This window comes from Lissotriton helveticus, chromosome 7 (genome assembly GCF_964261635.1).
Source record: "Lissotriton helveticus chromosome 7, aLisHel1.1, whole genome shotgun sequence".
NCBI lineage: Eukaryota > Metazoa > Chordata > Amphibia > Caudata > Salamandridae > Lissotriton > Lissotriton helveticus.
Window position 1 is genome coordinate 1127941795 of NC_136068.1, and position 288358 is coordinate 1128230152.

The window sequence follows — 288358 nt, forward strand, 5'->3', positions numbered from 1 at the left end:
AGTCGTTGTTTTTAGTAGTCGATATTGTGTAGTCGATATTTTTGATGTTTGTTGTGTAAGTATAGTAAATCGATAATTTTGTTGTCGATAATTAGTCATCGATATTTTGTCCAGTCGATATTCGGTCTGTCGAGGTTATGTCAGTGATCCCGTCCCACACATGAAATCCCCTATAGAACTATTGTAGTGTAGTTCCTATATTCCCAATAGGCTCTGCGCATTGGAATAATATATCCTGCAGCTTAGACGTAGGACTTAAGTCGATTAGGTCTCTGCCGAATATATTAGACTTAATTGTGAGTGCCAGCAAGCTCAGAGTAGTTTATAACAGTGAGCAATCCAAACTACCCTTGAGGGCTTGGGTAAATATAAATGAAAAGGTAAGGGATGCCTTTAAGGGAATTTATTTTAAATCAGTATTTGGATGAATTTGAAACAATTATTAGGACAAATTAATGGTCCTAAGGTTGAACAATCAACAATACATTTTTGGGTCACATAAATTTCAAAGGATACAAATCAAACAAAAACAGATACAAAGAAACAAAACAAAACTAGGCGGGTGTATATGAAAATGTTGAATTTATCACCAAGTAAAAAGGCAAAAAATCTTTATATACAAATATATACAGGCCCACAGGGATATGAGTGATAAATCAATATATAACACTGTAGGTTCTGCTAACACCTTTCCTAATTATCAAATTTGCAAATTAATAGGAGAAGGCGACCATCATATACACCCGCCGAGTCTTGTTTTGTTTCTTTGTATCTGTTTTTGTTTGATTTGTATCCTTTGAAATTTATGTGACCCAAAAATGTATTGTTGATTGTTCAACCTTAGGACCATTAATTTGTCCTAATAATTGTTTCAAATTCATCCAAATACTGATTTAAAATAAATTCCCTTGAAGGCATCCTTTACCTTTTCATCAGCTAGCTCAGAGGTCACTAGAAACTTTCTCGAAAGTACAAGAAGGGATTAGTCTCTGACAACCATATAACATGACAACTTTGTTTCCCCAGAATGAAACGTATCTCAAGAGTCGCGGAAACAATAGACGGCTATTTCACTCAGTCAGATGTGCATGCTTCGTTTCACCAGAGGTTTTTAGAAATAGAGAGACTGGCGTTTTCAATTAAAGTATTGATTGAACAGTCTTATTTCTTAAGCATAATAAATGCACTGCTACAATTGTAATGCTAGTTAGGAAGTACAATGCATATAATACGAATAGTATTATAAAATAGTACTGTAAAAGCATGATATGGTTTCTAAGCAATAAATATAGAACACATAAAATGCATAAAATACATACAGTGATAAAATAGTGGCTAAAAGTACTCAACTGGTGCTTCTAAAATACGCCTACCCCGGTGTACCTAACCTAAGTCTAGTACGAGGGAGGAGTAAGTGTGGTGTAGCTTAAGTCTAGTGATTTTCTGCCAAGAATCTGTTCCAAGAATTCTCTAAGGGTCTAATCAGCTCCGTACCTTGGTTTCAGAATGATAGAGATCTTGTATCACTCTCTCAGGACTCGATCTCCCAGCAACCCGCAAGGGTAGCCTGGAAACACCAGAGCTGGATTTCTCGGCAAGAGAAAAGAGAGCGTCTTCTCAGTGCATCAGTCGGAGGGTCGGCTTCCTTCGGCTCTTGCAGCAGCAGGGCGTCGGGCAAGTAGTTAGTCGATCTGCTCCTAAACCACTGGGTGTTTGACTGGGCAAATGTAGGCATATTTATACTTTGAAGGTGCCGAGTTTGACGTAAGATTGGACATAATATCGTCACTAGTGCCTCAATTCCTTGAAAACTCCAGGAGTTCTTGTATAAATTAGTATTCAAGCAGGGGGAAGTCCCTGACTGCTGAAGGCTAGTTTTTCCAAGAAATCGTTGTGGATTCTCGGAGTTTAGTGGAAGTAGCCGTGCCGTATTTGGGCTGCACAGGCTAAGACTAAATAAGGCAATGATTCCTATGCCTATATAAGGATTGGGTGAATTATACCTATATATGGGCATACATCGGGAAATTTACACCAGGGTCCTAGATTCCCACATAACACCCACTCCACAATTATTACGTTCAATAATACCTAAGCACTGAACATATCTAAAGCAAAGTGTTCACAATCCCACCCCAAAATACAAAAATGCATTTGAATAGGTTTGTACACATGAAACGAGTATATACTGTATGCAAAAGTTATAGGCGTCATCTGAAATCAAGCATAAATGATGAGCATATATTCTCTTACTAAAAACGAAAGTACATTCATACATGATACCTAACATCCGTCCCATAGCATAAGTTCTTAAATTTGTTTGTTTTCCAGGTTGAAGCCAAGTATTGTCATTTTAGGAAGCTCAAACACGAAATCTTGTTCTCTAAGAATAGTTCTACTTATATGCAGATTACTCTGTGCCAAAAGTTCTATTTTGGAAAAAGTTCAAATTAGTAGTTTGTTTTGAAAAATAAAGGTCGAATTTCAGAGTTCAGAGAACGCTGTGTGAAATAATCAAAAGTTATTCTCAGGAGTGTCAGGAGAAAACATCAGATCATCTAGGCTGGCAAAGAAACCGTCTACCGTAGTAGGTGAAAGTGGAACCACTTCAGTTAGCAGATCACAAGCGCAGAAGTGTGGATCATCGCCATCAGCGTTTGATGCATTAGCAATGTCTGTAGTAGATGGAACCTGTATGCCAGCAGTTTCTTGTATCTCACCCTCAGTTAGACTTGCCGGTGAGACCTCAATGAATGCCGTCATCAGAATAGGCAGCCGTTGGGGGCAACACGATGCATGAGCCGTTACTGGACCTAGCAAAGCATCAATATACGATGGCAGTACTGATGGAAGTGTAAGACAAATGTCCAACATGCATTCCTGTCCGCAAAGCAGGCATTGAAGAACAGGTAAGATGCAATCTTGCCAGATTGGTCTGTACAATAGAAACCACGTTATGTTCAGATCTCTGAAACGAGCCAAGCCAAGAATATGCGAAATTCTCTCACGATACCTCATGGCAAGGAGGCATTGTTCCATGGTAGTCTGGGTGTCGTGGGTGGCCGGGCTTGCCATATCGGAGCAGAAGGAATAAAAATAGAATTCCTGCTACTAGTCCCAAGATGAGAGGCAGACCGCCGAACACAGAGTGCACGAAATTTGGAAAAATGCCAAGAACTGCTTCAAATGGTGTTAACAGTCCCAAAAAAATCGTCTTAAATACATGTGCGATGCCGCTGGTATCAGATATGTTTAAGATTTGACTTAACATTTCTGCGAAATGTACTGGGCAGTTTGTTGATAATAATGCATGTATCTCTGCAGAAGACCTTGCTACTTGCGGATCATACATTTCTCTAGACGAGGTCAGTGGCACATTTTTTTGTAAAAGAATGGCTTTCATTCTGCTTAAGTATCAATTCGTATAGAAGAGATATTCAGTGAAAGCCATAAAGCCGTTTCCCGTCCTGTCTCACTTTTTGGATACAATACTTGCATACAACAAGTGACCATGGATGACGCAGTTACGAGATAACTTTTCCCTGGCAACATGCCACAACAGCTGTGATCGTTGAGCATAACGTAGCTGCCATTGGATAGCTGCCTGAAAATCGGTAATATCGCTGTGGAGGGGGATCCGTGCAGGTGACAAGAGAGGTTATTTGTAGAACCGTCGCTGGCTCCGTGCAAATTAATACCCTGGCACAAAAGTGTACCACTCAGTGAGTTTTTACAATTCTTACCACTAAGGAATACTTCATGTCCCCCATTCCAACATCTGTGTGTGTATGGTAAAACCCAGGTCGACTTAATGTATACATTACCTAACCTTTCATACAGGCCCACTGGTATATGCTCCAGACAATACTGAAACAGGAAAGACGTCACTAGTATCATAATCGTGCCATGAATTATCCATTCAAAGACAGGATTCTCAGAAACTGTTAATTGTAATCTTTCGGGTTTTTCAATGCTCAGCACCGTATAGTCTGCTCCTCTTTGTGCCAAAGAGATTTGTTTATCTGTAAGGTTAAATACAGCAAACAATGAGGTGGTATTGATTAGATGCCACGGCACATAGCCTGAACGCAGATTTTGCAATGTCCAGCCGAGCAGCATGATAGAACGTAATTGAGACTGGCCATGTTGTAACATTAACAAGTCTTGTTCTATGATGTCAATGGCAGATGACACAATGCTGCCCAAAGAATAAATTCTGGAGGACAGAGTCGTTAACCCATTGTCCACTACAGAGAGGCTTTTTTCTAAATGTGTACGATCAATTTCTCATATTCTTTCTGCAGTTTCCATTTGCGTCACTTTCCATATTTCGTTGCATGCCGCATATATTCCGGCGTATATGAAACGTTTTTGCTGTGGTTTGCGAGGCCCCATTAAGAAATCTCGCAAATCATTGCTTTCTTTAAGTAAAGATAAGTGTTGTTTAATTTCTGGAAGTGTAGATTTCTGAAGCCACTCAAGGCACAGCTTCCCTACACTGTAAGTGGGTACTATCCCTGGATGTTGTCTCTGGGAATATCTTGGATCTGGCCTATTCACTATGAACCCTTGTGTCTTGTTCAGGAATCTATCTTGACAGTTATTAGTGTCTGTTTGCCAGATTAACCATTTTCTCCGATCAGGATTAGTTCTGTTCTGTTTAATGATATAGGGCCATATGTATCAACATACCCTTTTGCGATTCCTAAATAGCGATTTTTAAGGAATCGCTATTTAGAAATCTCAAAATGGTATGTATGAAGAAATTTGCTATTTTTTAGCGATTCCTTAAAATTCCTTAATTGCGATTAGCAAATTGCTAATCGCAATTAAGGAATAATTTCCCATTCATTTCTATGGGCCAGGAGGGGAAATTATTCGCAATTTGCGATTCGCAATTTGCTAATCGCAAATTGAGAAAAATTTCAAGGGCATGTATGAGCGTCACATGGCAACATTGGATTTTCAAAAAAATGTTTTTTTAAAAGAATTCGCAACTTACCACCAACTAGAAGTTGGTGGTAAATTGCGATTCCTTAAGGGCATTTTGGAATGTATTTTTTCCTTGACACATTGCATTTAAGGAATTGCAAAATTTGTAATTCCTTAAATGTAATCGCAAAATAAGGAATGGCAAATTTTGCGATTCCTTATTTTGCACCCAAATTGTTTGATACATGCCATTTTGCGAAAATGGGTTCGCAAACGCCGAAATTCTGTGAATTTCGGCGTTTGCTAACCCATTTGGCCTTGATACATATGGCCCATAGGGTACGTCTACTTCCTCATCTGAAGTACTATTAATGTCACTTGTGGGTTTAGGTATAGACGGTTTGTTTAACTCTTTAATCTTAGCCAGGCCAAGACAAGACGTCTGTTGAACAGTGTCATTTAAAAACATAATTTGTTCTGGTATAATGCAGGCTCTGAACAGAGCTTCTAAACCTTGCACCTGCCAGTCTTTCGTGCCCCAGACAGTTTTTGTCTCAATGTTGTCTTTCCAAAAGTCAAAACCTAATGTAGATAGCTGAGCATAAAAGTTTGCAGAATAAATGTGTTTAGTGTTGGTCAGCATTGTTTTCATACCTGTCTTATTTATATTTGTAAAATAAAACGTTTCTGGATTGGTAACATTAAACCCTGAGAAGTACGAAAACTTTTCTTGAAATGTTTTATAGCTGCCTTTTGGCGGTGTTGGACAATGTTCCCATTGATTGTAATGAAACACATTTCTAGGGCTTGCAGATTTATGCAAATAATGGTGACCATAATGATTAAAACAATACATTTGTTCATAATCTGATGACCCTTCTAAGTAGTCATGTTCTGTAAATTTAGCTGACATTTCTAAATCTTTCATCATGTTGTTAACAGTCTTAAAGTTCCAATCATCCGAAAATTTACTGGGTGCGACAAAGTCACTCAAAGAAACCTTAAACGGATGTGAAATCTTCAATAATTCTACCGTAAATGTCATAATCAGTACTGTCCCATGCTATACCCCCAGGTATAGGAACGGCTGTGATGTTCACTGCTGACAGGCCTCTTCTTTCACGATGAGATGATTTGTAAGGTTTCAGGACCAAGTTGATATTCTTACTTGCTGTGTCCATAGTACTATATTTTCCATCAATCATCCTTCCCAAGCTTAACACTAGTACGAGCCAAAGCAGGAGGAAAAATATACCTAATCCAATCCAAAATTCAACCCATGGTGAAACCAGATATGTTTTTTCTAGTAGATGAAGGAGTTCTGTTACTTTTTTCTTGAAGTTTGTCTTTGCTGGCTCATCCTCAGGTTCACTGGGATCCTCAGAAAAGTTATTGAAGTTTATAAAGTAGCCAGAAGCAGTTCTGTCAATTGTTGGGATTGCATCAGGATTACTTTAAATCACTGGAGCTGTTTCTTGTTTCGCCATGTTTGTATAGTCAGATGTCAGATCATTGTAGACAGGCGTGCCTTGACGAACTGTTATTTGGGTTTCCAGAGGTACAAGTTCCATGGCTTTGTTGCATAGTCCTTCTTTTCGTACTGCAGGTTTATCAAAAGTGATAAGTCTTTCAGTTTGAACCTCTTGGAGTATAGCAAGATTCGGTGGTCTGCTACTTCTCGGGAGTCCACTAGGCCTACTACTTATTATCGGCCACATGATTGTGGTTTGACCAGGTCGATGGATACAACTCTGTTCTCCCTTTTACCAGCAAGGGGCGGTAGTACTACTGATCTTGTTCCTTGGATTGCCAAGACAGATACTGCTTTTCTGTAAGAAGGCCCAAATTACCTCTTCATCACAATTTTTTCTTTGACCAGATCTCCAATCTTTGGAATCCAGACAGGCCTTGCTGGGACAGGTGGTTTGTCTTCAGTGGGCGTTTGCTTCTGTATTGTATTACTCAGACTTCTTCTTGTTTCATTTAAGTCCTGTAAAACAGTCAAACGATCTTTGATCTCAAAGGGTTTTTGTTCCACCACTGAAGTCTGACAATCGAGGTCTTCAATTATCATTCTAGTACCAAACATTAGTTCATACGGAGTGACTTCACCCAGAGAATTTCTTGGCAGATTGTTAAGACTACGTTGGGCACTTATTAGATGTTTGACCTACCCATCACCCGAACCTAATACCTTAGCTGTTATTGATTGCTTTATGTCACGTTTTTTTCTTTCCACTACCGCATTACCCTCAGGATGGAAGGGACTAGAATACCGCAATGCAATGCCCAAACTAGCCATGCCCTCCTTGTAAGCTCTAGAGCTAAACGCAGGACCCTGGTCAGAAGGTAGCGTGCCAATTGCGTATGTGCCGATAAAGACTCGCAAATCCTTTATAACAGTTCTGGCGTCAGCCGAGCGCTAGGGCCACATCCAAATAAATCTTGTCCTAGTAGTTGTGGGACCGCATCCGTCCATTATGACGTTCGCGTGTAGATAGTCTAATGCTGTCTAGCAATGGTATCTGAACAGGGCTGGCTACACTGTAGTCAGGTATCTGGTGACTTTCGCTGCTGCGATTTCTGTTGCAGTTAGGGAAATGAATTGCGAAAATGTACACATAAATGCTCATTCCCGGCCACCAGTGCATCTTTTCTAATTCTTTTAGAGATTTTAAGATCCCTTGATGTCTCAGACCCTCTCCCATATGTGCTTCGTGAACCAAAGCACCTCTCTCGATCCTGTTTGGAATTACTCTGTCCCCCACTGCAGGGATTCGAGCAAAAGGAACGGAGTTTGCATCAATTATGTATGTATTACCGAGTGGATAGTTTAGAGGCAACGCTGCATAGCTGCCTTCCATTGAGGTTTTTACTGCTAGTAACGTTTCGCCGTCTATTACTCTTTTCTAGCGAGTGATTGTAGCTACGGAAGCCGTTTGCACAGCTGCCTTCTCGGCTTTATCAGCCAATGAATTCCCTGCAACGTGAACGCCATCACGCTGATGACTCAGTGTATGAATCACGTGAGTCTTTTGTAGTTCTTTCTGCAAAAGAACTACTTGTTCCCAAAGCGTTTTATGCTTAATTGTGCCACCTTTTGAATTTTTGAAACCGTTTTGAACCCAGTTCTGCAAGTATTTATTGTAATATTTAACGCCGAAATATGAATTGCACACTATTAGTGTGGGGAATTCGCGATCTGTATTTTCAAGCGCCATCTTGAAAGCTTGTAGTTCAGCTTGCTGAGCTGTACAGTCTCCGAGTGATTGAGTTTTAGTGACCATAGGTCTGAATTTACCTTTGCGCCAACGACCTTTAATGATCGCGCATGCAGCACTATAGGCTTGTTTACCCCCAACTGCGGGCTACGCTGATCCGTCTGTATAGATTATACATCCGTAATGTTCTAGAGGCAGAATTTTGGTCAGCAGAGGACATTTGTATTCGTATTGTAGGAATTCTTGTGTCTTCAAGTAGGGGTCAAAAACGTATTCAACGTCCGTTGCAGCAAGAGAGTTAACTCATTGTATCCATCTCGGATGTAAAGCTTTGGGATTTGGAATGCTCGCTTTCGTCACTGCCTCTAAGGCAGGTACAGGTGTAACGATCATTTTTATGTTTACCCTGCGCGAGAGCTCTCTCTTTTGCTACTGCAGTTTGAACCGCTGTCAGAATTTTTTCAGTTGAAGTGAATTTCATTTCAGCTTGTGTGTACAAGTGTGATTTGTATGCAATTGGTACCTTTTCACCTTCATTAAAGGTATGTGAATCCGCATTTCCCTGGGATGACACGGATCATGAGATTGCGCACATTGTTGCGTGTATCTAATTGTATTTTTGCTAACATGTCTGTTTGTACTGAACGCAAAATGTCTGTATGTTTCTGAGTCCAATTTGTTGGTTTGAAATCAGGTTTGATTAGTTCGTAGAGAGGTTTAACCCTTTCTGCGTAATTCAGAACATAAGTTCTTCCAAAATTCAGGAAACCTAGAATTGACTGTCAGTTTTTCAGCGTATTTTGAGGTTGGAGCAGCGCACATTTCTCAAGAAAGTTTGCTGCCAGGCTTTTGCCTTCACTTGACAACTCGTATTCTAAGAATAGGACGTTGAGGTGGGAAATTTGTGATTTCTTAAAATTGAATTTGTACCTTTCAGAAGCGAACCCAAGTATTATGGTGTTCACTCTTTTCAAGTGCACGTCCAAATCAATATCTGTAAAATAGATGTCATCGACATATGATAATCCCTCATCATCGTACATTCGTAGTATTTCTGTTACTCTTGCAGAAAATAACCCTGGGCTATTCTTGAAACCCTGGGGGAGATGGCAAAATTGTCGCTGTGTCCCCAAGATTGAGAAAGTGGTCAAGTGCCTACTTTCTGGTGCAATGTTTTGACAGAAAAGCCCATTTGACATGTCTAATGTGGTTTTATATTTTTTGCGCACGATGTCATTCATCAGTGCTGCACTATGTGAATTTTGTACTGCAAAAGTTGTGCAACAAGAGTTTAGGTGTCTGTAATCCAAAACTAGACAATACGAATTGTCTGGCTTGGAGACAGGAAACAAAGGATTGTTCATAGATGAGGTGCATGTTTCAATCACCCCTTGATATTCAAGTTGATCTAAGATCTCCCTGACTTGTTTTTTAGCTTCTTGCTTGACTGGATACTGCCTCTAAGCAGTAGGTTGATGTATTAACTGGATTTTGTGGTGAGGAGAATCCTCATCCCATCCTACGTGATTTTTATATAATGCTGGAGCCTGAGCTACTGCCCATTTCCTGGCATATGTATATTGTTTATGAATTGGAATGTGATTTGAGAAGGCTGGCATAATTATCTCTTCGCCGAGTGGGCAGGCCCTAACAACTGCAGGTGGCCAATCTCTTTCAGCTAGAAGTATGTCATAACCCTTGGAAAGCTTGTCCCAAAAGAGAGCTTTTACTTTTCTGGTTATGTCCCCTTCCATCCGGAGTTTTACTTCATGTTACTTGTGGGGTACACTTACCCTGGTGTCGGCAGTTTCAACTTGAATGCATTCATTCAAGTCCACTGTCTATAGATGATCCTTCAGGATCTTGTGAACTATGGTTACTTCTGCTGCGCTGTCTAACATTGTCTGAGCCCATTCCCTGTTCTTGAGTTGTGTCCTCAGAATCCTCTGCATGTCTGATCTTTACACTTGCTACCTTCTTCTTGGTGAATTGAGTTTTCTTATTTTTTGGAACGTGCTGTTCGTCTTTTGACTTCACGCGTTCTTCTTTTTGTTCTGACCGTCCTCTTCTTTATGATTTCTGCTGTGAAGTCTGAAAGGTACGAGAGGAACGTGTATCATTATCTTGATATCTATCAGGTTTTCTTAAATTATCCCTATTTCTGAGGTTGTACCTCTTTTCAGAGGGCTCCCTTTGGGGAGTCCTACCTCCTTGTTGAGGAGATCTTCCTCTGGACTGGGAATGCTTCTCTCTAGGAAGCGTTTGTTTAGTGTTCTCCCACTTCTTTTTAGGAGTAGTGAGATTATTTGTTATAAAAGTTTTTCAGGATTCTCTGTTAGTTGTGGTTTTAGTGGTTTCCCACCCAAACTATCTCTACCTAGTTCTTTATAAAAATTTTCAATAATTCTGGCAAGCTCATATGGTTGCTCAGTAATGTCTGTTTCTTTTCATTTCTGGCGGATTGCCACTGATGCTGCTTCACCTCTAATGTTGGCTAATAGTATAGCCGAGACCTGTTTCAAATCTTTCAGTAATTTCATACCTAGATTTAAAGCCAGTCTGAAAAGTATTCATTTTGAATCTGTCTTAGAACATCCGGTATTACAGCCATGGACGGAACCCCATGTGCTTTAGTGTAGATTGAAGCAAAGAATGTGCCCCAAGTGTCACAATCCTCTACGTGTGGTGCAATCCCCATAGGTAAGCAGATTGTCAGAATCCTGTGTTTCTCATGAGGTGTACTATCAGGAAATACTGCCTCTATTTGAGTAATTTTTTGTGCTAATAAGAATGGAATTTGTTATCGTTTTGCTCGTAGTTTACCAATGACTGACTGTATAGTTTGTGGTGTGATTTTATTTGTGTTCCCCTGGTGAGGGGTGTGCTGTGGAATTCTTACAGCTTGTTGGACTGTTAATGTCCGCATGACATATTGAACCAATTGTCTATGTATTTTAATTAACTGTTTTAGCTGAGCTAACAATTCTGCATCTGACATCCTTTCAATGTCTGGATGTGGTGTATAGCTGGCTAGTACCGGCCATGTTGCTCCTGGTCTACCTAGTGGACTGAGCCTGGTAATGTGATTTTGATGTTTTAGGCCGCCTTTAAACCAGAACTGATGCTCTTGGTAAGTTAACGGAATTTCAACGTCCTCGAAAAGAACGTATTCCTCTGGAGGTTCCTCTGCTTTGTAGTAGTGGAACTCACGTGTTCCCGCATTAGCTGTTGGAAACTGAATCCATGAATAGAATACCTCTGTCTGCCGATACTCATGTGCCTCTACGACAAAGATTACCCTGCCACCTTTTGATGATACTCCATTATTTATGTAAGTTATACTTTTCCTTACATTTACCGGGAGCAGTATAGCATCTGTGTCATTTTCTAAAATAGCAGCGTCATCTAAAGCCGCTTGAGCTGCAGCTGCAGCTCTCTCTATTTCGGCATCACTATCCGACATTTTAGTCGGCTGAGAGTTTGCAGATCAAGTTTCAAGGAAACAAAGATTAGGTGCACAATATTTTGGAACACTGTATCCTTCAACGTTGAACAAACCAAAAACGAGTAAATAGGATTCTTTGTCGTACTCAGTTTTGGCGGATATTATCCTTTCATCCATTCCAGACGTCTTTTGGAGTTTTTACGGGAGGAAAGGGGTCTGTGTGAAAAGCACAACTGAGTTACTCTAGTATCAAGCATTAAATTATCGCCTTACCAAACGTTGGGCGCCATGTAGTGTAGGTTCTTTATTCCCAATAGGCTCTGCACATTGGAATAATATATCCTGCAGCTTAGACGTAGGACTTAAGTCGACTAGGTCTCTGCCGAATATATTAGACTTAACTGTGAGTGCCAGCTAGCTCACGGGTCACTAGAAACTTTCTCGAAAGTACAAGAAGGGATTAGTCTCTGACAACCATATAACATGACAACTTTGTTTCCCCAGAATGAAACGTATCTCTAGAGTCGCGGAAAAAATAGAAGGCTATTTCACTCAGTCAGATGTGCATGTAAATGTAGTAGTATTTGTATAGCGCACGAATCGAGCCCCGAAGGGGTATCTCAGGCGCTTGTACGCATACCGCTGTGGAACCCTTCCTGACTTTTCCCTGTGAAGGGCCCACTACTGGGCACCCCCAAGGTGAAGCCAGGCATCCTAGCGTTGTTGGGGCCGTTGTGGAGATTAAGCAAGCTATTGCCTAGAGTTGCAGAGTGGGACCCATGATTAGAATAGGCACCGAGGCGAGAATTATCAGGTCCGCGGAAATTGAGCCCAAGAACCGTCGAGGTGGGAATTGAACCCTGGTCCCGGGCTAGACCTCTGCATCAGGGTCTGCCGCTCTAACCATTGAGCCACACTTCTGCATGCTTTTTTTCACCAGAGGTGCTTAGAAATAGAGAGACGGGCGTTTTCAATAAAAGTATTTATTGAACAGTCTTATTTCTTAAGCATAAGAAATGCACTGCTACAAATGAAATGCTAGTTAAGAAGTACAATGCATATAATACGAATAGTATTATAAAATAGTACTGTAAAAGCATGATATGGTTTCTAAGCCATAAACATAGAATACATAAAATGCATAAAATACATACAGTGATAAAATAGTGGCTAAAAGTACTCAACTGGTGCTTCTAGAATACACCTACCCCGGTGTACCTAACCTAAGTCTAGTACGAGGGAGGAGTAAGTGTGGTGTAAAAATTTTTTAATTTAATTTAGCTTAAGTCTAGTAATTTTCTGCCAAGAATCTGTTCCAAGAATTCTCTAAGGGTCTAAACAGCTCCGTACCTTGGTTTCAGAATGATAGAGGTCTTGTATCTCTCTATCAGGACTCGATCTCCCAGCAACCCGCAAGGAGCTGGATTTCTCGGCTAGAGAAAAGACAGCATCTTCTCAGTGCGTCAGTTGGAAGGTCGGCTTCCTTCGGCACTTGCAGCAGCAGGGCGTCGGGCAAGTAGTTAGTCGATCTGCTCCTAAACCCCCGTGTGTTTGACTGGGCAAAAGTAGGCATATTTATACTTTGAAGGTGCTGAGTTTGACGTAAGATTGGACATAATATCGTCACTAGTGCCTCAATTCCTTGAAAACTCCAGGAGTTCTTGGATAAATTAGTATTCAAGCAGGGTTAAGTCCCTGACTGCTGAAGGCCGGTTTTTCCAAGAAATCGAGTTTAGTGGAAGTAGCCGTGCCGTATTTGGGCTGCACAGGCTGAGACTAAATAAGGCAATGATTCCTATGCCTATATAAGGATTGGGTGAATTATACCTATATATGGGCATGAATCGGGAAATTTACACTAGGGATAAAACTATGTATCTCCCGTGTTGAGGAGACAAGACCATAGGGAAAGATGCTCTCTACCCCCACCCCAGGGAACTTACCCGGGAGGAAAAGAGAAAATGGGGAGTGGGTAAAATTAAACATATCTGACAAATAAATGACCAACCGGGCCACAGTATTCCATTCCAGTCCTGGAGTAGCCCATTGATGTGAACCAGTGCGACTCTGAGGAAGTCACTCCTCATGGGGACCAGTTGAATGGCCAGGTGCCATCAAGATCATGTGGTAAGCCGCCGTCACTCCACCCAGCTGCCGGCCCACTCTATTTATGCAAGGAGGGAGATAGAGTTTCCCCTGAGAGGGTCGGGAGCTCTTGCTACAAAGCCTAGAATGGAGGCGGAGGAGGCCAGGGGACGAGGGCCTCCCCGGCCAGCTTGGTATAAGTACATAGTTTTCAAGCAAGCAATGGAATCAATAAAAGTAGAGGGGCTAGGTGTGGGTCACACCATTTGCAGGTCTTAGAGTGCTCAAAAGATCAGGCTCCTGTGTTCAAGATGCAGTGGGGGAGAGGGGGTTGGAGTGTGGCTGGGAGTGTCCCGCGGACCGTGCACCATCCAAGGACTTAAAATGTTGTATAATATCCTGTTCAGCCTGCTGTGACAGATCACTTGTCCTCCGAGCCTGATTGCGAGGATGTGGTACAGTGGACCATTCCGGTTGAAGAGGAGCCCTATATTGAGTGGCCCCAGAATTTGGCCAGGGAGGGTGAGAGTCCGTCTTGAGCTGGAGTAGCTGTTGAGCTTCCCTCAGTGATCTTAGTGCTCTGCGATTACCCTCCCAGAAGAAGATTAAGGCAAAAGGATGACCCCACTGGTATTTAATTTTTAGGTCCCTCAATTTGTCCGTGACCGGCTTGAATTCTCTGCATCTTCGCAGAGTAACAGGAGTGAGATCCTGGAAAATTTGAATGTCGTGCCCTCTATAGGTCAAGTCAGCTTTTCCCTAGAGGCCCGAAGTATTGCCTCTTTCTCAGTGAAGAAATGCACCCAGGTTAGGATATCAGGGACCAGGCTTGTATTTCCATGGGGGACAGCTACTCGGTGTGCTCTGTCCAGTGCCGGAAGGGAGGCATTGTCGTCACTGCTGATTGCCTGAAGGAGATCTGCTGTGTAGGTCATTATGTCCCAACCCTCTGTGCCCTGAGGAACCCCTCTGATGTGGAGGATGTTCCTCCGACTCCTGTTTTTCAGGTCTTCCTGTTTGATTTGATGTTCTATGTGCTGCTCTTTGAATGCTGTCATGCAGCGCCAGAGTTCCTCCTGGTCCTCCGTTCGCGTATTGAGTGTTCGCTCATGGTCGTCAGCTCTGGCCCTAATTTGTGACACATCGCACCTGATATACTGCAGGCAATTCGTAAACTCAGTTTTGAGTGAGCCAATTTCCACCTTAATCTCTTGAGGAAAGTTGGTCATAAAGGCATGAGTGAGGGGACTCACCTTGGGAATTTCGGGGGAAGTCGCCATCGCCGGGACCTGTTGGGTCACTGCAGCAGATGGTGATTTAGACCACAGTGATGTTACTGTTGTTTATTTCGAGGAATCCGGGTGGTGTCTTTTCCTGCCTTAGTGCGGGGCATGGTTCTCCAGAAATTCTCCTTTTTCACTGTATCTCTCTCCGGGGGCCCTATCCCAGGTTGCTAGTCCAGGAGAGGCAGCAGATTCACCCCTGGGATCCCCAGTCCAAAAGCGCCAACAACGATGTCACAGGGACCTGCTAGGGCCAAGGGCCATCAGGAAATCAGGTAGTCAGGTGACTTCAGTCCCGGGCCCCAGGGGCAGGCTGATGGGGGGCGTGCCCTTGCTTCCTGAAAAGGCAGCCAAACCCCACCAAGATTCCAGGAGGAGGGGAGGTGACCTCCACAGATAAACCCTGACCTCTCTCTTCTCGACAGCGCCCGCTTGATGGCAGGGAATGCAGGGAAGGGGATAAGACTCAGCCCAGGCTGATCTCTGCAGAGCTAAATTAGTCAATGGGCAATCCAATACACCCTGAACCTTCCAGCCAGGGACCCACCGAAGGCGCAACACCGAGGGCACAGGGTAGGGGTCGGTCTCCCGGAGCCCCCTTTGTTCAAAGAATTGCACCCCTGTTGCGTGGGGGCCCCTCCCAGGATGAGCACCCCAAAGTCAGGACAGATTAAAGTCAAAGGGTCCAGCCCCGGCCACACAGGCCGCTGAAGGTCAAAGATCAGGGGGCAGATGGATGGGGCCGGGCTTGCTGGCCAAAATCACAGCTGATCGCCTCTACTCTCCTCAGGCCAATCAGTTGCACCCCCACTACTCGGACCCCCGCTCCCGCCTCACCTCACTCTGTGGATGATGCTAAATCACTCCAGTCTCCAGACTCAGCTCGATGGGCATCAGGGCATATGATGAGGGCCGGCATTTCCCTCTCCGATACTTGCACTGGCAGGGACTCCCTGAGGCAGGAGCCCACAGAGTGGGGCACCTCCGCTCCAGGGCACAGTGGGGTCACCTCCCACCCCCGCAGCGGGATGCCCAATCCGACACTGGCAGCACGGGCGGGGCAGCCACTCCTTTCCTCACCTGGTTTAGTCACGAGGAGCAAGCCTGCAAGATGGCCGCCCAATGATGGCGTGGCTGGCCTCAGATGGCGAGGGAGCCTCCTGGTAGCAGACCGGTCCCATGAGGTTACATCCCTGCTGCAGGCATAAAGCAGATCAGGTCCCAAAGAGGTGCAAGAGGGAGCGACCCACCGGGCACCTAACAGGCAAGGCCCGGACCGACATCACCAGCAGTCCAGCAATTTGCTTGGCTCCAGCCAGGCCCGGCGAGCAAGGCTCTCCTAGTGGGGGCGCTGGAGGCCTGTCCCAGGCATTGAAATTCCGGCACTACTTCCTGGACACCAAAAATCGCTGGCCAGGGCCCCCCATAGCAAGGTCCCAGGTCTTCACCGGGCCAGCTGCTTCCACTAGGCCCGGGCCCAAGATGACGGACACTGCCGCTCTCTCTGGTCGTCTACTAAGTGTCGACCCCCAGCTCGGGCTAGGAGAGCAAAGTGGGTTGCAAATGCGGGGTAGTTGTGTTGATAGAGTTTAGGAAGGGGCCCGTTTGCACCCCCTAGGCCCCACTGTTGCAAATTTCCCCGAGCCGGCCGCTGGAGGAAGGAGACAATGTGAGGTGCGTCCTACAACACCAGAGTCTTGGTAACACACCTAGTTCAGACATATTGATCATGTCTCTTACTGTTGTGTTGAAACACATAATTAAGTAGGCTTCTTTTTGTATAAGGGCTGCCTCTAAGTCTCCACTTCTCGGATTGGGCTGGACTACCATTATAACTGTCCACTTGAAATCTTTTTCCATATGTCCCATTGTCAAGAAATGATTGACCCGTGGTGCAGAAACTACCTATGTTTAAATCTGACATTTGTGCTGGACAATCCGTTTTCTTATCTCTTGGTTTGTTTTACCCATATATATTTTCTGGCATGGGCAAATCCTGCCATATTCTAAATTGTTTGTTCAAAAATTGAAAAAGCAATGTGTCTTCATTTGGTATTCTCTATTTGAAATTCTGTCCTTTTAAAAAGTTGACCTTTTTGTGCCTAAACCAAACATTCCTTTCTGCCAGTGTCAAAAGTCCTATGACTGTGAATAGATCTCCTGTAGTCTGCTGTGCATTCCTTCCTGACATGTGGACAAAATGGCCTATGAGGGGGGCAAGGTGTTCCTCTTCTAAGCAAGATGCCCTGAGGGTTGTACTCAACCCTTACTGATCTTCAAAGGGTAGCCTCAGGGCTATTTCCACCCCTCCCTGACTTCTAAGTGCTTTTTGCCCTGATACTGACAAATGAGATCAGACCTAGGCCTGGCTTCCCTTTGTTACCCTGGATAGTTTGGAGCCAAACCCAGGACAGGAGGTTAGATAAAGAGACAATCCCACATCCACAGGCAAACACTGGGTACATGAATAGCACCGTCAGACCCTCTCATCAGAACACTCCTGGGCCAGTGGGATTGAAAAAAAGGACTGCCTGCTGTCTGAGGAAGGAAGACTGAACCTTCTTGCCTTGAACCCTGGCTCCCCAGAAGAGACCCCAAGGGTCATTTGGCTGACTTTCTGTTTGAGGTACTGGTGAGAATCAGTAAGATTGTGTGTCAGTGACTAGGAGTAAGTTGGAATGAGTGACAATAAGAGTGAGTGCACGAGCGAGAAAGAGTGAGTGAGAGAGTGAGTCAGAGTGAGTGTAAATGAAGGGGAGAGAATGAGTGGGAGTGTGTGAGAATAAGTGAGGGTGAGTGAAAATGACTGGGTTTATGTACAATTGTATGAGAAAGTACTATTGTGTCAGAGTAAAAATGAGTGACAGTGAGGGAGAATTAATGAGTCCAAGTGTTAGTGAATGAGAATGAGTGTGAGTGAGCAAATGTAAGTGATTGTGAGTGAAACTGTGGCATTATGCTTGCTAGTCTGCCATTGACCCTGATATTTCTTGGCTTAAAGATGTACCTATGGAAAATAACCGATGCCTGCATACTTGAGGCAATGACAAGCATCTCTAAAAAATCTGGTACTGGCATGCTAAAGGTAATTTTACACATAATGGGCACCATTGGGAAAATGCTGGCACTTGTGCACTCAAGCAAATTGTTTGCACAGGGACACCATGGCGACATGCAGGTGCTTGCTCATTGGAGATGCATCTTGGCATACGGTAGGAAAACATGACATATAAGTGAGGGGGCAACCATGACAAAATACTGGCCCTGACACACTGGAGATGTTTTGAGATAAGGATAACCCAAAGTATATGACATGAATTTTTTTGTCAGTCAAACTTCACTTTATTTCACCAATTATTAAAAAAAGCATAAAAAGTATTCTACAAAGAGTAAGTTCATGATATACATTTAAAACAATACTAAAAAAGAAGTTACAATAAAACCTATAAAAGAGTTAAAACATAATACACATAGGTTGAATTCTCAGTGAGATCATTATTAATGACGCTTACCTTTCTTTATTGCATATTGAAAAAATAGAGCCAAGCAATAACAAATTAGCTGGTCAGACAGCTGTTTTAAAAGATAAAAGGCTAGTCAACATTGCCTCAATCCATGTGTATGCAAGATTGGGCAAATAAATCACTTCCTCTCTGCACTATAACATTTACAAAAAAATAACAAGTGAAGATCACATTACATAGATGTGGAGTCACCTGGACAATGGGTCAATGCATGTATGAAGTACATATTAGCAGGGTGGCCAAGCATCAACGTTATAGAATTCATACGAAAACTTGTTAGCAAAAATCTATGGTGATAATTCGTCACAAAAGTTAGATAATTAAAGCCTAAAGAGTTTAATATGGGGTCTAAATGATATTGTATCACCCTTGGTTTCATTCAGTTGGCTTCCCATCTCATATTTCTCTGCTTTTCTGTTAAAACGTTTTTCAATTCAGACCTAGAAATGGTAGTAAAGGTCACTGGATTATCAAATAACTTCGGATAGCCAATGTTATACAGGCTGGTCCCGATTCACAGAACTAACTTTAAACAAAATCCTAAGCTTACTACCATTATGGCATTCACAGAAGGCCCTTACTAATTTTTTGGTATTCACAGAAGGCACTTACTCATTTCGGTATTCACAGAAGTTAGGAGTCCTAAATTTAGGACTCTTAAATGCCTTCTGTGAATACCGAAAGTATTAAAGTTAGGATTTTTCTTCGTTTAGGAGTAGAGGACTCCTAAATGCCTTCTGTGAATACCGAAAGTCTTAAAGTTAGGATGTTTCTCATTTTAGGAGTCCTAAAGTTAGGAGTCCTAACTTTACTCCTCCTAAACTGGGAAAAATCCTAACTTTAAGACTTTCAGTATTCCCAGAAGGCATTTAGGAGTCCTAAAGTTAGGACTCCTAACTTCTGTGAATACCGAAATGAGTAAGTGCCTTCTGTGAATACCAAAATGAGTAATTGCTTTCTGTGAATACCAAAATGGCAATAAGTTCAGGATTTTGTCTTAAGTTAGTTCTGTGAATCAGGCCCGATATTCTTAACACATTGCAGCCATTTTATTCTGCGTGACCCATCCAGCTTTAGACAGTTTAATAAGATATCCAGTGTTAACTTTAGAGTTTCTCTCCTCCATATTCAGTGCCACAGAAGAGGGGGAGTAACATAAATTTGGTCAGAAATAAAAGGGATATCTAATTCAGTGTGGTAGATATAGGAGGAGCAGGACTAGGGAACGCCTATCAAACATCTGTAAAATTAATTTTCTATTAATTGGAGACTATGGACAGATGCTACTTCCGACACTGCTGCTCCATAAGTTGCCACTGACATTGTTTTTGCTTCGTATATCTTTTTTGTGGTTTCTATTGGTTTAGACCCCAATTTCTTAACAAAGCTAAAGATTGCCCCTATGCTTCTCTCCATCATAAGGGCTCTATTTGCCACCATATTATGCCAGTTATTTTTAGAATCAAACAATACCCCCAAATATGGAAATTATTCTACTCCTTCCAATTTTCTCCGTTCTATATTCGAGCTACTTTGATTTCTCAGTTTAACTCCTGCCACAAGCACAAATGATTTAGTTTCATTGACTTTCAGATCTAAGTTATTCATAAATCTTACATAGGTGTCTATTAATATCTGCAATGCGTTACTGTTGTATAGTGTATTCTAATCTCCCTATCTGTCATCTATCTTCTCATGCTTTACAGCTTGCCTGTATTTAGAATGTTATAGATGTCATAGAATACTTACTAGAGATCAGCCTTCACTTGGTGATGGAAGGCTGAGCATCCAGGAGGACAGCTCCTGGTGGGGCTTACTTACCTACTTAATTAACCACTTAACTACCATCTTGATTCACCTGTATCACCTGTAACTTCAACTACAATAAATATCAACTTGGAACTACACCCTGACTCCATGAAGATTATTACATTATTACATTGGCGACGAGGATGGGATTTTCATAAGCTTCCTCATCCATCTGATCCCGAGTGGTTTTCAGTGTACTCTGTTTATCATGCGAGGTACTGTCTAGTGGCTTGTTCTTTGTAGTGGTTGAGAGCCTGTCCTTCATTCTGGTGACAGGCACACCATACTCAAGGTTTTTAAACAAATTTTCAACTTTAGTGGTTCTCTTCAATTTATACAGGTTGTATGTGTAAACACTAATTATCTACGCATTTCAATTTAAAATATATAAATGTCATTTATTCAAATTTTTACAAGTTGTAATAGTGGACACTATTTGTCTACGCCTATTGGTTTGAAATTTAATTCATACATAAATGTCGGGTTAAAGTGATAAAAATTATCATTATTTTATAGATGCATGCTTTATTAATGGACAATATTTATGTCTACAGCTAGCTTTGTTGGGTTAAAATGAAAATGTTTTTCATTATTTAATTGATACATACTTTATTAATGGACAATATTTATGTCTACAGCTGCCAGTTTAAAATAAGAAAATGTTGACGTCATGATTTGAATTCAGCGCTGTTTTATGATAGTTTAGCTCGAGCTCTCTCCCTATATTAATATTATATCTTCTTTTTACGTAAAATAGTTTTAATACTCTTGATTAATTCCTGTGCGTAGACGTACATCACATGGAATTTTAGTTTTATGATATTCGTGATACTTAAATTTATATGCTTTTATAATATTGCTCTAATTTATTATTCTTGCTGATTACATTTCCTTGTTCAGATTAGGTGTCATTCATTTCACCTATACTTGAATTCCTTATTATATTTATTCATTCTGGTTATATCTCTAACAACCTGGTTCATAGTTTCACAATTACGCCAGTCTGGCCAATTGGTGTGGTTAACGATCCTGTGAACCATGTATTCGATGTTCTTCTCCTTATTAATATTTTTCTGCAATAAGAAAAGGGGATGTGTGTTCCTTATACTTTGCATTTCATCTCATTACCTTTTTCTACATTGTTCCTCTTCTAGACATATCTATTCTAGATTCTTATTAGTTCTGTTTTTCTACATTATTACTCCTTCCTATTTAATACATACCGTTATTCACATCTCTCTTCTCTAGTGTAAGAAAAGGTGATATGTTGTATAGTGTATTCTAATCTCCCTATCTGTCTTCTATCTTCTCATGCTTTACAGCTTGCCTGTATTTAGAATGTTATAGATGTCATAGAATACTTACTAGAGATCAGCCTTCACTTGGTGATGGAAGGCTGAGCATCCAGGAGGACAGCTCCTGGTGGGGCTTACTTACCTACTTAATTAACCACTTAACTACCATCTTGATTCACCTGTATCACCTGTAACTTCAACTACAATAAATATCAACTTGGAACTACACCCTGACTCCATGAAGATTATTACATTATTACAGTTACCAGTCCTAGTCAACAGAACTGCCTCATCTGCGAGAAGTATAGGTACAGGGGCAGTATTAATTTTTAGAATATCACTAGTGGACCCCACCAATGCGGCTTCTACACTCTTTGTGTGGAGGGAAAATAGAAAGGGTGTAAGCACGCACCCCTGCCTGACTCCACATGCAAGGGGAAAGGGTCGAGAACAATCTCCCTCTCTCCCCATGCACACGCAGGTCACAGCTAAGGAGTACGACTCCCAGATACATTTAATTATTAGCTTAACTATTCCCTTATCAGCCATTATGGACCAAAGCTTTGTATGGGCCACTTGATCAAAGGCGTCTGACAGGTCCATGAATGCCATATACAAATGTCACTCTTGAGCTGCTGTTTATTTGGCAATCATCAAATTTAGATAAAGACACTGATCCACTGATTTTCTAAAGCCATACTGAGATTGAATTAGAACCTTATTCTCTTATGCCCATGCTTCTAACCTATTTAGCAAGAGTGGCCCATTAATTTTGCTGTGCTTTCTAACAGCGAAATTGGGCGGTAATATTTCTCTAGCACTTTATACCCCTTTTTATAACTTGGTGCGATCACAGACTTTTTCCAAGAAGTAAGGCCATGTGTTTTGGACACAGCGTTCTAAACATTAGTAAGTAACGGGGCCCAACTTTCCTGATTTGTGAGGAAGAAGTCAATTGGAACCTCGTCAGGTCCAACCGCCCGCAATCTACTGCATTGGTTTAACGCTACTTTTTGTCTCATCCAGAGTGAAAGATAGTATAGGTCCCTCTGGGTGAGTCTGCCAAGGTGATACCTCTACTAAGCCCTCCCCTTCTGTACCAAAAACATCCACAAATTAACTTACCCAGTCATCCTCCATCACATGCTGCTATAGAGTGGGGGCTGACTCTTCTCTAATGAACGGTGCATTGATTATAAGCCAGAAATCGCCACTATTTTTTAGGATTGCTGTGCTAGTTAATTTGTCCCATGCTTCTTCTGTTAGGGTCCTTAATTTATTCTCTCTTTCAGTTTTATAAATATGGCATAAGGATTTCACCAATGAAATATCTCTTGGGTTTGTGCGTACAGTGGTCATTAAACCAACACACTGGACCCTTAACCATTCTACTGGGAAAGCGCAGGAGGTTCACTTTGATTTTGGCTAAAATTTGCTCAAAGGCTACCAGGATTGTCTGGCTGTGAAAGTGGATCTAGGCGGGTTAGGATTTCCTGGTACATAGTAGAGACAATATTGTGGGTAAAATTTGATACAGCCACTGTTAGAACTGGGATTTCTGGTTGGCTAAGGTTTGCACCAAAGTCAGGCAGAAACCACCACTCTAGTCAGGGCAAAGGAGTTGCACGCCAAAGATAACCCCTGCTCACCCCCTTGGTAGCTTGGCACGAGCAGACAGGCTTATCCCGGAGGCAATGTGTAAAGCATATGCGCAGGCACACAGCAACAACATCCCAGGCACACCACAAAAGGAACTCCACACAAGGTTATATAAAAATAACTTTGGCATTTTTAAAACACATCAGATAGTAATCACACCATATACATTGTGCCAACTGCCACGGGCAATATTCACAAGGGATTATTTACACAGGAGAGGGCCACGTGGGCCACTGTCAGAATCAACACTTAGCAGAAATTGGTACAAGTAAAAAATAGATCATAAACCTGCAACCAGTAACTACTGATAATCACTGTACTCCACCTCAACCTGTAACATAAATTACATTATGTACTCTTCTCACTAGTCTAAACACATTAGACCCTGCCTTCTAAGTATACCTCACATTTAGGGGCGTAAATGACAGTGAAGTACAATCTCACTAACACAAACCTCCATAGGTAAAACCATCTCTCGAGGTATCAAACACAGTGTGCGTAAAACACACTGAAGGCATTAAACATCAATCACATTAGGGCCTTGTGCCCTATCCATATACCAGCCCCCTGGCCAACTGGCCTTCTCAAGAAGGGGCTCAAATGGCCTGTGTCCAGAATGTCAGGGTGCGCTGCCAATGCAGCGCCAGTCAGGGGGCGCTATATGTGCAAACCTAAATGTTGCAGCTGCCCACTACTTGCTGGGCAGCTGAGGACAATAAACTAGAGCCTAAACGCTGCAGCTGGTACTAAGTGCTGCGCAGCTGTGAAAGGCCAAGGTAGGGCGAACGGAGTGTGACTCACTCCCGGGTTCACAACGAACACATGTCCCATGAAAGGAAAAGTCCTAAACGGTGCAGCTGCCCACTACTTGCTGGGCAGCTGGGAAATAAACTGTGGCATGGGCCCCAGGAATTGGGACATTCAGGAGCCCTCTCAGGCATGAGAACTGCCCTTGAAACAAATTGCGCCAGATGTGGGAGCCAAGGGGCTCTAACAATAATCAGGTGCCATGGAGCACACTGGCTCTTCAAATAACAAGCTTGGGCCCCTCTGGGCCGAAGTAAACAAGTATGGCCAGACGTTGGAGCCACACGGGACTCTGTGAAATGACTAGTAAAATGTTGGGGCGGCCCACTGCCATCCGGGGCCACCCTAAATGCACCCCTGCCACTGTGCAAACTGTTGGAGCGGCCCGCTGCCATCCGGGGCCGCTCTGAATGCCACATACTGGGCCTGAAACAGGTACCACCACTTGGCTGCCCAGAGCCCCCCCAGCCCTTTCTCACTCACCGGGCTTCCTGCGGGGGAACTCCTCCTCATGGCGGTGACAGGGCTTCTCCCGGTGCGGCAGCAGCAGGCGGGGCTCTCTCGCCAGGGGGAGCCTCGTCGGGTCCCGCTGCACCGCGCTTCTTCTGAGGACAACTCCTTGATGTTGCAGGGCTTCCTCTGCTCATGGGAGCCCTGCAGAGCCGCCATCCTCCTTCTCTCCCTACCCGGGAGATTCCACCGTGGCACGGCTTCTCTCTCGGCAGCACGGATGGGTGCGGGGCTTCCTCCAGTAACCCGGAAGTCCCACCCGCCATCAGACACCACGCTGCCTGACTTCCGGGTCGCGTCAGTGGCCCGGAGGCCTTCTCATGCACTCGGGCTGCGGTGGTGAATTTGCGGCAGAAACGAGGGGTAGGCACCCTCGAGTTGAAATATAAAACGGGGTGGGCACCCGTAATTAGAAATATAAATGCAGGCATAATGCAGGGTAGGCTCCTGCCAAAAAATATCGCAATAAGTGGTGTGGGCACCCGCGCTGGGAACAACAACAACTCCAAAGGCCCCAGATATGGCCCCTTAAGAAAACAGGACCCCAGCAACAAGGTCCCCCTAGGTGAAGAGGGCAGGAGGGTCCCAAAGAAGTCCTCCAGGGCATCCAGGGGCTGGGCAGGGCCCAGGAAGGCAAGCCTTCCCCTGGGCCCCAGCAGCAGCACGCCCCTGGTAGTTTCAAGTTAGAAAACAAGAACCTTTTCATGGGGTCACAGCCCCTCTTTTATACACAAAATCCCTTTGTTTCCAAAGGTGCAATCAAGGGGCAAACCAGATGCAACTGGTTCTTGAGCGCTTTGTTTTGCTCAGCCTCTCTGCCTATTCACAGGGTGGGTCAGGGACATCAGACACACCAGAGGGGGTGGAGCCAGCATTGGGGAGGGAAGGCCCAGCCCAATTTAGGTCCCAGGTGCACTCCTCCCTCCCATCAACATGCAGATTTCTCCATTCACCAATGGGGCAGACCCATCCTGACTCCTGGAGCCAGGCACACCAGCCAGCTCCAGCCAATTACAAGCCAGAAAGTCAATTCATATTCACCGCACAGACATGCCAAATTCTAGAAGTGGCACTTCCACACTAGACACAATAAATCCGCGCACATCATCGCACATCATTTAATCACACGAGTTCGCACATAACAAACTCGACCCTGCAGTCCCCACACATCAGGAACTACCATGGTCACACACATGCATTCCTATGTATTCCTATGGGAGGGCAGGCCACTCTCACCACACATACACAGAGAGCGCACTCACTTTACACTGGACCACAGTGAAAAAGTGCGCAGAGGCCTAAAATCACCAACACCAGGTTACAGAAACAGGCTAGACAAATGCAAAAAAAAGTTTCGGGTGAACCTGCCAAAAGGGCCAAGTCCAACAGCCACGTTGCCCCACTTTAAGATAATGCCCATTTTTCTTGCAATTGATGGTTTGGGGACTTGTTCACTCAAGATGGAAGTCTTCATACCCCAAGGTATTTGGCAGCTGATTGCCACATAATAAGTAAAGGAGTACATTATTGTCTTAGTCAGAAAAACCTGAGATCTTATAAATTCAGAAGCCAAAATAAAATCAATCGTTGTCCTATAGGATAGAGCAAACAAAGTGTGGGCCAATAGACCTGTGTTAGTGTCTACTGGATTTATTATCTCCAGATTATGGATCAATAGTAGTCTATTTAAGGCTATACCTTAATCGTTATGAATAAAATGACAAATCGGGTCCCCTTGATCATCCGTCATGCCACAAACAAGAAGATGTATCTTGTTACACATGTGAATATTAAAGTCTCCCATCCATAAAATATGTAAAGGAATATGATGACATTCCTGTAGCTGTTCTATGTCTTTCTCAATTAATTCTATCACCTTAGCCATGTCACATGCACATTTTTTAATTATATAGGTTGATTAAGAGCCAATCCCTTACATGTGGGCCTTCACATAGGAGAATATGGTAACATGACGAAGGATTTATAAACTTTTTAACCTTGACCACCCCTTTGCATGCTATTAGACTGACAAGCTCCCCTCTTACACGGCCTGCTCTAGAAGGTACTGCAGGCACCTCATTGGATCTAAACCCATCTACACTAATCGCTTTCAGCTCCCATGTTTCTTGTAATCACACAAAAACATAATTTGCGATAAGCAGTAACCATTCCTGATCCTGCATTTTTTGGCTATATCACGCTATGTTCCATGAAATACATTTCAGATTGTGCAGTTCAGGGCCAGAAATAGGTGTTATATTACTGGGGGGGGGACATTTTCCGGAACCTGCACTCCTGTCTGGCTAGGAAGTCAATCAAACACCTCAAGGTCTGTTAATGGCTCATATCTATTTGTCGTTAGGACTGCTGACCAATTGTCAATGTGTAGATTTTGATTTTGTATGGGAGGCGCCCTAGCTTGTAGACTATTAGTATACGGTTTGGTTCGGTTCAAAAACTTTATTCGATTCATACAAAGAATCATAAAAGTATACATTTTAAATTACGAAACATGATAACAATTTTAAAATGAACCATCTGTAATTTACACATTTAGAAAATTAAAAGCTTAAACTAATACATTCCAGAAATCATTTGAATAAATAAGGACATACAGACAATAGGATCCATACTAATCACCCTAGGCCGGCCAGTATTATTACACACAATAATTATAATCAAGTGGCCATCATACAGCAACAGATAAATGCAGGTTCCCACAACAATGTATCAGTCTAAGGGCAAAATTTAGCCATACCGTTTCCTAATCTGGAGTGACACTCGTATAAAATTTAACATGGCGGAACATACTCCAGGAGTTGATAGCGATAACAAGTAGTCAAAACCTTCTTTATAATTACATGGTTGCCGCCTCTTCAGGATAGGTTTGATAAATCTAATCCTTGGTTCCTGATATAAAGAACAAAAGAGGACAACGTGTAGGGTATTCTGACTAACTCTGTTATTGCATGGGCAAGGGGGCAGCCTCTCACACCAACCCCCTTGTTTTGGAAAGGCGAAAAGAAAGTGAAGAATATTTAGCCTAAACCTTGTAAGATAAAACCGCCATTGCACATGGGTTGTGAAAGTTAAATAAAAACTATTAGTATACCCTAATGGTTTAAAGGAAAACAAAATCGTGCAAAAATCTGTGTTTCAGAGCAAGGGGCATTTGGAAGTACATGTAAGAGATGCTCCACCAGCCTGTGGTTGTTAAAATGTATCACAACACAGTCTCTCCCAATAGGTTGTATGCTATGACACACCCATTTTATCTGTCTAGCCATTATAATATAGTTAAACAGCATAAGATCCCCCTACTAAATTTACAAACCCAGTGCAAGGCCTTGTCCATCATCTGCAATGTTGGCTCATACTGGTACTGTTTGCGTTTTGGCATGTTAACCAGAATGATGACATATGGGCATGCTCCCAGGGGTAGGTCCAGATATTCTGCCTTCGGTGTGGGCTTCATTTTTTCTGTAGCCATAGGATCGTCCATTCTTGTGTACACATTACTGACTCCATTAGTTCTACTTCTCTCCACACAGCTGGATGCAGGCCTCTTCCGTTCCCGACCCCGGCTCCCCCACCTGGTATGGGGGACACGTGTGCACTATGATGATTAAGGGCTCCATTATGTTGGGAGATCAGGGTAGGATTCTCTGATTGGGGTTGGATTCTATCTCACTCTCTAGATGACAACATCTGAGTGGAAACTATGCCCACTGTGTCCCAAGTGCAGCATTTATGAGATCGGAAGGGCCAGATCCCCCATCCGGTAACCTTTGAGGACTGATTCGGAATACCTTTGATCATCTTTCAGACGGATCTGGAGAGCTTCTTCTATCTTTGCTAGCCTGTTTGTAATTGGCCGTAACGCAGAGCGCAAAATGTGGTCCAGTTCGTGGGTCAGAATATCCTTGAGGGGGGATGGGATCCTGCTATATTTGTAATGTACCTTTGCACTGAGTTCACCCCCATCACTGTGTTTTTGCGCGGCTTAGGGGCCTTTGAATTGGCATTAATACTGGTGTTTGTAGCCATCTCAGTCTTCCCCCTCTTTTGATTACCAGGGAACTCAATTACTGGGCTAGACTCAATTCCGGTAGTGTTGATATCATTAGGAGACTACCTCGGGCCATCAGAATTGGGGGTTATAATACCAGGCATGCACCTGGAGATCGACAATCCCTTCCCCAGGTCCTCATGAATAACAATAGGAAGTCTTATCTCTTCCAGCGAGAGGCGGCATTCTGTAATCTCGATCTCCTTCAAGAGGACGTGGGGCTAGACACGTTCCTGTTTTAATATATGCTGATGGCTGCATCTTAATGGCAAGAACTGCAATAGGTTTAGAGAGACTATTAGACAGCTTTGCTCAATTTATGTACGATTTGGATTTGTCTATCAATGGTAATAAGTAATATTATATGATATGTGGTCAACTTCCAACCCTCTAAAAATCGAACTATATTAACAACTCCAAACTGTTGCGTGTATCTCTTTTCTCATACCTCGAGATTCTTTTTGATGATAAAGGCACTTGGTTACACTTAATGAAATTAGGAAAGCAGAACAGGTACAGGCTATAGCAGTAATTTTTTAAGTTCCCTGCTAAGCTGGCTTCCAGTCTCATTGATGGGATGACTAACATCTATAGGGCCAAGTCCCTTGCGGTAGCTACATTTGGGGCAGCTATCTGGGGTATACGCAGAAGTCCAATAAACAGATAACCGAAAACAAATATGTGTGGAAACTGTTATCTATGTCAATCAGACATAGGGCTGACTTAGTTAGAGGATTAAGTGATATTGAGCGCCAAGACACCTGCGAGTAATCAAGAGCTTTATAAAACGTATTAACATAACATGTCCACTGAGGTCGTTACATTCACTCTCTCAACCCAGACCACACAACTTTTGGACAGAAATTGCAACTCATATATCCCAGTGGATATATGCTACCAGATTACTTATGCAGGGTTACCTGCATAAGGTAGGGCCTCAGTTTCAATTGGATGATGCCCAGGCATAACACATATGTGGACAACACTCTCTGGCACATATTCAGAATTAAAAACAATAGGCATAGCGAGGGTCAGGTATGGGGTGGGGTAGGAAAGTCACTGTGTCTATCAGAACATGCACATGTATTTCCTGACTTCTCTTTGTGGTGACGTGTCTCCATGGTAACCCTACCTTCTTTCAAAGCCACACACAGTACAAAAAATCTGTGTTGACAGAAGGGGTCACAGTTGGTGCTGGTGTCGATGCTTGGAATGACAGCTGCAGAGCACTGGAATGAGCAGTGAGTTGTTAGCCTTCCCCCTCCCGTCTACATCCCCAACCTTTCTGTGATCTGATGCTGGGGCCTCCAAATTGAACACAGAGGTCTAAAACAAGTACATTATAACCCTCTACACTTTGTAACTACGCTCAATACCGTGATGTGCCTCGACAATCTGTACAATGGAGACACTCTCTGGAATTAATCCTGGTGGCATACAAGCTGCACACAGCTCTAAATAAGGTATAAGCCCAATCAACCATTTCACTGGCATTAAAATCCAACAATGTCACAGTCCACATATGCACAGTGGGTTGTTCTAAAAAAAAAGTGCAGGTTGCAGATTGTATTGATTTTAGAAATGTGAGATATTTCGTGCATATTTTGGGAATGGACTACAGGTGTTATTAGAGGGGTAACCGGTGCACACGTGTAAACTATGCTCAGCAGGCAAGTGGCAAAGTTTTTTTGCTGAACTTTGTGCTCCAAGCGGAGAGCTGAGTGATGAAGCTCCACAAATTCACTGGTGGAGAGGAGTACCCCACCCACTTCTACTTTTAAACTGAAACAATATGTTATGTTATGTTATGTTATGTTAAACGTTTATTTATATAGCGCACGGCTACTCAACAAGAGTGTCCCGGCGCTTTATGTGGGCGACTCAGCAATTAAAAGACATAACAGTGTAAAAACAGAGAACAGAAAAGAAAAAAAGAAAACCCTAAAGGTTAAAAAGCCAGGTCTTAAGGCTTTTCCTGAATAGGAACAGGCTGGAAATACTGCAAAGGGCGAGAGGCAAGGAATTCCACAACTGGGGGGCCCTGAGGCTAAAGGAGCGACCCCCAATGCGAGCCTTCCTCACTCGGGGAACCACGGCCATAAACAAAGTTTCCGACCGCAGTGAGCGAGCCGGGCGATAAAAGGCCAGTCTACGCTGCAGATACTTCGCTCCCAAGCCAGAGAGTGCCTTATGCACCAGCGTCAAGGTTTTAAACTTAATCCGCTTTCGGATGGGGAGCCAGTGAAGTGACTGCAGCACCCCGGATGTTCTCGCCCGCCTATGAAGGCCAAAAATGGCGCGAGCCGCAGAGTTCTACACCACTTGCAGCCGCTGAACCAGATAATCCGGAAGCCCTATATATAGAGCATTAGCATAGTCCAATCTAGATCCTATTAGAGCTTGGACAGTGATCTTTCTATGCTCCTCTGTAAGCAGAGGTAGGAACTTCCGGAGCGTCTTTAAGATACCGAAGCAGGTGCCTGTCAGACCAAGAATGTGAGATCTGAGCGTGAGGTTGTTATCGAACTTGACTCCCAAATTTTTGGCAGCCATAGATGGCTGAGCGGGCGGACACATATCCGCCGGCCACCACTCACGCCATTCTGGTTCCGAGGCACAGCCAAAGAGCAGGACCTCCGATTTACTGGAGTTGGCCTTAAGACTGTTCCGCTGGAACCAGTCAAAGACCCTCTCCAGACACCCCCGAATGCTCTCCCCATCAAATATCTGGTCTTTCCTGCAGGTGAAAAGAAGCTGCGTGTCATCCGCATAGGACACGATCTGGGCCCCAAAAGCCTCCACGAGTGCCGCCAGAGGAGTCATAAAGATGTTAAAGAGAGTCGGGCTCAACACAGAGCCCTGTGGAACTCCGACTCCCAATGGCGGCATCTCAGCGGAGCTCGGTGAGGCCCAGACCGTTTGTCGATGGTCCTCAAGAAACGATGTAAACCACTTGAGCACCGTCCCCCTCAGACCGATGTCATAGAGTCTGGCAAGAAGTGCCTCGTGGGGGACGGTGTCGAAGGCCGCCGACAAGTCCAGCATGACAAGCATGGCCTTCCCTCCTGCGTCCAGCGTCTCCCGGATAGCCTCTGACACCTCAAGAAGTGCCGTCTCCGTACTCAAGTTAGGCCGGAAGCCGGATTGCGAGGGGTGCAGTAGATCATTAGATTCAAGGAAGCCAGAAAGCACGCCATGCACGTGCTTCTCCGTGAGCTTCGCCAGGGCCGGAAGAAGAGAAATTGGCCTATAATTGGCCAAAACCTCAGTATCCAATCCTGGCTTCTTGAGGAAGGGGATCACCATCGCCCTTTTCCAGGGCAGAGGGAGCCTCCCCTCTCTCAAGGATGAATTCAGGAGAGGATTCACCAAAGGGTTCATCAGCGACGCCATCCTGGCCAAAAATTTGGCGGGACAGGGATCTAGTGGCGAGCCTGATTTGAGACTGGCCAAAAGTGAAAGAGAAGCATCGGAGGAAACAGGCGGAAACTCCGCAAGAACGATGTCTGGCGAAGCCGATGGAGCTCGTCCCACCCCGATGCTGAAAGACCCTTCTGCAGACTCTACTGAGAAAGAGGCCTGAATTGATCTAATTTTATCCGTAAAAAACCTGGCGAGGTCACAGACCCAAGACTCAGATGGCGCTCCTTGCTGTAGATTGGATCTATGGGCCGTAAACTCCCTCACCACCGTGAAGATCTCCTTACAAGAATTAGAGGCCACCTCAATCCTCCTGGCAAGATACTCTTTTTTTGCGCACAGAATATTACGATGGTACGCTTTAACCGCCATCCTGTAGGCAAGTCTGGCCTCCCCGTCGTACTGAGAGCGCCACACCCTCTCAGCCACCTTACACTGGCTACGCTCAGTACGCAGCGCCCCGTGAACCACGGCGCAGACTGCCGCACGGCCGTAGGTCGAGGCGCCCTTACAGGGGCCAGGTCATCCAACCTCTCTATCAGCCACGTCTGCAGAGCCTCTGTGTCCAACTCCAGGTCACCCACAATAGGACAAGGATGGTCAGCAAACGCCTGGGCTAACAGTTCTGGCGTCACTCTATGTAACGCCCTAGAGGCTACTCCAGGCTGAGCAGGAGCGCTGCTAGATAAAAACTCATTCCCCCATATGGAGAACCTGGCCAGTCTATGGTCGGACCAGAGCACCGGAAGAAGTTCTATGTCCACTAAGGGGATTGATGAAAACACCTGGTCAAGGGTGTGCCCCTTATCATGTGTAGGGCCTATCAACGAAGGAACGATGCCTAGAGGGGTCGTGATGTCAAGCAGTTTATTTGAATTCATGTCCCCCGCTATGTCCAGGTGAAAATTAAAATCACCTGCCAGCAGACAGTGCTGTGCAGACAAATCTAGTCCGGATATGACCACCTGGAGGTCCTCAAAGAAGGAGCCCACCGATCCAGGAGGTCTATAAACCAGCAGGCCTTTCAGGGCTTGATATGAGGACAGCCTAATAATAAAGGCGAGGGACTCAGAACCTGTGATAGTATCCATGGGGAGAATGGAGCATGAGACACTCCTCCTAACCACCACCGCCACCCCGCCACCCCTTCCCTTGGCTCTATCCTGGCGGAAGATGTTGTAATCCGGTGGGATGGCCGCTAAAATGTCTGGGTTGGACGTCTCTCCCAGCCAGGTTTCAGTCAGCAGGAGACATAAAGGTTTTTCCCTGACCAAAAGATCGAACATGTCAAGGGCATGCCTACCTACTGAACGCGTGTTGAGCAGTAAGCACAGGTGCTTCACACGGTCCTCGGCTATCCGATGAACGGGGGAGGGGACATAAGTAGGTGACCAGCCACAGCCAGGACAGAAACGCTTACCCCTGTACCGACCTGGAAAAACGGATCGACACGCACAGGAAGTAGATTGCAAGGAGCGTAGAGTCGTGGAAGAATAGCAAATCATTCTCCCAGCCAGGTCAGAGTCCTACGCCGCTCCGCCGCCTCCGGGACGCTGACGGGCGCAGACGGGCAGGACTCTGGCAAGACTCAGGCAAACGCGAAGGCTACCCCGCTGCGCGATCCCGCTGTGCTAGGAGGACAGGTTTAAGTAGGGCCTCCAGATAGGAGAGAGACCGCCCACGAGGACGCTCAAAATGGCGGCACCAAAGTGTCACTGCCCTGCCCAAGATGGCGCTCAAAATATTAGCGCTGCAGAACCCCTATAACCCCAGACCCGGGCCCGCTAAAGCAGCGGTGCAGACACGATTATATGCAGGTAAGGGGGCACTCCCTAATAAAATCAGGGGATAAGGATAAAAGCAAAAAACCAAAATACAAACCGGGTAATTATTTAAAAGAAACGCGCTGACCGCGCAGCGCAGAGAGCTATGCTGAGGCGCCCTTACGGGCCAAACGATTCCAAACCTGACTTCTCTTTGTGGTGACGTGTCTCCATGGTAACCCTACCTTCTTTCAAAGCCACACACAGTACAAAAAATCTGTGTTGACAGAAGGGGTCACAGTTGGTGCTGGTGTCGATGCTTAGAATGACAGCTGCAGAGCACTGGAATGAGCTGTGAGTTGTTAGCCTTCCCCCTCCCGTCTACATCCCCAACCTTTCTGTGATCTGATGCTGGGGCCTCCAAATTGAACACAGAGGTCTAAAACAAGTACATTATAACCCTCTGCACTTTGTAACTACGCTCAATACCGTGATGTGCCTCGACAATCTGTACAATGGAGACACTCTCTGGAATTAATCCTGGTGGCATACAAGCTGCACACAGCTCTAAATAAGGTATAAGCCCAATCAACCATTTCACTGGCATTAAAATCCAACAATGTCACAGTCCACATATGCACAGTGGGTTGTTCTAAAAAAAAGTGCAGGTTGCAGATTGCATTGATTTTAGAAATGTGAGATATTTCGTGCATATTTTGTGAATGGACTACAGGTGTTATTAGAGGGGTAACCGGTGCACACGTGTAAACTATGCTCAGCAGGCAAGTGGCAACGTTTTTTTGCTGAACTTTGTGCTCCAAGTGGAGAGCTGAGTGATGAAGCTCCACAAATTCACTGGTGGAGAGGAGTACGCCACCCACTTCTACTTTTAAACTGAAACAATATGCAAATTCAACTTCAGATTTAAAGATACTTCCAAAGTACTAAACTACCTTGTTTTTACATATAAGTCAACCCCAAGGTCTACCCTAGGTGCCCCCGGGGTAGGATGCCATGTAAAAATAAGCAGGGACATTTTAAAATATGTTTGATATGCCTTGGTGAGGGAAAAACGACCAATTTCGTTTTTCCCCACTGTAGTATTTTAGTTCCATAGGGTAAAATGGAAATACTGTAATAAAGTATAACTATTGACAGGAGGCAGCTATAAAAATATTTCAAGAAATTAAAAGGTTGATAATGATGTAACCCACAATTTGCTATTGTTCAATTTATCATAAATAGTACAGGAAAGAAGTTATAGAACTTTCTTTTCTGTGAGTCAAAATTCAGCCTTCTAGCAGCCTCTCCTGATTGGCCATCCCTTGACAGGTTTAGCCAAACTGCTCTGATGAAGTGATAAAACAATATGCAAATTCAACTTCAGATTTAAAGATACTTCCAAAGTACTAAACTACCTTATTTTTACATATAAGTCACCCCCAAGGTCTACCCTAGGTGCCCCCAGGGTAGGATGCCATGTAAAAATAAGCAGGGACATTTTAAAATATGTTTGATATGCCCTGGTGAGGGAAAAACGACCAATTTCGTTTTCCCCCACTGTAGTATTTTAGTTCCATAGGGTAAAATGGAAATACTGTAATAAAGTATAACTATTGACAGGAGGCAGCTATAAAAATATTTCAAGAAATTAAAAGGTTGATAATGATGTAACCCACAATTTGCTATTGTTCAATTTATCATAAATAGTACAGGAAAGAAGTTATAGAACTTTCTTTTCTGTGAGTGAAAATTCGGCCTTCTAGCAGCCTCTCCTGATTGGCCATCCCTTGACAGGTTTAGCCAAACTGCTCTGATGAAGTGATAATTGGCCTGTATAGAGACAAAGAATGTCTGTTGGGAGGAGATCTGCAGAGACCAGGCTAGGAAGGGAAAGAGAGGAAAGAGAGGAGGACAGTAAAGATGCAAGACCGTCTACCATCAAGCCAGATAGGAGTTCCAGGAATGGAATATGCAGAAGATTTGAAAGGGAGTGTTGAGGGAAATGAGCCACACCAGTAGGTTAGCTTAGCCAGATCGCAACCCCAAGGAGAAAGTTTCTTCATCTTAAATTAAAAAGTACAGTGCTTTGTGGGACAAAAATATGCCATACTTTGAATGAATGAATGAATGAATGAATGAACAAATGAATGAATGAATTCATGATTTATAGCGTGCTCAATTGTCCAAGGGTGTCTAGGCGCTACAGCGGAGGAGAAAATACCAATGAGAGAATCAGTGCATAAAAAGCTAAGTTTTTATCGCCTTTCTGAAAGAGAGAAGAGTTGTGCTTGTTGGGAATGTACATATGTTTACACGAGCTGTCACGAGCGTTCAGGTATGTCTGGTTGCTCGTGACAAGCTCGTGCTGTGGCGACATGATGTTATGGTTTAAATGGGTATGTTGTTTACAGTTATGCCGTGATCTGCGATCGGGCATTCCTGACTTGAAACTCAAGGCGAGAGCATATCAATAAACTCCGTCTTCATCTATAACCTCCTGTGTGGCGTCTGTGACTTCCCTACACTGGCGACGAGGATGGGATCTTCATTACCTGCGTCAACTAAGGAACTAAGGACCAAGGATTTAAAAAAAAAAAAATGTTAAGTTCGTTTGGACTGATGAAATTACACATGCTTTTCAGTCTTTGAAAATGTATGTTGTGAATGCTCCATGCCTCAAACCTTTTGTTGTGGGCATAAAATGTATCATTATGGTAGATGCAAGCTCATCTGGTTTAGGTGGAGTACTACTCCAGAAGAATAATGAAAAAGAATGGGTTGTTGCATATGCGTCAAGAGCTTTGAGAGATGCTGAAAAGAATTATTCTGTCATAGAAAGAGAGTTACTGGCATGTGTTTGGGGAGCTGAGCATTTCAGACCATTTTTGTGGGGTACAAGATTTTTAATAAAAACTGATCATAAGCCTTTGGTATATCTCATGGCTCCAGGTGGAGGCAGAACTATGTCGGCACGTCTTGCAAGGTTAGCTTCAAGATTACAATCTTTTCAGTGCACTATTGAATATGTTCAAGGCAAGGCGAATGTACATGCCGATTGCATGTCCAGACTGATATCTGATTCTAATCCTTCTGAAGTAGTTAATGAAGAGGAGTGTGAAGTAGCTTTCACTTTTCGTGACATCAACTTAGTATGCGGTGAGCGACTTTCTTTGCAAGAGGATGTTTGGATGGAAGAGATGAAGAAGGATTTAGAATTATGTAGTGTCAAGGAGTATCTTGTACATGGTTGGCCAGAACAGAGGAAAGCATCTGGGAACATGATGAGTTTTTTTAAAGTTCAAGAAGAACTTGCTGTGGAAAATGACTTAATTCTTCGGGGTGACAAGATTGTTCCACCTTTTTCTATGAGGAATCATCTTCTTGAGATTGCTCATGAGGGACATTTGGGGATATCGTTCACCAGAAGACGTTTAAAGGAGTCCTTCTGGTGGCCAAGTATTGATTCCTGTGTGGACCATTTTGTACGTTCTTGTCCTCATTGCTCTAACAGTGACAAAACAGCTGTTGCTTTACGTCCAGAACCATGTCCCATTAATTTACCATCAGGTCCATGGCGGAAACTCGGGATAGACATAATTGGGCCTTTCAATTGTTTACCAAAACAGGAAGCCTTTGGCATTGTACTTATAGATTATTTTTCAAAATGGCCGGAAGTAAAGATGGTCAAAGAAGTCACTTCAGGTCAAGTAATAGCATTCTTAGATGAGATTTTTTGCAGAGAGGGTATTCCTCAGGAAGTTGTGACTGATAATGGTCCACAGTTCGTGAGCAAGGAAATGGAACAGTTTTTTGTTAAGTGTGGTATTGTTCATAGGAGGATTGCAGTTTTCCATCCGGAAGCAAATGGCCAGGTTGAACGTTTCAACCGTGTGATCAAGGAAGCCATACAACTTTCTATCAAAGGCAATTTGAATTGGAGGAATGCTTTGCAATCAATGTTATTAGCTTATAGAACTTCACCTAATTCTGTGACCTTGGTTACTCCTTTTGAGCTGTTGAGGGGACGAAAGCCCAGTACAAGGTTGGTTCCTTGGTGGCTAAAGAAAAATTTACCTGGTTCTGAAAATTATTTGAAGGTAGATTTTGAAACTGTTCAAAATAGAGTTCAGTCGTATAAGGATAAAATGAAACATGACATGATCAAAAGAATTGGTTCAAAGTCCAGCCGTTCTATTAAGGTGGGTGATTCTGTCCGCATTAAAAAGAAAGAAGGTGTGAGTAAAGGTTTTCCTGTTTGGTCGAGTCCTAGGAAAGTTATTGAAGTTTTTAGAAATGCAGTCAGGGTTGATGGTGGCTCTGTGTGGAATTTGAGCAGAGTTTCTTTGTTTAATGAGTTTAATCAATCGGTGGATGAATTGGACGACAATGTTTTTTTTGATGTTGGGAGACAGAATGAAATGGAAGAACGTTCTGGTACTGAATGTGATTCTGACAATACTAGAGCTACACGCTCTCATCGTTTACCTGTTCGATTTAATGAGTTGTGATGAATTGAAAATTAATTTTTCTTAAAAAAAAAAAAAAAAAAAAAAAAATTCTCTCTCTCTCTATGTTATTTTTTTGTTTTTTTGTTTTTTTATTTAAGGGGGGAAGGTGTGTTGGGAATGTACATATGTTTACACGAGCTGTCACAAGCGTTCAGGTATGTCTGGTTGCTCGTGACAAGCTCGTGCTGTGGCGACATGATGTTATGGTTTAAATGGGTATGTTGTTTACAGTTATGCCGTGATCTGCGATCGGGCATTCCTGACTTGAAACTCAAGGCGAGAGCATATCAATAAACTCCGTCTTCATCTATAACCTCCTGTGTGGCGTCTGTGACTTCCCTACACTGCTGTTCTTTATAGATAACGGCAATCTATTCCACAGTTTGACAGTATGGAAGAAAAAACTACTTCCTCCCCAACGCACCCTTCTGATTTTAGAAACCTGAAGAAGTTTGCTCGTGGCAGAATGAAGTGTTCTGTTCGGGAGATACCATATGAGGTGTTGTTTCAAATATTCAGGTCCTATCTCCTGAAGTGCTTTGAAGGTCAGACATAATGCCTTGAATTTCGCTCTTTTTCTCACCTGCAACCAGTGAAGATGTTTAAGGCCCTGGGACACCGACTGGAACTTAGGAATGTTCAGCAGCATCCTAGCAGCGGAATTTTGAGCCCATTGGAGCTTGGCAAGATGTTGATTTTGAAGCCTCAAATACAGGGCGTTGCCATAGTCCAATCTAGCTAAGGCCAAAGATGTTACCAGTGTCTTGACAGTAGATGGCAGGATATAAGGTTTCACCTTCTGAATTCGTTTTAAGGTTAAATGTACCTGAGAAGCAACCTTATTAACTTGAGATCGAAATGTAAGACCGTCATCAAAAATTACTCCAACATTTTTGGCATTTTTTACTGGAATAGGAGGAGTACCCATCGACTGAGGCCACCATTTCCCGGACCATATGGAGGGATCTGAGCTCAAAAGAAGCACCTCAGTTTTACTTCCGTTCAGCCTTAAGCAGTTTGTATTCATCCAGTAGTGCAGATGCCATACATTGATTGAAACGAGCTGCTGTCTCATCTGGATTGCCAGAGATAGAGACCACGATCTGAGTGTCGTCAGCAAAGATACTAACGAAAAGCCAAACTGCCTGATGACATCCGCTTAAGGGGTAACATATAAATTAAACAACGTAGGGTTCAAAGAAGAGCCCTGCGGGACCCCACACGGAAGGAAGAATTGCTTTGAGCATTGATCATCCATCTGAACAAACTGGCATCTATTTTTAAGGTAAGAACTAAGCAAGCTTAATGCCAGACCTGAGACTCCCAGCCCACGTAGCCTCAAGATGAGAATGTCGTGGCTCACGGTGTCGAAGGCCGCCGAGAGATCTAAAAGAATCAAGGCAGCCTTCGCACCTGAATCCAATGATGATCGAAGCTCCTCAGCTGCCATGACCAAAGCTGTCTCCGTACCGTGCCCCTCCCGGAAGCCATATTGCTTGGGATCCAGCAAGTTCTGAAGGGCAACGAAAGACGTAAGCTGGTGGTTCATGATCTTCTCTAGCACTTTTGCTGGGAACGGGATCCTGGCCATAGGTCGATAATTGCTATGAACACCAGGATCCAGACCAGGTTTTTTCAACAGTGGAAGGATAGAGATCCTCTTCCATGTCTCAGGGAAGATGCCAGAATCAAAAATCTCTTTAAAAAGGAAATAAAGTAGTTCGCTAATCTCCTCAGCAGCATAGTGAAATACTTTTGGGGGGCAAGGATCAAAAGGTGCTCCTATTTCACCTGTCTAACTGTTTGCAAGATCTGTTCTATGTTTGGAGGAACAAAGACAGCCAAATCCATAATCGGACTGTTTTGGAGAAGGAGAGGGTTCACTCACTTGACTCTTACTATTATTTTCACAGAATGTCTCATCAATAGAGAGCACCTTATCCCTAAAGAAATCTGCCAATTGATTGCACAATGCAGCATTACTGTTCGATAAGGGTGAGGTTGGAAGTGTCACTAGCTCCTTTAGCACTGAGAAGAGTGTTTTGCTTGATGTGCCTGCCTGCTCAATTTTATTAGAAAAATAACTACATTTCTTCTCCAAGATCATTTTTTTATAGACAGTCAATGACTGAGTATAGGTCGCTTTTTCCACGTCTCCTTAGAATTTTCTCCAATGCCTCTCAGCCCGTCTACATTTTTGTTTCTGAAGACGTAACATATCATCGAACCAAGGTTCTGATATCTTCAGCTGTCTACTGGTAAATATTTTTTCAGGGGCCAGGATATCTACTGCTGATTTTATCCAATTATTAAAGGTGTTGGTAGCTGTATTAACTTTAGACATCAATATTGGTCTGGGGGCAGTTAGGGTTGATTGCAGTCGCAAGGGGCTGATTTCCTTCTAATTTCTCCCTATGAAAGACCTAGAGACCAAATGAGGACGAGCAAGATGATAGGATGACGTAAGTGAAAACTGAATAGCTTTGTGATCTGACCAGGAAATTTGCAAAATCTCCTGCATTTTCAGATGAGGGTTATATGTAAACATACCATCTAAAGTATGTCCAGCCTCATGAGTAGGATGTTTAATCATTTGTGTCATCGAGGCAGTGGCCATCAGCTCTAAAAATAAATTTCTATATGTTATCATCAGCGTTTTCAAGATGATAATTAAAGTCACCCAAGATGGAAAACTCCCGATGGTCAACACTAGCCTCAATAATATGGCTGATTATCTCTAAGAATTTGCTCTTAGTTCCTGGTGGCTTGTAGAGTAGTACGCCATTAAATATGTCGTTTTCACTAATAGTAATTCCAAATGAAAGAATTTCGCACTCAGGACCACTTCCTAAGGTTGAACTTTTTATTGTTAGATTATCCTTAGCAATAATTGCTACGCCCCCTCCCCGTTTTTCCTGTCTATCATTCCTAATTAATAGATATCCTTTAGGAATAGCCAGTGAGTTCTCTATATCAGATGTATCGTCTGCCCAAGTCGCTGTATCAAATGCCATATCTATATCATGAGCCTCCAACAATTCCGCAAAAGCAGTATTATGTTTAATCAAAGAGCGAGTATTCAAAAGTAGACCTCGCAAACATTTTTGTGCCACTGTATGTGAGTTAAAATTCTGTTGTGCCCCAGGACAGCATCTGGTTCTAGTAAAGAGAAACTTTAAATTGCACCACTGGAAAACCACAGGCTCTTTAATAAAATCCAATGGAGGAAGCTATCCTACTTTTGAGTGGCACCCTGTACCTCATTGATCAGGAGTGCCCCCCTGCTCGTGGCCCCAGAACACTGGATATATATTTGAAAGCTGCACAGCAGCTCAATTCTGCTGCCTCAAACTACAAGAAGATGAAGGACTGCCCGGCTGGAACCATGGCCTGCACCAATGGGACTGCACTATGAATGACTGCATCTGCTGCACACTAAGGAATACAGTCCTAATGACTTTGCCTTGATTCAAAAAGAGAATTAGTAGACACCCTGAAAGCAACAGGTTAAAAGAGCTCCACCTGCATCTTCTCCAGTAAGAAGACCCCAGCTGAGCACCTTTAGCTGGACTTTAAAGGATTTAGCTAGGTGCACTGTGTGAACTGTAGTCCCAACCTCTGAGCAGCAACTCAGTGACTCTGAAACCTTGGATTTGTGTTGTGGACACTTTGTACCCTCAAGAAGAACTTCAGGAAGAAGTTTCAGAAGTTTGTATCAACATTTGGAAAATGTTCCATAAAGTGACCAACCCAATGTCAAGAGTCAAGAGGACTATGTCGAACCGCAACCTGGCCTGGATTTCAGGTTCATCCAGCTCTAAGCTCCAGAGCTCAAGACTTCAAAGAGTTGGCTGGAGGCCCCCACTGAGCCACACCTACGAAGCCGTGGAGAATTTGGCCTGCTGGAGAGTCCCGCTCGACGTTGAGAATAAATCCTCCAGAAATATTTCTAAGTGCAAAGGTAACATTTTGACTGAGGCCTCCTGCTTATTGTATCCGACCAGGGCTCCATCGCAGTTGGCCTCAAACTTTGACTTTGTCCTGGTCAAGCATGACCAGATGTCCTAATTTGGAGCTATTGGTTTTTTAAGCACTAGAATGTATTTATTCTTTAAAAATTCATATTTCTAGTTTCCTACATTGGATTCTTGTCGTTTTGGTGTCATTTTGAAGATAAAAGTATTTCCTATTATTATAAATTGATGTTAGAATTGTATTGTGTTTTGTGCCTTACATATTTAATGTATTGTTGTGTTTGATGCTTTGCACACCTGTCTGCTAAGTTAACCTTCCTGCTTGTTGCTAGCTATCAAGGGTTGAAACCTTGTCTGGGCCTTATATTATGTTGGTGGCCTTATTGCTAGTAGGGGATTCTTACTCCTACTTACCCCTACTAATAATACATCTTCCAACACCCTATTTTTTTTAAAAATGTTCTTGGTAAGAGACCACCCGCCCAATGCAACGGAGCCACCTAGAAGAATCTGGTTCATTAAAATTCATGATAAGTATTACAACCCACCAGTTTCAAAGATCATGTCAGCACCCTAATATTGCTAGTTTCTAAAATAGTCATTTGGTTGTGTCATGTTATAAGAACTTCAGCAGTATCATTTATTGCAATGTCTTCATTCAAACGTTGAAATTATTCAGAGTTAAGTCTATATGACACCACTGCCTGGGGCTATGTAGAGTCAAAGGTCCTTCGATATCACTTCCTGTGATGTCATTAAGGTCAAAGGACATGAGATGTCACTTCCGCTACCCCAGGTATTTTTATAAATCGACGTTCATACACAAACCCAGCCACCCAAGCCTATTCTCTGGGAACTCATGCTCTCACCTCTAAATGTATTGCTGCAGAAAAAAAAGGCAAGATACAGGCAAATTTTAAGTCCCATCTGTTGATGTAAATGACCGCATATCTTTCATCGGAGCCAACATATGTAATTTGCTTTCGAAATGAAATTGTGGCCAGTGTGCAGAATAATTTAGTGCCTCAGCTTACAAACATACTAGAGATGTTTGACAGATTCATGCTACCATTTCCTACTTCACATACTTACCGGTCCATGCATGATAAACCAGGCTTGAAAAGGATGGATCAAATTATATAATTTATTAAAAGCAAGGATCGAGGAGGCTCTTCTTTCGACAGTTTTGATGAGAAGAAGCAGTGAGCCGGGCACCGAATGATACTTTGCTGATTTGTTTTCTTTGGCCTCAGCCAGCGCAGTGATGCATTGTGGCTTTACACTGCTGTCTCTTGGTTTCCAAATTCTCCACACAACCACCATCTAACATTTCGACACCCACACGCATATTAAGCAAAATCAAAAAACTCCCACGTGTGGTTAATTCATCCAAGGCCACACAGATCTAGTGGAACCATGGAATGAAATTAACCGAGACTGTTCTATTCAGAGTGTGCCTTTCTGCTCCGTGTATGTTTGTTTGTTTCTGAGGCCATATGTCATCAAAAGACACATTGTAATTAAGCATGAGATAAATGTCATTTGCGCCGGAATAATTCTCATAGTTTCTAACATCCAACATTATGTTTATTTTACAAATGCCCTAGGCTATGACATAGAGTCAAGATGCGTAATTGAGATTTCATTTGGTTAAAAATCCTATCGTTGGAGTCATGGAACAATGTTGTTGATTGCATCACATGCAATATTGTGTTTTTTTATTAGTGTAAAAGTAGTACAACATGCTGGACCAGCATTTGGTGTAATTAATTTTGCTCATTTTGTATTCATTGTCCAGAGGAAAGTATGCACACCTTTCTAAGACAGACGTACAAGATTGGAGAGGGAACTGACCGTATTGCGGGAACGGCAGTTATTTTTTGAGGAAGACAGGTTTGTTTTCTGCCCGACCCTTCTTGCGAACTATTCTACCCGTGAGCCAACACCACAACACAGACAGTGACACCCACGTACGTTCAATGCGCTTTGCCATGGGGAGCTGCAAAGTAATATTTTCCCTTTCAGAGAGACCAGCTGCATGATGCTTGATCTTTCCGACATTCTAATTTCTTTTCTGCCGAAGTCGTGTACTGGCTAGAAGCACATGATGTCAAATGAAGTAGGACTGCAACATCAATCCTGGCTGCCACACCTATCTGCATAGCTGGTAGGCAGAATGTGTTTATGGAGGAATGAATACTTTCAAATGGGATACCACACTTGATGTCATCAATGGAAAATTACTATCCAAAGTTTGATTACAAAATCCAGTGACACAAGTGGAAACTCCCACAGCTAAACTGCTATGCCGGGAATACCTACATTAAGGGGGAGGGGTGTGAGATGAAATTCTATAGGTCTTTTGTATATCCTCCCCAGAAAATATAGACAACGAAAAATATACAACAGGACTGGAGGTCAAGCAAATAAAATTCAGACAAAACATTGTTTATTGATGAAGGAGCTTGTCCACCATAACCCAATTGGTAAACCTATTCATAAGATAAAAGACCCTCAAACACACAGATTGCATGTTAAGTCTTCGGGTCTGCTCCTCATTCAGTCAACAGAAAATGTTGGCTGGCTGAGCTCCAATGATGGGACCACTTTGGTGGAGATATTTTAAGGGGAACATTGATTGTGTGTGGAGGATCCTATGGCGGGTAGGGTGTGCTAAAATTACTGGTTAGTAAATGAAATACATTTTATTACAGAAGGAATAAAATGATCAATATATTTTAGCCACTTGCCTAGTAACATATGTTGTGTTTGTAGCTTTCCATGGGAACTAGGATGTCTACTATCACTACCCTTATCATGCCACTAGACCAACCTTTACAGGTGTATGAATATAGCAAAACACATTATTTATGTAGATTGTAGATGTGATTCTATTAAACTCTTCTTTTAAACCAATGGCAATGTGGGCAAAGGCCCTAAGAAGACCATGGCTCACTAACCTTCTATTGTCAAACTCTCTTCAGGCAGTGATATATGTTCATAACATCAAGAATTTATTGACAAGATGTTAAGAGAAAACAGAAGATTTTAAAGTTTTTTGACTTTTTCAGACTCTAGGACTATGCAAGATATGTAGATGCATGCTCTCTAGCCTTTTATAGAGTGCATAAAAACATATTTTTTAGAACTTTATAACAAGTGCATATTACTACCTATTGAACCCAATGTTATCAACTTTACAAAAAAGAACAAGTGAGTTAAAGCCTGCAATCATACTTATAACAGAGTTATTTGAAGTGAAAGCCTGAGTAACTGAGATCCTCTCAGTGATTCATTCAACCACTGATTCAAAGTTAACAGCTCTTTAAAAACAGAAACGTCATTCCCAATATGAAATTTGTAATATCATTCTAGTGTATTTTTAAATGGTATTTCAACAAAGAGGAGGTAATCATGTGTTTGATGTAAGGTGGTCAACAGTCATGTAACCTTGTATTAATCTGGTGAAACAGGCACCCTCCCGATAGAAAAATTCCCATGTCCAACAAATGTTTTATATTACAGAGTTTTGCTATAGACATCAGACACCCTCTGTTAGAAATTGTCCCTGGCTGGCTTAATTTTAGACTAAACGTTTAATACATTAACCCGTTGGCCACGGCCGCGATTTCGCGGCAGTGCAGCACTTCCTCAAAAACAGGCGGGGCCGCGTCGGCCGTTAGATGTGCGCAGCACTACGAAGGTAGTGCTCCCGACGTCCAACGGCTGACAGCAGCACTTAAGGGGTTAATTGCAAGAAAGTCTGTCCAGACAAACAAGTTAAGAAGATGGCTCAACTTCTTAATAATATGCATAATACGCAGGATTGTACAGCTGGCACGATAAAAAATAGGGGAGAGGCGGGGAACATGGCGGCCAGCTAGCTTGACCGCTGGGATGCGGTATTGATTTGTGCTTTCTTCTTCCCCCTTTCCCTCACTGTGTTCTCTGCTGCTGCTGCCGATGTGCAGTTCGTCCAGACTGGGGACCGCGGATGCCGGAGATCGCCGGAGACCGCTGTAACCTCGAGTCTGTGCACGCCGCCACCAAGGTCTGCTGCCTTCCCCGGGTGAGAGCGGGTGAGCGCGGAGACCGCGCAGACTCCCAAGACTCCCGCGGCTTGGCTGGTTGGAGGTTTCCGGCCACCTGTGCCTCACTTCAGCGTCTTCGTTGCTTCTGTTTCTCCCTGGAGCCGCCAAGGGGTTTGCGGTGTGCGTTCCTTGTTTAGCCTGTGGAGGAGTGTCCCTGAGGACTACGGCCCCCTTGGGAACCCGATGTGCGTGAGCTGCCATAAGGTTGGTTGGGAGGGGAGGAAAAGGGAGACAGAAGGAGACATGAGGAAAGCAGGGGGTGAAGGACTGTATGAAAAATAGCGGGAAAAAAAGAAATAGCAGAAACTGATTTATTTTTTTTAAGAAGAAGAAGCTGCTGAAAAGTTTGTTTCCTGGAGCAGGCTGGATTTAAATCTGTGCGCCCCATATTTAAGTTGCATACTCAGGGAGAGAAAGTATCTTAGACCCCTGCATTTAATTTGTATTAGTTACATCAGTCTTTGTTCCTGTTTACTTTGATGCTTGAAAATCAGGCTGTTACGTTCCATAGAGCCGCAGGGGCTCTGGTGGAGCTTCGCCGTGCCTGGCGCAGCATACGTGGGCGGGATATTCTCTACAGCTTGGGATTGCTCAGGGTCGCTGCCTATTTTACAACTAGTGTGGGCGAGTTCGGGTCAAAGCAGGGTCCCTATTTACAGCTGGGTACAGACCCACTCAGACTTAAGAAGACTAAGATTGTGTCCTTCTTCTGGTTCCTCTATTTAGTGTCGGAAACAATCTTTAAAATCAAAATATGTACCACACCTTTACTCCTTGGAGGTAGCTAGTCTACAACCTGTTCAACAGCTGAGTGTACCACAGGCCATGTGGTATGTAGGAGAGGTACAGTTATATACAGCAAAATCTGACATCTCAGCCTGTTTGGGTCCTACTACCACCTCCAGTGTCACTTCTAGTGTCATCACCTCTCCCTCTATTCCATATACCGAGTCGTCCCTGCGGAGAAGGTATAAATTAAGAACATGTAATTTCCTGGGGGGACCAGGCAACACAGCAACATCGAGTTATGGAGCGAGATCAAGGTGAAGCCAGACAAAAAGCCAAACAGAGTCAGGTAGTGAACAAAGCTAACAGATCAGTTAATAAACCAGTGAAGCTTATACCTGAAAAGTGCCAAAAGAAAACAAAGAATTTAGCCCCCATAAAAGTTGTCTCTTCACTCCGGTCCTATTTTATGGCTAATTCTCAGGGCAATCCTGACCCCATTAGGTGGGGTGGTACTAGTGTCACAGCAGAGGAAAGTAGAGAGGTGGTGGACTCTTCCATCATACTCTCTAATCGTTTTGCACCTCTGAGTACTATGCCTGTATTGAGTGGGGAGGAAAGGCATGAAGAACCTAAGGAGGCAGGGCCTGCTTCGTTGGAAGAGGGGCTCCAAAGTGTAGAAACGGTTCAGGGGCTACTAAAACGTCTGACTCTGGAAATGAAGAAAACCTCCTGGCACTCACAGGATGGATGACCTTGAACAAAAAGCAGGGAGCCGCGGGCAGGAGGCTAAGGACAACGCCCATGAGATACTGAGATCAAAAGATAGAGAGCGGGACATGGCAGAGAGATTGGAGAGGCTGGAAAATATGTCCAGGAGAAACAACATTAGAATTTTAGACCTAAAAGAAGAGCTGGAAGGAGATAATCTAAAAGCCTATGCCATTAATATTCTGACCAATGCCTTCCCACAGATTGCATCTGCCTCAGTCTGGGAGGCAGAAATACAGCGAATCCACAGAGACCCCTTCAGGGTAAACCCGGCTCAGAAAAAACCCAGAAAGATCTTTGTCTATATACGGTCTTACATTCTTAAGGAGCAGTTACTGAGGGGCGGCTCTTAAACTTAAGTCTATTCAGGTGCAAGGCGCCTCCTTTAGAATCCATTCGGATATCTCCCAGGTCACAGAGAATAGGTGATGGGAGCTGGGAAAACGGATGGATGCCTTAAAGTATTTAGGGGCCCAGGTGCAGTTGCGGTTTCCAGCCTTCTTAAAAGTAGTCCTTGCAAATAAAATGTATAATTTCAGGTTCCCTGAGGAGGTAGCCAGCTTTTTGGCACAACATAATGTAGCTGTTTAAGGTGGGGGTTTAGTGAAACAGCATACAATTTTATTCTTTAATATTATGTTAGATAAACAGATGCTATTGGCTCTAGGCTCTAATAGGCAATACTTATGGCCGGTAGGTAGTATGAGAGGGTTCCCGTGGGTTGGGGGGATATTTGGGGGATGTTGGGGTGTTCTGGGAGTTTTCACGTTGTTTGGTGGGGAGCATTGGGAGAAAAAAGTATATATATATTAAAATCATGTGACATTACAACCTCTAGTAGCTACTGTAGAAGGCGGAATCAGATCTATGTCGGGAGATAGGACTGCCCAGGTTGGGAATCAACATCTTGAATGTCTTAGCTGGAATGTTAATGGCTTGAGAGTTATAAGAAGACAGGATTCTTCAGTATTTAAGGAATAGCTTGGCCAAACTCCTTTTGCTTCAGGAGACTCACTTCATGCAAGTAGAGTGCAAGGCACTATTCGGTAAATATAAATGAGTGGACACAATTGTATATTCTGATCAGCAATGTTGTTCTAAAGGAACTGCGATAATACTAAAATAAAACTCTGGAGTGGAGGTAACTTAGTCCCAGGTAGATTGCAGAGGCCATTGTGTCATTGTTGAGATTAAGTTCAGGGGGGTTAAACAGACCCTCGTTAGCTTTTATGGGCCTAATGAGGATGATATCTCCCCTCTGAATACTCTCTGTTTGGCCCTTGCCGACTTTGAAATTCCTTTGATCCAGGCCGGAGATTTTAATGTACTCTTAGATAATAGGTTAGATAGGTCCTCCACTCGCACTCAGATAGCAGCCCCCGTGTAAAAGCGCATCTCCTGAACATCCTAAAAAATTTCAACTTATGTGATGTATGGAGAAAACAAACATGGTGAGGTTAAGGAGTATACCTTTTATAGTAAAAAGAACTCTCATTATTCCAGATTAGATTATGCATATATGGATCAAGCGGACATACATAGGGTCCTTTTAATCAAATACATGCCCATTCATTTATCGGATCATGGTGCTATGGTTCTTAAATTAGATTTTCCTCCGGATTTTTCTTTAAGAAGATGGACATTGAATAGGAGGTTTCTCCTACTATCTTCTACACCAAGCTTTTTGAAGTTTGAAACTGAAATATTGTTCCAGAATAATCTTGGGTCTGCCCCATTGTATATTGTCTGGGATGCCTTTAAGGCGTTGTTGAGAGGGATTCTAAAAGGGGCAGTTTCAGCATGGGCTAGGTCAGAGAGGGAAGAATTGTCCAATTTAGAACTGCAGATAGCGAGGGCAGAAACTGAGTTAAGGGCGAGATCCCCTGCAGACCAGGGGAAAAAGCAGTGGGTAAAGAAAGTGGAGGAGTGTCAACTAAAATGTAAACTTAAAACTTAAGAAATTCCGCACCAAAAATGGGAGTTAAGCAAAATGAGGGAGTTTGATCAAGGGGAGAAGTGTGGTAAGCTTCTTGCCATGAAGTCAAGGTTCGATAGAGCCAATATGTATATCAGTAAGATAAAGAAGGCCACACAATTGACAGAGGAAAAAGACCAAATAGAACAGGTTTTCACAGGTTTCGTTCAAGATCTATATCATGAAGATCTCCATGGGGTGGACAAGCTCACAGATAGCTGACTCAAGGAGAAATTATTGCTGCAGTTAACAGAGGCAAGTCAAGAATTTCTCACTCAAGACATATCAGGGAGTGAGATATTGGAAGTGTTAAACCTGGCTAAAAAGGGGAAAGCTGCTGGCCCGGATACAATTCCGTTTGAGGTTTATCACATGTTGCAAGATGAAATTATCTCGGTCTGGATTAAGATGTTTAATCAAATATTAATGGGTTCTTGTCCACCACCTGACTCATGGTCAGACGCAGTTATCACCTTGATCTTGAAGTCCGATAAGGACCCTTTGGAGTGTCAATCATACCGCCCAATCTCATTACTAAACGTGGATTATAAGGTATTTGCAGGGATTTTGAATAAACAGCTCTGTAAAATTATACCCCAAATAATCCATGAAGACCAAAAGGGTTTTCTTTCGGGTAGGAAAATGTCAGATTTGGTTTATACTCTGATTGGTTCAGTGGACATGGCAGCATCAATGGGTCGCCCTCTGTCAATTATCACAGTTGATGCGGCCAAAGCTTTGGACCGTGTCAACTGCAATTTCCTAGACAGGACCTTGAATGTTGTGGGCTTTAACATGGGTTTTAGAGAGGTAATTAAAATGTTTTATAGCTCACCACGTGCTCGCATCTTAGTTAATGGTAGCCTGTCCCTGCCGGTTAATATAGAACGTGGAACAAGGCAGGGATGCCCATTGTCTCTCATTTTATTTGATATCTATCTGGAGCTTTTGGCTCAGAGTTTAAGGTTAAATGAAAAGATCGCCCTTTTTAAAGTGGGTGGGTTTGTTAGAAAATTGACTATTTATGCAGATGATCTAGTTCTCTTCTCAGCTTGTGTAGACACTACCCTGAGTGAGCTGGTACATGAAACTGATACTTTCGGGAAGTTCTCAGGTTATGAGATAAATAAGGATAAAACGAAGGTTATGGCCTGGAACACTGCTAATGAGGGGGAAGCATATGAGACATAACTTAGATATCCTGGAATTACAATACCTCAAGACCCTAGGAACATTCCAAAAGTGAATCTAGATAGAGTTTCAAGGGAAGTTGAGATTCTCTTAAAAAGATGGCAGAATACACCTCTATCGCAATACGGCCGAGTTAATCTGATTAAGATGTGTGTTCTGCCAAAGTATACTTATCTTTTTACTACATACCATTGGAATTTCCAAAGGCTGAGATCCTTAAAGTCCAGGGTAGGATTTCCTCCTTTATTTGGGCAGGAAAAGGGATTAGACTGTCCTGGAAAAAACTTAGGCACAAACTCACACAGGGAGGTATGGGTTTACCTGACTTTCAGCTTTATTGTTGGGCTTATCAATTAAAAAACTCTCGGATGTTATTGCACACCCCAGATGATTCTCTGATTGGTATTATGTTCAAAACCATTGTGTTATTGTTGAGATTAAGTTCAGGGGGTTAAACAGACCCTGGTTAGCTTTTATGGGCCTAATGAGGATGATAGCTCCCCTCGGAATACTCTCTGTTTGGCCCTTGATGACTTTGAAGTTCCTTTGATCCGGGCCAGAGATTTTAATGTACTCTTAGATAATAGGTTAGATAGGTCCTCCACTCGCAATCAGATAGAAGCCCCCCGTGTAAAAGCGCATCTCCTGAACATCCTAAAAAATTTCAACTTATGTGATGTATGGAGAAAACAAACATGGTGATGTTAAGGAGTATACCTTTTATAGTAAATAGAACTCTCATTATTCCAGATTAGATTATGTATTTATGAATCAAGCGGACATACATAGGGTCCTTTTAATCAAATACATGCCCATTCATTTATCGGATCATGGTGCTATGGTTTTTAAATTAGATTTTCCTCCGGATTTTTCTTTAAGAAGATGGACATTGAATAGGAGGTTTCTCCTACTATCTTCTACACCAAGCTTTTTGAAGTTTAAAACTGAAATATTGTTCCAGAATAATCTTGGGTCTGCCCCATTGTATATTGTCTGGGATGCCTTTAAGGCGTGGTTGAGAGGGATTCTAAAAGGGGCAGTTTCAGCGTGGGCTAGGTCAGAGAGGGAAGAATTGTCCAATTTAGAACTGCAGATAGCGAGGGCAGAAACTGAGTTAAGGGCGAGATCCCCTGCAGACCAGGGGAAAAAGCAGTGGGTAAAGAAAGTGGAGGAGTGTCAACTAAAATTTCAACTTAAAACTTAAGAAATTCGGCACCAAAAATGGGAGTTAAGCAAAATGAGGGAGTTTGATCAAGGGGAGAACTGTGGTAAGCTTCTTGCCATGAAGTCAAGGTTCGATAGAGCCAATATGTATATCAGTATGATAAAGAAGGCCACACAATTGACAGAGGAAAAAGACCAAATAGAACAGGTTTTCACAGGGTTCGTTCAAGATCTATATCATGAAGATCTTTATGGGGTAGACAAGCTCACAGATAGCTGACTCAAGGAGAAATTATTTCTGCAGTTAAGAGAGGCAAGTCAAGAATTTCTCACTCAAGACATATCAGAGAGTGAGATATTGGAAGTGTTAAACCTGGCTAAAAAGGGGAAAGCTGCTGGCCCGGATACAATTCCGTTTGAGGTTTATCACATGTTGCAAAATGAAGTTATCCCGGTCTGGATTAAGATGTTTAATCAATTATTAATGGGTTCTTGTCCACCACCTGACTCATGGTCAGACGCAGTTATCACCTTGATCTTGAAGTCCGATAAGGACCCTTTGGAGTGTCAATCATTCCGCCCAATCTCATTACTAAACGTGGATTATAAGGTATTTGCAGGGATTTTGAATAAACAGCTCTGTAAAATTATACCCCAAATAATCCATGAAGACCAAAAGGGTTTTCTTTCGGGTAGGAAAATGTCAGATTTGGTTTATACTCTGATTGGTACAGTGGATATGACAGCATCAATGGGTCGCCCTCTGTCAATTATCACAGTTGATGCGGCCAAAGCTTTTGACCGTGTCAACTGCAATTTCCTAGACAGGACCTTGAATGTTGTGGGCTTTAACTTGGGTTTTAGAGAGGTAATTAAAATGTTTTATAGCTCACCACGTGCTCGCATCTTAGTTAATGGTAGCCTGTCCCTGCCGGTTAATATAGAACGTGGAACAAGGCAGGGATGCCCATTGTCTCCCATTTTATTTGATATCTATCTGGAGCTTTTGGCTCAGAGTTTAAGGTTAAATGAAAATATCGCCCTTTTTAAAGTGGGTGGGTTTGTTAGAAAATTGTCTATTTATGCAGATGATCTAGTTCTCTTCTCAGCTTGTGTAGACACTACCCTGAGTGAGCTTGTACATGAAACTGATACTTTCGGGAAGTTCTCAGGTTATGAGATGAATAGGGATAAAACGAAGGTTATGGCCTTGAACATTGCTAATGAGGGGGAAGCTAATGAGACATAAATTAGATATCTTGGAATTACAATAACTCAAGACCCTAGGAACTTTCCAAAGGTGAATCTAGATAGAGTTTCAAGGGAAGTTGAGATTCTCTTAAAAAGATTTCAGAATATACCTCTATCGCAATACGGCCGAGTTAATCTGATTAAGATGTGTGTTCTGCCAAAGTATACTTATCTTTTTAATAACATACCGTTGGAATTTCCAAAGGCTGAGATCCTTAAAATCCAGGGTAGGATTTCCTCCTTTATTTGGGCAGGAAAAGGGATTAGACTGTCCTGGAAAAAACTTAGGCACAAACTCACACAGGGAGGTATGGGTTTACCTGACTTTCAGCTTTATTGTTGGGCTTATCAATTAAAACACTCTCGGATGTTATTGCACACCCCAGATGATTCTCTGAGTGGTATTATGTTCAAAACCATGTTGGAAGAGTAGGAGAATCTGGCTTTATGTATAAATTTGGCTCTCCCAAATTTTACAAAAAGGTTAGTCTGAAAACACTGGGGATGGCGGACAAGTTTTAGTCGGATTGTCGAGCCTGTCTGGGGCTTTCTTTCTACAGCAAATGGGCTCCGGTGTGGGATTCTCCTGGAACGCTGGAGTGCCGTTTAGATGCCCTAACTTTCCCACTAAAAGCTGCAGGAGTCTAAGTATGGGGGGGTCTGTAAATGTCTCCCTTGGGAGTTCTGGAATCAAACCACAGCTGGAACACTGTCCAGATTTAAGTACTACCAGCTCTCGTCATGGTGTAAATCTCAAAGTTGGTCGTCTAGTCTGGATGATGATATGGAGAATGATTTGCAAAATCAATCCCCGAGGAAGAAAGAAGTTGCCCCATGGTATACTTATCTTCCAGCTGCTGCAGAAAGAAGAATGGATAAGCCGTACCGGGCCTGGGAGAATTACTTGCCAGGCGAAGAATGTAAGGCGTTTTGGCAAGTATCTATTGACATGCTTCATTCAGTGATTAAATCTGCTGCACTCAGAAGAAATCATTTCTTCACACGCCATAGGATATACTGGACTCCACTCAAGGTCTCTAAACTGAAGGGTGGAGGTGCCGCAAACTGCTGGAGGTGTGGTTTTCAGAGTGCGGATGAAGTCCATATATTCATGTCCTGTCCCAGAATGCACGAATTTCGGTTGGTTGTCGGTAAGACCATCTCCAGGGTCCTGGGGGTAGATATGGAGGAAAGCCCAACTCTTATTTTGTTTGGTGTGGTTGCTATGCCGGGTGGGATACGACCTCAGTCTGGGTTCCAATGCAAATTGGGGTTTTATTTGATGTTGTTGGCAAGTAGGGAGATCTGTCTGTTGTGGTGACAGGAAACGCCTCCTAGTTGGAATGCTTGGTGGAATTCTGTTAAATATTATCGAGCCATAGACCAGAGGGTTAATGTTTCTAGGGGCAGAACTGATGTCGGACTGTTCTGGAATTGGTTGGATGATCCCCGCCTCCCTGAGTAGAGTGTAGATTATAGATTATATATTACCACTAGTTACATCTGGATCTAGGACATCTTCCAATGATTAACAACTCTGGGTCAGCTCAAGTTGAGTATAAACGGGCATTCCCCATTTAGAATATATCAGCTGAGACTAAGTATCTACCAAAGGTTATTTGTGCCAGTGGCGGGACAGTTCGAGAGGCGGCAGTAGCTACGGAGGTCAAGGAAAAGAAAAGGATTGTACAGCTGATGACATTCAGGTATCTGGTATCATTCTGGTGGATTCTGCTGTCCCTTTATAGTTTTGAGAAGAAAAGAAAAATTAATGGCTTAGCTGCTGTGGAAATGAAAATTGATCTGTCCGTTAGGTTATGCAGTTTTCAGTCATTAAGTTCTAGTCCTAAATTGTTCCTTCAACACTTAAATTGCACAATCAATTTAATTACTTACTCAAGATTTGGTTATATTTACTGACTCAGCGAAAGTGTTCAAATGACAGTGTTAATGTAAATTATAAGTGCTCATTTTTCAAGCACAAAAACACTGCTTTAATCTCCTATTGCTCCACCCACTTGTGCTAGATAGTTCAGACTACATGCTGATTCCAACATGAACCCAAATCCAGACTAAACACAGATGCCTTATGAGCCTTCAAGCACTTCTCCATAGAACTTTTCTTGCACACCTTCTCATACCTCTGCTTCTATAAGTCAGGCAACTTCGACATTATTCATTTGGAGAACATCTCAACTTGAAAAGCAAACACTGTTCAGGGGCATTTATAAGATCATTCTTAAAGAGTAGGACTCCTTAAAACGTTTTATTTTCATCCTTTAAAAGCCTGCAGCGGTTTTCTGCTGTCCATGCCAAATTGTGTATTTCAAGCACAGATAGATACCCTTCTTGGAAACCCTCAGACCCCTTGTTGAATTCCTCACAGCATGTGCACCAAACAAGTCAAATCTCAACTCAAAGGTCTCTGGTATTACCAAAACTGCAATACCTCCAGACATAGAACTAAACAGCTCAAATTATACTAAAATCCCCACAGTATCTCACCCTCAATATAGCTTGTCCATGTTACATATGCAGTGTAAGCCAAGCAAAATCATACCACTATAGGAAATTTGCTTCTGAATCAACAAATCAAAAACAAGCAATATCCAACCTCAACTCCTTGATCCTATGTTCTACTGAGAGCAAGCAATGTCAACATAGTGTTGACTCTAAAACAAATGAGAACATCTGCAACATCATTGACCTCTAACTGAGACCCCCCCCATTTTTAAACCACACCTTCTTGTGCATACCTCTCTATGGACAGCTCTTAAAACATGCACATTTAACTGTGATATTCTTCCTTCCTGCCTTGATCACTAAATGCTTTCGAACACATCCTCCCTCACCATCTTTAATAATACAAACCTCCCTCTGGTCAGGAATCTTCCTTTCACCCTAAAGATATGGACAAAATCTATTCTTAAACAAAATCTAGATCAACCTGAATGTTCTTGCCTATTACCATTATGTCATCCACCTTCCTTTCCTAAAAATATTATAGAAAAAACTGCAGTGAGTTGGTTTTGAAAAACATAGACAAATGCAACCTATTTCAACACTTTCAAAGTAGCTTTCAACCATTTTGATATCACTGAAACAGTCACCCAAAATAGTATCCTATGTTAAATGAATGTGCTTTGCAAATCCAGCACAAGGGAGACAGAGTCCTCTTTGCCCTGCTTGTTGCACCAGCTGCATTTGATCCCATCTATCTTCAAGTCCTACACCATAATACCCTTTCAACATGCAATGATATTTTCATTACTATCTGCAACTGTTTCACCTTCATTATTTAAAGCAGATATCAATACATAGAAATGAGCTCTTCAAAATCTCTGTCTACCAGTAATATATTGAGTTCACTGAGAATCAAAACGTGCCCGATATTATTGAATATCAACATGGAACTCTTTGAAACGCTCTTGGAAACCAATTAATTTTGTTCCACCAATAGTGAAATGATACATAAATCTGTCTCAAAGTTGCTTCTGTCTCCCACATTCACTGTTGAAAAACCTGACTTCATTCCAGCAAATCCTGATGCACTCACTAGAACTTAATCTCAATACCACAAAAAACTGAGCTCCTATACATTCATAGAAGTTTCTTTCAGTCTTAAGTGACCAGCTGGGTCTGCGAAAAGCAACTCAATGAATTATCCCTCTATTCTGTCCAACAGCACCAAATCTGGAGCCTTCCCCAATGTATCCCACCTCTCTTCGAAAGAAATGTCAACACACTCCCACAGAGCCTGACAATGGATTTCCCCTTTCACAAAATCAAATCTTCCTAAAACACTCACGATTCTTCCCATTGATTAATCACTTGTTTAATCTCAGGTGGAAATGACCTCCTTGCCTTAACACTACCTCTTCTAAAAATAGACTTCAACAAACCTGGTAGATTTATCACTTGAGAACAAAGATTCTACCATATGATCCTCATGCTCAGGGTTTTCATTTCTAGCATGAAGCAAATAAAAATTACTCTGCATCATCCATGATGCTATACATACCAAAAACAGAAGATTACCTGTTAGAAACGAAATTCCTGGTTGGCTGAGGTATGCACCCACCCTAGTCAGGATAAGCTAGATACACATACTCACCCTCTGGTAGCTTGGCACAGAGAAGTCAGGTTATTTACAAAGGAAATGTGTGAAGTAGTTTTTGCAACACATAAACACAGTAACACAATGAATACACCACAAAAAGACTCCACACATGGTTAAAAATATAGATTATATTTTTATGAGTAAAACAAGACCATATGACAAAAATCTAATAAGTAGAACCGGAGTTATGAATTTTCAAACAATGAATGAAAATCAGTGCTTTGAAGTCATTAGCAGTAAAAGGTTTCCTTAGGTCACCAGGGAAATTCAAATTAGGCCAGTCACAATGGAGCGTGGGTCAGATACAGTTTCAAACATGTCCCGCTGATGTTTTTCCTTCATAAGCAGAGCGAAGGTCCCTGTTCGTGGGTTAGATGGTCATCAGGAGCAAGTATAGAGTTGCCAGCGGTGATCCTGCAGGTGTGAAGAGTTGTCCTGCCGATGTAGATGCCAGACATGCCTCGTGGTCATGGGCAGTGACACTTTCTGTGCGAGGACATGATGCTGATTGGCTCATCCTGATCCTCCAAGCGAGCGGTGCAATTCCAGTGCGAACGGGCCCATTCATGGTAGTGAAGGGACTAAAAGCCAGATTTCAAGGGCCCAGGTGCTGTAGGTGATTAAAGCAATGGCAGAACTCACTTCTGAGACCCAGAGGTTGGAGGGGGCACCTCAGGCAAGGGTAGGACACCTAAAAGTCAGAGTCCAACAGAAGCAGCCTCAGCAGAATTGTAGGAAGTGTTTTGTGTCTCTGAGACTTCAGAAAACAGGAGGCAAGCCAGCAGGTCCTTGGAGTTCACTTGGAGGGGAGGCAGAGTGCCGCTGTCCTTCTAGCAGAGTCAGGGAGCAGCAGGGCAAGAAGAAGAAATGCAGTCCTTCCACAAAAACAGTCCAGTTGAGTCCTTTAAGCAGCACAGCAGTCCTTCTGTCCTGCGGCAGCCGTTTTATTAGAGAGGATGAGCGCTGCCCCCCCCGGCCACCACCAGCAAATAAAATGATAAGTAAACGGGTTTTAAACTTGTTTTATATTCATTTTATTTTAATTCCCTGGACCCACCACCAGGACTCTGACGAGTCTTGGGGGCAGGTCAAGGGGATAACGCTGCTGATGGGGGAGTGGGGAGCACTCCCTTCACTGCACATTAGGTTTTGGCCGGCTGTCTCAAGTTGGCCCACCCTTCATGCACAGTGAGCAGGCACAAGCTCCCAGTCTGCTTGGGAGCTCAAATGCCGGTGCCCTGGCCAATCCTAATGCTGTTTTCATGCAGCATCAGGATTAGCTTGTGCTCAGAAGCAGGAAGAGCGTAATATGGCAGGAGACTGCAGTTGCAGCGGCGTTTTGGTAAGATTTTTATATATATTTATTTTTTATTTTTTTGTTCCCCAAACCCTCCACCCCACCTCCCGCCTCCCTCCTCTGGCCTGGCCCACAGCGACTTTGGCAGGGGACATGCCGCTACTGCTTCTGACAGAGGTTCAGTTCAAGATTTGAGGGGGTCAGAGACCCAGTACATATACCCAAAAGTGCCTTTGATATACGGGGTGACTTCAAAAGAACTCTCTAAAATGCACAATGATCCCTTTCAGCTCAGTCCTGTCTGCCAGGCTAACCCAGGGAAGTAAATTGGTGCTTTCGGGGAGGACCAGACACATCCTATTCAGATGGAAGACCCATCAGAATGTAGATGAGTGCTCAGAATGCAGATGAACCTCACCCCCTGTACTTGTGGCTGTCTGGAGGGAAAGCACAAAGTGTACTTTTCACCCAACCAAGACGTGTAGTGGAGACAGGCTGTCAGCACAACGAGCAGTAAGTATAGAGAAATGTCCATTTTCTAAAAGTGTGTAGCATAAAGGGGAGCGACCCCATTAAGGTAATAAGGGGCAGGATCAATCAAACTATTGCTATACACAGGGGACCCTTTACATCATAGTTTATCAATATGTTCTAGGGCTGCATGTTTTTCTCGCGCCTATCAGTACCAACATATATTGGAAATATTATTTAACTCATCGTTCATATCTATACTCTCACTGGTAAAACAATTGGTTGATATGACACATAAATGCCCACAGGACAATGATATTACAATACCCACATCCACATGAGCACATGAAATACTCCTCCTAAATCCAACTATACACTCAAGAACACAAAACAATAGTTTTCTTTGTGGACTTCTCCATCCCCTGAGTGTGTGAGTGGGTCTGTGAGCGCCTGTGTGAATGCCTCTGTGGGTTCATCACTGGCTGTGTCAGAGCCTGTGTGTGTCTGTGAGTGGCATTGTGAGTGCTGCTTTAGATCTTTGGGTGGGTATGTTAGTGAGTTTATGGTCTGTGAGTGGGTGTGTGAGTGGTGCTATTGTTTTTGCGGATTTTCATACTTTGTGTCTTTAAAGGACAGAACCATGCTCTTTGCTCTTACAAAGAAATACCATTAAAAAAATGGGTATATGGTCAAAATATCAATTCCAAAATATAGACTAACACAAATATCGATTCCAAAATATAAAATGGACAAAATATCGAATGGACAGAATATAGACATCAAAAATATCGTTTTTAAGGTAAGTGATGTCATATCGATTTTAAAAATATAGAAAGTCAAAATACCGAAGTACATAATATAGGTTATGAAAAATATCGAATTTTTTATAATATCAATTTTTTTAAAGTGTTTTGTATGTTAGTATATGTGTGAAAAGTGTATATTTTTTGTAATTTATTTGAAGTAATTAATTTGATGTTATTTAATTTTTGCGTAAATTAATTCTGTAGCGGGTTTTGGGTTTATAGGGGAATAGGGTGGGAAACAATTTAATTATAATTAATTAAATATGTTAATTAATTTATTGGTATTTATTTTGAATACATTGTTAATTAATTTGTAATTGCTAATTAATTAATTCTTAATTGATAATTAATTTTTATTAATTGATAATTATGTGAATAATATTAATTTATTTTCTGCAGCGGGTTGTGGGTTTATAGGGGAGTAGGGTGGGAAGTAATTTAATTATAATTATTTAAATATGTAAATGTATCTATTGGTATTTATTTTGAATACATTGTTAATTAATTTTTAATTGGTAATTAATTAAATCTTAATTGATCATTCATTTTTATTAATTGATTAATTGATAATTATGTGAATAATATTAATTTATTTTCTGCAGCGGGTTGTGGGTTTATAGGGGAATAGGGTGGGAAGTAATTTAATTATAATTAATTAAATATGTTAATTTTGTTATTGTTATTTGTTTTTAATACATTGTTAATTAATTTTTAATTGGTAATTAATTCATTCTTAATTGGTAATTAATTTTTATTAATTGATTAATTGACAATTATGTGAATTCTATTAACCGCATGCGCGCTAGCAATTTTCCCGCTGCACGCTGCGTTTTTTAAAAAGCCGCGTTACATGACGATCTCAGCTCGTCATGAGCGTACGAGCGTCGTAACTCATGACGAGCTGAGCTCGTCATGAGCACGGAAGGGGTTAATTTATTTTCAGTAGAGTGGGAATAGTAAAATTTACCCCTATGCTATCCAACGCTTTCCCTACTGTTGCACTCCCTGGAGTGGGAATAGTAATTTTTAGCCCTATGCTATCCAACACTTTCCCTACTGTTGCACTCTCTGGAGTGGGAATAGTAATTTTTACCCCTATGCTATCAAACGTTTTCCTTACTGTTGCACTCTCTGGAGTGGGAATAGTAATTTTTACCCCTACGCTATCCAACCCCTTCCCTACTGTTGCACTCTCTGGAGTGGGACTAGTAATTTTTACCCCTATGCTATCCAATGCTTTCCCTACTGTTGCACTCTCTGGAGTGGGAATAGTAATGTTTACCCCTACGCTATCCAACGCTTTCCCTACTGTTGCACTCTCTGGAGTGGGAATAGTAATTTTTACCCCTACGCTATCCAACGCTTTCCCTACTGTTGCACTTCCAGGAGTGGGAATAGTAATTTTTACACTCCCGCTATCCTATGGTAATAATATTGTGTATTTTTTATTAATATTATGTTAATATATATATTTATGTTTTAACATATATGATTGTATGTTTGTTTTTTATAAGTCAATTTAATTATTTAATAATTTTAAGGTAATTGAAGTATTTTTAAGTATATTTTAGCTATTTATTTTTAATATTTTTTTAATTTTACATTATTTTTAAGAAATTCGATATTTTTTTACAAAGTATATATTTTTAAACGATATTTTAGTTTCGATATTTTGGTACTTACCTGTTTGTAGATAGGAATTCAATATTTTGTCTGTCGATATTTTGGCATCTATATTTTGGGTAGTCTATATTTTGTCCCTCGATATTTAGTCAGTGATCCTAAAAAATGTATTTGTCACAGTCAAGGAAGTTCAGATTTTTCTCCAATGTATTTATGATGCATTCACTATTGTCAAAGATTTCAGATTTATTTTTCATCATGGATTTGTAGAGGTTACGTTTTTGGTTTCTCTTCGCTCAGCCGAAGAAAATAGATTTGTTTCCATTTTTCTCAAGTAGAACTTTACCTGAGGCACGTCCTAGTTTTGTATTTGTAAATGTTTTACGTCCATGTTTAATTTAGCTAAAATAAATATAAGGGTCTGAATGGTATTGCGTTTTTTTAAGAAAAGTCCACAGTTTTCTGAAAAATATGTACTCATCTGCCTTTCTTTGTATTGACAAATTAGTTACTATGATGTCATTGTGCAAATTTGTACTGAATATTGTGCACTACTGCATACAGTCTGTTAGTAGTTCTGTGAGTGTCTGTGTCCATCTGTGAGTGGGTGTGTGAGTGTCTGTGTGGGTATGTGAGTGGGGGTATTAGTGTATGTGTGGGTCCGGGAACAGGTATGTGTGTGTGTGAATGAGTGAGGGGTCTGTGAGTGGGTGTGCGACTTTCTGTGTGCGTCTGAGAGTGGGTGTGCATCTATGTGGGTTTTTGAGTGGGTGTTTGAGTGTTTGTGTGGGTCTGAGAGTGGGTGTGTGAGTGGGTCTGTGAGTGGGTGTATGAGTGAGTGAGCCTGTGAGTGGTTTTATGCATCTATGAGTGAGTCTGTGAATGGGTGCATGAGTGTCTGAGTGGGTCTGTGAGTGGGTTCATGAGTGCCTGAGTGTGTCTGTGTAGAAGAGCATGAATCATTGAGTAGGTCTGTGAGTAGGTACATGAGTCTCTGAGTGGGTCTGAAGTGGATGTACGGGTGTCTCACTGGGTCTGTGTGTGGGCACATCAGTGTCCCAGTGGTTTCTGTGAGTGGGTGTGTGACTGTCTGAGTGGGTCTCCTTCTCAAGTTGGGAGAAAACCGCTTTTGGAGTAAAAAAAAAAGCACATCCTTTTATAAGACTTTAGACAAAGACTTTCATACACCTCTTACACAAGTACATGGTTTTCACGACATTGACTAATGAGGGACAAGGAAGAGGAAACATTTGACTACAGAATACTTTTGGGGATTCATTTATAGCAGTATTAAATTGGACTTAGTCATTCTCGCAGTTTATTCAAACTTACTTGTGGATACATTGTATACAGACAGCTGGTGACAATTAGAATGCCCTTGGTTAAGCAAGGTGCTGAGAGAAGTATCTGGGAATGTACTTTAATTGTTAGAATAAACTTGCACTTCTTTATTTAGAACAAGAAACAGAAGTATTAGTCATCACATGGTAAACTACAACAGTAATTCAAGATGGAGGATAATGTAACCCCTTCGATGCGTTCGTCGGCCAACGGCCATCGCGAGCACTACCTCCGAAGTGCTGCGCATGTCCGTTGGCCGACGCAGCCCTGCCCATTCCGCTAAATTGTTGCACCGCGGCGGAATTACCACCGCGGTTAAGCGGGTAAACACATGTTAGCATAAGGCCATTCTCGAATGCAATTAAAGTGAGAAAAAGAAAACAGCTCTCAAATAATCTATCTTCCCGCCAATTTTGATCAGCAGTTTTTGTGGTAGTGCATCTTAAAAAAGTCTATGGAAAATGCATACGTATTTTGTTTTTTGGGACCCCACCCCCTTCTTCTTTGCCCCTGCTTGATGGAACACCCCAAAACTTTCCATGAACAAATTAAACATAAAAGGACACTTTCTGGGAATGTTTCATGAAGATTCTTCAAGCTGCACCAAAGGTACTAGCAAAACATAAAAGGCATTTCCCATGCAAATGCTTACCTAACTATAGCTAAGTTCGCCACAAGGGGGTAGTTATAGTTAGGACCATGTTTCCATAGGGAAAGCAGTTTTTAGTTTTATAACTTGGGCACCGTTGGATAAGTCAACACAAAGCTTTGAAAAAAAATAATGTTCTTCCACTTCAGCTCCTAACTGGAAAGTTTCAAAGTTATTCGTTAAGCAGGGGCCGTGGAAAAAGGGGGTGTCCCAAACATGTTTTCCCCCATTCATTTTTCCAAAGGAAAATTAGACACAGCCAAAACTAATTAACAGAAATACAGTAGATTTGGCAGAAAGCAAGACCTTGGTTCAGAAGACAAGGTTTTTTGTCAATTCGGTGTAAATCTATTTGGTAGTTTTGGAGAAATATATGCAAAAAAAAACTTGTATTTCACATCACGGAGGATCCGTGGAGCTGACAGATCTCAATGTGAGATCTGATTGGCTGCCACCACATCATGAAAGATGTGGTAGCAGCCATCTGAGGACTCAGGGACTGAGTCTCCTATCCTGTAAATACCTTGGGAAAAAAGATCTAAGGTATACCCTGCCCCCTTAGGCCTGGTGAAGTCCTGGGGGACTCCCCGTACCAAAAATGCCATTATTTTTATCAGCGTCACACATCCATGTAAGATCTGCAGATCCACGGCACCACTAAAAAAAATAGCAGTCTCCCACCTTTTGTTAAAAAAAACCCTAGGGAAAGCCAGGGCCTGGGGGGCAGCACATTACCATTTAAAGGGAAGGGGTGTGTGACTCCCCTCCCTAAGACTTTGTGAGACCCCATGCACTCTATCCACTGGGTCCACACATAATAAAATGGGAAGGGGGCATGCATTAAATATAATGTTTTAGCCCTGGTGATGGGGGCCCCAGGGCTTCTAAGAGGCAAGAGGTGAGGTGTGGTACAGCAAGCAGAGCAGCTGACTCCAGAGCACAGGTATCACGTTTCAATCCCCAGCGCCAGCAGCAGCTCAGCTCAGCATCTTGAGGCTATGGGCAATAGCTCACTTAATCTCCCCAACGGACCACATTCCTTGAAACCTTAAGGAGTGATATGTTCAAGCTTTATAAATATAGATCAATAATATTATTATTAGTATATTGGTTGCTTTTATGGTTGTACTTTGAACCCTGAACAAAGTGGAAAAATTCTCAAAAACATGTTTTTGGAACAGGTTTCATTGAAACATTTTGTTACAATCACTAATATTAAGTAGGGCAATGTGAGAGTTAATTAAATATACATTTGATTATGGTTATTAGTTATATTTTGACAAAGCCAATAGGTCTGCTATATATGTGATAATCTGCTGACCCCTTGAGAAAGCCAATATGCCCTGCCACTATTATTATTTTTTGTTGTTTAGCCTTTACAAAATCCAGCAGGTCTGCCTTACTTAAAATGACACCTTTTGTATTGTTCTCTAATCAAAAGAGGGAGGTGAAAAGCTGATCCATTCAGTTTCCTGAGTAAATATGCTATTCAAATGGGGAAGGATCACTCGTCCTGCACAACCTTAGGTATGCAGGAAGAACGTGGGGTGTCCCAAATAAAAGACCCTCATGCACGTGATGGGTATGGTGGTATCTAAGCGGTATATCTTGATTTTCCGCTTTCTAATCACGTGTGTGCATAATCATCAGGTCGATCAGGTTATGCAGCCTCCACCAGGAGGTTCTTACCCAAGGTTGATACAGTAGTGAGCTAGTGAGGAGGGGTATTAAAAAGTCCCGGAAAGCCAGATAGAAATGTTATCAAGTCTGGATTCGGGTCTGGTAAACTCTGGAGTAGTGCATCTCGTGAACTTGTTATGAGTAATAGGTGCACTCAGAGTATTAGAGTCATAAATAGTGGGTGGGTTTAGAATTTTCTGCCTCATTGGCCTTAATTAGGACTTACGGGCATTCATCAGGACCGTTAGGTGAATGAAATGAAAAGGATATAAATGAAGTGCTCTTAAAAATAGTGATAAGAAATAGGGATTGTCAACCTGTTTCTCTGTATTGGAGGTCTCAGTGTACCTGTGGGAAAGTAAACATATTGCTTATCAACAAACAAGGGATGGGGTACAAAGGGACACACACTGAGCAGAAATCTGCTTGACATGTCTATTCAATGATAGACTCCATAACAACTAAAAAATGGCAATACTTCATGGACCGGCAGGTACATATGGCAATGTCAACTCTCTCTTCAGCACTCCAAACTCATGCAGAGGGCTATAGCATGCTTGGGGTTGGTGTTGCATGCATGTATTATCAGCATATCTCCAAGTGTGGAATAATTCAGAAAATTAAGCAAAAATCAGTGATCGTGCATCATGTCGTGTTTTTGTCAGATTGTACTTAATATCCAACGCAGTGCACTTCCACCGTCACTCGTTCTAAAGTGAGGATGTCTTTAGACGATTCTATTTTGGTGTCTTATCACGTATGTTATTAATCAGGTCTGACACTAATAGATCGTGGTCTAATCTTAACACAATAGGAAAGTCGTGGTTACCTCGCGCGTATTCCTAACGCGCTCCAGTCGGGTGGCGGAGCTCCAGGCAGACTATAAGAAGAGAGAGCTAGAATTAAGGCTAAGCCTCGCAAAATACTTGCGGTTTTAGCGTTCCCATTTCTTCAATATCGGCACCTTCTGCGTCCGACGCTGGAGACCTCTGTGTGCGCTCTGCTCTCGCCGACCTGGAAACAGTCAGTTGTGTTTCCGGGTGAGTGTTAAGGGGCGGTGGTTGCATTGGGAAGAGAGCCTATTGGTCATTACGTATGTTTCTATGGGAACCTAGAGTGTTTAATCGAATTTGCAGTGAATCCCTTCCTCATGTGTGTAGACTTGGTGTATTATTCTAACACGATAAGGTTAATGGGACCAATGTTCAATAACGAGACAAACGCTCGTCTTGTGAAGCTCAGTCCGTTATACGGGCTGTAATATATTGAGTTGATTTTGAAGGAGCGTTTTGTATACAGCGTACTGTGGATTACAACTGGTACAGTGTGAAGCAACCCTCATATCATCATAATGGGACAGTATTCGGTAAGGCATGAGTTATAATGGCCAGATGCTGTATAATCATTTTCTTGCCAGGCTGAGCCAGGGGATATTATCATTCAAACCTTCACTGTCAGTTTAAGCCTATGCACCCACCTTTGCTCTTTTTCAAAGAGGATCTTTTCAGCATTTCTGTCTCCATTGGGTAATGTCTCAAGGATGACCCAGTGTAGGTCTTCTGTAGTGTGGCCCTTCTCTAAGTAGTGGTTCGCCATTTTTGTAGTACTCTTTCTGCATTTTACGTTGCTGCGATGTTCACATACTCTTTGTTTTATTTTCCTGCATGTCATTCCGATATATCTAAGGTGACAAGGGCAAGTGATCATGTAGACCACGTGGCTGGTGTTTCAGTTTGTGTGAGTTCTTAGGTTCCATTTGAAATCTGGCCGCAGCTGTAGTTCTTTTGTAGGTTTTGTTAAGCTGCAAACTGAGCATGAGCCACATGGGTAGTGTCCTGTCACCTGAGGATTCCCCCATAAATTAGTAATCTCTCTGGGTATGTTCGGGGCAGGTCTAGTATGGACTAGGATATCTTTTAAGTTCCGACTCCTCTTATTGGCAAACCTTGGTTCGGCCAAGAGAGGTTACCTGATGTCAGTATTCGCCAGTTCTTGTTAATGATTTTTTTAACACAGTTTGTCATTGGACTGTACGTGGTTACACAGGTCAGGACTTCTTCAGGGGTTCCTTTGGGGACAGTTTTCGAGGAGTGCCTCTCTATTCTGGTTTCTGGCACGCTTTTTGCATTTGTTAATTATCTTCCTTGGGTAGTCCCGGCTTCCAATTTTTTGCAGAGATCATTCGCCTGTGATTTATACTCAGTGGTATTGCTGCAATTCCGCCGCAGTCTGAGGAACTGGCTATATGGTAAATTTTCCCTCAGGGGGCGGGGATGGTAGCTATTATAAGAGAGAAGGCTGTTCTTTGCAGTTGACTTGAAAAATGTCCGAGTTTGGAGAGTGCCAGCATCGGCATAGATGGTTACGTCTAAAAAGTCAATGCTCTTCTGGTCTGCACAGTAAGTGAATCTTAGGCATTCATCTCTCTGGTACAGCGAGGTATGAAATTCAAGTAGACTGCTTTGATTTCCTTGCCAGATAACGAAAATATCATCGATATACCGTTTCCAGAACAGTATATGATGATGGTAGGGGTTGCTGTTCTCGTTCAAAATATATTGATCCTCAAAGGTGCTGACATAGAGTCCTGCCACGCTGGGGGCAAATGTACTGCCCATCGAGGTCCCGTGGCATTGTAGGTACAAGGTGTCTTTGTATTGGAAGAAATTTTCCATGAGTGCCATTCGGAAACACTCCAGTACGAAGTGTCTAGGAGTTTTGTAGGTCCATACAGAATTAAAGAGTATGTTCTCGAGGGTGTCCATGGTTTTCCCTTGTGGAAGGCTGGTGTATAAACTTTCCACATCGAATCCAACCAAGAGCATTGTGATCGGACAGTACTCGATGTTTTGTAATTGGTTTAGGAGGTCTCTAGTGTCCTTTAGGTACGTTGGGGTCTTTTGAACCAAAGGTCTGAGATATTGGTCAGCAGCTGGGGGTCGCTTAACTAGTTAGCATGGAGGAGTCTCGTTCGTTATCGGAATTAACCAGACAAATCGCTCCACCAACTAAGAACGGCCATGCACCCCCACTCACAGAATCGAGAAAGAGCTATCAATCTGTCAATCCTTTCCGTGTCCGGGCCGGGTGAGGTTTCCCGTGTTTAATACCCCTCCTCACTGGCTCACTACTGTATCAACCTTGGGTAAGAACCTCCTGGTGGAGGCTGCATAACCTGATCGACCTGATGATTATACACACACGTGATTAGAAAGCGGAAAATCAAGATATACCGCTTAGATACCACCATACCCATCACGTGCATGAGGGTCTTTTATTTGGGACACCCCACGTTCTTCCTGCATACCTAAGGTTGTGCAGGACGAGTGATCCTTCCCCATTTGATTAGCACCTTTTGTATTGTTACATGATATAGCCAGCCATTCCCTGAGTTGTGTGCCCAACCACATGCCATGCATGGAGAGGGACATCTTACCTTATATTAAAAAAGCATAGAAATTCACTGAAAAATAAAGGTTAAAGTGGCAGGTATAGTTAGGTATTTAAAGAAACCTTATAAATTGACTAAAAAAACAAGGTTTAAAGACACGTTATAGTTAGATGAAAAGGTCAATTTAAACTTACTGTTGTTAAGCAAACAAAACTACTGAAATTCACCAGTAATAGTTATCTCAACATTGTGTACGGCTGGCCATGAGTTATAGCTATTTTGGGCTTGAGTTACAGCATCTTGGTCCCCTTCCCCATGACAAGAGATTGAAAAATGCTCTTGCCAAGCGAGAACAAACATAGGTTTCCCTGCCTGTACTGCCGCAGGCAGAGAAAACACTCTGTCCCAGTGGTGTGCTCCCTGGGACATAGCATCTGAGCCGGCCCCAGGGGATGGGGTACCCAGGGCCATTAATGGCTCGGGGAAGGGGGCTTTGTGGGAAAATTTTAGTCTTTAACCTAATTATATATCTGAACACCAGCCTTCTCAGACTTCGTTCTCTGTCACCATCCCTTTTAGTCTACTTCATCCTGTCTATGACAAAGAACATAAGTTTGCTAGGGTCATTGTCATGTTGATCCTCAAGGCGGCGTGACACTGGGTAATAATGTTTTTTGCCCTGTATTGTCCTTATGTGTTCCAATATTTGCCTCCTAGCCTGGTGGTTGACCAATGTATCTTAGACTACAGGGAAATACCAACATATAAGCCACAAAATTAGATTTGCATGTTTAAAACTCTTTAATGCATACAGTGTTACAGTACTCACCCAGATGAACGCTGTCAAGTCTCCAGACCGATCGGAGAGAAGGGAAACAAGCTGGAATACATATGCAACGGTCTATCAGGCGCTGCAAGCAAAGTGGCCGGAAGAAACCATGACGTGGCTGCAAGGGAGGTAAGGACTACATTACCAGAGACTCTTGCAGCACGTTGCTTGCTCGTCAGGAAATGACGCATTTCTTGACCCGGATGGCTATGTAAGCCATCGTAGCTGTCGGAAAGGCCGCAGCTTATTCCGTGACATGTGCTGTTCCAAGAAAGAGGGAGTTTTTGAGTTCCTGTGGGTTCGGTGTGGTAAGGGTGTCACTGACACCACCTACTGATTCTTTTATGTGGTTAAGACTGATGTGGTGAGTGGCGCATAGTGCTGCAACTTTATTTTGGGGATAAATACCACGAATCCCCTTGGTATTTTGGGCCCATTTACAGCTGGAATGCTATTGTGAATGTTCTTGTCTGCCAGAGAAATGCTAATTATCGACAAATACTAGGGGGTATAGTACCTGCATACTCAAGGCCGCACCATTTAATTTACTTCCTCTACTTTTACAAACTGAATTACTGGACAAGTTAAGTGTATCAAGACGGTATATACCGCAAGGAATGTTACCCAGAACGATCGACAATTGTGCCATAAAAAATGTGTACTAAGTGTTGTGTGTTTTTCGCTCATGTTTCTAACAGGGGGACAGTGAGAGGTTGAAGCGAGTCATATCCTTCCTCCCCCTGTGAAGTTAGACCTTTCACAAACATGGGTGGGTATACACCAGCCTATTGGTATCTGTATCTCCTTATGCCAACTACAGAACCTTAGTGATAACCTTCTTGTTTCTGTTTACAGCACCTATTAAATGGAATATGGGTATATACCTATCTGTTTTTTAATCTGCTGGAATTGCTTTAGCCATTAAGATGCTCTTGATGAATGCCAATCGTCCTTCTTAATACTACTGCAGGATACCTGTTATTCTTCTTTACAGGTAGTAAAGGAGAGAGGGCATATGAATGTATTTTACAGGTGTTTATGTTGTTTATTAATTCAGTACCTAAACAAGTCTTTCTCTCCACAGATCTCCTTGCCCGCACTTCCCTTCCTTCCCTTACCCCAATTGACCACCTTAACCTTCCGGGCTATAACAGCAAATCGTAATTGAGGGTGTCAATAGGTGGACCAATCTGAGCAACAAACTGATCCTGAGAGGCCGCTGAGGGGCCTGTGACATACAGGCTTGTTGGAATATTGTACATTGTACCTGGCCACGTTGCTACTAAATTTACAGGCCTTACAATTTCAAAAGATTTTGGAATTTGTAGGGGTATTATTTACTATCCCTACCCCAAGGTAAGCAAGAGAATGGAAAGTGTTGGAATTTGGAGATGTTACCTTTACTTTAACAATTTCAATCTTAGCAAACAGTTGGGAAAGGAGTGACTTTGGAGGGGTTATATTTACTATTCTCATTCCAATGTGGGCAAAAGTAAGGGGAATGTTGGAATTTGGTGGAGTTCCATTTACTATTCACACTATAATTTAAGCAACCGTGGAGAGCATTTTGGACTTTAGAGGAGTTATATTTACTATTCGCAATCCAATTTGAGCAACAGTAGGAATATTGATAATTCATGACATTAGTAAAAAATGAGTCAGAGACTGGATTTTGACCACTACAAAAAAGAAATGCTAAACCAGGAAATCTTTAAGACACTACTCAGAAACCTTATCTGCATTGAACCTGCATGGAAAAAGAGCCTACCTCACCATACTTGTACTGATGAGGTTCTGCATGCCTGTCCAGGATGGTAAAGAGTGGAGTGGCTGAAACTTATAAGTTAATATGAATGCCCACCATTTACAAGTGATGTACACACCTCCTTTTAGATTACTCATGTACTGCAGAGAGTTTGTTGATACAATGAGCATATTTGGTGTATCTATATTTGTACATTGTGAATCTAGGGAAATTAGTGTACTGCCTGGATAAAATATGGACAATATGTCCCATCCTTGTTTAGTCCGATCCATATAATGAGTAAAATAGGTACCATAGCTTACAGGATAGCAAATTCTGATAATGTATTATGTTAGTTACATGCATTGAAATTTCCACCTGTAGTACACAGTATGCCATAAATTGTGTTTTTGTTGTGGATAAAAATTGAGTGCATGCTTTAACCCAGCAAACCTTATGTACCTCGTCTTTTGTTTCCCATTCGAACTTCATGACAAAATTCGTAGCATAGCAACATAATATTTTGTGTACTTTGTGCACTCCTTCACAAGCACACTGCCATATTCAACAGAACATTTGAGGCTGAAAATAACATGCAATACAGCTCTGCTAATTATATAATCAGCTATCACATAGCTCACAGTGGCACTAACCACTAAGAAGCTATACAAATTAGCTTTCAAAGGAACACATTAGACAGAACACCTTGCATATATCCAACACAGCTAAGACATGCCACATACTTGGCTATCATCATGCTGACAACAGCACTTCCCACATTCATATGTCACAGAAGAGAACAATTGCCAAAACTCTAAAGATTCATCCAGCTTGGCTCAGTATACCATATTGTTGGCTCACACAATCACCACGAAAAAGTACTGCATGCTTCAATTCACATGCCAGAAATGGACATGCCTATCAATACATAAGTAATTGGCAACAAACTCTGAACTTAACTTGTGCTCAGGATGCAACAGGGAACAAGACCAGGAATGGGAGCAATAGAAAAGCTTGGGGGAGGTGGGCTAAAAAATAAAAAATAAAGGGCCAGATGTATGACATGTGCATTTTTCGACACGCAAATTGCATCGCTTTGCGACTCGCAAAATGCAATATACAACAGTGTCTCAGACACTGTTTGTGATTCCCAATGGGGTCGCACATTGTATGCCTCATCAATATTCATGAGGCAAGCGCAATTTGCGACACCATTGGGAATGATTAGCACTTTCAGGGATGGTGGCCTGCTGAGGTCAGCAGATCGCCATGTCTGTGACTGCTTTTTCAATAAAGCAGTTTTTATTTTTTTTAAAGCAGCCCATTTCCCTTAAAGGAAAATGGGATGCATTTAAAAAAGAAAAAATAAACTTCTCAGTTTCATTTTTTAAGGGCAGGCAGTGGTCCCTGGGACCACTGCCTGCTCTTAAAAAATATTTTCGCACCCATTCACAGAGGGGAAGGGTTCTCCTGGGGACCCAAGCCGGTTTGGGAATGGTTTGCCATCTACTTGTAGTAGGTGGTAAACTGCGAGTGTCACAGACTTCGTTGCATTCCTCATGGTCTGCACTATCCTCTTTAGTGATCTTAACTTTCACATAAAAGACTGCACCGTCCCAAACTCTATGACCCTTCTAGTAAACCTCAGAAATAGACACAACATATTCATGATCTCCTGTGAGGAAAAAGAAAAAAACACTCATCCATCTTCTCCAACCACATTCTAATAATCTTGACATAGATTGATCCCGACCAAGTCTTGCCTTGAGAGACAAAGGCAAAAGAAAGTTCTTGAAAGCATTGAGTGTTAGGAAAATGACTGTTGATTGTTCATGTGGAGATTCACACAGAGGAAGCAAGGGCAGATAACCTTTGTTCAAACTAGGTCATGTAGTACCACCAACACCATCAGCTTCCACCTTTGCAAGAGCCCCAAAGCCTGCAGCAAACTCCACTACCCCTACCACAGTTACTGTCTGCCCTAGCTCTGCCCTAGCCAATGGTCATCACAAATGCCTAGCTCCATCTTAATAGGGAAACAACCTTTACAACGCAACTTATACAACGCACTACCATTACAATGAAACTTTTACAACGCAACATCCATTACAACGCATGCATTTACAACGCAACCATTACAACGCATGACACTACAATGCACCCCACTACAACGCATGTCATTACAACTCCGTCTTTACAACGCATGCCATTACAACACATAACATTACCATCCAACACTTACCCTACTGTTGCACCCCCTGGAGTTAGAATAGTAATTTGTACCCCTACACTATCCAACACTTACCCTACTGTTGCACCCCCTGGAGTTAGAATAGTAAATTTTACCCCTACATTATACAATACTTACCAAACATGCAATGTAATATAATGCGTTGTAATGGTATGCGTTGTAAAGGGAGTATGCGTTGTAATGGAATGCGTTGTAAATGTAGTTTTTAAAATTTCGTTGTAATGGCATGCGTTGTAATGGAATGCGTTGTAATGGATGTTGCGTTGTAAAAAATGCATTGTAAAGGTATGCATTGTAAACGTGTGCATTGTAACGTCATACATCCATCTTAATATGTTGCTTTTCAGTCATTGGATTGATAAGAAAGCTCTCCTTCCCAGTATGTTACTTATTTATACTTACACCCCATGAGGCACACATTGCGGATTGTTCACTTTGCCACAAACGTGCATTTCGGTAAGTCAGGTGGAAAGTATGGTGCTGGGGGCAAAAAGCCCCACCTAAAAAATCAACACACAATCATGTGGGAAGACCAAATCAAAAAGATATGTTCTTATGAGATAGGAGAAAAAGCTGAACTGATGGTGGACTTAAAGTGATGGTGAGGAGGAGAAAGACATTGGCAAGCTCAGTATTCTTGTGGCTTGTAGTGTTCAGTCATCATCCACAGCAACCTCATAATGGCACAGGGACAATAGGGAAAGTCACCCTAAAGCTTCCAAACAGCTTACCTGTCACCCATAGGTCAATTGTGGATATATACTTACAGCAATAACAGTCACAACAATCCACTACTAAGTTTATGTTCAGCAAGGAGTTGTGGTGCCACCAATGATAATGTCCATTTTAATAATGGAAAGCTGGCCAAAATATTAGCAGTTCGCCTCCTAGCTTTTTCCTTTGTTTAAAGGAGATGGATTTCTGACGTTTGTAGAAATACCCTGTCCAAAATTGAAGGCTTCAATATGGACATATTTTTCCACTGTTGCCAACCACTTCCAGCATCAAGTCCTGAAATTTGAAATTGGTTGACGAAGCAATGAAGTAGAGTGCTGTTCAATTAATCCACCTCACAAAAGACATGTGATCCTTTGTTTAGCGCTTTGCATCCACCTAATGTGCAAGATTTCCTCAAAAAAAAACAGTAGTTGATAACATACTGGTCACCTGATGCTGGTTTTGCCCTCATTCCAGTCATCCTTTCAGGGGCTTTTTCAGCAATCAATGTTTCATTTGTCAAGAACTATATCATTTGGATTGTTATTTTGGTCTTGTTTTACAAAGATAAATATTGGCAAGTTTTCTAAACTGCTGTGGGGTACTTTTGTGGTGTTTTCACTGTTACCATGTGTGTGTACACAAATACTTTACAAATTGCCTCTGGGGATACGCCGGTCTGCTATGTGCCAAGCTACCAAGGAGTGAGCATGGGTTATCTTTACTGTGTAATTTACTTACTCTGATTAGGATTAGGGTCCCTACTTGGTTTAGGGTGCATACCTCTGCCAACTAAAGACCCTATTTCTAGCAATATGTAACCATAATATTTAATAACACCCTTAAATAAGAAATACTAAAGTATTTTTTCTTAACAACAAAGAAACCCATCAACACCCCCAACAGGCCCACCCTCTCTCTAAACCCCGAATAAATCCTAATAAAACGACTCCTTCTTCAACTGTCACACTTTCACCACATACAACCAGGCACATTCTTCCCAAATATTCCCCAAACCATCCTAATAAAGAGCTACCCTTTACTCCATCATACCACCCTCACCACCTCAACAGGCCCACCCCTCCCTAAACTCTTCAAAAACTTTAATAATTAAAGTAAAATTGCCCCTTCCCAAACTGGTCCTGCCTCACCACCTACATCAATCCCACACCCTCTCTAATAAAAGTATCCACCAAATCTGTCCAATCCTTTGTAAAGTTTTTCCAATCTCTTGACAAGTTTCTCTTGATTGTCCCTCTCTGAGTTCTTATGCATCATGTGGAGGAGAACCTCCGTGAAATGGGTAGGGGATGGGTTGCTCTGGAGTTGGATGTGCTGGACATAAGACTTAAATGCAGCAGCTGTGGAGGTGGAGCTGCCTTATCTCCACCAGCTGGGCACTGGAGGCAAAGGCAAAACGTTGCCTCCTCCTCAAAGACAATTAGCAAGCAGAAGGCTGCCATAATGGTGTTCATCTTTTGAAGGAACAGCCAAGCTGCTATCTCCCACTGCTGCTGGTCTGAGGCCTTATCCTGGGAAGACTCCTGGGCTGGGACTCCAGTGGGGACAGCTGTATGGTCTGAAGAAAGAAGAAAAGAACATGAATTGTAGTTCCAACTGCAACTATGTTTGTATTGTTAGACAGTGCCACAAGATCTTCCTGTTTTTTTATGTGATCATGTGTCCCTGGGTCTTTGTAACACTTAATTCACATACTACTATTTAGAGTGGATTTTCTGCCATTGATTGATTCACACAATAATTAAAAAAATGTTTTTTACTAAAATGAGTGAAAAGTTAAACTAAATAAATTTGTTGCACTAGACACTTAAAGTGTGTCTAAAAAGAAATGCTACACTGTCATATTACATTGCAATGGGAAAAATGTTGAGCTATATTTTTGCTGTGCAATTTGTGTGACTACAGTGGTTATGCAACATGAAGTGAGCTAGCCTTATGGGCCTGCATGATTTTTGGATAACTATTGGTGCATACATTATATGACAACAATAGTAATTCCAATGATCCTTCTTTTGACCTGTTCCTGAGACTTGCTCTTTCCCTAAGTCCAACTCCCATGCCACACTGCACCCTCCTCCCTTAATCATTGCAGTACAAGAAATACATTATGCATGGGTTGCATCACAGGTGAGTATTAAGAAAGTTCTAAAATGTACAGGCTTGTGTTAGGTTTAGATTTGGCTGTGGACAGGTTGGATAGCGTGCCTCACACATCGCTTGATTAATAGAAAGTAGAAGAAGGACCAGTGAAAAAGATAGCCTTATAGAAAAATAAATTTATGAAAACGTTGTAGGAGAAATGTGGGACCTGCTGGGATAGGAATGAGATGGCACACAATGGAAGGTGGTAGCATGCATGGGGGGCTTATGGGCACTAGGCATCATGCCTCTTATTCTACCCATCAATTAAAATTGTTATGTTATGTTATAATATGTTATTTTATGTTATGTTATGTTACGTGGCTAGGAGCGCACACTTACCTGGCAAGGAGTCCTAGTGTGAAATAGAGAAAGAAAGATAACCTGGAGGCCAGAGGGCTTACTAAAATAGGTAAGTTATGAGCATTTTCATGATGGGAGGGAGAGGACTGGTTATCTGAGGGACTAAGGAAGTTTATTCCAGTTGGTCACCGTCAGAAAAGAGAGGGATCAGCCTACTGTTCTCATAGGTCAGATTTGGGGGACAGGGTCTAGCATCCTGGAGGAGGAATTGAAAATGACGAGAGTGTCTATGAAGAGTATATCTAGTTATTGAGGCCTATGCTGTTAAAGGTTTTGTAGGTATGGCAGATCAGTTTGAAGAGTACTCTTTTAGAAATAGTTTGGCAATGAAGTGTTCTGAGCAGAGCGCTCTCTGAGTGTGGACTGGCAATCTGAGTACCAGTCAGGCTGCAGTATTTTAGATAGTATGTTGTCTTTTGGAGAGGTAGACAGGAATGCAGACTTATGGTGCATTGCCATCGCCACAATAGCTCCGGACTAAGACTTTCACCACAACTTTTAGCAGGTCAATGGGCAGTTATAGGAGGATTTTGTGATGCATCTTAAGGATGCTGAAATAGTAAGTGGATAGTGCACTGACTTGATTGATCATGGACAGACTGCAGTCCAGGACAAGGCGGAGGTTTATAGCATGAGTGTGAGGGCATGGGGTGTCACCCAGTTCCCGGGCCCTCTCAGATCGAAAGAACATGATCTACTTGAGAGGATTTGAACAGATACTGTTAATGTTGAGGCATTTATGCAGGATGGCATAAGATACCATGTCAAACACAGCATAGAGTCAAGGGAGGATCAGGCCACCAATGCTCCTTGATACACCTGGCAGTAGATGTCATCCATGGAAGCAAGTATGGCCCACTTCTCAAAGCCCTTAACAAGGTAGTTCATGTGTGAAATATGCTGAGGGTGGGAATGGTTTTTCGGGTCAGATGAAAGCTTCTTCAATAAAGAGACTACTACAGCATGTTTCCAGGTCAGCTACACTCTTGAGGTTTTAAGGGAGGTGTCAATGATGTGGTGAGAGCCATTCATATGATTTGAGGGGGGAAAGAAAAGATGTGATGAGGGTAAGGAATAGGAGGAAAGTCAGATTTGATCAAGTGCATAAGTTTGTTAGAAGAGTCAAGGTCAATAGATTTGACAAAGAGCATTATTCTGATAGTGGAGTGAAGGTCAATATCTGGAAAAGAGGGAAGAGAGGTGCCCTTGATGGTACTGGAATGAAGATTCATGAATGGCAGAAAATTAGAACAGGGTTGGGGGTCAAATCTGATTTGATATTTCTAATCTTGTTCTGCAAAAAATGTGAAAGATTATTACACAGGTCTATGAAGGATATGATGGTTTTAATGCAGGTTCAAGCTTGGAAGAATTTCTGGATGATATTGAAGAGTTCTTAAAATAAGTTGGAACCATAATTCATCCTTTTGCCTGGTGCTGCGTATATGCTTCTGGTAATTACTGAAGGCAGCCTTATGGGCTCCCCTTTCAGAGTTAAAAAGGGTGTGTTTTCAAGCAGGAAGGGGTGGGAGCACACTGCTGACCTCCCAGCACAGTCCGGCCCTTAGCAAGATGGTAAATGCAGTTTGTAGTGCATGCTTACTTGGTATTTTGCTGGAGTGTTCCACCAAAGTTGGTGCAGGTTAGTGCTGTACATCTCTAGACACATGTGTTTCTGGATTATATCCTTCATCAGTAGAGAAAAACAAAAAAACTATTTCCATCTGGGGTGGCTGAGCAGGCTGCCACAATTCTTACAGGTCTCAGTACCTCTCACAGGTGTACAGGTGCATCTCCAGAAGCTCGTCAGTTCAAAGGCTCAAGGGAGCCTTTTCAAACAGGAAGGGGTGGGAGGACACTGCTGACCTCCCAGCACAGTTTGCCCCTTAGCATTATGGTAAATGCAGTTTGTAGTGCATGCTTACTTGGTATTTTGCTGGAGTGTTCCACCAAAGTTGGTGCAGGTTAGTGCTGTACATCTCTAGACACATGTGTTTCTGGATTATATCCTTCATCAGTAGAGATAAACAAAAAACGATTTTCATCTGGGTTGGCTGGACAGGCTGCGTTTGAGGCCTTCCAGTGTATAAATTCCCTGATATAATCATTATATGACCGGACTCTGGAATACTTATCCCCGCTCCATTGGAGTTTCAGGGGGCTAGAAAATCTTACAAGGCAATGATCCAGTGGTTTAAGGAATCAAGAGCACCAAAAATGTCTGCAGTGGAGGTCAGTAAGGAGCGAGTGAACAGAACTTCTAGCTTGGATCTAGAGATTTGTTTTGAAGGTTTAAAGGCCTAGATTTGGTAGTAGATGCTAGAGGGGCAGAGGGGACAGGAGGTATATCAAGAGGAATATGGAATGACACAAGGAAATGATTGGACCAAGTAAGTGGAGAGGAAGGGTTTGATACAAATGTAAACATTAGAAGCGATAGCATGTAGAGTATGACCTTCTGCATGGGTAGGTTGAGAGACTATTTGAAGGAGCCCTACAGTGCAGCGATCACTGAGCAGTGTTTTGGTGTCTAAATGATTAAAAAAATCTGTGTGTAGGTTGACGTCACTAATATAAGTAGCTTTTGAAATTTCAGTGCAAGCAAAGCCAAAAGGTACAATACATTTGAATTAAAATCCTTCTTGGGTCTGGGTAGTCTATGTATGAAAGCGGCCCTAATGGCACTCATGTTTCCAAGTTCAATCTTGAAACTTATGTTCTCTAACAAATCAAGGGTCTATGATGTTAGGAGAAACATGGTGTGGGTGTCACAATGAATAATCACATCTCCCACTACTGCTTTTATAGGCCTGTCCTGTTAAATATCTGGGGAGGTGAAAACAAAATGCTTTTGTCTGTGCAGGCAGGATATTGACCTTTCACAGGGCTCAGCAGAGGGCAAGAGAGCTTGACGTACCTTATGCTTTGCGTACTTTAAGATGGAAGCATCAAGGCTCCTGGCACTGTGTGCAGCCCGTGTGCTGATTGGTAGTGATAGGCCTGCCTTAGCTGTGCCTCTGGCCCGACAGCGATGCACCTACTGAGAATGTCTACTGTACAGCAGCACTGTGAGCTTTCATGGAATACCCGCCTCTATGTAGAGTGAGCCGAGCCCTGGCGGTGGGACGATGCATCGCTGACTTCTGCTCCAGTCCCTCCGGCTTAGCCGGAGTCAAGAAGCTATGACAGAATGGGGCAAAGTAAATAAGACTGACAACTAAAATATTCTAAAAGAATGTACAAAAGTAAAACGCAACAGCAAAGAGGGCTCCGGGGAACAAATGAAAGGCAATTTAAATCGAAGATAAATAAAATAAAATAGGAAAGGGGGCATAAGGGCCATGCAACTTATAGCTGGAGGACTATGGCTACATACAAGATAACAAAAGGGGAGCACAGTTAAAGCTGAGTGCGGTGCAAAGCAGTATATCTGACAGACAATCTGCCAGTCAATAAAAAGGGAAGAGTGGTAGTGACATAAACATGGGGAGGAAGGTGGACATTTGGGGACTGGGCTTAAAATCAAGGAAAGAAAAAATACCTTACCAAAAACAGCAGAAAGAAAATTTGCTTACCACTCATCATAGCTGCTCCCCATTCTCATCCTTGGTCCACCTCCTCTGCCATGTTCGGCCTGAGTAGGTTGAGGTTGTGGACAAAAACAAAATGCACTTTTTTAGTAATAATACTACCTACCAACGAAGGTATTTGTAAAAGTTAAAAAAAACAACACCTACAAAAATCTGAAATTATTGCTAGAGGAAGTAGAAAGAAAAGGGACTTGACAATAAAAATGCAAAAGAGGGTTAAGGAAGAGTTTGAAGCCACAGTCATAAAAAGAAGGCCAAGAAGGAAAAAATATAGAAGACAGAATGAAGTAGGCTGCAAAAACAGAAGGGATCTAAAAAAGAAACACAAAGACGCTTGCTGGTTTAACGGATACTAAAGTAGGTAAGGGAAAGTTAGGGTACCTAAGATAACAAGAGAATACAGAATGTCAGGAGATTCATTATTAAATCCAATATGATTAGATAAAACGATGTCTTGCTAGTACCAGAGGAATGTCTCGCAAGGTTCTGTGGGCTACAGCCTTGGCTTTCCTGGCCCTCATCTTGGGTGTTGCTGAATGGAGGAAAAAAAATGTTTAAAATGTACAGGCAAACAAATCTACGACTTAAATAACCAATACTATTCCTCCATTTAACCTCTGTCCTAAAATAGTCACATGTCCCTAAAATGATTAACTAAAAGTGAGATTGTTCTTCTACTAGCTACATACATTTTCACTATTGTCACAATCTTTTATTGCACCTCACAGAGATTGAGACTGTGCAGCGGCAGAAGAGAATCAACAGAGGAGCCCCATCAATCAGATGATCTGACTTTCCTCCTCAATTCCTGCTCATCAATCTAAGTGTAAGCAGTAAGACTCATTTGACGTCCACTCCCAGGATTCCAGTCCGAAATCTGAGTCCTGACCGACACTATCTCTGACATGCCCCAATAGATTCACTGGACCACATGCAGTACCAATTTGAAATCACAAATATAGCACCGCTATTTAATTATCGTAAAGACAGTGGACGAGGCAAGAAAAGTTGCATCAATGTGTTATGGTTCTAAAATTAACCTTGTTCAATAGTCAACAAAGCTAATTTCAGACTTTAAAGCCATAATGCATTGAGGCTATTCAGATGAATAAAATATTCACTATGCAATGGAGTGCTATGCCCACCGTCTTTGCTGCAAAGCAGTGGTGAAATCAATATGCGATCAAACGTACTGCTAGATAGTGCCTCCAGCAAAGTAACTAAAATAAAAGTAACATAAAAAAATGTTCAACATCACTTACTCATCGGCTCTGCTACCTCAATCCTGAGCAGGCTTAGTTGGTCCTGCTTATGGTCGATGATATTGGACCAGAGGTGCATAACCTGGCAGTGAGTCTGTCATCTGCACCTCACTTGATTCCAGCACTCCATCCTCTCCGCAAAGGAGTACCCCTTGCTCTGCTGACATCTTGAGGAGATGGCACCGCACTAAAAAACAAGTGTTACCACCTCCACCTCTTAACAAATATGGCACAAGTTAATCCCTTGGGGCCTAGCCCTTCTGGAGCGGGCCTCCTATGGTGCTGGAACCCTCCTGCACTCTGCCATAGCCATGGCGGGAATTATCGAACCGGCCAGGGAACAGATGAGTTAGATGGAAACGCGCTACTGATGAGAGAACTTCCTCAATAATGGGATGAAAAGAGGAAACTTCTGGATGATTAAATGGAGTGAATTATCAATATATAAATTTGGAGCCCTGATGATGTCCAAGTGTGGACAAAATGTGGTAGGCTGATTTATTTATGTTATAATTGGTTAGGATTCAATATTCTGGAAGTATTTGAAATAAATTACAGAATTTTCTACAAATCCAACTTTGCCTATCAACTTGATTTTTACTGAATCATTACACCAATAATAGATTGATTGAAATTGTGTGGAACGAGACGATCCTTTCTAGGTAAGTTTGATTAATTGAGGATTGTGGCCCGGTGGCGGTGGGACCACTGAGAGTAGAGCGTTGAACAAATACTATTTTTTGGAACTAACCTAAATGTATCACCAGTGCGCACATCTCAGCCCTCACCGCCTCCTGAGTTGGATGAATTCACTAAATATTGAGTTTTCTCTCACGTAGTGCCCCTACCAATCTGCATTCCTCTTCCTTTTCGCTGCCCCTGAAGCACCTCTTGTGCACCATGCTTGTAATATTGGGGAGCATTTATACACAAGCCCCTATTGCCACAGGAAATGTACTTTTATTGACGTTCCTGTGACAATAAACCCTCTGCCTTATTTACAAAGTGGCATTTAGTCACTTAGCATGGCTTAACGCTGCCTTGTAAATAAGGTCCCATTTCATGCTACACTTAGCATGAAAAGGGCCTGCAATGGGTGCTGTGGTGGGTGTCCCACTGCAACACCTATTACCTATTGATTTTGATGCTGACTCCTATTTACAAGAGTGGCATAAATAGAAGGCCGCACCAGTGACGGCTGCCACATACAAAACATGGTCCGGCTAGGAGAGGGGGTGCAGTGGAGAGTGCTGGAGGAGGCGCAGGGGGAGGCGAGGGACAGTCTAAAATAATAATAAAAAAGTTAAACTTACCTTCTGCCGACCACCACCCGCATCGCGCCTAGTTGCTGGGTCTTCCTTGTCCCAGTAGACACTGTGACTATGTCACAGACTCCCTGTCCAATCAGCATGGGAATTGGCCTTAGCGGGCTGGAAAGACGCCCCATTTAGGTCAGGGAGTCTGTGGGTTTTCTCTAACCAGGCTGTTCTATGCAGGCGGGTTAGAGAAACCTAAGTGCACATGTGTGTTTTGGCCGGCCTGATACGGCCTGCCTAACACATATGAGCACTTAGGGAGTGCACGTAGCACTTCTCCCCCCTACCGTGACTCGGCCCCAACCCTCCCTGTACATGCTGGCTAAGCCAGTGGCTTAAAGATAATAAAATAAAGAAATATAGTTTTATTTTTTGCTGCTAGCTCTGAGCCTGTGGGATGACGCTCCTCCGCATTGCGGAGGAGCCGCCGCTGGGCAGCATCAAAATTAAGACCAGGCAAAACCTGGTCTTAACATGGCGAGCCAGGGAGAAATGTTTTATTTCTCTTCGTTTTTGCTGTTTCTATATGTGCTGCATTGTGCAGCACACATAGAAACAGCACATTGAGATGAATGATTGTTTATGTGCAGGACGGAGAAACTTCTAAAGTGACGGAGCGTGCGTTACCAATTTTGGAGCTAACCCTCGCTACACCACTTTCTTATACATATGCCCTAAGTATTTTAACAAAAAGTGCCACCATGATTGTTGGGAAATCTGAAGCCCCCTTCCCGCAATCTTTCTGAGCAAGCTACGCCCCTGCTAATTAGGTGTGAATTTGGAGAAGTAGTACACTTGCTGTATCCCCTCACTTTATTTTCTCCTCTCTACATTTACTGCATTGTAATGTCGAGGATTATGGTCCCCATTCTATGTCCCCCTCCACAGCTTCCAAATAGAAGGCATACTGTAAATTCAAAACTCTAGCCCAGGCTTCCTCTTAAAGAGTTTTATGCATCTTTGCAGAAGTGTCAGTTTGACTGGTGCCTCTCATATGAATTTTAGCAGCACCCACATGAAAGAGATCAGGCAGACCTCCGTGTGCAGTACAGTATATCCTAAACTTTGACGCACGCATATTTTCATCGATTTGCCTTCTGTAGTAATTTGCTGCATTTCCTTTGGTGCACTGTTTTTTGCAATAACCATATGTGTGCAACAAATATATAATGTCTGTAACAACGTATTCACCTTACAATTTTTACAGCACTTCAGAAATATACTATGAAACGAGCCAATGAAATATACCAAGGCACTATATTTAGTCATTATATTGAAAAGGAAATAATTTTATGTTATGTTTTCTTTCCTGTCTGAAAAAGTCAATCTTTTATACCAGTCCATTAGGAAACTGTAGGCAGATTTCTATAGCATTGTAAAGCAAACCCCAGCCTTGAATATTGCTTAAATATACAATAAAATCTGTAAGTCACACACAAAAGACATTTCTGCGTATGAAACAGCTTAATGTTAATCAGCACTGCACACGATGTTATTTTAAAGAAATTATATAAAAATAAAGAGCGTCAGTGGGGCAGACTGCTAATGCGAAGTGATGGGCTTCAGGCCGCCGTGTGGTGCACCGTGCAGCCCACTCCTGTCACAGCTCTTCGGCTGTTTATTGTGTTTGTCTGGTCACCAAGGAAACCAGCTCAGCCTATTTCACTCATTTTATAACGTTCCTGTAAATGCTAGGTAGGGGCTGGATTTATTATGAACTGTCAACACCTAAAATGGAACGCACCGCTTAACGTAGTTTATTTGGCGAGGCGCCTCGCCCTGTTTTCGCTCCCATCTTGCCAAAAAAACAGAAAAAAGAAAAGCTGAAAAAGAAGCAGAGGAAGGCTCACTCATTGAAAGGTTGCAAGAGACGATTTCACTGCAGGTAGAAGTGATGCTGGGTGGTAGGGGCTTGTGTGGAAGGAAGGTGTGAGCTAAGGACCTGCGGTCGTCTCTTTTTTTTTTCTTCTGTGGGATCTGTGACTTGCGTTGATCGGTTGTTGGATGGCTGAGAAGGAGCGGTCATTGCGGCCGGTGGAATCGCGCGCTGTTTGCCCTGTCATTTATCATGGCCAAAGATGAACCCGTCTGAGGGATGCGTGTTGTTGACCCAGGAAAGTGACTCACGAGGAGCGGGCCTGATGAGCGTGCTCCCCGGTTAGTCAACGCTCAGTCTGCAGTATGACACAGCACATGCGGCTGGAGCCGAAGAAGCAATTATTGGCGGAGACTCTATTTTCCCTCTACCAATCAAGCTGACATTTCCGTTCAACACAGAATATTAATTTGAGGCTGGTTAAAGGAACCCAATTACACGTTTAAGAGTCGTTCCGGAGAAATTCAATGCTTAACTGCTTGGGGTAGACTCTGTCCTAGAGCTGTGTGTTCCAGATTGCAATTAGCACTGTCAGAAACTTAATTATCAGTGGAAACAGAGAAACGTGATGGCAGATAAGGGCCACGGGCCAGTGTGCCTTCCCATTTTCCTGCTGCGTCTCAAACAGCAGATGCTGCTGGAACCTATTGTTTTCAGGCCAAGACGAGAGTACTTTTTTTACATATAGAAGGTTAAACTTCTTGTCTAGTTTAGCACACATTGGGCTTGGCATTAATATGGAAGAGACAAACTATAGAATATGATGTCATTTAAGGGCTTTTATGACCATCAAGTCCTCCCATTTCATACCCAAACTACCAACACTTTTTACTGCTAATATTGGATCCTTCTAGGTGTCCTCGGTCAGTGAGGTCGTGTCCGTTCAGGAATGCACAGGACAGCACGGGGAACAGAAGCTCTGAACCATAGACTGTGATGGCAGAAACGGTCCTCTGGGAGTATTTATTCGGCTTGTTTTCATTTTGATACAAAAGTACCTCGTTTTCAGCATTCTCCTGCATGTTTTCTTTCTCATCTTACAAACATAGTGGTTCTTAAGGAGTCGTGCTTCATTTAACTACTCTTTTACTCTTAAGTTAGTTTCCCACAAACTTTGCAAATTGCATACACTCTTCCGCTACATCTTTTTTTGTGTTAAATTTTTTATTTATTTAAGTAATTAAATATACATATGAGACAAAAAGGAATGCAGTAACTGTAAAGGAACACGTGAAAAATCACCTTACATCTTTTGACTGTATTATTTATTAATTCATTTGTTTATTACATTAACAGAAGGAATTCTAAGTCAGCAATCTGTGTGCAATCACATTGTGTAGGTCAGGGAGCACCACACTAGGCGAAAAAAAACCAACTTACATGGGAGTATAAGCCTGTTGTGTTGACCACCGGGTACTGTTGAAGCCTGGATACTTGACACTATTAGGCAGATCCAGATAAACACAGGTATATTGACTCACTAGACAATTTTCTATTGTGATTTTGATGAACATACAAAGTTTTTATAGTGTAGATAGTTTCCGTTTTCAAGGTCCTGAAGAATCGCGGGTTAATTGACACAAACGCAAGAAACATGTTGACCGTTATTTTTCACTAACTGACACACAAGTAGGAAACATCATACTCCAATGAGTGCCAGTTTCACTGTTTTTAACTAGGGCAGGAGACCCACAGAATAAAAATTAATCTTTCCCAGGTACTCCCAGCCCCATTTTAAACTCACTTACACATCTACACCCTTCTGGCCCCACACCCGCACTTCACCATATGGCTGTTGGATAAAATATCTCCGACAAAGTGCCCCTCTTTGAGGTGAGCCCGTTGGGTATTGCACTGCCGACCCAACGAGGAGCAGCCCATATGATGAAGCATGACACCTAAAAGGGTGTGTGAGGGCATTAAAATCCAACTAATGGATGCCCAAATGTAGATCTCTTTGAGACTCTGTTGTATCCAACCTTAATGTGACCCCTTCAACCCCTTCATTTTGAGGAACTGCACAACAATCCTTTCTTGACTTGTGTACAATCACATGTCTGAAGACAAAGTGGCAGCTACGGAGTGGGGAAGACAAATAAGAAAAGTGAGAATGAAAGTCAGGAGACTTGGACCACCGAGGAGTTATGTATGACACAGAGCGTTACCTGCACAGAGATGGTTCATCGTGTCCTCTCTCCTGTATTTATGATGAGCACATGACAATTGATAGAAATAGGTTTGAGATCCCCAGTCTCTGCTATTTGATACCATCCAAATGCAGCTATACATTTGCAAGTTTGAAGCACAATTGTAATCCATAAAACAGCCTCAAGCACGGCCAGCCATTAGCCCACATGGATGTCACGCATTTACACAAGTTTAGTACTAATTAGAGAGAACTCTAGCTGAATGGAAACATATTTTTTTCAGAAATTGTATGATTTTAAGCTTGAATTTTTAAATTTTTGATTTTTGCTTTTGTATAACTCTCGAACAAATAGATTGAAATTTCAGATTAAAAAGCCTTACTTTCCTATTGATTAATGTTTGTGTTTTATCCTAGTAATTCTTCTATTCTTAGACACTTGACTCCTCAAAAAATGAAAGTAAGTCATGGATTGGAGGTAGACAACTGGGCTGGCGCAGTTAGGCCCCATCCCCTTGCTCTGAGAACAAAAATAACTAATCGTACACTTTGAAGTCCTGTTTATAATTCCTAAGCAGTGTTAGATACTTATCATTGGAGGGAACCTAAGAGTTAGACGGGAAAAGTTCTACAGTGTAATAAGTTTTACTGGGAAGCAATTTGAGCATTCCCTCATCACTATTTCATCTATAATAATAGTCCAAGGCCAGACTGGGAACCAAGACCACCATCGATGAGAAAGTTAACATGAAATCCTAATTGCACCGAGGGAGTCTGACCCACCCCAGGAACGTGTGAATAGTTGAGGATTCTCTCACTAAGAAATTTCAAAATACCCAATAATTATGCAGGGAATTTTCAGAACAATTTTACAAATATTTTGTCCAAGAGCCATCAATTTCTTAGAAACTCTGAAAAGCTAATACATGGTCGTATATTTCAGTACCTGTCAATTTCATATAACTTGCAATAATCAAACAGTGTTCCTGGTACCAAAAATAAACAGCACAATAGGCAAACATTTTTGCCACAGGAGAAATAGTGCCTATCTTTTATTAAGTGCCCAACTGCTTACACCATTTAGTAGACCAGGAATTAAAATTTTCCGAAATGATGCAATTATTTGCTAGCATCCTGCAGTCCTTTATCAGGGCATATCTAATAAATCAGGGCATGGATTAAATATTTCAAGGAATAGAACATTTTATTAGGGTGCTGCTAAAGTAGTTTAGAGGGCTACTAAGTGTTATGGGGCCAGATGTACAATGGCCTAAATAGCGCCTAGCAAATTGCGAGTCTTTTGCGACTCACAATTTGCGAGGCACTATTTAGGATGTACAACAGTGTGTAACACACTGTTAGTGATTCCCAATGGGGTCACAAATATAGAGGCTCATGAATATTAATGAGCCTCTCACAATTTACTACCCCTTTGGAAATGGCAGGCCCTCCCAGGTATGGTGTCATTGCTGGGCTCAGCAGACCCCTATGTCTTGGACTGCTTTTAAATAAAACTTTTTTTTCTTATTTACTTAAAGGAAAATGGGATGCATTTACAAAAAAAAAACTTTTTTGTTTCATTTTTTTAGGGCAGGCAGTGGTCCCTGGGACCACTGTCTGCCCTTAAAAAATATTTTCCCCTGCATTTGCAAAGGGGAAGGTGTCCCATGGTGACCCCTTCCCTTTTGCGACTCCATTACCACCCTCTTGAAGAGGGTGATCATTTGCAAGTGTTTTATCCGCTGTCAAAAACCATTGTACATCTGGCCCCGTGATGCTTAATATGCTTGGCTGCTTCAATGCTGTCCAGAAATGACAGACAATTAGATTACACCAGCATCTTACTGTTATTGAGGCAGAGGATGTTCCTCTGTGCTATAGGTCTCTTCCCTGCACTAGACTAATAGACATGAAGCAATTGCTATTACTCAGGGCGCAGGTTGCATATCACTGTTAGGCTTTTGATCTTACAGAATCAAACACCAGGTAGTAGTTATTTGTTAGGTTGCAGATATGGCAAAGATTTCCTTTCAGTTTATGTAAGCACACTGCAATGCCAATTTACACATTGCTTTTGTAAGGACAGATTAACATGCACGTTTATACCCTGACCCAGTGAGCAACACATAATTTCCAAAATAGTTTTACACTTCCCCTTGCATTAATGAACCATCCTAAAAATAATTCAACTATATCACAGTATGTAAAGAAATGTTGAAAATTTTCAGATTTTCAAAACCTATTACAGTCTATTAAATATGTTATTTGATGATTATTTATTGTGTGCTTTCCATACATGCTTTCCACACCTTTAAAGCGCTTACTTTGCCATGTCAGATCCATCATTTCCCTCATTATGTGAAACACGAGTGTTCACATTCATATTCACCCTATGTCAATTTCTGTATGCCCGAGGGCGTGGGTTTGATGCTGAGGAAGAAGCCTGCAGATTATCATAGCTAAGCAGTGCCGCAGGTCCTCTTTGTAAAACTGGAGCAACGTTACATTTTTAGGAGACGACTGAATCATGAAGATTGGATTGGTGATTGAAACTGAACACAGAGAGAAAGTTTGAGTCTTGTTGCATGGAACGTGAGTGCCTAAAGCCGTAATGTGCTGATCACAACCTTTTTATGTTCATTGGCACCCACCATTTTAGGTAAGCATACAGCAGCTCTTCATTTTAACTGCAAATGTATCTTTTGAAAATATCTACATTACTAATGGACATTACCTAAAGGCTCATGCTATTCCTCATAACTCATTCATTTTGAGAATTCTTTCAGCTAACATTTATAAGAGATTATTTTTACTTCATGTGTCTAGTGCCAATATTAGTATCATATCTATAACTTCATTATTTTACTGAATTTGCCATGAGTATTTCACTGCGAGGCATCCATTGTTTCACCTTCTCATGATATTATTGGAACTTTAGACCACCGATTAGGGCAACTGAATGACTCAGTTGTCTAACTCCGAATCCAAAAAGGTGATTCTCTTTTCTCCTTTACAATTATAAATCTTTCATACTAGGCAATTAGAACTAAATATTACAATTGTGATTTATGGAAAAGACAAGGAAGCTCAAATTGGCAGACATCTCTAGTACATTTTCAACCACAGTTTGTACTGACTCTATTATATTTGTCTCTGATATAATGTATGAAATGCCTGTGCCTAAGCAAGAGCCCTTGCAAGCAGTAATTCCTTAGGCCAATTTGACATCTAAGCTAGAATAGGATGAGTTCTGGTAATAAAAAAAGGCAAAATAGTCTACTTCTCCAGTAAAACAATCTACTCCTGCATCCATGGATTTATTGTTGAAAGGAAAAAGGACCATTAAACCTTAAGTGAAGAAAACCAATTAGAGGCTACAAACTTTAGATGACAAGTGGTTGTTAATAGACAGAGTTTGGGGGGAGGGCAAACAGATTTTGACACTGAGGCAGTGGAAGTAAATCTGAAATCTGTGCAGAATTAAATATCTTTACTTTAGAAACAAACTGAAGAACTTGAAACACCAGAACAGGAGAAATAGCTTAAGGATTTATGGTCTGTCAAAGGGAATAAAAGGAGATGACCCCATATCATCCTTTCAATAATTGATTCAACCAATCAATCAATCAATCAGGGGTTTATAAAGCATGCTACTCACCCATGAGGATCTCAAGGCGCGGGGGCTGAAGATATTGAATAAACCTGCAAGTACTTTATTCAATATTCATAAAGCACACAACTGGGTCATAAACCAAGACTTAAAAAAGCAAATCCTAAAACTGGAAGTGTAATTCTCCTGTTTGTATAATAGACAGAAATGTTAAAAGTTCTCACAGCTGCTAAGAATAAAAGACAGATTTCATTGTCTGGGAACACATTACTCTTTTCACAAGACATACTAAAAATCAACTGCTGATCATAGGAAGAAATGTATAGGTATGCAACCTGCTTTAAGGGCTGTAAACGCAAGGGTTTGTGTTACATCCTGTTTTTCCTTTCTTTCTGTCCTACTTTAGTGTTTGTTATAACTAGCTCAGCATACATCTATGATGTCACATAGAGTGCTGGTTGTGTATGTTTCAAATGAGAGTCAGTTACACCTGAGGCTGAGCAGCTGTCCAGCTGCTCCTGGTGGGGTTACAATTGGACCTACATATTTTTGTATTATCAACCTGACCTGAAACTAATCTTAAATAAATCAGATCTATTTTCATACTCTGGATTTAAGGACTTTTAATTGCTACAGTTTGTCTACTGCATCCATGCTTTTTCAAGGTGACTTTTAAGAGCCAGGTGACTTGAAGAACCAAATTACAAAAAATCTTTGAGGGTACAGAGAAACAGATATGGACACATCTAGATCTGTATAAAATATAGGTATGTGTCCTAGTCTTTTTTTATGTTTTTTTGCTTTGCTATATGTATGGCTAATCTTTTTTTACAGTCAATTGTTGTGTTTTAATGTAATGATGCACATCAAACATAAAACAACAAAATAATGTTGCATCCATCCAACACCCTTCTTCCCAGCCCTCTGTATACAGACCTACTACAACTTTGTGTTCAGGGCATGGTCAGCTAAACAGTCCAGAATATCCCCACCATCTCGCCTATATTTGGTGATATTTCTGTGGACACCTTCTGGCTGTATAAATGGGCTCTTCTTGGATAGCACACAAGTCCACTGAACATGTTCACTCAGTCTGAGTTGTGGGATCCAAGAAAGCAAACTTACGTGCATGTCTTGTTTGCCCACAATTGCAGTCATCCCAACCCCTGCACGGTCCCCTTGGGTAACTACCACATCCTCCAGGAGGCCTAAGAGAGTAACCTTAGGTAGCAGTTCAACTGGTCTTTCCAGTATTCGCATTAGAGTAAGGGAGATCTGCTGCCAGAATTTAGCTATACTCAGGCGTTGCCACACCGTGTGAAAGAAGTCTGCAGCGGGTGCATGTGGAGTCAGCATGCAATGCAGCTCTCCCGAGCTGCTATGGTGTAAATTAAGTCAAGTGTAGATATTGTATCATCTAAAGGCAAGCAGAAATAGCAATTTCTCAGGTAGCCATACAGTCCCCCACCAGTACATGTTGCAAAGACACCCTCCCACGCCAGTCCTTGTTGTCAAAGATAAAGTGACAGTGATTCCCAAGTGTGTTGGTGGAGTTGTAAATCAATGACTGGTACATCTTAGGTATGTTGCCTTGCCCCAAGAGCCCATGAGAAGTCTGGCCTCCATCGGGCTAAATTCTGGAAGATCAGTCAATTGTGCGGAATGATTCACTAGTGTGTGGCGAAGTTGAGGTATTTGTGAATTTGTGTCTGTAGTTCTTGAAAGAACAAAATGTGAGATCCTCTCCAGACATCGCCTAAGGTGGTGATGCCTATTTTAGCCCCTTTCCCAAAGCCTTCTAGCTGGGCAGTTTGATGCAGCCATTGGCTGCTCTATAGGGAAGTCTGCTTCATCAGCCTTTTGCCTAGTCTATTAGTGGCTCGCCAAATTAGCATTACAATCCTTATAATCGCTAGGGCACGTGACGGAATAGGCCAACCATAGAACATGTCCATCAGACTATCTAGTCCTAAAAGGGCCTAGGTACTCAGGATCACTCCAGCCGCAAAGGAGCAAACTAATGCTGACACGTCTGTAAACCACACATTGGAGATAGAGAGCCGCAACTACTGCAGCACATACGGAATGCACAGTAGGACCATCATTGACAAGCGCCACCTTGCCCATGACATTCAGCTGAAGTTTAGACCAGCTATGAACTTCTTTTTCAGTCTTACTTAGGAGGGGATTGTGGTTAAGATTTTGGGTAAAACCCAGTATTATTGATATATACAACCCCACATATTTGAAACTGAGATCCTGACTGCAGATATCTGACTGGCACATAACAGTTGCATGATCTCTTCGAGGGGACCAGAAGAGATATACTCCAATTGACTCGGATTCCAGAGGCCTCTTCGTATAGCTTGAGGAGATCTAGGATTCTAGGTCCTGACTGCTGAGGATTGGAGAGAATTAGAAGTACGTCATCCATGTATAGCATGATCTTGTCCTCCAGTGAGTTCCACCAGTTCCAACCCTTCACATGAACATTGCATCGTACCAACTTGGCCAGTGGCTCAATGGCTAGGGTGAAAAGGAATTAGACAGCAGGCAACCTGCCTTGTGCCCCTTCGGATTGGGAATGAGGTGCTACCTGTGGGTTCATGATACATAACTCTGTTACCTGGGCCCAAAACCCATTTGTTGGAGGACTTGATCCAAGTATCTTAAATCAACTATGTCAAAGGCCTTCTCGAAGTCCCCCAGCAAAAGTGCTGAGGGGCCCGAATCAGCCCGAATTCTGGCTATAGCTCTGTGCACACACCGTATACAGTGTAGGGTACGCCGATTGTAGTCTACTTGCTAGGAGTTTTGCAAATATTTTTATGTCAGTGTTAATGATATGGGGAGATAGGCCAAGCACTCATCCGCAGTTTGGCAATTCTCTGGAAGTACCACTTTTGAGGGCCAAATTTGGATCGGGTATAAAGTCGCGCGTTATCATCTGCGTTTGTGTACAATTTAAGCAGATGAAAAGCAAGTATGTCCCAATAGTTGCTATAATATTCAAGAAGGAAGCCGTCCTGGCCTGGCATTTTGCTTGTGTGGAGATCTTGGCTTGCCTCTGGAATCTCGTCTATCATAGGGGGCATCTAGGTCTTCTGTTTGGAGAGTCAAAAGATGATGAAGAGATGCCTGAGTGAGAAGCGATAGCTCCTGTTCTTGGATCGGCCTCAATTGATGACCATATAATTGTTTGTAGTAATTGGTGAACACCTCTGCAATCTCTGAAGATTTGTGTCCCACATGGTCCATAAGGTAGGAGATCAGGGTAGAGCCCCTCCCTCAAGTGCCCAGCCAGTAAAGAAGCTTTCTGCTTTTGTCCCCACATTCATAGATGCGCCTAATAGTCGCCCGCCAGTACTGGTGGGATTCCTCCAGTTCAATGTATTGCAGCAAGGCTCGAGCCAATTTGTGCTGCTGTCAGAGTGTTTCCAAGCTGTAAGATAGGCTTTTTGTATTTAGTGCCCGGATCTACGCCTCATGCTCAGTCACTTGGCACTGTTTAGCTTTGTCAGCCCACCTTGGGTACGCCTTAACCACACTCCCAATCGGAAAGCTTGCCGGCCACCCATAAAGTAGCAGCCGCTGCCATTGACCCATCGTTTGTGTCAAAATAAGACTGAAGCTCTGTGGCTGAATGGACTGCGAGTTGGTCCTTCATCGGAACCCAGATGTTGCGATGCCACATCAGTTGTAAGTGAGACCAGAGAGTAGTCGGAAATTCCTCTGGGGAAGTTATGCACTGTTGTTGTGTGGTGCATGTCTGTTGCTGGGAAGAGAAAAGGATCTAGGTGTGAGCTGGTTTGAGCTGAGGCCGAGGTGTGGGTGTAAATCAGTGTATGAAGTTGTAAAGTTTTCCAGGTGACACAGAGCCACAAGGTCTCCATCCAGGTCTGAAGAACCTTAGAATTCTCCAGGCAGTGTTTATTTATGGTTAATCTTGTTAACTTTTTCTTCCAGTTTCTTCATTTTTTTTTATTTCATCTTCTATGTTTTGTTATTTTTTATATTTGCCTGTCTTTTCATTTAATGCACTTAACGTTCAACCTGAATATCACAACTTTGATCTTTTATATGTAAATACTATTAATTATCATAATTTTATTTGGTTATGCTCTTTGGAATAATTTTGTGGAACCTCAAGGGAATTTGGTACTACCATCAAAAGTAAGAGTAACATTACATATTTATCAAAACACAAACCTCAGATTGCTCTTTTGCAACCTATGCATTTATTTTTAGATGAAGCCATGAAGTTCAAGAGTGGTTGGGTGGGTCAATTCTTTGTTTACTGCTTTAATTTTTTGTGATAAACAGTTGACAACTCAGAAATTATACAGTAAAATTATGCTGCAATGAGATGTATTTTAGTCAAGAATCATCAATAAAATAACCATTGCAATTTTAAATGTTTATGGCCCTACTTAACCCAATAATCAATTTTGGAATACCTTTAGAGGCATGGTACCACCTTCGTTCTTAGATGAATACTCAATCCTTTAAGGTGATTTCAATGAATTAATAGATCAGTTAATACGCAGGAACTCTAAGATCAAATACATCCCAAATTAAAAGCAAGCACAATTTAAATAAGCTATGTCCCTAAGATTCCTTGAAAATTCATGGTGATTCAATAAACCAACAATAGGGAATATACATTTGATTACCCAGTTTACTATTCCCAGTCAAGGGTTGACTACATTTTCTTCATTAGAAAATTGGCACTATCATCAATTGATGCTGAAATTGGGGCTGTTTGTGGGGGTTGGCGGGAAATGTCACACAAAGGAAGCAAATGCACTTTGAAAAATGAGGCTGTCGCCACTGAAGTGGGGTCAAAGGAGTACCCTACTATTTTGTTGTTTATGTTTCACACGTGCAGTGTGGGCTGGGCACGTAAAAAAGTGAGCACGCCACTCAAGGAAATGATTTTGGGCCGAAATAAATAAGTTAATCGTGGTTTACAGTAACGGTGTGCAACCCTTCTCTCATGGGGAAATGTCACTCTGCCAGTGGAGTTTTGCTCACTCTGAGCTACGCAAGTAACACAGAGTTCTGGCAAAATTGGGCCAGCGCTGCATGGCACTGTTTTGTTCCTGAGCACAGCTCACCAGCATTAAGTTGGCGAACGCGAGTATTTGCGTCCGCTAGCATGATTTTTGGGCACTAGAACTCCTTCCGGTGAGATTTTCTCAACATAGAAGGTCGCAACCGAAAGTTGCCATTCGAATAGAAAATCTACTCGAGCGGCAAAAAAAGCAATGCCCTCTGGTGTGCCACAAAATTTGGTCTGGGAAAGTATAAGTACATTTATTAAAACTAAAAAAGAGCCTACTAAGAATGAATCTGAATATAATAATGAAAGTACCCTCACTTGTCCAAATTCAAATATTTTAACACAGTTGTTCAATACAATCAACAATTATATTCGCTAGAGAATACTCCTCAGCAATAGTCTATAATAGATTATTTTATGGCTAATAATAAGGAGTTCCTATTGGATATTGGCTTATCTTCTTTAGAAGAAATTATTTGAATGTGTTTTTAGAGCATTTAGCCCATTAAAGGTAAAGAAGGCTCCCATTGAATTTTATGTCAGTTTTTCCTAAATTCTTAAGCCTGACATTTTCAGCTTGTATAGCCATTTCTAAGATGGTGCATTATAACGGGGCTCACTTCAAGATGCTCTTATTTTTCATATACCCAAAGGTAAAAACCTTACTTTTTAAAAAAGTATTATACACCATTTTCTCTAGTGTATATAGATTGTAAGATTTTTGCCAAAATTCTTCCATTCCAACTATAAAATCTTCCACCTAAATTTCTTGGAAGAGACCGAACAGGATTTGTAAAACATAGATAATTGTCAGATAACACTGGAGTTCTTTTAAATGTTATTGGTAAATTCATTGTTACATCCATTTTATTTACAATACTCTACACTGGTTTGGACCAAAAATGGTTAATCTTGAAAACCTACTTTATTCCTCACAAAAAACATCAGTATTTGTCAACAACACTGCCTCTAGTTCTTTCTCCTTCCACAGAGCAGTGAGAAAAGTTTATCCTCTCCCACCCATATAATTTCTTTTGGCAATAGAACATTTTATTTCCAGATTAAGACAGAAGTAAAAAATGTGGGGATTTAAGGGCAATTATTTAAACCTTAAAATGTCAGCATATATTCTGATGGTGTACCTCGGCATGTGTCTATTTCTGAATACTCAATTCCAGCTTTTATTGAGGAGATATGATATTTATTCATGTTTTCAGGTTATACATTAAATACTGATAAAGTGAAATTCACCAATAAATAAGTATTGATTAAGGCATATTTGCAGGCTCTAAATTCTCTTGGAATCCTAAAAGAATAACATATTTAGAGCTGTGGTTTACAAAGTCTATTGAAAATACTGTTAAAATAATTTTCATGAAACTGAGAAGAAAATCACAGTTTTATCTACTAAATGACAACTTTTTTTGTAGTGTCGGTGTAGGTTAGATTATCAAAAGGATGCTAGTCTCATTACTTTCATATATGTTTTCCATGTTAACCTTACATCCTCCTTTTTCAAAATGTAGATCAATTATCTTCCTACTACTTGTAAAATAAGAAACAAAAACCTGTAATCTTGATGTCCAGATTTATAATGAATGAAGCGAGGGTCTATTTCCCAGATTGTAATTTTTATCGGAAGGCTTTTATGGTAAAAACAATCTTCTTATTGGTTATTGATTATTATTGGCTAAGCCAAAATAATCCTCTATATATTTTTTGGGTTGGTTTGAAAAAGCATTTATTACCCGATTCTCTTTTGAAAAATATTTATCTTTTTCCCAAAAACCAAGTTCTATACATTCACATATTCTTAGGAATGCTTGTAGATGTTTGCAACCAATACTTTTAACAAATATCGTGGGAAAGACAGATTTTCATAAATCTGGTATTTAGCAATGTAAGCACATTTGAATTAATAATAGAACTATATCATGGGATTTGTTGTTATACAAAGTACATGTGATCTGGCAAGTTCTGCATGTAATACTTTAAAGGGTAGTAATAGCTTTGTATATGAATTTAGAGGTTACAGCTATTCAAATCAATTGTAATGATACGTTATTATGTACATTTACGTCACAACTGAAACTATCCAAAACATACAGAATTCCCTGGAAAAATATGGATAATGGTAATATGTTTGTGGTATGTATACGCCATTTCAATAGTGACAGAGTATACATTCTGCCAACACTAAGGTCCGTCATTCCGATTTAAATGCAGGAGAACCTACAGTTTGGCTACAACCAAGAATAGTTAATCTCCACCATAGCCAAACTTCTATAATGGCCCTTGGACTAAGGGCCATTGGAGAAATGGATATTTTAGCTGGCCAAAGTAGATGGGCAGATATGTCGTAATTTTTTGCTGGTGGTAACAGTAAAAACATTATAATATTCCCCCCGCCATGAGAGAAGAATTTCTGGTGAGGGGAATATTACTTTTTTTCTGCTCAAAAAGAAAATCCAGTTTTCAGATTTTCTTTTTGTAAGGAAAAAATAAGTACTCTGTGCTACAGGGCTGCATTGCAGCCATGTAGCACCAAGTAAAATGCATTGACAGTAACCACTTTCCCAGTGGTTCCTGCCAATGCTTTTATAAATGACTGCCTGCTTTGTGGTCATTTACAAATTAGGCAGGCGGCCCTTCCATCATGGGAATAGAGTAATTTACTTTGTCCCCATGTTGGAATGGTGGGCCTTCCATCTGCATATAAATTACCCCCTAAATATAGAATTGAATTATCATGGTAGAATCATTGTAAACAATCTTGGTCTATTAATCATTGGGATAAATATATATTTTTTTAATTCATTAGTCCTCTCAAACTGATAGTTTTTACATAGAATTTCTATTTCTTGTTGGTATGCAAACATGATTCTGATGATTTCAAACATGTTATATGCCTCTCCAATTATTCTAAAGTTTTGGAGGAGGACATGAAATCAAATCAAATAAATTCTATATGACGCACCATTATTCTCTTTAATAGTAAAAATGTATTCCTATGTAATCTTGAAAAAGATTGGTACTCCTGTTCGAATAATGCTCAAATATTTGATCTTTCAGCAATTGCATTTCAGTGACTTACTAATAATTGAAAGAATGCTAATGATGTATCCTTTAGAGCTTGGTGTTATGTTTCAACCATTGGCGTGACACATAATAATCTTTACCAATCTCCCTTGGCATTAAGAGAGATTTATTGTGGCCTCTAGTTACTAGTTACTGTTTTTCTGAATAATTATCACTCTTTCTCCATTTTTGTCAGCGCGGTTATATACCAAGGAAGAAGTGCCGCATTACAGTGTAATTCAAAATCTGGGCACTACAAACCTAGACAATCAAATGCACCAGAATGATGTACCAGACTTTATATGTTAGACCATTGCAGGAGCTCCCCCACCAGTGACACTGACTGCATTTGTGATTAAAGATTTATGCAAATCCCATTCTCCACAGAACAAAATGTGATGATTTAGCGGAGGTGTAGCTTTTTATGTTCAACCAACCTGTTTTCCAAGATCATCTTTTCACCCAAACCAAAACTCAATACATCTGTAATGTGAAAGGGATTTGTAGAACAAATTATTATGGATGTGAATTCAAGAAACTTCCACATTTGTCACTGTGGTTTTACCACGTTGCTTTAATAATGATTAACCTGTAAATTCCAATCTTATTATTAATAGCAATAATAATGTATAGATAGAATAACGCTATTGCCCATTATAATAGACTCCCCAAACTAATTTATATCTATTATTATGGTGTTTCTATAGCAAAAGGCAGCAACGCATTGTACAGGGTGAAAGACAAGCATGAAGTCAATATGTAATAGGTGACGTTTAATGCATTGTGATGTAGTGTTCTTTAAAGTGGGTTGTCTTCAATTCTTTCCTACATTGGAGTAGCGTTGGCGTGGTCCTGATGGATATGGGGTGGTTGTTCCAAATCCTGTGTGCATAGACGGAAAAGGCTCACAGGCTTGTTTTTTTCATTTTGCATTTCTTTGTCTACAGTATGATGGTATCCTGGCTGTGAGAATGCTGAGAGCCATGAGAAATGGTGAGCTTATCTGTAAGATAAGAAGAGGTGGATCTTACTAAAGCATCCAATTGGTAGTAGGGATGTGTAATGTGTACAAAGGGCAGGGACTTAATAAATGTGAGATTATAACCTGCACTTACTGGACATTTCTCATTCATGTGAAATAATTCCTAGGACAGACCAGCCAGGCCCCAATGGCCTGGGGCAGGATGGTTGTGGCCTCGCAGCACCCTGGGGAAAAGACTGGACAAGAAACAGGTCCCTAGTACCTTGCCCCTACTAATCCGGAGGAAGGCCGCCTGCCTGTCTTGTAATCAGTGCTGTCTGAGTGAAAGAGGGGAAGGTTTGAGAAAGTTTACAAGTTATTGAAGCCTTGGCAGGGATGGAAGAGCCAAATAAGTCCTAATTGGGACTTCCATTGTAGCCTAACCATCTGGGCAAGCCACACATTCTTGTGGCATATGTAACCAGATGGTAGGGTAAGTGCGACAAAATGTCCAGGCTTGAACGAAGGTCATCTTGCTTTTTTGCTTGTCATGAGCCTATACCCCGTGCCACAGGATGCCTAGGTCTTGTTCTTTGCATTACTATGAGAATGGCATGTTAGCTATGGTGTTACACATTGAAAAATGAAGATAACATATCCCCGTTGGCAAGAAGTAGGCACAATGCATTTCTGTACTGTAAAATCTTTTTGTATTACATGGCTTTCCGTTTGAAGCCATGTGAAGCACACGTGTCAATAAACAGCTGTTCCATACTAAGACTGTTTTTCCACACCACATGATTTGTAACGTCAGAGGCAGGTTCCTGCAACCAGCAGACATGCTCTTCACATGCCTTTCTAGTGTATTCCAGGTTAAGACTATATCAGGAATCCTGCCCCCACACTAGAAGCTTTGCCACAGTTCGTCTCGCTATTTACCTGGGGCCTTATTTATGAAGGCCTTGCGCCGCCGGTGCGCCACTTTTAAAATGGGAAAAAGTGACGCACCGGCGGCGCAAGGCCTTCATAAATAAGGCCCTTGGTCTCCAATCTCGTTGATCCTGTCACATGAAGTAGCAGACATGCGACAGCTATCTTCCGGCTCCATGCTCCTGTCATCTCCAGCCTCCCAGCCACACTTACCATCTCCTCGACAACACATCCCGATTCCTCTGTGTCTTCAGACTCATTTACTCCTTATGATTCCTGCAAAGAAATATAAACACAGGTATGCCTATGTTCCAGCGTCTTCCAGCTATCGAGCACCTTCAAGGTATTTACCTTTTATTTTAGTTTTATCAAGCACATAGAAAAATCTAATATTTTTCCAGTAAAGCTTGGCCAGAAAGACAACCTCACAACATTTTTGTTTGAGACAGACTTTCAGGTTTTTTAACAGTGCTTATTGGAACTTCAGGCCATGGACAATTGTGGAAAACCTTTCAAGTTCGCAATCGTGATCTCCATTAAAGCAATATCGAAGTTTGTTGCAGACTGCACAGAAAGAATGTGTGTATAGTACTGTTATAAAACTGAGGCCACCTTTCGAATTAGTGTCAAAATATATACTAGTGTACTGACACTGTGAACTACAAGCTTGCATGCACTCAAGATTAATAAATAACAGGGCAGGTGCTCACACTCTGTTACTTAACCTCTCAGGTGAAGGATGTTATGTCATTGAAGATTGTCTTGTTTACAGTCTGAATAAGATTTTTTAATGCCTTCTTATGCTCCTGAGTGTCAGTCATTTGTTTTTCTTACGTATTGTGCCACACCCTAATTGTGTATTATTCCAACAGATTGCACTTATTTTCTTTATTTCCCAAGTATGGCCAGCACAACTGATCCAAGGCACAGCACATATCAGTTCCCTTCCCGTCCTGACATTCCGTGGTCCAGCGCATTTTCTCTTTCCTTTTTCTCCTTCCTACCCCTCCCTCCAACCCCCCTTCCCCTTTGCATCTTCCTTGGTGCATTTATTTCACTAGTTCCAATTGCTACAAGGTCAGGTCCCAGTGAATATTGGGTCCTATCGTCACCCCATAGGAATAGCCTGCAGTTCAGGTGAGTGGCTTGTGACTGCACCCTGTCTTATGAATTGGATTACGCTCACCTTTGGAGGGGCCAGAGTCTCCCTGGGTCATGGTCTCGAAACATGAGCTGAGATTCAGGCACAGGGCTGTGCTGGACCTCTTGGAGATCTCACCTGGTGTCTGGTCAGCGCTTTTTTACCCAGACAGAAAGGGAGCTCTCCTCAGGCCTGTGAGGCCCTGTCCTCTAAATGACACAGCAGGTCAGAGAAGGGAGAACCTGACCCAGGGGGGTGGGTTTAACTGAGGGACAGTCTAATCACTGACCTACAGAGGTTTTTCACAAGACCAAATAGTGGAGATCTCACCAGGCTTGCTGGATCATATCCTAGGCTCTAAGTGGCACAGCGGGCTGAAAAAGGGAGGGCTGAAAAAGGGAGCTCAAGATGGGGGCAACCACCCCAGGGACAGCCAGAGCTCTTATCCTGGGTACGGGGAGTCATTCCAGAGCATGTGGGTCCCCAGCCTAGGGCACTTTGTGACACACTAGGGTGGGGAAAGAAGCACCGGGCCGAGGGCTTCCACTTCAGGTCTAACAAGACCTCTGACTTGGGGCCCAGGCTGAACTTTTTCATCTGACCAAGCAGGGGAGCCCTCCTGCGCTTTAGGGATACCCATCCTGGGCTTTAAGTGACACAGGAGGCTGGAGAATAGCGCCGAAGGTTAGCTTAGCTGGAGCTCTGACCACTGGCCCAGTCAGAGCTTTATAGCCTGGCTAAGCAGGGGTTATTATGGTTGAACATCAGCCATTCAAAATAGCACTTAGACACTAATCATGTCCAGATGTGTCTATGTCCTCAGATTTTTCCAATTTTAAGATAATCTGCATGTCAGTTGTGTAGTGTAGTTGTAACAGGGTAAGTTGAGTCACCTGATCAGTTTTGGCAATGGGGTGATGAGGACATTGAACAGGATTGGAGAATTGATTGAGCCTTTTGGGGTGCCACGGTGTAGAGCTTGAGCTGTTCAGGGGAACTGTGTTATTGAGACAAGTCTTTGTTCATGTTTTGGATAGGAAGAGTTCTAAGTTAGTACATTTTGTTCTATACTGAACTCTTCCAGTCTCTGTGGAAGGCTATGGGGGGAAACAGTATAAATAGGCTGCTGACAGTTATAAATGTAAGCGTGCACTATTCCATTTTTACACTAATAGATAAATATATAATCACTCAAAATCCTGGAATGAAGGGCTTACAAACAACCCAAAAAGAAGAGTTCCCAACCAAAAGCACATCCCGGTAGACTACAAATGAAAAAGGCACAAAATAAAATACATGTTGTAAACACAGAGATTAGGTCACAGCAAAAATAATGTAGTTATTTCTTGTTTTACACAGCACTGGGTTGACTCTGTTTCAGAAGACAAAAAAAGAAGCCCTAGAAACCTAAACAAATTGAAAGACACTGTCAAAGCTAATCATAAAACTTACAGAAAATGCACAAAATATTGGAAGAAAGCAGCATATCACCTTGTGTTGCCCCTGGCTTGCAGAAAACAGTACGTATCAGAATTGCATTGTACTGTAGTGACCAGTAACCAGGCAGAAATGTGGAAGAGGCAACTGACTAGAAGGAAGATCAACTATCTAGGGCAAAAAAAAAGGAAGGAAAATTCAAATGCTGTGTGCAGAGTTTCTAACAATATATTATCTAAAATGTAGATTCATAATACAACTGTTCAGCAAATAAAATCACTAGGGTGAGTGTAAACAAAATAATTAAAAATATAAGTTCAGCTAGCAGCCGATAGTAATGGCTGCTGCCTGAGGGAACTCCGGCGAGGCAGCGGCCTTCTACGTCAATCCGGGCAAAAAATCCGCACATTTATACACCCCGAGTCATGCGGCAGCCGTAAGGAAACTCCGGCTCTGATCCGAAGCCGGGATCGTGAGCGAACGAGAGCGTCAGCCAAGGGCCTACAGAACGGGCGGCCGCCGGGGACTCAATTTCGGCCTTCACCCAGTGACCATCTGAGGTTCCGTGACGATTTTACTCGTGTTTGTAAACATTGTCGTAAATACATAATTTTGGTATCAGTGAACCGCAAATGATCCATTTAGTATATCCTGGTGTTTTCGCTATGCTACGAGCAAGAGCACTCCAGTTACAAACACATTTCTGTTCTACCCATGGCATCCATCTTAGACACGGAAGCCATTTTGTACTCCTTGCCCTCACATAGTCAATGGACACGCAATGACCTCTTTTTATTTAAGGACACGTAGGCTTTAGCCGGCGATTCACCTTGCGAGTGACACGTGCACCTTAGGCCAGCAACGCTGTGGCAGCATGACTCGGCAAGAGCTGCCTCCCCAGCCTGAGGCCAGTCCTGCTATACTGGTTCTTGTGTCCGTTGGCCTGATCATGATTAGGCGGCCGAAGCTGGTAACCGTGCCCATTTACGATCCACAAACATCTCTTATCCTGTCTTTCTATCTTCTACACCTGGCTCTGCTCCTTTCCTTCTGGGCCTTTATTAGGGGGAGGTGACGAAATTTACGATGAGGCGGTCCGGGTCTTGAATGAAGAATTGACATGGGATTATGATGGACTAGTGGGAACCCCTCATTCGTAATGTTTTGACATCAGATACTGTTGACGATTCCTGTGCAACGCCAAATATTTATTGTTTAAGACACGAATGTTTAGAACTGTAGTAACATGTAAAGAATTTGCCCCGAGCAGAATATTTAGTATATAAGGAACAACCCTCTTTGTACAAATTGAACAGGCTCCTAGACACTGCCCGTGTGCAGTTTCTGTGACTTCTGTGTCCCTGCAGTAATAAACCTTTGGTCTTTGACGCCACCATCGAGAAGCCCGTGTTTCTGTTTGTTTGTGCACCGAGACAGGTTGAACTCCGGGGTCTTCGGGTGTTTTCCCTGACACCTCTGGACGGAACCAAAAAGTCCAGAACTCCAATTGGCGCCCAACCTGGGGCGACGTCATTCGGTACCGGTCCAAAAGCCTGAAGAGTTCTAGGAGCTTCGTGTGAAGATTTCAGAGGGAGGCGCCCCACTTCATCGATCCCGGCATATCGCAAAAGTGGCCCCGACGTTCTCTTCCACGAGGGTTCCCGTTCAGACGGCTGCAGTGGTCCGTTGCCTTGACCGTCGCCCTGTCTTGGACCCGAAGTGCAGTCCTCAGTACGGCGAGACGTGACGGGTTTCTCCTTGGTGACGTCTTCAGTACCTCAGTTAAGTATTTTGTGAGGGTTGCTCCTGTTTGGATAATCCTTTTAGTTCTCAGTTCAGTTCAGTTCTGTAAGATTATCACGATAATCATTCTGTTCAGTTCAGGTATCGATACATTTGTCAGTTCTGGTAGGCCTAAGTTCTTGGTTCGAGTTCTTGGTTCGAGTGCGCATCTTTTCTGTTTGTGTCTTGTTTGTTTTGTGTTCCGGATTATAAAATGGTAAGTCGGAAAAATTGTATGTTGTCTTGTTTCAGTTGCAACAGTGATTCCCAGTTGGAGGACTCGTGTTTGGTTCCTCCTATTGGAACTCCCCTTTATGATCTATATTGCAAATTTGGTGTGGGCCCTATCTCTTATAACGAGGTATGGATCCGCTTCACAGAGAAAGATGGTGTCCTTAGTTGGCCACTACATGGTAGTTTTGAACCTGAGGTTCTCGATAATCTAGAAAGAAGGTTGTTTAAGAAGAAAGCCCGGCCGGCAATGTTTGATTCTTTCCGTTATTGGCGAAAAGAATCTAAACAAAGAGAAATTAAAAAGTTGAAGAAAGAACAGAAAGAGCAAGAGTTGACTTTAGAACAGTCTGCTAGGCAGCTGCAACTCAACGAATCTGAAAAAGCGATGGAGGTGGCCAATAGAGAGCGTAATTTAGCGATAGACAAGTGCTATCCTGCTTTGCCAACGAGTACGGCTAAGATAGTAGAGGACCCTGAAAAGGATCCCCTGTTGTCTTACTTGTTACGATCACCCCCACCGTATGCACAGGGTGCTACGGCTCCACCTATACCGAATGTTCAATTACCGGTTGCTGGACAACCTGGTATCCCTGTTCCCGCTCCCCTGAATCAAGTTCCTGTACCTCCTGTGGTCAATATTAATGTTCCTTGGACAACCCCTCTTCTAGGGTTGCCGGCTTCTTTACCTATACCTGTGTCGCTCACACCTGCTAGTTCACAAGCTATTTTTCCTGCTACTCCTACTGCTCCTAATCTATCTGTTCCAACTGCTACTCTATTTACTGCCTCTGCTAATATTATGACTCCACTTTCTGTTCGTCGGAGAATCACTGATTCTGTCTCCAATATTCTATCTCCCTTCTATAAAACTCTGATTAAGACTCCTACCTCTGACTCTGTGCAGAGGCGTAGCCAGCTTCCCAGTACTGAAGAAAGAGGAATATTAGATTCCACTGCTCTTAGATGGGTTTCAAAAGTTGGAAGATATAATGTACAAGATGTATTAGATACATTTATGCAATGGAATGAACCGACACAACGATATGTGTTCGATGAAATGTGTTTCCTTCTACGTGAGGAATTGGAAGAGGATGACCCTGAATCAAATCTAGGAGAATTAATTAATGTACAGAAAGAGTTTGCTGCAGGTATGATAATTGGACAAAATATAAAAGAAGCGATGGAACTGGTTCTAAGTTATAGAACCGACTCATCCCTTCGTTCACCAAGAGAGTTAGGGAAACGTAGTACGAAACAAAATCGTCAATACCCAATGAGAGAGGTTCCACCAATTTGGCGTGAAGCTGTGCAAGCTAACGCAAACCTTGGTATTGCAGCCGCTCCGGCCCAATTCCAGAGAGTCTGGATACATATTCCATGGAAGCGAGCTGAAGTATTAGCAGTGAAACAGGCCTTGCCAGATCCGCGTAAAAATCCTGCAGGGTACTACAAAGAGTTGGCTCAAACAGTTGACGCTTGTGTATTGAATCTAGCTGACATAGATCTGCTATTTGGTAATGTAGTACCGCAACCAATTTGGGCTAAAATTCGTAAAGAGAATCATCCAGTTGCCCTAGGTGGTGACTGGGCAGCTATAATTGCAGCGGATGGTCAACAAATAGGTGGTTCCAAACCAGAACCCCTAATTGCTAATTTGCCTGGTAGAATAATCGATTTAATGAAAACCTTGATGCCAGCATTGCGCGTTAACTGGGACAAATTGTCCGCGTGCAAACAGAAGAAAGACGAAAGCGTCTCAGACTTTTTCACAAGATTCGAGGAGACTTTCGTGGATCATAGTGGTCAGGATATGAGCACAGAAGGAGGCCAGAGATTATTTGTTGATAAATTTGTGCACAATCTGTTGCCAGAACTTAGTGGTAAATTAAAGAATTCTGAAAGTGCGTGGGCTGTCTCTACGACTGCGCAAATACTTGCGACTGCCCAGTACTATGAAAATAGGGATAAAGAAGAGAAGGAAAAATCAGATAAAAAGACGAAAGATTTAAAAACTAAAGTACTTTTACAGCAAGCTTATCCGCCTCGCACAAATCAGACTAATATGCAGCAAGGGTCATATCAAAAAACGGATTATAATTTTCAAAGGCCACAATACCAATGGAATCAATGTGCTTATTGCAAAGTGGAAGGTCATTACAAAAATGAGTGTCCAGTTCGGGCACAAAATAATGCTGCGGCAGCTCAGAGAGGTCGTGGTAGTTCTATGCAAAACTCTAGAGGTCGAGGACGAGGTGCTATGCCTCCGCAGACGAGTGATCGCCCTTCTAATTATTTCGACCAGCGAAATGGACAATCTGCCCAACAGAATAGGTCTCCACAGTATCATGTTGAAGACTATTATGAAGCTAGTGAGGAAGGTCAGCAAAGTGAGTACTAGGACAGCCATGGACAAAGAGAGGGAGTAGTATCAGTTCCAGTAGATCAGAGTGGGCCTTATGTCGCAGTAGCAACATCAGGTATAGTCGAACCGTTTCTGTTGGATACTGGTGCAGCAAAAAGTTCTATCATACATGCGAAACTCCCTGGCGCACCTTTGTCTGGCTCAACAAACGTTTCAGTAGGTTTTTCGGGCGCCCCTGTTCATAACCCTGTTTCTGGTCCTTTGTCGATTTCTGTTGGACCCTGTCAATTGAAAGCACCCCTGATTTTGACGACAGGTTGTAACGAAAATCTGCTTGGTTTAGACTTGTTAAAACGCCTGTACGCGACATTGTACTGTTCTCCAGAAGGAGTACAGCTTACGTTGGGTAAAAGAATAATCTCTCCGATGTACTTGTCGATGGATGCGCTCCCACCAGAGTTGCGTTCACTCCCTGATACTCTTTGGGCGACTGGTCCTAATGATGTAGGTCTATTGGAAATTCCACCCTATGTAGTAACTTTGAAAGCAAATGTCAAACTTCCACGAATTCCACAATACAGAATCTCTAGTGAAGGTGAGCGTGCGCTCCTACTGATAGTGCAGGATCTGATTGAGAAAGACGTTATAGAAGAAACTAGAGGTAATGTCTGTAATAGTACTGTACTGCCTATTTTGAAACGAACTGACCCAACAAAACCTCCAGTATATAGGTTTGTAATTGATCTCAGAGAGGTTAATAAAATTGTGATTCCACAGTTTCCTGTGGTTCCAGACATTACTGCATTGTTAACGTTGATACCTGCTACAGCAGCATGGTTTTCGGTTGTCGACTTGAAAAATGCCTTTTTCAGCATTCCGATAGCCGAAGAAAGCAGAGATATCTTCGGTTTCTCTCTAGGAAGACGAAGCTTCAGGTTTAAACGCGCTCCACAAGGCTATTGTGAAAGCCCATCCATTTACAGTCAAGCATTAAAAAGCCAGTTAGATTCCTTCGTACTTCCTCTTGGTTCTGCTTTAGTACAATATGTTGATGATCTTCTAGTGGCTGCTGATGACAAGGAAACTTGCAAAACAGCTACGATTTCTTTATTGCATCACTTGTCAGATTTGAATCACAAGGTGTCACCTTCAAAAATGCAATACTGCTGCCAAGAAGTGACCTACCTAGGTCATCTCTTGTCAAAGGAGGGAAGGAAGTTGACCCCAGAGAGAATAAAAGCAATTACACAGATGAATGTTCCTAGCACGCAGAGAGAAGTACGTGCCTTTTTAGGTATTACCTCATATTGTAGGCAATGGATCCCGAATTTTTCTCTTTTAGCAAAACCATTGGTAGCTTTGACTGGGAAAAATGTTCCGAGTCCGGTACCATGGTCTGCTGAATGTCAGCAGAGTTTTTCTGAGTTACGAAATGCACTGTGTTCAGCACCTGTATTGGGTACACCCGACTACAGTAAGCCATTCACGCTCTATGTCCACGAGAGAGAAGGTTGTGCATTGAGTGTTTTGACGCAGAAATTTGGTGATAAACAACGCCCTTGTGCGTATTTTTCATCAACGTTAGATCCGGTAGCCAGAGCATTGCCTAGTTGCTTGAGAGCTACAGCCGCAGCTGCAGCTTCCATTCGACAATCTGCTGGTTTAGTAATGAACAACATGCTAGTAGTTATGGTTCCTCATGCTGTGGATACACTCATGAACCGAACCAAGACGCAACACCTTACCAGTGCTAGATTATCAGGTTATGAACTGACACTGTTAGCTAGTCATATTCAGATCAAGAGATGCAATGTATTGAATCCAGCAACATTGTTGCCGACTAGCCAAGAGTCGAGTGATTCCGAACCACACGACTGTTGTTTCAAAACTGAGGAAGAAACCAAAGGACGAATTGATCTAAAAAACACTCCGTTATCAGACCCAGATGGCACGCTGTATGTTGATGGGTCTTGCTTCAAATTGGAGAATGGTGATGTGACTGCTGCTTATGCAGTAACGACCTTGAGTACGGTTGTGGAGACTGCAAGAGTGAGTCAGAATTCTGCCCAGGCTGCAGAATTGATCGCGCTAACAAGAGCGTGCGTTTTAGCTAAGGGAAAGAGAGTGAATGTGTTCACAGATAGTCAGTACGCGTTCGGCGTGGCCCATAGTTTTGGCCGCTTGTGGAAAGAGAGAGGTTTCATTACGTCCCATGGGACTAAGATTCAACATGGTCAGCTAGTTAATGACTTGTTGGAATCTCTAACCTTGCCGACTGAAGTTGCGATTGTGAAATGCAGTGCTCATAAAGCAATCACGGATGATGTTGGTCGTGGGAATGCTTTTGCTGATGAGACTGCAAAACAGACAGCTAGAAATATGATGAGTAGAATGTATGTTGCAACGTCTGCAAGATGGATTTCTGAGTCTGGAATGTGTGAGGACACAGTGGAAAGCGTGAAAGAAATTCAGAAAGAGGCGACTGAGGAGGAAAAACTTGCATGGAAAGAGAGCACGGGTAAATTGGACTCGAGTGGGTGTTGGATTGACTTGTCGGAACAACAGTGTTGGATGTTGCCTGATGCGTATGTGCTTGCAGTAGTGACGATGGCACATGGAACAGCGCACATCAGTTCAAAAGGGATTTGTAAGATGTTGGCTCCGGTCTGGAAGAATGATGGGATTAGTAAGTGTGCAGAGAGAGTGGTGAGAAATTGTATGGTATGTTTGATGCATAATCCTGGCAAGGGAATCCCCACACCTGCAGGTCACTTCGCTCCTCCTTCCTGCCCCTTTGAAGTGATCCAGCTAGACTTCATTCACATGGATCGTTGTAATAATCTAAAGTACGTCCTAGTGGTAGTTTGTGCTTTCTCCAGATGGATCGAAGCATACCCGCTAAAGGACAATACTGCCTTATCCACTGCCAAAATTCTTCTTAAAGAATACTTCCCCAGATACGGAATGCCACGGATTGTATGGTCAGATAACGGAAGTGAGTTCGTAGGGAAAGTTATGCAGAGTGTGTGTGCCGGCCTAGGGATTAGACAGAAGTTTCATAGTGCGAATCATCCCCAGTCCGCGGGTTTAGTCGAGGGTTACAATGGCACCCTTAAACTGAAACTTGCTAAGATACAAGCATCCACGGGTTTGTCCTGGCCAGACGCATTGCCTTTGGCTTTGCTATCAACAAGAGCAACCGTACATTCTAGAGTAGGGCTTAGTCCTTATGAAATAGTTTTTGGTCGTCCTGCAAATGTTTGGGGGGTACCTAGACCAAAAGAATTCAAGCAGCTGGAATACCCAATGTTAATTGATTACCTTTTCGACTTGACTGCTAAATTAAGTCTTATTCACCAACAGGTTTTCGATGCATTGCCAAAGCCACCGGAGAGTCCAGGCCATCAGCTGAAACCAGGTGACCAGGTGGTCATTAGAAATTTTGCAAGAACGAAAAATCTTCAGCCCAGATTCATTGGCCCTTTCCAAGTCCTACTAGCAACGAGAACTGCTATTCGTGTGGCCGAAAGGAAGAACTGGATCCATACGACACATGTCAAACGTGTGCCTCTGCCACTTCCTTACGACAACTGGGTAAAGAAAGGAATCGGTGCCTCTGAAACGGAACAAGTCCCCAGGTTCATACCTTTCAGCGATGCAGAACTGATCACGGATTCACCAAATTCTGACTCTCCTCCTGAAACTGCTCTTTTGAACGCTGAACATTTGCCATCTGCGAACGTGAACATTGCAACGTCAGTTGAAAATACATTGTTTCCAGATCAGACAGCTCCTGCAAAACTGAGATACAACTTGCGACCTCGCAATATGGACAAATAAAGCAGGAAACTGCCTATTTTCAGATTTGAATTTTCTATACATTGCCTCCAGCCAGGAAGTTTGCTAATACTTTGTATTGTTTCTTTTTGTTTTAAAATTGCCTTGCCGTCTGGGTAGCCGTAGGGTCGTGGCTGTGTGCCTAGTTGAATCTGCGGGGGTCAGACACAAGGTTGATCTTTCTGTTAGTTCTGGGAACTCCCAGGGCTGATAGAGGCATTTTCATCTACGTACACATCATCAGTGGTCGCGAACGGTCGTAGAAGATGGAGCTTCCTGAGCTGCAACGAGAAAATGTAATTTATGTTCGCAGAAATAGACTGTACAGAATACTTCACAGCAAATGCTTTCTAATGCAATGTGCAGTTACATTTTTAATTGTTTTGATAACGTTGGTGGGTGGAATCGTCTTTGGTGTACATTTGATTTTTATGCCAGTAACTACAGTACCTCCCCTTGATCCTACTACTTCTACGGTTTCTTCTATGCATTCTTTTCACTCATTTCCTGAACACGAACAAGCTCGACGCTCAGAATTTATTAACAATACATTTGTACAGCTCTTGCATCAACACCAACTGGTAGTTAATACTACAGACTGCTGGGTGTGTGGCTTGATACCTCACACTATGGATAAAGGCATTCCCTATCTAGTCTTGCCTTTTAGCTACAATGGATCATTTCAGGCCTTTCAGACCATTTTTTCATATGCCCTTGAGACCTATCCTCCGCGCCCACCACGGTCCACTAAATACAACTCAGCCAACAAAGCTTTAGTCCAGGGAATTATTGACATGATTAAAGACGTCAATAATACTCCATCTTACCCTAGAGATGAATTACGGGTGTATTTGAGTTGGAACTCTACAGAGTATCGCCTTAGTTTGGGAGAAAGCAAGCGTAAAAGCTCCACTTCAGTTTGGGTCGTGCCTCACCGAGGTCAGGTCTGTTTGCAAGGAAATGGGAGAAATCTGAGAGCTCAGCTAGGGAGGAGTGAGTGCGTTGAGACTTACGTATTTCCGTCTAACTCCTCCCCTGCCTTCCTGACTGCTAGGGGTACCTACTTCATCTGTCAGGACAGAGCATATACATGGCTGCCTGCTGACTTTTCAGGTTCATGTTATATTGCTCGATTGTTACCTCCGACATACACTGCTTCTTCAGATTATCACAAGACCAGAGTAACAAGAGGTGTCTTCAGCAAGGAAGATACCGCTGGTCAAGAAGCTGGAGACTTTTTCAAAGGTTTCCTTCCGTTTTGGGGGCCTATGGCCAATAGTAGAAATCTACGTCAACTAACACGGGTAGTTGAATCTACTATTACAGAAACTGCTGGTGCCCTTAGTAACTTAACAGCTGAGCTTCAGGCGGATCGTCTCATGACGTTGCAGAACCGAATGGTTCTAGACGTAATACTTGCAGATCGAGGTGGGGTATGCAGAATGATCCAATCGAGCTGCTGTGTCTTTATTCCAAATAATGCTCCAACAGTCTATGAAGCGATCTCTAAGCTTCACAAGATTTCCGACTCTATACACGTAGATAAGGGAAACTGGTCCTTCATGGAGTGGTTTTGGACTCTGGTATCAGCGTGGGGATGGAAGGTTCTGATGGTCATTGGTGTCATCCTAGTATTTCTGTTCTCGTGCTGTATTATTATCCAATGTGGTCCCGCTCTGTGTAGTCTCTGTGCTGCAACCTGTTTCAGAAAACCACCTGCATTAGGAGAAAAGGCACGAGACAGGATGATGATACAACAACATGTCACTGATCTAATGAGCATAGAATTAGACTCTGACTCTGATATAGACTGAGTAATTGCCTATGTAAGGGCAAAAGGAGGTCTGAGGTTCCGTGACGATTTTACTCGTGTTTGTAAACATTGTCGTAAATACATAATTTTGGTATCAGTGAACCGCAAATGATCCATTTAGTATATCCTGGTGTTTTCGCTATGCTACGAGCAAGAGCACTCCAGTTACAAACACATTTCTGTTCTACCCATGGCATCCATCTTAGACACGGAAGCCATTTTGTACTCCTTGCCCTCACATAGTCAATGGACACGCAATGACCTCTTTTTATTTAAGGACACGTAGGCTTTAGCCGGCGATTCACCTTGCGAGTGACACGTGCACCTTAGGCCAGCAACGCTGTGGCAGCATGACTCGGCAAGAGCTGCCTCCCCAGCCTGAGGCCAGTCCTGCTATACTGGTTCTTGTGTCCGTTGGCCTGATCATGATTAGGCGGCCGAAGCTGGTAACCGTGCCCATTTACGATCCACAAACATCTCTTATCCTGTCTTTCTATCTTCTACACCTGGCTCTGCTCCTTTCCTTCTGGGCCTTTATTAGGGGGAGGTGACGAAATTTACGATGAGGCGGTCCGGGTCTTGAATGAAGAATTGACATGGGATTATGATGGACTAGTGGGAACCCCTCATTCGTAATGTTTTGACATCAGATACTGTTGACGATTCCTGTGCAACGCCAAATATTTATTGTTTAAGACACGAATGTTTAGAACTGTAGTAACATGTAAAGAATTTGCCCCGAGCAGAATATTTAGTATATAAGGAACAACCCTCTTTGTACAAATTGAACAGGCTCCTAGACACTGCCCGTGTGCAGTTTCTGTGACTTCTGTGTCCCTGCAGTAATAAACCTTTGGTCTTTGACGCCACCATCGAGAAGCCCGTGTTTCTGTTTGTTTGTGCACCGAGACAGGTTGAACTCCGGGGTCTTCGGGTGTTTTCCCTGACACCTCTGGACGGAACCAAAAAGTCCAGAACTCCACATCACGATCGCGGAGGTGGGCCTTTCCTGTGCAGAGACGCGGTTGGGGGTACTTTTGGGCGGAATCCAGCGGGACGTGGTGCAGCCTGCCTGCTGTTGGCGAGCCGGAGACTTGAGGCTGGACCGTAGTGGGGTCCTCATCGAGGTGGGGCCTACCGCCTGAACATCCTCCGGGGACTAGAGTGCTTGATTCCCCCGGGCCTCACCAGAACGGGGACACAGTGGACCACACCCCGGGGGAGCTGCAGAGAGTGACACCAGCGCTCGTGGGGGGGTCGGTGAGACGGTGCCCCCCTTCTATTTACCATATCAATCACCTGTGGGGCTGGAGCATCGACATCGGCCCGGAGCAGAGGCCTGATGACCAGTGGTGACCAGCCCAAGTATCGGGGGACCCCCACTCTCCCCCCCACCTCCTGCCATAAGAAACACAGAGCGGCTAACCAGACTACAGGGCCCAATTCTTCGGAGACACCACAGCACACCGCGACACAGTGCCCGGCCGGACACAGTCGACGTCATGTCGGGCAGGGGGCCGAACCCAAAACACGCAAGCACGGCTGGACAACTATGCCTATAATAAGTACTTTCCGCCTCTCTCGGAAAAAAAAAATGACTCTGCAGAAGCAGACCCCGGGGACGGGGACTCCAAAAAAGTTACGCTAGAGGACATCATGGCGGCCCTCACCGGCGTCCAGACCACGGTGGGAACGATCTCCACCGACGTCTCCCTTCTCCGGGCTGACTTTCAGAAGATGTCCACCCGCGTCATGGAAGTTGAGCAAATCACAAAAACCCTGATGTCTGACACTGCCTCTCTGCGCAAGACAGTATCCCGACTCGAAGCCGAAAACAAATTAATGGCGGAGAAGCTGGACGACCAAGAAGGGCGCTCCCGAAGGAATAATGTCCGAATCCTCGGAATTCCGGAATCTGAAGGGAAACAAGCCATGGACCTATATGTGGAGGACCTTATAAATACTCGGCTACAACCAAAAGGACTTTCAGCCTTCTTCTCGGTGGAAAGGGCCCACCGAGTGCCGGGAGGCCGTTCCAAACCGGGAGCGCCCCCCAGAACGGTTCTTGCCCGTCTATTTAACTTTCGCGATGGCTATGCCATAATACAAACGGCCAGGGTGGCCCCGCCGATCCGAGGTCAGAACTCCACCATGTCCTTCTTCCCTGACTATAGTGGAGTAGTGTGGCTCACTGGGTGGAGTAGTGTGGCTCACTGGTTAGAGGCAGCAGGCCTGAGAGCAGAAGTCAGTCCGGGACCAGGGTTCAATTCCCGATGCGGCAGGGTTGTGGACCTTGGTCAGCGGACTCGATAATTCTCGCTTCGGTGCTTACTCTAATCAGGGGTTGCCACTCGGCAACTCTGGGCATTAGCTTGCCTAATCTCCACAACGGCCCCACCAATTCCGGGGATGCCTGGCTCCACCTTGGGGACTCCCAGCAAGGGACCATCCCACAGGGAAAGCCAGGACGGGTTCCCCAGAGTTATGCAGCGCCGGGACGCCCCGTTGCTGGGGCAGCTGTGCGCTTTACAAGTGTATTACATTTACATTTACATTTACATATTACATTATAGAACGGCGGTCTCCAAACGCCGCCGCAGCTTCCTGCAAATTAAGAAAGAACTACGGACCAAAGGCCTTCTATACGCAATGCTATTCCCGGCCAAACTCAGGGTGGTGGCAGAAGGTAAAACATGGTTTTTTGAGACTCCGGAGGAGGCATTCGATTGGCTGGAGGGCTGGCGATGCACACAGGGACCACGGCGCGGGAATGGGAACAATGGGAAACGTCGCCACGATGAACATGAAGACGTTAACAGGCAGGAACAGAGACGGTCGAACGAAGATGATCACCAACACACCCGGGATGAGGGCCTCGGACATGGGTGAAGCTGACGGCATACACGCAGTGGAAATAAGGAACCTGACCCTGGACTGAGATACGGCTTGATCGCATAGAGCACTGGGCTTCAGCAGTCTCAGGGGAAAGGGGAAGGACTGCACTTCTCACTGGACTTCTTACCCCCTCACGCAAGTACACTGTTTGGGTTTGGGATTGAGCACTCTGCTAAGTTGGGGTGGCAGGCAGTTCGAGGTCCGTCGGGCAGGGAGGCAGGGAGGCAGGGAGGGGGGTGGAGGCACAAGGAAGGGGAGTTCCGGTTTTAAATCGTTCTTCTTATTTGGTTATGGAATGTTAAGGCAAAGCTTTGCGCACATCACACCAACGTACTGCGGGAGACACACACTGTATGGACCTGATGGACTACGCGCGCCCTCCATGCTATACCTATGGCGACATTGACCCCAGTTGAAAGCGCTACAGAGGCGTCCCCTGACTCACCGGTTTCCCCCCTGACACTCCTTATGTAGAACGTACACAGACTAGGGGATAAAATTAAGCAGGGTCTAGTACTGCAGGCTATCAAGCGTCATGCACCGACGTTGGCACTCCTACAAGAAACGCACCTCATGGGCACGGCATGTAGAGCACTGGACAGGTGGGAGTATAAAATGGCCGTCCATTCTGAGTTTTCTTCAGGCTCCAGGGGAGTAGGCATACTGATATGGAAATCTTCATCCTTTATAGTACTTCAGACAAAAAAGGATGACCAAGGAAGGTTTGCTGCGGTGCAGGGACAGTGGGAAGGAAGTACTTTTAATGTGATATCGGTATACATACCCCCGCGCTACACACAGTGGTACTCCCAGCACTCAGCGAATTTTTACTGACACTGCCGGAGGGAGACTTGATTATTGGGGGGGACTTCAATGCCACAATGAACGCTGACCTAGACAGACTCCCGGTGAAGACACTGACACCTGGCATCTCCCGCCTCCGGAGCTTCACGGACACACTCGGGCTAACTGACATTTGGAGACATCACCATTGCACAACACGTCAATTTACGTTCCACTCAAATGCCCACAACAGCCTTTCTAGAATTGACTATTTCTTGGTCTCCGCCACTAGCCTGCATAATGTCATAGACGTCACAATTAAGCCCAGAGGCATCTCGGACCACTCCCCAGTGATGCTGACCTTCTCACTACACCACACGACTCATAGACAGACATACCCCATCTACCCCGGGTACCTGCAGGTTCCGAAAATACGTAAAGAAATCAGCCAGGCCACAAAACATTTCTTCACAGAGAACACAACGTCTGTTGGCTCCCCGTCAATTCTATGGGAAGCCTTTAAGACAGTGGTTAGAGGGCAGGCCATAGTCTCCATTACCGGTTATACGAAAAGCAAACAAGAAGAACTGCTGGACTTGGAGCTGGACTTACATCTGGCCGAGGTACAACACTCTGCAGATCCCACTCCATCCTCAGCACATGTCTTACACCTTAAACAACAGCGATACAGAGATCACCTACAACATAAGGCCGTGTCCAATCTCACTGACACTAGACACAGAATATACGATGTTGGTGAAAAGGCAGGAAGGCTTCTGGCATGGCTAGATAGACGAGAACGAGGTGTCAGGGGCATAGCACAATTACGGACGTGTGAGGACCGACTGACGTCGGACCCACGAGAGATAGTGGACACCTTGGCATGCCACTTCCGCGGTGTCTACACACCAACTTCGATTGTATCGGAGGAGGAGGTGATGGCTTTTATAAGTAATATTGACATGTCCAGACTCACTCCGGAGGAGTCCTTGGAGTTAGAGGCCGACCTTGGAGAGGAGGAAATACACGCCGCAATAAGCGCGCTACAGTCAGGAAAGGCACTAGGACCCAATTGGATCCCGATAGAAATGTTTAAGCAGTTGTCGGCCATCCTCACCCCCCATTTATTGAATATGTACAACGACAGCCTAGAACTAGGTGCGCTACCGCCTGACCAACATTTAGCCCCCATAGTAGCGATCCCAAAACCTGGGAAACTCCTGACTGAATGCACCTCCTACCGTCCCATTTCCCTGATCAATGCGGAGGCCAAAATTCTGGCTAAAACCTTTGGCTAACAGACTTATAGCTTACCTCCCGCTCCTAATTCACCCAGACCAGTCGGGCTTTATGCCCAACAGGAACACCGCACTGAATCTCCGATGCTGGCCAAAGCACAGGACTTGACGGAACCGGCAGTGGTCCTGTCATTGGACGCGCGAATGGCCTTCGACATGGTGGAATGGAGCTTTCTCTTCGCGGTTCTTAGCCATCTGGGGTTTGGCCCCAGATTCTGCGCCTGGGTCCGCCTCCTTTACCACAACCCCCGAGCGCACGTGACGGCTAATGGACACCTCTCAGACAGCTTCCCCCTGTCAAGGGGTAGACGCCAGGGTTGTCCCCTGTCACCACTCCTCTTTGCGATGGTGCTGAAGCCCCTGGCTACACAGATCAGAGGCGACCCCCTTCTGACGGGTCTCAGATGGGCAGCGGGCTGGGAAGACCGTCTGTCCCTCTACGCTGACAACATCCTGATATATTTGACAAACCCTGAACACTCCCTTCAGGTGCTCCGACGCTTATGGGAAGGTCTCGGGATGCACTGTTAATTGGACCAAGTCTGTTTTGTATGTGTTCCATGGCCCCCGCCACATCTCGACGAGGAAAGCCCACTTCTGGTTGCCCACACCTCCTTTAAATACCTGGGTATACATATCACGCCCAAACCTGCAAATTTCTTTAACAAAAATGTAGCACCCCCGTTGGAGCGTTTGAGAAGAGATGTGGTACACTGGGTGCAGCTCCCACTGACATTACTGGGGAAGGCTGCGTTATTTAAAATGATGGCTCTGCCCGGTTTCTTATAGGCTTTAGAAAATACACCACATCCTGTACCCGCAAAATATTTTAAACAAATAGCAGCACAGGTGTCCACGCTCTTATGGGGCAACAAGCCAGCTCGTATAGCACAGGCTAAATTACATCGCAGTTGGTATGACGGAGGGATAGCGCTCCAGAGTATCCAGCTGTACTACTAGGTGGCCCACCTTAAAATTGTTAACCAATGGATACACGTTCCACAAGATGACCCTGCCTATAAGGCGGACAGGGCCTAGCTGGGCACGAGAACTATGCTCTCGGTGCTTTACAATAAGGACCAGACATCAAACCTACTAGGACCGACAAAACATACGGCTACAATATGGCATGCAGCACAGGCACAACTTGGGTGGAAGGGGACCCTAACCCGCCTAACCCCACTATGGAGCGTTTGAGAAGAGATGTGGTACACTGGGCGCAGCTCCCACTGACATTACTGGGGAAGGCTGCGTTATTTAAAATGATGGCTCTGCCCGGTTTCTTATAGGCTTTAGAAAATACACCACATCCTGTACCCGCAAAATATTTTAAACAAATAGCAGCACAGGTGTCCACGCTCTTATGGGGCAACAAGCCAGCTCGTATAGCACAGGCTAAATTACATCGCAGTTGGTATGACGGAGGGATAGCGCTCCAGAGTATCCAGCTGTACTACTAGGTGGCCCACCTTAAAATTGTTAACCAATGGATACACGCTCCACAAGATGACCCTGCCTATAAGGCGGACAGGGCCCAGCTGGGCACGAGAACTATGCTCTCGGTGCTTTACAATAAGGACCAGACATCAAACCTACTAGGACCGACAAAACATACGGCTACAATATGGCATGCAGCACAGGCACAACTTGGGTGGAAGGGGACCCTAACCCGCCTAACCCCACTATGGAATACCAAACAATTGGGACGCAAAAGTAAGGGATTCGACCAATGGGACGATATAGTCATCTCCACAGTAGGCGACCTATGGGACAAGGGAGACGTGATCCCGTTTACCCAACTGAGACAGCAGTATGACCTTGCCCCCTCTGAGACCTTCCGATACGTACAGGTCCGGCACGCAATACTGGCGGCACTGCCACAGGGTACAACGGTCCATGACGCCTCCCCATTAGAGGACAGGCTGCTAACAGATCACCTACAGAAACGTGCTACATCATTCACCTACCGTAAATTAATTAATAACATACCAGACCCCACAACATTACTGAAAACCAAATGGGTAGACAACATAGGAGACATGGACGAGTCAGAATGGCAGGAAGCGCTGGCCTCCCCTAAGGAAGTAGGCATACCGGCGCGGCTGCGGCTAGTTCAACTGAAAATCTTGCACCGCACGTACCATACCCGAACCACCTTGCATAAAATGGGCAGAGCACAACACCCGTATTGCCTTAGGGGCTGTGGGGAGGAGGGTTCCTTTTATCATACACTGTGGGACTGTCCCGAATGGTTGATTTCTGGACGAGGATACTGAGAACACTATCACAAGTCACGGGTGTCTCACTGGCTCCGGAGCCCCGAAAATGCCTTCTAAACATATGGGAGCCCAACGACCTCACACGCCTGACACAAACTTGGGCAACACTGGGGTTCATGGTGGCAAAGCGCAATATAGCACAAAAATGGGGAACTGCAGACTTGCCCACACTAACGACCTGGTGTAAAGATATGGACTTGGCCATAATGGCCGAAAGGACGGTCTATATCTATCGGGCTGTCCCCAAAAATGGACACAAATATGGGCAGCATGGAATGTCTATCGGGGAAATATATGCAAGCCTATACCCGAACATGACGACGACAGCTCTGAGGAAGATGCGCGAGGAATTTAAGGGCGAAATGTTGAATTTAATTTATGTGGTCCTACCTGCAGCCGACTGGACTTATGTACGATTTCTTTTTCATTTTTTGTCATTAATGTACATGTTATTAGTCATGATTGATATTTTCTATACTGCCATACTTGCCATTGTTTTGAATATAAACAATAAAAACAGATTTATAAAAAAAATATATATATAAGTTCAGAAAATGGCAGTCCTGCTGTCACTCTTTGTCCTCTGACCTGTGCTTCTTATAAATATGCCCAGGGAGGAGGGAATCATGATGACAAGAATTTTAGAAATGACTACCAAGCCATACTTTATAAGTCGCCATCAAAAAGGTATAGGGCCAGATGTACAAAATAGGAATTGGGAATACCTACTTGCTTTTCTTTGAGAATCACAGTATTAAACTCTTTTGATTTTATCATTGATTCATAGTGAGTCGCATATAGACTTACCTCATGAATATTACTGAAGTAGGTCACAATATTAGCCTACTGGGATTCACTGCCGTCACAGGTGGGTGAACAGCCTTTACAACCAAACTTTTTACAACGCACTACCTTTACAACGCAACTTTTACAACGCAAACTATTACAACGCATTGCTCTGGGGGGCGCTCTAGATAGGGAATAGGTTAATTTACTATCCAATAACCTTCCCTAGTGTCCACGGGGACTGGAGTTGGAATAGTAAATTAAACTATTCACTATCCAGCATCCCAAAGCACTATGCGTTGTAATGGACTGCGTTGTAATACATACGTTGTAAAGGCATGCGATGTAAATGCATTCGTTGTAATGTCATACATCCTCACAGGTGTAGTGGTCTCCTGGAGTTACAGACCACCGTGTCTGTGATTGCTTTTAAATAAAGCAACCTTTTGTTGAACACAGACCATTTACTTTAAAGGAAAACAGGAGGTGTTTAAAAAGAAAAAAAAGGTACCTTGAACTTTCATTTTTTAGAGTAGGCAGTGGTTCCTGGGACCACTGCCTGCTCTTAAAAATATTTTTACAACCATTCTCAAAGGGGAGTGGTCCCTTTCGGACCCCTTCCCATTTGCAAATGGGTTGTCAACAACTTCGAGTTGGCAGTACATTGCAAATGTTTTGCAAGTGCATTTCGGTTGAAAAACATTTGTACATGAGACTGTGATTTGGTATTAGGAAGGGACTCCCTCAACACTATTGTTAGAACTGGAGTCACTAGTTGACAGTGGTTTTCACCCTGTCCAACTAGGGAACACACACTAGTCAGGGCAAGGGAGTAAGCTAAGATAACCCCTGCTCAGCCCCTTGGTATCTTGGCACAAGCATTCAGCCTTATCTCAGAGGCAACGGGTAAAGCATTTGTACAAATACACACAGTAACACAGTGAAAATACTACAACATGAGTCCATACCAGTGTAGGAAAATAAGCAATAATCATCTGAATCAAACAAGACCAAAATTACAAAAATCAAATGGAAACAAGCAAAGATATCACTTTTAAAAGGTTAAGTAAGTTCAGCCTATAGAAAACTATGAATGGGGATGTTTTACCGCAAAGTACCTCAGATGCGTCAAAATCGAAGACAAAAACAGATGCAGGGGAGGTGAGGTGAGGCACCAGAAAATAAAAGCGATGTGTTACTTCCTTAATCCCATGGGAGGTGAGGTGTCAGTTCCTTACTGCTAGGCAGGGGAAGGATTGCATCGAATCCTTACTGCGAGGGGAGGTGATGCATCAATTTCCGGACACGCAGCCTCAGTTCCTTACTATGACCCAGCATCGATGAGGAGACGGCATTGAAGGACAATGTGTCAAAAATCCAGGCATGCTGCATCGATGTGGCGGTGGCAATGCTGATGCTGCGTCGATTTTAGAGCTGTGAAGCAGGTGATGCATCGATTCTTCAGGTGCGGTGCAGGGACTGCGTCAGAGTCGGAGTGAGGTGCCACGAGCGTCGGCAATACAGTGCTCAGGACTCACTATGTGGAGATCTTTCAACCAAAAGCAGGCGAGCCATCAATCTTCAGCCGCACCGCAGGTGCTGTGTCAATTTTTAGCCGCACGATGGCAATGCGTTGATTCTTCATCCTCTCGGCGATGATGCGTCGGACAAATAGGTGCTGAGAATTGATACGTGGAGTTTCTCACTAGATTCACTTACAAACTTCCAGGAACAGGATTTGGCACCACTTAACAAGTCAGGGCTCTCAGTAGGAGAACTCAGGCACTGGTAGGTAAAGTCTTAACAGGAAGCAAGCACGCACAAACCCTTTGAAACCTTGGAAGCAGGAGGTAGAAACTAAACTTCAGTTCTTTCACTTCCAGGACAGAAACAGCAAGCATCAGACCAGAAAAACAAAGCAACAGGCAGAGTGTCAGTCCCTCCAACAGCGTCCAACTCTTCTTCCTGGCAGAATGTCCTTTAGTCCAGAAGTGTTCTGATTTCAGAGTGTTAGAGGTCCAATACTTATGCCCCTTTCTGCCTTTGAAGTAGGCAAATGTCACAGGAAAGGCTTTGTGTTACACAAGACTTTGCCTTTCTCTGTACTAGCTCCAGATACACTACAGGGGGTGGAGATTGTTTTGTATGAGGACAGGCATAGCCCTATTCAAGTGTCAGTGACAACTCTACCCACCACTGTAGCTCAGGAAGGCCCATCAACCTGGAGATTACCTATTAGGATATGCAAGGCACAACTCAGCTCCATTGTGTGACTGTCTAAAATGAGAGCACAAGAGCCCAACTGTCATCCTGGACCAAACATGTATTCTACAGACAGACAGTGGCACAGAATGGTTAAGCCAGAAAATGGAGAGAACAAAACGTCACATATAACAAAAACAGAAAAATTCATCTGTTTTGGAAAACTGCCCTCACTCACATACCGAAGTATGTGACATGCTTCATCATCGGGCCTGCTTACAAAACGCCCTGGTGTAGCCACACTCAGGGCGGAGCATAAGGGAGGGGGTAAAAATAATAAAAACAAGTAATACCAAGAGACCACAATACTCAACACAAAATACACGTAACATATAAAGTGATAAACCAGTGCATATCACCATGTGATTGGGACTAGTGATACGACAAAAGTGCAGTTTATAGGGATGTGATTTAAAACTAGTTTGAGGATACCAACCTAATCTTTATTACTAGGTTCCCCTACCAGGATTAAAAAGAAATAGGATGGGTAGTGTTTAAGAGAGAAAATTAAGGATCTCAAAAAACCCCTACTGGTACTGCTAGTGTCAACATGTTTCGACTGACTTACTGTGTCTCAAAAAGGTCACCCCGGACTTCTTCAGGACAGGTCAAGTGTAATGTATGGCACTGTGTTTATTTATATCTGTTCAAACATTGTCGGTAAGTGTCAATTAGTATGTAATGTATTGCACTGTGTTTTATTGTATCTGTTCATATTTCTTAAGTTTAGTGTTTTTAGTAAGCTACATTTTTAGTAAATAAATCATTGATATGTTTATGTTTAATTATATTAAAATAGATAAATGATTGTCATTTTTTTGTAGCGGTATATTGGGTTTTTAGGGTATAGGTGTGGGGAAATCCTTAAAAAATGTATATTTTAAAATAAATATGTTAATAAATTTGAACATATGCACATTTTTTAAATTTTCTGTTTCTAAATGGTTTTGTTATTTTATTATTTGCAAAAATTATATTTTCATTAAGATATGTATTAATTGTATAAGGACAAATTGAAATACATTAAAAATATTAGTATTTTTTACAAAAATATATATTTAAATATTGGTATTTAAAATATTAAAATTGGATATTGTTTGTAAGCACATTGAAAGTTCAGACATGTGTTAATATTTGTAATTTATTCTAAAGATATATTTAACATTTATAAAAATTGGGAAACAATGTAATCATTTTTGATTTTAGGATTGTTAATCTTTCAATCATAATTTGTTTGTTGTTGTATGGCTTATAGTTTTGGAAAGGTTGAGCAATTATTTCACAAATATTTTAGTTATTAATAGTAATGAAATTATTTGTATTCAATTTAAATATTTTAGTTTGTATATATAATTTAGGTTAGTTTGTTTTAGATTACATTTTATAATTATATATAGTAAAAGAAAATGTGTATGAGTATGGAGTTTTGAATGTGTTTTGAAATAGTTAATTTTGTACTACCTTCTTTTAAATGTTTTTTATTTAATTGGATATTGTTAATTTCCCATCTTTAGCGTCCTTGTTCAAATATCCTTAGCTTTGCTTGGGATTATTAAATGCTACTCTTTAGGCGTCCAACACCTTTTCCATTAAGGGTTGAATTGGAGTGGGAATTGTAAATATCTCCCATTTAGTTCCTAACAACTTCTTACAATATGGTTTGATTGGAGTGGGATTAGTAACTGTCACCCATTTAGTGTACAACATATTCCTACAATTGGTATACATTGGAGTGATTATAATAAAAGTCACCCCTTCAGTGTCCAACACATTCAACCAATATGGTTGGATTGGAGTATGAATAGTAAATGTCACCTCTTTAGTGTCCAATGCATTCCCCAAATTGGTTTAGATTGGAGTGTGAATAATACATTTTACCCATTTTGTGTCAAACAGTGTCCTCAAAGTGGTGTAGATTGGAGTGGGAATAATTAATGTCACCCCTTTAGTGTCCAACACCTCCGCACAATTTGTTTTTAAAAAAATATATATTTTTAGTTAGGGATAGTTCATCAGTGCTTAATACAATAATGCATTACTACAGTGTCATACGTTTCCACATGATTGAAAATATAAAAACCATATACAGTAAAAACAGCAATATTTACATAGTATACCATTTCAGAACCAAGATCATACAGCATAGTTCTAAAAACATGATTATTGTATATCTAACCCAGCAGTGTAACAATCGCCTATTGCGTCTTAACTCATATATCCCCATAAAATCCTAACCTTCCTATATGAGCCTAATCTTAGAGCACATTTTCTTTTACATTCCTTAATCCTATCTAGTTTACAGAGTAACTGTTGAAAAGTCAGGGTATCCTTACACCTTCACCTTTGAAGAATCAGTGACCGGGCTACCAGAACCAAAATGTATATCTGTTTTTTCTGAAATAAGGAAGCTAATAAGTCAGGCGAGTATCCTAGAACCACAGATTGGGTATCTAACACCTGCGGTACCTTTAAAATATTAAAATAGGACTGATTAATCATGCTCCAGAATCTATTTAACTTCGGACACTCAGAAATGATATGTGTCCACTTCTCTCCTCCCTCCATATAGCAATGGAAACAGGTTTTAAAGATCTAAGGGTTTACTTTATGCAGAAACTACGGCTTTTGATAAAGCAGCCCCTTGAAGTAATATTGCATTTGTTTTAAATTACCCACTGTCAGCAGAGAGCCGTTGAACTTATTAACTACTCATGCTATGGTGGAGATCTGCAAACCTTCCTGGGCTTCCCATTTACTCTATGTTTTTTTATATAATTTACCTGGATCACTGACAGAATATCGACATCAAGAATATCGAACTACAGGAATATCGAGTCTAAAATATCAATGGATAGAATACCGACAGCCTATCTCTACAATGGTAAGTACAAAAATATCAAAACCAAAATATCGTTGTTTAAAATATCGTTTTTTTAAATGTCTTAAAAATAATATAAAAAATTACTAAATAATAAATTAAATTAATAAAAACATAGTTAGAATTATTTAAAAATGGTAAAAACTGATAAATGTAATATATAAGAAATTAAACATAAATATATATATTTATATATAATAACTTAATAATATTAATAAATAATTATTTTATTTAATTATACAATGTTAGAAACATAGGAAAACGTATAAATACATATATATATATATAAACTTCAATTAACAACGCTTTGTCTTGCAATTCACCACGCTCTCAGACACCAAGTAAACGCCAGAAAACAGCAGGTCCAAGGGTGTTTATTGACACCTTACGACATGTTTCGGCTTACGAGAAGCCTTGTTCACGTAAGTTTGTGCATCGCGTGTGAACAGCGTAAATACTGAACAATCAACAACAGAAACAAAGGACTCAGGTCGCAGGTCAGGTGACACAAAATATGGGTCGGCCATCTTGGAACGGTCAAATAATACTGTTAATGCGTCTTAACCAACATAGAAATGCACATGTATGAACATTCAAATTAAATCATATGGTCATGATCATGACATAAATAATCCGATTAATGTATATTGTTCAGTGCACACAAATGGGACAAATATAGTCTGTGCTGGCGCTCGTGTTTTATAGCCGGCTTATATCGTGAATGATATATTGGAAGTAACCAACATGCATGGCACAAATAAGAGAACTGTCCAAATAATGACAGTGTCTAAACCAGTTACTAGGTAAAATACCTGGATTCTCATAGTGCTTACAGAGTGATACAGTGGGCAGCAAAGCGCCACAGTTCTGACAGGCGGCCTGGTCAAAAAAAGTCAATATCTGTGAAGTGAAGCCAGTGAAGGCGTGCTCTTATCTTATATCAGGAACGTGCAGGGAAGTTGACTGGTGCAGGTGCAGTGAAGGGTCTCAATCCCAGTGATGTTCCTGTGAATTTAAAATAGCAGATGTTAAAATCTAACATGAAAACAGCGTATGCATCCTGTCAATAAACATGATGGTGGGCGCTAGGAAGGGAAGATAAGGACATGGAAAGCATGTAGTATCACAGTACATTAAATGGAACATCGACAGGGAGATCAAACATAATCATTTTTAAGATGAATTGACAGTTCCTCATCTTGGTTGAGCCCCCCCGGGGCCTTAGTTTGGAAGTTGATTATGTATCTAGATTCACTCTGTCTCATTTTGAGGACACGGTTCCCACCCCTGGGATTTCTCTCTATTTGTTCCAGAATGAAAAATCTCATAAGGGTAGGGTCAGAGAAGTGAAATTCACTGAAGTGACGTGCCACAGGGTATTTCGCATCCTTGTGGATGATAGCACGGTAGTGCTCTAGGATGCGTTTCTTGGCATGGGAGATGGTACTGCCAATATACCAGAGTTCGCATGGACAGACAATCACATATACAACAAACATGGTGTTACATGTCAGGAATTGGGTGATCTCTTTCTTTAAGCCATTATATTCTACTCTTTTGACCAGAACGCTGTTCTTGCATGCTTTGCAGTGCCCGCATGGGAAATATCCCTTGAGGCCAATGCCTTTGTTCTTGGAATAATCAGTGATGTCACTGCGGACACATATGTCTCTTAGATTACGGCTTTTTCTATATGTGATGCTGGGTCTATCGGGGATCAAGTTACCGATAATGCTGTCACTCTGTAGAATATGCCAGTTTTTGGTGATGATTTTTTGGATCTGCTTGGATTCCTTATTGAAGGTTAGAATAAGGCGTGTGACACCGTCACTGGGTGAGACATCCTCCTTAACAATGTTGTTGAGGGTGTCACAACGTTTAACGGTGTCAGCTTTTTGTTTAGCCTTTTTGAGCACCCAGGCAGGGTAGTCACGCTGTTTAAATCTTTCTAGCATGTCCCTAGCCACCACTTGGTAGCTGGCATCAGTGTTGCAATTTCTCCTTGCCCTCAGCAACTCCCCATATGGGATGCTCCACTTAAGTGGTTCAGGGTGGCCGCTGAGGGCATGGAGAATGCTGTTGCCTGCTGTCTCCTTCCTAAAGAGAGATGTGAGGATCTGATTGCTGACAATGTCAATTCTGACATCGAGATACTCAGCAAAGTCTTTGCTTATATTGCTCGTCAATCTAATGTTCTTGTGATTGAGATTAAGACGGTCAATAAAGCCAGAAGCCTGTTCTTCAGTTCCCTGCCATACCAGGAAGAGATCGTCTATGTATCTCCACCAGGTGATGACATGGCTGATCTCCTCTGTGTATGATGGATCCGCAAATATCTCCTGCTCCCATTGCCCCATGAAGAGGTTCGCAAAGCTTGGAGCAAAGCTTGAACCCATCGCCGTCCCCGTCTCTTGCCTATAGATCTTACCATCAAATAGGAAAAAATTATTTGCGAGACAGAATGTCAACATTTCAAGGAGCATTTTGTTATGCTCTCTGAAACGCAAGGGACGGTTCTTGAGGAAGTAATCACAGGCCTCTACACCCTGTTGATGGTTAATTATGGTGTAGAGAGCCTGGACATCCATGGTAATGAGTAGAAAGTCTTCATTCCATGTCAGGGTGTCCAGTTTAGTCAAAAAGTCTTTGGTATCTTTTATGTGGCTGTTGAGACCCTGTACCCATTCTTGAAGATAATGGTCAATGTACTTTGACACATGTTCTGTCACACTGCCTCTGGAAGAGACAATCGGTCTTCCAGGAGGATTTTCTCTACACTTGTGAACCTTGGGAAGGAGGTATAAGACGGGCAGGGTCGGGTTGTTGTTCCTCAGATATTTGTATTCCTCCCACTCAATTATTCCCTTATCCTTCCAACATTCCAATTTTTCCCACATAGAAGTTATACTGTCGTTATATGCTCCAAAATTACTTAAAGCATAATATTTTGCATCCGATAATTGTCTTAGGGCTTCCCTGGTATATTGTTCCTTGTCTAAAATGACAATATTACCCCCTTTATCCGCGGGGCGTATGACGATGGACTGGTCATCTGTGAGAGAGTTCAGGGCTTCTCTTTGGCTCTTGGACAGATTGTCCCGTTTCCAGATCCGTTTTTTGTTCTTAGACCTGTGGTTATTGAGCTGTTTGTTGACACATTCATGGAATGTGTCGATGGCGTCATGTGCCATAATGGGAATAAAGGTGGACTTGGGCTTGAACAATGAGGCTGAGCTGCTGTCAATAGTGAAACCTGCTTCACAGAGGAGCTGTGTGTGGGTCATCTCTGGTCTAGCAGATTCTTCTTGGACAGACTCGCTGTTAGGCAGGACAGAGTTATGTTCTAGTTCAGCAATGTTGACAATGGCATCGATATCACTTATAAGAAAGGTATCTGTATCGCCTCTCTCGTTCACAGTGTCATTGGTGCCTGGACGATGTCTTAATCTGTGCCATTTTTTTAATTTCAACTTGCGAATATATTTAAATAGATCAATACGTGTTTCACAAAAATTAAAAGGGTTTGAGGGGCAAAACGATAAGCCAAGACTTAACACTGTTTTTTCAATCTCAGTTATGTTTCTTTTGGAAAGATTAATGATAGTCTTATTTACCATTGATGCTTCCATCATTGTCCTTTTCCAGAGCGGGTTTTCATGTGTCCCACGTTGCCCTTTGAACTGCCTCTTCCTCCACCTCTGGAAGATCCTCTTCCCCCGGTTCCTGCGCCTCTTTGTCCTCGTGGACGTCCTCTTCCCCTGGTTGGGTTCACTGGTGTTGCCGGAGTCTCCTTGTTCGTCCGCCTGCTCCGGCGCAGGTGACGATACTCCTCTAAAAAATTCGTTTTGCGTGTAGGTTTCTTTGCCTTATTGGTCTCTTCGATGGAGATGTTTGAAACATCAGATTCCGGTTCACTCAGTGTGAGAGAATTCTCTTCCGCTCCTTGTACTGCGGGTTGGACGGCTTTCTCATCAATTTCGTATAGGTAATCATATTTCCGGCTGAAAGTTAGGATACGACCTGATTCATAGTCTTTGTAATCACGGTCTAATTTCCTCTCTTTGCGAGCTTTAATATCCTCCTCATATTTCTTGAGGCGGTCTTTCATTTCATCCACCAATTTGGTTACTGTGTTGTCATCAGCATGTTTTTTGATGTCTTCCATCAATTCCGTTATTTCTCTCAGTAACACATCCCTGTCAATCCAGGCGTATTTGACTAGAATTTCTATCATCCTCCTGGAGCTATTTGCCGAGTTCTCCGACCATTCAGCAAGCATCTCAGGGTTCGGGGCTTCGTAGGTGGGGGTTGTAAAGATTCTTAGTCCTCTAGGGACCATCTCTTGGTCAATGTAGTTCTGCAATGAAATTGCCTCCCACCACTTTGATATCTCCCCTCTTTTAAGTTTTTCAAGTTTGCCAATCTTGTCTTTGATTGTTTGTGGAAGATCGGCTTTGGTTGTGGTGGGCACACCGGTGATGGTCTTCTTCCTTCTAAACAAAAGTTGAGCAGCCGCTCTTCTCTCGTCTTCCTCTTCCATTTTTTGTTTTTTTGATTTTTTGATTTTTAGGGGCGCCCCCTTGGAGTTCCAGTGTAGCTGCCGCTGAGCGTAAAAACTAGGTGTCCCTTCTCTACAATGAGAAGTTCTTCCTGCTGACAAATGTTGGAGCGCCGAGTGATTAATTTAAACTGACTCGGACTCGGGAGAGACACACGTGGTGCAGCCGTGCACCCGTTTAGCAATTTACGCGTTGGGGGCAAGACATCAATGTGTGATGTGCGCATGCAACTGGCACTGTGCCGTTAACCCCAGGTACTGGCAAATCGCGTAAGCAAAGCCACCCGACACGCCTGCCCCCAAGGACGGACACAGAACGCCGCTGCAGCGCGCTTACCCCGTCTTGTAGTCCAATAATCTCTCGATCCCTTCTCCAAGCACAATGTAGCTCCGATGGTTTGGATTGTGTCGTCAGCCGGGCCGTGTGCAACCACGTCAATATCAAAGTTCCTGGGTTGCTCCAAAGGGTTGCGGTCGGCCCCGTGGGAAGTGGCGTAGACGCCGGCAGAGCACGCCGGTAACTTCAATTAACAACGCTTTGTCTTGCAATTCACCACGCTCTCAGACACCAAGTAAACGCCAGAAAACAGCAGGTCCAAGGGTGTTTATTGACACCTTACGACATGTTTCGGCTTACGAGAAGCCTTGTTCACGTAAGTTTGTGCATCGCGTGTGAACAGCGTAAATACTGAACAATCAACAACAGAAACAAAGGACTCAGGTCGCAGGTCAGGTGACACAAAATATGGGTCGGCCATCTTGGAACGGTCAAATAATACTGTTAATGCTTTGCTTACGCGATTTGCCAGTACCTGGGGTTAACGGCACAGTGCCAGTTGCATGCGCACATCACACATTGATGTCTTGCCCCCAACGCGTAAATTGCTAAACGGGTGCACGGCTGCACCACGTGTGTCTCTCCCGAGTCCGAGTCAGTTTAAATTAATCACTCGGCGCTCCAACATTTGTCAGCAGGAAGAACTTCTCATTGTAGAGAAGGGACACCTAGTTTTTACGCTCAGCGGCAGCTACACTGGAACTCCAAGGGGGCGCCCCTAAAAATCAAAAAATCAAAAAAACAAAAAATGGAAGAGGAAGACGAGAGAAGAGCGGCTGCTCAACTTTTGTTTAGAAGGAAGAAGACCATCACCGGTGCGCCCACCACAACCAAAGCCGATCTTCCACAAACAATCAAAGACAAGATTGGCAAACTTGAAAAACTTAAAAGAGGGGAGATATCAAAGTGGTGGGAGGCAATTTCATTGCAGAACTACATTGACCAAGAGATGGTCCCTAGAGGACTAAGAATCTTTACAACCCCCACCTACGAAGCCCCGAACCCTGAGATGCTTGCTGAATGGTCGGAGAACTCGGCAAATAGCTCCAGGAGGATGATAGAAATTCTAGTCAAATACGCCTGGATTGACAGGGATGTGTTACTGAGAGAAATAACGGAATTGATGGAAGACATCAAAAAACATGCTGATGACAACACAGTAACCAAATTGGTGGATGAAATGAAAGACCGCCTCAAGAAATATGAGGAGGATATTAAAGCTCGCAAAGAGAGGAAATTAGACCGTGATTACAAAGACTATGAATCAGGTCGTATCCTAACTTTCAGCCGGAAATATGATTACCTATACGAAATTGATGAGAAAGCCGTCCAACCCGCAGTACAAGGAGCGGAAGAGAATTCTCTCACACTGAGTGAACCGGAATCTGATGTTTCAAACATCTCCATCGAAGAGACCAATAAGGCAAAGAAACCTACACGCAAAACGAATTTTTTAGAGGAGTATCGTCACCTGCGCCGGAGCAGGCGGACGAACAAGGAGACTCCGGCAACACCAGTGAACCCAACCAGGGGAAGAGGACGTCCACGAGGACAAAGAGGCGCAGGAACCGGGGGAAGAGGATCTTCCAGAGGTGGAGGAAGAGGCAGTTCAAAGGGCAACGTGGGACACATGAAAACCCGCTCTGGAAAAGGACAATGATGGAAGCATCAATGGTAAATAAGACTATCATTAATCTTTCCAAAAGAAACATAACTGAGATTGAAAAAACAGTGTTAAGTCTTGGCTTATCGTTTTGCCCCTCAAACCCTTTTAATTTTTGTGAAACACGTATTGATCTATTTAAATATATTCGCAAGTTGAAATTAAAAAAATGGCACAGATTAAGACATCGTCCAGGCACCAATGACACTGTGAACGAGAGAGGCGATACAGATACCTTTCTTATAAGTGATATCGATGCCATTGTCAACATTGCTGAACTAGAACATAACTCTGTCCTGCCTAACAGCGAGTCTGTCCAAGAAGAATCTGCTAGACCAGAGATGACCCACACACAGCTCCTCTGTGAAGCAGGTTTCACTATTGACAGCAGCTCAGCCTCATTGTTCAAGCCCAAGTCCACCTTTATTCCCATTATGGCACATGACGCCATCGACACATTCCATGAATGTGTCAACAAACAGCTCAATAACCACAGGTCTAAGAACAAAAAACGGATCTGGAAACGGGACAATCTGTCCAAGAGCCAAAGAGAAGCCCTGAACTCTCTCACAGATGACCAGTCCATCGTCATACGCCCCGCGGATAAAGGGGGTAATATTGTCATTTTAGACAAGGAACAATATACCAGGGAAGCCCTAAGACAATTATCGGATGCAAAATATTATGCTTTAAGTAATTTTGGAGCATATAACGACAGTATAACTTCTATGTGGGAAAAATTGGAATGTTGGAAGGATAAGGGAATAATTGAGTGGGAGGAATACAAATATCTGAGGAACAACAACCCGACCCTGCCCGTCTTATACCTCCTTCCCAAGGTTCACAAGTGTAGAGAAAATCCTCCTGGAAGACCGATTGTCTCTTCCAGAGGCAGTGTGACAGAACATGTGTCAAAGTACATTGACCATTATCTTCAAGAATGGGTACAGGGTCTCAACAGCCACATAAAAGATACCAAAGACTTTTTGACTAAACTGGACACCCTGACATGGAATGAAGACTTTCTACTCATTACCATGGATGTCCAGGCTCTCTACACCATAATTAACCATCAACAGGGTGTAGAGGCCTGTGATTACTTCCTCAAGAACCGTCCCTTGCGTTTCAGAGAGCATAACAAAATGCTCCTTGAAATGTTGACATTCTGTCTCGCAAATAATTTTTTCCTATTTGATGGTAAGATCTATAGGCAAGAGACGGGGACGGCGATGGGTTCAAGCTTTGCTCCAAGCTTTGCGAACCTCTTCATGGGGCAATGGGAGCAGGAGATATTTGCGGATCCATCATACACAGAGGAGATCAGCCATGTCATCACCTGGTGGAGATACATAGACGATCTCTTCCTGGTATGGCAGGGAACTGAAGAACAGGCTTCTGGCTTTATTGACCGTCTTAATCTCAATCACAAGAACATTAGATTGACGAGCAATATAAGCAAAGACTTTGCTGAGTATCTCGATGTCAGAATTGACATTGTCAGCAATCAGATCCTCACATCTCTCTTTAGGAAGGAGACAGCAGGCAACAGCATTCTCCATGCCCTCAGCGGCCACCCTGAACCACTTAAGTGGAGCATCCCATATGGGGAGTTGCTGAGGGCAAGGAGAAATTGCAACACTGATGCCAGCTACCAAGTGGTGGCTAGGGACATGCTAGAAAGATTTAAACAGCGTGACTACCCTGCCTGGGTGCTCAAAAAGGCTAAACAAAAAGCTGACACCGTTAAACGTTGTGACACCCTCAACAACATTGTTAAGGAGGATGTCTCACCCAGTGACGGTGTCACACGCCTTATTCTAACCTTCAATAAGGAATCCAAGCAGATCCAAAAAATCATCACCAAAAACTGGCATATTCTACAGAGTGACAGCATTATCGGTAACTTGATCCCCGATAGACCCAGCATCACATATAGAAAAAGCCGTAATCTAAGAGACATATGTGTCCGCAGTGACATCACTGATTATTCCAAGAACAAAGGCATTGGCCTCAAGGGATATTTCCCATGCGGGCACTGCAAAGCATGCAAGAACAGCGTTCTGGTCAAAAGAGTAGAATATAATGGCTTAAAGAAAGAGATCACCCAATTCCTGACATGTAACACCATGTTTGTTGTATATGTGATTGTCTGTCCATGCGAACTCTGGTATATTGGCAGTACCATCTCCCATGCCAAGAAACGCATCCTAGAGCACTACCGTGCTATCATCCACAAGGATGCGAAATACCCTGTGGCACGTCACTTCAGTGAATTTCACTTCTCTGACCCTACCCTTATGAGATTTTTCATTCTGGAACAAATAGAGAGAAATCCCAGGGGTGGGAACCGTGTCCTCAAAATGAGACAGAGTGAATCTAGATACATAATCAACTTCCAAACTAAGGCCCCGGGGGGGCTCAACCAAGATGAGGAACTGTCAATTCATCTTAAAAATGATTATGTTTGATCTCCCTGTCGATGTTCCATTTAATGTACTGTGATACTACATGCTTTCCATGTCCTTATCTTCCCTTCCTAGCGCCCACCATCATGTTTATTGACAGGATGCATACGCTGTTTTCATGTTAGATTTTAACATCTGCTATTTTAAATTCACAGGAACATCACTGGGATTGAGACCCTTCACTGCACCTGCACCAGTCAACTTCCCTGCACGTTCCTGATATAAGATAAGAGCACGCCTTCACTGGCTTCACTTCACAGATATTGACTTTTTTTGACCAGGCCGCCTGTCAGAACTGTGGCGCTTTGCTGCCCACTGTATCACTCTGTAAGCACTATGAGAATCCAGGTATTTTACCTAGTAACTGGTTTAGACACTGTCATTATTTGGACAGTTCTCTTATTTGTGCCATGCATGTTGGTTACTTCCAATATATCATTCACGATATAAGCCGGCTATAAAACACGAGCGCCAGCACAGACTATATTTGTCCCATTTGTGTGCACTGAACAATATACATTAATCGGATTATTTATGTCATGATCATGACCATATGATTTAATTTGAATGTTCATACATGTGCATTTCTATGTTGGTTAAGACGCATTAACAGTATTATTTGACCGTTCCAAGATGGCCGACCCATATTTTGTGTCACCTGACCTGCGACCTGAGTCCTTTGTTTCTGTTGTTGATTGTTCAGTATTTACGCTGTTCACACGCGATGCACAAACTTACGTGAACAAGGCTTCTCGTAAGCCGAAACATGTCGTAAGGTGTCAATAAACACCCTTGGACCTGCTGTTTTCTGGCGTTTACTTGGTGTCTGAGAGCGTGGTGAATTGCAAGACAAAGCGTTGTTAATTGAAGTTACCGGCGTGCTCTGCCGGCGTCTACGCCACTTCCCACGGGGCCGACCGCAACCCTTTGGAGCAACCCAGGAACTTTGATATATATAAACTTGTAATATAAACATAAAAAATATATAATAATTTAAAATATTATAATTAATAGTTTTTTCTTTAAAAATATTTGACACTACATTAACTATAAAAGTAAGGAATTATTGGATAGCGTAGGGGAAAACATTACTACTCCCACCACAGAAAGTGCAACAGTAGGGATAGCGGAGGGAAATAATTTACTATTCCCACTCCAGTGAGTGCAACAGTAGGGAAAGTTTTGGATAGCGGGTAGGTAAAACTACTATTCCCACTCCAGGGAGTGTAACAGTAGTGAAAGTGTTGGATAGCGGGTGGGTAGAAATTACTATTCCCATTCCAGAGAGTGCAACAGTAGGGAAAGTGTTGGATAGCGGGTGTATCAAAAATTACTATTTCCACTCCAGCGAGTGCAACAGTAGGGAAAGTGTTGGATAGCGGATGGGAATAATTTACTATTACCACTCCACCAAGTGTAACAGTAGGGAAAGTGTTGGATAGCAGAGGGGAATAATTTAGAATTCCCACTCCTGCAAAATAATTAACATTAATTAACTAATAATACATTTTTCAAAAATAATTTACCTCACACTATATTCTCCTATAAACGTCACCACCAATATTGAAAAATATTACACAATGAGCATAATTTTTTAACAATTAGTTAATTAACTAATAACAATTAACAAGCAAATTAAAAACAATTAACAATAAATTATTTCACACAATTAACACTATAAAATTACTTTAAATAAATATTGTATATTAAGAAACTAAAATAATTATATTAATATTAAATTACTTTTCCACACTACTCCCCTATCAATCCACAACAAATAAAATTATTAATTAATTAATTAATTATAATTAAAGTACTTCCCACCTATTCCCCTATAAAACCACAACCCGCTCCCCAAACAACTACACAATTAACAAATTTACCAATTAATTATTAAACAATTAATAACAAATTAATTAACACAATTAACAATTTCAATTATTAAATACAAACATATTAATTATTAAAATTCTTTATTAATTAATTATAATTAATTTTCTTCCTACCCTATTCCTCTATAAACCCACAACCTGCTACAGAACTAAAATGCAATATTTATGTTTTTTTAATTATTAACTTCTAAAAAATTATTATTAAATATATTATAATTATATTGTTTCCCACCCTATTCCCCTATAAACCCGCTATATAACTAAAATAGGCAAAAAAGAATTATCCTAAAATGTATTACTTGTGAAAAATTCAAACATACATTACAAAAATAAGCTATTTTAACACATATACTAACATACAAAACACTAAAAGAAAATCGATATTATTAACAACGGTATTTTGACTTAGGATATTACTAACATCGATATTAATTAATGCGATATTTCTTACCTGAATTTCAATATTCTGGTCGACGATATTCTTGAGGGTCGATAGTCTGTCATATTGATATTTAAACATCGATATAATGGTATATCGATATTTAAGCATCAATATTATGTCTGCATGCCAATTTACCTACTGCTCGAGCTCGAAAGAGGGAGGTTCAGCCAATAATCGATATACAGTGTTTAGGCTCTAATAGTTGCCCTTCTAGTTCACTGACCTCAATCATATGCATGAAATTAAGTTCCTGTAAAAAGTGTCTGACCCTAACATAAGACCATTGTAAAATAATTTTACACAGTTCTATTTCAGTCCAGGTTTTTCAGTCCCCAATTAAAAAGTCCCCTGTTTTGCAAAAGCCCTGACTTCTCCTTTTAGCTATCACCACTGGATCTAGCAATGAGTCTTGACCAATTTGTGTGTCAGAAAGGATAGTTTCCCCATTTATAATGTGGATTTTATAATGGCCAAAAAGCTGTTTTTTTCGCTTAGTACTCCATTGTAGAGTTTTGTATCTGATTTTTTGGGGAGTTTTTATTAGGCGTATAACATCTCTAATTAGATATTGTTTGTGGATCGTATCTGAAAAGAAATGATCATATATATTTATATTTAAGACCTTCATTGTTGTGTATATGGTATGTGCAAAGTTCAGAAAGTATTATTCTTACAGGTCAGGAAGAGCTAATCCCCCTTCTGCCACCGGTCTAAAAAGTGCATCCATTGCCAACCTTGGAGTCTTATTTGCCCAAATAAATGTGGAAAACAGGCCTTGCACTTCTTTAAAAAAGGTAATTTGAAGTGCATTTGGAATAGCTAAAAAGAGAAAATTACATAATGGTATAATCATCATACGAATTATAGCTATTCGTCCTATTATGGATATTGGACGATCTTTCCATTTTATTAGTTTGTTTTTATCTTATTGTACAGGAGGATATAATTTAAGGCATAGAGATCATTGATATTCTCTGTAACGTACATGCCTAAGTCCCTCTCAGACTGAGTATTTACTTGTGGGGACAATTCTGCTAATAAGGAATCAGGCGTACATTTATAAACCAGTATCTCTGTCTTAGATTTGTTCATTTTATATCCCCCAATGGATTGGAATTCCTGAAATATATTAAATATTTGATTTTGAACTTCAATGTTAGTTCTTAAAAAGAGGGCAATATTGTCAGCATAAAGTTTGATGTTTGTCATATCAGACATTGCAAACGTTGAACTGCTGATTGAATGGATGGCTACAGCAAGTGGCTCACAAAAAGTAGAGGAGTTAGAGGGGCAGCCCTGTCTTCTCCCTCTGACTACTCTGCAAATGCCAACTTTATTGACATTTATAATTATTTGTGCCATAACCCCCTCATACAATTTAGAAATTAAAGCAATCAGTGCAAATGGGAATCCGAATTCAGCCAATGTATAGAACAGACTTTCCCTGCATACAAGGTCAAAAGCCTTTCGGCATTTAGTAGCATAATGTGAGTCAGGATTTTATTTTGAGTAAAATAGGCCAAGGCCTCACCTAAAAAAGTTGTATTAAAAGATAGTTGTCGGCCTGTGACGAATCTGCATTAGTCTTTATGAATAATTGACCCTACGCAGCTGCTCATTCTGTTTGCTAATAATGTAGCTATGAGTTTATACTCTGTAAGAAAGAGGCTGATAGGCATATAAGAATTTACATCCTCCTTATCTTTTTTTTGTTCTTCAAGAAACTGACTACCACAGCAGTTCAAAAGGAGGATTGTATTTCCCCACCTTGCAAAATATAATTAGCTAACAGAATATGTTCCTGATTTAAAATTACATTACATTTTTTTTTAATTCTGCCGGAATGCCGTCCTACCCACATGCTTCGCCGTTAACCATAGATTGAACAATCGCTTCAATTTCTTGTAATGTAACAGTTAGATTAGTACTTTGATTTGACTGTAATATTGGAATTTGCAATCCATTAAAAAATGATTTCAATTTCAAACTATCCACCTCTTGCCTGACTAAATAGATGGTTTTGTAGTGTTTTAAAAAGACATTTTGAATTAGCTCTTCATTTGTAATGCAGGTTTTAGCAATTTTATTGGTCAATGTATGGACTCTGTTCTGGGCGTGTTCATCTTTTAATTGCCAAGCTAAACATTTACCAGTAAATTCACTCTGTTGATAGACTCTCTGGAGATAAGCAGAATTGGCTGTATATACTTTAGTATAGTAGTAGTCTTGCATGTCCTGGCAGGCTGATTCTAAAGCAGATTTATTCTTACTATTTTTCTCCCTTAAATATTGTTTGTTGGTATGCTTAACTTTGAGGTCAAGATATTTTCTCACTATATTTTGGGCACGTCTAATTGCAGTCTGTTTTGCTGATATAACACTACGAACTGTAGCTTTGAAGGCGTACCACACAATCTCTACTGAGGCTGTATTTCTATTTATCTGAAAGAAGCTTTCAATCTCGCTCTGGATTTCCGTGCACCAATCTTCATCTTCTAGATGTATTCTATCAAATGTCCATTTAGGGGTGTTTTTGGCCCTCCTAAGTCCAGAAGCTGTTTTGTATATAGGTACAATCCAACAGATTTAAACTCCTAGAGATTAAAATGTAGTCCAGCCTTGCAGCAGATTTATAATTGCCTGGAAAGCACAAAACCTCTTTTTTTGTAGAAAATCTTGCCATCAGCTGTCTATCAAGTTTAGATTTTCCATACAATCAGTTAATGCCTCACCTGTGCTTGCCTTATTTTGTTTTCTTACCCCAGAAGATGAATCCAGAGCAGCATTCTGTAAATAATTAAAATCCCCCCCTATACTGACCATACCTAGGAATAGCAACAATGTGTCCAAATCTAAAAGAGATGCAGGATTATCTGGGGCATAACTTGTAGCTATAGTCAGCCTGATAATATTAATTGAGCCGGTTACTAATCCCCATCTACTCTCTTTAGCTATATGGGAATATATAATCTGAAAAGGAAAAACATTTAAGAAAAAGATTGCTACCCCTCTTTGGGCCGTACTTGCTGATGAAAAATGGCTACTACCTGCCCACTTCTAAAACATGTTGATTGAGAGTTTCCTCTTAGCTACATAGTGTGTTTCCTGAAACAATCTAATATCTCAGGAGTTTCCTTTCATCCATTCTTCAACAGCTCGAGCTTTAATTTTGTTATTCAAACCATTAACATTAAAAGAGAGAATTCTTACAGAGTACTTAACTTCCAGTTGATGAGACATCATCGACAGGAACAGAATATATTCAGACTACATTGTATCTGTATATTTATCTGTGCTTTAAAACCCTTTTTAAAACATGCTAAAATATTGATCGATACAAAATAGGATACAAGTACAAAATATATAGACAGTCGCTAGAAATACCTAAATAAATAGGATATTCTTGTTGCTTCTTATTCTCCTTAGGCAGCTTACATCTGATGATACATAGTTTAACTAAAAAGAGTGTCTGAGCATAAGAAAAGACTAAAGTGGGAGTGCAGTGCAAAAAGCATATAAAGTGCTTAGCTAACTTGTCGAAATCTTTGCAATACTTGACATTTTAAGTGTCTATGCATCTATACATGTAGGTCCAGTAAAGTGACTATCCAGTACAATTTACCTCTATAATAGACATAACTTGTTTAAAATGTCTGTGCGTATAGACCAAATAAAGTGACAGTGCAGTGCAAATAGCAAGTGCATAATGATGTAACAATAGTGTCCGGAGCCCTAACCTGATCTTTTCATTAATTGAATTGTATTTTATAGGTTCCCAATATCATGTGGACATATTGATGTTTAGAAGAACTATCCCCTTTTTTCATTTTGCTACCCCCTCACACAATCCCACTGCCCCCCTTACCCTCAAATTCCCACTGTCCCTACCCAAGTGCTCACCCTCCCCCACCCTACAATGTGGGAGAATGGCCCACATCTTCTCCCTGCTCCTCCCCTTGATGCATCTCACCTTTTGCAGGGGGAGCAAGTCGGGTCATGCCCCTCCAAAAAAATAAGAAGAAAAGGAATTAGATCATGGCGCAGCAAACTACATTCTGGCTGCTAATTTGACTCTCTAATCAGTTGGATATCAGAAAAAGCAATTCTTACGCATTGCCACATTGTAAAAAAAAGAAAAAAAAATGGAAAAGAGAAAAGATTTAAATCGTGGCATGACAAACTGCATCCTTAACGACTAGTTGAATACTCTTTTCAGTTCGATGTCCACTGAAGCAGTTCTTGTACCTTTACAACATTGTCAATTAAGTGGAATGTGCCAGAACCTTCCACTATGATTGTTGGTTGATGGTTGCCTGTGCCCCTTTAGATTTGAAGAAATCAATCATCCAGATAAATTCTCTTTGCCTTTTTACCTGCTATTGCGGATATATCCGGAAACATTTTGAATTGTGAGATTTCTTGAGTAGACAAAGTTCTCTTTTTGATTGCCTTGGAAAGGATTTTTTCCTTAATTCGAAAGTCCCAAAAATTTATCAAAATGGTACGCTGAAACTTTGCATTATCAGGGCGATGGAATGGGACCCGGTGGGCTCTTGTGATTGTTAGGTCACCTGATAGTTCTGGGATGGCTTTTTTCAACAGGAACTCGACCCAGTCGCCGACCTGTGGCCCCTCAGCTGCTTCAGGAATTCCCACTAGTCGCAGATTGGAGCGCTAATTATAGTTTTCCATGTCCTGTAACTTTGATTCTAACACATATTTTGTCTGATCTGTGATATTTCCTAATCACGAGTTATCGCTTTTTCCTCTAGGCTGAAAACACGTTGCCCGGCTTCAGCTAGCCGCTCTGGGACCCTTCCCATTGCATCCTCTATCTGTGACAACCTTGCATGCAGCGAAGCAATCTCTTGAATCTGAATCAACCGAAAATCTTTGATCTCTGCTAGAATCATATCAAACATATCTTTAACCAAAGGGTTCACATTTTTTCCACCCCCCGTTTCCTGGGAGAGTTTTTCATTGTCTTTGTAAGCAGGTTGAAGATCAGGTTGAAAAACGATTTGAGTGGTTGTTGCTGTCTCTATTGGCCTTACCACCTGCTGTCCTGAAACTGGTGTAGCTAATGTTATCATGGATATCAGCAAAAGCAGTTATTATGCATTGCCACATTGTAAAAAAAGAAAACAAAATTGGAAAAGAGAAAAGATTTAAATTGTAGCATGGCAAACGGCTGCTACAACCATATGGGAGTTTGAGAACAAAGGATATTGTTTAGAGCAGGTGGGGTGGAAAAGGGTTCAGCATGCTCAGGTATGGACATCCCATTGAGATCGGCAATCTCAGTATTCCTGTTAGACTCATCAGTACTCTATATTAAACTCCCAGAGGAGCTCGCCGTCTGTGGTGGTTTGGTAACATTGCTCACATTAACATCACCGTTTTCACAATTTTCTGTATCTGGCTAAGGGTCTGCTGCCTGCAGCCTTTTGGCTTCCAGCAGCTGTTGCACCTTAAGATCCATCTTTTGCTGTGCGGTACGTGTGGTGCTGGTGGCCTCCACTATCTTCTCTAACCTACCCTTGTCTCATAGCTTTCGAGCAGGGGTAGATTGACTGGCCAGGAGAGGGTTGACGGTTAGAGGCTTTTGCTTAAATGTGCGCATGCTTCAAATTTCTATATCTTTGATTTTCTTTGCCCCCTCTGTAAAACCACTTTTATACTGCTCACCTCTTAACAGTCAGTGCCAGCTTGCAAATAGCAACTCAAAGGTTTAGAGAGAAGTTTTTCAAAAGGTGAACTAGCGCAGAATTCCCACAATGCAAATAAAATTGTGCCAGCAGGAGCTCAGCTCCCCACGTTCTTCAAACTTATCCTCTGTTTACTGTGCCTATATAACTCTGTTACCAAAACACCATAACCTGCCGCTGATACACTGATACACTCAGACATAGGTCACCTGCCAAACGTGGGGTCTTCCAGACACTTTTCTCTTGAAAAAGAACCAGTCCAAAAAAGAAAAATTTCAGTGTACAAAAAGCAAGAAACAGGGACGCCCCCCAGCTGTTTCCCAGTAGTCTCCTTGAAAGTTAAAAAAAACAGCCAGTAATACATAAGTGACTCACCAGGGCACAGCAAGTTTGCACTTGTACATTCCAATGTTGTATTCTAATGAGGGGGAGGAGCTTTGTTGTCTCGAAGTGGGGTCTGGAGCACAGCAGGTAGTTAAACGGCCGCTATTAAACGCATCACTGAGCAGCCGGTACTTGTCCACAGATTTGTTTATGCTGCCTCGTCTTTTTCCTGTCTCCTGCTCGCAGCGAAAAAAGAAAATATCCTACTAGAAGTACAAGAAGACTGTACTACATCCCAGCAAAGAGCCCGTCATCACCGCCAATATCTCAGCGTCTCCTCCGGCCATCTTCATATCCGGGGGAGCGTGACCAGTGGTGAGCGCATTAGCCTTGACAAAAGAGGGCAACATCGGGCGGCTCCCAATGTCGTTGTGTTGGAGTGGGAATAGTAAATGTCACCTCTTGAGTGTCCAGCACCTTCCTTAAATTTGTTTATATTAGAATGGGAATAGTAAATGTAACCCCTTTAGTATCCAACACTTCCCCCAGTAAGGTTGGATTGAGTGGAAATGGCAGAGAGGAAACAAATGGGGCCATAAGGTGCCTGCAGGGAACCAGTCCATACCATGTAGGTACTGCCTTTTGCATTCTCATTGCAGTGCCTGTTTCATAGGCAAAGCTATAGGAACACCACAGAACCACCTGCCAGTGACTGAAAAAGTCGCAATATGGTGGGCGATGCACACAAGGGTTTGGCGGTGCGAGAGCAGGCCATCGACATGGCAGTCCCGCATCTCCAAACTCAAAATCAGGCCACTAGGGTCCAACACCTTCCACAAATATGGTTGGATTGGAGTGGGAATACTAAGGGGTCGATTCCGATCCGGTAAAATGCGCTCCGAATCGTCGTACGGAGAGTTTTTTCCCCATACGAATCGTACCCGTAGACGTCCCGTACGTACGACGAAATACGATCCGTACCAGGTGCCAAACTCCGTACGAGTCGTACAGGACTCCGTACGACTCAAATCTCCGTACGAGTTTCACTCGGAACCGGCTGTACGCGACATCACTACGGTTCGCGGCTGGTTTTTACGACCCAGCAAGTACGATTCGTGTCGGGTACGCGCCGTACGACCCTTTTCCTACGGGAGCCAAAAACAGTCGTAAACGCAGAGTTCGCGCCGAAACAGGTACGGAACGCCCCCCCGGGGTACGGCACGTACCCCCCGTGATCGCAGAGGTACGCGCCGTACCCCTGTGATCATGCGGGGTACGTGCCGTACACCCAGCGTACATGGGGTACGCACCATACCCCATGTACGGTGGGTGTACGGCAAGTACCCCATGTACGCTGGGTGTACGGCACATACCCCGCATGATCACAGGGGTACGGCGCGTACCCCTGCGATCATGGGGGGTACGCGCCGTACGGTGTGTAGGTGATCGTGCGCTTTTCCGTACGAATCGACGTGTACCGTACGAATCGCGTCCAGGTCGGCCGATCGGAATCCTCCGGTCGTACGGCGTCCGTACGAGTCGTACGGAAACGGCTCCGGATACGAATCGTACGGACGGGGATTTTACCGGATCGGAATCGACCTATAAATGTCACCCATTTAGTGTCCAACACCTTCCCCAAACTGCTATAGATTGGTAGTGGGAATAGTAGTGTCCAATGCCTTCCCCAATATGGTTGGATTGGCGTGGGAATAGTAAATGTCACCCCTTTAGTGTCCAATGCCTACCCCAAATTGCTATAGATTGGCAGTGGGAATAATAAAAGTCACCTCTTTAATGTCCAACACCTTCCCCCATATGGGTGAATTGGAGTGGGAATAGTAAATGTCACCTATTTGAAAAGTTTATTTATGTTGGGAGTCTGATTATTTAATTTTATAAAATGTATTCACAAATTATCCTTTTTACTTTTTTGGTAAGAAGTTGAAACATTTTGTGCTATTTTATTATTATTGTTGGGTATTAGGAATATTAGTAAAACATTGTTGTGTGTTTCTAAACAATACTATTATTAATTACATTGTGTTTTGTAACAACAGCCACACATTTTTCTTATTTTATTTATGTCTCCAAACATGTATTTAATGTAAATTTTGACATTTTTACTTATATATATATATTTCATATTAAAAACAAATATTTCTGCACTATTAATTCAATAAAAGATGTATTTTATCTTTTATTAATAACAATTCTAAATTATGTTCATATAGTATTGCGTAGTGTATATTTTCAACTTTTATACAAGGTTTTACGTATATATTAAATATTTGTATATTTTTATTCTTGTATTTAATTTATACTTTATACATTTTCTCAGGCGCTACAGACCTAGAATCATGTATAGATTCCAATTCACTCATTATTTTGGGTGATTTTAATTACCATCTGGAACTCAACAACAACCCTGATAGCAGCCGGATTCTTGACAATCTAGCAGGCTATGGTTTTCAACAAAAGGTGGTGGGTCCCACACATTCTGCTGGCCACATATTTGATTGCATTTTTGACACTAATTCTGACGTTATGCTGATCAACATGGTCCCCCTCCCATGGACTGACCATACTGTGATCTATTTTAACATCCAGTTTTTACCATCGGCTCAGTCTGGTACAAATAAACCAGCTAGCATAAAAATCAGATGCTGAAATAAAGCAGAAACTGAACTTTTGTGTCAGGAACAGGCACCTATTGTTTTCTTACAGTGTTCCGCAGAGTTGTATTCATAGCATACGCAATGTTTTTATATTTCTGCTGAACTTCATCATATGCGACAAAAACCCTGGTGGCATCTTCTTCTAATCAGTTGCATTCTAATTCACGCGCCACAGACCTAAGTTTAAGGACTAGAATACAAAGGACCTGGGCGCTGTCTTCTTGAATCATGTTCTTCACAGGAGGCACCCTAGCATGTTACTTCTAAGTAAGGAATCGAAGGTGTGAAGCTGTGCAATGGGTTGAGAGTCCTGAGTGGCATTGGGCCCTGGCACCTTTTCCACTGGCTAAAATATGTTCTCAGATACCCACTCCCAATAGTGGAAGCTGAGAGGCCGTTGTTTGGCGTTGCGTGGGCCTCTTATAACATAAAACAATCTACAGTCAAACTGTAAAAAAAAACAGCAGTCCACAATACAGACCAAAATATCTTAATTTAGCACTAACATTGAGAGAGCCAGCACTTCGACAAGAGACCTATGGAAAAGTAGTCAATACCCTCATGACAACACCCACTTGAATAGCAGCCCTGCCGCCTTCCATCAAGCGATGTGACATTTGTCACTGCTTTGCCATGACTTTTACAAATAAAGTAAAAAATATCTTAGAGTCTCTCCCAAAGAGCCCATCACCTGGCCAACTCCCTCTGAAGAATTCTTATGGCAGATGTTGGCACAACCATAGTGTGTGGGGTGGCCACATTTCTGAGCTGGGCCTGGTTGATTAGGCTTAAGGCTACTTGATGATCCAACTTCTGTTTTTTTTTATATTTATAAATCCTCACAAAGCTGCTAAAGTTTAATACATTTTTTAATTATTTATTATAACATAATTGATTTTTATTGTAACCTTTGTTAAAAAATTGTATTGTTATGAATTGTGATTTTATATTTTTATGTGCTTTTATGATATCCTGTATATCGAAATAAAGCTTTGATGAATGAATTAATAACACCAGCTCAACTGTCTTCATTTATGCCCCTAAATACAGATTGCATTGGCACCATCTTAAAGTCTATAAAATCTGTCTCACCACTTGACCCGGCTCCATCTGATGTCCTACCAACAGCTGGCGACATTATTCTACCTAATCTTATGGAAATCTTAAACAGGGTGCTGGCACTTAGTACTGTTCCCCCTGCATAGAAGCATGCTATAATCAAACCTCTGCTTAAGAAGCCGCATGCAGACCTCTGATGGTTGATAACTGCAACCCAATCGCTCTGCTTCTAATTGCTAGTAAAATATTAGAGAAGCATATTAATGCACATTTCCCTAATTTTGTGTAAAATCATTCTATCCTTCACCCCACCCAAATGGGTTTCAGACCTGGAAACAGCACAGAAACCACATTGTTAGTGGCCAGTGAAGAGCTTCGGGCCATCCTTGACTGGGGTGACTCAGCGGCCATGATCATGCTGGTTCTCAGTGACGCTTTTGACACTGTTTCCCACTGCATCTTGGTCCAAAGCTTGGAAAACACTGCCATTTCGGGCTCTTCCCTGAAATAGATCAATGCTTTTCTAAACAATAGAAGTATTTAGGTTCGGGATGAACCATTGTCTTTCAGCTACTTATCCCATCGAATGCGGAGTTCCACAGGGCTACTCTTTAAGCAAACCCTCTTTAATGCATATGTCCTCCCGCTAGCAAGAATTGTGCAGGCACACTGCTTAGATCTTGTCTCCTATGCTAATGATACTCAGCTGGTTCTTGCACTTACCCTGAATGCTCAACAGGCATTCAGTGACCTGAAAGCCTGACTCGAGGAAGTATTTGGATGGAAGTCAACCAACAACTTCAAACACAACGGTGGGAAAACAGAAGTTCTGGTTGTTGGAAACAAAACTTCCTGATGGAAAGAACTGATATGGCCTCAATGCCTCGGTGAGCAACCAGTGATTCTACAACAGTAAAAAGCCTTGGCTTTTGGTTGGATAGCAAACTCACTATGAAGACTCAAGACAAAAAAGCTGTCCGCAACTTGCTTTGGACTACTATGCACACTAAAAAAAGTCATGCAGTTGCTAGCTCCCTCATCCAAGAGGATAGTCATTCAAGGACAGACCAAATCCTGTTTTGACTACGGCAAATCCTTGTTTCTGGGAAGCCCTCAATGTCGTAAAGTGCCTACATGTCATTCAAAACATTGTTAATACCACTACTGGGTTTGGGCTCCCAACAGTAAGGCCAAGCCACTGACCTATATTTAACAACACAAATGCCAATACTGTTCTTTTACTTATAGTCTAATCAATGCGACCATATTGAAACTTCCAACAACATGTGATGAAGACTCCTAGTTCTGTCTGAAACAATCTATTTTTTATTATTTTTTATGTCAGAAAAATAATTTTTGATTTTGAAAAACATTAACATTTTGACATCATAATTGCAACACAAATATCACATTAAAACATTCACATATACAAATTCCTGATTTCCCCATACAAACTCTCTATCTCTCTCAGTACACTCTCAATCCTCGCAATCACCTTTTTTAAACACTCAAACATTCATACACTCCATTCACAACTAACATTATCTATTTACAATATAATTGCAGTTCAGTCTTTTTTTTAACAATGCCATAGAAAAAGCAATATCAGGACTTCATCTTCTTATGCATAATTCAAGCTTGATTTTGATATTCTTATGGCTAGAAACAATGGTCTACGTGTTTCGAACTCTTGTTGGATGTAGAGTTCTCTTCAGGACCCAAAGGCTTCTGCTTCTCTGAGAATTTCAGCGCAAAATCAAAATGAAACGGATAAACTGGTAAGATTACAAATAACAAATAAGGACAGATCTTCACAGACATTGTTATTGCAACATCTTAGAGCAGGTACAATACCAGGAGGCCTCCAAATAAAAAATGTGCCAGTAATATTCACTGAAGACGCAGTGTATAAAAAAGGATACAGCTATATAGAAACTAAGTGCAGGAGAGACCTAATGGTCCTGACAGTTGAAACCGCACAAAGAATATCAAAACAACAACTCGAGGAAATCGAGAGTCTTGAAATTGCAATTTCAGCGAATCAACAGATAACTGACTCCAAGGCTTTGTTAGAAAAAGTCCCTAAAGAAATAGCAGAATTTAAAGACTATACGATTAACCAAAAAGGAAACTAATTTGAAAAAGATAAAAAGAACTTCAATCTCGAAAAAGTTTATCCATATTTACAGTTGGATTTTTATTCCAGACCAGAGTCAAGGAAACATCTTCAAGAGTTTCAAGGTAGATCCTCAAATAACTTTATTACATTCTCGGACACTTCCTCTTCTGCAAGTAGCAGTGAGGTAGAAAGTACTGAGCCACGAAGAAATACAAACAGAAGAGGATTCTACCAACAACAGCAGGTTCCTTTTTTAGGAAGAGGCCAGCAAAGATCACGGGGACGGGTAAGGTTCAACCAACAACCATGGGAAATGTCCACCCGCCGACACAATTACAAAAATCGACAGTGTTTCCAATATACAACCTCTCAAATAAGGTTTTAACAAAGGAAGAGGAAAGTATATTACAAAAAGGTCTATCATTCATACCTTCAAGAAATACAGATTTTGTCAAATTAAAAACTGAGGCAATAGAATTTTGTCACAAGATCAGGCTTAAAACTTTCTTTGCAGATAATCCAATTGAAATAACTGTTGAGACAACTGGTTTGAGGAACAAATTGGCCTTCTACCTACCAACGAATAAAGTTCCAAAAGAAGAACTAACTTTTGAAAGAACGATCTTGTCAGCTATAACGGAAATGGAAAAGAAAAAAGATGGAACACAATACGACCAAATTAGAAATTGAAGCTCTGAACAATCTTAAGAAAGATACATCGGTGATAATCAAACAGGCTGACAAAGGTGGTTCGATTGTGATATGGGACAAGTCGAAGTACACCTCTGAAGTTATGAGACAACTCAATGACATAGAATGTTATAAAAGAATCAACAAAGACCCCACAATTGAGTTAAAAAACCAACTGTATTCAATTCTTGAAGAAGGTCAAATTCAAGGATTTATTGGAAAAAAGGAATTTGAATATCTGAAAATCAAGAGTCCAAGGATCCTTTTATTCTATGTACTTCCCAAAGTACATAAGAATGAGACCACACCACCTGGAAGGACCATAGTCTTGGGATGTGAGTCTTTGATGGAGCCAATCTTTAAATTTGTTGACTTTTTTCTGAAACCTTTTTTACCCAAAGTGAAGTCTTTTTTGAGAGACACAACCGATTTCATTAACAAGTTGGCCACAATAGAATTTGAGAACATTCACTTCCTTGTGACACTCGATGTGGTGTCACTGTACACCCAGATCCCTCTGGATGAAGGGCTATTCGTGATTGAGTCTTTCCTTGAAACCTGTGAAAGACCCCAAAAGGTGCATACTGATTTTATCATGAAACTCGCAAACTTTGCATTAAGAAATACCTATTTTAATTTCAATGGTGACTTCTATTACCAAGTAAGAGGAGTCGCCATGGGCTCCCCCGTTGCTCCAGAGCTAGCCGTATTGTTTATGGCTAAGTATGAAGAGATGTACATCTATCAGAATAACCCATTTGTTGAATACTTTGGGAATTGGAGTTGTTATATTGACGAGGTTTTCATGGTGTGGACGGGCAATGAAGAGGATCTGATTAAATTCCATGAATAGCCAAACAACCGGACACAAGAAATCAAGTTTAGCATAAACCATTCAAAGGCCAGAATGCCTTTTCTGGACGTGGAGGTATATCTAGCAGAAGGAGCGCTGGTAACAACCCTCTTCAAAAAACAAACCGATCGGAATAAGGCACTCCATTTCTCGAGCAATCATCCTCGGAATTTAAAAGAGAATTTGCCTTATGGGCAATATCTTCGAATTAGATGAAATTGCCATTTCAAGGATGAATATCAATTACACGCCATGAAATTGACAGAAAACCTAGGAGAACGGGGTTATCCGAAGAAATTACTAAAATGGGCCATGAAGCGCGCATGGTGGACACCAAGGGAATGCCTTCTAGAAAAAAGATCAAGAAATGAGATGGACAGAATTGTATGCGTCTCTACATTCTGCCTGAACTCCAATATGCTGAAGAAAGTGATAACCCAGAATTGGCACCTGGTGAAAATTCTGAATGTGACATTGAACAAGGCACCGCTGTTCGCCTTCAAAAAAGATAACAGCATTGCTAATCAAGTAATGTGTGCGGCACTACCTTCAAAGAGTCTAGTCTCAGTGAGATCCTTCATGGGGCTACCCCCCATCCAAGGACACCACAAATGTGGTACCTGTATATGCTGCGCATCCTCAGAGGAAGGAAGTCTTTTTGAACATAACAACATCCACTGGAAGCACAAGACTTTTACGAATTGTAAATCACGATACGTAGTCTATGGAATCAAATGCCCATGCAACATGTTGTATATAGGGAAAACCAATCAAGAAATAGGAACTCGAATTTCACAACACAAATCAAGAATCTATAAGAACATCCAAATGGCCCCGCTGGTTAATCATTGGCGGTTAAAGAATCACACAGATAAAGATCTGATTTGGACAATCATTTCTAAAGTGGAAAATGATATAAGAGGCGGCGATCGGGATGTCAAATTGTCCAGAAGAGAAGCGATGCTTATTGTCAAATTTAATACTGCCGTTGCAGGTCTCAACGAATTATCTGAAATTTATAGATTGAGTTAATCTCCGATATTGAGATAGCATACACATGTTACCTCCAACCTGTTTTGAACACAGTAGTGGCTGAACTCACCATGATTCATTTAGACCGATGCTACACAGGAATTATGGCCCATCTCACCAACCATGGCCTGCCATACTCCTGGCCTGAAAGAGGCACGAACTCACAATTGCTCTATTTAACTATTAAGAAACTTTGTCGAGCGCCCAAGTGATTTCAGTGTTCCATTTTCATAAGATCCTTAAAGTGGCACTATACATTTGAACATATAAAAACAAACTACCCAGGATAAGGATATCAGTTGCAACCATTCATTGAGTGGGCTCTTAAGGCTGGACCACACGGGAACCTTTAGCAAGATCCCCATAATTTAAACATTTCGATTGTGCTGTGTGCCCAAAGGTGAGCACCTTGGGCAGGACTCAGTAAAAAAAAACACCGTCCTGGAATAAATATGAGTACACAATTGCAGATTACATCTAGCAATAAAGAAACAAAGTTGAGGATCTAAGTTTTTGCAGGGTGTTCCACCACATAAGAACATTAAAGTTCTAGGATCCACTGCTTATAATTAAAAAAAAACTATCTGGAAGAATGGCATCTGTTGAGCCACTCACCCATGAGGACCCATTGATGTAAGATATGGTGTGATCCCCAGCAATAGATTTCTATCCATAGAATCAAGTTCCTATCGTGGCGCGCCTAGCGGGGAATACTCTCAAATCATCGTGTGGTAAAAACCATCATGCAAGATAAAGCGTGACTTATTTCAGATATCGCCACCTAATAGAAGCATGAGCGCTTCCAAAGAGAATTATATGGATACATATGAGTACGTGAATTGTGTATATGCCACAGCACCACAGCCGCGAACTCGCGGACGACTACAATTCCCAGAATTCCCTGCACCAGGAAGTGGTCACCAGTAACTGACGCGCACTCCTCACATTGAATGATTGCGACGGGCAGGACGCCGAAACAGACAGCTGGTGTTCCTCAAACTTGTTCACAGGTAAATCGGCGTTTAGAGAACAACTTTCTCCTCACTTCTTGTGACTTCAGAAAATATGACCAGCTGATTCTAAGCTGTTTGTTCGAATATAGGTTCCCCTGAAGTGGCCAACCGCCATCTTAATACAAGAAAAAAAAGAAAAGACCTGCGAGGCTCACATTGAATAATAATAAGTAAGTGGAAACCACCCCCTGCTCATACACATGCCATTTTATGATTATCAAGAATACTCACTAGCGCTGGCATATTATTATTTAGGTGCAGCAGGCAAAGGTGAAGAGTCTGAAGAAGACGTGGGTTGAAATAGACTGATGTAAGTTCTGTTCGTGTTTTTAGTGGATGAGATAACTTATGAGACAACCTTTTTTTTCCCCGTCCTCATTTGTCATGGTTGTGGTTTGTTTGTTTTTTGACACAGTTTCCAACGTCGGTTTGATTAGAGCGTATCAAGAGAAGGTAAGAATTGATTAAGAGACATGAGGTGGAGTGCAGCTTTTTTGTTAAAGAACAAGGATTAGAGCAAAATCTTCTTTTGTGTTTCTTCCTCCCAGATTTTGGGTCCTGAAGAGAACTCTACATCCAACAAGAGTTCGAAACGCGTAGACCATTGTTTCTAGCCATAAGAATATCAACATCAAGCTTGAATTATGCATAAAAAAATGAAGTGCTGATATTGCTTTTTCTATGGCATTGTTCAAAAAAGACTGAACTGCAATTATATTGTAAATAGATAATGTTAGCTGTGAATGGAGTGTATGAATGTTTGAGTGTTTAAAAAAGGTGATTGAGAGGATTCAGAGTGTACTGAGAGAGATAGAGTTTGTATGAGGAAATCAGGAATATGTGAATGTTTTAATGTGATATTTGTGTTGCAATTATGATGTAAAAATTTAAATGTTTTTCAAAATCAAAAAATTCTTCTGACATAAAAAATAATACAAAATAGAGAGATTCAGACAGAACTAGGAGTCTTCAGCACATGTTGTTTGAAATTTCAATATGGTCGCATTGATTAGACTATAACTAAAAGAACAGTATTGGGATTTGTGTTGTTAAATTCAAAACATTGCAGCAAGATCACTCTTCAAGATCTGCAAACACCATTCCGCAGCACCAGTGTTGGCAGCACTTCACTGGCTCTCAATATAAACAAGCATTTGCAATGCATTAGGTCTCGCATTAGGAACGTTTGAGCTATTGGTCTTGTAAATGACAATTTTTTTATTTATATGTTGGTTTTGAAAATAGCGAAATTAATAGCTTTGTCATTTACAATGCCAATACTTTTATCTTTTGCAAATGTGACACCTATAGCATTTGTAATGCAACATGTTTTGTATTTACGTGACTTGGATGTATTGATATTACAAATATTTAATTTTTTTAAATAATTAATACTTAAATAAAAGTTATTGTAATTTATAATGGCAATAGCTTAAACTTTTGTAAATAACTTTTGTGAAGATTATGTTCAGTGTATTTTATTGTGACGAAAATCCAAGAACAGAAGTGAAATAATAACCTCTTTTTGTGACATTTGTAATAAAGCTTGAAACATTGAGAGAAAATATTTGAACCAGTTATTGTTGAATGGTTGCACAGATTGATACTGTGGTGGCGCTGAGTGATGTTGTGGTGGCGACGAGTGATGCTGTGGCGTTCAGTGATGCTATGGTAGCGCATAGTGATGTTGTGGTGCCCCTGAGTGATGCTGTGGTACCCCTGAGTGATGCTATGGTGGTGCGATAGACAGATAGAGTGAGGGCGAAAGATAGCTAGAGGGAGGGCGAAAGATAGCTAGAGTGAGGGCGATAGATAGATAGAGGGAGGGCGAAAGATAGCTAGCGTGAGGGCGATAGATAGATAGAGTGAGGGCGATAGATAGAGTGAGGGTGAAAGATAGATAGAGTGAGGGCGAAAGATAGATAGATAGAGTGAGGGCGAAAGATAGATAGATAGAGTGAGGGCGATAGATAGCGTGAGGGCGAAAAAAAGATATATAGCGTGAGGGCGGTAGATAGATAGCGTGAGGGCGATAGATAGATAGCGTGAGGGCGATAGATAGATAGCATGAGGGTGATAGATAGATAGCTTGAGGGCGATAGATAGATAGTGTGAGGGCGATAGATAGAGTGAGGGCGATAGATAGAGTGAGGGCAATAGATAGATAGAGTGAGGGCAATAGATAGATAGAGTGAGGGCGATAGATAGATAGAGTGAGGGCGATAGATAGATTTGTGTGTGTGTGGTTGTGTGTATGGTTGTGTGTGTGTGTGTGGTTGTGTGTGGTTGTGTATGTGTGTGGTTGTGAGGGTGTGGTTGTGTGGGTGTGGTTGTGTGTGTGGTTGTGTGTGGTTGGGTGTGTGTATTGTTGTGTGTGTGGTTGTATGTGTGGTTTGGTGTGGGTGGGTGTGGTTGGGTGTGGTTGTCTGTGTGGTTCTGTGAGTGGTTGAGGGTGGGGTGATGCGTGGGGTGATGCGTGGGGTGATGCGTGGGGTGATGCGTGGGGTGATGCATGGGGTGATGTGTGTTTGTGTGTGGGGTGATGTTTGTGTGTGGGGTGATGTTTGTGTGTGTGTGTGTGTGGTTGTGTGCGTTTGTGTGGTTATGTGTGTGTGGTTGTGTATGTGGTTGTATGTATGTGTGTGTGTGCGGTTACAGAAGGATGTATGTGGAAGAGAGCAGCAGATCAGCACAGCAGAAGAGAACAGATGCTGCTTAAAACACGTAATAAAAATGCCTGTGCTTAGTATAGCATGCCACATGACCAGCTTTTTGGTCCCTCTCTGAGCTTACAGCTATTGCATCCAAATGTATGACACAGTAACGGGCATGCACCTAGAACAAACCAGACCTATAAGCCTCCCCAATAGGTCTCTCCTGTTTTGAATATCAGGTAAATGAGAAAAAGTTGATTTCCTAGTGAATAATTCGAATTCTGAGACTATATCGTTTAAATGAAATACCTTAACGGTGTGTACACTGTTCAGAAATCAAAAAACGTTTTGCCTGTAAATGTAAAGTAACAATAACTTTACAGGCAAAATGTAAAGGAATATAGAGCGGAATAAAGACCAATTTCACGATAATTTTTTTTTTATCACTGCAGGGTCTGTATCCCTGAAACCCTACCAACCTAAAGCCCTGCTTTTGGAGGAATTTAGTCCAAATATAAATTATAGCATATCGGAAGGTATCAGAGATGGTATACACTGCTGACCCGCCAAAGAGGATTCTGTGATCAAATACCCAAAACTACTGTTATTTTAATTATGATAGTGCCAAAATTGTTATGGGATATTCATTGTAAATGGGATTGTAGTAAACATTTTTCCTCTTTCACATCTACTTACTTGATGGTCACTACGTTTTCCGTAACATTTTACACAAGGGGAGTTAATTCTCCTGGTACAGGATTTATTTTTCACAGCTCTATTCATGTCAAATTCTTTCAGATAGATACCATTACACCGGTGACACTCACTGGTGTGCCCAATTCATTATATGTAATGGAAACAACCAAATGTACCTTGCAGGTGTCTCAATTTGTGTAATATGCTATTCTCCTGTGTACAATTGATGTATGTCGGATACTTACTGGTAAGGTACATTGAAAATACCACAAAATATGTTTAAAAAAATAATAATATTGTATACGTCATGGCCCATATTTTGTGTCGGGATTATGCCACTCTCTTGGAACAGCCCTGATGCAAAATGTAATTTGTTAAATATCATAATGCGCTGAAATGTACTCATGATCGACCTGATATACATGTGTGAGGTCCTAATATCTGAAATGTCTTCTTGTGATGTCACATCCTGTGGGGTGATGGGTTGTGATGCCACTTCCTGTGATGCCACATATGTCATGCTCTGTTATGTCACTTGCAAACCACCTAACTTGGTTAGTCACCCCACTTCTCTTTTTAGCACATATGCCCTAATGGTCTGCTGTGGTGGGGAGGTAGGGTCTGCTTTTGAATTAATTTGGGGGCAGGGGTAGTGTTGCCATGCTGTACAGTAAGGGTAGCAAGAAAGAAACCCAGCGCCTAAGCTTAACTCTCGTGGAAGTTCCTGTGTCTAAATAATATCACCAACATCAGCAAGTGGGACTTTATTATCAAGAAACGAGACAAGACTACGCTATTCATATGCATTTATGTTACGTCATTGTCCAATGGGTTCCTGTCAGGAAGGTCAACACCACACCGAGCAACCGCAGCTCTCTCTTTGCACGCCCGGTCATATCCTCGTATTGTGCTGCAAGTGTAAGCAGCTTTCAAAAGAGTCGAAAGCATTCGAAGTATTTACAGAGGCCAGGCCATCAGATGCCTCGAGCTGACGAGCCGCAGTCTGTGACGTATGAAATGAATGTCTCTTTCAGCCCAGAGACGGAAGCCAATCCCGGGAGCAGGGGAAGACATAGAGGACATTGTACGAGGGGGCGGGGGTGCGCGTCAGGAGATTGAAAGCACGGGAGGCCAGTCTGTGTTCTATGATGGTTTGCGTCAGAAACAGGGTTAGAAAGGTCCTTATTGTGGTCAGAGATGCCAACTTCAAAATTTCTTGGGGTGCTTGTGAGTGCCTGTATCTGACCCATATGACATTATTGTAAATGTCATCACCCACAGTGACGTCACCAGATATGGCAGGGCGTATGTGCCAATGAGAAAGCCACAACACATATAGAAAAGCATGGCAGTCAAAAGCAAAACATTTCTCTTTGATGAGTTAAGTGCTTAATTTGTGTGATGCAGTCGGAAATGCTGGATACAAGAACTGTATGAACACAATATATACAAATATATTAACAAGTTATGTCTGCTGTGGCGGCGATTAGAAAGGAAACGTGAAAGATGAAGTCATGTGCACAGGGAAGATGAGCAGCAAAGAGGGCCCTTTGGTATAATTAATTGGCGATGCCAGGGTACAGGCAGCATTACACGTTTCAGAGAAAGTTGAACCTTCACCGTAGGAGAGGCTGTGATTGCTGTGACGTGTAACTTTAGAACAGATAGTTGAAAGCAATATCCCTGCTTCCCCTAACTCACCCTCTTCGGGCAGGCGGGGCAGAGTGGGGAAGCTTCCTCTGGCGCACTCGGGCTGTGGAGGCATTGCTGCGGGGCAGGATCTCGCGCTCTGCCCGGGTCCGCTGTCTCGCGCCGTTGCCCTCACCAGGTGCAGGCTGGTGCGCGCGCTTGCGGTCAGAGCGAGGGAAGGAGGCGGCGGGAGCGCGCCGTCTCTAGGACGCACCTGCAACTTTCTCTGTTGTTCCTGTAACGGGTCAGGAGTCAGGAGTGGAGTCGCGAGCGCACGCCTGCCGGATGGACTGCGCAGGTGGGGGGTGGAGCGCGTTCGCTCGAATGCTCAGGGATAGAGGACCCTCTAGTCCGCTCGGATGGATGAGACCCCGTAGCAGGTATGGCCATACCTGGCCACCGAGGAAGGCTAAAATCACCGAAAATGGGCAGGCTGTCCAGGGACCGGGAGGCGCGCCGTTCTGTGGGGCTCGCAGGTCGGACCTGGTTGTGGAAGGAGACTACGGGGAGAGGTGCCAGAGCGAGGACAAGAAGGGCACGGTAAGCGTTAACGTGCGAGGGTGATCTATACTGCTGAGGAGGGGTACTTAGAGGGACATGAAGGCTGAATACAAGAAGACAGTGCTTCCCGGGCTTGTAGCGTGCGTGCGCATTACGAAAGTGAAGCTTGCGATGATGAAGGGAGCTGTGCACATGCACGTGTTCACGGGCGCGTCCACAGACCACAATCGGCGCGTGCCCCTATCTGTACCACTTGAGAGGCAAGTGGGTAACAATAGATCTCGCTGGCGACATTCGTCGCCAAGTGCGAGACCTAAAAAGGATTATTTTCAAGGTTCTATGAATGGCTCAATGACCTACGCAGGGAAAAGGTCCCCCTCTGGTCCGAAAACTGCTTTGCTCATATGTGCCAAGGAGATCACTATGCCCGAGAGCTCTTCTCTGATGACCATCCCCAAAGTCACGAGATCCAGATGTGACAGCCGCTCCTTTGCCGTTCTGACTGCTAAGCTGTGGCAAGCCCTGTCTACCAAACTAAAGCGGTACAAAAGGCGGTGGTGATGGACGGAGCATCTGAACCAATCAAACACTCACACCCAGTCAAAAGATCTGGGTTTGATCCATCACTGTTCTTTAGCCTACTCAGCCACCCCAGTTCAGACATGGCTATATGCAAATCAGTCTGACCCTGTGCCTCATGGGAACAGTCCAGCCCGAACTGCCAAGCCATGCCTTCCCTGGACCGGAAACAAGCTTCCGAGGAACGATTTCTGGCATTACAGCCATCTTCAGCCCGGCTTGCTTGAATCCAGTGGCAAAGTGAGCAAGGGACTCACGTCTGAGTATACCCTGCCACACTTATGGCGGCCAAAGCGGTACAAAAGGGTGTGGGGATGGACGGAGCATCTGAACCAATCAAACACTCACACCCAGTCAAAAGATCTGGGTTTGATCCATCACTGTTCTTTAGCCCACTCCGCCACCCCAGTTGAGACATGGCTATATGCAAATCAGTCTGACCCTGTGCCTCATGGGAACAGTCCAGCCCGAACTGCCAAGGCATGCCTTCCCTGGACCGGAAACAACCTTCCGAGGACTGGATTCTGGCATTAAAGCCGTCTTCAGCCCGGCTTGCTTGAATCCAGTGGCAAAGTGAGCAAGGGACTCACGTCTGAGCATACACTGCCACACTTATGGCCGCCAAAGCGGTACAAAAGGGGGTTGTGATGGACGGAGCATCTGAACCAATCAAACACTCACACCCAGTCAAAAGATCTGGTTTGATCCAGCACCGTTCTTTAGCCCACTCTGCCACCCCAGTTCAGACATGGCTATATGCAAATCAGTCTGACCCTGTGCCTCATGGGAACAGTCCAGCCCGAACTGCCAAGCCATGCCTTCCCTGGACCGGAAACAAGCTTCCGAGGACCAGTTTCTGGCATTACAGCCATCTTCAGCCCGGCTTGCTTGAGTCCAGTGGAAAAGTGAGCAAGGGACTCACGTCTGAGCATACCCTGCCACACTTATGGCGGCCAAAGCAGTACAAAAGGGGGTGGTGATGGACGGAGCATCTGAACCAATCAAACACTCACACCCAGTCAAAAGATCTGGGTTTGATCCATCACCGTTCTTTAGCCCACTCTGCCACCCCAGTTCAGATATGGCTATATGCAAATCAGTCTGACCCTGTGCCTCATGGGAACAGTCCAGCCCGAACTGCCAAGCCATGCCTTCCCTGGACCGGAAACAAGCTTCCGAGGAACGGTGTCTGGCATTACAGCCGTCTTCAGCCCGGCTTGCTTGAATCCAGTGGCAAAGTGAGCAAGGGACTCACGTCTGAGCATACCCTGCCACACTTATGGCGGCCAAAGTGGTACAAAAGGGGGTGGGGATGGATGGAACATCTGAACCAATCAAACACTCACACCCAGTCAAAAGATCTGGGTTTGATCCATCACCGTTCTTTAGCCCACTCTGCCACCCCAGTTCAGACATGGCTATATGCAAATCAGTCTGACCCTGTGCCTCATGGGAACAGTCCAGCCCGAACTGCCAAGCCATGCCTTCCCTGGACCGGAAACAAGCTTCCGAGGACCGGTTTCTGGCATTACAGCCTTCTTCAGCCCGGCTTGCTTGAATAAACTAAGACAGACTCAGCCAGACATTTCCTTTAGGAAACTACTAAAGACCCATCTATTCTAAACTTCACTTTGATCTGCCTAGGTCTTTCAAGTGTGTGTGTTGCAGTGCCGGGAGGACTTTCAGGGTAGCTGTGCACTATATAACATAACTCGAATACAATAGAAGAGAAAAGAATAGAATAGAATTGAGTAGAATAGAATAACTGAGACCTCAAAAGGCACGCACATGTGTCAGAAATTTAAATTAAGAAAACACAATCACAGCTTGCTTTACCGCAGTCTAACTTGCAAAGGGCGTGGAATTACTCCCAGTCACGCTCGACTTGGTGGCCAGATAAGCTGGAAGGGAAAGAAAATGATGTCCCTTGAACATCACATTTATGAATAACAAATTAGGCTATTTGGGTGGGGTGAAGGGGTGTGAGTCCAGAGTTTCAGCTCCCACTGTTCCATTGTCTTATTTAATATAGAGAAAGGGTCTGGACGCGCAAAGAAAAAAGCCAAAACCTTCTAAGAACAAGGCACAGAAAGAAATGAATATCATTTATAATACCGAGGCCTCGCCATGTCCTTGAGTGAGTCAGTGCAGTATGCCCTTAGTGCTTTTCCAATTCCAGAATGAAATGCGTGTAAATTTTAGTTGAGTAACCCCAGTAAATTTCTGATTCCAAGGGTTGAGTCTTGTTAGAATTAACTGTTTCATACGGACTTTTTAAGGGATACTTTATTAACATTAGGAAAATATTTGGCCCAATGCTGGTAACATTTTTTATCTTGTTTGTTTTTTGTGTATTGTCCAGTTTGGAGCCACGTGGATTATGTGAAAGTTCCAACTTTACTTGTTTCCTGGACAGGCTGGTTCATCTACTTTAGCTCACCGAAGAAAGAAAGAAAGAGGACATCGTGACATGTAGTCCCAGAAACTGTATGATAGAACAAACCAATTAACTATAAATAATTGTTGAGATCAGAACTTGCACACCTCAAATAAAAAATAGGCACAGAGAGGTCACCCCTCACAAATTTGTCATGTGAAAGCCACTGAAGGCAAACATAATACCAGCGAGGGAGTTCAGAGGTGGAGAGGCGGAGGGGTCACGCAGCCCTGATGAAACACCAGCCCACTGGCTTTGATCTTCGTAGCGCTTCTGAAAAGCGGGACACGTCTGGAGAAATGACTCGAACGAGGACCACCTGCTTGCCCTCTGGAGCTGACAAGGGTGTTCTTTTGAAAGCCTTGGAGGAAAGCCATGTACAGGGTCTGACTGCACAGTCTGGCCCGCTATGACGTGGTCGTCAACTCCAATTACACCAGCCCAGTGACACAGAAAACGCTTTATAATGGAATGCCATAGAGAGACAAAAGGGGACACGGATTTGCACCACGGGGCGTGGGCTGCAGTGTGCATTAATTAAGTTTGCTAGCCGGCTGATTTTATCCACAATGCCGTTAAGAAGCCGGGGTACTTTTTGGACAATTTGCTCTCAGGGAATTCCATTCCTGCTAGCCAGAAACAGGTAAAGAGCAGCCAACCCTCTAAGGCAGTGTTTCCCAAACTGTGGTCCAAGGCATCATGTCCTTATGTAGTGCATGATTCATAGCTCCTCGTAGGAGAAGAAACCGTGAAGAAAAGCTTACAGTGTCCAATACAAGGGAATACTAAGGGAATCCTTATGCTGAGGGACATGCAGGCTGCGAAGGAACCGTACTTCTGTTCCTGGTGTGGCTTTGGCCTGACATGTTGTAAGTGAGGCTTTACAAGAGCAGTGGCAGTTCCCCCGCTAAGGTGGAGGAGCGACGCCCCACTGATTTTCGCAGTGGAAAAAAAAGGAAAAATAAAATGATAATTCTTTGTTATTATCATTTTATTTTCCTGCTGTGGGGTCTCAGCAGGTGGGGCAGATCTGCTCTGCTCTCAGAACTGGGGGAGAAGTGGTGGGCACTATGAAAGAGTGCATGAATGTTTGACCGGCCTCTGTGGTCTGCCAAACATACATGCGCACTTTGCATGTTCTCCATATAGGCTGCATTACAGCCGGGAGCCGGGTTCTTCCGGCTTCCTTTGCAGAGAAGAAGCCAGGAAGAGGAAGCAGTCTGGCCGGCAGTTACGTGTTTTTTTTAACTCCCCCTCCATCCCCTCTATACAGAAAAATACTTTCGTCTTTCAGCTTGTGTCAAATATAAGACCATCAAGCTTTCAGTAGTCTTATGCTCTTGACAAAAAAAAATTGGAGAAGACAATAGGTCTCGCTTTTTTTGACCCATTGGCTTGCCAATGTTTTTTAGCCACACTGCTCAACTGTGATGCTGTGCAACTTGGCTAAAGTAAAAAAAAAAGCCTTTCATGCAGCCATCTGCATCATTTTGTAGGCGTGTGCACCACCTTGTGCGTGCCAACTAAATGCCAAAGGCACTTTTGTTTTTAGTTACTGTGAGAAAGTGCCTTCTTTCTTGCATGTTATGCCCCCACTTTTTTTGCTGAATTGCTGATGTTCTTTGACTGAGTGTGCCCTGGGCTCCTGCTAATCAGGTACCCAGGGCCTATGTTCCTTCCCTAAAACCTCATTGAAGCCTAAACCCAATTGGTATCTCTGGCCACATGTCAGCCCCTGGTAAATGGTACTATAGGTACCCAGAGCACTGTGACCAGAGAAGGCCTCTAAGTGCAGCAGCACTTATTGTGCCACCCTTAGAGGCCCTGTACCCTGACACTCACACACTGCCTTTGCAGGCTGCGTGTCTTGGTGCAGAACAAAGTGAAGAATCAACATGGCACACATCCCTGGGTGCCATGCCCACAAACCACTGCCCTGGCATACGTCAGTCACCCCTCTAGCTGGATGCCCTATGCCAGTGGTGAGGGTCCAAGTGCATGAGCCCTGTACCCCTACAGTACCCAGTTCCATTCCTGGGCACTGTAAGGGCAGTGCTGCCATTAAGAGTACATGGTGCTGGGAGTTCGTCATTACAAACTCCACAACACCATAATGGCTGAACTGAAGACTGGGAAGTTTGGTATCATACTTCTCAGCACATTAAACCCACACTGATGCCAGTGTGGGATTTAATGTAAAATGCACCACAGAGGGCATCTTAGAGATGCCCCCTGAAACTCGACAAACCCTCTGTGACCTGACAGAGTGGCTGTCTAGGCTGCCACCACCAGACATGTTTCTGGACCCCTGGTTGGAGAGCTTGCTGCTTTCGGGGGTCTGAAACAATGCACATCCTGGGACGAGGTGCCAAGCCTCATACCCCAGGATGGGCAGGGTTCACGAAGGAGAGGCTGCAAAGGCATGTCGCCTTTGTGAGCCTCTCCAGACCATTTGCTCCATCCAGTAACTGGTCCCCACTGGTTCTAGCCCCCCACTTTGGATGGGAGAACTGGCAGGAAAAGCAAGTGAGGAAGAGAGGTGTGCCCACCTCTGCCAACTCCACCCCTAAGGTGGGGGAGGCGAGGTGAAGCACAACCTCGAGTCACTGCCATCTGGAGGATGGGAGGACCCAGCCAACCAGGCACAGGCTCCTGCCCCCTCCCACTGGAGAGTGGCAGAATAGGGGGTGTACCCACCCCAGGGAAGGAACCTATTGGTCCCTGCCCTTTACCTACCTTTAACACCCCTAAATTTAGCATTTAGAGGGCACCCTGAACCTTCGTTTCTCAGATCCAGCAGCTACAAGAAAAGGAGAGAAGTAGAAGGACGAAAAGCTGTGCAGAGTTAACAAGAGGACGAAGCCCACTAACTTGGCCCCAGCCCTACAGGCCTGTCTCCCCTCGAACCTGCTCCTGCAAAACCCCGGTATGTCCATCAGCCAGCAACCTCACAAACCCCAGAGGACCTGCCTGCCTTCACTTTCAAGACTGCTTCTCCCGTGAACATCATACGTGTTTAAACTGCAGCTTCTGGTGCCAGCCAAGAACCGGGTATCCAGCCCACTCTGCACCTGCCGAACCCGGCCAGAGCTTGAATGGAAAAATACCACGAGGAGGTCCCCCCGGCAATCCTGACCCGAGATCCAGCAACTCCTGCCCTGCCTCAAGCCTCCAGATGACGCCTGAAGCCTCAATCCAGAGGTCCCCCCACCAAGACCAGAGCAGAGAAAATCTGATGTCCAAAGACACCCCTGCACCCGACGCCCCACGGCCTTGTGTGCCCAACCCAGTGGTGCCTAAACAACCCTCAACATCCCACCTTACCACTCAAAGTGGTGGTCACTCCAGGAAGATCCCTGTCCCGAGTATGCAGTGTTGCTTTGTCTCGGAGAATCTCCTTTGAAATCAACAGGGCACCCTCCTCAAAACAGCACCCTGCACCCGGCCGCTCTAGTGCCGCTGAGGGTGCACCTTTGGTGCTACTTTGGTCCCCAACTTGCCCTGAGCTAAACCCTAGGAGCTTGGGCCCCACAACCCTGTGGCCTGCTTGCTAGCAGCCACCAACCAGAGCCCCCCTATCCTCTATAGGATAACATTGGGCCTCAACCCTCTGCACCTGGACACCCTAGTGCCACTGAAAGTGCAACAACAGTGCATCACTGACCCTGGGAGAACCCTGAGTCTAACCCCAGAACCCTACCTCCAAAGACCGAGTACATACCTCAAAACCGATAACCCGTTTTTCCTCATAGGATAACATTGACACATTTTCTCCCAAAAGGTTTCTGTGTCGACTTTTGAAAACAAAGAATATTTTACAAAAATCGCACAAGCAACCAAAACAAATTCTCTCAACTGTTTGCAGGAAAGGTCCCAGTGCTGAATCTAGGTATCCAGCACTGAGTAGGAAAAGTAATGTACAAGTAACTTATCTGTGAATTGAATTTCCTCCCATAGGATAACATTGGTGGTTCTATGTGAAAAAGTTTCCAAGTGTCAACTTTTGAAATACAAGAATATTCTTTAAAAATTGTACAACTAACTAAAACGCATTTACTCAACTGTTTTCAGGAAATGTCCCAGTGCTGAATCTAGGATCCAGCACTGTGTTACAAAAAGTAATCCTATAAGTAACTTACCTGCAATTTATTGAAAAAGCCTATTCATTCCAATGTACTGTATTTGCTAAGTGGTGCATTCTACTGCTCCCCTGTAAATCAAACAAAGTACAACTCCAAATGCATTTTCAAACAGTTCTATACTCAGTAACGTATTACTGAAAAGTATTTAATGCTTACCTGTACCAGGCTTGCTTGGTTCTAAAAATAAACAACAGTGTATTTTTTATACAAAAACAATTGGTCTAGAGTTTAGTTCTTGAGTGTGTGAATTCATTTGCTGACTGAGTGCGTACATCAAATGCTTAACATCTTGAGCGCTCATGACGAGGTCAGCTCGTCATGAGCCACAGCGCTCAGGTGCTCATGACGAGCTGAGCTCGTCATGACCGCACCCGTTACTTGGAACGCTCGCACGCTGGGCTGATTCCCCTGCTGTGCTGAACGTTCCATTGGAACGGGCGCGTCATGACAAGCTCAGCTCGTCATGAGCACCGGAGCGCCGTGGCTCATGACGAGCTGACCTCGTCATGAGCATGGGGGCGCTGTACGCCCCCCGCCCCCCCCCCAGCAAAGCGGGGGAATCCCGCCAGCGGCGAAGGGGTTAACACTGTCCTCAGATACTGCCTTACTGCTCAACCAAGCTACCACTTTGGAGAGTAAGGTTCCATCTAACTTTAATCTCTGCCTACCTCTGGAGAACCTTGGACTCTATACACACTGTACCTCAATTTGGTGCAGTATATATAGAGTCAGTTTCTTAAAAGTTTCCTATCTGGGTTGATCAGTAACGCTTATAAGCATTTTTTAAAAAGCAGGTGGGGCTAGCATAAGCAACACAGGGTTAGTAGGAAAACAGAAAAGCAACATGAGATAGGGTGGCAGATGAACAGAAAAGCCATATGAGGAAAGGCAGAGGATTTGCCAAAGCAACAAGGTAAGGGACACAAAAGAAACAAGGTGGTGTTGGAGGGAATGTGAAAGCAGCAGTGGGGAGGGCAGGAGCAAAAGAAACAAGGGGATTTGGGGAAAGAAACACAGGGGGTCCGGGTGGGGAAAAGCAATTTGGAGAGGCACACAAGATAGGGCAAGATATAGGAGGGCAAGGAGAAGCAGTCGGCAAGAGAGTGCAGGGGGAAAGGAGCACACAAGAGGGTCTGCTTGAAAGCACACATACTCTGATTTTCCAATGGAGGGACAAGCATAAGATTGACAAGCTGGGATATGGATAAAAAGTGGGCAAATGAGAGTGACAAGGAAAGCCAACCAATGATAAGCAATGAGTAGGCTCCAAACCCCTCTGTGTTCTTGGTAAGCCAAATGGAAAGAAAGAGCCACTATTTAATATATCAGCCAGCCCAGTTGCATTGGGGAGTGAACACAAATAAAAGCATCTTAGAAGGCATGCTTCATAAATAAAGCAAATCTTTTTTCTGTAGCATGGATTTTTTAGATACTTTTGTCAAACCATTTTATGCAGAGATTTTCTCCCTGAAATGTGGAGTGCTCCAGGTATCTTCACTGAGTCCTACTCTTTTCAATCAGGATGTAAGCCCCTTTAGTCGAGATCGTTCCAGCTTACGGTCTTTCAATTGAATCATATGTAGACAACACACAGATTGTTATTTCCTTAACTCAGGATAACCACTTTAAAATAGACAAGCTTAAACCATACCTGAAGGAGGTAGCAAATTTGATGGCGTAATGCTGTCTGAAACTTGATGGAGTCAAAACAGAGGTGATGGTAGTTGGCAGTGATATTAATTGCAGGTCCACAGTCAGCTGGCCTGAGTCTCTAGGCAATCAACCTCAACTAAAAGTAATGTTTAAAACCTGGGCATTTGGTTGGAAGACAGTCAGTCAGTCAGTCTGCCCTGTCTCCCTGTTAATCAGACAATCCAATTAAGTCCCTATGTATCGAGCATATGACAAAAAAGGCAGTGAATTGCTCCAATATATGATGCAACCTTGCAGGCCATTTAGACCCTTGAGATTCTCCTCAGATATAGTTGAGATTCAGTGGGTACAAAAAGCAAGAAGTGGAGTTAAGGCCTTCTCTTTCTTTGTGGTTAAATTATGGAATGAACGTCCTGCTAGGTTAATGAAGACGGAAGATGAAATATGCTTTAGGAAACTACTGAAAACCTGGTGGTTTGTTTAATGGGACTCAGTGAACACCGAATCTACTCCGATTGCTCGGAGGTCCTTTGGGTAGCCATGCGCTATGCAAGCACTAATGAATTGAATTGAGTCTGTCGCTTCCCAGTACTGCCAAGAAAACACACATGTTGAAGGGCACTAGCCAAAAGCTTTTATGACTTTTTTGCTGCATAAACACAATTGATCTGCACACCATACTTTCGAATGCTTGTGATTTTTATCAATTTTTTAGATCTGCAGGACAGTTCCACTGAGGATTATGGCCTTAAGGTCTAGAAGTTTTAATGGGGAGGAAGTGGCAATCCTTGTCCTATGTATTTCAGATTTCCTTCCCAATATGTTCCCAAAACAGGAAGAGGTCTTGAAGAGCCTAGAAGAGTTCTTCATGGTATTTTTAAAACTGTGGTGTCCACTTAGATCAGTAAGACCCAACCTATAGCAAACATATGTAAAATAGGCTACCTTGAGGATTCGCCAGAGTATGTTCATATTTGCATAAATTGTACTCTGTTAAATATCTCCATAATGCCCATTAAAAAATACTTAGACAGAACCAATCAGCATCACCTATTCCCTCTCAAGGACATAATAGCGGACTATCAGATACATCTGAGGTAATGTCCGGGTTCTGTAACAGTTGACCCAAAGAAATTATAGAGCAACACTTTTCCCTTGCAGGCTGCTTCCGAACTCAAGACAAAACTTTTAACTTACTCATTAGCAAATCACAATGTAACCTCTTATATGGATTCAGCATAAACTTGACCAAAGATTCAGGTTAGGGAGGACTGTGGGTCTGATCTGAAACTAGTCACAACCCCTACTCCCTAGCCCTCATTTTCAAGGCATTCTAAACTAGCTAACTCCAATTTAGTCCAAGAAGTTGAGAGCATAGGCACCTCTGATGTGAAATCTCCGAAATTCAGTGACTAGGTCTATGACTCTGGTGTATGTTCATCCCAAATCTCAAACATTGATATTTTAATTTCCTCTACGCTTGCAGCCATGTTACAGAAAGAGAAGTGTCTCCCTAATTACAGCCTCTTTCCCCTAATTTGTGTTCCCTACACAACCCAGTTATTACACAGCTACAATACCAAATCATGCCGGTATTCATAAATTGCCATTCAGCTTTGGCCAATCATATAGAATTAGGAGTGAGCAAAATTGTCAGAATTACATTAACATTCTGTGAGATTCCACAGAATTCTACAAAGGGGGAGAGTGGGCACTTGATACAATTTTCTTAACGCATCTGCACCCGTGCATCCAAAAATGGATGCGAGAATGCACAAAGAGATATAGCACCACCAAATACCAAATGCAGTTCAGTTCACACCCCTTGGCGCCCTTATATACTCTGCAATGATCACTGCAAAGTATGTAAAGACGCAGAGGGGTATGCACTGCTGTGCATGCCCCTCAGGACCCTTACATACTCTGCAGTAATCACTGCAGAGTATGTAAGGGTGCAGAGGGTTATGCACTGTACTAAGAGTATAAAAGACTGATATACTCTGAGTAAGTAAAGGTGCTAAGGAGTAAGCACAGCAGTGCAGTCAGTGATTTTTAATTGGGAAAGAAGAGGGAGCTGTCCCTAAATGCTTAAAAATCACTGCAGATTAAAGTTTAAGCTGCAGTGGTTTTCAAAAATAGACGGACTGCTCCCTCTTCCAGCCCTTTTTACAAACCAAACACTACACATTAATTCCACCAGCGGAGTGGTGGAATTTATTAGTTATTCGGCGTTAGAAGAGTAATGTGGAATTACCAAATTCCTTGGATTCCATGGGCAGAATAAAAAATTCTGTGGGAAACAGCCTATACAATGCTGTTTTTACCACGATGTGACTTTACCACGCATTTTTAAACATGCACGTTTTTACAACGTGTATGTTTTTACAGCGGAAACCTTTACCACGCATTTAAGGTAAGTTAGGGTCTAGGTAGATTCCCCGACAAATAAATAGTTTATATATATATATATTCACTGAAAAAACCATAGGTTATAGACCATATATAGTTAGGAATTAGCATTTAAAAAACCTTATTTTACTCACACAAAACCATTGAAATTCCATATATAGTTAGTTGTACTAAGTATATATCGTGCACCCGCAATCCACTGCTGATGATGTCACATATTACATCATTCATGACATGGTCAGTGACATCACTGATGACATCACTGATGACATCTCAAATGACATCACTGATGACATCACTGATGACATCACTGATGATAACATCCAGTGACTGTATGTTTCTGTAAAGTTAAAATATGTCTTATATATTGAAGAATGAGTGGATGTATAAGTGTCTGGATGATGTATTTAGTAGGTGCATGACTGACTGTATAAGTGAGGGATTAAATGTGTCTCACTGAGTGCATGGGTTAGTGACTAAACTGTTTTAAATTGTGCACCATTGTGTCTGTTGTTTTGTAATCTGATGCAATTGTTGATCATTAGCTATATAACTAACTATATGGGTTATTGATTAGTTGGCCAAGTATTTGTATGGGAGACTGAGTGTGTGTGTGGGTGTCTGGGAGGTGAATGACTCTGTGCATAGATGTGTGAGCAGTTGATTCACTAGATGTATGGCTTCAAAAGTGCATGTGGAAACAGCTGTATGGGCGGTTTACTGTGTGCATGAGTGTATTGGTGAGTGAATGGATATCTCAGTGCTACATGTCAAAGTAAGTACATATGTAAAACACAGTACATGTGGTAGTTGACATATATAAATAACTGTGCATAAGAGCCAGTGAATGTGTGAGTGGCTGTATGGATTATTGTGAACTTGTATCAGGGATTGTATAACAGAGTAAATATGTGTTATTATATGTTTCAATAAGTAAGGTGTGTTTAACTATATAGTTGAGGAAATGGAGGTGTGATTGATTCTTTGCAAGACTGATTAGGTGTGTGAGTAACTCCATGGATGAGTGACAGTCTGTGAGTGTTTGTTTACACTGAGTGTAGCTAAGGTTATATTAGAGTCTGAAGAGGTTCATCGTATCATCACATGAATGATGTCATGAGTAATGTCAAATGAGATGTCATCAGTGATGTCATCAGTGATGTCATTTGAGATGTCATCAGTGATGTCATCAGTGATGTCACTGACCATGTCATGAATGATGTAATATGTGACATCATCAGCAGTGGATTGCGGGTGCGCGATATATACGTAGTACAACTAACTATATATGGAATTTCAATGGTTTTGTGTGAGTAAAATAAGGTTTTTTAAATGCTAATTCCTAACTATAATATATATGGTCTATAACCTATGGTTTTTTCAGTGAATTTCATTGGTTTTTTAAAAGCTAATATCTGTAGCTGTAAAATGTATTCTTCTTTAAATCCAAACATATATTTTGTTTATTAATAATTTTTTTTTTAATACTTTTTTTTTGTAAGCTCCCGGGGCGCGGACAGGTGAACGCACGGGTAAGCGCAATCTTGCGGCGCGCCCCGGGGCGCGTACTAATACGCGTCCCGGAAGCGCTATTGCCGCGAACGAAAACAACATCGTGACGTATCGCGTAGCCGCCACGCCTTGCGTCATAAGACACGTATCGCGTAGCCGCGTCTTATGACGCACCGCGTAAGCGCACCCGGAAGCGCATACGATCGCGCAACGTAAGTGCCCCGATGCGCTTACGATACACGCCCGGGGCGCGCCCCGGGGCGCGTAGCGTAAGCGCGTCAAACCATGTGACTTTAAAATAACACTTATCATTGGTTCAGAACTTTTTTTTTTCCAAATTGTGTGAAACCCACCCATTTCTCTCACTATTGCTTTGTACTTGGAGAGAGCAAGAGCTGTTCTGTCTACTCTATCTCCTACTTTTCTGATCTCCAGCAATGGCTGCAAGAGAGTCATCCAGCAGTGATTCAGATGGATTTTTAGATGAGGACCCTCCTCAGCAAAAGAAAAAAACCCATTTCATCTGGAAATTTTACGACATCCCTGAAGGACAGAAAAAAGTAAACGCTCCCAAAGTAACCTGCAAAATATGTGGGAGTAGTTTATCCAGAGGCAATCCTCTGAAAAAATATAGTTTTGGGAATGCTAATTTGATCAGGCATGTGAAAAGAAGACACCCTAACAACTTTGCCAGGGAGAGTGTCAGAGAGCTGGCACGGAATGTACCAACAGATGGCGGCAGCACCTCCACTGGTGGAGCAACACCTTCGGGACCACCCCGTGGAAGAATGGTCCCTAACATTCAGCCGGTGTTTGCAGGCATCAAATTTTTGTGCACGGAGTGTGACGAACTGCTCTGCTATGGGGAGCAGAGTGTTGAACTCATTGCCCTAAAGAAACAGCAACACCGCTGCTCTGCCAGTCCCTAAATTTTCAAATTTTTTTGCTCCTGTTGAGCAGTTTTGCAATCCCTGTTTTTGTTTTTCCCTTGACAAAAATCCCCCAAAAATATAAAATTGTTTTAAAAAGTCTAAAAAAAATATAAAACAACAAAAACAAAAAAAAATATATAAAACAACAAAATCAAAAAAAAAGTTCTTTTCAGAACTACCTCCAATTTATAAAAAGAAGCTTTTTTTTTTTTTAAAAGTCTGTCATTTTTAATCTCCATGGTACGCTCCCCCGTAAGCTCCCCGGTGCGCGTACCGGGCGCTCCCCCCCGCGAAAATCGATTTTTTTTTTTTTTCACCCGCGGGAGCCTTTTATGGCCCCCACATCAAAAGTAGGGGGTCAGGGGGGTGTACCCTGCCCCCTTTTGCTCATTTCCCCCCTTTGATTCTTGCCACCTCTTGTGTCTCAATCCCACCGAGACACAAGATGGCGGCCGCTGCGGACTGTTTCGAATGTTTACAGACACCCGAGAACCAATCAGCTTGCCGTGCGCAAGTCGCGTGGCGCGCCTGAAGCGCTCCCCGGTACGCGTACCGGGCGCGGCTCTAGATATATATCTTTTTTTAAACCTAATTTACTCAAAATTCACAGGACCACATATCTTGAGACCTAGCAAAAGCACATCGGGCAAACAATATCTACAATTTTGCCAAGTTTCGTGGAAATCCATTCAGCCGTTCGGGCTAAAAGTGAGGCCAACCGCCCTATGGAAAACTCAATGTTAAAAACACGGTTTGGGACCCCCCGTTTTTCTCGGCCCCCCCTTGACGAAACCCCCCCAAATTTTCGGGGGCTGCTCAGAAACAAAACATTCCATTTTCCTGAAAATTTCAGCCAATTCCGTCCACAAACGCCAAAGTTATTAGACATAGAATTTTCAAAAATCCTATAGAGAAAAAATCCTAACTATATATACCTACTGGCGACCGCCAGTAGGTAATATATATATATATATATATATATATATATAAATGATGTGTGGTAATGGCATACGCTGTAAAAGCATACGCGTTGTAAAACAAATGCGGGATAAAAAATTAGTGGTTAAGGCATGCAAAGTATTTCCCTGCGCCCTTCTGTCTTACACCAAATTCCACCCAACCCTCTACAGAACTGATAACAGGTGGCATCTTTTTCACCCAATCCTAGTGCAAAGATGTATTTGGGTGTGTACGTTCTGAATAAAGTTTCACATTCATTAACTTATACTGTGCATGACTGATGACATCACTCTCTTTCATTGAAAACAGTGCACCTTAATATGATTTACCACCCTTGTGTTGATAATACTGAGTTTACAGAAATATATCTTTAGCACTTGTTGTCCTTGCTCCTGTCGACAAAAATTGGCTTTTCCCTTGGTGATTTTAAATTTCACTGGGAACGTCAAATAAAATCAGCATTCACTAGATGGAAAAAGTTCCAAAATGCATTTAACCTATATTAGAACATTGGAATGTTGGGAGCTCCATTGAAAACAATGGAGTGCTCCGGGCTTATAATGGCTGGTATAAGCCTGGAGCTCCAGCATTCCAATGTTTCTTTGTTTACAGCTCTGGCTGTGAACAAAGGCTTCAGGGAGCCTGAGGGGATTCCAATCCCCTCACGCTCCCATAAGGGTTTGTTTTTTTGTTGTTAGAATATTCTGCCCTCTGGTGGCAGAATGTTCTAATAGCCTATAGCCCTTCGTAGCTGGGCTATACCGGCTATTAAAGTCCCTCTCCCTTGTTAAAGGCCCTTTCCGAGGGCCTTTAATAGTGGTATAGCCCTCTACGGCGGGCTATAAGGCTATAAAAACCTCTAGCAATTCTTTTCACGCATCACATTAAAGGTGACTTCATAGAGTCAGTCACGATTGAAGAAGGATCTGTTTTAGTCAAAAGTACAGTTGTTTTGATTGGTTCTATCACAAATGTCAAATATTTGCAGTGAGCTATTTAACCTAAATGTCCAGTAGAAACCAAACCAAAACAGCTAATAGATTGGAGGTAGCAACCAAATCGCAATGAAACCTGAAGACTTCTTCCCCCAAATGATTTCTAATATCAGCCAAAACATTGAATCACAACCACACCTATTGGCTTTGTCAATACTTATTTTTCTCATAGATAACTGTGTTGCATGCGCACACAGGAGCTGTAGCCATCTTAGAATGATTTTTTTCTATGTTAATCTTAATCTAGGATAGGATGTCAGATGGCCGTTTCAGAATGGTGATTAAGGTGATTTAAAGAAGAAAGCATGCACAATAAATGGACAAAAGCAAGGCACCTGGTAACAGTCTGCAGCTGTTGAGCTCTCACAAAAGTAAATAAATAAAGTGGGGTCTGAGTACACACTAGAGGAAGGTGATGCAATTCCACGGAGTCATGTCAGCAAGGAAAGCGTACATGCCATCCAGTCAAAAATGGTGAAAAGAAATAATGCTACAGGGGCCAGAAGACTGCTATAGTAGGGAGCAAAGTCACTAAATACAGAACAGGAAATTGTGATAGACAAGACAACCATTCAATCATGAACAAAGGGCTGACCCAATGTCCACTGTTTACGTTGTACTGTACAGATTAGGCATCCAACAATGGATGGCTAAATCTGTTTGTAGACAATACCTAAAAATCAACTGAGAGAAGTTCTCTCCTAAAAGCAGTAGAACAATAGAAAAAACAAAGTCATCGTCCTAGAAAAATTAGCCACCAACTCGGTGATACATGCCCTAACACTTCTCATGCCTCCCGGGAGCATAACATAGTACAACACACTTAAAAATGTTAACATGTCCAGCCTTTGTTTCAAAAAGTTGGTAGTGACCCTGCATAATAACACTATGCCCACTGGTTGCCATTTTTGACCCAACTATTTGAGAACCATGTAGGAACCCAACAGAAAAAAATCACAGAAAATAAACTTAAATGTGAAATTCAATCAGATTCGAAGTAAAACTACAGCACTGAAACTACTAATATCAGGGCAGGAGACAATGCCATAAACATTTTGGATAGAGGAGAATCCAGTCTTCATGTTCCTCTAGGCCTTTCTGCTGTGTTGAGAGTAGACTATAACCTACTCCTGCACATTTATGCCTTTAACCAGAAAACAGAACTTCAAATGGACAATCACCATTTACCAAAGTTCCTACGCCATACTGCATAGTGTACCGCAAAGTTCCATTCTCATTGCCCACTTGTTTAATATTAATATAGATTGCCTGGGTGAAAGTGTAATAAATGACAAAATGATTATGTCTCATCATTACTACACAAATTTCCCTTGGTAAATGTGATGCTTGTGTTTAAAAGTCTTTATTAAGAGAAAAAGTGAGAAATACAGCAATCCTTCACTTTTGATTAATGCCTGAATAATAATTTGAGGAGTACAAAAAGGAAAACATATTTCATGGCCATCAGAAGTCTATAATGCAAACAATCCAGTTAGTAATTCATTTACAGATAATGGAGAAGCTGTTAGCTGTTACCTCAGTAGCCTAAGAAATAAGCATGTTGTGTAATTATTTCTATTTTTAAAAGAAACGAGGAAGAAGTAAACAGAAAAGAAAGGAGGCAAGAAAAAGACAAAAGAAAAAGAAGTTGAAGGAAAGAAGAATAAGGAAGAAAAAGCCTTATATAAGCTGTACATATGTAACAATGTATACATCAGTATATGTAAACATTCTGAGTAACATTATGTGGTGTAGAGTTGATATATGTGAAACATCGAACTGTAATAGAGAAGAATACTATAATTATAAAAATATAAACTTTCATTGGAATATGATTACACAAGGAGGATCCAAAACAGTAACCACTGAAGACGTTTTTTTAGCATGTTTAGTGGCAAGATACAGGCATCCGTAACAAGTCGCTCTAAATAGACATTTGTATCGAAGATTGGTTTGCTGTATCCAATCTATGTTTATTAGAGATCATGTGCCACCACCTACTGAAGATTAGTTTAATTATATTATTCCATTAGGATGTAATAACTTGTAAAGCAATAGCAATAGATCTACAAGCTTCCCTGTTCTACGATTAGTAGACGATATATTATAAACCACACCAAGAAAGATGCATTTTTTATGAAAAAGTAAATTGACTGTACAAATGTAAGAAATCTTTTCCCCAACCTGCATTCAAAAAAGTCTAACTTTTAAGCAATCAGAAAGCAGACAGAATATATCACTATTATTTGCATTACATAACCAGTATTTACTATCTTGAGAAACTGTCATCCCATAAAGGTAATTCAAAGTTTTAAACAATCTGTGATAAAAGAACAACAGTATTTGAGTAGTACTTTAGACTATATTTTGTTCCATGTGAAAATAGGGAAAAACTGTTTATTCTACAATCACTCTGCTTTACATTTTGGCTTGCAAATATGACATTTATCAAGTTTTTTATATGTAAAAGTAGAGCTAACCTATTCAGAAACATTTTAGGCGGAAGCAGAGGTTTCCCTTTGCAAATCAGTTCCCAAAGAGTTGGGCATAACTTTCTACAAACAAATCATATTTTTATATAAAAGAAATTGGGATAATAAACCTATGTTGGACTTCATAAATCGAAATAAACTGATTTTCAGAAATGAGTTGCAGAACATCTCGGATGCCTTTACTAAACCAGTCCTGCCAATATGATATTTCATTGTCTATTTTGATGTAGACCTCTGTGCAACATAACAAGGTGCTTGAGAGTCAAGGGTTGCAGAAACGAGTGTTTTAAGTTTTGCTAAATGGTCAACTAGTGGTAAATCCATGTGATAAAGAGATCCAAACTTGTTTAAGTGTGAACGCAGAGTGATAATTCATGAAATTGGAAAATATTACACCTCCAGTATCCTTAGATGTGCTTCAGATTCTATAAAGAAATGTGTGCTTTCTTTTGTTATATAAACAAAGTTTACAAAAGACTATTAATTATTTTAAAACTTTTTGGAGGGAGCTTCACCGGACGCGTGAGCAGATAAAATGTATTTATAGTAACATCATAATTTTTATCATATCTAATCTGCCACACAAGGATAAAATGAGGAAGGATCTGTTCTCAGATTTAAAATATATATATATATTGTTTGTAACAGTGTTTCTAATAGTGATGGAGTATAAAATACCCAAAGCCTTTTTTTACCTGCCTATATATCTTTGGCGCCATAGGCAAATGTTCACGAAATTTGCCCAAAAAGTTACCCTCCTGATTCTTCTTGCGCATGAACATTTTTGGGGTGATTTGTCAATTTGGGGCTGAGAAAAAGGGAAGGGTGACAAAAAGTGTGTTTCCCATGTTAATACCCATAGGACCTTTAGACACGGCTACAGCCCGAACTACTGAATGGAATTACATCAAATTTGGCAGAAAGGTAGATGTTGGTCCAGGGAAGAGACTTTTTGTGATTTAGTGTAAATCCATGTAGTAGTTTTTGAAATATTATGGAAAATCCAAATTTTTACATGTAGAGACAAGAAGGATCTGTGACCAGCGGCGGCTTCTTCGCTATGGCAAAGGAGCATCACCGCCCCGCCAGCAGCCTTTAACGCAAAAAATAAATTGATAGTAAACTAGGTTTATAATCGTTTTTATTTTATATCACCAAGTTTTGGGGGCAGGGCCGAGTGGGGGGACAGGCACAATAGGAATGTTTTGCACTGTAATCAGTGCACATCATGGTTTGGCCAGCTGTTCCAGGCAGGCCAAACCGCTATTACCGGGTTAGAGCCAGGTTGGAGACAGCAAGCACAGGCTAAAATAGGAGAGGGGTGCATGGCCCCCCTCTTGGGGCTTATTAACTTACTCTGGGGACCACCACCTTCCTGGAGCTTGTTTATAAATAAATGTGGGGGAGGCCCATATGGCCTACCCCGTTGCCCGGGGACCACCACAAACCCAAACTTTTTATTTTTTACAGGGAGGTACTCTCAGGCCCCCTCCCAGCCTGGGGACCGCCACCTTCCCGGGGCTATTCTTGTAAAAATACAGGGGGCTGCCCAGATCCCCTACAGTGGCCCCAGGGGCCACCACCTACCTTGGGCTTTAATTTCAATGAATGCAGGATCGCACATGGACCCACCTCAGTGCTGGGAACTTCCACCTCCCTGGGGCTTTTATTAAACATCGTGAGCCACGCAACCCCCTGGAGTCCCAGGGACCACCAATTCCCTGCCGGAAAAATCCAGGAAAGGAGGGAACCATGGGGTCCCCCTCCTGGAGCTAATAATGTCCTGGGGACTGCCTCCCCCACGACCAGCTCCTGCTATGTCCCGGGTTGCCTACCACTGGGAGCATAGCTGTTTGCTGTGACTTGGTGGGAGCTTTACCTCTCCGGTCAAGCCACAGCAAACACACTGCTTTTAAAAATGCTCTTGCTTGCTGAAAGTGGAGCAGAATTGCTTAAACAGAGAGAGGGTTACATGGTCAACAGCTGCCTCTTGGTAAAAGCAATGCTGGCTGCCGCAGGAGGCGGGAAGCCGCTCCCCCCATGGTCCACAACAGATAGGAGTTGGTGTCCTGGGTGGGACCAGGTCACCCACATTAGAGGTGAACCCCAGAAAATGGGGTCCCTGGGGCCGAAATTGGCCCAGGAGGGGAGCTCTATGGCCCCAGTCCAATTATTAGCAGTGGTTGGGGTCCTTGGTGCGAAATCAGTCTGGGAAGGAGGGTCGCATAGCCCCCTCTCCCATTCAAAAAATACCTAGCCTTGGTGGATGGGGTCCCTGGGATGAAATTGGAACAGGGAAGGGTGGCCATGTGGGTCCCCTCACCTAATAAATAAATATTCACCACTCTGCATATGCACCTCCTGGCACGCAACTGGTTGTGGATGGCTGCAGAGGGCCCTTGGGGCAAACAACCCCTCCTGTTAACTCCAGTAAGTCCCACATCGAAGGATTCCTGAGAGGTGATTGGAGGCCACCCCCCTTTCTCCACCACCATGCAAACACACCTCCTGGCACACTACTTGTTTGAGGATGAAGTCCCCTTGGATGCTGAGGGTCCTTGGGGGCCAGGACCCCTTCTGTTACCTCCAGTAAGTCCCACACAGCGGGATTGCTCCACCACTCTGCCAATGCAACTCCTGTAGCACTAATAGTTGGTGGATGAAGCCTCCTTAGCTCTTGAGGGTCCTTGGGGGGCCAACTACCCCTCCTGTTACCTCCAGTAAGTCCCAAACAGCAGGATTGATTAGAGGTCTTCAGAGGCCATGCCCCATTTCTCCACCACTCTGCATTCTTGCCTCCTGTCACGCTAATGGTTGGAGGATGAAGTCCTCTTGGATGCTGAGGGACCTTGGGGGCCAAGAAGCCCTCATTTTCCCTCCAGTAAGTCGCATACAGTGGGTTTCCTGAGAGCAGTCAGAGGCCCCTCCCCTTTCTCCACAAATCTGCAAAAATGTCTACTAGCTAAAAAAAAACAATAGAAATTCACTTATAAAACCGATTAGTACGGGGACGTTATAGTTAGGAAATAGAATTTGAAAAACCTTAGAAATTCACTTAAAAAACCAAAGGTTATAGGGACGTTATAAATAGGCTGAGATTTCACTTGCACAAAACCGGTGAAATTCAGCAGTTATCGATATCTGAGCTAACTATAATTTACTCTCCCCCAATCCACTGCTTATGACCTCACATATTACCCCACTCCTGATGTAGTCAGTGACTACACTGATGATATAACTGATGACATCGCAAATGACATCAGCCACAGAACTACTCACATGCCCCCATACAACCTCATATGCCCATTCACCCACCCACACAACCACTCACCGATCCATACCAGTACTCACACAGCCACTCACTCTTCCATAGAGCCACTCACACACCCACTTACTCACTTGTACAGCCACTAACACAACCATTCACTCATCCATACAGCTACTCACACATCTATGTATTTACCTACATATTCACTCACATACCCACTCAGTCACCCATACAGCCACCTCTCAACACAACAACTCACTCACCCATAAAAGTACTCACACACTCACACACACACACATAATATTATTTATATACCCACACACATCCATGCAAGCACTCACATCTGCTCACTCACCCATATAGCCATTCACACAGATACGTACTGTCCAATACAGCCACTCAAACACCAAATCACTTAACAAAACCACCACTCACACATACAGCCACTTACACACCAAGTCCCTCACTAATACAGACATTCAGATAGCCACTCACTCAACCATAGTCACTGCACACCCACTGCCCACCCACAGCCACTCACAAACTAACTCACTTAACCAAACAGCCGCTCACCCACCTATAGAGCCTCTCACACCACCACTCACTCACCCGTACAATAACTGACAGCCACTCAATCACAGCCACACACGTAGCATCTCACTCACCCACACAGCTACTCACACACCCACTTATACACCCATACAGCCACTCACACACCCATACACACAAGGATACATACAGTCACAAAGCCACTCATATATTATGTATTAGAAGTAGTATCACTCAGTAGTAGTGCACCTAGTATACTAATTTAACTGTTATAGTAGGTTAGCATATATGTTTAACAACCAATAACTCTTAAAATCACTTACACTCACTTGATGATATCATCAGTGACGTTATTTGAGATGTCATCAGTGATGTAATATGTGAGGTCATAAGCTGTCATTGTGGGGTATTAAATTATAGTTAGCTTAGGTAACAATAACTGCTGAATTTCACTGGTTTTGAGAAAGTGAAATCTGAGCCTATCTATAACATCCCTGTAACTTTTTGTGTTTTTCAAATGAAAAAAAAATAAAATATATATATACATATATATATATATATATATATATATATATATATATATTTTACACGAACAGAAAACCAGCACTCCGCACTTCAGAATTAGATTAAAGGTTTATTTATGTCTGAAATAAACCTTTAATCTAATTCTGAAGTGCGGAGTGCTGGTTTTCTGGTTTTCTGTTCGTGTAAAATAATTCACGGGATCCGGTCCTGGTCCCGAACCCAGCACCAACCTGTAGCTGTTCCCTCTGCGACAGGATCATTCGTGAAAATATATATATATATATATATATATATATTATGCACCACTGTTCGCCGATCCCCCAGCCAACTTGATGGCGGCGGGCTCGAGTGAGGAGGCGATCCTCTAAAATTCGTCACACCAACCTTTGGATTTCAAAAGAAGGAAACTCGAGCCGCAATTTCCATAAGCGTGATGATTTTATTCAAGCAAGCAAAATGGTCACAAACGCCCTTATATATATATATATATATAGATATATATATATATATATATCTATATATATATATATATATTGTACTATGGCAAGGTACTGAAGCTGAAGCAGATTTTTTCCTCAAAATATACTCAATCTCAAATCCACAGGGAAGATACGTACCACATCTATAGACGCACTTTCAGAGAACCTCTGCTTCGCATTGGGCACAGACATTACTGGTTCGGAACTGCTGCAGTTCTCTTCTGTTTCTCCAACGTAGTTGGATGGTCTGTTGCCCGCCGCGGATTCCGGGACAAAGTGTTGGCAGTTGTAGGGGTATGCTACCTCACGCTGGGCAGTGTGCACTGTCACTTTAGCCCCTGCCGTTACGATGCCTGGACTCTGTGGCCTGGAGTGGTACAGGGGACTGGAGGAAGCGCTGTTGTTGTGGACTTCAAAGCTGGAATTTTACATTCTTTTTGGGCACATGCTGATTCCTGCACCCCCGCACTACCATTGGGTTTGACATTTCTTTTGTTTCCCCCTTGCACCACCGTCGAGAATCCATCAAGGAGGATTCTGGGACTTGTAGTTTTCTAGCATGTATTGGACTCTACACAGGTGTGCAATCAATCGGCAGGGGGTGGAGCGGGCTTGTATTAACAAGGTAAAAGGAGGCAGGACTTACTGTTAGCTTGTTCCCTCACTTCCTGGATGCTTTGGGCGCTGAAGAAGGCTACACGATGCCGAAATGCATTCGCCAATGCTACATAAATAAAGCTTCCTGATGGTTCCCCTTGGGTCTCTGCCTTCTTTCTTCGGGAGAAGTTTGTGTGTACAATTCGTCGCGTCAGCCAGAGACGCACTTTCAGAGAACCCCCGCTGGGCAGTGTGCACTGTCACTTTAGCCCCTGCCGTTACGATGCCTGGACTCTGTGGCCTGGAGTGGTACAGGGGACTGGAGGAAGCGCTGTTGTTGTGGACTTCAAAGCTGGAATTTTACATTCTTTTTGGGCACATGCTGATTCCTGCACCCCCGCACTACCATTGGGTTTGACATTTCTTTTGTTTCCCCCTTGCACCACTGTCGAGAATCCATCAAGGAGGATTCTGGGACTTGTAGTTTTCTAGCATGTATTGGACTCTACACAGGTGTGCAATCAATCGGCAGGGGGTGGAGCGGGCTTGTATTAACAAGGTAAAAGGAGGCAGGACTTACTGTTAGCTTGTTCCCTCACTTCCTGGATGCTTTGGGCGCTGAAGAAGGCTACACGATGCCGAAATGCATTCGCCAATGCTACATCAATAAAGCTTCCTGATGGTTCCCCTTGGGTCTCTGCCTTCTTTCTTCGGGAGAAGTTTGTGTGTACAATTCGTCGCGTCAGCCAGAGACGCACTTTCAGAGAACCCCTGCTTCGCATTGGGCACAGACATTACTGGTTCGGAACTGCTGCAGTTCTCTTCTGTTTCTCCAACGTAGTTGGATGGTCTGTTGCCCGCCGCGGATTCCGGGACAAAGTGTTGGCAGTTGTAGGGGTATGCTACCTCACGCTGGGCAGTGTGCACTGTCACTTTAGCCCCTGCCGTTACGATGCCTGGACTCTGTGGCCTGGAGTGGTACAGGGGACTGGAGGAAGCGCTGTTGTTGTGGACTTCAAAGCTGGAATTTTACATTCTTTTTGGGCACATGCTGATTCCTGCACCCCCGCACTACCATTGGGTTTGACATTTCTTTTGTTTCCCCCTTGCACCACCGTCGAGAATCCATCAAGGAGGATTCTGGGACTTGTAGTTTTCTAGCATGTATTGGACTCTACAAAGGTGTGCAATCAATCGGCAGGGGGTGGAGCGGGCTTGTATTAACAAGGTAAAAGGAGGCAGGACTTACTGTTAGCTTGTTCCCTCACTTCCTGGATGCTTTGGGCGCTGAAGAAGGCTACACGATGCCGAAATGCATTCGCCAATGCTACATAAATAAAGCTTCCTGATGGTTCTCCTTGGGTCTCTGCCTTCTTTCTTCGGGAGAAGTTTGTGTATATATATATATATATATATATATATATATATATATATTGTACTATGGCAAGGTACTGAAGCTGAAGCAGATTTTTTTGTTCTGGACCTCAAAATATACTCAATCTCAAATCCACAGGGAAGATACGTACCACATCTATAGAGTTTCTAGATATTCATATCTGGGTGGGCGAAGAAAAATTGGAAACAACTATATTTTGGAAACCCACAGCAGGCAACACCATCATGCATGCATGTAGTTCACATCCTGCATCATTGATAAAGAGATTCCCTTTTGGTGAATTTTATTGTGCTAGGAGAGCTTGCAGAACAATAGAGTAGTATAGTAAACTTGAAACAGAGATGACAGGTCGTTTAAGACAGAGAGGCTATCCTCATACTATACTAGAAGCAGCATCCAAAAAGGCTAGAGTGATGAATAGAGAAGTTGCCATCTTTAACCCCTCGATTACATCTAGGAAGAAATTACAAACAAAAAAATGGATCCCACAGATTTATCACTACTTTTAACACAGAATACGCTAAAGTTTGGGAGGTCTCAGGAAAGCAATGGCACATAGTTTAGCAGGATCCTGTTATAGGAACCAATTTGACAAAACGACCACAAATTACCTACAGGAGATCCAAATCTCTACGGGTTCACTTGGTGGGGAGTAATTTTTCCTCCCAAAATGCCAACCATCCCTGGCTTAGCCCCAGAGGCGGGTTTAGAAAATGTCTGAAATGTAAGGCGTGTAAAAATGGTGAAAATCTTACGACTATGATTGATTATGTCATTTAATTAACTAATAAAAAGTAAGGGCAAATTGACATGCAAAGTTAGCTTTGTTGTTTATATACTAAAGTATCCATGTCACAAAACTTATCTTAGAAATACAATATTAATGGTCAACAAAAGAGTGCTACAACACATACAAGCCATAACCAACTACGACCACATTTACCCTATAGCCAGGCATTTTGAGAAAAATCATCAATGTAATCAATCTATCTAAGGTATAGCAGTATTGCTCAGGCCCCCAATAAAAAGAGAGGAAGGGATGGGGAGAAAGAGCTTAGGAAGCTAGAAACATTCTACATACTAGAATTAGATAGTAAATAGCCAAATGGCCTCACTCTTGATTAAGAATTAAATATGTACCTATAATGGTCCTGCCCCTGAAAGCTCTCCATGAAAGAAGAAAAAACATAATGTTATTTTTGTAATTATAGGTTAACTTTTGAGAGGTCAGAATGAGTCATTTTGAACACAATTAGACATAAGAAGCTTCACTGATTCCTTTTAATACCATTATCCCCCATTATCTCTACTTATTTTTTTTTGGATTAACCACACAATTGGATAATCATTTAGATTATCTGACTGATCATTAGAGGAAATATAGTGTGTATATAGCTAAGTATCTTGATCAGTCCTTGACCTAGGGCCACAGTGTTCTTTAAATGGAATTAATTAGAGATGAATGAAATAGGACACCAGGCTTCATTCACACCTTAAGCAGATCATTTCAGAGACGTTAAACATAATACTCCTCTAGAGTTTATTAGAAGTAAGTAGAGTATATTTGAAGCCTTTCAGCAACAGTTAATTTTGGGAGAGGCTTAGGATGTATTTTGTAAATAGCACAAAGCACTTCAAATAATGTTTTACGTTTTTGCTCACTATAGGCACTGGCCGAATGACATTAGTCCACAGCACCTTGATTAGAGAACTTTAGACTGTATATGCAGCAGTGATATGTAATTACAAGCATATAATGAATGTAATGTCCCCCATTTTGTGTTGGGAGAACATTTATATATTCATTCCTTGTGCAAATATATAAAGTCAAACTATAAGGCACTATCAGTAGATAAATGTGTCTTTAATTTCTTCAATATTGTTTCTGAATTACATTTCAATGATTGCAGTATTTTTCATGTTTAATGATGGCGCTGAATTTCACTGTCCTTTTGTATGCACTTTCACAATGATGCTGTCACAGTACTGTTGCCTCTAGCTTCCCCGGGTCTGACGATTAGGATCGGCCCAGGGGACGCTGATACACCACCGGGAACTGCCGCCCAATTACCGCTGCCATCTTGGGAGGAAATCGGAGCGGGCAGCCGGCTAGTTGTTCTGGCACAGGTAGAAATAAAATTAACAGCTCAGGGCCTCCGCACAGCGGTCTTTCTTACGGAAACCTGGCTCCAAGAGAGATCAGGACAAGATAGAGCAGTACCTCTAGCTCACAACTATGCTATAGTAAAAGTGGACAGAATTAAAAAGATAGGGGGGGGGAATTGCTATAATTTTCAAAAAAACGTTTAGCTGCAGCCTGCGAAGCTGCCCTTTTTAGACTCACTCTCTCCCCCAATTTTATCTATTCAGGGGTGCTTATGTATCCACCCCCAGAGCACACTGCAAATTGGATTCCTATATTAATGGAAGAAATCTCATTCCAGATAACTACTAAGGCAAACTTTACAGTCCTAGGAGATTTAAATCTCCATCTAGAAGACTCTACCTGCAAAAACAGTATCAGACTTATCTCAGATATGGCTTCTCAAAACCTAAAACTGGTAAATGCAGGACCAACCCACAGAGCTGGACATTTTCTGGATCCCATCTTTTCTAATTTAAATACGATCACCTGCTCACTGGCCTTACCAACCATCTGGTCCGACCACCACCAGATACATTTCTCCCTGACTTCCCCACATGATAAGAATACATCAAACAATACAAAAAATGCAGAAAACATACAAAGAAATTGGAAGAAGTTAGACATAGACAAATTAAATACTTGTCTGTTGGCTTATAAACCATACTTAGAGCAAAAGGTAGACCCCCTCGCTAAGGCAGTACAAAGCTGGCTCATGGAAGCTGTGGATTCCTGTCTCCCCACTTCAAAACTCAAAAGAACCGTTCACCATCCACCAGCACCATGGTACAAGGATTCCTTAAAGAACTCAAAGACAAGTTGTAAAATCTTAGAAAGAAATTGGAGGAGAAACTATGACCATACTGCCAAACAAGCTTATAAAACAGCCCTCAGTAAATATCACAAAGAATGCAAGCAGGCACATGCCGCCTTTGTGAACTTAACCATCGCTAAAGCATCAAACTGCGCAAAAACATTATTCAACACAGTAAAAATTCTGGCAGGTTCAGACACAGTAGCCAAACCTCCTATCCTGTCCCAAGCTAAATGCGAAGAACTGGCAACCTTCTTTATAAATGAAGTGGAAGGTATTTATCAAGAAATCATCCTACAAGAATCCGAACAAAATAGCCCCACGAACCAGAACGCATCTATATCTGAGGATTGCCCCTCTCACACGGAACAGGAACCTAGTCAAAAAAACGCGAACTGCATTTTAATGGACTGGCCCATGTTAACAACGGATAGTGTAGAAGGACTACTTAAATCTATTAAACCAGGATCACCAAAGGACCCCATCCCAGCAAATATCCTTAAACAACTTAATCATTCAGTGATGTCAATCCTAACTCATCTACTTAATGCATCACTTAAAGAGTCTACAATTCCATCTTCCTGGAAACACGCTATGATTCACCCATTATTAAAAAAAACAAATGCAGACACATCAGACACCAAAAACTATTGACCCATTTCACTGCTTCAGATTCTATCGAAAATTTTAGAAAAACACATCCATATACACCTGACACAATATGTTGCAACTCACCAACTGCTTCACCCCTCGCAATCAGGATTTAGAGCGGGTTTCTCAAAAGAAACCAGTGACCGGAGCAATCCGCCAAAAATTAGACAAAGGGGAAACGGTGGCGCTCATCCTACTGGATTTGAGTGCTGCTTTTGCCACCATATCACACACGGGGCTGATAAACACACTAAGCAAAATAGGAATAGGTGGAGCAGCGCTCAAATGGATTCAGGCTTTTCTCTCAAATAGAACTTTCCAAGTTTTTTCCCAAAATACCAGCTCCAAAATTCACTCTTTTACACATGGCGTACCTCAGGGATCCATCCTGAGTCCACTTCTTTTTAATCTTTACATCAAACCTTTGGCAAAGCTGGCTGAAAAATCGGGACTCACAATTTATTCATATGCAGACGATTCGCAAATTATGTTTTCACTTACGGCACAAAATCCCAATGACACATCAACGCTAAAAACAGGACTGAATTTCATACCTGGATGAAAGGAAACTTCTTAAAATTAAATGGTGAAAAAACGGAGGTAATAATTCTAGGGAAGCAGAAACATCTATGGAGCCCACAACACTGGCCCGTAAAAATGGGCAACCTTCCCGCCCCGGTATCACAAGTACGAAACCTAGGTATACTCCTTGATGATACACTGAGCATGCATGCACAATCAGTAAAAGTCGCAGGTACCTGTTTTTCCATCATTAAGTGGCTGGGAAAAATCTGCTGGATGCTCCCGGAGTCAACCAAAAAAACAGTAGTCAATGCCTTCATTACGTCCCGCCTTGACTACGGAAATGTCCTCTATGTGGGATCAAATAAAGCAAATCTCCACCGATTACAGATGGCCCAAAACGCGGCAATTAGACTATTATGTAAGGTACCAAAAAGAGAATCGGTTTCTGCATCCCGACGCAAACTACATTGGCTAAATGTAGAAAATCGAGTGAAATTTTAATACACTCACATACATGCACGAAATAAAATCTAACACAGCCCCCAAGTACCTCTGCACCTTGGCCAAAACATACAATCCATCTAGAAATGTAAGATCTGCTTCTCATGGTCGTTTCATGGTCCCTAAATTCAAGCAAGCCCGTATTGGAGGCAAATCCTTTGCCTACCTAGGCCCCCTATACTGGAACTCTCTCCCTATCTCACTGAGAAATGAAACCAACTACCCCAGTTTCCGCAAGTTGCTAAGAACCTGGCTGTTTGATAAATAAGATACACGCATTCCACCCATCAATTGGCTACTCTGCGCCGGGAAACCCTTTTTGGGTAGCTGTCGCGCAATACAAATGCAAAAAAATTCAAATAAATAAATGCTGTCCTCTATCTACGTCTGTCTTAAATGAATTGTATGTAATGAATTGGACCAATGTCGCATATCATCGTGAACAAGGCTGCGAGAGGCAGCTGGAACACGTGGATGATTTTTTCATTCCTGTGCATGTAAAACAATAAAAAAAAATGTAGGTGATATCCTACCTTGAGTGCAAGAAATCATGCTGGGCAATATATATATTTTTATATTTTATTTTATTTTATTATATATATATATATATATATATACTTTTTTGTAGACAAGTAATGAACCCATTGCCTGAAAAGGGACTTGAGTAGGTAAAGTAGCAGCATTTGGAAAGTACCCAATGCATTTGGTTTACCTTTTTTTGTTTTCCTACTACTGGCATACTTGGTCACAAGTGATTACCACAGTGTACTATGTGGTTACCACTGGGTAGCAAGTTTTCTTCCTTTAGATGAGTACCAGCAGCTGGATGCAGACAGTGAAGCAGTTTAGGATAGTGAATCAGCAAATGTGTCAAGTGAAAGCCATCTAACTAATCTGTAGCAAGAACACATTTCATAGCCACAGCACAGGAGGCCTCTCAGCCAGGTAAAGTCAGCGAGTACAAAATTTGCTGACAACAACTCTTGAACTGTCTCTGGTAATGAGCCCTGTATAGCGATGTGAGTGCCTTTTCCAGTTTCAGAGAGAGAAGGCAGAGAAGTTCTATAGCATGCTCTTGATGCTATACTTGTAGTAGACCAAGAATAAGCGTTAAGAACTTAGGATACAAATGGCTTTCTCCCCTGATGGGCTTGGGCTGGTCATGTAAAAATATTAATAACAATAATACAAATATTAATAATAATAATACTAATAATGGTTTATAAAGCGCTCCGGTGTCCAGAGGTGTACCGGTGCTAAAATCAGTGAGGTGAAGCAAGCACAAAAAACATGCCACAGCTAATTTACTCCGAAAATCTAGATGATCAGCCTTTTTCTTCTCCAAATGCTTAAGGCTAAAGGAAGAGCATTCCACATCATGGAAGCCATGAAGGAGAAAGAACTTGCACCACTCCTTGCTAATCTGATCCTAGGATGTTTAAAAAAGTATCCTTCAATGGATCTCAGAGCTCTAGATGAAAAGTAATGAATGAGCCTTTCATTCAAATATTTTGGCCCAGCATCATAGATTGCTCTGTGGGTCAGCATTGCACTATAACGAGTATTCGTTTTTTATAGACAACCAACGAAGCTGTTTTAGATGCAAGGAGATAGAACCTCTGCAAAGTATGTCCAAAATTTGGTGAACTGCTTCATTTTGAACAATCTATCATCTGTTTGTTAGATACTGTGGAAGCTCCTCTAAATATGAAATGTTAGCATAGTCAATCCTTGAGGTGATTAAGGCATGAACAATGTTTCTTCCAGTCTCCTTTGGGAGCAAAGCATATGTTTTCCCTAGGGATTTGAGAAGGGAAAGGCAATGAGATAATCTGAGGACAAAAGAGCGCTCACTATTACATTTCACTCTAATATTTTTTGCCACAGAAGAGGGTGATGTGGGACCCTTACTTCCAATGGCCACCAGTTGTTGCACCAATCCTCTTGGACAGGAAGAACAGCAGAGTTTCGATCTTCTCAGAGTTACATTTTGTTTTGCTATTATTCATTTAGTCAACTACTTGAACAAGGCACTTTTGAAGGTTAGTTGTTTGGAATTAGCACTTTTTCCCAAGAACACGATACATTGAGTGTTATGAGCATACAAGATGGCTTGAATAACAAGAACATAATGATCAGTGCTGTTAGAAATGGGGTTCTCTAGTTGGCAGTGCTGTGCACCCTGTACAAGTAGAGACCCTTCCTTCTAGTCAGGGTAAGGGGATTACATAGCTAAGACAACCCTTGGTCAGCTCCTTCGTAGCTTGGCAGAAGCAGTCAGGCACTGTGCAAAGTATTTGCTCATAAACATACAGTAACACACTGAAAACACTACAAATGGACACTGCAAAGGTTTAGAAAAAAACCAATCTTTATCTAAACCAAACCGAACCAAAACAACAACAATCCAACATACATAGATCAAGACATCACTTTAAAAAGGGTTAAATAGCTCAATCCAGATAGAATCATGGATACATCACTTTTAACACAAACTACCTGGGATGCGTCAACATCACAAGACAAAAATAGGTACAGGGTAGATGAGGCAACGGTAAGCAAAGCGATGGGTCGGTGCGTTACATGTAGGGAAGGCGATGCGTCAGTTCCTTGCTGTGAAAGAAGGTGATGTGTCTGTCTCTTATTGCGCAGGGAGGTAATGCCTTGTTTCTCCAGACATGCGTCCTCGGTTCTTTACTTTTAACCACACAGTAAGCTTGCAGCAGGGAAAACAGCGTTGAAGGGCGATGTGTGGATTTTCAGCTCTTCTTACAACAGAAGTCAGCTCCAAAGGCCCAGAACTGGAATTGGCACCACTTGGCAGGTCAGAGGTGTTATGGGGCTGCAAGTGAAGTCTTTGATAACCCTGAGACTTCTTAACAGGAGGCACACACACATAGGCCCTTGGAGAAAATACTGAAACAGAATACCAGGGACAAAGTTCAGTCCTTAGTCTCGCCAAGATAAAAGCAGCAACTGCAGGCCAACTCAGCAAAGCAAACACATCAAAGGGGCAGTACTCCTCCTGAGAGCTCTCCATCTCTACCTCTTGAAGAGTCTCCTCTTGATCAACAAGTGTTCTAAAAATGTGGGGTCACAGGTTCAATACTTATTCCCCTTTTGGCCTGTGACCTTTAGAGTAGGCACACTTTAAAGGATAGTCTTTGTTTTCCTCAAGATCCTGCCTTGCCCTGCCTTGACTGTAGACTTAGCTACAGGGGGTGGAGACAGCTTTGTGAGGGGCCAGGTAGATATATTCTTGAAGCCATTTCTAGTGGAAGTACAGTTATATTTGAGGGACACCACTGATTTTATCAGGAAGATCGAGGGCATTGAGTTTGATGAGGCGGAACAGTGGACGGTGACCTTTGATGTCACCTCCCTTTACACCCTGATACCAGAAGACGAAGCACTAGATGGGTTTGAGTTTTATCTAGAGAAGAGACCAGAACCACATAGAGTCTCTACTGAGTTCATTCTAAGTCTAGCAGATGTGGCCCTTAAGAAGAACTACTTTAACTTTGATAATGCATTCTATCTGCAAACGAAGGGGACCACCATGGGATGTCCTTTTGCCCCAGAGATGGCGGTCCTCTTCATGGCCCAAGACGAGGCAAAATTCATTTTTGACAATAATCCTTTCTCAGACAATGTCAAGCCATGGCTCCCCTATATTGACGATGTCTGGTGCCTGTGGTCCGGCCCAGTTGAGACTCTGGAGAGTGTCTTTGGGTGGCTAAACTCCAGGCACCGTGACATCAAGCTCAGCTATACTAAGAATAAGACTAGACTAACATTTCTGGACGTGGAGGTTATCCCAAAGGAGAAAGTACTGACAGTGTCATTACATCAAAAAGTGACTGACAAGAACACAATTCTACATTACAATAGCGCACACCCGAAGAGTTTAAAGGATAATCTACCTTTCGGTCAAATGCTACGTATTTGTAGGAATTGTTCAACTAAAGATGCCTTCGATCTACATGCATGGAACTTCTGTGACCAAATGGTAGCCAGAGGTTATCCAAAGAAAATGTTAAAACACGCGATCAAGCATGCGTGGTTCACACCACGTGATACGTTGTTAGAAAAAAAGACAAAACCACCATTAGAGTGATTGGTATGTGTTTCAACATTTAGATCAGATACAAATAAATTTAAACAAATAGTGCTACGAAATTGCCATTTATTGGAAAATCTGGAATGCCCATTTCCCAAGCCCTTATTTGCAATGAAAAAGAATAGGAGTATAGGCCAAGAGATTGTCAGGTCCGACATCTTTCCTAAAGAAACTAGAAAAGATCTGCGGAGTCAGTGGGGGTTGAAATCAGTGGAAGCCACCACAAGTGCGGCAATTGTGTAGCTTGTCAATCAATGATAGAGAGCACAGAGTTTGTACACAAAGAGGTTAAATGGAAGCCCTCGATGTTTACTAATTGTAAATCGAGAAACGTTGTGTATGCAATAATATGCCATTGTGCTAAATTGTACATTGGCAAAACAAACCAACAGATCAATCAGAGTATAACACAACACAGATCCAGAATTAAAAAGACGTTACAACTGCCCCTATGGTGGACCATTTTATGACGAATGTACATTCGGAACATGATTTTAAATGGACTGTGTTGACTGCATTGAATTTGTCCAAAAAATTGGTGGATGTAGAGTCTCTACTGTTGGCAAAAGAGCTGTATCTAATTATGAGATTTAATACTGTTCAATCAGGATTGAATGAAATGTCAGAAGTTTTGATAATATGATGTTAGAAGTTGGAGAGAAGTAGCAGAAGCTGGCATGCAACTTCAAAATGTACTTAATGATCTAAAATTGTACATAATTCGTGACCATACGTATGGCAAAAATGAAACAAGTGCAGAAAATGGTAACTTGATAAATATTGTCTCGTGGTACTAGCTTTTCACTGTAATTTTTTGTAATTGTTTGAAAAATTATCAACATCATTAGGTGGGAGAATGACACACTTATTCACGTTCAGATTGGGAGTGAGAGATACACCCTTGGTTCCATTATGTATTATAAAAAACTCTAATTCCCAGTTAGTGCATGACACTTGTGCATACCATCTATGCAACACACTAGAAAACTCTGAGATGGAAAATTACAATAATTGCTTGCCGGGGTTTAACTATACGACTCGACCGGCACCAAGTAACTTTTATAAATAAAATAATAGCGGTTGGCAATATGGCTGGTCGATATATACACTAACTGGTTACAACATTTGGCGGATACTCGTATTAATGTCTGGTAATTGGGCACGTAAAATAGCATTCGGGGAATATAAGTAAAACTGTTTTAATGTACACATAATAGTCACGTCTCGAATGTATAACCCGGCAGCATTACGTCAAAGTCACGTGATATGAATTCCTACTACAATCCCCAGAGGCGCGAGCACGGCAGAACTTAATGCCGGAAGGATACGGCAGATAGCGTTTTTCCGTAACGAAACCATTTGGGAAGTTGAGGAGATACCGCAGCTCTGATTAAAAAGAACTGAAGGTGAGCATTTGAGGGTTTCCCTATGCTTTAGGTCAAAATAGGCATAGCCAGTCACGTTTGGTTATTAATATGACCCGCAATGTTATTACATTTCAGGACGCGATAATCAAAGCAGTTTTGAGATGTAGACGGTCACAACCTTTGTATTGGATACGTCGAGTTATACAAAGGTATGTCCTGTATAAGCAAGTCCCGTACCGAGTTAAAGTGTGTCCGTGATGGGCTATAAAAGTGTTGAGAGAGGCGCCAGTCACGTGTACTCAGATTATGATGCGCACTATCATTACTTTTCAGAACGCGATAAATAATTCGGTCTTGAGAAGTAGACGGCCACGAATGACACAAACGATGCGACAAGTTCTCACAAAAAAGGTATGTCATGCACTAGGAAGACCTGCATGACTGCAATTAATTAAAAGTGCACTCATAACTGGCTATATTGATGAAAGGGACGCTGGTTTTTCCCATAGATTCAATCTGTTTTGAGGCCATATTTACATAAACTGCCGGAACTGGTGAATTGTTATCGGAAAAGATTTTCCTCGGAAGGTATGTTGGTTATCTTTGAAAAGCAGTACCACGACACAAACTAAGTTGCTTCAGTGGTAGTTTTTTTTAAATTGAACTTTATTGTCCACAGACGGTAAAGAATACTTGTCCCCTTATTCACTTTGAGAAAGACGCAGGATCATTGAAAGAGTTGCCAAAAAGAAGTGTGTTCACCATGTTGGCAGGTACGTAAATTAGTGCCAAGAAAGGGCATTAGAGATAAGAAGAAGGGTGTAGCTAAACGAATGACAGTCTGTTTTTATTTTGTATTATAGATTTGTCCAATGTGTTGTGAGTAAGAGCCCCTGATGAGAGCCCATTGAGAATCCGTGTAGCTCGAAACGCGTCGGCAATTGCTATTAAGTTAGCAAAAGTAACTGCTATCAAGTTTGCAGAAGTGATTAAAGGAATTTAGAATTGTTTCAGGAATGAACTTGGTCTGAAATACAAGGATGTTCAATGACATTTAATTGAATTATTGTTAGATTCTATTTGGCACATTGGTTATTGTGATGTATTGTTGTTGATGTTAAGTCATATTCAATTTATGTTTGTCGAAAAGTGTTGACTCATGTATTTTCTCATAAGTATTATGTAATTTGCCATGTATGTAAATATGTATGTTGCACTTTACATGTGTTTCATGTGAAGGATATAAGGTCTTTTCATAAAACAGTTGATAAAAAACAGGGTGAATAAAAAAAAACAATCACCCAAAGAATATAGTGTGGTTGTCGCAAAATAGTTCATAAATAAGTAGGATACCAGGTTTTTCTTTTTTTGTCCTTTATGAGTAAGGCCCTACCTGGGTCCTTTCATTTGGGCCTAACCCCTAGTGCATATTCCACTTACTAAAAGTGGCATTTTCAAACACACAATTTTAAAACCACCTTCACTAAAAGATGTATTTTAAAATTCTGAGCTCAGGGAGCCCAAACTCCAAATCGCTATCTCTTCCCAATTGAAAAGTACACTTGTAAGATGTTACAAGGGAGCTCCAATGATAACCTATAGGAGAGATAGTCCTTGCCATAGTAAGAAATGAAATTGCCAGTCTTTCACTATCATGACATGTAAAACACACCAGTACATGTCCTACCTTGGGGGTACCTGTGGCCTACCTAGGGGTGCCTTACATGTAGGAAAAGGGAATGTTTGGGCCTGACAAGTGGGTACACTTACCAGGTTGACATGGCAGTTTAAAGCTGCACTCATAGACACTGCATGTTTGCTGGGTCACTCATGTGGGTGGCACACTCAGTGTTGCAGGCCCATTACCCACTAGTGGCATTTGATTTGCAGACCCTGGGCACACACAGTGCACTTTACTAGGGACTTACCAGTAAATCAAATACGCCAATCATGGATAACTGATTACAATCACATTTTACACAGGGAATACTTGCACTTTAGCACTGATCAGCTGTGGTAAAGTGCCCAGAGTTCTAAAACCAGCAAAAACGAAATGCAGCACACAGTCAAAAAACAGGAGGTCAGAACTTGAAGCAAAAAGACAGATGAAAATATGCCAAAGATGTGAGGTCTAACAGGTGCCAGCAGCGCCATGTTAATATTAAACAGCTCGGAGATCAAAGAAGAGCCCTGCAGAACCCCCCCATCTCAGGGCTTTATTAGTAGCCAACTGAAACGGATTGATCTCTGTTACTGAGGAGGGATAGCAGGCACTGAAGGACTGATCCTGATGGGATATTGTGTCGAACACTGCCAAAAGAGCGTACAAATTAAGGCAGTGCTCTGACCTTGATCTAGGTATGATTTGATCAAGTCCCAGACCTCATGTAATGCTGCTTATATGCTATGTCTGAGTCAAAACCCAGACTGCAAGGGGTGGAGTACCTGAAAGTGTTCTAGACATTCTGACAACTGGCTATTAATCTTTTTCTCCAACATTTTGGAGACAGCTGATAAAAGAGAAATCAGCCTGTAATTAAAGAGGACTTTGTGGTCAGCCAATGGTTTCTTCACTAGCGGTCACATCACATTGGCTAATTTCCACTGAGGTGGGACCTCTGCTTTTTCTAAAGGGAGATAAAACACCTCATCCAGTACTGCATTAATGACCTGTATGGCTTTATAAAGCACTACGGGGCACGGGTCATTCTGAGTGCCCTATTTACAGCTCAGTATGATGCTCTGGCTTTAACCAGAAGTTTACAAAACTGTACACTGCCAAATTAAGGCTGTGACTTCATGGCCAGAACTTAGCCCCTGACCATTGGCAACAGAAATGCTACATTGAATTAAAAAGTGGTCAGGCCAGAGAAATAAACTGATTAGTAGGAAGCCTGTGTAAATTAGAAGAAATCAGGTCTAGGGTATGCCCTTCTATCTGAGTGGCCTAAGATACTAAGGGGCATATGTACAAGCCCCTATCACCACCACAGCGTCACTTTTATCGACGTTGTGGTGGCAATAGCGGCTTAGCCTTATTTACAAGTAGTGGCATAACAAGGCCAGGTGGTGCACAGTGCAGAAGATGTCTTGTCTCCCCCCGCGTTGAGTTCAGCCACGTTTCGTTGCGTTTGTTGACTGAACTAAAAAGTTTCAATACGTATATATTTTTGCCATTTTGTCATCCCCCCCCTCGGTGATGACATCCGGGGCGTCCCGCACCCCCCTTCCTATGCCGCTGTTTACAAGGGAGCATTAAGCCACTTAATGTAGCTTAACGCTGCCTTGTAAATAAGGCCCCCTTTCATGGTATGCTTAGCGTGACAAGGATGGGCAGTGGGTGCCGCAGTGGGCGTTTCACCGCAACACCCATTGACTTTGACGCTGCCCCATATGTACAAGGGCAGCGTACATAGGAGGCAGCTCCAAAATTAAGACCAGTGAAAACCTGGTCTTAATTTGGTGAAACAAGGAGAAATGCATTATTTCTCCTCATTTTTGCTTTTTCCATGTGTGCTTCCTTGTGCAGCACACATGGAAAAAGCAAAATGCCATGGATTGTGTATGTACAGCAAGGTCCCCGTTCCTGTACATAAACAATCTTTAAAAAAAAATCCATTTTGTGACTTTCATATGTGCTGCATTAAGCATTTTAGCATTGGTTATGTGCAGGAAGGAACACCTTCCTCTACATAAACAATCCTCCCCTGCACACAGGTACCCTTGCACTATGGTGCAAGGGTGCCTGCGTTGGTGATACACTGCTAAGTGTAAAGCCATCGTAGGGGGTAAAGCAAGACTGCACCATATCATTGTAAATATGGTGCAGCCTTGCGTTTCAGACGTGGCGGAGTGAAGCGTTAAGCCATGACGGCTAATGCCTCACTCCGCCACTTCCTTGCACATATCCCCCTAATTGTTTCATGTTTAGAGCATGAAAGGTGTCCAATAAGTCATGGGCCAAAGAGTTGCTTGGGTCATCATCATGGAGAGTAAAATCCTGTAAAATCTAAATATTGGAGTATTTCACACAAAGGGGAGCAAGAATATCACCCAGTGAACTAATGCATTCTGATATGTATCCCATTTGTTGCTAGAGGAGGGATCGTGAGAGTAAAAAGGTAGTGGAAATTTTCATGCTGAATCCCATTCCTTTCGCCCCTACAAGATTTCCCCGTTCAAATATAGTACACTGATAGCGTGAAATTTTAGCAACACTCCCTCCTTCCTGCCTCCCCCGTCACATTCTATTCACATTAGTCATTGTTTTTTTTATTTCTGGGGTTTACTTCTCCTATTTCTAGTTTTAGTGATTTTTGGACTCCCTCCTTTATTTTCATTAATATTTGTTCATGCCGTTATGGCCATAGGATTTCCTTTTATGTCCCGCCCCCAATTAATAGATCAGTCCATTACTCCAGTATGTTTATTTCCAGTTCAGTTGTCTACTAACTAATATATTCAACAGTCACTGTTGAGATGTAGGTATATTTCAGTTTGCCTACAATAATGTCACATTGCCCTAGAGAACAGGTTAACCTAATGGTTAGGTGATGTAATATTCAAAGTCCAACTTTGTACAATATATAAGCTCTGCGCTGCTTTTGTTAACAACACAAGAAATTCCTACAAAATGAAAAAACAACATGCATGCTTATCCTCCATGATTTTGTAAATCAAAAGTAAATTAAAACAGGCCTCTGAATCTCAGATTGTAAAAGGTATTTGACCTGACAGCTGAGGTATTCTTATCTCACCATCTTAAATTCTCTTAACCAAAATTTAAATTACACTTCAGCTTATCAGGTTCTGCTTTCGTTTTATTTTCCATCTGGTAGTTTTATTGGCGAACACATTTTTGTCTGCGTGAATGCAAAGGCTGTACTAATGTACTCACAGCTGTACCTTTGGACTATATTCACCACTGCCAGTGCCATCTGCGGATTTTCACTACTACCGTCTGAGGATTTAGCTTTAAATTTTTAGCTAATTATTCCTTTAACTTACAATTAAATTCAATTAGTCTGAACGGTATCACACAACCGAAGATTCTTGGAATTATCAGACATTGGAGTAGGGAAATAATAGTAGGGAGACAGAATCGCAAAAGAAGCTTTTGAAATAATTTTTCAAAATACTCTCTAACATGTTGCCAGGTCACTTTGTGGTTTGATGTTTTATTAGAGGCGTTTGCCACAGAGCACCTGACTGCCTACTGGTTTTGCTTTTTTTCATTTTCGTTTGATGATGTTAATCCATTAATGGATTAATGCCGCTGGCCGCGCGACGCGAAGGGGAGCTAAGCGAGACAGCATCTTAGTCCCACATTCCGCGCGAACAAACGGTGCACGCCAGCTCTGGGCCGCCCCCTTTCATGCGCGTCCAATGGGCGCGGGCCACCAGGTGGGAGGGGCGGCCCTTAAGGGGTTTAAAGTTTAGCGCGGCAGCGAGGCTCGGCTTTTCCTGCCGTCGCGTTCCTGGCTGCTCTGCGCTGTTACTGCTCTCCGCTCGATCGTCATCGGTTTAGAGGTATGTTGCATCCGCCTGGCCCCCCCCCGGCCCGATCCCTGGACATGCTCAGGTCGATTGGGCCCTGTGATGTTGATCACGGGGGGGGCTGGGGTTTGCTGGTCGCGTCTATGGAGACGAATGTAGAGCGGGTTCGGGTAGTAACTGTGAGCGCTTCGTTGAAAGCGGGGTGCGCGGGTTCCGGTAGTAATTGTAAGGGCTGTTTCAAGTGCTTCGTGAAGCATAGTGTAATCGGCAACTGGCCGCGAGCACCCGCCGCCATTGCCGACCACGAGGCAAGTTCGTGGCGGTGTGTAGTTAGGGCATATCGGCTAATCGAAAGTGGATTACTAGCACTGCGAGGACAAGCGAAAATAACAGGAGAATTGAAGCCTCGAATTTCCTGACTAATTACGAAGGCGTTTTGCGTAAAATCCCTTTCTAGCGGAGCAAACTCACGCCTAGCACTATTTGAGAATTACGAAGGCGTTTTGTGAAAAATCCTTTCTAGCAGAGCTAACTCACGCCTAGCACCGTTTGTGAACACGGGGGACAGCGAATATAGTTGTCCTACAAATTGCCTTTACGGTGTGACCGCTGAACTGAACAGCGGTAATATGAGAACGATGATGCATTTTGTGGAAAGTTAATGAATGTGCCTATGTCACTGCAAGTAAAACGGGTGGAGTCAGTCTCTTCCGACATGTTTCGAAGTGCCGCGAGTACCCGCCGCCATTGCCGACCACGAGGCAAGTTAAGTGGCAATGTGCAGTTAGGGTAGGAATAGCAGCACGTGATGCATGGGTGCTCGTGAGAAGCGACGGCGCAAGGGGGTGCCCCCCAGGGCAACAGGGGACGCACCACAGTTTCGCCTTCTTTCCGACGTTTGTTGTGGTTGCCCGGGGGGGGAGCGGGGCAGAGCAGGGGCAGGGAGGGCTCTGGCCGGCAACGTTCGTTAAGCCGCCATTACCGCCCACCTCTTCCGCAATTGACACGCGCTCCACTCCCGGGCGGCCCAGACTGTGCATAACAAGTTCCGGAGCGTCCTTTTGTGTCAAGGAAACATCGTGTGTTAGTATGCACGCATCATATAAAAATCCAAGCTCTCGCTTTGTCAATCCTGCTGGAAGTCGCTTCATCTTAACTATTTAAAAGTTAGTTTTCTGCATTTGTGAATTGCTTGGAACGCACCCTTCCTAAGTGCTGTCCTTCGAAGACCTTTGCTTCTTGTGAGGCTTTGGCAAAGCGGTCTGCCGTCTTTTGTGTCACGGAAACATCGTGTGTTAGTATGCACGCCCATATAAAATTCCAAGCTCACGCTTTGTCAATCCTTGCGAGTAGTGGCTTCATCTTAACTATTTAAAAGTTAGTTTTCTGCATTTGTAAATTGCTTGGAATGCACCCTTCACAAATGCTGTCCTTTGAAGACCGTTGCAGGGCCACGGGTCTCTAAACGGCTCCGGGGCTAGCGATCCGCTGAACGTGGTGCCGCTGAGGGCACCCTCCGAAATAGAGAACAAATGTTTATTCTGTATTCTTGTCCAGCCATATTCGAGCAGGCTTTCCCTGGGAAATACACCCACACAGCTTCAGCCCAACATTGTGGTTTGTATCGTGTGGAACTCAAGGGTACGACTGGTTCCTCAGTGAGCATTCTGAATATGGCGGTTGTAACAGATGAGTCAGGCTGGCCTTTTCCCTGTATGGTCGGAGCTAGAATAAAGAAGTTAAATTTATATCACAGCCACTTCCATATTTACTTATATGGCATGGAATACTACACTTCAATTTGGCGACAAGCTGGTAACTGAGCCATTTTTATAGCGCTTGGACTACCCTGCGGCGCCTCACTGGTACTGTCATTCAGTCGCAAATTGCTTGTGCCGGCAAGTACAGTGTGACTACGGTTCCAGTTTTATTGGCAAAGGTGGGGCGGTGTACGGTTCAAACCTGGAATTCAGTTGGTTCTGACGTTCGAAGCCTCTGGGTGCTTGAGTATTGCATTCTGCTGCAGGCGCCACCATCTGTAGACATGCACTCAGAGTCCGGCATCTCACTGTAATGTGCACGGCATGCAATGCCTTAATTACACGTCGTGACGCGCACAGCCCATCAGGTCATGCTGCGTGACCCTGGGTGGCCATTTTGTTTGTTTACATGGTGAGGAAATGGTCGAAGCCGGCATTAAGTGCTTTGTAGAGTACTGCAGACTACATGAGCATTAAACGCTAGACACAGCGAGTTGGTGCAGACTGTGGAGGCACTAGCAGTTGTGCTTTGCTGGGTTTACAATATCATAGCGGGACTGGGATGTGTAAGCGGGAACCCTTAGACAGCCTAGATCGGTCGAAAATGTGACCTTTCCCAGAACGTGAAGACGTGCGGAAAGATTTCAGAAGCACGGAGTGACAGTTAGGTGCAAAATCCCTCGTGCAATATCAGCGTGTGGAAATGCTTTCAGTTAACAAGCATTTGCAATGCAATAGGCCTCGCATTAGGAAAGTTTGAGCGATTGGCATTGTAAATGACACAAATTTTATTTAAGGGTTGCTTTTGAAAATAGCGAAATTGATAGCGTTGTGGGCCACGGGGTCGGGGAGTGACAGGGCCAGCTGGAGTATATGAAATCAAACAAAAGTTTGTGGTACATAGGTGTATATGCCGGCGAATAACAGTTGTTGTTCTTTCAGATACCTCAAGGTAGCAGCCACTGGGGGGGAAGGACCGGCAGCGGCTGAATTTAAGGAGTAGCAGGTAATGCACGTATTGCGTACGTCGGTTGAGAGCGGGGCATCGTGTGGCGTGGTGGACTGGCAAAGATTGGTTTGTCCACAAATAACACAGTGTTGTATTACAGATTCCGTTCAGGACCGCGGGTTGGGACCGGCAGCGGCTGCCTTGAAGGAGCAGCACATTGCCAGGATCACGGGCAGGGATTGTCACCAGCTATCTTGAGGGAGCGGCAGGTAATACTGGGTTGCATAGGTCGGCGGGGAACGAGGCAGCGTGTAACGCGGGTTCTTTTGCAGGTGTGCTGGCAGGGAATACGTTCCGACCAAATGGGTTATTAAACTCGTGCACTTTCTCATCCGTAGGGACCCGGAAGGGCAGAAGCATTCGCGATGAGTTCCCACGGCGCTGCGTTGCCGCAGGATGGGCTATGGGCAGAATTTTTGGCGATCGCGCAGGCTAAGAGGCCAGCTTGGGCTCAAGGCTTCACCGAGGGGCGCCGGCTCGAGGAGGCTGGCAGACCTGCGACCCCTGAGGACGCCCCGGGCACTTCAGGAGAGGGAGAGGGGACTCGCCGGTCCACCCGCAAACGGAAGGGCACCCGGAAGGAATTCCCAGCCGCGCCAGCACGCTGTAATAAAACGAAACAATCCGCTCCAGCCGGGCCACCAGTAGAGACTGTGGCCGTACCTACCGTGGTACATGAGACAGCGGCAGGAATGACGGACTTAGCCCAAATGGGTAAGACAATGGACGATATGTTGGGGTTGATGAATATATTTCAGAAGCGTTTAGACACCATGGCGGCTGCACAGGAAGGGTTGGTCCCTCTGTTAGGGTCGGCATCAAGGGATCCGGTGAGTCAAGTATGGGCTCAGTCAGGGCCGCCATCGTTAGCAGGGCCACCGCTACTGGTCGGGCCATCAGCATTGCCACCCGCCATCGGTGCCTATGCTCCTACCACGCAGAGTGCCCCATCAGCTAGCCAGCAGAGCACGGCAACTAATGTTCCCCAAACGGTCGCCCCGATTCTCTCGGTCACCCCGCAGATTGTTAACACTTTTAATTCACAGAATGTATCAGCAGTTGCCCAGCTGAACGGTACTCCCGCTGTGCACCAAAGTATGGCCCCATCTGCCCTCTAACGGTGGCCCCTCAGATCGTCAACGCCCTTAATTCACAGGGCGTGTCAGCAGTCAGCCAGCAAAGCGTGGCTCCCGTTGTTCCCCAGAGTGTGCCCCCCATTATTCCTTTAGGTACCCCACAAGTCCTATCCCAGACCGCCGCTCCTGGCCCACAGGCAGCAGGCCTGGCGCCGGCTGCGGAGGGAGCAGCGGCAGGCGCAGGGAATGGTACAGGTGGGCCAGTGGCTGGGGCCCCTTCAGTTCTGGCAGGGGAAGGGCAGCCAGTGGGCGTAGGGAAACATGGCATCAAAGCGGGAGGGGGATGCTCCCTGGCCAGGCAGGTGCCTCAAGCGGCAAAGGAAGGTATATGGAGAAGGGAGTACATTGACATCCTGACCTTATTAATGCACGATAATGCGGGGGCTGACACAAGGAGGGTGGGTAAGAAGGAGGAGGACAAGGTTCGGTTTCAGCGATGGCCGGAAAAGACCATTGAGAACTGGACTGAGGCATTCAATATATTGGCAGCTATCGTAGTGCAGAAGGACCCGGCTCAGAGCGAGGCCCTGATGGAGTATGCAAACTCCATTCAACAAGGTGCAAGGGAATCCGGAGGGATGGGTTGGTTTTCATACGACCAGGAATTCAGAAAGACCATGGCCAGCTGCCCGGAAATAGGGTGGGACCACACTAACATTCAGCTCTGGTTCAAACACATGTGTAGGACTGGGAACAGCAAGAGGGACGCACCTCATAGGACACAGAGCGAGGGTAGTGATGCTAAAAGGTGGGAGCAGGATCAAAGGTGGGAACAGTACCCAAGACGGTCCTTCCAACAGCCCTTTCGGGGGGGCGGGGGAGGGGTCATGGAGCGGGTACAAGACGCTTCAACTCAGGAACATGTAGACTTTTTAATAACGGGGCATGTACCTGGGGGAGGGCGTGCAAGTTCGCCCACGAGTGCAGCAAGTGTGGTGCCCATAATGCAGCAATCTCCTGCACCGGCGGCCAACATCCACCCCCCACAACAGCGCAAGGGACAGAGGGTGCCCGGCAATAGGTTACTGGAAGGGCAGACTGGACAGACTGAGCAGGACAACGAGACACTTGGCAGATTCCCTTGGCAACACAGAGATCAGGCAAGACACATCAGGGGCCCACCGTCCAGCGAAGATCAGGGCAAGGGTCAAATGAACAGCTACGATCCAACGACCAATGACGCACTCTCCCAGCAGGGAAGCTGGACGGAGCATTCCAAGGGTCCATCCCCCATAGTGCTGCAGAACATCCTACCTCTACTCAGGGTGTATCCACTCGTAAAAGAGCGGGAGATATTGGTCGACGGATTTGTGGATGGCTTTAAGATTCCTTACAAAGGCCCCCTGGGTCCCAGGGACGCCCTGAATTTGAGGTCAGCTAGGGAGTTTCATCAGGTGGTCAGTGACAAGATCAGGAAGGAGGTTGACCTGGGGAGGGTGGCGGGGCCATTTCCTTCTCCCCCGCTACAGAATTTCTTAGTTTCCCCGCTAGACGTGGTCCCAAAAAAGCAGCAAGGATCGTACAGTCTGATACACCACCTGTCGTATCCAGAGGGCAATTCAGTAAATCATTGGTTGGAGGAAGGGGCGTGTTCAGTCTCATATTGCTCGCTGGACATGGCCATTGATCTGATTAGGAGAACAGGCAAGGGAGCGCGGCTGGCCAAGGCAGACATCGAGTCAGCGTTCCGCCTCCTACCCGTTCACCCAGACAGTCAGCACTTGTTGGGTTTCAGGTGGGAGGGGGCATTCTTTTTCGATCGCTGCATGCCTATGGGTTGCGCGGTCTCATGCGCTTTCTTCGAGGCATTCAGCTCCTTCCTGCAGTGGGCCCTCACAACAAGGCATGGCATTTCACAAGTCACCCACTATTTGGACGACTTCCTGTTCTTCGGCAGGGACGGTACCCAGGAATGCGCCGATGCCTTGCTGGCCTTTGAGGCCCTGTCGGAGCATTTGGGAGTTCCTTTAGCACCAGGGAAAACTGAAGGGCCCGCGCAGGTGCTCACATTCCTGGGCATAGAACTCGATACAGTTAAAGGTGAATCCAGACTTCCAGTAGAAAAAGTGTGTGAACTGCGAAGGGACATCAGTGCAATTATTGGAAAGGGCAGCGCAACTCTGGAAGTAGTGCAGAGCCTGTTGGGAAAATTGAACTTCGCTGCAAGGGTCATTCCGGCTGGCAAAGTGTTTTCCCGCAGGTTGGCGAAGGCCACGGCTAGTGTGAAAAAGAAGCATCACCTAGTACGTCTGGGACCGGGACTGAGATCAGACATGTGCATGTGGGACGAATTTCTAAAGAATTTCAATGGTACAGTAATATGGAGGGCCCCCTGGGAAAGCAGCCAGGGCCTGTGTCTCTTTTCTGATGCTTCCGGTAGAGTAGGTTTCGGGGTGATCTTTAGAGAGAAGTGGTGTGCAATGAAGTGGCCGAATGCTTGGCGTAAGAAAGGTGTGACGGCAAATATCACGGTCCTAGAGCTGTTTCCCATAGTGGTGGCACTGCACCTATGGCCAGAAGGATTGGGCAACAGGAAGGTAGTGTTCTGGTCTGACAACCTAGCTGTGGTCCAGGCAATCAATGGTTCGACTGCTAACTGCCCGCTAGTTTTAAGTCTGCTGAGAGAACTGGTCAGGGCTGGGCTGCGTAACAACATTGAGTTCAGGGCTAGACATGTCGAAGGTGTCAAGAATGTGGCAGCTGACGCTCTCTCTCGCTTTCAGCTGTCACGATTCCGGGAGGCATGGCCGCAGGCAGGGGAGGAGATGACACCGTTCCCGGCAGCACTATGGCGACTACTTCGGTGGGGGAACGGCTGAAGAGGATGGGCCAACGTTCTCTGGCCCAGTCAACTAGGAGAAGATATGAGGCCCAACTGACAACTTTCCGAGCAGCGATACAGTCCCTGGGAGCAGCGACTTTGAGTTCAAGGGAACAAGTGGAGGTTTTTGTAGTTTGGGCTAGGGAAACGGGCAAGTCCCACTCTTGGGTGTCCAGCCACCTGGCAGCGCTCAAACACGAGACACGTTTAAATGGCGAGCAGGACACAACTGGGGAGTTCAGGATAAGGGCTGCACTGAAGGGGTGGGCCCGGGACGAAGTCAGGTCCCCAGACAAGAGAGCAGGGATAGAGTTCCCCGCCCTGCAGCGCATGGTAGACACGCTGCCGTCTGTCACAAATTCAGCTTTTGAGACGCAGCTTTTTGCAACAGCCTTCTGTTTGGCGTTCTTTGGTGCCTTTCGGGCCAGCGAGCTGGTGGCGAAATCCAAATTGGACAAGTCAGGGAGGGCGCTAGACATGATAGACGTTTGTGCCAGGGATTCATTAGTTCTGTGGCTGCGCAAGTCCAAAACGGATCAGGCTGGCAAAGGTGTTGCCATAACATTGCATGCATTCGAGGACGCCAGATACTGCCCAGTCACCTTGGTTAGGGAATACCTGAAAATAAGGCCCTTGCTAGCGGGCGCCTTCTTAATTCACGCTGATGGCACGCCACTAACACAATTCCAATTTGAGCGAGTGATGGCAAAGGTGTTGGTCAAAGCAGGCTTGTCGCAGACAGAGGGAGGCCAAAAATTTTCAAGCCATTCGTTTAGAATAGGGGCAGCCACGGCTGCATATAGGGCTGGGATGGGCGAGGAAGGTGTCAAGAGAGTGGGGAGGTGGTCATCCTCTTGCTACCAGCGATATGTTCGCCCTTGAAGATGCCTGGAGCCTAGAAGGCTCAGGGCGGTAGGTCAACGAGGCCCTGCGAAGCCAAAATTCAGCGTGTTCAGTTAAAGTTAAGTTTTGTTTATGTGCAGTGTTCAGTTATAAAGAAAGGACTAATGCCAACGGTGGTACAGTTTATGTTAAGTTTGCTTGTGTGCAGTGCTCAGTTATAAATAAAAGATTAATGCCAACGGTGTCTTTTCTTGCAGCTGACTGTTGCGTATGGGTGATGGGCCATTCGTATGTTACCAGGCTGGAACAGTGGGCGTCTTACAGGAAATGGGATGCGGCCTTAGCAAGGACACGAATTTTATGGCTGGGTTTCCCGGGTATGAGATGGGGCCAGCTGAGGCGCAGGATTGACCAATGTTTAGCAGCGCAGGGTGGGCCTCCCAACATCCTCATCATCCACTTGGGCGGGAATGATCTGGTCACGATGGGGAGGAGAGCTTTAGTAGATGCCATTCAGAGGGACACAATTGCCATAACGAACAAATTGGGTGCCACCGAGCTAATATGGTCGGAGATCGTTCCACGGAGGGCCTGGAAGGGAGCGCGATCAGCTGTTGCCCTAGAGCAAGGCAGGAAGAGGGTCAATAGGGCCATGCAAAAATTCATGGAAAAGAGAGGTCTGGGGTTCATCAGGCATGCGTTGATACAGGAAAGGACTGTGGGTTATTACGAAAAGGACGGGGTACACTTGTCTGGGCTGGGTATGGATGTCTTTCTCCTAGACTTAGAAGAGTGCCTAACAGCAGCAGGGTGCCAGTGACCTGGCTGACAGGGCGAGACACAGAAAGATACAAGTGATGAGAGCAGTAACGGGAAGTAGGAGGTGGTGGGGGGCTCTGTCATCGACGGGGGCCTCCTCCAGAGCTGTGGCGGAGTACAGGGCGATCTGGAAGCAGATGGACAGTAGGGGTACCTCTGCGGCAGAAGGACACAGTCAATACCTCTGCCGGGCACAGTAGGGGTGCCTGAGCCAAGAACCTGGAGCCGAGGGGGTTCCAGGAAACAGCGTCGGCGCCCCGTTAGTCCTTCGGGCGGTCGGGGGCCTGAACCGACCGGGGGTGTGCCTCATCGCTCCGCCCTGACAGGGGTGGCGGGAGTGAACGAAAGAAAGTGATAATGGACTGCACCGTCAGAGCATCGACTCGCCGTGCAAGAATGGCTCATTAGGCATGCGGGTCAGCGAGGGGCTGCTGCATTGGATCGCCTGTAAGATGACCCACCTTATTTCCACTTGTTGTGCAAAATAAACCTGCACCACTGCTTTCCCACTAATTTGTCTCATGAGTTTCCTTGGTATGTAAGTGTTATGGGGCGCAGAGTGGAGTAAGCGCTGGGAATGTGGGCACTATGCCGCTGGCCGCGCGACGCGAAGGGGAGCTAAGCGAGACAGCATCTTAGTCCCACATTCCGCGCGAACAAACGGTGCACGCCAGCTCTGGGCCGCCCCCTTTCATGCGCGTCCAATGGGCGCGGGCCACCAGGTGGGAGGGGCGGCCCTTAAGGGGTTTAAAGTTTAGCGCGGCAGCGAGGCTCGGCCTTTCCTGCCGTCGCGTTCCTGGCTGCTCTGCGCTGTTCCCTCCCTGGCCCAGACCCAGCGGCAGAGCGGCAGGCATGTTTTGAACTGTTAACGGTCTGTTTTTGTGTTGCAGGCGGAGTCACAGGGCGATCTGGAAGCAGATGGACAGTAGGGCTACCTCTGCGGCAGAAGGACACAGTCAATACCTCTGCCGGGCACAGTAGGGGTGCCTGAGCCAAGAACCTGGAGCCGAGGGGGTTCCAGGAAACAGCGTCGGCGCCCCGTTAGTCCTTCGGGCGGTCGGGGGGCCTGAACCGACCGGGGGTGTGCCTCATCGCTCCGCCCTGACAGGGGGGGCGGGAGTGAACGAAAGAAAGTGATAATGGACTGCACCGTCAGAGCATCGACTCGCCGTGCAAGAATGGCTCATTAGGCATGCGGGTCAGCGAGGGGCTGCTGCATTGGATCGCCTGTAAGATGACCCACCTTATTTCCACTTGTTGTGCAAAATAAACCTGCACCACTGCTTTCCCACTAATTTGTCTCATGAGTTTCCTTGGTATGTAAGTGTTATGGGGCGCAGAGTGGAGTAAGCGCTGGGAGTGTGGGCACTATGAATGAATGAGCATTTATAGCGCTCACAGCTACTCAGAAAGCGTGTCCTGGCGCTGAAAAGACTCTATCAGACTCATTGCTGCACCCTAGGGGAGGGAGGACGGGAGTTAGTTACGGAACAGCCAGGTTTTGAGCATTTTCCTGAAAATGGAAATATCGGCCACTTTCCTGAGAGACTATGAAAGAAAGTTCCAGGCGCGTGATCAAAGTAACCAAAAGGTTACATATAATCCGTGTTAATTCATAGCCATGTGTAATCTTGATCATATTCAGTGAATTTACATTAGTAATTAAGCAAAGTTAGCGTTTCATTTGAGCCGGTGGTTTCCGGTGCTCAGCACCAGTACTTAATTGTCAACACCAGCACTTGTGGCAGCTGCCAGCTGTTTGTGTAATTTAACGATGAGTAGGACAACAGCTGTTTAATAATTGAAAAGAATAATGCATGTCACCCACGCCATTCTTTGAGCTTTGGGTGCATCTAACAGTCTGAATTGCCTCAGTTGTAGCAGTGTGGTGGTTAGTAGTTGTGAAGGTACCGTCATTGACAGCGTTGGCAGGTGCTGCGACCTTCAGTGGTCTCATGACAAGGCCCATGGCACTTATTTTTTTTTTTACAAATTAAGCACTGACAGTGTGTTCCCATTATGTTAGCCATACCTACTGTAGTTCTCGATTTGAAAGGCCTCATGTCAAATGAAGTGTTGTGTTTCTGCTTGCTGTGCATAAAGTTAAATAGTGTATTTTTTTTTACTTATTGTTAGCTTGTATGTGAAAGCCACTGAATATATATTTTTACCGTAGGGCCAGATGTACCAAGATAATAGTCGCAACAAATTATCGCAAATTGAGATCCGACATTTTGTGACCAGTGTTTAATTTTGCGATCCAACCTATCTACTAATAAATGGATGTGCAAAAAACAGGTGGTGTCGGGGTTTCAGAAGGATATGCCTAACAAATATTAATTAGTCAGGTCACATTTAATGACCTTCTATGATTGGCTACAATCACAATAATGGAGGCCTGCAGGGGACAGCAGACCACCATCCCTTTGAGTGCTTTGCAAAATTGAAAACTTTTTTTTAATCAGACGGAATTCTTCAAAGGAATATGGGCTGTTTTAAAAAAAAAAGAAATTTCAATTTGTAAAAACTTCAGTTAAACTCCAATGAGAACACTGTTTTCGCCCCCTGAATCTGCCACCCCTATACCCAAAGGGAAAGGGGTCCAAAGTGGACCCCTTGCCCTTTGTGAATAAGTTACCACCTCAACTTGGGGGTTGATAACTTGCCAATTGTTTGCCACCTGATTCAGTATTTGGAAAGGATGCCCAAAACATGCCCCTTTTGTAAATTTCATATTAGTAACTATTTCTAAACCTATTTTGTGGTTTATTTCCAATTCATGAAATATGTTTAGCGCATTATAAACGCTTTTTACCAGTCACAAACCTGCTGATTTACAAAATCGTATGCTTTGTGACGGGTAACATAAAAAGCTTTGTACATCAGGAACCATGTGACTTAGTCAACTGGAAGAACATGCCCTCATTGTCTGTATGTCTGTGATTTTATTCATAATGCGATTTAATATTTTTCCTTTACGGAAACAATAACTTTAGAAAAATAACTTATGTCTACTTTATCATCATATCGGTCATTCTCACATATTTATATGAAACATAGACATTTATTCAAAACCAACTGTATGCAACTTTATGCATATCTCACAAATTCCAAGCTTCACTGATTTTCAAAGCTTGTTTATTTATTTACTTTTTTTAAAATAAAAGTTCAATCTGTATTGCACTGGGAACTTTCTTGCTGTAGGCCTTGGAGAGGCAATCTCTTTCCCATCTTTTTGCAGTGTTATACAGTTTCTCAGGAATGTACCTTCAGAGGGCGTTTGGGGTGTGACAACCCTCAAATAAATGCATTCTTGGCTCGGTGGGCGGGTCTGGGGGGCCTAAGTCAGGTTTGCTATGTGTACATCATAAACAGTGACCTTTGATGTAAAATAGAAGCGAGAGTAAGAGACAAACACATACACCTGGTGGGTGAATTTAATAATGTAAAATTAGATAACATGGAATCAAAACCGGCTTGCCTGTTCATCTAAACTGTGTGATTTTAAGCAATAATTTTATTTCACTGGGTATCTTTTGTATTTGTTATAGCAGGGAGCACATTTAAAAAACAAAACAATTTTTAATGACTTTTAATTCAAACAGGTGGTAAAGTGACCACAAACCATGAACAACGAGCATTTACAATGCAACGGTCTCGCCTTTGCAAAAGTTAGAGCTATTGGCATTGTAATTGACAACATTTTTATTTATGTGTTGATTTTGAAAATAGATAAATAAATGACATTGTCATTTACAATGCCAATAGCTTAATCTCTCGCAAATGCGAGACCTATTGCATTTGCACCCACAAGAGCAACACACAGAGGCACATGCACCCGCACCCACACACACACAGAGCCCCACACACACACACAGAGCCCCCACACACACACACACAGAGCCCCACACACACACCCACACACACAGCCCCACACACAACCACACACACACACAGAGCCCCACACACACACCCCCCACACACACAACTCTCTCCGCACAAATATGCAGATATAAATGTGTATATGTAATGTACATATACATATATAGAGAGAGTTTAAGCGTGATATATTTTCGTGAAAATACTGAATACATTCCATTTGCATGAAATCCTTTTTGACAAGGAGCTCTCACTCTTGTTCTAGTCTGGAAAGTAAAACTTCCCTTCTTCCGATTACTCTTAATTCCGAAGGGTGAGCTTTGCACGTGTAAGCCATTGGCTCCATATCTCACGCCTATGGGTGCCGATATTTTATTAAGCCAGTTAAGAGTTGTTTTGTGCACGAGCCCCACCCACCCAGGTTGAAGAGCATTGCGCAGGGCATCTTAAGGCGGAATTCAAGTACATGTTGGCTTAAGCAATTTGCCTACTCGATATTATCCAAAGAGAGTTTACAGTTGCAAGGCCCACATACTTGTGCACACTAATAATACGCTTTATAACACATAAATCATGTTTCCAAGCATAATTAACAATAACTAGGAAGGGTAATATGGTGAATATATGCAGAGAAAAGAAAAGTCGTCCAACTGTAGATTTGCCCGTTTCTCTTTGCTCTCAGTTTCACTTAGGAATTCATTTCGACACAAATAAAACTGCGATAAACGAATTTCCCCAGGATCACACATTTTGATATAGGCCTAGTCGGGATTACATCCTATTTGCACAGACACTTTATCATGAGCCCATAGTCTCTTGCCCCAGAGCTGCTGAAAGTTGCCATCCACTCACCTTCTCGTCAACCTGCCCCTGCTGCACCTTGGCGCTTCCCAGCGAAAGGCCAGCAAGTGTTAATGATACAACTCTGTCGCCCTCCTCGTTCAGATGTGTTGAAGAGGGGGGTGCTGCGTGTCTTTTTATCCAAGCTACCCTTGGCTCAGAAACCTCTCCTGCCAACGCCCCCATTTCCAGCAGCCAATCAGAAGCCCTCAATATCACCCCTTCTCACCCACCCACCCCGTACCCTCTGTACTGCACCTGCTGTTGCAAAGGCCACTTTGCTGTTGTTGTTTACGGTGCACACTAACTGCTGTCCTCTGGGGCATGCACAACCGCCATGACCACAACAAGCTGCTGCCTGCAACAGCGACTCCAACATAACAAGTTATCATAGGGTTACCGCAGACCACAGGGCTCCCCGCTCCCGCCCCTCTCGCGCTCCCCAACTCCTCACTTGTCGCAAACCTGCGGCGTGCTTACTCCTAACCATATGATGAAGAATGTATTTCTGAACCTGCTCCTTCACGTCCTGCAGCTTAGCAGCTAATAGGCACGTGGCATGGTACTCATCTTATCGGCTTTGCACGGATGAAAGTTGGAGCTGAACTCCCTGGTACTCAAGCCGGTGAACAGCGCACTGAAACAGAATTCTGCATTAGGCGCCTTTGCGCGACGGTCTGTGTTATGCCACACGTGGCTGTCTGGTTGGATGTTAAAACGTGATTGAGGTAGAGAGAATGGAGGTTGAAATGAGGAGCCAATCATGTCAGTCGGAGATGTAGCAGGAGGTGTAGTGTTTGAATGAATTTCTTAAGATAGAACGATATCTCTGCGGGTATAGGCACGGGGAAATCTGAACGTACCGAGGGAGATTTCCAAATAGATTGGCATATCTGAAAATTCAGTGGGGCTGGGACGGGGAATGTTAGTCGGTGCCTCTGGAAAGCTTTTCTAACTGGGGCCGAGTCAGTCACTTACCTGGCCTGTGCCCCAGAAAGGGTGTTGAAGCTGCGTCCAATCACTCACTGAAAGAGCCCGGCACGTGTCAGGACGGTGCTTCTGAAACACCAGTGGGGCCAGAGACTACACAAGGAACCCGGCCCCTTCCTGCTAGAAGGGAAACCCGACACCACTGTCACCACACAATAGGGTGTGCCCAGCGCGGCGCCTCATTTGTCTGGAATTTGATCCCGTCTGAGTACACAGCAGGCAGCATATGGGCTTTGCAAAGAGTCTGTGTCCAGGAGGATTGCAGACAAATGTGAAGGTGGGGGAGCCGAGAAGTCCCGAGCCTCGCCCCGGGCAAATTCGCAGGCGCGGCTCTTGTTCCTTGGTGCTGGCGGTGAACACGAGACCACCAAGGAACCCAGCCCCTGCCCCTTCGCCAAATGTGTGAGACAAAAACAGAATAGTACGCTGCCTAGTACAATAAAATGAGCAGCTGAGCTCGGACAAAATCTGGGTAAATGTTCACCAAAGCTCCCCCTATGTGCCAGGGGTCATGTGTGCATACCACTTGCAGGAGCTGGTTTGGAAGTAGAGCAGGCTGGCCACCATTGGTCTGGAAGGCACCCTTGTAACCGGCGGCCTGTTTAGCACCCTGTTTCCCCTCTTGACCATGAACATCATTCATGCCTTACCCCATAGCACCTCCAAGAGGAGTCAGTTCTCCAAAAACAGTTCCATGCTTAGGACTTCAGATTTTTCAGAACACCCACCAGTCATAGGTTACTACGCCGTAAGACTCACTCTGCATCTTCCACCTTGGTCTGTAGGTGCTCAATGGTTTTTTTGAGGGCATAAATCATCTTTTCCGTTTCTGTGTCTGTGGGTTCCAGACAGGTCAGCGAGTTTTTGGCTTCCCTCATCCTGTCCACCAATATCTTGTTGTCAGTTACCAGTAGTCCCAAGTCCAGGGCCACCACATTAATTTTATGCTCCAAGGCTCTTGCCCTGACAGCTGCAAGGATTGTTGCTGTATGTGTTTCCAGTCCTAGTTCTGCTTTCAGGTGGCCTTGGTGTAACACTACAGTTAACACTGAGTGTGGTGAAACACTACAGTCAACACTGAGGGGAGCGCAGATTGTGGACTGCATGTACTATAATGCAAAGGAGCAAACTATTCTGGGATGTGATACAATGTCTGGCCACACCCTTTTCCCTGTCCAAACTGATTTTCATGACCTCCTCTACCATTTATCTCACGTTCCTAATGTTCCTTTTTTGTAAAAATTGCACTCCAGCCCATCGATTACACTTCATCCAGCCCTGGTCCGGAAAGTATGGCTTGAGCCGGGAGTATCGCCTGACTGGAGACGTAAAGAAACGACTCGAAAAGGACCTCTGTGAATACCAAAAGTTGGAAAGTTAGACTTTTGTCTCAGATTCCCTTTGTGAATCAGGCCCAGTGTGACCATTAAATAGAGGCGGCTCCTCCGCTAAGGCAGAGGAGCATCGCCTCACAGTCTTTCAGCACTGCAAAAAAGGAAAAATGAAATGATAATAACGCGCTGTTATTAGCATTTTATTTTTCCATGCTGAAGCTGTTTTAAAGGGGCAGGCTGAGCAGTGTAGGGGGAGAAGTGGTGGGAATACTCCTAAGCTTGCATGAATGTTTGGCCGGCGTCTCAGGCTGGCCAAACACCCATGCACACTTTTCATGTTCTCCACCCAGGTTGCGTTAATGTCTGGGTGGAGAACATGCCCAGGCTCCCATTCCCCATCCGAGAACTGAACCACAGCACTCAGACCAATCACAACGCTGCATTGTAGTGTTGTGATTGGCCTAGGGGAGCCTGGTTGCTTCCTGCTTCCTGTTCAACAGAAGCCAGGAAGAGAACAGAAGAGAGGCGGCAGCCAGCTGGCCAGGAGGAAAGTGATTTTTTTTTAAATGTATCCCGCCACCCCAATACTGCTTCCCGGGTGCAACCATCACTGTCAAAAATATACATTTAAAATAAATGATCCCTTGGCAGGCACACCAGTCCATTGTGTTGTATGTCACCATAGTCATACGTTACCAGGGAGAACTACTAGGACCAGGTAGGGGTGTAGCTTCAGGGAGGGTGTTTGGTGTGTGACATCCCCCCAAATGCATGTTTGGCTTGATAATCTGGGTCCTTGAGTTGGGCTTGCTTTGTTTGTGTCGCTTTTTCCTAGCATTCCTATTTCACTAAAAGCTTTTTACCTTGTTCTTTTTTGGAGTGGAAAATTAAATATATAGAATTGCTTATTTGCCAAACAAAAAAGTAAATCTGTTCCCATATAGGTACTCCTTCAGTGGGTGCAAATTTACTGCAGTTTAGAATTCACAAACATTGGCAGCAAAATGCTTGGAAAGCTGCACCAGTCTCAGGTTTCCAGGCATACTACTGGCAGTCAGACATCCAAAAGGTAATGGTATAAATGCTTGCAAATATTCTAACCAGTGGCAATCATTCGAATTATCATGCCAATCCATTGTTTTGTATCAACTTTTGCAACTCTAGACAGAGGTCCACCTAATACAAATCTGTACTGACCCTGTTCCTCTTGGAATAGCACACCCCTAACTTTCATCACCTCACCTCTTCACCCTGCAGCCCACTGATTTTTCAGTTAAGACATTTGAGATTCACACCCCCTCGAATATCACTGGCTAAGTGACCCCCTGCAGTTTCTCCTTTCCCCACTCCTAAAATCCTATGGCTTGACCTGTGTGAGTAGGAAAAGAAGATGAAATGGCCAACCAGATGAAATTTTGCTTCCATACTGCGACTTGGTTGATGGCAGGGAAAGACAAATTCCTGCAGCCTGATGTCCCATTTATGTAGTGTAAGACATTTGGTAGTAAGATTTGGAAGAATTTAATTTCTTCACCCTCTGGCGCGTTGATGGAACGTCATACTTCATTCGGAAGTACGAACTTCTTTGACTTTGACCAACTATGCCCAAGTAGTTTCGAATTCGGCTACTGCTAGTAGAAATAAGAGCTGGGTAGAATCAACCAACTGAGTTATGCAAAGCTCGTAGCTTGGGAACGTTAAAGAAGTTTCGCTTTGTACACTTTGCACAACTTCACTGGCTGGGCAATATTTCCACCAAAGAAATGTTTTTGTGAAATAACTTTCTTGCTAAAACATGTTGGGTGGAGAAATACTACCAGTTTGCCTAAGAATTCTCCCACAAAAAAAGTAGGGTTTGGTTTTACCCTAACATAGAGTTTGCAGGGTTTTTATTTTCCATATGAGCATATCCAAGGTTTTCTTCATTCCAATTTGAAACACAACTTTTCACGAGTTCCTAGACATTGGCAATGTTTTACAAAATGTTCTTCACTTACCAAATGCAAATGTGAAACGTTTTGAGCACTTGTGTTAGAAATTGGTTAAAATGTAGCTGTTTGTAGAATTTAGCTTTAGACAAGATGTCTTCTCTCTACTTTTTATCTATAATTCATTGAAAGGCGAGACCTATTGGCTATGCCAATGCTTGTTCCTCCTTGACTCCTTTCAATTTAATTAACCTCTCCTCAATACCCTCATCATTCATTTTCTTTTTCTTATGGTATCTATAGGGTTTATAAGTTCTCCCTGGATTCTGGAGGCATAGAACTCCTTGAAGATCCTCCTAGCCCCTTCTCCACTTTAGGAACATCTTTTTCATTGACTTTCCTTACACAATGGAACTAGTATGTAAAGTGTTCTCTGACTTTGCCTAACATATCAGTCTAAATAAAAGTCAAACTCTGTGCTACGCAGGTTTTTGTGGTGCAGGTGGATAATACATCTTTTGCCAGTACCATTTACAGTCTTTTTCACATAAATAATGTGTGAAGGACTTTAGAAAGAGCACTTTTGGAGCAAAGTCCCTATGAAGATCCTCACCCTTTTTCATAGCAATGGAATAGATATTTCTAGGTGGATGCTAGGCATGTAGACATCTTCCCCTATGACATGTATGGCGACCAGATTTATAGTTCTGTTCAGTGGTGGGAGAACAGTGTACCTGCTGGCCAGTGGTCATCAGCAGGGTGTCACAGTTGATGGGTCTTGGTATGGTGATGATGTTATCTAAAGTATGATGGAGAAGCATGCCTGCAGTGTCGGCTGAGTTCTGTAGATGTCATAGTACCTGCTGGTAGGTGATTGGGTATGTACCAACAAGGGGGTGTTTCAATGTGAGTTGTTGTTCAGGTGATTTCCGTCAGATTGTGTCTTGGGTGTCCAGGTTAGGTTCAGTAGTGCAGGATCCTAGTCAGATCAGATTTTTAGCAAAACATCTGACTTTGTAAATTAGTTCAATTAAGTTTTGAGCATATCTATCTTAGTTGATATCATAAAAATTGTAAATGGAACTGCCCATCCTGAGCCTTTGTTGGACACCTCTGTGTCTGAGTTTGAAGAAATTGCTTAACAGGGTAGACAGGAAAGCAGGAGCTCCATCGCTGTTGGGTCTCCAAGTTGGTGAGCTCAAGGCTATCTTCATTGGAGACCTATGGACTGGGAGAAGGTCTACAGTGAAGAAAAGCGAATGAGCCCTTGAGGAAACAGGGGCTAAATGAAATGCACTAGGCTTGCTTGAGCATACAGACACATTAAATTGGAGTTCATGTTACCTGAGGATTATACCAGGTACTCTAACCTCACAGTGGATGTTAATGCAACGTATGACAGAAGATGATACACATTTATGATAATAAACATTGGAGAAAAACACTTAATATGAAAGGACACAATTGTTACTTCACTACACTACAACAGCAAGCCATTTAATCTACTTAGAATGTGTCACTATTGAGTATATATTTTGGCTGTTCATGAGCCTGGATGCTATAAGTGTCCAATATGGATGGGAGGAACTAATGTTTATTTGGATCCGATAAACAAACAATGGCAGAGTCTTATCGAATGGTGAGCTAAATGGGCTCATCTTGCAAAGTTGAGAGGACCTGGGCCCATCTCCTGCGAAGCATCATGGTTGCATATGCTGCATCTAATGTTTACCTGGAAACATAAGATAAATGTAAGGGTGTTTTGATTTTATTTGAATTAAATTTGAAAATAGAGTGCATTAGTTTCTTTTTTCTTCTGCTTAAATGTGACATATATGTTTAATGAAGCCAATATATTTTACCCAATGTATTTCTTATCAAAATGATCATACCACGTCCTGTACATGTTCAATAATCACTAAGATGCTACAATTTCCTTTTCCTGCTTCTCTTTTCATTGTGCAGTTTTATTTACCTCTAAAACTATATACTTTCTTATGTTCGTCCTCTAGTGACAAATCAGGTCTCATACTCTATGATCGCTTATTGCAGTTTCAATGTAGCTAGAAAGAGCTGATAGTGCGTATTTGTATTGTATTTGGCAAATGTGCGTAATGTCTGCAAGACATTACACATGTTTGCTCATTGGTTCGAATACAGAAGTGAGGGCTAAATGCCAAACTACTGTATTATGATATAGAAAATATGAATGTCACCTAGATACAGTTACACATTCCATACATTGGTGAGGCCATCCTGGCTACTAGAAGATCAAACTCTGTGTGGGCCTTGGACTGGGCCTTCACTTTTTAGTGTTCCTCAACTTCAGTTGAGCACCATTGCACCTTAACACTTCAACGCATACCACAAGGAAAGTTCAGAGACCTGAATGGGCTGCAATTAGCGGAGGTTGTGAATGGCAAATTCCCTTGAGCTCCCCTGACTGCTCACAGGCCTGAACTTATAGTATTGCCACAGTGTGGATCAGCTGGTGCCAGTTGCTGTACCCTAAGACCTCTCCCTCTGTAGCATGATGGAGCATGGTGTGGTCATGATTGGGAGCACCTGTGGGAGCAGTGGTCTGGCAAGTGCTGTGCCTGGGAAGAGGAGATTTCTGGCTCCACCATTTAACTGGGTCACCTCTGTTGGCGTACTGGTGGTGATTCAGAGAAGGTCAAAGGGGAGTAGAAGAGCTGCAGTTATTCCCTTTTCAGTTGACAAGACGATGCTCCAGAGGTTTCAGAACACTAGTCCAGTGACATCACCATGGTGGATTGACCACTACAGGCACAGTTCAGGTGAGCACATTGATAAGCCATTTGTTAGGGCTCTTGCTGAGTTGTCATGTGAACTTGTGTTGCAAAGTGTGGAGTTCCCCAAGTTTTTGAAACCTGACAACTGACCCTGGATGATGAGGTGGTGAAAAAGAGAGAAAAGAAGGACTTTTTATCTTTTATTATGAAAGCTAGTGAAAAGCTGTCATCCAGGATACCTCCCCAGACCATCTAGTGGATGTTGGGCTGTCCTTGATGAAAAAGATATCTTTCAGTCTGTTTAAGACTTCAAATTCTAACTGGCTTGTCAAACTGGGTCTATTGAAAAAGCAATCCACAATTTTGCACAGAAATTGGAAGGCATTACCAATGAAGGTGTAGAAAGTGAAGGAAGAAACTGAAGCCACAATGAGGAGATTGGAAAATCGTGTGACTGAAGTCGTCGATTGGTAATGGAATTGCAATCTACCGGGGGAATGGACCATAGATACTGTTGTGAATGTGGAAGACAGATATAAATTCCTGTATAACATGTGGATATTTTCTCACTGGATACATCTGCAGCTAAAAATATTGAGCGACAACTGAGGTTGCAACATTTTGATAAAAGTTGTTAAAGAAATGTGCAACCAACTAAACTTTTAAAAATAACTTGAGGCGAACTAACTCTTTACTCATTGAAAAACACAAAAAATGGGTTATCTGATCAAAGAACAGCAGGCTATGTATCCTAACTCTGTGTTGTTTTACATGCCAAATGAAGTGGTGAGAGTTCCCTCTCAGGGACATAACACATTACCTTTGTGGTGTGGCATGCTTTATCATTAGGCTCTTCATCTGAGTTCTTGTGATGCAGATTTTTTTATTTTATTTGTACTGTCTCCAATAACAGTTTGGTCTGTGATAACTATTCTAACCAAGTTTCTGAAGTCAAATGTGTCATGAAAAAACAGTTTCAGATCTCAAATGTGTATGTTGTAGCAACCCTTTTATTAATGTACCTCAATCATGTGATTAAACTTTAGGAATAGAGTGATTAAGCCAACATTTTTCTATACCTAACTAGTGCTCCATTTGTTCAGGAATTTTTATCATGGCTAATTCAGTGCCTGATCATAAATATCGTGTTCAGGGAAACAAGGACACCCTCCTCACAATGAACCAGGGTATCTATTAAATACCAAGGAACAGTGGTTCCTGTGTACAATGTATGGGATATTTAATAATAGGCTCAATGGCAATACTCATGGGTAAAGGTATGTTGAAGAGAAAATAAAAAGTGCACACAACAAGGAAATCAATTATATTGCTGTTTATGCAAATATTGCAACTGTGTTATAAAGTTGATAAAGAAAAGTTGATAATCAAACCATCTTTCAGCCCCTACTAATGTGTTAGAAGGCTGCTAATAATTACTGTACTTATTTAAGGGTCATTCTGTACATTATGAAACCTTACTGTATGTCACAAATTGTCACTTTTGACATGTAGGGTCTAAGCTCACTTGGGACATCGGACACTTTTCTTTACCAACTTTATAACAAAGTTGCAATTTTTGCATAAACATCAGTTAACTCGATTTCCTTGTTGTCTGTAATTTTTATTCTCTCTTTGACATACCTTTACCCATGAGTATTGCCATAGAGCCTAACTCATATATGAAATATTCCATACATTTTCCACAGGAACCACTGTTCCTTTTTATATGATCCTCATAATTAGGCACTAGGAAAATTACCAAACATGCTGTTGTCCTTCCCTTTAAATAAAAGAATGTGTTACCCTCCATTCTTCTTCACCCTGGGAAAAGTATCTTAATTCATGAATGGTAATAGATTAAAATATTGATCATTACATTTTTTGACCACTCCAACAATAACACCAAAACCATATGGTCATGCTACCCCCTGCATTCTGTGTCAATAAACAACTTGTGTGACTTCTAGCATACGTTTAAAAATCAGGTGGGGTTATTGTAGGATACATATATATCGCTCAGAATGTAGCCAAAGGTGACCAGTGGTCTGTATAAATATTTTCACCACCGTCCTCTAAAATATACATCTCAAGTAAATGAGGTGTGTATGTATATGATATTTCAATAACATGAGCCTGGCCAAAAATCAGAGAAGCTCTGTACAGGGCCAAAGACAAGCATAAAGTAATCAACTGACTGGAGAGGTAGCCGTGTTGTAGACGGTAATGCAGTGTGAATTAGTTTTCTTTAAAGAGGTGATTCTTCAACTCTTTCCTAAATTGTAGCAGCGTTGGAGGGTCCTAATGGATAGGCGGATGCAAAGATGGAAAATAAATTTGTTCTTGTTTTTTCTTTTTTTACACGTCTTAGTCTGCAGTGTCATGATGCTATATGTAATGTAATGTAAGGTACACTTATAAAGCACGGCTGTCACCCAAAGGGTATCCTGGCGCTTTGGTTACAGGTCAGCGGGAGCAACAAAGTCGGCGTGGTTTACTCTCTGGGGAACAGACTGGTTTTCAGTTCCTTCCTGAAGCCGGACAAGGTGTTCAGCTGTCTAAGCTTCAGGGGAAGAGCATTCCAGAGTCTGGAGGCAGTAAAGCTAAAGGATCTACCTCCTGTTCGCACAGGACGCATATAAGGTGTACAGAGGAAGAACGTAAGGATCTAGCAGGCACATACCGTACGAATTTCCGCTGAAGTACCCTGGGCCCAATTTTATGTACTGCCTTATAGACAATGCATAATGCTTTAAATTGTATTCTTTGTACCACTGGCAACCTGTGGAGGTCCCTGAGGGCCAGAGAGGATGACGCACCCCATGGCCGGTTTAATGCAAGTTTAGCTGCCATTGTGTGCACTCTTTGTAATTTCTTGAGCAGAGAGGCTGGAGCGCCCAAGAGCAGCGCATTACAGTAATCAATTCTGCTTAACACAATGCTCCGGACTACTTGAGGTCTGGTGGCCATCGGCAAAAATGGGTGGATCTTACGCAGAGCTCGAAGTAAGGCCATACAGGTGCATGCCGTTTTATTCACCTGGGAATCTAACCGGAGGTTACTATCCATCAGGACCCCTAAATTGCACACGGTTTTAGTAGGCAATAGGGAATTGTTAGTTGGGCCAGGCCAAAAATCTATAGGGATAGTGCGCTGAATGCAGCCTGTCGTACAACACAAAACTTCGGTTTTGTCCTCATTAAATTGTAAGGAATTCAGTTTCAACAAGCCAGCTGTTTGATGAAGACAGTCATGAAACTTTTCCATGGACACTGCATTTTTGCCCTCAAAAGTGAAGACAAGCTGAGTGTCAACCGCATAGTTGCTAACATTAATTCCAAAAATTTTATTAGAACAATGAGAGGGTGAAGGTATAGATTGAACAAAATCGGGCTGATGGCCATGCCCTGAGGAACCCCTTGTTTAACCTCACTGTATTCAGAAAAGAAAGGTGGCAGAAACACTGCCTGCTGCCTATCCAAAAGATAAGAATGGATCCAGTCTCGGGCCTTGCCCACAATACCCAGTTCCTCCAGCCTACTGATCAGTATCTGCTGATTCACTGTGTCGAACGAGGCGGACATGTCAAGCAGCACCAAAGAGGCTGTCTGACCACTGTCGCCCCGCATTCTCAGTTCATCCAGGACCGCCACCAAGGCTGTCTCAGTCCTGTGTGTGGGGAGAAGTCCAAATTGGACTTTGTCCCAGTGCTGGTTGTCCTCCACTTACTTGGAGAGGGATTTAGTTACTATCCTTTTTAGGATCTTAATCGAGTACAGTAACAGAGAGATGGGTCTATAGTTGGCCGGGGTATGTTCGGATCCATTGATGACTTTTTTAGTATAGGGGGCACCACTGCCATTTTCCAGCAATCTGGGACTACAGCTGTGACTAAAGATGGCTACAGATCTGGTATAGAAGCGGAAAAAGTTCATCTCCAAACAACTTCCAGAACTTATGAGGGAGCGGGTCCCTGGGGGAACCAGAGGAAACCCCAGCAGCAATTGCATAAAAATCCTCATATAAAGGCATCGGAAAGTTGTCCAGAAGTGACAAATGATCCGTATTGATTATATCATTACTTAATACAGTCACCCTATCAGTCTGTATGTGCCCACCCTCCTCACCTGAGGGTTTGAGTACCATTAAAATGTTACAGATTTTTTCTTTGAAAAAGCCTGCCAGGTTATCGCACAATTTTTGTGAGGCCGGGATAATGGATTTAGCACAATCAGGGTTAGATAGGCCTCTGACCAGGTTGAATAAGGTTTGAGGTTTATTCGGGGCATGGAGAATAATCTCCTCAAGGTATTTAGCCTTGGTATTACCTATTAGTACTTTATAGGAGTGGAGCGTATTTTTATAGTCTACCTTATCTGCCTCAGAATAATATTTCCTCCACTTCCTTTCAGCCTGTTTACAGCTGGTCTTCAACAGTCTCAGCTCTTCATTATACCATGGGGCTGATGTCTTTTTGCAGTTTTTAGCTTTCCTCAACGGTGCCAACTGGTCAAGCGAATTACAAATCTGCTCACACAGGTTCAGGTAGCTCTCCTCCTCTGAGTCATGCACAACAACATTTTCATTAACAAGCTTGGGAAGGTGCGCTAGCCTGAGTATTCTAGACCACTCTCTACTAACTCGAGCAGCTGAAGAGCTGCCCTCTAGGTGACCCCAATTCGCTATCTTCAGCGAGAAAAGAACCAGAGAGTGGTCTATCCAACATTGAGGAAGTCTATCTTGTACAGATGTTTCACTTGCATCTGCAAAACAAGATCAAGCATGTGTCCCTTCTGGTGGGTGGCATGGAGTACCAACTTGCAGAGATTAACACTCTTACAGGCTTGGCAAAGCTCTTTTGTTGGAGCGCCCAAGAGCAGCGCATTACAGTAATCAGTGTCATGTGTCATGAGTACCATTCTTCCGGAGGTTAAAATCTCAGAGGATCAAGAGTTTGGAGTGTGAGTGTGCTAGACTATATATCGTATCAATCAGGGATTGGTAAGCATGAATATCGCCCCCTTGGGGTCTATAGCAAATCAAACCTGAGCATAAAACCCCATTGATGCCTTTAAGTGTGAACCCCAGTGTCTCAATCCCCAATATGTCCTCTACACACAAGGAAGAGAAGTTCCAAACATCCTTGTATATGTATCCTACTCCTCCTCCCCTTCCATCCTGTCTTGGCTTATGACAGTTTTTATAACCTGGGGGGCAGGCAAGGCCAAGCTCAACTGCTCAACTTCCCTGTCCATACGTGTCCAAGTCTCTGTTAAGAAGAGGACATCGAAATGATGGTCCTCCAACAGGATAAAAATCTCTGTATAATGTTTAATCAGAGATCTAGCGTTAATCAACCCACAGCTGATAGTCTGCGGTAGAAATCTTAAGTGAGCTCATACCCGGCACATTATCTACTTTACTACTGCAGGTTCCATCGCTCTGGTCGTTCAACATAACAAGTGCATCTCTTGAGTAGGTCAAATGAGGGGCATTTAGGGCAGGGTGACTGGCGCTGTGCGCTTTCCGGGGCGCAGACGGGCTCAGGCGGGCTTGCCTTTGGCGCGCCGTTGGCAGGCCTGCTGCGTGCGCGTGTCTGCGTGCTTGCACCTCCTTCATTAAGTAGGGGGAATGACGGTCGGACAACTAGAGCGCTACCCAAGATGGCCGTGCTCTGGTGACTCGCTCTTACAGACGAGTACACCGGCATAGCAAGGGAGCGTGTGGCGTGTGGCAGTAGTAGCGGCAGTAAAAAGTAAGGTGCATGCACACTTTTAAAATATAGATGCTAAAAAATGAATAATGTTTGTTTAAAAACACATGAAAACCCCCAGCACAGTAGCAATTTCCAAATTTAGAAAGGTAATTCCCCAGAGTTCTAACACGCTAACAATAGCGTTCGCTCGCACTGCAGAGTAACCAAAATCACCTGCGCACTTGCACCGCCTCCTTTAAGTAGGGGGAATGACGGTCGGACAACTAGAGCGCCACCCAAGATGGCCGTGCTCTGGTGACTCGCTCTTACAGATGAGTATACCGGCACATCAAGGGAGCGTGTGGCAGTAGTAGCAGCAATAAATAGTGAGGTGCACACTTTTAAAATAAAATACAGATGCTAAAAAATGAATAACGTTCGTTTAAAAACACATGATGGTGTCCTGGTTGTGGGTGAGTTGAGAACCAACAGGGATGGAGAGATGGAAACAATTCTTTTAGCACTTCTGTGCATCTAAATCCCTTTAAAAAAAATTCAAAAAATAATTGCTTACAAAAATAATTTAATCGGCGTAATAGTTTATCAATCTATTTACAAAATACGAGATTAGCTTTGAATGCATTGAAAACTACAATAACAACAGAAATAAAAATTACAAAGCAACTTACAATGAGAAAATGACAATATGCAAACATAATTACCTATTTAATCTTTAGTATCATCTCCAGTGTAAGTAATACAAGTGACAAAACTAACTATTAACCATATTAATATCTAGCATGTACATCTCCTTCTCCATATCCTAGAGATCCACAGTATTGTTACCAGAGGGCTAATTCTTATCCACTGATGACAAGATAGCATCCAGTCAATGGTTATGCCTGTAATAATTTGAATCTCTGCACCACTAGGGCAGTGTGCATTGGTGGGTTTTTCTCTCTAGTTTTCTCACTGAAGAAAGTAATAGGGGCCAGGAGAGGATAACAAATGTGTATTTAGATGTGTATTGGCCATTCTGATTAGTAAGGGTGCTTCCTGCTAATGCCTTCAAAAGCTTTAGCATCACAAAGGTAGCGCACATGCTACAACTTTCAAATACAGGGGAAGCGAAAGGCCTTCATTGAACAGGTAGGTTCCTATCTCAGATATACAGATAAAATGGACTGTACACTTAAAGTAATTGCCTACCCCAACCATCAATCACACAAATGTTTTTAAATAAATAAATATTTTTTCATTGCACAATTAATTAAAATCATTGCAATTCATACAAAAGCTATTAAAAGTAATTTCCATTCACTGTTAAAAAAGGGGTTAATTTTATGAATGCAAGACTTTTAGAGTGCGGACTTAGCCCAAGGGCATCAAGGCGCTAGCACCGATCAACATACAGGCAGAACCGATTCCTACTCAAAGCTGACTTTCAGGGAACAACCATGTCTTCAGGGCTTTACGAAAGATTGAGTGTACTCGTTGCTGTGATGTCTTACACACTTCCCCTTTAATTCTCTATGTTCTTACCTTCATTCCATATTCTAAGAATGTACCTGCTTGTGTGTTCTCACTATGTCAGTTACTGATGGCTGTTCCTGGGATGAGGTTTTAATAAACCCACCTAACCTACTTACCATAAGATTCTTGGTTTTATTGCTTATTTAACTGATTTTACACTGGCGACGATTGGACACCTCAACCAGAACAACTTGACTGAAGAAAATTACCTCGCTTTCTCCTCCAGCGGCTGAACGATAAATCAAGAAGCGAAGCGACGACTTCCCAGCGGCTGATTTTGACGTCAATTGCTCGGTGAGGAGAGCGGGAGGAATATTATTAAATTAAATTACACAGGGAGATTTAGTTGATCGAATAAATTAAAAGAAAGAGAATTTCAGCTGATGCGCGAGCTCAACGATATACTTTGCTCGCGCAGGACAGAGCTGCGCGCATATACATCAGACGTCAGACGCTGCCCTTTGCGCTGCGTTTCAATCCCTCGGCTACGCTGCGTTTCAGCGAGTTGTGATTCAACTTGTCAGCGGCAATGCGTCTCAGCGCGTTAGAACGTGCGCATTAGAACACTTCCTAGGTCTGGATTCTGTACAACACAGATCAAATTTCCTCGTTCTTTTGGAACACCAGTTACAATGTAAAGAACGTTAGACAAAAGGAAATTCTGAATTAGGTCTCACCTTTTGTTAATGTGTTCCACTCCCTGAAGTCATTGATAGAATGAAGAGTGCTATGACATCATAGTCACATGTGTGAATATTACTCAATTGAACACTCTCTCTCATTTAATAAACTAAAGAGACTGAATCCAGTGTTATAAAGATAATTCTATGAGAGAAAATAATAAATAAAAAAAAATAAAAAAGGACTGCAGTATTTAATAAAGGTGGATAATAAATTAAATACTTATAGAGAAAGGAAACGGAAGATTATTTCAACCTTTTAAGCAAATTATTTATCTCTTACCTAAATATTGGAGTACACTCTTCTATACAAAGATGCAAAATTTAACGCAACCAGCATTTTTTCTGGTCAGTCCTGGTGAACCAAATGTAAAATGGAAGAAGTGGAAAAAGATTTTTGCAAACTATGCGAGAGTATGTGGAACGAATCTCAGTGCGGAAAGAAAACATTCACTTTTATTGCACTGTTTAGGAGGAGAGGGTCAAGACGTTCTTGAACATTTACCTGACCTTTCAACTGCAGAACAAAGAAATTTAAATGAATATGAGATAGCGATTCTACAACTAGACAGACATTATTTACCTAGACTCAGCACGATTATGGAACGATATCACTTTGGGCTAAGGGAACAAAAGAAAGATGAGTCCGTGGAAGACTATGTTTCGTCTTTGAGGAAACTTGCTTCCTCGTGTAATTTTGGTCAATCCCTTGACGAGAGAATTCGGGATCAGTTTGTCTTGAGATGTGCCCATGATGACATAAGGAAAGAACTTTGGTTAAAAGATGAACCACCTCTCGAAGAAGTACTAGAGATTGCCAAACAAGTGGAACATATGACAAAATGTGTCGGAGAGCTTAAAAAAGAGAAGGATAAACCTTCTGTTGCTGATTCAAAAGAGGAAGTAAAAGTTGATGAAACGATTTGTCAGGTTAAAAAGTCAGATGGAACAAATTTTGAAGAGAGAACATTTAGACAAATGAATTCCTCTAATGCTAGATTTTCTTGTTTTAGATGTGGTCAAATTAACCATTTAGCTAATTCTCCCATGTGTCCTGCTCTGAAAACTACTTGTAATTTATGCAATAGAAAGGGTCACTATGCTAAATTTTGCAGGTCAAAACCACAAAACAGTGATAATCCTAGGAGAAGGTGGTCACAGCCTCAAGTAAGATCCATTTGTTTTGAAGTAAATGGTGAGGAATCTGATCATCCTTCGTTTTTGGTCAAGGTAGAAAATAACATGATAAACTTAAAATTTGATTCATGCTCAAAGATAACTATTATAAATGAGGCAATGTTTAATGAATTATTTGTGAAAAAAGTAAAAATGTTTAAATGTGATATTGTTCCTTTAGGTTACAGTGAAAAACCAATCTCTATGTTGGGATATTTTTTCGCTGAAATTGAATTGGGCTCTCGTTTAATTGTGGGAAAAGTATATATTTCAAAAAAAGGTGATGCATTGTTAGGTTGGTTGCATCAACGACAGTTGGGAGTCACTCTTGATCCCAATGCTTCTCCTCAAGTTCGAATTCAAGAAATATCTGATACACCTAGTACAACAAGTGATGCAAATTTATCTCTGACCCTAGCAAAAAAGTTTCCCAATGTCTTTAAAGATGATTTAGGGTGTTTGCGTGGATATAAACATTTGATTAAGTTAAAAGATAATGCTCTCCCTGTTGTAGCCAAAGTTAGGAGAATTCCCCTTTCTGAACAGGCCAAAGTACAAGATGAGTTGGATAAGCTCATCAAGAACAACATAATTGTTCCAGTTGAAGCTACGGAATGGCTTGCTCCTGTTGTCATAGCGAAGAAACCCACAGGCGAAATTCGTCTTTGCATTGATTTAAGGTCACTAAATAAGGAGGTAGTAGTTGATAGGTTCCCACTTCCTAACATTGATGAAATGATTTGTACTTTAGAAGGAGCAAGATACTTTACCACTCTTGATCTTGCCTCTGTCTACCACCAGGTAGAATTAGATGATTCATGCCAAGACTTAACTGCCTTTATTACACCGATGGCTACGTTTAAGTTCAAAAGAATGCCGTTTGGCTTAGTTTCTGCGGCCTCTGTTTTTCAGAGAATTATGGCAAGAATTTTGAAAGGTTTAATTGGTGTAAAGTGCTACCAAGACGATTTGTTAATTTATGGTGGCAGTGCTTATGAACATAATACTCGTGTCTCAATGGTTTTGAAACGGTTAGAAAGTGCAGGCATGACTTTAAAAAGGGCAAAGTGTAAATTTGGAGTACAAGAGGTTAATTATCTGGGCCATCGCATCACGTGTAATGGTGTTTTTCCAAAAAAAGAGTTAGTAGATACCATTGATAAAGTGAAGGAACCCACTTGCAAAGATGAGCTTCTCTCTTTTCTGGGCATGGTAGAATTTTATGGAAAATTCATTTTTAATTTTGCAGAAAAGACACACAACTTGAGAAAATTGACAGTGAAAAATTCTGTTTTTAACTGGTCGTCTGATTGCAAGTCTGAATTCTTGAATTTAAAGAAGGATTTGAATAAGGCACCTTCACTCCATGCTTTTATCCCTGGTTTACCTACTATTTTGTTCACTGACGCAAGTGATAAGGGACTTGGTGCGGTTTTAATTCAAAAGAAAGATGGAAAAGATTCCTTGATATGTTGTTCTTCTCGTTGTCTCAGGGGATCAGAGTTGAATTACTCTGTAATAGAAAAGGAGTCTTTAGCAATTTTTTGGGCACTAAAGAAATTAAAGAATTTGATTTGGGGTACCAAAATCTGTGTTTTGTCTGATCACAAACCTTTAAAAGAGGTTTTTAAAAAAAAAAGGTTTAGATGCAATCTCATCTAGAATAAGACGATGGATTGTTTCCTTACAGGAATTTGAATTTGAAGTCGAATATATTCCTGGGGTTGCGAACAGATCTGCAGATTGTTTATCTAGGTTGGTTGACAATGGGAACTCTGAGCAAGATGATGTGTGTGATTCTGAGGAGTTTGTAAATGTGTGTGAAGTGACTGATGGTGCCATTACTGAATCTGAATGGAGATCTGAATTGGAGAAAGATGGGGATATGTCAAAGGTTATTCTTTCGTTGAAGAATAACTCTCGTTTGGACAAGCCATGGTTGTTGGTTGCTGATGAACTGTCGGTAAATGATGGTCTTTTAACCCGTGGAACTAAGCTTGTTCCTCCTTACTCATTAAGGAGTAAATTATTGTCTCATGCTCATTGTGGTCATCTTGGCATAGTTAAGACTAAAGAGTTTCTTCGCATGCAGTTCTGGTGGCCTGGCATGGACTTAGAGATTGAGAGAATGGTCTGTGAATGTTCAGAATGTTGCTCTAGTGACAAAATTTTAAAAACAAGACAAATGCCTATGGTGAAAAGGGCCTTACCTGCTCATCCATGGGATGAAGTGGCTATTGACATTCTTGGTCCTCTCTCTGGAGTTTCAGATACTCCTTATCTTATTGTCTTAATTGATTTATACTCGAGATGGATTGAAGTTTCTGCTGTCAGAGAAATTACTTACAATTCTGTCATAAAATTTTTAGAGCCTATATTTAATAAGTAGAGTTTTCCCAACAGTCTTCTGTCTGACAATGGACCCCAATTTTGTTCCTCCCTATTCACTGATTATCTGAAAAAATGTGGTATAAACCATTAAAAATGTTCACTTTATCATCCTGAAACAAATGGTGCAGTGGAGAGAGTTAACAGGACTCTGAAAGAGTCCATACAACTTGCTCGCTCTTCTGGTTTAGATTGGAAGTCCACTTTACAGGACAGAATAAATGTTTATCGTTTTGCCCCTCATTCCACTACTGGTAGGTCTCCATTTGAGCTGTTCAAAGGAAGGGCTCCCAACACATTGTTGTGTCCTGGGTAGATATGTCTTAACAAAGGTCTTGTTGATAATGATGTTGGTAACTGGAGAACCAAGGAGGTCCTCAAACAGGATGCTCGGAAGAAAAACTTTGATCTCAGGAAACGTGCATTTCCATGTGAGGTCAAGGTGGGTGACTTTGTAAGAATAAAGACTCCTGTAGGATGTAAACCTTGGTCCAAGTACACTGACATTAGATCTGTTGTCAAGATATTTAAAAATGCTGTTAAAACTGATGATGGTAGAATCTGGAATAAGAGTCGTATTGTAGTTGTTAATGCTGATCTGGTATCTTCTCATGTTTCTGCTCATAATGATAATCTATGTACTGGAGCTCGTTTCAGCACTAATCTTTCTTCCCACAGGTCCTCTGTTCCTTCCAGGAAAAGTCTGAGAGCAAGGAAAGCTCCTGCGTATCTTAAGGACTATGTTTAAGTTTGAGTTCTACTTAGTCTTTATTTTTTTGTAGTTTTAGTGTTTTCTTACTTATCTGTATAAGAGGGAGATGTGTGATGTCTTACACACTTCCCCTTTAATTCTCTATGTTCTTACCTTCATTCCATATTCTAAGAATGTACCTGCTTGTGTGTTCTCACTATGTCAGTTACTGATGGCTGTTCCTGGGATGAGGTTTTAATAAACCCACCTAACCTACTTACCATAAGATTCTTGGTTTTATTGCTTATTTAACTGATTTTACAGTTGCCCCGAGAGAAAGTCCGGGAGAGAATTCCAAACATTCGCGGCTGCAAATGAAAAGGCCCTCCCGACTCATCTCATCTCATCTCATCTTTTTAACCCTAGGAACGACAAGGAGATGCTTATTTGCTGACCTCAGGTTTCTGGAAGGCACATACTGTTGAAAAACGGTCTTTATGCCCAAAGGGCCCAGGCCATACTAATACTGGCCCTGTGAGATGGCTAGGTTCAGGACCGTGGTGAAATGAGGGATCAGCGCCACCTTAGCGGTTTTCAGGACCTTTAGGGGACAAGGATCCAGGGGCGACCCCGACTTGACTCCATCAAGTAGATTCTCGACTGTTTCCGGAGTAAGCTTTGGAAAGGCAGAGAGACTTGCCAATGCCATATTTCTTGGGTTATCATAGGGATAGATTACCAGTAGGCCACCGGGTACCTGATTAACATTTAGGATCTTCAACTGAACATAAATGTCAGATATCTTGGAGCAGAAAAAGGAGGCCAGCCTATAACAGAGCGCCTGTGATGGCTCCACCGCATCCGAGACAGTGGGCGCAACGGGGGAGTTAAAGATGTTAAAAAGCTCCTTGGGTGACGTCAGGCTCTCAGATATCTTTTAATAGTAGCTTCCCTTTTCTTCAATGATAGCTGCTCAATATGCCTTTAGGGATTGCTTGTGTAATTATCTACCCCGGGGAGTCAGATCCATCCGCCAGAGTCTTTCCTTCCTTCTGCACTCTTGTCTCATCTTACGCAAACGGTCAGAGAATATTAAAGGAAAGTTCATGACTGGCGTGGCTGAAGTTCATGGCGATCAACTACAGGCGAAAGAGATTTGATCTCAGACATGTATTATACAAAACGGGTGGCCATCTGAGCTGAGCCACCCTTCATACACGCTTCTAGGGCCTCTTGACATGTCTGCACATTGAGGGTGTGCCAGATTGGACACAGCCAAAAGGTTTGCAATGGGCGCAAGGTACTGCAGATGCGTAAAAAGTGGATTAAGGATTCTTCCCTATTGCAGCAGAAACAGCATGTACGCCATGAAGGGGATTATGCCAAAACATAGTCTCATTAAATGATGTTTCACAGATGGCTTCATGGTGGATGACACATAGTGTGGTGGAGTTTCACGAGCATAGAGTTTTGACACCCAGCTACCATGGGTGAGATTTTTCACGGCAAGTGCATCATGTTCCTCTGACAAGATCTTCACTTGTTTGGTCAATACTTTTGCAGCCACCCCTGAGGGTAGCGAGCTTGCCCATATATCTTGGGTTTCTAAAGCGTCCAAGCAGTGTGTTAAAAATGTACTCCAGGTGGTTCAAGGATTGTTTAGCAGGGACCAGGTGTAACTTTTTCGTGTGAGGTTACAAGCCTTTTTAGGGGCAGATTAACAAGAACTCAGGCCTCTCTGCATATTATCAGAGATGCATCAGTTCCTGTGCGTCACATAAAAAAAGCCCTTGCACCACCATGGATGCGTCGCATTTACAATGTGGCGCACCGCGGCGCCAGGATGGACAGATACGTGACGCATCAATTGCCGTAAAGGCAACGCATTTCTGGAGTCATGTCACAACCGAGTAGGGTAACTGGAACACTCTGCGAAAACAGGGTAATTGCGCTCTGTCTAACCAAGTGAACATTTTGTCTTTGATGGTTAGTGCGACAAAGGCTAAAGTCGGTAAAAGTGTGGCACCTATCACTCGGATTAAAGTCGAAAAATCGGAGGAATGTATGGCTTTCTTGGCTTTTAGAAGGCCCCCTCCAGGCAGCGAGCCACTCCTTGCATTGCAGAAATATGCGGAGCTGGTCTTCCTCTGTGATCTATACAGACTCCTAGGTACTTGTATGCGGCCACTACCTTTACTGATTTTCCTTCAATACACCAGAAGCGCTTTCTTGCACGTTGTCTCGAAACTATCATCACCATACTTTTGGCAATGTTGATCTCTAAAGCATTTGTTTTGCAATACAAGGCCAAAGAGTCAAAGTGCCCCTGGAGGCCCACCTGGGTTTGATCGAGGAGAATCGTATCGTCTGCATATTGTAGTGATTGAATTTTAGTAGATGCGATTCTGGGTAGAAATGCTCGAGAGAGAGACAGCCACTCAGGCAGGTCTGCTAGGTACGGATTCAAGAGTAGTGGGGCCAATATGCATCCTTGCTTTAAGCCTCTGTTGGTCATGATTTTATTGGTTGTTGACTATCCAGAGGAAACTCTTATTTTTCCCAGGTGTCAGTGTACAGAGCGATGAGAGCGTTCAATTGGGGTTACTGGATGTCCCAGCTCTTTAATTTTGCCCACAGTCTGGGTCGAGCAACTCTGTTGAAAGCTTATCGGAAATCAATAACCCCAGATATAGCGATTTTCCTTTTGTAGCGAGCGTGCCCTCAATCATGTGGGCTAGAAAGATCAGATTGTCTTCAATGTGGCAGCCCTTTTGGTAGCCGGTTTGAGTAAAAGGTATTAGTTTGTGGTCTTCCGCCCAGGTGGTCAGTTCTTGAATTAGAGCACTTGCATAGGCCTTCCCTTCAACATCAAGGAGGGCAATCATCCGGTAGTTAACGGGGGTGGACTGGGGGACTTTTTTATAGATAACGACAAGGAGAGGGCCTCGCCAAGAGTCAGGATTATGCCCGCCCATGCTGCTTGCCTCGTATAGGGTGGCTAAGAGTACAGCCCACTTGTGAGTAGATGCTTTGTACACATTTGTTGCTGGACTGTTCCCATGGGGCACAGGGTCAAGGCTGATTTGCACATGGCCATGTCTGACCTGGGTGGTGTGGAGTGCAGAAAAACGATGGATTTAGGCCCAGATCTCTGTACTGGGGTGAATGTATGACATTGTTCTGCATTTTGTCCATCAATTGTTGTTTTTGCATTTGTCACCCCGAGTGGGATGGGTATACTCAGACGTGAGTCCCATGCTCTCCACACCACTGGAGTCAAGCTATCCAGGCTGATGACGGCTGATAGCCAGAAACCTGTCCTTGGATGCTTGATTCCGGTCCAGGGAAGACATGGCTTGGCAGTTCGGGCTGGACTGTTCCCATGAGGCACAGGGTCAAGGCTGATTTGCATATGGCCAGGTCTGACCTGGGGTGGTGTGGAGTGCAAAAAAAGATGGATTTAGGCCCAGATCTCTGTACTGGGGTGAATGTATGACATTGTTCTGCATTCTGTCCATCAATTGTTGTTTTTGCATTTGTCACCCTGAGTGGGATGGGTATACTCAGACGTGAGTCCCATGCTCTCCACACCACTGGAGTCAAGCTATCCAGGCTGATGACGGCTGATAGCCAGAAACCGGTCCTTGGATGCTTGATTCCGGTCCAGGAAAGACATGGCTTGGCAGTTTGGGCTGGACTGTTCCCATGAGGCACAGGGTCAAGGCTGATTTGCATATGGCCATGTCTGACCTGGGGTGGTGTGGAGTGCAAAAAAACGATGGATTTAGGCCCAGATCTCTGTACTGGGGTGAATGCATGACATTGTTCTGCATTCTGTCCATCAATTATTGTTTTTGCATTTGTCACCCCGAATGGATGGGAATACTCAGACGTGAGTTCCCATGCTCTCCACACCACTGGAGTCAAGCTATCCAGGCTGATGACAGCTGATAGCCAGAAACCGGTCCTTGGATGCTTGATTCCGGTCCAGGAAAGACATGGCTTGGCAGTTTGGGCTGGACTGATCTCTGTACTGTGGTGAATGCATGACATTGTTCTGCATTCTGTCCATCAATTGTTGTTTTTGCACATTTGTTGGTATGCCATTAGGGCCGGGCACCCCTCCAAGGTGAATTTGTTTTATAATAAGTGCGACTTGGGTTGGTGTGATCTTGACAGTGGGCTCCGGACTGATGTAAGTTCAAATATGGTCTGTCATGGCTAGGCCAGTTGTTTCTGATGGGCTCTATGTAGAGTGATACGATATGCGCCTTCCATTCAGCAAGAGGGATGTCTGTTATGATTGGTGGTTGTATCCTTTCTGGTGAAGAATTGGCTTGGTAGTTTGGTCTGCCCTGTTCCCATGATGCACTGGGCCAGGGACAGACTAATTTGCATATAGCCAGGTTCGGAGCTGGGATGGGGCAGTGAGCTAAATAACGGTGATGGATCAAGCCCTGATCTTTGGACTGGGTAAGAGTGGTCTGCTTAATTCAGACACTCTGTTCATCACCACCCCCTTTTCTGAATCGTTTTTGGCCACTATAGGTGTGGCAGGGTATACTCAGACATGAGTCCCTTGCTCACTGCTCCATCAGGATTCAAGCAAGCCGGGCCGACGAGGCTGAAATGCCAGAAACCGGTCCCCGGAAGCTTGTATCCTTTCTGGTGAAGAATTGGCTTGGTAGTTTGGTCTGCCCTGTTCCCATGATGCACTGGGCCAGGGACAGACTAATTTGCATATAGCCAGGTTCTGAGCTGGGATGGGGCAGTGAGCTAAATAACGGTGATGGATCAAGCCCTGATCTTTGGACTGGGTAAGAGTGGTCTGCTTAATTTAGACACTCTGTTCATCACCACCCCCTTTTCTGAATCGTTTTTGGCCACTATAGGTGTGGCAGGGTATACTCAGACATGAGTCCCTTGCTCACTGCTCCATCAGGATTCAAGCAGGCCGGGCCGACGAGGCTGAAATGCCAGAAACCGGTCCCCGGAAGCTTGTATCCTTTCTGGTGAAGAATTGGCTTGGTAGTTTGGCCTGCCCTGTTCCCATGATGCACTGGGCCAGGGACAGACTAATTTGCATATAGCCAGGTTCTGAGCTGGGATGGGGCAGTGAGCTAAATAACGGTGATGGATCAAGCCCTGATCTTTGGACTGGGTAAGAGTGGTCTGCTTAATTCAGACACTCTGTTCATCACCACCCCCTTTTCTGAATCGTTTTTGGCCACTATAGGTGTGGCAGGGTATACTCAGACATGAGTCCCTTGCTCACTGCTCCATCAGGATTCAAGCAAGCCGGGCCGACGAGGCTGAAATGCCAGAAACCGGTCCCCGGAAGCTTGTATCCTTTCTGGTGAAGAATTGGCTTGGTAGTTTGGTCTGCCCTGTTCCCATGATGCACTGGGCCAGGGACAGACTAATTTGCATATAGCCAGGTTCTGAGCTGGGATGGGGCAGTGAGCTAAATAACGGTGATGGATCAAGCCCTGATCTTTGGACTGGGTAAGAGTGGTCTGCTTAATTCAGACACTCTGTTCATCACCACCCCCTTTTCTGAATCGTTTTTGGCCACTATAGGTGTGGCAGGGTATACTCAGACATGAGTCCCTTGCTCACTGCTCCATCAGGATTCAAGCAAGCCGGGCCGACGAGGCTGAAATGCCAGAAACCGGTCCCCGGAAGCTTGTATCCTTTCTGGTGAAGAATTGGCTTGGTAGTTTGGTCTGCCCTGTTCCCATGATGCACTGGGCCAGGGACAGACTAATTTGCATATAGCCAGGTTCTGAGCTGGGATGGGGCAGTGAGCTAAATAACGGTGATGGATCAAGCCCTGATCTTTGGACTGGGTAAGAGTGGTCTGCTTAATTCAGACACTCTGTTCATCACCACCCCCTTTTCTGAATCGTTTTTGGCCACTATAGGTGTGGCAGGGTATACTCAGACATGAGTCCCTTGCTCACTGCTCCATCAGGATTCAAGCAGGCCGGGCCGACGAGGCTGAAATGCCAGAAACCGGTCCCCGGAAGCTTGTATCCTTTCTGGTGAAGAATTGGCTTGGTAGTTTGGCCTGCCCTGTTCCCATGATGCACTGGGCCAGGGACAGACTAATTTGCATATAGCCAGGTTCTGAGCTGGGATGGGGCAGTGAGCTAAATAACGGTGATGGATCAAGCCCTGATCTTTGGACTGGGTAAGAGTGGTCTGCTTAATTCAGACACTCTGTTCATCACCACCCCCTTTTCTGAATCGTTTTTGGCCACTATAGGTGTGGCAGGGTATACTCAGACATGAGTCCCTTGCTCACTGCTCCATCAGGATTCAAGCAAGCCGGGCCGACGAGGCTGAAATGCCAGAAACCGGTCCCCGGAAGCTTGTATCCTTTCTGGTGAAGAATTGGCTTGGTAGTTTGGTCTGCCCTGTTCCCATGATGCACTGGGCCAGGGACAGACTAATTTGCATATAGCCAGGTTCTGAGCTGGGATGGGGCAGTGAGCTAAATAACGGTGATGGATCAAGCCCTGATCTTTGGACTGGGTAAGAGTGGTCTGCTTAATTCAGACACTCTGTTCATCACCACCCCCTTTTCTGAATCGTTTTTGGCCACTATAGGTGTGGCAGGGTATACTCAGACATGAGTCCCTTGCTCACTGCTCCATCAGGATTCAAGCAAGCCGGGCCGACGAGGCTGAAATGCCAGAAACCGGTCCCCGGAAGATTGTATCCTTTCTGGTGAAGAATTGGCTTGGTAGTTTGGTCTGCCCTGTTCCCATGATGCACTGGGCCAGGGACAGACTAATTTGCATATAGCCAGGTTCTGAGCTGGGATGGGGCAGTGAGCTAAATAACGGTGATGGATCAAGCCCTGATCTTTGGACTGGGTAAGAGTGGTCTGCTTAATTCAGACACTCTGTTCATCACCACCCCCTTTTCTGAATCGTTTTTGGCCACTATAGGTGTGGCAGGGTATACTCAGACATGAGTCCCTTGCTCACTGCTCCATCAGGATTCAAGCAGGCCGGGCCGACGAGGCTGAAATGCCAGAAACCGGTCCCCGGAAGCTTGTATCCTTTCTGGTGAAGAATTGGCTTGGTAGTTTGGCCTGCCCTGTTCCCATGATGCACTGGGCCAGGGACAGACTAATTTGCATATAGCCAGGTTCTGAGCTGGGATGGGGCAGTGAGCTAAATAACGGTGATGGATCAAGCCCTGATCTTTGGACTGGGTAAGAGTGGTCTGCTTAATTCAGACACTCTGTTCATCACCACCCCTTTTTCTGAATCGTTTTTGGCCACTATAGGTGTGGCAGGGTATACTCAGACATGAGTCCCTTGCTCACTGCTCCATCAGGATTCAAGCAAGCCGGGCCGACGAGGCTGAAATGCCAGAAACCGGTCCCCGGAAGCTTGTATCCTTTCTGGTGAAGAATTGGCTTGGTAGTTTGGTCTGCCCTGTTCCCATGATGCACTGGGCCAGGGACAGACTAATTTGCATATAGCCAGGTTCTGAGCTGGGATGGGGCAGTGAGCTAAATAACGGTGATGGATCAAGCCCTGATCTTTGGACTGGGTAAGAGTGGTCTGCTTAATTCAGACACTCTGTTCATCACCACCCCCTTTTCTGAATCGTTATGATTGGTGGTTGGGCAGGTCAGGCACCCGTATTTACCCAGCTCCAGAATCTCCTTTGATTTTATTATTTTTTGAGAGGTTGTACAGAGGTGTTTTTCTTTCATCCTCTGAAAGGTGACTCTTGCTTTCCTGTACTCCTTGCGAATGATCAATATATTCTCTCGCAGAAATTTGTGTTCAGTGTCGCTGCAGGCACACCTGCGTAGTAAGTTGTTTAGCTTGTAGTTTGCTTATGCTCAATAACGTGGAGTGTTTTAAAGGAGATTTATGTGAACTTTTAGTTATCTTTGTTGCTAAGTTTTCTCTAAGGTCCACCACTGCCATTTCCCAGGATGTTGCTGTCAGTTGATCACTGGACTCTTGATTCAATTTGTCTAGGAAATGGTCCACCTTCTCTTCGAATATGTCTTGGTGGTCCAAGGCCCACATTCTTTTCTTACAGGGTCCAAGTTGACTTCTTGCGCAATCAGATGAATTTCAGGGCGAAGGCCCTGCAGGAATGACACGTTGCACATGAGAATGGCACGATCACTTTCCGGTGAGGGAGTTACCACAAATTCCTACACTAGATGGAATTGAGCGACCGAGATCCATATATAGTCCAGAGTGGCCATTCTAGAGGGATATACATGCGTGTAAGCGGCATACGAATCCGAGTCGAGTCTTCTGTTTAAAATGATGAGGCCTAGTTGATTTAGGTAAGCTGCCACCATTGTCCCTTATTTATTTATTTATTTATAAAGTTTTATATAGCGCAAACAAGATCCCGAAGGATATAAGACCGCTTTACAAAAAGGATGGAAGGAGGGTAATACATACAATATCGACATTAAGTAGGAATAAAAGCAATATTAGTCACATAATTACAAGACACATGGGGCAAGGGAAAGTAATGCAATAAGCAGGTACAAAGTGGACTAAACGAGGGGCACACTATGAGATAAAGAAGAGCAGCATCCAATGATGGTCCAGTGGTTGTAGGCTCAATGACCTTGAGCAGGTGAACCTTGCCCAATTAATGTAGGAATTTGTTCATTAAGAATCTTTTGACTTCCAGTTTGAAAGCAATCGTTGAGGAGATTCTGCGTATTTCCGGTGAAAGAGAGTTCCATATCTTTGGGGAGGCGCCGGAGAAGGCTCATTGGCAAGTTCTCTTTTTCCTTAAGATTTGTGGTTTCAGGAGGAAAGTATTAGCGCTTTTTGGGGCTCTACCCCCGCAGGATAATTCAAGTTTTTGAGATAGGTACCAGGGAGTGTTCAAGTGGAGGGCTTTCTGTGCCAGAATGGCTTTTCATGAACTTGCAATGAGTCTCTTGTTTGGGAGGAAGGTAGGCGCTGAGCACTGGGATGCCTAAGGGTAGCCATGCACTATATCAAGAATGTATTAATAATACTAATAATAATACTAATAATGATAATAATAATAATAATAATAATAATAATAATAATAATAATAATAATAATATAATAATAATAATAATAATAATAATAATAATAATAATAATAATAATAATAATAATGAGAAGAAGAAGAATGGCAATCTTTAACTGGATTCGAGCTTCGTAGGGCAACCATTTAAGAGATTTTAGGACTGGGGATATGTGCACATTTCTTTTGGTACCTGTAACCAGTCTGGCTGCTGTGTTCAGAGACTCCCTTATTGGAACCAAGGCGTATTTGGGAAGGTCACAGAGCATAGCGCTGCCATAGTCTAATCTCGGTAAGACGAGCGCTTGAACCACTTGCTTGTAATCAGTTTGTGGAAGGAATGGTTTGATATTTCTATGTGTCCTCATTAAGTTATTTGTTCCTCTACACACATTGCTGATATGATTATTCAAGTTCAGGTGCTTGTCCAGGGTGATTCCAAGAGATTTGGCTAAGTCTATAATGAGGGGGGTGGAGTTGAAAGCCATGAGGTTATTCAACCACAGGTCTAGCTTGGGGATGTGGTTCGGAGGCGAGATGAGAAGGACCTCAGTTTTAGAGGTGTTGAGCTGGAGATGGTTCTCAGTTAGCCAATTTTGAGTAGACGATAGGGGAGAGTGAGTGAGATGTTGCATATCATCCGCAAACATATGGAAGAAAATGTTCTTGGAGTTTAGTGAGTTAGCTAAAAGAAAAGGTTGAAGAGTATAGGAGATAGGGAGGACCCTTGGGATATACCCATGAGAACTGGGGAGGGCTGGGAGAGAGAGTGGTTTGCCTTAACTCTTTGTGATCTGTGGTGGAGGAAGGACAAGAACCATTGTAATACCCGACCAGAGAAACCCATCATGTTCTTCAGAATGGATAGGAGGTTTCCGTGATTGACCATGTGGAATGCGAAGGAAAGATCAAGGAGGATTAGGAGGCAGGATTCATTTTGGTCAAGCATTTTTAAAATGTCAACCATAACGCGAGTGAGAGCTGATTCAGTACTGTGCACCTTCCGAAAGCCAGATTAGTGCTGGTCCAGGAGTTGGAAATTCTCAATGTGAGCACAAAGTTGGGATTGTACGTATCTTTCTAGGAGTTTGGCTAGGGTGGAGATGTTGGAGATAGAGCAGAAGTTACTTAGGTCATCTCTATCTGTGTTAATTTTTTTTTAGTATCAGTGATACCTGAGCTGCTTTTAGACAATCTGGGATCATGCCTTGTGACAGTGAAGCATTTGCAATCCTTGTCCAGGTGGGGATGAGGACTTTCTTTCTTGATTTCTTTAAAGATGGCTGGGGACAGGGGGTTGCTGAAATGGTTAGAAGGGTTGATATTCTGAAAAGGGTAAAGGTGCCCCAAGATACATTGTTCTTCGTGATCAGGCTGATAGGTTTGCGGTTTTTTAAGAGGTCAAGGCATGGTGCGGGTCCGAAGGTTGGAAGAAACACCTTCTTGGAGGCGAGTTCAATGTTGATGAGTCTTGATTTCTGTTAGAAATGGGGTAGCATGGTGCAGGGCGGGCAGGCCAAACTCAGGAGGACATGTGTAAAGCATCCACACAGTACACACAGGCGACACACAAGGCACACATAAAAAATGAGACCACACCAGTTTAGGTGAAAAACAGCATATGTATTATGCCAAACACGTTAGGATCTTATCACAGGTATGAAAACGGTGCCACCTGACACCAGGTAGCAATACACAAGGGGACTATTTACAGGGCTGGGCGAATTGGGCCGCTGCCAGCATCATTGAAAGGTACAACGAATAAAGATAAAGTCCTCAGCAATAACTGCCGGCTGCTAGCCAGTACTTACCGGCAAATCCATGCACTTGGCATTATCCCAATAGTATTAGCCATGAATTACATTTGCTTGAGGCCTCTCAGTAGGCGTAAAAGCATTAGCCCTATACTTGCGGCATAACTGCAATATCATTAGGCATAAATCATAATGGGTCAGACATAGGCCTAGATCACCATAGCCCGATATTGACAGGCACATTAGCATTGGGCATACTCACATGACATTACGCAAAATTGCATGAGGCGTCTCATTATGCATAAAAACACATTATGCGCAACCATTAGGCATGGAAACATAGGGGACACTCTCATCAGGTGTAGACCACCTTAGGTGGGGCATAAGCCACCTCAGCTCAGGTACAGCATAGTATACATGACACAAGCAATGCACGCACTAGGGGATAAAAACCTTCAGCATCCACCTTGGGCATCTAGACGCATTAAGCATCCATTACATTGAGCATCAATCACAATCCCCCCATTAAGCTGGAATCCTGAGCAACCCCACATTAGCATGAAAACATGAACACCCTATTAGGTATAAGAGCATTAGGGGAAAAACCTTATCACGAACCCCATTATGCATAAAAACATTTGTATCAGTCACATTGGCCTAAATCAGCACTGCAAACCGGAGGGAAAAGCATTAGGTATCATCCTAGGTACAAATGCATTATGCAACAATATTATGCAAGAAATCATATGGGACAATAGGCCTCGCTGGCATAAATACAGTTTGCCCCAACCGGGGGCCCAACACTCTGAAACTGGCCCCAGGCCAACTAGCCTCACTCCGGGACTCAAATGCCATATGTCCCGGAGAGTCAGGGCTGGCTGCAAAAACAGCAAAAGCAAAGTATGCAAAGTGCTGGAGCAGGGCATGAGTGTCTCTCACTCCTCTCTCTCTTCTCCTGAGGATTACAATGCCCCCAATATGTTGCAGATGACCACTGTCAACCAAGCAGGCAGGAGGGAAACCCACATGCCGGGATCCCCTCGTAGCACTTTAGAATCCCGGTGCTGCAGACGTCTGCTCCTCTTCTCCTGGGCACAGTTGTAGCGCCTTGGCAGCAAGCAGAGCACAGTCAATGCGAATAAGGCACTCTGGCAGCACCACAATGCAGCACACATGCAAGGGAATTGAAATATAGCGCTTTGACATCACAGTGCTGCAGGCCTCAGCTCCTCTTTCCCTGGCACCCTGAATATAGCGCTACAATGTGCTCAGTACCATCAGGGGCTTCAGGGACTACAGGTAGCGCTCCTCACCAGCAATGCGAATATAGCGCTCATGAGGCGCTAGGAAGCTGCCACAGATTAAGGGTTCCACCTAAGGACATAGAGCCCCCGCTCCTCTCTTCTCACTGGCCATCTGCAAATAGCGGTTGGGCAGTACAGCGCTAGGGTGCAGGCAGGGGCGGTACAGGTAATCCACCTGGAGCACTCACGAGGCGCTAGGTCCCACCAGCAGACTCAGGGACAACAGGTCGCTCTCCTCACCTCCTTCTGGGCCCAGTCAAAGGTGCTCCTTGGCAGTCAGTCAAAGCGCTCTCCTTTTCCAGGCGCTAGGGAGCAGTCAGGGCCCAAGTGTAGCGTTCACGAAGCGCTTGGACAGGAGAGCAGGCAGGCAGTGCTAGGCCAGGTCAGCGGTCAGTAGGTACTCATCAGTACAGGACAGCAGCTCCTCGGAACCATCATCCCCTGTAACATGGCACTCTTCCTGGTACAGCAGCCTGAACTCCAGCAGCCGGCTTTCACTGGCCCTGTGGACAGTGGAGGGGTACAGATGGGCTCAGGGGCCAGCACACAGACCCATGTGGCGGCACCCCCTGGTAGCAGGTCCCCTCACTCTCAAGTCCACGCTCTGACTGAGCACATGGCATCTCTACTGCATAGCAAATACCAGAAAGGCTGGAAGCTTCTAGAAGGTCCCTGGCAGTTCCAGCCTCAACTGTTACTGTGGAGAGTATAGAGCACCTTGTCACTTCAAACACTAGACCGCTAACCTACCACAGTCAGGCGGCACAAGCAGACAGAAATGGCGTCCATTTTAAAAGTGACATTTTACAAAGGTGCATTTCTACAATGGTGAAAGAACATTAGACCCCCAACCCACTGCAGGCAGGCGGCACAAAGCACACAGCAATGGCGTCCATTTTAAATGCAGCATGTTACCAGGGTACATTTTTACAATGGGGGGTTAACAACTGCACACCATTGCATTACATTTAACATGGCGTCTCACACCACACATGGCCTATACAGTGTGCTACCATGGGGGAGACATCCTAAAAGAGGGGGGTGAAAAGCGAAACATTTTGGGGAAATGGGCCATGTCCAACAATTTTTGAGTGAAGAAAGCAGCCAGTTTGTCACATGATGGTGGGCTGCCCCAGGAAACCGAGTTGTTTGGAGCTACCACTGATTGCTGTTTTCCCAATTTGAAAAGTTTCTTGGGGCGGTTTCCAGCTTGATCAAGGTGGTGTCTGAAGTAGTCTGCCTTAGCGCCTTTGATTTGTTTGTTGTGGAAGCTCCTAACATCTCTGAGGAGATTTAGTTGGTCCGAGGAGGGTTTTAGGAAGCACCCGCGGAGCCGATATTAGCGCTGACTCGGACTTCCAAAGCACAGAAAGGCTTCCCCCGCCGTCTCCGGCGCGAAGCTCGGACACGCCCCCTGACGAGGCCACGCCCACCCTTTTTCCCGTCTTCCTGTCCATAAAAAAAATGTGTCATTTCCGGACGCGCAGCGGACGGGCGCAGCGGGCGCGCCGTTTGCGCGCCGAAGGCGCGCCTAAGGCAAGCCCGTCTGTGCCCGTCCGTGCCTCGGCCGGGCCCAGGGCCTATGATGTTGCCCTATCTAAGGTATGTACAAACCCAACACCTACCTATACCAGAGACCAGATACTCGCCCTAAATCCTAATAAAAATCACTGTCACAACATGATCAATGTTGAAAAGTGGTCAGGACCTGCATACTGTCATATCTGTAGAACACTCCTCACCCCGGAAATACAGTCAACCACTATGGAAAACGCGACCTCTCTCCGAGGAGCCTTGATCAATGCTAGGTCAATATGTAAGAATGGCCAGCACATTCATGACCTCATCACAGAGAATAATATTGACCTGCTATTTATAACGGAAACTTGGCTTAAACCATGGTGCAACCCGATCATAACTGAAACTGTCCCCCAAGGCTACCTCATTCAGAGGACCGATAGATTGGAACTGAGAGGAGGTGGACTAGCCATTATCCACCGAGACTCTCTGAAATGCTCAACGTTCGAACTCTCGGACGTAAAAGGGGCAGAAAGCATGGGATTCTGTTTTCAGATAAATGAGGAGAACACCTTCGTGGGGGCCTTAATCTATCGCCCCCCAGGACCTCAGAATGGCTTCTTCGAAAGCTTCGAAGATGCACTCAGCACTTTAACCCTGAAATATGCTAATTTTACAGTTTTAGGCGACCTAAATTTTCATCTAGATAAACCCAACGACCCCAATGCAATATGGCTTAACGACTTAACTGATATCCTGGGGCTGGAAATACTGACCAAAATGCCCACACACAAAGCAGGCCATATATTAGATTGCATTTGTACCAACATCAAAACCTTAACCGTTGAAACTCCCCTGATCCAAACATGGACCGACCACTGGTTAATCCCTTTCAAACTTACAACTAAAAAGAAAAGACCTAATACTGCCAACCTAAAAATCGATTTCTCGATACAGAAAGACTGGAAAAAACTTGCCAACTCACCCAACCTGCATCACATCGCAGAGGAATCTAAACCGTCCCTTACCGGATGTACTGAAACCGACTATAACAATTTCTGTAAATGGGTCACAGACTTCTGTGGTCCTGCTAACTCAGGAAAAGTACGGAAAAAACAAAATAAAAAGTCAGCACCCTGGTTCTCCCCCGCTCTAAAAAACAAACGTACTGAGGTCAGAACCCTTGAAAAGAAATGGCGCCATAACTATGATGAAACGGAAGTTCTTGCCTATAAAACCGCTAGGAAACAATATCATTCTATGATAAAAAACGCCAAAAAAGATCACTTCCTAGAAGTCATTAATCTGTCCAACAACAAACAGAAAGAAATCTTTAAAATAGTTGATGAGTTCATGAACCCCAGAATTCTCAGGCAAGAGATACCACCTTCACTGACACTCTGTAACTCCATAGCAAACTACTTCGAAAACAAAATACTAAATCTCACCAAAGACTTCCCAGACTTTCCAGAACCCCCCCCTTATAATAATTTACACCTAACCAACAGTAAACCTCAGCTAAAAAACTTTGCCCCCATCAGCCTCGACGAAACTCGACAAGCAATTCTCTCCTGTAAATCAGGCTCCCCTTTTGACCCGTGCCCCTCACTGCTGCTCCACACTCTGGTGGACATGGTAAATCCAACTATAAATTCCATCATAAACTCTTCTCTGGCCACTGCCGTCATTCCATCCGAATAGAAGCGTGCTGCTGTAAAACCGCTGCAGAAAAAGCCCCTAGCTGATCCCACCACGCTCTCTAACCTTCGCCCAATCTCGCTGCTTCCACTGCTGTTTAAACTGACTGAAGCAGCAGTAAATAAACAGCTAACTAAACATCTGGAGAAAAACCAACTCCTACACCCTAACCAGGCAGGTTTCAGGGCAAAACACTCCACAGAGTCAGCCCTTCTACATACAGTGGAGACACTTAAGATGGCACTGGATCAGGGAAAAAAGGCCGTCCTGATCCTGCTCGATCTATCGGCGGCCTTTGATACGGTCTCACACCCCGTATTAATTGGCCGCCTGGCAGAATCGGGACTAACAGGAACCGCTTTCAAGTGGCTGAAAAACTTCCTAAGCCATAGGAAACAAGTCACCATATTAGGAAACTACTGCTCAGATGAAAAAACTTTAACAACAGGGGTACCACAGGGCTCAAGTCTGAGCCCGGTTCTTTTTAACCTTTACATGTCCCCTTTGATTGAACTCATCACATCATTCAACATCAGTACAATATCCTACGCGGATGATACCCAACTCATCCTTGTATTGGACAACAACTCAACCAAAGCAGAAGCAAATCTGAGAGACTGTCTCTCCCTAACCTTTGATTGGATGAGAACTCACCACCTTAAATGCAATTCAGGCAAAACTGAAATCCTCCCCTTTGGCCAGAACAACCTTTTTTCCCCTAACAACTGGTGGCCCCAAGACGCAGAAGTCCCACCCAACACCATCACGTCGGCCCGCAACCTTGGGATAAGGTTCGATGAAGCCCTATCCTTCAAACAACAAGCAGGTGCTGTGGCAGGGTCCTGCTTCAACATTATTAGAGGCCTCAGAAGGTTCTTTGACCTCCTCCCCCTGACAGCTAGAAAAACGGTAGCAGTGGCCCTCATCACATCCCGGCTAGATTACTGCAACAGCATCTATGCAGGTTCCAACAAAGCTGTTTTGCATGAATTGCAGATGGTTCAGAATGCGGCTGCCCGCCTAGTGCTAAGACTACCCAGGAAATCATCTGCCTCCAAAGCACTTAAAACCCTGCATTGGTTACCCATCCACAAGAGAGTACTATTCAAAATCCTACTCATCACTTTCAGAGCTTACCACCAGTCGGGCCCTAAATACCTGTCTCAAAGGTTTGGAAGATATACTCCCTCCAGGTCACTCAGATCATCCAACCTAAACCTATTAGCCGTCCCCAAATTCAGACTAACCACAAAAGGTGGAAAATCCATCGGAGTGCTAGGAGCCAGAGCCTGGAACAAGCTCCCACCCCAAATGCGTCTGATCCATTCAGAGAACCTGTTTCGAAAAGCCCTTAAAACATGGATTTTCAAGGCCACTGACACACTATGTCTAGCGTTAATTTAATTCACTCCCTATCCCCGACTCAAATACTTCTCCCTTTTTCCTTTTCTGTTTTGGCAGCTCTCCCTTCTTTTCTTTCTCATCTGTGACACGTGATGACTAGCGCCAAGATGCTCCATGGAGTGTAAGCTGCGCTCTATAAAAGCCAATTCATATCATTCATATCATTTGATCTCCAGAAACATTCAGCTGCCCTAAGGGTGCGGGGTCCCGTGTTTGAATTGTCGTTGTACCACGGTTTGGATATTTTTGTCGCAGCATTTTTTTGTTGGAGTGGTGCAATGTCATCCATGATGTTGGAGATGGTCGAGTTGTATGAGTCGGTGAGTAACTGAACCTCAACCAGGCCAGCTTGGGAGGAGAGGGCAGATTTACAGTGGGCTGCTAGTTCATCTGCATTTATTTATCTGAGTTCCCTTTTCCAGATCTTTGATTTCTTTGGTTGAGCCTTCCTCTCAAACACCTCCCTGTTATTAAACAAGAGGATGCAGTGGTGATCGAAGCAAATGCAAGGAGTAATGTTGTCCAATGTGATTGTCTGTCCTTTCGAGATGAGGAGGTCTAGAATTTCCCCATTATTATGAGTTGGTTGGTCAAGGTGCTTAATCAATTCTTGGTCATTTAAGAATGATTTAAGGCAAGTTACAGTGTGGTCATTGGGGTTAGACCAGTGAAGGTTGAAGTCACCCAGGAAGATTTGGGACACTGACGAGTCGACATTGCCAGAGATGATTTCCATTAGTTGCTCGATGAAGGGGAGATTGTCTCCCAGGGGGTGATAAAAAGTGTGGAGTTTACATACCAGCAAGTTATTACTTGAGATACTGAGATCAAGGTATTCGCAGGAGGAAGGCATAGAGGACTACAAGATTGAGATTGAGAGTTTGTTTCTATGAATATAGGCTACGCCACCACCCAGCTTCCGAGCTCTGTCTAGCCTAATAATGTCGTGTGTAGGAGGTCTAGGATAGGAGTGGAGGCGGGATGTAGCCGCATTTCAGTGAGGATGATAATTGAGTAGCACACATTTAAGTCGTATCGGATTTAGGGGGAAGGAGCCTGGATGAGGTTCACTCTCGTGAGATTATCTTCAGGCATCAGTACCAACTGAAGGACGGTCAAGGTTATTGATGACTCAAAGGGTGAGCGGGAGTTCTCTGTTAGCGTAGATGGTTTGTATTTGACCCGTTGGGATCGTGTTGAAGTTGGGCCTTGGAGAGTAAGAGTTGTCCAGAGCCTCCCCCAGGGTTATTGATCGCATGGGGCATTACTTCTCCCCGTCCGTCTCGAAAACCATCCCCCTTCCTAACGGCCCTTCCCGCCCTAAAAGATCTAAGTACTACCTGGCGTCCAATGATCTCTATGACCTTCACAACTCTTACTCTCCTAGGCCCAACTCCAACACGATCCCTCCGGGACACATACAAACCATCTACTCTAACCCAGACAGAGAACCCCCGCACAACATTACAGTCATCAATAACCTTGACCGTCCTTCCGTTGGTACGGATGCCTTATGTCCGAGATTGCCCACATTTGATCGTCCAGTGAAGTTAGGGAATAGGAGTCCAAGCCTGTCTCCATTAAGTTTGCATTAAAATCTCCCATATTAGCCACATATCGTTAGAAAGGGAGCATTTTGCTCATGGTTGCCTCTCGATTGATTTTAGGGGGTTGTAGGTAGATGCAGGTGAGGATCATTTCTTGTTGTTTCAAGTTGTGATTTTCCAATTGCTGTGACTGGGTTTTAAGAAAAATGTAATCTCCATGCCCTTTACGTAGTAAGGAAACCTGCAAGGTTGTTCTTCACTGTGATTGAAACTCCTCCCGAGGCGTGGCCACCTGCTTGAGATGCAATTGTATAGGATTCATAATCAATATAATCCTCCCAGGGGATAGTTTGCATGGACCAAGTTTCTTGTAGGGTGATGATGTCTCAGCTCTTCAAGAGGGATGTGGTTGTCCTTTAAAATTTTTCCTTGGTTAGTCCTCTGATGTTCCAGGAACAGATTTTGAGGGGGTAAGTGACGTACTTATTAATTTTATGTTCAGCCGAGGTGCTGGGTGCTTCACCATAGGGCCTGGGAGAGCCAGGACCAGTCTTGGGAATTCTGCCGTTTAAGAGTGCACTGACGTGGGCCTCCTGGTTTGGTTGTGGTTATTTGCAGGAAATTCTCTCTCCTCAGCATTGTTTTAGTTCCTGCTAGGGAGCCACACAGGACTGAAGTAGGTGGCTGCCTGGTTGTGTTGCTGTAAGTCATGTTTTTATTGTTGGAGACCGTTAGAGTTTTGAGAGCTCTATCCTTTAACAAAGCAGGATACTTAACTGGAGCCGCAAAACTAACCTGGATACCACAGTCACCCGAGTGATTTTTGTTCTTTATTAGGGCAGAGCCCATGTCTTTGCTGTAGAAGGTCACATACGAGGCCTCGTTTATCTGGGCCTGTTCTTGGGCAATAAATGCAACACTTTCGATATCTGTTGTTTTTATATTTTCTAATCCTGGAAGGTACGAGCACAACTTTAAGATGTTTCCTCTGTTGAGGGTTTCCCATTTCCCTTGGGATACATACTCTGGGTACGTTAGTTTTAAGCCTTCTTGGGGCGAATGGGATTTCTCTGCGATGTTCAATGCCACTTTGTTCGGTTGTTGAGAGAGTTTTGCAACAGAGCCTTCTTTGGGCACCCTGATTATGGGTGATTGACTTAGGCATTCTGGTCTGTTCACGTGGGGGCAGTTTAAGCAGCCATCATAAGAAAATTCATCCCCTCTTATATTTCCTTGGAAATACTGCAGCCTGTGATTGGCTATTTCAGGGGGATTCCGTGCCTTCTCATTTAGTTTTTTTCCTGACCAGTCCCTAAGATTTGCTTGTGTGGCTATCTCTTCTGTAAGGTTTTTTGTTTTAGGGCCTTTTTCGGATGCTTCAAGTGGCTTGAATATGTCATGGCAGATTGTATCTTCATGAGGAGAGCCCCTGCCTGCTGGCTTTTTTACTTTTTACTCAATGTTGGCGTAGAGGTCTGTTTCTTGATGGTTTAGTAGGTTTGTCCGAGGTCTTGTGGGATTCTCTGCCATGTTTCTTAGTTGATTGTTTCGCCTTTGGTTTCTGAGGGGTCTTCGTTGGGTCAGGATCGGTGCATCAGTCCATATCAACTTTGTTTTGGCCTGCACCTGGGGCTTCAATGTTTTGTTCTGGAGAGCGAGTGGCTGCGGTTTCTCCTCCATAAATGTTGTTTCTAGATGAAGGGACTATATAGGCTTTTGGTTCAGTGTCTACAGTTCGAAGCCAGCATAGTAGTGCATCATCTTTTTTCCTAGACTTATTTAATTTCTTGTTTATTGTCAGTTTTTGAAATTCCAGCCAGGTCCTCTTGTGTGTGTTGATGATCTGGTGCTCAGGAGTCTCGGGGGGGGGGGGAGGATGTCACGGTCGTACAACTGATTCCTGGTGTTAGTCCTGTTACCTCCTGGGCGGTCTGTGCTGCAGGGGCGTTCCTTGCTTGATGTGGACCGAGGTACTTGCTGGCTTTAAGGTAGATGGGGAGAGAGGGTTTTCGGTGCTCATCTGCATGCCTCATTCTTCAGGTCCTCAATTAGAGTGGACTTTACGTCCAGGAGTGTTTCTAGTTTTTTTAGTATCGGGTTGCAGCCGGATTTTTTGTGCATTTGAGTTTGCGTTGCATTGTTTTGAACTCTGCATATCAGAGAGTTTAGTTGATCGAGCTTGGTGTCAATTCTAGTTATTAGATCAGCTATCAGGTGTAGAATGTTTATTTGTGCATGCAGTTTGTCTGCATGCACGTGAGCTGCGCTAGCCATTGAGTTCAGGGCTTGGTTAGTGATTGTGAGCAGCATCTAAACCTTGTGTGTAGATGGAGTGTGGAGTGCCTCCCTGTGCAAGTATTCTGCTTTTGAGGATTCGTTGACCTGGTTTTGAGGGTGTAGAGGTGTTGAGTTTGAGGTTGAGTAGCTACTAGTTGGCAAGGATTGTTCTCCTTGAAAGTTTTTATGTGAGCCTTGTTGTAGCGTGACTACTTTGTAACTGCCACTGCTATTATTGGTGTCCATCAAAGGGGCATTATTTATGAGCTCGAGCTGGTGTGGTTCCTCGAGGCGGTTATTGCAAAATTCCTTGCAAGGAGCAGGTGACCACGGGAAGACAGGAAAGGGCAAATTAAACCTGAGCTTTTGGGTGCACGACTCCAGGGCACCATTAGATTGTTTTGTTTCTAGTTCTATTGCAGAAAACGACGGACTTAATAAGTTGATAAGCAAAATTTCTGGCCTCACTGAGCTAGTAGACGAGATCCATATTGGTGATTTGAGGGATTTTTGAGTTCCAACCATTGCGGCGGCTCTTGGTTGGCTTCACTAGGTTTCACGTTAACGGAGTACCGGGCGCATCCAAGACTAAGTTATTGTTTTGCGTGTCATCCAGACAACTTTCTTGAAGTTTACTTTGGGAGGGAGGCAGGACTAATTGCAATGGAGCAAGGTCCTTACGATAAATAATTATTTCTGGGTAAAGTGAAACAGGGTGAGGTGTACTTGTTCGGAGTTCTTCACTCTGGCTATGACTGCTTGGGCTCTCGACTCCCTGTTTGCTTGAGCCTTTGCGTTTCTTTACCAGCCCGATTGAGATAGTCTCTGATGTCTGTGGTCTCGCAATTACTCCGTATGGCTGGTGCCGAGGTGCTTGCTGGTTGTAGCTTCCCGTGCATATCTTGAATTCCTTCGTCCGGGGATGTCAGGAGAGATGACTGATTCCCTCGCCTTCCTCCTTGAAAGTACAGCATCTTTGCATTCTGTCGTTTGGCATTCGTATGGGGAGGTGGGAGTTTTGCAGCTGCATGGAATTTCTTGTTCGCATTGCTCCCCCTATTCGTAATTAAGAACCTTTTTTTCGGGAGAAGGGAGGGGAGGCCTTTCTACTTGCTCCTTTTCCTTTTCTCTCCTCATAGCACACCTGAGGGGGTTACAGCCGGATGTTGATGAGGTCAGGTTCTGCTAGGTAGTGGGATGGCTGAGAGTAGAGCCACTATTTGGTGCTACATCGGAAATTGGGAGTGGGGAAGGAGGACCGAGTGGGAGCACACCAGGCCACCCACAAGCCACACCCATACCTAGTTGAGCCACTTCTGCAGGGGTCCGGCATCACACTGGGAAGCCGGTCACAAATGCCTTTGCATTTCAGCCTCCACCTCCTCCTCCCAGACTCAGCCCCTTCCTTCCACTTTGCTTCTCCTCTTTCGTGCTTAGGAGAAGCCCAGCAGGGGTTGAGACAGTAAAGGAGGGGTTGATGGAGCAGGTGGAAGCAGGTAAGAAGGCCAGATAGGGCGGGCATGAACAGAGCTGCAGGCCTGGGGACCTTGGGAGGTGACTTGGGCTGCCCTACCTTGCCAGACCCCAGTAGCTCATCCGGTAGTGGGCCCTCTTCCTTGTCACTCTCACTTTTGCACTCCTTGCTGTGTTGTTGCACATTCCCAGAGTTGCCTGCCTGCCAGCTCGGTCGGCTCACGTCCTCGCTACTTCTTGTTCATCCGCAGCTCACTGACACCACTCGGGGCTTGAAACTCAGCGTCAACCTCGTCTCCGAGAAAGGCGGGGCCAGCATCGCCCCCGCCACAAGTATGGCGGGCACTGCCCCCCACCTGCTCTCCGTGGTGGGGCGCCCCCCTGCTGCGTCATTATGACGCGGTGGGCGTGCCTCATCATGGATTGGGCATAGGGCTCCGAAGTGACCCAGAAGCGATTGAATCGCTTCAGGGTCACTGGGTCAGCTGAGGTCAGGCCGGTTAGAACCGGCCTGGCCAATAAGGGGGTTTAAAAGGCCAGGGAGCGCAGGAGTCGGCCTCTTTGACCCCGCGCTCGACAGTCTGCCTCACCCAGCCTCTAGGAGGCTGTAATCTTTTTCTCCTGTTACAGGTCTTTGTTGGAGCGGGCTAAAGGAGCAACAGGAACGTGTCGAGGATCGGAAGAGCTGCAGCGGTCGGACGGCGCTTCCGTGGCCTGCTCCGCGTCGGCGACCTCTTTTCCTTGTCTCCCCCTTTTTACAGGTGCAGGTGGGAAGTGCCAACCGACGATTCTACAAGATCCGGGTGAATCAATTTGGAGCCGGCCCGCGCAAGGGAGAAAATGCGGTGGGAAGAAGCAGCCGGCAATTCTGGTTTTGTAGTTCTGAAAATTCTGAACTCGTGAATAAAACTTCGTCGTAGCATGACAATTTTTATATCAAAAGACCGAAAATGGCTCGTAAACTATGTACAAGCATTTTCGTCATATTCCAGTAACGATTTCACCTCGAAATCGTCATTTTCGTCTTGAACCCTTGGCTTCCATTTTGTGTACGGCAGCCATTTTGTGGGTTACCCTCACATAGGCTTATAATACAGCTAAATTCGATTCCAAAGGACACGTACACCTTAATTGACTTCTCTCTGACCTGGGCAAGCTGAAACCATTGCCCCAGGCTGAACCTGTTTGGTCAGTTCCTCTCCCAGTGGCCGAACGAGATAGCATCAAGGCACAACATGCCATAAACCCTTTTCATCGCACACACACCCTGCCTAATCTTGCTCACACCTGTCCCTGTTTCTTTACATATGTCTTGCTTTATGAGGAGGAGGTGCCCGTTTTTATTGGGGGTACACCTATATCTGATGAAAATGTTGGGCCTTGCCGGGTAATTTATTGTTGGCTGAACAAATTGGAATGTGGGCTTGTCATCATGACTCTGCTTTTTCTTTGTAGTGAAAATATGTGAATGGTCTACTGTAAATCCAAGAATGTTTGCCTGAAGCATAATATTTTGTATAAAAAGAGAAGCCTGGCTTTGTACGATTGAGCAGTCTCCTGAGAATATACACACCGTGTTGTTGTACTTCTAGGACGCCTGTTACTTGGTTGCAGCCAATAAATTCGATCTTTGACTTCACCTAGAAGACTCTGAGTTTCTGTGGTCTGAATCAGGAAAGTACTCGAGGTCTTAGGGTGTACCCTGACACCACTGGGTTACCGGTTCGGTACCGGTTCTGAAAAACCCAGTACCTCAGCTGGCGTTCAACGTGGGGCGATACCAACGGTACCGGTCCAAGCCAGAGGTTCGTGAGGAGCTTCGTGTGAAAATTCTGGAGGAAGGCCGCCACTTCATCGACCCCTGCATGTCGACGTGGTCCGAAAGTCTTTGCTGCGAGGTTCCCCGCTTCCCGACGGCTACAAAGGACTGATGCCCTGGCTACCGCCCTGATTTGGACCCTTGATGTTTGGTAGAGCGAAACGATAGACGAGTCTTCTGGTGACGTCATCGATATCTCAGTTAAGTATAAGTGGAGCGTCTCCCAGTCCTTAGTTGGTCTTAGTTTGGTATCCCCTTGGGATCTTTGATTTGGAACTTGCAAGTACCAAAGCCGAAGGACTCGTGTATTCACAAGAATATCATAATCGATAATCCTTTGAAGTTTGAAGCTAGACTAGTGAGCGAAGATGCCTGGTCTTAGCAGACTTGGAAATTTGTTTTGCCTTGGTTGTAATAGGGATCCCGATTGGAGGACTCGTGTCCGGTTCCTCCGATTGGAACTCCAACTTATGAATTGTATGTGAAACATGGAGTAGGCCCCATCACATATAATGAAGTGTGGATCAAATACACCAGAAAAGATGGTGTTCTAAAATGGCCCCAATATGGTAGCTTTGACACGGAAATCTTAGATAATCTAGAAGGTAAACTTTTTAAGAAGAAAGCCCGGCCGGCGATGTTTGACTCTTTCCGCCTACGGCGTAAGGAAGCCAAACAGAAGGAAATTAAATTAGCGAAGAAAAATAAGAGAGAAAGGGGTATTTCGATAATGCAACCTGCTATGCAGTTTAAAGATAACGAAGAAGAACAGATGAGTGAGCAGTTGCACAGGCAACGTAAAATGGTACACGATAAATGTTATCCAGTTTTGCCGCCTCTTCAGCAAGATGCAGTAAAAGAGCTTGAAAAAGATCCTCTAATGTCGCATTTGTTAAGTTCGCCACCCCCTTATGCGCAGAATGCTACAGCACCTCCGCAACCTTTAGCTGCGCAACCCGTGGTTGCATTGCCTCCTGCTCCTCTACAGCACCCACCAGCTGTTCTTCAGTTGGCTCCTGCTCCTCCGGTGCAGCCTCCTCAAGGGTCACTGGCTTTTACATCTGCTCCTCCTATACTTCCTACAACTTTAACTACTATAACGACTACCACTCCTGGTACTCCTCCTGACACTGCCTCTGCATCTGCCTCGCCTCACCCTGCTTTTCCGCTTGTCTTTTCATCGACTTCTCCTTCTGTTCGTCAGAGAGTGGCTAGTACTGTTACTAGTATTCTATATCCTTTCTTTGGAGTGGCAAGTCCAGCTCCTACCTCTGAGCGCACACAGTTACGTAGCCAACTGCCTGATTCTAGGGAGAAGGAAACGTTGAATCATTTGGCACATAGATGGGTGACTGACCCGATGAAATATGATCTAAAATCTGTTATGGATGTCTTCCATCAGTGGGAAGCATCAAAGCAGAGATACGTTTTTGAGAAAATGTGTGCTTTTCTGTGTGAAGATTTGGAGGACAATGATTTGGACTCCAATCCACCCGAGTTGAGCCATGTACGGTTTGAATTTTCAAAAGGCGCAATTGTGGGTTCAGATGTTGAGAAAGCAGTTGCGACGTTGTTGTCGCTTAGGACTGAAGGTGTTTCTAAGTCGTTGTTTGAGTCTGATTCTTCTGTTAAAAAGAAGGGAAGACAATATCCCATGAGAGAAGTTCCCCCACAATGGAGGGAAGGGGACCTAGCAGCTAACCCACCTATTCAGCCTCATTTCCAGCATGTGTGGGTACATGTCCCATGGAAGCGAGCTGAAGTTTTGGCCCTTAAGCAGACATTGCCTGATCCCCGTAAAAATCCCGCAGGGTATTACAAAGAGTTGTCACAGACTGCTGGCTCTTGCATTATGAATTTAGCTGACATAGACATGTTGTTTGGGAATGTTGTTCCACAGTCTTTATGGGGAAAGATTCGCCATGCAGATCATGATCAGGAGTTGGGTGATTCATGGGCTAATATTGCTGCTGCAGATGCCCTACAAATTGGTGGTGCTAAACCCGAGCCTTTAGTAGCAGAACTTCCTGGTAAGATCATTGATTACATGAAAACTATAATGCCTGCGATGCGTGTAAATTGGGATAAGTTGTCTGCGTGTAAGCAGAAGAAAGATGAAACGGTGTCTGATTTCTTCACCAGGTTTGAAGAGACTTTTGTCGACCACAGTGGTCAAGATATGAGTACGGAAGGTGGTCAGCGATTGTTCGTCGATAAATTTGTTTCCTTAATTACTTCCCGAGTTGTGTAAGAAGTTAAAAGATTCAGAGAGTTCTTGGGCAGTTTCCTCTTAAGCACAGATATTGGCTACTGCACAGTACTACGAAAATCGAGACAAAGATGACAAAGATAGAGCAGAGAAGAAAACTAAAGAGTTAAAAACGAAGGTTTTGTTACAGCAAGCATACCCGCCACGTGGTGGTCAAAATAGTGGTGCACAGAGTAACTACCAGAATAACTATCAGCAACCTCAACAGTTTCAGAGGAACTCGCAAAGAGTCGAGTATACTCAACCACGTGTCCCTGTAGGTCCCAATCAGTGTTCATATTGTAAGGAAGAGGGTCATTTTAAGTATAGTTGCCCTGTTTTGTTACAGCGCGCAAATGGTGTTTCTGGCTCAAGAGGTCGAGGTGTTCAACAAGCACCTAGAGGTAGAGAACGTGGAAATTTCCCCAGAACGCTCGTTCCTTTCCGCCCCAAAATTCTATGAATAAGTTTGATCAGCAGAATAACGCGTCTGGTAGGACGGCTCAGTACTATGCTGATGATTACTATGCAGAAGACGAGCATGTGGAAGGTAATGATTGCTAGGACAGCCATAGACAAAGAGAGGGAGTTGTTTCAGTTCCAGTAGATCAGAGTGGACCTTATGTTGAGGTGATTACATCAGGTGTGTCAGAGCCTTTTCTGTTGGATACTGGTGCTACAAAGAGTTCTATTATGCACTCCAAACTCCCTGGCGCACCTTTGTCTGGCGAAACGAATGTATCAGTAGGTTTTTCTGGCGCCCCAGTTAGAAACCCGATTTCTGACCCTTTGTCCCTTTCTGTTGGACCTTGCGAATTCGAAGCACCCCTTATTCTGACGACAGGTTGTGGTGAAAACTTGTTAGGATTGGACTTGTTGAAAAGATTGTATGCGACTTTATATTGTTCTCCTTCAGGAGTACAACTTACACTGGGTAAGAAAGTGATTTCTCCAATGTATTTGTCAAGGGATAAACTTCCAACAGAATTGTCATCTCTCCCTAATATTCTTTGGGCTACTGGTCCTAATGATGTGGGTCTTTTGGAAATACCGCCATATGTTGTAACATTGAAAGCCAATGTTAAAATGCCACAAATTCCCCAATACAACATTTCTAGTGAAGGTGAAAAAGCTTTGCTAGCAATCATTTACGATTTGATTGAAAAAGATGTAATTGAAGAGACAAGAGGCAACGTTTGCAATAGTCCTGTTCTGCCTGTTTGAAACGAACTGACCCTTCCCAGCCACCTGTTTACAGATTCGTGATTGATCTTAGAGAGGTGAATAAAATAGTTGTGCCACAATTTCCAGTTGTACCTGACATTACTGCCCTATTGACTATGATTCCAGCTTCTGCCACCTGGTTCTCGGTGATTGACTTGAAGAATGCTTTCTTCAGCATCCAGACTGCAGAGGAGAGTAGGGATATTTTCGGCTTCAGTTTAGAAGGTCGAAGCTTCCGCTTTAAACGCGCTCCACAGGGCTACTGTGAAAGTCCATCAATATATAGTCAAGCTCTAAAAACACAGCTTGATACGATTGTTTTACCTGATGGCGCTACCCTCATTCAGTATGTTGATGATTTGCTTGTTGCTGCAGATACTGAGGAAATCTGTAAAATGGCCACGTTGTCATTGTTGCATCATTTGTGTGAGTTGCATCACAAAGTGTCTCTCTCAAAATTGCAATATTGTCGACAAGAAGTGACCTACTTAGGTCATCTCTTTTCGAAGGAGGGAAGGAAACTGACCCCAGAAAGAATTCAGGCAATAGCGAAATTGAGCGTGCCAAGAACACAGAGAGAAGTGCGTGCTTTCTTGGGCATTACATCATATTGCAGACAATGGATACCGAATTTTTCGTTATTGGCCAAGCCTTTGGTGGCATTAACGTGTAAAGATACACCGAATCCCATCCCATGGTCTGAAGAGTGTCAGAAAAGTTTTTCTGAATTGCGCACAGCATTATGTTCAGCTCCTGTGTTGGGTACCCCTGACTACAGTAAGCCCTTTACATTGTATGTCCATGAGAAAGAAGGTTGTGCATTGTCAGTGTTGACACAGTTGTTTGGAGACAAGCAGCGTCCATGTGCATATTTTTCGTCGACTTTGGATCCGGTAGCTAAAGCATTGCCGAGTTGTTTAAGAGCAACAGCGGCAGCAGCTGTTTCTATTCGACAGTCTGCTGGTTTAGTGATGAATAACACGTTAATTGTGATGGTTCCACATGCAGTGGACACGTTGTTAAACAGAACCAAGACACAGCACTTAACTAGTGCTCGATTGTCAGGTTACGAGTTGACATTGTTAGCGAGTCATGTGCACATAAAAAGATGCAACACACTTAACCCAGCTATGTTGTTGCCAATTGTAACAGAGTTAGATGATTCAGAACAGCATGATTGTTTTCTTAGAACAGAAGAAGAAACAAAAGGGAGAATAGACCTCCAGGATACTCCTCTTGCTGAATGTGATGGTACATTATGGGTGGATGGTTCATGCTTCAAGCTTCCGAATGGTGATACGACTGCAGCATATGCTGTCACGACTTTGCATACAATTGTTGAAGCTGCACGTATCCCACATAATTCAGCTCAAGCAGGAGAATTGATTGCACTTACGAGAGCATGTGTGTTGTCAAAAGGAATGAAAGTGACCATCTATACCGACAGCCAGTATGCATTTGGTGTGGCTCACAGTTTTGGACGATTGTGGAAAGAACGTGGGTTCCTGACTTCGCATGGAGCTAAGATACAGCATGGTCAGTTGGTGAATGAGCTTCTTGAGTCACTGACTTTGCCCCTGCAAGTTGCGATTGTGAAATGTAGTGCGCACAAGAAAGTGACTGATGACTTGGTCGTGGTAATGCATTCTCTGACGAAATAGCAAAAGAAACTGCAAGGAATGTGATGAGCCGAATGTATGTTGCAGGCCCTGCAAGATGAGTTGGTGACGTTGGAATGTGTGAAGACACGATAGAGAGTGTGAAATCTATTCAAGCTGAAGCTACAGAGAAAGAATTGAGTGTGTTGAGAGAAAGTACGGTTAAATTGGATACAAATGGTTGTTGGGTTGAATTGTCAGAGCATCAGAGTAGGTTGTTACCCGATGCGTATGTGCTTGCAGTGGTTACAATGTGTGAAAGGGATTTGTAAGTTGTTGGCTCCAGTATGGCAAAATGCTGGAATTCCTAAGTGTGCAGAGAATGTGGTCAAGAATTGCATGGTGTGTCTGAAATACAATCCTGGTAGGGGAACCCCAACTCCAGCTGGTCATTTTGCACCTCCTACGTATCCGTTCGAGGTTTTGCAACTAGATTTCATCCACATGGAAAGGTGCAACAATTTAAAATACGTACTCGTTGTTGTTTGTGCCTTTTCAAGATGGGTGGAAGCCTACCCCCTAAAAGACAACACTGCCTTATCCACAGCTAAAGCCCTTGTGAAAGAGTGCTTCCCCAGATTCGGAATGCCTAGAATGGTCTGGAGTGACAATGGAAGTGAATTTGTGGGTCGAGTGATGAAGAAAGTATGTGAAGGGCTAGGCATTCACCAGAAATTTCACGCTGCAAATCACTCCCAATCAGCTGGACTAGTAGAATGCTACAATGGCACATTGAAACTTAAATTGGCCAAAATTCAAGCGAGCTCTGGTCTTAAATGGCCTGACGCTCTACCCCTAGCACTCCTATCCACCAGAATGACTGTGCATTCGCAAGTGGGACTTAGTCCATATGAGATAGTTTTTGGCCGCCCGGCCAACATATGGGGAGTGCCAAGGCCCACAAAATTTAGTGAAATTGAACACCCTGTTTTGCTTGACTATTTGTACGAATTGACGGCTAAATTGTGTGTTTTACACCAACAGGTGCATGATACTCTGCCTCAGGTCTCTGAAGCTCCAGGACATCAGATCGATCCTGGATACTGGGTTCTGGTGAAGAACTTTCAGCGAACCAGCCCAGGTGGACCGGCCCACACCTCGTCCTTCTTTCAACGAGATCAGCTGTTCGTGTAGAAGACAAGAAGCACTGGATCCACGGCGTACACTGCAAGAGGGTGCCTTTACCTCTGCCGTACGACCGGTGGGTCCAGAAGGGTGTCGCCGACTCAGAGACTGAAACCGTGCCACGTTTTCTGCCTTTCAGTGATGCACGTGTAAAAGGAACACTTACTGAAAAAGAGAGTGACAACATTTTGCAACCAGCTGTATCACCGTCAATTCGATTGGACACTACAGAGCCTGAACTCCTTTTCTAAGATCAAACAGAACCTGGGAGAAAACGTTATAATTTGAGGCCGAGACCTGTGGACAAATAAATAAAATTTTCCTTTTTGCTATTTTTGAAAGCGCAGCTCTCCCATCTGAGAAACTTGCTTATTTTTGTTTTTCGAACCGCCATCTGGGTTCCGCTGCTAGGGCCGCGATTGCCCAAAGTCTTTGGGGTGCAGCTGACGACTTTAGGTCGACAGTTCTGGTTGGTCTAAGGGAGTTGCCCTAGACTGACAGAAGCATTCCTTAGCAGAAACAACCTCCCATCGCGGGCAGAATTTTAGAAAGGATGGAGTTTTTCGAGATGGAGAGATCTGCCAAAACTGTGAACTTTAAAAACCGAATATGTAAAATGATGACAAAGAAAAGCTTTTTGATATTGTGCATTTTCATGTTATTCAGTGTGATGATATTTTTAATAGGTTATGTTTTATTCTCTTTTCGAGTAACATTTGCACCCACTATACCGCCCATACCTCCTCCTTCTACTGTTTCCCCACACTCTTTTCAACCCCTTCCTGAACACGAATCCGCTAGGAGATTAGAGTTTATTAATAACTCCTTTGTTCAGCTTTTGCACCAACACCAACTAGTAATGAACACGACTAACTGTTGGGTGTGGGGTCTTATGCCTCACACAACGGATAAGGGTATTCCCTTATCTGGTCCTGCCTTTCAGCCACAATGGTTCTGTGTGGGCATACAGAACAATGTTCATCTATGCACATGAAGTCTACCCTCTACATTCTGTGGAAGACAATCCTAAGAATAGTGCTCTAGTTAAGGGTATAGTAGGTATGATAAAGGAAGACATTTCTTATGAGACTATCCCTAGAGATGAGACACTAGTATACATAGGATTGAACGTAACCGGATATGGAGCTACTCTGAGTGATAAACAGCAAGCTAAGAGATCTTCCCCGATTTGGATTGTACCCCATCAGGGTCACCTGTGTCTGCAAGGTACTGGCAAGAATCCCAGAGCTCAGTTAGGGAAGAGTATCTGCACTAAAACGTATGTTTTTGCAGCCCAGACTTCCCCTTCGTTTTTAGCAGCTAAGGGTACCTATTTCATCTGCCATGATAGAGCCTATACATGGTTGCCCCCTGACTTTTCGGGCACATGTTTTGTTTCGTTCCTGTTGCCTCCCACCTACACAGCAGCGGCAGATTACCACAAGACAAGGATAGTTAGAGGTGTCTTCAGCGAAGAAGACACTGCAGAACAAGAATTTGGGGACTTTGTAAAGGGTTTTCTGCCGTTCTGGGGACCCATGGGTAACAGCAGGAACATAAGGCAATTGACAAGGGTGGTTGAATCCACCGTGGTTGAAACTGCCGGTGCACTTAGTAACTTGACTGCTGAGCTCCAGTCGGATCGTTTTATGACCCTTCAGAACAGGGTCTCATTAGATGTCATACTTGCAGACCGAGGTGGGGTATGTAAATTGATCCAATCGAGTTGCTGTGTTTTCATTCCAGATAACGCTCCAACAGTGTACCAGGCCATCTCCAAACTACATAAGATTTCCGAATCTATCCATGTGGGTAAAGGAGATTGGTCATTAATGAGATGGTTCTGGGAACTGATATCCGCCTGGAGATGGAAAATTCTGATGGTCATTGGGATGGTCTTAGCCGTTCTTTTCCTGTTTTGTCTGTGCGTGCAGTGTGCTCCCGCAATATGTGGCCTCTGTGCTACATCATGTGTAAGGAAACCTGTATCAAGAGACGAGCTAAGTACTAGGATGATGTTACAGCAACATCTCAATGACTTTAGGAATATAGACCTGGACTCAGACTAGCATGAGGATAGGTTAATTGCCTATGTAAGGGCAAAAGGAGGGTTTGTAGTTCTGAAAATTCTGAACTCGTGAATAAAACTTCATCGTAGCATGACGATTTTTATATCAAAAGACCGAAAATGGCTAGTACACTATGTACAAGTATTTTCGTCATATTCCAGTAACGATTTCACCTCGAAATCGTCATTTTCGTCTTGAACCCTTGGCTTCCATTTTTGTACGGCAGCCATTTTGTGGGTTGCCCTCACATAGGCTTATAATACAGCTAAATTCGATTCCAAAGGACACATACACCTTAATTTACTTCTCTCTGACCTGGGCAAGCTGAAACCATTGCCCCAGGCCGAACCTGTTTGGTCAGTTCCTCTCCCAGTGGCCGAACGAGATAGCATCAAGGCACAACATGCCATAAACCATTTTCATCGCACACACACCCTGCCTAATCTTGCTCACACCTGTCCCTGTTTCTTTACATATGTCTTGCTTTATGAGGAGGAGGTGCCCGTTTTTATTGGGGGTACACCGATATCTGATGAAAATGTTGGGCCTTGCCGGGTAATTTATTGTGGGCTGAACAAATTGGAATGTGGGCTTGTCATCATGACTCTGCTTTTTCTTTGTAGTGAAAATATGTGAATGGTCTACTGTAAATCCAAGAATGTTTGCCTGAAGCATAATATTTTGTATAAAAAGAGAAGCCTGGCTTTGTAAGATTGAGCAGTCTCCTGAGAATATACACACCGTGTTGTTGTACTTCTAGGACGCCTGTTACTTGGTTGCAGCCAATAAATTCGATCTTTGACTTCACCTAGAAGACTCTGAGTTTCTGTGGTCTGAATCAGGAAAGTACTCGAGGTCTTAGGGTGTACCCTGACACCACTGGGTTACCGGTTCGGTACTGGTTCTGAAAAACCCAGTACCTCAGTTTCCGGATGCGAAGGCGTTGTTTCAGCGAGATCGGGTGAATCAATTTGGAGCCGGCCCCGCTTTGGTCGCATAAGGCGCACAAGCGCCGTACAGGTACCACGAGGGAGGGTCGTGGGAAGCCAAGGATTTGAAGACTCAGTGGCAAGTTTTGGCAGTGGTAACAACTAGAGGTGCCAAAACACAAGAGGAAGTAGAGAGGTGCTGATAGAATCACCCTCCAAATAGATATGCACAAACAAAAGGATTCTATCAATGTGAAGTTGCTAAAAATATTTTAATTCTGTGAATTGTGGGATGATTCACTCTCTCTTAGGGTGGTAAAGATGAGAGCACAATGTGCTTGTTAAAATACCCCTCACACACTAAAAAAATCCAATCATGTCATGCTTCATCATTGGAGTCTTCCCGTCCCTCTACGGGGCGGGGCGTGCTACGACCTGACGAACTACGCGGGAGCACTAATAATGTGACGAGGCTATGTGATGGTGCAAGGTGAGTTGTGTCTTTTGATCACATCCCTGTGCATAATTTTGGTTGCTCGCCCCTGGGGGTGGTCCCGAAGAAGGAGGAAGGGGAGTTCAGGTTGATTCATAATCTGTCAGCCCCTAGAGTCAATTCATTAAATGACGTCATCAATGAAGAAATCTGTAGCGTGAAATATGCCTCTTTTGACCAGGTAGTAGATATGCTAAGGGTTCTGGGACCCGGGGCCTTGCTAGCGAAATCAGATATTGAGTCCGCCTTCCGGCTGCTCCCTGTACATCCTATAGATCACCACCTTCTAGGCTTTACATTTCAGGACAAATACTACATGGATCTGTGCATGCCCATGTGTTGCTCTCTTTACTGCGCTTACTTTGAAAAATTCAGTTCATTTCTGGAATGGGTTTTGAGACAGGCGACAGGGCACCAATACGTCATGCATTATCTGGATGACTTTCTCTTTCTGGGGTCGGTGGGCTCCTGAGAATGCGCTTTGGCATTGCAGGAATTTTGAGTGCTCATGCGTGCTTTCGGGGTTCCTCTGGCGCTGGGGAAGACGGTGGGTCCAGCAACCACAATAGGATTTTTAGGCATTGAGTTGGACTCTGTAAAGGGGTATTTCTGGTTACCTAAGCAAAAAATTTAGAGCAGCACTCCAGCAATGTTAGGCAAAAGAGAGGTAGCCTTACATCAGCTGCAACAGACAGTGGGTCAGTTGAACTTTACACTAAGGGTCATACCTATGACACGACCATTCTCCCGCTCCATCTCACAGGCCATGACAGGACTCCAGGAAAGACACCATCACACAAGACTGTCGTCTGAGGTTCGCCAGGACATGCGGATTTGGATCGCATTTCTGGAGGGTTTCAATGGCAGAGTACTGTGGCCCGGTCCCCCCACTACATCCGTAGAGTTAGGTTTATGGACTGATGCTGCAGGCAGTTTGGGATTTGGTGCCAATCTTGGGGACGAATGGGTGGCACAACATTGACCGGCTTGGTGGGTGGAGAGTGGTGTGACAGCCAATATAGGTTTTCTGGACCTCTTTCCTATCTGGGTAGCACTGACTGTTTGGCCTCATCATTTGCGTAATCAATATGTGATTTTCTGGTCAGACTACATGACAGTGGTCAAATGCATCAATCAGCAGGCTGCACGGTGTAAAATGATCCTCTGCCTGTTGAAAGAGATAGTGCTGTTGTGTATGAAGCTGAAGATACAGTTTAAGGCTAAACATGTCCCGGGGGTGCTGAATAATGCTTCTGACACACTCTCTCGCTTCAAGATGCAGGTTTTCAGGGAACATCTACCCTCTGCAGAGGCGACACCAACACTCTTCCCGGAAGTACTCTGGCAGATTGGTGCCCCCAGCTACAGAACCTTGTGGCAGCTAGCCTAACGCCCATGAAAACGAGGCCTATGAAGGGGCGTTTTGGTCTTACTGTACTTTTCTGGGGCAGGATTGGGCGGATAGCTGGCATGAGTTAGGGGCATTCCTCTGGTATTTAGGCACTTTGAATAAGGAAGGGCTCTCTGCTTCAACAGCCATGCGACATGTGGCAGCGGTTTCTTTCTACGCGCAAATCAAGGACACCAGGAACCCCACTAATAGTTTCTTTATGAGGAAGGCACTGAAGGGGTGGCAGCGCCTCCAGGGGGCTGCTCCGGACACCAGACGCCCGATTGGCTTAGAGCGGCTGACATCACTGCTAGCAGCCCTTGGTGGCATTTGCAGTTCAACAGGAGAGGCATTGCTCTTCAGAGCCACCTTTTCACTGGCCTTTTATGAAGCATTTCGGGTGGGGGAACTGGTGGAGCAGAATAAGCAGGATGTGCAAGGTGGGTTCCAGCTGGAGCATGCAAGGATACAGGACGACACCTTGCTAATAACCATTAAAAAATCCAAAACTGATCAGGAAGCCCGTGGCAAAGGGATAGTACTTCATCACGCGCAGGATAATCCATGCTGCCCAGTGATGCAGCTTGAGGCCTTCCTCCAACAGAGGAATAGTGCTATAGGGAGAGTATTACTAATGCATGCTGACAGTACCCCTCTTACCAGGTTCCAATTTAAAAGGGTATTGGTCATGGCGATTGACAGGACAGGTTTGCATCCAAAGGACTTTGGGACTCATTCATTCAGAATAGGGGCTATCACACAAGCAACAGCTAGATGGTTGCACAGCAACTGTGTGAAGAGAATTGGGAGGTGGTCCTCCAATTGCTATAAGCGCTATGAGCGGCTACACATGTTGTGAGGGTGGCAATGCATTTTGTGCTGATGCCTGTCCTATTTGTCTGCTTATATTTCAGTTTCTCAAACCTGTCACGCAGGGGGGGAAACTGGCGTTGGCACACCACCAGCAAGATACTTGACAACGACGGGCACATCCACAGTACACTGGAGCACATGTTGTTTGGGTCATTGGTCATTCCTATGTAAGGCGTATGAAATCTGTTTTTCTTTCAGGTAATTACAGACACATAGCTGAGCAGGATGGTTTCACGGTTTCTTTCTATGGAAAAGGGGGTCTCTGCCTCAGTCAGTTCAGGGCTTTCGTTACAGATCTGTTGAGTAGACACAGTCCTCCACCCACGATACTTATCTTACATTTGGGTGGGAACGATCTGTGAATCTGGGTAGAAGGGGCTTGATGGAGGACATAATCTCTGAAGTGGGCTTGTTAGCTAAGACATGCCAGGGCTGCACCATAGTTTGGTCTCAGATGGTACCCAGATTTAAATGGAGGGGGGAGATTCTGTGAAAGCATTGAATCACTCAGTAAGAAGGATTAACAATAAAGTGGGGAAATTGTTCAGGTCTCTTCAGCTACAAAACATCGTACATGGGTGTGTCAGGGGTGAACTGTACTTCTTAAAAGACGGGGTCCACTTGACTATGTTAGGTAAGGAAATTCTGTTGGAAAATATAATGGCTTGGCTAGTTAGTTTTAAGGGCAGGGCATGACCTTTCAGTGTAGGAGGGTAGAGGGGGCATGATAGTCGGTCAACTACGCTGGCCTGTGGCGGTAAGGTCATGATTGGTGAGCAGTAAATTTAAGGTCCTTAGAGGGCGGCGCCATTCTTGAATGGGGTCACCCAAGGGGATGGACAAGTGGTCTCTCCTAGAACTCCAGGGGCGATACAACCGGTTGGCTGGATGGGTGCCGTGGAGGGGGGAGTCACGCTTTCTTTAGGCTGGTTGGCCACCCCGCACATGGACAATGACGTCACTGAACGGCACAGAGATGCAAGGGCCCCCTTTAATGGAGTTAATAGAGCATATGAGGGTAACCGGGGGGAAGTACCCTCATGGTAAATGGACCCCCTGCGCATGCGCACTCCTACGGGAGGGCATGGTTAATTGATAAGTATCTGACACCAGTTAGCGACCTTGCTGTAGGCCCAAATAGGATACGCAAAAAAGTAATTCATGTATGATTATGGTTCATATTTTAGATTCAAATAGGAAGTTCCTTGTACTAGAAGTGTGTTAAGGTTAGCCATCTGATATCTTTATATATTAATTGTAATCAAATGTCATGCAACGTTTTCTGCGTACAAATGTGTAAATATTGTTTATTTCAATTTTCATTTGATTTTATGTTTTAATAAATACGGCCGGGGGATCTATGACCCCCGCCTCCAAAGATATTCCTCTCATGTCCATCTTTAATAAATGTTGGTTAAACATAAGGGGGTGAGGGTGATGTTCGGTATTCCCTGGCCATACTGTTCCTCCTCCTGGAGATGCTGCCAGCTCTACTGCCTCCTTGTCTGCCCCTCCCCCCCCGCCGCCCTGCTTTCGGCAGGAGAAGATTAAGGGCAGGAGGACAGTCGCCCAAAATGAGGGCCCCTGGCTAGGGCCTGCAGCTCGGGACTTGGCCGGGGCTCAGCAGGGATGCAGCAGGTCTGGTCGGTAGGAGGGATATTAAGGCGGAAGGCTTGTGGCCTGGCATGCCCGTGAGCTGCTGGTCTCCATGAGCCACCCGGCCCCCGTCGTCACAGACGTCCGGAAACTAAATCAGCACGGATACAGAGACTTCAGTGGGGAAGTAGAAGAGTACATGTTTGCAAAGACTGGATACCCTCTTTGGCCAGGGACTAAATTGGGAAGAAAAGAAGAAAGAAATTGAGTTAATTCTAAAGTGGAGTTGGCTATTTGCTCTACTGGAGGTTACAACACGGGGATCTATAATGGTATAACACTGGTCTAGATGCTATACTGACTTTACAAACAAGCAAATGTTTCAGATACTAGAACAGACCAAGGAACCAGAAGAATACCAAAGATGGCCCTGAGACACCCGCATTTTATATTGCTAATCCTCCATATGGACTGCATCTCTCCACCACTCAGATCGTGCCTTAAGAGATAGGCAGGAGTGTGGTATTAATTACTAGTGCACAATGTACGAAATAGATACTTTCCATGCGTAAACCAACATATCCCAGTGGGTTGAATGCAATTAAAAATGCTGGGATATATTTCACAAAACCTTCCCCGTTACATACTGTGCACAAAGCTCTCTGCTTCCAAGTTCCTGTCATAACTAATGAAAAAGATCTGAAAACTTCGTACGTGCTGATCCCACCAGGTTCCATCAATGCAATATTTACGTGCCTTTGGAGTACTGTGTGTCGAGATATCTTTAATAATATCGCTGCTTTAATTTTGAATGGCAGGCCATTACCAGGGGGTGGTGCCAAGCAATCTGTACTGCAGGCTAGCGAATGTAAGGGAACCAACCTAACTTGCACCGTACATGCTCATTGTCAAACAAAAGATTGGTGCAATTTACAGAATAAATATTCATACTTTGACATCCAGACATTGAATATGAATTATTAGGGCCATGTAAGAAAACGATACTTATAATGTTTTCCCTCTGTGTCAAAATGTATGAATTCTTCTGAACCTGGGAACCACGTGGTACTTCTAAAAACGGGCGCAGTGTGCTCAGACGACTCAGTGCTAGAGAGAGATTCACAACTTGGGTAACGGACTGTCTCATCTTTGCAACAACATAGAACAACATCTCTCTAAATTCATCACAATTTCGAGAATAGGGAAAGTAACTTTTAATGAAAGTCTACTTATTTTAGGTACTACAAATTCATGTTTCTAAATGCGAGTTATTTGCTGCAAAATGCCTTTTGTTGTGAGTGAGATCGGGCCTCTTTATTGAACTTTTCTAGTGGGCAGACCTGCTACAGAACACTCAGAAGAGATTCATTCCATTGAGGCCTCACTCATAGAACTGGTGCCGCTAAAGTTTAGGGTGATGTGTGGTAAACTCAGCATTACACAGTTTTGCTTTTTCATGGATGTTTGCTGTTGGGTGTTAAATCACTCATGTGATGTGCATTTGTCACTTCATGGAAATCGATTACCTGTACTTACAGCATTCTTTTTGTAGTAATTGCAGGGTCAAATGCAGAATAACCATTTCTAATGGTGTTACTTTTATTCCAGATTTTTCCCCATCCATAAATCAGAAGGCAGTACCACATGGTAATGACTTTGCCGCTTTATAATTATTACATGCTCTGAAGGTACACCGTAGGTTTCTCTGCCAGCTACGGAGAGGTAACACTTCTGGTGGCATTGTAAGTGATTCAGCTCATGTTGAAGATAGGCGAGTTTGAAAGGGGAGCAAAGGGAGTTTTCTCAGGGTTGGAGTGGAACTACACCATGTTTGCTCTTGATGAGATGTAGCGTGAGATAAAAGATGCTTGACCAGTCATTGTAGTATCCGGAAGACGCATAATCTGCAGAATCTGCTGTGAGAAGGCAAAGGCTTAGACCATTGCCCAGCAGTAGGGCTCCATAAGGGAGTGTTTCACTTTCTTCAGTTGGGAAAATTGATACCATGCAGTCTCGGTTTTTTGGGCAGTATGTTACTTGAAGGAGAGGACAGAGTCAAGGGTAAAACCAAATGATTTGTGTATGCAAACTTTTTTCGGAGACCCATGCGTGAATTTGGCATTGAGTATTAGCATTACTGAACAGGAAAAACTCTGTTATGGTCAGGTTGAGATTTAGATACGTACTTGATATCTAGATGTAAATGAGGATTGTGGCCGGTTTTCAGTTATACGTGTCAGGAGTGGTGTAGATTTTCCTGTGGAGTTGAGTGTCATTGGCGTATTGACGGATCCGAATTGTCCTAAAGGTAAATAGGTTTCCCAGGGGATCCAAGCAGTGTTTGAAATGATTGGCAACCGGAATGTGCTCATGCTCAGTCGGCTGAGATGGGTTGTTTCTGGAATCCCATCTGGCCGAATTGGTGGCAGGTGGTAAGTTAGGAGTATCATGTAAGAGAAACCCATGCATGTTTGCGGGGTGTGAGTTAATGCTCTATTACTTACCGGTAATCTTCATTACCCCAGGTCCCGTTGTCCTCGTCCCATTAATTAACTAATTGGAGATAACCATCTCCCGACAGAAAAAAAGAGCAGAGGCATGCTGGGACCTTAATACTGCCCCTCCCACCGGGAGTACATAAGCAGTACTTACCCTGCATCCCGTCTGTACAACCAAGTCCAGACAGGAAGGCCAGCCACCCGGGAGGGCGGGAGGGGTGCATGAATGGGACGAGGACAACAGGTCCTGGGGTAATGATGATTACCGGTAAGTAATAGACCATTACCCCCAGGTCCCATTCATTAACTAATTGGAGAATACTAAAGCAGAAAAACGTCCTTCCGCATCCACAAGCACACCCAGGAAACCACAACAAAAGCAGCAACCCAAGGGAGCACCGAGAAGGAGGAAAGGAAACCGCAGGGAACAACCGAGCCACAGCCCAGGACAGCAGGGCCAAAACAAGGACTGAAGACAACCCAAAAAACAGAAGGCCAGGCCCCCAACAAGGAGGCCGCCAACCAGAGAACCCGGAGACAGAGCACCTGGAACCAAGACCCAAAGGACACGTCCAAGCAACCCACCAGACAAGGCCACCCAGCCCAGAACAGGAAGACCCACAGGACACGTAAAAAACAAAGACACAGAGCAAACCGCGACCGCCCCGAAGAAGGCCAAAGAAAGAAGCCAAGACCGGCCAACAAAGTGTAGGCACAAGCACCCAGACCAATAAGGAAGGAGGAAAGCACAGGCCAGAAACCGGCCCACCCCACTAAACCTAGCGACGCGCCCCCAAATAGACCAGAGCAGGGGCCGAATAGGAGCGAAACCCCAACCAAATAGAAAAGACAGGGAAGGGGAAAGACACCAGAAAAACCCAGAAGGCCAAAAGACCCCACAAGGAAAGAGGCCACCAACCAAACCAGGAAGGCCAACAAACCCAGAACAGCAGGGGTAGAGGAGGCCAACCCAAAGACCACAGGCCAGAGACACCCCCAGAGCACCAGCTGAAAGCCGACCAACAAAGGAGAGGCCAACAAGACCGGAAACCCACAATGAACAAGCTCAACAAGGGCGGGGACAGAGCCACAGGCCACAACCCCCAGAAAACCCGCAACCACAAAAGGGAGGGAAAACAAAGCAGAACCGGAGGCCAGAGCAACAAGGAATACCCCATGCCCCCACACCAGGCATAGAGGGCAGAAAAAACAGGTGCCAACACAGCAGAGGCCCGTACAGGAACCCCACACCAAGGCCAAGCAAGCAGCAAGGGCAGGAGCAGCCTAAAAAAGAAACAGCCCTAGGGCGCACAGCACCCAGACCAAAAGCTCACAAGGCCTGACTCTAGCAAAGCCGGAGAAGAGCCCAGAAAACAGCACAAACCAGGGCAACAAATGCCAAAGGAACCAGGAAGCCAGGACCAGAGCCAGGCAACCCGACCATGCAGGAGGACCCGCAGGCCCAACCAAACCCCAGAAGCAGCCCACGCAGAGCCCAGGCCAGAGCAAGAGGCAGGGTGGAACAGGGAACCCCGAGCACACCACCGCCAGACCACACAGAAGGCCGGAAGGCAACAGAGGAAACAGCCCAAGCGGAAGCCGGAGGAAGCAGAGGAGGCAGAGGGCCAGGCAGCAGGAAACCCCAGACAACCCACAGCCAGGAGAGAGGACCCCACCCAGGCAAGAGCACCACGGAACCGCACCCCAACCAGAGAGGGGGTGCACCCAAACAGACCTACACCGGGAACAAAGCCCGGAGAAGCAAGGGAGGCAGAAGCAAACCAGGACACCATAACCAGGAAACGCCCAGCAAAACACCCCAAAGAGCAGGCCGAAACAGCCAGGAGGCAGGGCCCGAGGACAACCAGAACCAGCAGGAAGCCGGCAGACCTGAAGCCACAGGATCCACACAGGCCCAACACAGGCAAAACAAGCCCGGGAAGCGAACCGCCGGCAGGAGAAGGCCCTGAAGGACCCACCAGGACATGGCCACAACCGCAGAGCGCCCCGCCAGGACACAAAAGAGAGCCCAGGCAAGGACGCAGAGCCCAAAAAGAAGACCAACACCAAGGAGCAGAAAGCCCCAGCAGACAACCAGCCAGGCACCCAGCACGGGAACCAGACAAGACCAGAACCCCCCAGGGAAAAAACACACCAGGGCGCAGGCGAGGCCAACAGCACCTGGCATACCCATAGAAGAGGGGAAACAGGCGCCTCGCCAAGGACACGGCAGCAGCAAAAGACAGCCAGGCCCAATCAGAAGTGGCACGAAACCCAGGGGAAACACAACCCGGGGCGGGGGGCCACGGAAAAGAAAAGCAGGCGCCCAACAACCCCAGCAAGAGAAGCCGCACCAAGCCCCCACAGGGGGCCCCAACCGGGAACAAACCAGGCAGGAACACCGCAGAACCAGGAGGGGCAGGCAGGAAACCCCTGAAGAAAGCCAAAGGCAAGCACAGGAAGAGCCAGGGCAGGAGCCAGACCCCAGAAGCAACCAAGCACACAGAAGGCCCCGGGACAACACCTGAAGCCCTAGGCCTGGAGCAAAGGAGAACAGAACAGGCTCACCCAAGACAGCACAAACCACCGAAGCGCAGGCAGAGGCTCCAGAGAGCACCAGGCACAACACCAGGAAGCCGCAAGAGGGACTAAGCGCTGCCCAAGGGATGGGAGGAACAAAGCCAGGAACCAGGAGCCCCCCGCACACCAAACCACGACCAACCAAGCGAAGCCAGGAAGCGGAGGCGCACAACCAGAAATGCAAGCGGAGCAAAGGCCACAACACAACAGCCAGCCCGCAGCAGAGGCAAGGCCACCCAAAAAAAAGGAGCAGACGCAGCACAACCAATGCCAGGCCACGACACCCACGACACCCCAAGAAGGAGGGACGCAGAGGGACAGAGAGAAAAGCGGGGAAACCCAGGGCAGGCAAACAGGAACCCAAGGGAGCCAACAGGACCCCCCATGCAGCCCCCCCCAGGAGCCGGAACACCCACCCACCACCAGCCTGGGGCAGGGAGCCGCAGAGGAACCTGAAGAAGGGGGAAAGAGAAGCGCAACCCCAACAGGGCGCCGCCGAGGAAGCGAGAGGCGACCCTGACACAAGAGCAGCAGAAATCAAGGCAGAAGCAAGCAGGCAGGGAGACCCCAACAACACAGGGAACCCTAGGAGCAAGCACAGACAGAGCCAGCAAAAAAAAGGACCAGCCATCACAGAGGCGACAGGAACCTATGCCAACCCGAGGCAGGCCACCAAACAGAGAGCGAATGCAAAAAACCCAGAGAAACAGCAAACAAACTCAACAGAGAGGAGAAACCCCCAACAAGGCCAGGAACAAAATGCAAAAAGAACGCAAGGCCAGGAGCAAGGACACCACCCAAAGGTAGCGACCCAAAGGAAGAAGGCCCACAGCAGAAACAGAAAACACCCACCACTCAGACCACGGGAGGAGAGCAGATTAGTGGAGCCGGAAGAGGCAGCGGAGGACCACACCACGCAAGCCACCCGACCGAGGGCCGCCAGCAACCAGGGAAAAAATGCAACCACCCCCCCAGACCACACACCGCAAGCGGGGGGCGGAGGCCAGAGCCCGGAGCAACCAGGCAGAACAGAGAAGCACAGCCCCAACCAATGGTGCACCCGAACCGGGCAGAGCACGCCAGGAGCAGCGCGAGGGAGAGGAGCCCCAGCATGCGAACCAAGAAGGAGGGGGACAGCAGCCCCAACAGGACGCTCCCCGAGAGGAGCAGCGCAAGCAGAACGCGCACGCACAGAAGCACAGCCCCCACCAAGGAGCAACCGACCAGGGCAGCAGACCCCGGAGACTGCAGCAAGCCACTCATGAGGAACAGACCAGCCCCAGCAGGAAGCACCCCAAGCAAAGCCAGCAGAAGGCACAGAAAGCTGACGCCATGCCTCAACCCGGAAAGCCAGCGAAAAAACACGGCAGCCAAGCAGCAAGACAGGAGCCAGAAGGAGCGCCCCACCGCCATAGGCACAACCCCCGGCAGAAGGAGAAGGACCCGGACACACAGCCGGTAAACCGGCCGAAGGCAGAGCAAGGAGCCACACACCCCAACACCACCAGAGCCAGGCAGCCCAAGCGAAAAGCCAACCAGTAGCACAGCACCAGCATGCAGGGAAGCCGGGAGTGCACCGACCGGGATGTAGCTCAGAGGCAGAGCGCATGCAAGCATGAGGTCCCAGGTTCAAACCCCGGCATCCCCAGGAGACTCCCGCAGCCCAACAACCAGAAGGGCGAGGAAGAATGACACCAAGCCACTGAAGCAGAGAGGTTACAACCAAAGAAGAGTGCCCCATCTGAACCGTACACTGTGCACAGAATATCGCGACAGCAGAGACAGGAGCTAAACCCTTGCCCTGAGCCACCACAGGCACCGAAAAAGTAACAAGCAATTAAGTTGGTAGAACCCCCGCCGGACAGAGATCTGCACCACAACACAGATCCTCGACACGGAGGAAAGTGGCGCCCAAGACCAAGAAAGGAGCGGTAGGCGGGACCCGAACTCATGCAGTGCAGGGACCTGCCACACCAAAGCCACAATAAGCTGTAACATCAGGAGCAGCTAACAAAACGCAGCAGGCACCAACATCGGGAAACCATATCACACAACACTGTAGATCAAAGAAAAACGCTACGCGGGACTTACACGTGAGGGAGGCCGGTGCAACCCACTCCACAACGTCAACAAGGGCCCACCCTCCCTCGCACCAGCCCAAGTCGCACCACAGGAACCACGCCAGGGCCGGGCAGACAGCCAGGAGCAAACACAGCGCAACTTCCTCACAGCCAGGCTCCAGGAAGACGCTCCATGACCCGGAAGAAAATCTCCAATTAGTTAATGAATGGGACGAGGACATAAGGGACCTGGGGGTAATGCTTTGTGGTTTACTGTCAGCTACAATTTTCTTCTTTTAACCAGGACGGCGTTTCTTTTCTTCCCTATCAAAGAGTTGATGGGAGAGAGCATCTTTCACTCTAAGCTTCTGGTAAGCTTTCCCTATAGCACTAAAAAGCTGTTAGTTTATCTTCCCAGCCTGAAGACTAGCAAAATAGATAAATGTACATAATGCAGGTTCCTATTTTTCTCAAAGAATTTTGAAATCCAAGCTCTCTTGTTCTATAAAGAAAAGAGCCCTTTCAATTTTAAGAAAACCATGTTTAGAGCACTGCTGTCAAAGATACGTTTCAGGCCATCTTGGAGGCAGGATCATTGGTAAGTTATGTTTATAACTGATATCTAATTAGGTGACCCATTCATTTATTGCCACCTGTAGTTTTGTTTGCTTCACTTTGGGTATGTACAATTTCTAGGAGCACTTCTGATATATTCTTAAATACGATGTTTGAGTTGCCTTTCTTTCTGAAAGTACGCCTTTGTCAGTGAGGAGCCTCAGATTTTGTCTTTATTACACATTAAAGTAGATCATTTAGCAGAGGGGTTGAACAAGTTAGCAGCAGCAATACTTTTGGAGCTGCCGCCCATTGCGTGAAACTTCATTATTTTGGCTTAAATGGGCAAGGGTCAATTCGGTTCGACTGCTTTATACATTGGTGCTTTCTGCTTCACAGTTGCCAACCGTGTTTTTTTCTTGCACACGTGTGTGTTGATTTTGTGGTTTTAGAAATTGGATTCTGGCTCCACGAGGCCTGCGTTTCCATGGTCACCGCAGGCCTTATCGGCTACTGGAGTTTGGCGCAAGGACAACAGGGCCTTTTAGTTTACTTCGAGGGTTTTTTGTTTTTTCTTCCAAACTTTTCCTAAGCCCTGTCATTTAAAAATCACATAATTAATTGCGCACATCCTGTGCCACATAGGGCGGCTGCCCTTTTGATATTCCACTTGATGTCTTTTTTGAGCTGTGGGTGCCTTTCCCTCCTCAACGGTGCACCCGGCGCCAAAGCGGTGTTGCAGGAATTAAGCGTATCCTACTCCAGGTAGCACAAAAAAACACACTTGGCACCTTGTGTTTGTTTTTCTAATTTCCTTTCCAAGCTGCCCTTTACAATGTATAGGAAAGACCTTGGGGCTACAAGTTTGAAATGTTTTCTTTTCTGTTTTGAGAGCGTGCACACCAACTTAACCAAGCCACAGTGGAAAATTTGCTTTGGTTTTACTATCACTACAAGTAAAATTATTTGATTTCGCATTATGCACTGTTGAAGCTGTTAACGGGCCTGTCGGGAAATCGAAGAGTTCTTCAAATTGCACATATGTCTGAAAGGCTGAGAGGCCTGTCTTACATGTGACTAAGGGTCTGATTTAGAGTTTGACAGTCCGGGCTATTCCGTCACAAACGCCATATTACAAGTCCTTTATATCCTATGGCATTTGTCATACGGCAGACAGGATCTCTGTAGCCAAATCGGGTCCTAAGTCCACTACAGCCATAAGATACTTAAAAAAGCACCTGGCTCTCATAAAATAAATGGAACAGACTATTTTTTCTAAAGTTGACTATAACTTAAGTAGGAGGTCAAAAAGCCTCAAACAAAATCGAATACATTGAACACAACCAGACGTAATTTAGGTCTGGCAATAACCATAATTGTAATTGCATTTAGATACAGTTTACTACCTCAGGCGAGGTGCTGAAGCACCTTACACCGTGCAACCCACTGCTCCGGAACCCAAGATTAGTGGTTAGTCCAGTATTATTGGTTATTGTTGTCATTTTTTGGTCATTGGGACACAAAAGCTTTTGTATTTGTTAATGTATTTACTATCAGCCAGATTCATCATTCTCCCGTTTTGCGAGCCCCTAATAGCGATTCATAAGGAATCGCTATTAAGGACTTGCAAAACGGGATTCATGTAGGAATTGCAAAAAATATTGCGATTCCTACATGTTCCTTATTTGCGATTAGCAATTAGCTAATCGCAAATAAGGATGCGATTTCAAGGGTGCAGGGGTGTCCAAAGGACACCCTGTAGCACCCCTGAAATGTAATCTACATTGGTGTTGCACACACACATGTCCAAAGGACATGTGTGTGTGTAACATGCAACTTAGAAAAATGCATTTAAATGCATTTTTCTAAGTTTTTGCTATTTACCACGAGGTCTGACCTCTCGGTAAATAGCGGACCAAAATTGCAATTTCGCAATTTTAAAATGATTCATGAATTACATTTAAGGAATCTCAAATAGAGATTCCTTAAATGCAATTCTTCGCAAATGTGCGAATTCTTTAATACGGAATTTTGCATTTGGGATGATGAATCCCAAATGCAAAAATTGCACTCACAAAAGGCAAGATTCTGAGAATCTGGCCCTTTGCAACTGCAATTTAGCTTGATGAATCAGGCTGCTAGTTGGGTGTTCGTTTGAGTTGATAAAGTGGTTTTGCACAAAGAACTGGAACAAAGTGCAACTATGCGAAATGCCGGGGCTTGCACAAGTAACTGTCACGAAAATAATCATAACAGCAAGAACAAAGACAATGCACAAAATTACTCTAGCTGATGTGGAACAGTAAGATTCAATAAATAATTTTAAGATGCTTTTTGAAAATAATAAAAGCCAGAACGTTGAGAGAAAGGCATTAAACAACTTTGGGCATACTTTAAATTACAAGCAGGTTGATAGAAGTTAGTCAAACTGATAAGACCTTTTACTACTTTGAAAGACAAATCATATTTAATGAATTTGAAAACCATATGAAGTAGGCAGCCCATCAAGATATAAATAAGGAGAGATTTGAGAAGCGGTACATCACAAAGTATGCTGAGATCAGAATAAATATTGGATTAAATGGAAGAAGCACACACTGTTGAAATGTTACAGTTAAGGACCAACAGTAGTCCAAATGTTATAAAAGCTAGCAATTAAACGAGACTTTCAGCCACAAGAAACAAAGGACTGTACACTCTTCTTTTGTACAATCGGAAAAGACAAGTATAAGAAATAAAAGACATTTTTTTTAAAGGTAATAGTAGAATTCAAAGTAATGCATAGGTTGCAAGCAACATAAAATGGAGTAATAAGCTAAGGAGAAAAATGAATTGAGGGAGGACACAGGAAACAATGAGCTGAAGGAAAGTTTAACATTTTCTTTTGTACAATTTTGATTAAGAACGTGAGACGTCATCCATCTTTCAATATCATTCAGACAGGCAGAGAGATGACCATAGAGAGTAACTAAAGTTTGGAAATTCATTATTAGCAGAGTGAAAATGGGAGAAGTGACAGTGTTTAATGCATTTGAGAATTTTTGAATGATATAGCACCAGCAATAAAATAGAACCAAACTTCAAGGGGCTTGAAGCATCTAAATATAACATGTATTTTTGAATTACACCTTCATCACTTGGGCAATCATGGTATTGAATCACACGTTTATTGTTACTCAACTCAATGGTAGTCATTTTATAGTTCCAGGATTTGTTCTTCGGACCATGAGCACCTACTGATCCCTGGAGTGGATGCATTAGTCCACTATGTGTTAGTCCATAGAGGCAAAACACACAACCTACAAAGATGATTTTTTTCAGGTGAGGTGATCAAGTGGATAATTTAATGGAAGATGGGAAGAGTGGGGATTGGTGCTGAGTAGCATGACTGCAACTTGATGGAACACATGAAGGATCCAAAAAAGTAAAGGATGGAATGCTTTAATTAAGGTTAGTCACTGGTAATTACTTGAGCCACATCCCAGTCCATCGTCATTTTGCACACCTTCCTAATTTGGACCCAGCCATGTGGCAATCAGTCTTTACACTGTTCAAACTGGAAGAGTCAAGCCAAAACTGCCTGGCCAGGCCCTACCTGAACCATAAAACAAATAAACCCAAGACCGATTTCACCCTTACAAGGGCTCATGAGTTGTGTATAGTTTGGCTCCACTGGCATAGTGTGTTCGGAACCAACTCCGAGGCATGCTGAAACCACCTCAGCAGTTTATGGGAGGCTTGAGGAGGAACAAGGCAGGCTGTGGCGAGCCAGGGGAGCAGTGCAGGATGCCTGGACATGCCCTGGATGAACACTAGAGATCAATACTAATGATGGGCTTGCTACCATGACAGTGATCAATGATCAGAAAAAGAGGACTATAGACTCCACAGTAGTGGGCATCTTTGAGTGGAGCAATGATCTAATAGTATAAGTGGGAAATTCAACATACGAACAAAAGTAAATGCAAAGACCCCCTAGCTTTCTTAGTATTAGGCTGTCTGATCTATAGACATTACCTGTGACAACAAAACAGTTTTGGTGGATTGACTAACTATCAAAAAGACTTTCTCATTCCAAACAAATCTACTACAGCTCCACCAATACTGAGTAACATATCATAACACACATGCTATAATATCTGGCGAAAAAACCATAAGGGTGCAGTAAGTTACAAAGGAGGGAAATTGGAAAAAGAAGACTAATCTCCTGTTCTGTGAAAAGCACACATTATTCTAATACCTATAAAGGATTGCAAGTGTGCCAAGAACTCTGTCAAGAGTGAGTTCCTCAGGAGCAGTACCCTCCAATGCCCACATTTTGACAGCACCAACTCTGCGAGTATTAACCTAGAGGATCGGAATGGCCGGATGGGGGGAAGGGTTTTGAGGAGGGTACTGCGAGGAAGGAGACCTGGAACAGCGATGATCAGAGGTTAGTTCTACAATGAAATACACAGGAGCTACTATTTAACATCAGCAATAAGACATGAACTATAATGACCTATGCTTACCTGTTGGGGATGTAATGATGTTGATGGCACACAATTGCAGACATTTTAAATATTTGTGTTGAGAACACATAGCATGATGCACACCCTGCTGCTAATATCTTGTACATGTTTTTAGCTTTCAAATCCACACTGAATAAGTTGGTATTGTGCAACTAAAATGGAATGTTCAGTATTCACAAGACCTCTCACATATTATTCATGTCTTTGGTCTTTTCTGTATTCACCTTCTCTAGGATTAGAGTTTGTCTCTTAGCAAAGTATCCTTGAGTGCTTTGTAAGAATACTATTGTATGAGTTACTAAGCACAATATCCTTTAACTTTGTTACTCACCACAATATCCTTTTACGTGCTTGCCAATCTCATTCTTTTCATAGACATGTTTTTAAAAATGTTGTCTAGAAAGCTGTCTGTTACTGTCATGCCAATGATTTGAGTTGGTGGTATCATTGAAACAGGTTGTGTTGTTGGTCTTGGTATCATAGTTTTCCATCTTGACAGTGTGTCAGCTTTATTATTTTCATTTCCTGGATGGTAGGTAATGACTTTGCCGAACTCCGCAAAGAACAGAGTCCAAATAAGCTGTCTGGGAGTTAGGGCTCAGGCAAACCACAGGAATTGCAAATTGCGGTCATTGGTGAACACCATAATTGGATGTCTTGGTCCAGGTTAAATATTTTAGAAAGATATGCTACTAGATGGAATTGCACTCTATTGAGATCTCTTTGAAACAGGAGCGCTCCTACTGCCTGAGCAGTAGCATCCATTTCTACTGTAAACGGCTGAGTGATATCTGGTGGCGTAGGACCGGGGCAGTAATGGAGACCTTCTTAAGGGTTTGAAAATCATGATTAATTTCTGAAGTCCACTGGAAAGGGACCCTTTCGCGCAACAGTTTGGTTAATGTAGCAGAGTAAGCAAATCCTATAAACCATTGAATTTCTTTAGCATTTTGAGAGTCTGGCCAATCTGTGATGGCTCGCATCTTTCTTTCAACCATAGTGATTCCTGGAGGTGTGAGGATAAACCCTAAGAGTTCCACTTGTGTGATGTGGAACTCAACCTTAGTGAGCTTACAGAAGAAACCATGCTGTTGCAAATAGGCCATAATGGAGTGTACATGTCCTCTGTGTTCTTCTTGGGATGCAGAAAAGATTGGTATATCATCGATATATGCTATTACAAATATGTTCAAATATTCATGAAGAACATCATTAATAAAGAATTGGAACACTGCAGGGGCATTGCAGAGAACAAAGGCCATTACACAATATTCAAATAACCCATCACAAGTCCTAAACGTGGTCTTCCACTCATCGCTGGATGGGACATGCACCAGATGGTATGTGTCATGGAGCTCCAGCTTGGTATAAATTTTGGCGGACCGTTCCTTATCTAGGAGGACAGGGATGATTGGTAATGGGTACTTGTTTTTTTATTGTGGTTATTTAATGCCCTATAATCAATGCATGTTCTTATCTCGCCATTTGCCTCAGGCACAAAAACGAGTGACAATGCCGCTGGGGACATTGATGGACAGATAAACCAATTTTTAAAGTATTTTTCTAGATATTCCACAGATGTTGATTTTCCTGATCAGTAAGGGCATAGATTCTGCTGAATGGACTCTTGGATCCAGGCACCAGGTTTGTCTGGCAATCATAATCGCGATGTGGTGGTAATTTTTCCATGCTGAGAGCATTGAAGACATCTATGAAGTCAGCATATTATTTGAGAAGTTCGGTGTTCTGTTCAGATGCTGTTGCAACAACCTTACTTTTGATGAGACTGTGCTTATTATTTGCAGCAAATGCAATGAAATTACTTTGATCGGAACCTTTTTTGCTCTTTTGATCAAAAGATAGACAAGTCTTGGAAAACAACTCTGAGTCAAATGTTAAATGTCTTTTGGCCAATTCTAGCCTTGGGTTGTGTAATGTGAGCCAGGACATTCTTAGGATGATCCCATATTTGGGGGCTGCAATGATATGAAACGTTTAGCATTCAAATCCACACTGAATAAGTTCATATTGTGCAACTAAAACTGAAGGTTCAGTAATCACTAGAGCTCTCACATATTACTTGTGTCTGTGGTCTTTTGGGTATTCGCCGTCTCCATAATTAGAGTTTATCTCTTAGTGCGGTATCCTTGAGCTCTTTGTAAGAATACGATTATAAGAGTTTCTAAGCACAATAACCTTTCACTTTGTCACTAAGCACAATATTCTTTCACTTTGTTTTGTAGGCGTTCGATATATCAAGAAAAACATTATCCGAGTCAGGCATTAGTCATAGCATTCTGCAATGTGCATCAATTATGCCTCAAGCTTCTTTTTTGCAGGTTGTCATCTACCACCAAACCTCAACACTGTCAGTAAACTGGTACTAAGAGCACGGTATGCACACAATTGTCCTACCATGATTTAGACGTCAGGAGCAGATGCTTCAGCAGCTTCCAGAAACACAGCTAACCACAAACTCATGTCCTAAGGCAGGGCTCGTATTTATACTATGTTGTCACACCCAACATAGCAGCCGCGATTCTGCAGATCTCATGAGACCGCAAAAGTGTATCTGGATAAATAGAACAGAAACAAGATAGTCAATAGCAAGAGTGACTAGTCACATGCATTTGTGCTTTCACTTGGGTGTTACAAGCTAACGTTGCGTTCGCTACCATAAGATTGCACTCACTTGATCTTTAAGCTTTCCACACCTCTGGGGCTAGTAACTGACAAACAGATACCATGCAAATGTCTTCAAAACACTACTGTTTGTGATGAATGTCTTAGGGAGTGCACACTAACTGCTCAAGACAAATCAGCACCACACTGCACGTTCGTGTTCAAAGTCTCAGGGGTTGACACTGCTAAAACTGCATCATGACATACAATCCATCACGTGTTTACTATGCAAGCCTATATAGGACATTAAGCTTAGGGAAAAAAAGGGGATGCCCAAGGATGGGGCTGACCCCTCGTGACAAAGTGCCTCACTTCTATGACCCATTTCATGTCCCACTGTGTATGTTGGTGACAGCCCAGATTATTTCCTTGCACACATTGAAACTTATACAAGCAAGCCAGCTTCTTTTTTCTGAAACTGTTGCAAACAAAAAAAAATCAAAACACCAGAGTGGAGACAGTACAGACACATCATCTATAACTGATTCCACTCAATACACACAAAGGAAAGAAGTTGCTGATATAAATGATTCCATTTACTTAGTAGATACCACATTATCACACCCAGTCCTGGAAGTACAATCTCAGAGGAAGGATATCCCATCATACCAAAACAATCTGGAGAATGCGGAAAAACAAGTATTACAAGTGGAGCAAAGATTAGATAACCAGCCAGAGTGGAGACCAGATATATGGAAACTGCATTAGAGGAGCTTTGACTTGGAACTTCAGATCAGATAACACCATCTGAGAATCTCAGGGGTGTCTGAGTGACTTGAGAAAGACAATGCAATACCTTTCCTGAGCATGTTTCTATCAACTCCTTGTGAACCTTCCTTAGCATTCCAAAAGGCCCTCTCTCTGGGTGCGAACCTACAACAACAACATAGCAGGCAATCCCCAATTCATCCTGGCTTGCTGCGTATGGCATCAGAAGGCCAAACAAAGCATAAAGATGGCAACAAAAGTGAACCATTCCAACATGAAAATTAACAGATGTATATCTCAAATGACTTTTCCTTTGAAACAAATCTGAAGAAGAAAGGTTTTTGACGTTTTGTCCTTGACTATGGAACAGTGATATAATATATGGTTTCCTAAAATCCGCAAGAATGCTACTCACCAGTGATGCCAGAGGAGAAAATTTGATCAACTTGATGACCCTGAAATATTTTTTGATGTAATAGATGAACCCAGAATGGACAATACAAACCAAGCAACATCATCATACTCAACAAACCTATAGAGCTGACCTACACAAAGCAAGACAACCTCCAGGGAAGGGCCGGGTCTGAAAAAGGGATGAGAAGATGGTCAGCTGGTGATGAGAATGAACATAACTGAAACTGTGTAACAAGGAAGAAAACGAGATCAATGCAAATAGAATGGCACTATTTGGCAGTGACCATGCCTGCAAAATCAATGGCATCTTGGGAAAATTCAATGCCATTTTGGGAAGATGAATAAGCTATTTCCAAGTATTTACGCTTATAGGGATAAAGTAGGAATACTGTTGCAGCACAGTTTATCATTTGTCCCTTCATTTGTATTATGTGGTATACTTTTTATTGTTTGATTAAGGCCTACAGTATTGTTCCATAATCTTTCAGGTGCAAGTGGGCAAGAGAAGTACTATAAGAAAAGTGTGCAGTTAGAACAAACTCAATGCTGACATCTACCATGCTCTACTGGGATCCTTACTACATGTAGATGTTGATGATAATTCAAAAGGTATGTTATTTTCGCAATATGTGTCTCTGTGATTCAAAGAATCACTTCAGGTGGGATAGGCACCACTAGTGCTGATGTATGACACACTATCCCACTACAATTCAAGGAGGAATCAAGTGACTTAAATGGGAATTTGGGGCATAGGGAGCCAATGGTACACAGAGGTATCCAACATTAGCCTATAGCTGAACTGATTGATTTGAGTTTGCTAGAGTCAGCAGTCAACAGTTAAAGTGCACGGTGCTCAACTCATGTGTGTGTGTCTTGCATCCTATAGGTGTGTGAACTAGCGAATCATACTCCCCTACCTTCTGATACACTCATAGAAAGACTATAATGTAGTACTTATCTCTCTCCCACCTATGAATCTGTTCCCTGTAATGTTCACAAATTACAGAACAGTACCCTGACCATATCATCACTTAATGTGCATGGTTTAGGCGCATATATTAAGAGACAAAGCATCTTAAATCATCTATGAGTTGCAGAAGATCAAAAACAGCACCAGAAACTCCTGCCACAGACTGACAATAAAATGCTGTGTGGCCATTTTAATAAGTTGAGCACTAGCACACAAGATTCTACGCTCATGGACAAACCCATCTGGTCTATATGTGTTTGGGAAAACATATGGCTAAACCTTAATAACAAATTCAATATACAAACTCAATTCTGATGAACAAGATCTCTTCTCCAAAAAAAGGAGAGTATTGAATGAATTTGAATCACACAGAGCAATCTTTGGAGGGAAGTGTCTGAAACATGGCAAAAGATCTGTTAGACAAGACAGGCCCAATTGAACATGAGAATAATAATGACAGAGCTATACCTGGTGACCTTTGCCAAGGAACGAGCGACAACAACATCTGGCTCTTTTAATGCTAGGGACAGCGAGAAGACCCTGGTTATTTGTTCTATGTTCTCTGTTGACACAATACAGGCTGCTGAGATGGTGGAGGATGCAAGTGCCTACTTTGTGCCTTGCATGGTGAGCACTGCAGAGTGCTTTGAATTTGATCTTTCTGCTTATTGATAACCAGTGAAGTGCAGCAAGATCCTGGAAAACCAATTAAGTTTGAGGGATACCCAGAAGCATTCGGGCAGCAGCGTTTTGAATGACTTACAGTTTCTTGATAACAGAGAGTAGATTGCCTAGATAGAGGGAGTTGACGTAGTCAAGGTGAGATAGTATTAGGCCTTGGACCGCTATTCTGCAAGCATTCATAGGAAACCATTTTAGTGTCTTCCTCAATGGTCTGAGGAGGCCAAAGCAGATGGCTGTCAGCTTTCTTGCTAGGAGGTCATGGTAAGATTGCTAACTAGTGTGATACTCAAACTTTTCACTTCTGTTTGGGGTGTAGGTGATCACCCAGGTATGAGGGCCAGTTGAGTTGGCCCCAGAGTGATGGATTGTTGATGACCACCAAGACCTCTGTTTTGCCAACAGTTAACTTTAGGCAGATGGCCACTATCCAGTTTGTCACCTTTCTAAACAAGAGTTTAGTTTTTATGATATGGACTCTGAATTGGGGGCGGGGGAGACAATGATCTTTGACTCGCCCTCATACTACACCATAGTGAAGCCTAACGAGAAGGTGAGGTTGAACAATGGGCGGAAGTACAGATAAAAAAGTGTAGGGATAAGGGAGGAGCATCTCACATTTTAAGTAAAGAGTCATAGAGAAGAAAGGCCCTGGGCTGACTTAGAAACTTCTGTTATTTATGAACGATGAGCCATTTCAATGCACTACCTGTAATTATGGCCTCTTCCAGTCTACCAAGTAGAGTGGGTTATGAGACCATATCAAAAGTTGCACTTAAGTCTAGAAGAATAAGTGCAGCTGATCTGCCCTACTCCATGGCGAACAAGAGAGCTGTTTGGGTGCTGCATCCTGGTTTGAGTGGGGCGTAGAATGTTGTTAGATTCCAAAAACGTATAAAAGTGGCTATTTATCACCTTTTCCAAGATTTTGCTGACACCAGAGAGCAGAGAAATGGGCCTGTAATTTTCAACCAGCTCAGGGTCCAGCAACGATTTCTTTAATAGGGGTCTTATGATGGCATGTTTCCAAGCATCTAGTATGCTGCAGCTTAAGGGATATGTTACATAAATCTGTGAGGGTTGAGAGAATGATGTCCTCCACTTTCAGGAGAATGTCTAGGGGACAGCCTTATTTCACCATGTTTTCTATGGATAAAATTTCCTCTTTACCTAGTTGAGGAAAAGTAGAAAGTTCACCCTTGGTTCTATCGGCTATGGTCTTGTTGTAATCTGAAGGTCCTGATAGCACGTCATAGATTTTTCCAAGAAAATTGTTGGCAAGTAGCTCACAGTGAGCTCCTAAATAAGGATTGCCTGGTCCTGAAATGTTGGGATTTAAAAAGGAGTTTACTATGGACTAGAGTAACTTGGAGGAATTTGAGCACTGTCTAATCCTGTCGGCAAAGTCATCCATGCTGAATGGGAGGCCTAATACAGTCCTTATTGCTACCTGTTGTGACTACTTGTGAGATTTTCCCATGAGATATATCAGACCATTCACTGGTACATCTAAAAATA